This window comes from Aquarana catesbeiana, linkage group LG06 (genome assembly GCF_042186555.1).
Source record: "Aquarana catesbeiana isolate 2022-GZ linkage group LG06, ASM4218655v1, whole genome shotgun sequence".
NCBI classification, from domain to species: domain Eukaryota; kingdom Metazoa; phylum Chordata; class Amphibia; order Anura; family Ranidae; genus Aquarana; species Aquarana catesbeiana.
Window position 1 is genome coordinate 114,102,498 of NC_133329.1, and position 288,358 is coordinate 114,390,855.

A 288,358-nucleotide genomic window follows, 5' to 3' on the forward strand; every position below is an offset into this window, starting at 1 on the left:
GCTCCACTGCTGGTTTCCCTTAGTTAGAATGGAGGCGACTGCACCCGATCCAATGGACGGATCAGCCTCAGGGGGCCGACATCATGGGCTCCCTGGACAGGTAAGTATCCTTATTGACCACTTGCCGACCGGCTCACGCCGATATACATCGGCAGAAGGGCACGTACAGGCAGATTAACATGTCTGTACGTTGCCCTTTAAGAAGCGGTTTGCGGGCACGCGCGTGCCGTGACCTCGGTAAATGTGATCGAGGGTCCCACGGACTCAATGTCCGTGGGGATACCCGCGATCATCTCACGGAGAGGAAGAATGAGGAGATGCTAATGTAAACAAGCATCTCCCCGTTCTGCCTAGTGACAGTGTCACTGACCTCTGCTCCCTGTGATCGGGAGCAGAGATCAGTGACATGCCACACACAGCCCCTCCCCCCACAGTTAGAAACACTCCCTAGGACACACTTAACCCCTTCACTGCCCCCTAGTGGTTAACCCCTTCACTGCCAGTGTCATTTACACAGGAATCAATGCATTTGTATAGCACCAATTGCTAAATGACAATGGTCCCAAAAATGTGTCAAAAATGTCCGATCTGTCCACCATAATGTCTCAGTCCCCATAAAAATTGCAGATAGCTCCCAACTGTCCTTGATTTGGAGGGATAGTCCCTGATTTGGAACAAAGTCCCTCTGTCTCTGTTTCCTCCTCATTTGTCCCTCATTTTGGTCTGATCTATATAGTTGTATATAAAATGCACTTTTTATATTTCAAAAAGTGTTTCTCAATGCTAAACCTTTTATCTAATTTCTAAATTGCTGCATTTGTAAATTTTAAAAGACAATATAAGGCTGGGTTCACACCATTGTGAATTGGATTCACAATAGCAGGAGATTTTGACCGGCTCTCTATGGGGCCGGTTTACATATCTCCTCTGCGGCTCCGGTGCAAATTTGCACAAGAGCCCTGTGCATCTTTTGGTCCATTTCAGGTCCGAATTCAGCCAAAAATTTGGGCTGAAATCAGACCTGAAACAATGAACAGGGGACGCACCAGACCCCTGCTGGGAGCCGCATGGAGTGATGGTGTGAACCAGCCTAAAGGGATAGGAGTGGTAGAAAAAGCACTTGTGGGTTTAACCAATATTTTTTTTGCAGAATTCTCCTTTAAGGGGGTGTGACAGGGGGTGTGTCCTATGCCTGCATACTTTTGCTTATAGGTGTCCCTCGCATTTTAAAAATTTGGAAGATATGGAATAATGCCATTGCTATAGGTAAAGGGCCTTATGTACCTCATGAAGCTTAACTGGAAAACCAAGACATTGCTAGGAAATTGCTAAGAGCAGCCTAGTCCTTACTGCTCAACTCCAGCATCACTGAAGCAAGCTCTCAAATTATGTGCTTAAAGCCACTGCATCAGAGAAGAGAGAGCATGTGAGGGGGGTCTGAATCAGAGAAAGAGCTCGCTCCTGTGATGGTGGGGGTAAGCAATAATAATGACTAGGCCTCTCTTAGCAATGTACTGGAAGAATTCCAGTTAGGCTTCAGGAGATATGGTCAAAGTTGCACAGTGTGTTTTTATCTACATATACCAGGGGCGGCTCCACCCCAAATTTTTTGGGGGTGCTGTGCAGGTACTGGAAGAAAAAATGAGGGAGCTGATGTGGTGCGCAAAGCGCACCACAAAATGTGCACGTATGGGCGTGGCCAAAAGTTGGGTGTGGATGAAATGGGTGGGGCCAAATGTGAGTGATTCTTCCCGATCTATAGCTTGTAGTGTGCCACCTTTCCCTCTTCGTATAGGCTAAAAAGAGCCTGGAGGTACACTGAAGAAATTGTGAAGTAAAATAAGTTCCATTGAGGCCAACAATTATAGCCCTCAGCATATGTCAGGGCCAGCAATAACCTCAAGTCAGTGGGGTAGTTAAGTATAAAAAGTCAACAGCCACAAAGACGCCAGAGAACCATCTAAAAACTCAGTCACACATTGAAAACATTCCATCAGGCTCATTGTCCCATACCCAAAAAAAAACTACAAAATGTGCTAAAGCTAATTATCACCACAATCTAAGCCACAATAATTCAAAGAAAGCAGTAAAAGCATAAAAAATATCAATAAATAATATATAAATGAAATATGTGATAAAAACGATAAAAGTGTAATCTGTGCATACATATAAATTGCAATGTGCAACATAATTGACCCCTATTAGAATTTCACATCAACAAAGTTCATTAGAATTGTCTGCAAGCAAAGTGAATCCTCTGCAAGCTATTAGCAGTTGCTTCTGTGCACCATCAACCACTGGATGAGAGCTCAGCCTGCTTACCAGAGGTTAAAGCCTTAAATAGCAGGCCCAACAATGCATGGTCATGTCCCACGGGCAATCAGCGAGCATACAACCAACTGGAACTCAGATAGTTAATCTTCCTCCAGTATTACCTGCATCAGGGATTGTTCCCACAATAACTCACACCAGCCAGGCCCGCAATTGTACACATAAAAATACAAAGAGCTGCCAAAAATTTCTAATACTATTCAGCCAGCCTTATGATCCAGGCACCCCTGCCAGAGAGCAAAGTCGGGTTGTGACCTCACTGATCTCCACTGCAGTGGAAGAAAAACGACCACCTTCACCTCAAATTGTTGTCGGAAAGTCCGATCGCATGTACACAAGTTCGTGCACAAAAGTTCACGCATGCTCGGAATCAAGTACGAGCCGGAAGCACTCGGTCTTGTAAAACTAGCATTCGTAATGGAGATAGCACATTCGCCATGCAGCAATTTTTGAAATTTCTCAATGTAGCGCATTCTTTTCTTCTTTATAATGCTAGAATAATGAATTTTTGCGTTGCTTCTGATATTCACAGAGTTCTGACAAACGGATTTTTTATTATTTCTCGTGATTTCATGAATAATCTTTGGTTTTTTTTCTCGTGATCTCCAGAATAATATTTTGTATTTTTTATATTGATCTCCATATTTTTTTTTTGTTTGTTTTTTTCTTGTGATCTCCAGAATAATTTTTATTTTTTTCTAGTGATCTCCAGAATATTTTTTGTTGTTTTGTGTGTCAAGTTACTTCAACACCATTATTATCATGTATTTTTTAACCTCAAAGAGATATAACTATGTTGGTGACCCTTGTGAATTTGACATTGTATTTTTGAAATGTACCTGCCTACTCACAAACAAACTGTCCTTTTTGAAGTAAAACACATAGCCAAGTATTTGTCAAAAAAAAATTATACGTTTAATAGGGATCATAACAAAATAAAGAGGAAGGCAATGCTGGAGAAACATTTGGAATGGGTGAAGCCTTCGTACCCCAGGGCAGACATCAATTATTTGACTGTCAAAATTGGTAACCTGAGGAGTCCATTTAATAGGGCGCACAATACGGTCCAGGACTCCGAGAGATCGATCGGGAGCAGCAGCGGATGACATATATGTCCCGAGGCTGTGGTCTTACAACAGCCTGCGTCTTTTGCCAGACCACATCAAACCCAGGCCATCACTCTCAACACTTCCTTCCATGCTTCCTTCCATGCTGCTCTGGTGGGTTGGGTGGCTGTGGTATTGGTGGTGTTGCTGGAAGTGGTGGAGGAGTAGTATGGGCAAGCTCACACAGGTGGCTTTTATTTGTGAGTTGGCCCCTCATCCCCTTGTTTAGGGCCTGAAGAATGATCTCCTCACAAATGAGGCATTGGCCCTCCTCCATGCGTTCCAGTTTACTCGCTGTCAAACAGCCAAACGACTCAGGGCCACCATGGGTCATTGTAAGTACCGCAGTAGCCAGGCGAATTAAAGCAGTCGCTGACTCCTCCAGGTTCCTCGCCTTCCTGGTACTTTTGGTTGGAGGGTGGAGGGGAGGAACCTGGGATTTGGTCAGGCTGCTTGCCACGGCCTCCTCCTGGCTGAGACTTTCCTGTGTATGAAAATGGTACATAGTTTTAGTTTTTTGGTCATCAATCACACACAATTTTGAGCTCATGACTGTTGCAAATTGAATGTTAACAAATAGAAAAGACTATCATTCTGACCCCAGCGATTTTCATTCTTGTCCCAATCATTTTTGGCCACTATTGTCTATTGATATGTAAACCACTTTGTTAAATCAGAAATTAGTGATCAATAACATCTAGTTAACTTCATTCAATTTTTGACAAGAAAAATGTTGAACAATACTATACCTGGCTCAAGATGGGCTCCTCCACATCTTCCTGGGTGAAAGGCCCCGTTTGGACTTCAGGAGCCTCAGCTGATGTTGAAGGAAAGGCGGAAGGAAGTGTTGAAGGAAGTGTGGAAGGAAGTGTAGATAGTGATGGCCTGGGTTCACTCTGGTCTGACAAAAAACGCAGTCTGTCGTAGTACCACAGCCTGGGGACATATACGTCATCGGCTGCTGCTCCTGATCTCATGGAATCCTGGACCTTTTTGCTCTACCTATTATATTTGCTCCTCAGGCTACCAATTTTGGCCTTCAAATAGTTGACGTCTGCCATGGGATACACCGGCTTCACCAATTCCATCAGTTTCTCCAGCGCTGCCTTCCTCTTTAGCTTGTTGGAGTATTCTCTGCATGTCACTTTAAAGAAGAAAGTTCAGTGCGCTACTCAAATAATAATGTGAATATGAAAAAATTATAGTTCATATGGAAAATGATGGTATCATAAACCGGAGGTGTGATTCCTCTTTAAATCTTCAGTAAATCTGAAATTTCAACTACCAGGCGTGGAGGGAAATCTGTCTCTACTCAAAGATCAGCTGTTCCTGACCCCGAGAGGAGTTTGTTCAGGCTCGTATGATCTCTGTGGTGGGGATCCATCAAATCTGGTAAGCAACCCCCTTTTCCTATTTCTGCACTGTCTTAGAAGATCCATAGAAAATTTACTGAAGATTTAAAGAGGAATCACACCTCCAATTTATGATACCATCATTTTCCATATGAACTATAATTTTTTCATATTCACATTATTATTTGAGTAGCGCACTGAACTTTTTTCTTTATACTGTATAAAACCTCATGTTGAAGGTTTTTTAGTTGCAGCACTCAGGATTATTTATGTTTCATATATTTGCGATTTTGTGTGTTTTTTAAGCACTTTTAAAATAGATTTTCACTAATTTAATTTCACATTGGTTTATCACAGTTGGGGGTAGCGCGGAACGTTTACCATATATTGTCTGCATGTCACTTGCCAGAGACATGGCAGCTCCCTGTACATGTCCAGGAATCTGGGCAGGAAGTCCGGGTCAGTGAATGTATCCACCATTTTATCTGCAAGACACAACACAAGACAAACCCTAATGTCAGGCTAAACTCTCCTTAATCTTGTCCAAATATAGGCCTTAATCTCTAAAGCAGACTAGGCCACTAACCACTGATGCTCCAAGTTAAAATTGTACCTTCATTTGCACGATCAGTGCTTACGATCCTCCGTCCTCCACTCACAGATCGTACGTACGACACCCGCGTGTTATGCTTCATATACACTGCACATGCGTGAAACTCTGCCCCTGTCCTTCTTTTTAGTGTATTCCCCGCCTCTTCTCTTTCGGGGAAGTGGGAGAGCACATGGCGGAGACACAGCAGGTGCGTGCAGAGAGCAGTAACGAGGAGGAAAGCCTGGAGCAAGGCAGTTCCAGAACCAGGACGAGATATAAGGCCTCAAATATGTCCTTTGTAGAGATGGTGGATATCTTGAAGAGGGCAGACTTTGATGGGGAGTATGGACCGTACAGCAACCCTAATGTAAGAAAGGCCAAGATCATGACCAAAGTTGTGAGAAGTCTGCACAGGAATTTTGGGGTACGATGATCCAAGGAGCAATGGAGGAAATGCTGGTTAGACCTGAAATTAAGGGAGCACGATCAGTATAGAAAGATCAGGAAAGTGCTTCTAAAAAGTAAGTATTTGTCCTGTGTTCCTATTATTATTATTATTTTAGTGCTGCTCCATGTGCTTTTCTTTACTGTTGTACAGTTTAAAATGGCAAGTTTGAGGTTTGTGGGCACAGTAATAGTTCGTAGTGAACATCGTTCATTCGACCACTAATACAACATTTTTGGCAGATGCAGGTTAACTACATTTGTTCATGCCTATTTGTATTAAAATAAGTTTAGTGCATTGTTGTCTAGATGTGTTTGTAACTATAATGAAATGCAAACTTGATTCAGTGTAAGCAGAGGACACTCAGTAGCTGTTTACACATCTGGACGCAGGAGCACTAGTATGGGACACCAGAACAACCTTTGGAACTCTGCCAAAACAGACAATTTGACGACACTTCCAAGCAATGTTTCATATTACTGTTTCTAGCCTCAAATATCTGTCTGCTAAGTATACCTTTTTTGTATTCACATAGGGGAGAAAAGAATCGGGACATATGAGGACACCAGGAACCCCACACTCCTGAAGAAGGGGAACAACTCAGCACACAACCTGAGGATGTGGATTCCGAGGTTCAGGAAGTGGTGGGTGAAGTGGTCGAAATGGTGACCACAACAGGTCAGTGTCTGAGACCACAGCTTCAGGTAATAGATGTATGCCTGCATATTTATAATACATGGTGTGTTTTTTATTTTTAGATGATGTGGATTGAAGAAACTCACTTCAACAATGCAAGTGCAAAAGTCCTCATCAGCGAAATAATGGTGTGCAATTGGGATTTACAGAAGGTCAAGGAAAACATCAATGATGCTGAAAAAAGACTGACCAACATCATTAACGTTTTAGCCAAAATCTAAAAAAAACAAAACAAAATTATATGTTGTCATTATTGTTTATCTTTTTCTAAAAAATTTAAAGTAATTGGAAAGCCAAATTTTGAAGATGCACACTGTGTCCACATGTGCTATCAGCCATCATGGGATATCAATGTATGCGTTTTGTGGGTGCAACCCCTTCCTCGCACCTAAAGTAGATGAGAAGAAGGGGTTGCACCCCTGAAACACATCCATTGATCCCCTATGATGGGATCTAGCACATGTTGACACACTGTGGCTTATTTCAAAAAGGCAAAACCACTTTGCACTACAAGTGCAATGCAAGTGCAATGCACGTGCACTTGTAGGGCAAAGTGGATTGTCCTTTCTGAAATAAGGCCCAGTGTGTCAACATGTGCTAGCTCACATCATGGGGGATCAATGGACATGTTTCGGGGGTGCAACCCCTTCCTCTCATCTACTTTAGTTACAAGGAAGGGGTTGCACCCCCAAAACGCGTACATTAATATCCCATTAAGGCAAATAGCACATGTTGACACATTGTGTTTTGTGGCTTTATCAAAATAGATGTAGGGAAAAGACACACATTTTAGACATGGGATCATGATGGAAATCCACATTTTGAGTCTCAATTTGTGTGCATCTTCAAAATTTGGCTTTTACAGGGGTGAGATCACTCCATTTAATGAGGGCACAATCAACACAGTTTTGACATACTGATGTCTCATATGGCCTTCACTTTATCAAAGTTGTAATTTGTAAGTTCCTGAGTTGGGGATGTGGATGTTATGTTTTTAAACATGCCTGTTTAGCCACAAAGACTATATCTACTGTCAAACATACATGTTATACACCAAAGATGTTGGTTTGTTTAAAAACCCTTTTATAACGGACATGTGAATGTGCTTGGAGTAAAATGTTTTATACTCAACAATGTGTGGCTTCTTCTTTAAATGCTCAATACCATTTTTTTGAGTAAGTTGTTGTAGTTACAGGGACAATGGGGGGATTTATGTACTTGTAGTGCAAAGTGGATTTCCCTTTAGAAAAATAACCCCCCCACTGTGCCTTAAATTTGCCAAAATAAGGCCATTTTAGGGACTACAAGCAATTAATTCATGGAGTTTAAAAGGATGATTTTTTTTATCATTAATGCATTACATACAAAAAAAAAAAAACAACAACATTGTGTGTGTGTAGCAGACCCATAGCACAACAGAACATAATAGCTGAACTATCATGTATCAAATAAGTTACCTTTGCACTATCAATGAAAATGGCCAAAACTAAAAGGCTATTGGAGAACCTAGGAGACAGATAAGAAACACAAGCAATAAATAAAATGAAATATGAGTTCAGTTTTTCACAAGAAATTTATTTTGAAGAGCTTTTAAACATTATCTGGCTTATCAATTGCCCCCCTACCCACGAAATACTCTAGATATCTTTGCCGTACATCACGGGCACTTTGGGGGGGCAAGCCAGGACGGCCAGCTTCAAGAGCCGTCATGGTCTCTTCCATTGAGCCAGCCTCAGTCGCAACTGAGGCCAGATAGTTGGCTGCATTTTTCTTAAAAAAATATGCAAAATGCAGCAGCACAGAATAATATGTTTAAGTTTGTATTCGGCCATATTTATTGATGTTAGGAATAGCTGGAACTGGCTGGTAATTATGCCAAAGGCATTTTCCACCATTCTTCTGGCTTTGGCCAGCCAATAGTTAAAAACCCTCTGGTCCGGGGTGAGGGTCCTCATTGAGAACGACCGCATCAGATTGTCCCCCAGCGCAAATGCCTCATCTGCCACAAACACAAATGGGAGGCCCACCACGTTATCTTCTGGAGGTGGCAAGCCCAAGCCCAAGCTGCCAGTCTGGAGACACCTGTAGAATACCGTCTTGGCGATGCTCAACTACACTGCAGAGTGCATGAGCATCATGGTAAATGTAGTTCCAAAACATCTGGGGTGCCAAGGTTCGCCATCACTGTCCTAGAGTATACTCTACACTAGTTATATTATTATTATTCACATTGCAATTAATGCTTATATTCACTGTTTATTGCTGACTTGCTGATTTATTAGTTAATTCCAGTCTAGTGTTACAGAACTCTATTCTAAGTTACTTTGGATTAATGATCATACTGTCTAGCAGACTGTGTCTGAACCTACTATTACTATGCTCGTTTATGCTGGAACTACCATTTACTCCAACCCATACTAATACATTCAGTTCATTTACCACTAAACAGTCTTATGTCTATTTCCTGGTGCTAATTCACAGCCAAGTTAAAGGTTTCCATACTTGTGTTCTTATAAGTGCTTGCAGTAACTTTCATTCAACCAGGTATGTCAGAGGGACCAAAGTTGTTATTGAAGTTGAGGCTCAGAACAAGCGGCTCCTTCGGGGTATCGCTACACATACTTCATTAAGTTCAATCAGTTGATTTACTTTTGAAGTTCTTTTCAAGAATTACTTTGGTTTTTTAAATCAGGTCATCCATGGCTATCAAGCTTCTGGACATATATATTTAAGCTATTTTCTGAACCATTTGTTTCAGCTGAGTTTGTATGGAAGTATCCTTTAAATTAGTTAATTATTTCCGTTGATAAAGCCTTCTTAGCCGAAATGTGTCAGCGTAGCCTGTACCCGTGTACCCGTGTACCCATGTAACCCAATAAAGGACTTTTATTCAAGAGCATCCGAGTCGCCAGCCCTTAATATCCTGGAGACTTCTCCCCGTGCCCAAGGCCACTAGGTGGCGACTAGTCTCTGCTCCGGAGTGATGGCTTGCTGCATGCAGGTGTTGTGCTTGGTAATATAAGGGGTAAGCAAAGCCAACAGACGGTGAAAAACGGGGTCCGTCATCCGGAGATAATTCCTGAAATCGTCAGGATTATTCTCCTGAAGCTCCTGCAGCAAAGGCATGTGAAAGAATTGGTCATGATTAAGTAACCAATTCTTGGTCCATGAATTCCGCCTCACCCTGTTCATGAACTGGACTTGGGTCAAAGCAAGAACTCCAACATCAAGCCCAACAACGGCACGAGCTCTCCAACGAAAACGTAACCACAACATGGCTAGAAAACAGTCGGTTGGTCAGAACGAACTGAACATTGAACTAAACTGAACTGAACAGAACACTGAAAATCAGAAAGGACCTGAGAAGAACGAGCTGAAAATCAGAAATGAGCAGACAAGAACGCACTGAAAAACAGAAGCGAACTATAAATAGAATGCACTGAAAGACAGGAATGAACTGACAACACGCACTGAAGAACAGATACGAACCCACAAGCACGAACTGAAAAGCAGAAACAAACTGAAAAGCACAAGGCTGAAAAGCGCAAATCATCTCTCACCAAATTCTACTAACACGAGATAAACACGAGATTAGCAGAAGGAGCCCAAAGGGTGGCGTACTGGCTATTAAACTTCCCTTTTATATGCTGGTCATACGTGTTGTATGTCACCGCGTTCTCACGTTTGTAATTGTTGGCCAACATTTGTGTGACCGTGTGTATGCAAGACAAGTTTGAGCCAACAACCTTCGAACAAAAATCCACGGTTTTGTTGGCGGAAAATCCGATCGTGTGTACGCGGCATTAGAGGTACAGTAAATTGTTCAGTTTAGTAGAATGTTGTGTGTGTTTAGATATATAAATATGTAATACAATCAAATTAATGCAGTAGTAAACTCTGCTTTTGAGCTTGTACCTACAGGTAAGCCCATGGTAAAGCTTACCTGTAGGTACAATGGATATCTCCTAAACATGCGTTGTTTAGGAGATATTCACATGGGATGTAGCCGGTGAGCTCACCGGCGCATGCATTTTGAAAAGACGGCATACTGATGCTGTCCCTTCAGAGGTCCGTGCTGTGACTGTGACATCATCGCTGCTCGGCCATTCAAGTGTCTGCACCCCCAAACCCAGAAGAAAGATGGGGTGAAGATGGAAGCCCTGTCAGCGGTGACAATGCACAGCTGAACGGCTTCATTTGAAGGTAAGTATGCCATAATGTGCTAGTATGCGGTGCAAACTAGCACATTATGGCATAAACCACCTGGGGCCTATGTTTTTTGTTTTAAGAAAGTTTACTACCACTTTAAGGGTAATAATTTTATCAAGGTGTCCTAATCTTTTTACATTACTTATTACAATTGTATTCATTATTACATACATATGTAAATGGTAGCAGTCACATATGCAGTTTACAATTGGATGCCAGCTCTCCTTAGTAATGCAGTATGGCAATGGTACTTTACTGTTTGCTCTACCTCAGTGCCAGTCTGCAGCCAAAGCAGACCTAATAAAACTGATACAACAAACTCATCTAGAATTTCCAGTGTTATGGCTTTTTTTCTAGTAACTGATTATAACATCATACTAAGACCCAATCAAACTAGGAGCGCCGTTTAAAGACCCACTATGTTTAACTCACTGATTCCAATGCTTCCAAGTGCTCACTTCACAAGGGCCCATGTCACCCGAAATCTCAACTGTGAAAAAAAAAATAGAAGAGCACTAGTTTGTAATGAATCCACTCTGGTAAAGCTTTCCATTGCTAGTGTATTTTCCCAGTTAAATAAATTAAACTAACATGAGTTTCAGGAATATTGCTAACCCCTGACACCCAGAACACATATCCTACATCTACTATCAAGTGTCCCAAGTCGGGGACCTCCAGCTTTCATACCTGTATACAAGGACTGACAAAAATGGTAAATAATACATGACTGCAGACTGTTGCTGGGATGATGTTCTGAGTTGGGCCAACCATAGTATCATGACGAATATGCTAGATTTGGATCTACATGAACGTAAATGCAGAATTTTGCTATATTGAACCATTTTAAAACCATAATGCACTGCATGCCCTTTAAACCGCAATCGGCAGACTTAAAAGGACTGATATTGGGTGGAAATTGGATAAGAAGGGGGGCCTCGCAGTAAATTTGTTGTCAGGGTATGTTGGAACTGCAATCTGTATAGGGGCAGCTGAGATCGGTACCTAACTTTGGTGTTCTATGCTGTGGATTGCAGAGGTGGGCTACATTGTCATGTGACCCCTCCCCTACAGATTTACTCACAGATTCTTTGCTAGGACTACTGTTGCTGCTCATTGCTTGATAGCTGTTAGGCTCCCCTTTGTGGTATTTTTATTAAGGTCTTTTTTTGTGCTTTATTTTAAAGTGGAAAAGTCCTTCCTTTTTGATGTCCTGTCAAAGCCTTTTTTTTTATTTTAAAGGAATATACAGTATTTTTTTTTTTTTTTTGCTAGGGCTGTTTTTTTTCTATTATTTATTTATTTTAGAGTGCTAAAAGTGCAGCATTCACTTGTTGCTAAACTGTTCTCTAATCTGCAAAACCAGTGTTGTTCCAGACCAGCTACTGAGCTGAGCTGTCATCTGTAGTTCTGCTTTTTGTTTGTGGCTCTACAAGCTTGTGGAGTGTCCTAGCCTCCTTGCTGCTGTGGTTTTGCTAGTACCTGCACAGGACTGAATGCTATGGGTCTCAGAAGATATCAGACTCTGATTCATTTAATTAGCTACATGGCTAGTGCCTGCCCAGCCTGGCTATCTGTCTCTCGATCATGGCACAGCCAATCAGAGCAGAAACCTTCCCCTCCTGTCAGGCTGCTTCCAATCAGAAATGCTTCCCTCTCGCGCCTTATCCTTTTAAACTCAGTTCAGCTCTCAAACTGCTGATCAAGCAACACTAGCAGCAGGCTACCTGCTGAGCCCTGTACCTGCCTTTTATCCTCCATTGATTTCCTTCTACTGACCTTTGACTTTATTCATATATATCCGAGTATAATACCTGTCCTGAACTTTGGCTATTTTCCTGGCTATTCGAGTATGCTGCTGGAATTGACCTCTGACCTGTACCTTCCATACTGTACCTGCAACTATCTCCATCCTCTGGACCATCACTGTAGTGTATCTTCCTGCACCAGACCTACTTCCTGCTACACTCTTGCCTCCAAGTCTCTGGTTATGAGAAGGGTGAACCTGCGGGTCATGATCTTGGGTCAACATGCAACAAAATCCATCTCAATAGTCAGAAGCTCTGGTGAATCCTAGCTGGTCCTTAGACTCGGCACCCTGGGGTATTCTATGTTGCTGACTCTACCCTCCACCTCTGGCTGTACATGGCAAGTATGTTGGCAGGTGCTAGGGTGGCCCTAATATTTGTCCCTCCTGTAGTGGTGCCATGCCTGGAGCTAGTGCCCATATATATTAGCTGTAGGTGGGGCCCATAAGTATGGAAACAGGACATTCCTGGCCTGTCAAGATATACCCTAAACTGAAGTTGCCTCAAGGGACCCCATGCAGGGCTGAACTCCCAATGAGAGTGAGTCAGAGAACTTGGGGAATAGATGGAGTTACCTTGTCTACCCCAACCTTCTTGTGTGGGTCCGTAGCTTGGTGCATATGACCTCAGGCCTATGTCAAAGTCCTCTAGTGTGTGTGGGAAAAGACACCCTGGTAGCATGTAACAGAGAGTAAAGAGTGTGCTCAGCTGGGCAAGACTGGAAAAATTACATTTCGAGATTAAGCAGTATGCTAACGGAGGGACCTTGTCAGCTCTGACGTTCCGCGTGGGTCTGTGACTCTGTGTAGCAGGGCCTTGGGCTCAGGAACTTAACATACTATTGGGGAGCTGTCTAATTTCTGAGGTGCTTCCGAGAAAATGGAGAAGGTAAGATGGTTGAAAATGTGTAATTGTGCTCTACACTGATATAGATTACTGCAGGATTAATGTTATTACCAATGAGGTTCTGCACTAAAGATTCTGCCAGTATGTTGATGTATTAATTAGAGGAGCAATAATTGCAGTAAAGTGCCGAAAATGTATATGAGAGTAGACATTCCTTTATTTTAATATGGGTCTATGGTCAGGAATTTCGTTAATGGACCTATGGCCGGGAGAAATGTGTTCAAGATGGTGGAGCCAAAGACAGGTATGTGGTGGTTCTATCCAAGAAGAAGCAGGGTGGGACCTGGGACAGCTTGGCGCCAACTGATGTCCAATCCAGGTCCCCCAATCCTCCCAGTCACCTTACCCCCTTTTTGTGAAAGTTAAAAATAAAAAAAAATAGGCATTCACAGGTAGGCCTAAAGTAGAGAGGTGCTTATGGGTGCTTCCTTTTGTATGCAGCATACCACTGCGTTACTGCGTGGTAAATAGTGTGCACCAAAAGCAACACAATTCACCCACATATTTCCATAGTTTAAGTAAACGCTATGCAATAAAAAAAAAAAAAAGCAATAGGCCTAATATAAATAAGGGGGTGCTGCGCATGGAGGTAGTAGGGGCAAGCAAGTTTTGTATGATAACATGGTGAATTTGCGCACAAAGTGACTAACCAATCCAGCCACACTAAGTTCAGGAGTGTTGATGGGAAAAAAATTCCACAGCCAAAACTATTCTACCAAGCATGGTATTGCTGAGTCAGTGAAAATCATGTTCTGTTACACCACGTACAAATTTTAGAGTCCATTAACACATTTACAGTGTGCTGCATTGCAGGAACCCATGTCAATACACATTAAATGTGTTAGCGTCTTTCGGTGCCATTCATTTTGGCAACACAGCTCCAACATACATGCATTACAGCCCACCACAGTGCATAGTAACAGACCACCATTTGTAAGCAGGTGCCTACTGTTGGGGTGTTCACTACCTCTAGTTGTTTATTGCACTGTGCTTCTAATAAAATATATTTTAATGAGATTTGGTGAATCAGGCTGCCCAGGGGGTTAGAAAGGGGTTACCTCCTTGGTGTTCATGGCTCTGCCCCCTTGTGGTGGACTATAAATACAAGGGGCAGCAGCCAATCTGGGCTCTCAGCCTTCCACATGGAAATAGGAAGGAATAGTGCAACATGCAGTGCTGTTTTGAACACGTGGCCTCTCTCTTTGGGTACCCAGTCAGGGTGCTGGAAGTCGGCTATGGATTTTGATGAAAGGTATGAACTGGGCAGCCTAAGCTAGGATGAACTAGAGCTGTGTATGGAGAAATCTGTGAGAGACTATTTGACCTTAAAGGCTAAGCTCACCTTTTTTTTTCTAAATTCCATCTACCCTATGTACCATTATACCATTAATGTACTTCTGTTGCAGAATAAGAGACTTTTACTATGATTTTTAGAAGAAGACTTTTCCTGAGCCCTGGTGTGTTCCATGTTCATGAAAAAGTTCATGATTACCTGGTATGTATTTATGGGACGTGAAAACTGTTAAGACACGGAAGGAGTTCACCAGCTGACCTTATTAGCACACACATCCTGCACATATCAACTATGTTTGCACATCATCCCCGGCATCCATCTAGGTGTGCACTTGCATGGTTTGTCAATGTAGGCTGCATTGGCTGCTGTGTTTGCACTGCATCCCCAGCGTCTCTTCAGATGGGTGTTGGGTGCTGTACCTGCCAGCCAGCGGGAGAATAGTGTGACTTGGCAGGGATGACAGTGAGCTCTGGAAGTGAGGGGTTTTCTTAGCTTAACCCTCCTCCCTTAGCGATTGGTGCCCCATACACGGTACCAATATCACCGCACAGAGCCCCTATGTATCAAGCCTGTATGTCACGTGGAAGTAGAAAGGATCCTCAAAAGCACAGAAGCTTATAGATATGTAGAGAGTTTGTGTTTAATACAGTAAGTTTCGAGTGTGTCACTGAGAGTGAGGTGACATGGAAGCTGGGCTGGAGAAGCAGGATACAGTCTCTGCGGTATGTCTTCAGAAGTGCTGCACCGTGCAGAGGAAGACTATGTATAGTTAAGCAAGTGTGAAGTTGCTGTCAAGTAAATTGTACACAAAGAGTTAATTGTACCAGGAGTGACGCTCACTTCTAAGTTTGAAGTGCCACTCTAATGCAGATTTCTCATGACCGCGGTCTCCGCCTACTCATCCAGGCATCAGCGTGCACTGTTTGCAGTGTGGTACTCTGTGTTACCAAAATGACGCATGTGTTTTTTATAAATAAACCGCGCTAGGTGCCACAAATATTAAATTAAAAAATTCACATTTGAAGCTGATGCGACTTTGAATTGAAAAAAATGCTGAAAAGTCCCATACAAATTAATTGTAGCAAACATCAAAAAACTTTAAGCAATAAAAGTCCCCAATAAAGTTCTCGTGCTCTACAAAGTGGATGCGAATCCGTGCTTGATAAGTGCTCACAAGACGGTGCCCCCACATAGATGTGAACTGACCCCTCCAAATGGACCAACTATTTCTAGTTTGGTCAATTTGAGGATGCCCCGCAGATGCTCAATAGGGTTTAGGTCTGGAGACAGTCCATCACCTTTACCCTCAGCTTCTTTAGCAAGGCAGTGGTCGTCTTGGAGGTGGGTTTGGGGTCTTTATCATGTTGGAATACTGCCCTGCGGCCCAGTCTCTGAAGGGACGGGATCATGCTCTGCTTCAGTATGTCATAGTACATGTTGGCATTCATGGTTCCCTCAATGAACTGTAGCTCCCCAGTGCCGGCAGCACTCATAAAGCCCCAGACCATGACACTCCCACCACCATGCTTGACTGTAGACAAGACACACTTGTCTTTGTACTCCTCACCTGGTTGCCACCACTTGACACCATTTGAACCAAATAAGTTGATCTTGGTCTCATCAGACCACAGGACATGGTTCCAGTAATCCATGTCCTTAGTCTGCTTGTCTTCAGCAAACTGTTTGCGAGCTTTCTTGTGCATCATCTTTAGAAGAGGCTTCCGTCTAAGACGACAGTTATGCAGACCAGTGTGATGTAGTGTGCAGCATATGCAGGCCCGGATTTACTCCCTTTGCCGCCCCAAGGCCGGGTACTTCAATGCCGCATTTTTCGCAGCCAATTTTTTAGGGCAATGGCTGACGTTAGTGCTTCAATCATCCTCGGCACCATGGTTGGTATGGTGTCAGGATGATTGAAACGCTTTATTTCTATCATTACATTGTAATATAAAATGAAATAGTTCAACTCACCATAATGCAGAATCATTGCGAGCCCTGAGCGTGTCACTTGCCACTATGCCTGCCACCAGATGGAGATGTCACTTGCCACGCTGCCTGCCACCAGATGGAGATGTCACTTGCCACGCTGCCTGCCACCAGATGGGGATGTCACTTGCCAAGCTGCCACCAGATAGAGATGTCACTTGCCACGCTGCCTGCCACCAGATGGGGATGTCACTTGCCAAGCTGCCACCAGATAGAGATGTCACTTGCCACCTGCCACCAGATGGAGATGTCACTTGCCAAGCTGCCACCAGATAGAGATGTCACTTGCCACACTGCCACCAGATGGGGATGTCACTTGCCAAGCTGCCTGGCTGCCACCATATGGAGGAGGGCGGAACAGCGGTGCTGGCAATGAGAGATGTCATCTCTCTCTCTCGCCGCCGCCCTGCTGACATTACTTGTCTCCTCCGCGGCCCAGCAGCAGGGGTGCCGCGGCACACAGGTTGGAGACATTTCTTTTCAAAAATGGCGCCGGGCGGCGCAATCACGCTACTGCGCATGCGCCGCCCAGCCGAGCACGTACGAGCTTTCCCAAGCCCGGCCGGCTTCGGAACGGCACATGCGCAGTAGTGGGCGACTCGCGGCCATCTTTTCTACAGGCACCAGTGTCCCTAATGAACATTAACGGGCAGCCTGAAAGGGGGAGGGCGGCCGCGAAATCGCCGCAGGAGCGGCGCCACCCCTGCACCACTGCCGCCCGAAGCCTGGCCTCGGTGGCCTTGTGGCAAATCCGGCTCTGAGCATATGGTCTGAGCACTGACAGACTGACCCCCCCACTCCTTCAACCTCTGCAGCAATGCTGGCAGCACTCATAAATCTATTTCCCAAAGACAATCTCTGGATATGATGCTGAGCACGTGCACTCATCTTCTTTGGTCGACCATGGCGAGGCCTGTTCTGAGTGGAACCTGTCCTGTTAAACCGCTGTATGGTCTTGGCCACTGTGCTGCAGCTCAGTTTCAGGGTCTTGCCAATCTTCTTATGGCCTAGGCCATCTTTATGTAGAGCAACATTTTTTTTTTCAGATCCTCAGAGAGTTCTTTGCCATGAGGTGTCATGTTGAACTTCCAGTGACCAGTATGAGAGAGTGAGAGCAATAACACAAAATTTAACACACCTGCTCCCCATTCACACCTGAGACCTTGTAACACTGACAAGTCACACAACACTGGGAAGGGAAAATGACTAATTCTTCCCAATTTGGACATTTTCACTTAGGGGTGTACTCACTTTTGTTGCCAGCGGTTTAGACATTAATGGCTGTGTGTTGAGTTATTTTGAGGGGACAGCAAATTTACACTGTTATACAAGCTTTACACTCACTACTTTACATTGTAGCAAAGTGTCATTTCTTCAGTGTTGTCACATGAAAAGATATAATAAAATATTTACAAAAATGTGAGAGGTGCACTCACTTTTGTGAGATACTGTATGTATACTGGTTTCTTCTGTAGATGCAGGGATTTTAGTTTTAGCATGGAATTCTACTTTAAGGCATCATCTAAACCTGTCATTTTAAGGATCTATGTGTTTTTCATGCTACCCATTAAGCCACATAAAAAGGCCCCGGCCCACTGTACATTTTTGCATTGGCACAGGTCCCCCATAGCAATGACTCTGACTCCCCTTGCTAATGGTTTGGCAACAGCATGCCCATGAGCCCCACAGGGTAACAATTGTTCATTAAACTTTGCCTTCCTTTCACTTCAGTGGGCTTTGCAGCGGAATTTGCATTTCACAAATTTCCATATAGATTTTGGTGAATTAAGCCCAGAAAATTAAACCTATAACTGGGCCCGCCTATCAAAATTGTGCATTTGAACAAATGCTAGAGATGTATTAGAAGTCTTGCTATGGCTTTTTTGCAGAGAAAGGAGACACAGAGCATAGCGGGTGCAAGGATGAAAGGGAATGCTGGGCAGAAGGTAGAGAGAGAGAGAGGCTGCATCTAATTTGTATGTTATAATAATATATCAATTGTGGAATAAACTATGCAAATTATAATAAAGCTGTTCTCTAGACAGATTTAAAAACAATAAATACAGTTATAATTTTATTAAAAATCAATAAATGTTTATTTATGACTGCAGCTAGTATAAATACCTAAATCTATCTATAAGTTTAGCCTATTGTTAACCCCCAGCAGCACTAATGCAAGAAGAGCGAAGGCCCGGAACACTGAGCCAATCAAGTATGCTGCATTCACATGTGCTGAACATGCTAAAAGGAGGAGAGAGCAGAGAGGCAACCTCATTAGTCTTTTGAAGCTCCTGTCCATTCACAGACTGGGACAGAGAGGTGACTTAACTGCAGTAAAGAAAAGTCAGGGTCACCAGGGTTGTGCATTTCAGGACTAAATGGACAATAATGCAAATTCTTTGATGGGTAAAAACATCCCCCATATATGTATTTCAATTTTGTATATAGTTGCTTGCCTGGAGTTCAGCTTCAGCAGTAATCCACTACTGATCAGCTACTGGACATAACTAAATTCAACTATTTTCATTAGTGTCTACGAATTCCATATGCTTTTTCTTTTACTGTTAGTGATCAGGTTGCTCTGTTTTGAGCAGCTTCTTCTCAGTGTTTGGTCCTATTAATATCATATAAGGTCATAAGTCTCCCATTTAATCTTTTATTGTTCATTTTTATTGATTCTACTCTTTGTGAAGTCACATCAAATAAATTCCTCTTTTCCACAAGCATAATGCTTTCATTACTCATTAATAACGTACAACAGGTAACAACAGTCTTATTATAAAGAGTTTTAATGTTTTATGAAGATGGTATGTATTATTAATTGACCATATTGTTTTGCATTTCATAATACTGGGGTTATAATGGAGGCCAAGGGTTGTTTTAATGCTACAGGTGTTTTTATGCTGCTCTTATAATGCTGAAAGTGTTGGGGGAGGTAATTAGGTCAGTAGGGAATGTTATTCTTCTGCTAGGGGTCATTATATGGCTGCTGCTAAGGGATTTTACACGCTTTCAAACATTATTCATGTTGTAGTCAAGGATACAATATGTACCAATGTGCAAAGCTTTCTGCCCTTGGACCAATGATTAGTGCCATGGGGTTCCCCTAAATATTTAAGGAAGTATTGCCTCTCTGGGCATGTTATATACGTTGTTTAACCCTAACAACACGTTTTCCGTATGTGCTCTCTTTTGGCAAATAAAAGAGTGAAAATTACAGTTGATCTTGACATCTGATAAATAACCATGCTCTCTGCCTATGCTGCCCTCTTATCCCCCCATATTATGGGCAAGAGGGGATCAGCTGACAGTTCGGTCCGGACCTAGGCTCTGACCAAACCTTTGCCTGTTTGGCCTGTGTTTGGCGGGAGTCGAGCAGAAGCTGTATTTCTACCACTTCTATATACTGTATGACAGTTTACAGTAGGCACCCACTGCATCACCAGGAACCATGGCCGTTACTGGCACATTGGCTGCTGCAAAGGCAAAGGAGTGGGATAGCAGTGTACAAGTAAAAATATCTAATTTTATAGGGCTTCCATGGAAATTCTGTTATACAGTATATTTATAGAGAACAAGACTGAAAAAGAAAAATATCTAACTCCTATGCAGCTAATTGTATAACAAATACATGTTATTACATAGAAAGTATAAAGACATACAAGTTACAAGTTAAAAACAAGGGTATACAGTACCTACTAACACCCAAGATATTCCCAAAATGTTCTTCAAAACATATATAATTACATCCTACAGTATAAATCAATGAATTGAAAAAAGTATATCAAATATACAGATAAGGATCTAATAATCATATAACAATAGCGGTGGTACTCTCTCAGAATAGCAGCAGTTCCTTAGTAGGCTCTGTGAGTGAAATAGTTAATCCTACAATCACTAGGAGATATACCACTCTAATTTGTGCATGGAAGAGGTGGATGATTCAGGGTATTGTTGATTTGCCCACATAACCCTACAACCATCAGGTCAGGTGTGGGGAAGAGCACCATCCCCTCTCCTCCATGCCTATTAGCCTAGAAAATGGGCATCTCCTATTAATTTCAGTGGGGTTCAGGTTTGACAACCAAACTTCTGAACCTAGGGCAGTTTGGCTCATCCCTAATCACTAGGTGAAAAAAGCCTGAAAAAAAAAAATAAAAGGAATGCAGCCACCACATCCAAGGACTGGTAAGCCACAATAAATGAAATGCGTGTGTTTGGGTTTAGATAAGCTTAAATAATTTTTTTGTTCTTGGAAATATAAATTGACCAAGGAACCTGCCTTCAACAAGTCACTTGAAAAAATTGCCAACCTCTTCATAAAAGTGATTTCCTTACATATCAGTAAGGTTAGACAGATAGTTTTGATGACTCTTATGGCTAATCTATATCACAGTCAACTGCTGTAGTCATTACAGTATACGTGGAACAATAAAGGGTATGTCTACTCTAAAACCAGTCTGCCAAGTTTGAGCTTGAGAACTGGTAAGGTGATACACTTGATAAAATGCTCAGCTCCATCATCTGCCACAATTATAAATATGTTGGCTCAGCTTTAGCTTATGGAATGGTGTCTTGTTTCCGCTGTTGGATTCTCTATAGGAATACATGTAGAATCCAATTCATCATACAGTATGAAAAGTGTCATCAATGCTTTTCCCAAAGTTCAACTGAAAAAGATGTGGTCACTGCAGGAGGAGGGGAGAAGGTACAGGATATAAAGTAGCACTCTTAAATCAGTGGCTACCCCATGAATTTGACATTTTAAGTTTGAACAAACTCACTATGAAAGAAAATAAAGTGTAACAAAGAAATAGCCTCTAAGAAGGTCATTTTGAAGAGCACAGCATATAGTACTGTCTAAATGATTAATTAACGAGCCAAGTAAAAAAGAAAAATGTTGTGTCATCTTCTAACAAAATAGATATCTTAAAAGGTAAATTATTCTAATATTGATTTCTATAGTCTCTTGGAAATAATTAACTAATTTAAAGGATACTTCCATACAAGCTCAGCTGAAACAAATGGTTCAGAAAATAGCTTAAATATATATGTCCAGAAGCTTGATAGCCACGGATGACCTAATTTAAAAAACCAAAGTAATTCTTGAAAAGAACTTCAAAAGTAAATCAGCTGCCTGAACTTAATGAAGTATGTGTAGCGATACCCCCGAAGGAGCCACTTGTTCTGAGCCTCAACTTCAAGAACAACTTTGGCCCCTCTGACATACCTGGTTGAATGAAAGTTACTGCAAGCACTTATAAGAACACAAGTATAGAAACCTTTAACTTGGCTGTGAATTAGCACCAGGAAATAGGCATAGGACTGTTTAGTGGTAAATGAACTGAATGTATTAGTATGGGTTGGAGTAAATGGTGGTTCCAGCATAAACAAGCATAGAAATAGTAGGTTCAGACACAGTCTGCTAGACAGTATGATCACTAAACCAAAGTAACTTAGAATAGAGTTCTGTAACACTAGTCTGGAATTAACTAATAAATCAGCAAGTCAGCAATAAACAGTGAATATAAGCATTAACTGCAATGTGAATAATAATAATATAACTAGTGTAGAGTATACTCTAGGACAGTGATAGCAAACCTTGGCACCCCAGATGTTTTGGAACTACATTTACCATGATGCTCATGCACTCTGCAGTGTAGGTGAGCATCATGGGAATTGTAGTTCCAAAACATCTGGGGTGCCAAGGTTCGCCATCACTGCTCTAGGAGAATGGCAAGGATATAGTGCAATGTACCCTGAGAGGTACCTCTTAGCATAAACATTCAGGAAAACTCTCTGTGTAGCAGCTGTAAATGGGGCAGTCTTTAGTCCTAACTCTTTAGCCGGCTAGCATTGGGGCCAAGTTGTACTGTTGGTGCACATGGGAGTAGTCTCTGTCAAGCCTGCAAGCAGCAATAAGGCTACTAGATATCTGTATAGTCAGTTCCTAAAGGGCTCATCCTCTCTAGCAGCAAACAGTAAATCCACACAGCAACAGCTCACGATCAGGTAACACACAGCGATCAGTCCACCCTCTGGACCGGTGACTCCCAAACTCAATATGCGGAATCATGCTGAGACCGTCGATATGCAGCAATGGAGGTGTACACTAGACCATGATATCCACTCTCTGGTTCTCCTCATGGCAAGAGGAAGTTATGTCCTATACAGCCCAGGAAAATTGAACCCTTTCTCCTCTCTCACTCTCATTCTTAGCCAAGCACCTGACTATATGTGCAATTTTATACCCAACATAAAATCACTGCATAATACTTGAGGTTGAAAAATGTCTAGCATCTTGTTGATTTTGTCCCTGCTATACCCTTTAAAGAAGGGAACTGGGGAAAAACGGTGTTATTCCTAAAAGGGGAAAATGACTTGCATACTTTAGTTCTTAAAGAAGGTAATGTAGCTAGAGTGGATCAGAAGATGATATGGATCATGCGGAAAAAACTGATGTGGACAGAATGTGGAAAGTGATGTAGATAGAGATGGGCAGAAAGTGATGTGGATAGAATGGGGACATAGGAGTTATGCATAGAGTCGGGCAGAAGGTGATAGTGATAGAGTGGGGAAGAAGATGATGTGGACAAAATGGGAGGGGGATTTGGGCATAAGGAAATGTGGATAGAGTGGGGAAGAAGGTGATCTGGATAAATTGGGGAATAAGGTGATGAGAATAGGCTGGGGCTAAAGTTGATGTGGGTAGAGTGGAACGGATGGTGATGTGGACAGAGTTGTTAACAAGGCGATGCAGATGAGTGGAGCAGAGGGTGATATGCACAGATTGTGCAGAAAGAAATTACAATGGTATAGAGATGGAGTGCATTGGGCAAATGTCATGGCAGAGTGGTGCAAAGCAAGCAGGGGTTATATGGGAAGTTAAATGGTGGGCAGTGGGGTGACAATTATGCACAGATACACAGCAGAGTGGAAGTGGCCACACAGAGAATTCCAGACAGGCTTGTTCAGAAATGTTAGGGATACAGTATCTCTAGTCCATTGTTCCCTAAGTTTAATGAGCCTGGAGTCTTTATCCCATAGGAGAATGCCATATAATCTAGAGATTAACTGGTTGAAGCAATGCACTGCACTCGCCTTTGAGATAGATTAAAAAATCACACTTGTTAGTCCCAAATGGGCCTCAGTGGCATTGCCTAAGCTGGAGGTACTTAAAATGCCTAAGCTGGAGGTACTTAAAATTCATAAGAAAAGATTTAAAGGATCCTTTAGAGTACAGCTGATGCACATAGCAGCTTAGTTAAGGAAAGCCTAGGAAAATTGGCATGCCAAAAAAGAAGGAATGCAACAAATTTCTTGGAACAACATTTTGTTGTTGATATATACTTGGGAACTAAAAAATATATACAAAAATTTTGGGAGAAAGATGTTCCAAAATAGATTGACTCTCCCCGAGGTAAGAGGTAGTCCTATCAAAGTTGAATTTTTATTTTTAAAGATGGCAATAATGGGGAGTAAATTATTTTCAATATAGCTGTTAAGCTGTAGGTTTACTTCTATTCCCAAATAGTTGAACTTACCAGTGAGTGCTAGCAAACAAATTTCAGGATGGCCAAATCTAGAATGGGATCCATCCAAAATTTAACACGTTTTCTCCAAATACAGTGCCTTGCAAAAGTATTCACCCCCTTGGCTTTTTACCTATTTTGTTACATTACAGCCTTTAGTTCAATGTTTTTTTTTTAATCTGAATTATATGCGATGGATCGGAACACAATAGTCTAAGTTGGTGAAGTAAAATTAGAAAAATATATACATAAAACTATTTTTCAGAAATAAAAAACTGATAATTGGCATGTGCATATGTATTCACCCCCTTTGTTATGCAGCCCACTAAAAAGCTCTGGTGCAACCAATTACCTTCAGAAGTCACATAATTAGTGAAATGATGTACACCTGTGTGCAATCTAAGTGTCACATGATCTGTCATTACATATACACACCTTTTTGAAAGGCCCCAGAGGCTGCAACACCTAAGCAAGAAACACCACTAACCAAACACTGCCATGAAGATCAAGTAACTCTCCAAACAAGTAAGGGACAATGTTGTTGAGAAGTACAAGTAAAAGTTAGGTTATAAAAAATATCCAAATCTCTGATGATCCCTAGGAGCACCATCAAATCTATCATTACCAAATGGAAAAAACATGGCACAACAGCAAACCTACCAAGAGACAGCTGCACACCAAAAATCACGGACCGGGCAAGGAGGGCATTAATCAGAGAGGCAGCACAGAGACCTAAGGTAACCCTGGAGGAGCTGCAGAGTTCCACAGCAGAGACTGGAGTATCTGTACATAGGACGACAATAAGCTGTACGCTCCATAGAGTTACGCTTTATGGCAGAGTGGCCAGAAGAAAGCCATTACTTTCAGCAAAAAACAAAATGGCACGTTTTGAGTTTGAAAGGGCATGTGGGAGAATCCCAAAATGTATGGAGGAAGGTGCTCTGGTCTGATGAGACTAAAATTGAACTTTTTGGCCATCACAGAAAACGTTATGTCTGGCGTAAACCCAACACATCACATCACCCAAAGAACACCGTCTGTTGTGGGGATGTTTTTCAGCAGTCAGGACTGGGAAACTGGTCAGGGTTTAGGAAAAGATGGATGGTACTAAATACAGGGATATTCTTGAGGCTAGGACGGAAGTTCACCTTCCAGCAGGGCAATGACCCCAAACACACTGCTAAAGCAACACTTGAGTGGTTTAAGGGGAAACATGCAAATGTGTTGGAATGGCCTAGTCAAAGCCCAGACCTCAATCCAATTGAAAAATCTGTGGTCAGACTTAAAGATTGCTGTTCACAAGCGCAAACCATCCATCTTGAAGGAGCTGGAGCAGTTTTGCAAGGAGGAATGGGCAAAAATCCCAGTGGTAAGATGTAGCAAGCTCATAGAGACTTATCCAAAGTGACTTGGAGCTTTGATAGCAGCAAAAGGTGGCTCTACAAAGTATTGACTTTAGGGGCGTGAATAGTTATGCACATTGACTTTTTCTGTTATTTTGTCCCATTTGTTGTTTGCTTCACAATAAAAAAAAAACATCTTCAAAGTTGTGGACATGTTCTGTAAATTAAATGATGCAAATCCTCAAACAAACCATGTTAATTCCAGGTTGCGAGGCAACAAAACACGAAAAATGCCAAGGGGGGTGAATACTTTTGCAAGACACTGTATCTTTGAAACCAGAATAACCACCATATTGTGGTACGATGGATAATATTTTGCCGCATGTTGCGGATTAACATTCACCAAATATAATAACATATCATATGCGTATAATGAAACCTGCTCTTCCAGTGTACCAACCTACACTACCTGTATCAGTGAGGTATGCCTTATAATTTCTGCCAAAAGTTCACTGAGACGAAAAGAAGTGGAACAGAGGGCATCCCTGCCTAGTTCCTCCCTGAATAGGAAACAGTTTGGGGATTACATCATTGACCCTAAAGATTGCATATAAATTATTTGTATCCAAGTTATAAGGGTATTTCCAAAACCAAATGTTCTGCTAATCATATATTGAATCAAAGGCTTGTATCTAAAGATATCCTGAGGGACATAATAAGAGCATAGAAGTTGAGGATTAGTGAAAAGCCTATTTATTTATGCTTGTGGACCTGCTCGGAATGAACGCAGACTGGAGTTAATGAGAGTAGAAATCACAGAGTTCAGTTTTCCGGAAGGTATTTTGTCAGGATGTTAAGATCTTGTTGATCAATGAGATTGGTCTGTAGGATTCACAATACAATACACCAGGTTCAGTGGTGGCTGGTGGTATACTTTTTTTGAGGGGGGGCAGAAAACAATGCACCCACAGACGCCCCCCCGGTCGGGTTACCAGCCCCGCACTTACCCCATCTAGGTCGCGGGCAGCACTTCCTCCAGGTGCCGTGGAGCGGCTTCCCCTGCATCTCCTCCTCCTCATGATCACGGTGACTTCCACCGTGCGTCTCTTCCCTCCTGCTCCTCCCCCTCCAAGGCAGCCAATAGGATCGCTTCTCTTCTTGGCCAATTGGGTGACGGGTCTCAGGACCCACTTCCTGATTGTCTGGGAGGAGAAACAGGAAGACAATAGCAAATATTCATTTGCTATTGTCGTACAACTGGGTGGGCTCGGGGCGCAGTGCTCTGCACCCGAGCCCACTTTTTTTTAAGCCAATTAGAGTCTCAGCAATTCAGGAACAAAAAAAACCCATTGGAATCCATGCGTCCAGCACCCTGCATGTAGATTAGTGGCCAGGAGCATGAATTAGGGGGAAGGCGCCCCTGCGCCCTGCATGGACGGGCCGCCATTGAACAGGTTCTAGGTGAGCATCAAGATTAAAATTATCAAGAATTCCCTCATAGATGGACTTAAGAGCGCAGTCTCAAAAATTTTTCTGTATAAGGTAAACAGGCGCAAGACTAATCTGTGCTTATACACCAGATATAAAATTTTGTTTGTGGTTCATAAAGTCTGGTACAAACATATACACTGCTCAAAAAAAAAATAAACAAACACTTTTTAATCCGAGTATAGCATCAAGTCAGTTAAACTCCTGAGATATTGATCTGGTCAGGTAAGTAGCAGAGGGGTTTTTAATCAGTTTCAGCTGCTTAGGTGTTAATGAAATTAACAACAGGTGCACTAGATGGGCAACAATGAGACAACCTCCAAAACAGGAAAGTTTTAAAGGTGGAGGCCACTGAAATTTTTTCCCCTATTCATCTCTTCTGGCTGTTTTTTTACTAGTTTTGCATTTGGCTAGGGTCAGTGTCACGATTGGTATCATGAGGCGATACCTGGATGCTACAGAGGTTGCACAGGCAGTCCAACTCCTCCAGGATAGAACATCAATATGTGCCATTGCGAGAAGGTTTGCTGTGTCTCCCAGCACAGTCTCAAGAACATGGAGGAGATTCCAGGAGACAGGCAGTTACTCTAGGTGAGCTGGACAGGGCTGAAGAAGGTCCTTAACCCATCAGCAGGACTGGTATCTGCTCCTTCGTGCAAGGAGGAACAGGGTGAGCACTGCCAGAGCCCTACAAAATGACCTCCAGCAGGCCACTGGTGTGAATGTCTCTGACCAAACAATCAGAAACAGACTTCATGAGGGTGGCCTGAGGGCCCAACGTCCTCTAGTGGGCCCTGTGCCCACTGCCCGGCACCGTGGAGCTCGATTGGCATTTGCCATTGAACACCAGAATCGGCATTTCCGCCACTGGCACCCTGTGCTTTTCACAGATGAGAGCAGGCTCACCCTGAGCACATGTGACAGATGTTAAAGGGTCAGGAAAAGCCATGGAGAATGTTATGCTGTCTGTAACTTTGTTCAGCATGACCAGTTTGGTGGTGGGTCAGTAATGGTCTGGGGAGGCATATCCATGGAGGGACGCACAGACCTCTATAGGCAGGACAATGGCACCTTGTCTGCCATTAGGTATCACGGTTAAATCGTTGGATCTATTGTCAGACCCTACGCTGGTACAGTGGGTCCTGGGTTCCTCCTGGTTCACGACAATGCCCTGCCTCATGTGGCGAGAGTATGCAGTCAGTTCCTGGAGGATGAAGGAATTGATACCATTGAATGGCTCCCACGCTCGCCTGACGTAAATCCAATAGAACACCTCTGGGATATTATGTTTCGGTCCATCTGACGCTGCCAGGTTGCACCTCATCTGTTCAGGAGCTCAGTGATGCCCTGGTCCAGATCTGGGAGGAAATACCCCAATACACCATCCATCATCTCATTAGAAGCATGCCCTGACGTTGTCAGGCATGCATACATGCACGTGGGGGCCATACAAAATACTGAGTTGCATTTTGAGTTGCTGCAATGACATTTCAGCAAAATGGACTAGCCTGCTGCATATTTTTTTCACTTTGATTTCTGAGGTGTCTTTAAATTCAGCCCTCTGTAGGTTGATAATTTTAATTTCCTTCAAACAATGTGGCATCCTTTCATTCTTAACATATTAGCCAGTCCATATCAGTATAAATATCCATGATATTTTCCTCAGTGAGATCTGATGTGTTTTCAAAGCGTTCCTTTAATTTTTTATTTTTTTTCCATAATATGATTGTTAGATCTTTGTATGACATGGTTGCCATCGACCCGAATAACGAACCCCAATAAAGTCAATGGGACCCAAACGTCAAAAATCAAAAATGCCAATTTTGAAGGTTTATATGCAAGTAATTGGGCATACAATGGTTATAGTGGTCCGGGTCCTGCCCTGTATCAATATAAAAAAAGTTTGTGAGAAATGTCATTTTTAAATGAGCAGTGATTTTTTGATTTTTAAAGTGAAAGCATAAAAATGAAAAATTCCTTCCAATATAGTGCCTAGGGGGTCCCCTTAGCCTATCTGTAAAGTGGCAGATCTGTACCATATCTAGAATCTGCTGCAGCAATAATTGCATTTATAAAGCCAAAAAAAATGAAATTTTCCCTGCAAGCTGCGTTTATTTTGTTCAGCAACAGCTGTGGAGCCAGTGTCTATGATGAGGCCACAATGTAGTGCACTGGGAACAAGATTAGAGTTTTTTTATACATTCTGGTGTCACTTTGACTTTGCATAGAAGTAACGGGTGCGTAAAAAATTGGTCTTTGGGAGTCGGTGGCGCCTTCCCACCATAACCCTATAGAGGTAATCTTGGTGAAAGCAAGAATTGGCCTTGCTGTAAAAAATTGCAATGATATGCACCTGTCAAACAGATGCAGAAAAGTTGATCTTTGGGTGTTGGTGGCACCTTCCCACCATAACCCTATAGAGGTGCTCTTGATGAAGGCAAAAAAAAATTGCAATGATATGCACCTCTCAAACAGGTGCAGATAAATTGGTCTTTGGGTGTCAGTGGTGCCTTCCCACCGTAACCCTATAGAGGTGCTCTTGAAGGCAAACAAAAATTGCAATGATATGCACCTGTCAAACAGGTGCTGAAAAATTGGTCTTTGGGTGTTAATTGTGCCCATGAAACCTATACCAAAAACATTCTTCCAGATGAAATTATTGAACACCCTCAAAGCTAGGCAGCCTCGAAGTCCTGCAGAGATTCCACATCCCAAAAAGACTTAATCAGTGACATCGGCATCAGGGGCTTCATAGCTGGTAATCCAGGACTGATTCATTTTTATAAAAGTCAAATGGTCCATGGAGTCTGTGGACAGATGCTTTCTATGATCAGTAACGAAACCTCCTGCAGCACTGAATGCCCATTCTGAAAGCACGCTTGATGCAGGGCAGCCCAACAACTCAATAGCATACTGGGCAAGTTCTGGCCAGTGGACTATTCTCATGACCCAGTAAGTCAGTGGATCGTTAGCTAAAAAGCTCTCCATCTCTGTTTTGGCCCTGAGGTAATCATCCACCATGTGATGCAGACGCTGCCGATGGGATGTGGAAGCTGACAGTCCTGGGCGGGGAGGACTAAAAAAATTCCTAAATGCCTCACTTAGGCAGACGCCTTCTCCAACGCTCCTCTCTTGTCCAACAGAAGACTCAAAACGCCATTTTCCACGACACTATAACCTACTGGAGTCATGAAAAGACATTCAATAAAATCCTCTTTAACGTGTCCTCAAGAGATTTTATCTTCTGCACTCTCTGTGGGGACGAGATGAGTTCTGAGACCTTCCCCTTATAACGGTGGTCAAGGAGGGTTGCCAACCAGTATCCATCCTTCTCTTTTATGCCACTTATTCTTGTGTCCTTTTGCAGGCTTTAAAACATGAGGTTGCCCATGTGTCTCGAATTTGCCGAGGCTTGAGAAGCAGACTCCTCAGGGTCACTCAGGATGGAAGCATCTGGAACTTTCTCCTTCCAGCCACATACTACTCCCAAGGGTCCTGGGTTAGAAAGCCATCGCCTACAGATTGTCTTCCTCTTCTTCAAAGCCTATGAAAGTGCCAGAATCCTCCACCTCATCCTCCTCCCCTCTCTCCTCCTGTGTGTTCTGTGACATAGGAATGATGGTGTCTGGATAAAGTGGGCCTTGAGAGGAAAGGAAGTCGTCCTCTTCCTCCTGCTGTTCTGCCTCCAGTGTCCTGTCCATAATGGCACGCAGAGTCTGCCCTGGCAGGAACACAACAGGGATTGTGTCCCTAATGCACTGTCATGGCTCACCATCCTTGTGGCCACCTCAAATGGTGACAATACAGTGCATGCATCCTTAATGATCAGCCATTGGCGTGGGGAAAGAAAGCAGAGGCAGCTTGAGCCTGTCATTGTGCCGTCTTCGCACAGGTACTCGTTGACGGCTCTCTGCTGCAGGTATAGCCGCTGCAGCATTGACAAAGTCAAGTTCCACCTGGTAGGCATGTCACAAATCAGGCAGTTTACGGGCAAGTGGATTTCCCGCTGAATTTCAGCCAACTGAGCACTGGCTGTGTATGACCGCCTGAAATGGCTACAGACTCTTCTGGCCAGCTTTAGCACATCTTGCAACCCTGAGTACGTATTTAGGTAATTGAGGACATGTGCCAGGCATGGCACATGTGTCAACTTTCCCTGTCTAAGGGCGGAGAGGAGGTTTGAGCCATTATCACACACCAAAATTCCTGGCTCCAGCTGGCATGGTATAAACCACCTCTGGGCCTGTCCCTGCAGAGCTGCAAGAATCTCTGCTCTGGTGTGGTTCCTATCACCTAAACACACCAGCTGAAGCACTGTGTGGCACCTTTTAGCCTGACTCTGGGAATAGCCCTTTGAACGCTTAGGGGGTACCTGATGTTCATAGGACAATTCTGCAGAGGAGGGCATGGAGGTGGCTGAGGAGGAGGGGGTAGAGCTCACAGGTCTGGCATAATCCCCACCAACTGTATGGAGATGTGGTGGCACAACAAGCTGCAGCACTGAGCCCTGTCCTGCATCCTTTCGAGTTGCAAGCAGCATTACCCAGTGTGCTGTGAACTAAATATATTGTCCCTGCCCATGCTTGCTGGACCACGTTTCAGCAGTAATGTGGATTTTACAGCTGACTGCCTTGCCCAACGATGCCAGAACATTCCCTTCCACGTAATGGTAGAGAGATAAAATGGCCTTATGTGAAAAGTAGTAGCTACTAGGAATGCCATTGTGGTACAGCACATTGTGCGAAGTCATGGAAGGGGGCAGAATCCCCCAGGCTGAAAGGCAGAGTTGGAGAGCCAACAGCTTTGACAAGCTTGCATTTAGACGCTGGGCATGAGGGTGTCAGGGACTGTATTTTTTTTTCTGCTGCAGCAGATGGGGCAGAGAAATTTGCCGGTTACAGTCTACAGCTGGTGGTGTGCTGCTGGCAGATGTGCTGCTAGGACCTGAGACACCCTGTGCTATACCATCATCCCTGTCAGTGGAGGCTGCTGAGAGGTAATTACTCGGTATAGCAGGGGCAGACTGAAGTGGGTAAGAAGGAGGAGGAGGGATAGATTTATACCTCTTTTGTGTGGCTTTTAGGTGCTCTTGCCAACGGGCTGAGTGGTTGGACATTAAATGCCTTGTTAAGCATGTGGTACCCAAATGGCTGGTGTTTTTGCAGCGTTTGATGTGCCTGAGACACAGTTTGCAGATAGCAACAGTACGATCTGCTGCAGATGTGCTGAAAAAGGCCCAGACAGCTGAGCTTTGGGGAGTGGGCCAGGAGATAATAGCTGCAGAATGTGAAGGAATAGGGTGGCTGCTCTCTACTCTTTCTTGATGTTAGTCTCCTTGGGGTTGTGTCTCCTCACCTTCAGTTTCCTCCTCTGCTCTGTCTGGCACCCAAGTCGCATCAGTGACCTCATCATCATCATCTCCATGTCCTCCATCATCATCATTACTACTGGAGACAACTTGGCAATATGCTTCGGCTGGGGGAACATGAATGCCAATGTGTCTACCAGTGTTCTCCCCTCTCTCTAGGCTCACGTTCCTGTCATCCTCAACTTCAGAACCAACATCTGAATCCAGTAATGGCTGAGCATCTTCAAGCAGCAAGTGGCTGACGCTGTGGTCAAATAACTCAGCTGACTCCTCCATGGCTGGTGTTGGGGCTATGGCAGGAATAGATATGGACAAGGAGGCAGGTTTATCCACTCTGGCAACTGCAGGGGACTGCAGACTTGTCTCTGATTGCGTGGCAGAGGATGAGGAGGATGAGGAAGGTTTAATAAGCCAGTCCACCACCTCCTCTGCATGCTGTGGCTGGATAGCATGGGCAAACTCACTAAACAGAGAAAATGATGCCCTGCCTGAGGACTGACCACCATGTCCACCTTTGCCTGTGGACCCATTTGTTGCTGGCCCCCTTACAGAGCCAAAGGAACGTCTGCCCCTCCTTGTTGTCCTCCCAGACATTATTGGGAGGGAAGGGGTGGTGCTTATAAGCAAATTTAAAGAAAAAGTGGAAATCTGTACGTAGATGCACTTTAATCAATGTAAAGTGGTGTTTGGTGCACTTTAATTTGAGTACTCACACTACACAGACACACTCCATGGATACACTATAATATACTTCAATATAATGAGCCAAACGTACAGTGTCGCACAGAACTATATGGCGTTAAACTGGCAGTAACGCACAAAAAACTATATGGCGTTAAACTGGTAGTAACACACACAGAACTATATGGTGTTAAACTGGCAGTAACACACACAGAACTACATGGCGTTAAACTGGCAGTAACGCACACAGAACTATATGGCGTTAACCTGGCAGTAACGCACACAGAAGTAAATTGCGTTAAACTGGCAGTAATACACACAGAACTATATGGCGTTAAACTATCAGTAACGCACACAGAAGTTAATTGCGTTAAACTGGCAGTAACGCACACAAAACTATATGACGTTAAACTGGCAGTAACGCACACATAACTATATGGCGTTAAACTGGCAGTAACGCACACAGAAGTAAATGGCGTTAAACTGGCAGTTATACACACAGAAGTAAGTAGCGTTAAACTGGCAGTAACACACACAAAACGATATGGCGTTAAACTGGCAGTAACACACACAGAACTATATGGCTTTAAACTGGCAGTAACGCACACAGAAGTAAATGGCGTTATACTGGCAGTAATGCACAGAAAAGTAAATGGTATTAAACTTGCAGTAACGCACAAGACTATATGGCATTAAACTGGCAGTAACGCACAAAAACCTATATGGCGTTAAACTGGCAGTAACGCACACAGAAGTAAATGGCGTTAAATTCGCAGTAACGCACAAAACTATATGGCGTTAAACTGACAGTAACGCAAAAAAGAACTATATGGAGTTAAACTGACAGTAACGCACACAGAAGTAAATGGCGTTAAACTCACAGTAATGCACAAAACTATATGGCGTTAAACTGGCAGTAATGCAAAAAAGTAAATGGCATTAAACTTGCAGTAACGCACAAAACTATATGGCGCTAAACTGGCAGTAACGCACACAGAACTATATGGCGTTAAACTGGCAGTAATACACACAGAACTATATGGCGTTAAACTAGCAGTAACGTACACAGAAGTAAATTGCGTTAAACTGGCAGTAATGCACACAGAAGTAAATGGCGTTAAACTTGCAGTAACGCAAAAAATATATGGCATTAAACTGGCAGTAACACACAAAAACCTATATGGTGTTAAACTGGCAGTAACGCACACAGAAGTAAATGGTGTTAAACTTGCTGTAACGCACAAAACTATATGGCGTTAAACTGGCAGTAATGCAAAAAAGTAAATGGCATTAAACTTGCAGTAACACACAAAACTATATGGCGCTAAACTGGCAGTAACGCACACAGAACTATATGGCGTTAAACTGACAGTAACGCACACAGAAGTAAATGGCGTTAAACTCGCAGTAACACACAAAACTATATGGTGTTAAACTGGCAGTAACGCAATCAAATAGACGGTGTTCAACCATCACTACACTGACACTATCTGAACTGTCCCTACTCTAGCTATACACTAATGTCACGAATACTGACACGGTCTCACTACACTACACTGAAACTATCTGAGCTGTCCTTACTCTACACTAATGTATGTATGAATGACACGGTCTCACTAAACTACAGTGAAACTATCTGAGCTGTCCTTACTCTAGCTGCATTCTATGCAAAGCTGAATGATGGTCCTCCTCACTACACTCACACTATCCCTAGACTGACACTAAACTAATATTCTACACTGACAATTGAAGCAAAATAGAATAGTATAGCACACTAACTACAGTAACTAATAGCACTGAACAGAGCCCTGTTCTATCTCTCTCCACGCCAAAATCACACTGAAAATGGCTGCCATTGAATACTTTTATACTGTGGGGCGGGAATGAGCCATGATTGGACAAAGTCATGATGACAGTGTCCAATCATTACTCTGACAGTGCTCTGTGCCCTGATTGGCTGAAGATTTAATTGCTTCAGCCAATCAGGGCTTTCAATGCACTGTTCAGTACCACAATGCATTGTGGTCGGTTCGGGGGGCGAACAAATGGTTGAACGACGAAAGTTCAGCCAGAACTTATGCTCGGGCCGAACCGTTCACCCATCCTCAATGGGCATCTTGCTCATGGTGGCTACTGCACAGCTTGCTGCCTATAGGGGGAATATAAGTTTACTTATTGCTCTAGCTTCAAGCTTCACATTTTCACTGGTTATTTTTCGTGTCCACAAAAAAAATAAATAAATTGTCATTCTACAAAGCACTATTTTTGTTCATTTATATTGATGCTTTGCCTAAATTGTAGTCATACTTAACAGTATTTTGGGGGTTTTGAAGTGGCATTGGCAACAAAAACTTATGACAACCAAAGCCTAAATTATCTCTAGACAATGTTTTTTTTCAGATTTGCCTTAAGTGTGGAGGAGTTAGAATCTTTGTCAGGTTTTTTTTTCTGCTTGTGTTTAGGTTGGGAAGAGTCATCCACTTTATTTGCCCTGGTGAACACTGTTACCAGGGGCAAAAAAAGATGGGAAATCCACAATTTTTCACTACTAACAACTAGGATTTTTCCTCACTTTGATGAGATTTCCTAGCACTTATGCCCCGTACACATAGTCGGATTTTCCGCCAACAAGTTCACATCCAACATTTGTTGTTGGAAAATCTGATCGTGTGTACGCGGCATTACTATTATGTCTGCAGGGCAGGAAATAAATGGAAAAATCCCAAACAGGGCAGAGGAAAAAAAAAGAGATGGGGGTATTAACCATTCCTATTCAAAACTAGAGGAAAATAATAGTTATAGACATAATTTAGCATGTAAATCACCAGTTCAAAAATGTAGGTACTCTCTGCTCCACTGGTAGAAATTCCCCCCATCTCGACCACCTGGTCCCTCTCTGTTCCACTCAATGAACCTCCTTTATTCTTTAGATCCCTAAGAAGTAGCAGAAGATGCACAGGCAGTGTGCCTACCACAGCCTAATTTATCTGAAATTCAATGAAGTTAGTTTGCATTTAGCAAACAGAAAAAAAAATCACGTATTCCATTAAAAAAATCATTTTCCAAAAGATACAAAACCTGAGAGCTTTTCATCTATTAACACATTCATGGCCAGAAGGGCAGCATGTCATTGTATGATCAACAACATTGGTGATGTTTTAATAGCCTTCTTCTATCTGTATTAGAAGCAGCTAAGGGTAGTACAACACCGAACAGTACATCACGATAAAACTCATTTGAAGCCTGCTTACCGTTGTATGTTAGTACAGCAGGGAAGCAGACCCTGGAGTCATAAATGAGACACTTGCTGAATAGACAACGGTCGGAACTCTTCAGGGTAGGAAAGGAAACTAGTACATCAGATTGGATCTTCTACCAAGAGGGACTTCCATTGTGCTGTCACTAGAATATAATAAATTGAAGGTAATTTGTGGATGTGAGCTCAGTCATAACGAAATTAATGAAAGCTGTGGGCTATTCAGTTTAAATGTGCCATGGACACATGGGACACTGATAGGAAAAATAAAGTAGATGCATTGTCCCAGTGTGATGACCTATCACTAGAGGACTGCAGTGGCAATAAAAGTAATCTGATAATAAATATAAATGAGCAGTGCTTCATTTTATAATGAATCAACGTGGAGGGGGTCGAAATGTAAAAAAAGAATTAAAGAGAACCAGCCACAGCCTGGCTTATGCAACAATATTTACATTTAACTATAAATTTCACCAGCGCTTAGGATAAGCAAAAAAAATAATAACAGGATATGCAACTGTGCTATACTCCCTAGTTTAGGGGTATTATGATATAACTCTACTTTATGAAAAGCGCTGACCTGTGATAATCAAACTGTGCTTCATTACATATTTTTCCAATTATCCATACAAGTGAAAGAGTGTCAATACAAAAATACTATACAAAAAAGGTGTATAAAACAGTCCACAAGAGGTGCATTCAGCAAACTGCAAAGCCTGTCCTATACAGAAATACATGGTCCTTCGAGCAAGGAGTGGCAACATCCGGTGCAAATAAAGTACTATAAAAGACAATGCAAAAAGTGCTTCAGTGCTCCACCACGTTTTCCACGCTAGAGAACTCACCAAATTGCCATGACCACCCACTACAGGTAAGTCATATAGAGCATGATTATATCAGGGGGTTTCCATTAGCTGTGCTGACTCTCAGCACCCATCAGGGGACTCTGCTCCTTTCCGTACGGTTGATCGGTATCCCTTTTACATGAATTTTTCTGGTGCTACATCGAAAGGCATGGGGGATCGAATAGTGTAAAACCTTTTAAACTTTCATTAAAATAAAAACACTTCTACTCCTCCTACTCACATTGTTTGGTGCTATACCTCGCACTGAGGGATGTCCACCACAAAATACATAAAGCTACTGCAGTATGAAGCAATATCCACAATGTGTCAATCGTGACGAAACATGTTGGATTCGACCAGAAGTGGCCCCTAGTACACCCAGGAGAATTGGAAAATGAGACACCGAGTGTACTGGAAAACACAATATTTCTGTGACTATTATGTTAATGGCCTCTAGATGGCGCATGTGTGCTTACTTGTTCATTTATTTCCCCATCATGCATTATTACATGCTAGCTTTCTGTTTTTTCTTCTTGCTGAACTGAAAGGAGAACAGTGCTTTCTCTCACGGTTTCAAGTGTTTTTTGTGTGTAAAGTAAGCCATCTGACCCAGAATCTTCAAGATACAAACCCCCTCTCTTAGCTCACAAGCAGGCAAAAGTGGTATGCAGATTTATTTCTGTCTAGTTATGAGTTTCAAGTCATGTGTGTTTTTAAATGTAATTCAATGTATGTCTGATGATTTGTCCTGCATATTTGTTCTCTTTATTTAGTTCTACGTTGTTGATGTAAGTGTTGGTATAAGAACTTGATATGTAAATTAAACATCAGTGATACAAGAACCTCAGCCTTCTCATTGTGACTAAGGGCAGCACAGTAGAACATTTTTCTGCGTCTGAAGGCCAAAGTAGAACACTTCACTGCACCTGTGAAGGCCAAATAAGAACACTTCGATGCACCTGTGAAGGCAAAGTAGTACACTTCGCTGCGTTTGAAGGCCATGAAACAGTAAAGCTGCATGCAGAAATCGGCTAGCAAGCAAAGCCAACATTGGAAACGATCGCAATTAATTGATGGAGGCAGCTAGTAGCAAGTGAAGGCTGAACAAGCAAGCACCTTTAACAGTTTAACATGTCAGACACAAGCGAACATACAGTGCTGTCCAATAGAGAAGTCAGTCTTACAGACCATATTGCGCAAGATGTTGTCAATACAGAGCAAGCCAACCCAACACAGCAAGCAGAAATAGCAGCACGAATGCAACAGCCCGAGGTGAGCTCAGATAATGAACAGCTCCCAGACATTAGAAGAAGTCAGTGTACACGCACACTCACTGAAAAAGGTAAAGCACTGCAAGATGTTAAATTAAATTCTCTAATAAAGGATTTCGAACAGAAATATAGAAGATGGAAATATCATATCATGGTTTGAAAAGAGCCCTTAAGAAAAGTGATAATGCAGAATTGTTTATTGAAGTTGTGAGCACAAATAATGCCACTCAGTCAGGGGTTGACCATATTTATGGTGACATAAGAAGCATCAGAAGCCCTGAACTTAAAATTCTGAGAAAAAAATGACACTTGTCTTGCAATTACTAATAGTGCAAATGAAAAGATTCAACACTTTCTCAACAAAGGTCCAGAAGACATAACCTGGCCTGATTCAGAGTCAGTGTTTGAAACTACTATGTCCAGCATCATTTCAACAACCTCCATTAAGTTAAGATCTATTTCCAAAATTCTCACAAATCATTGCAGAAAAAACAAGAAGCAGCAGCTGAAGTAGCAGCTGCACAAGAGGTGATTAAAATAATGAAGACACAACATCAATATGAAAAAGAAATCAGACAACTTGAGGCAAAGAAAGGAAAATAGAAGCAGAGAATGCAAGAAAAAGAGCACAATTTATATCAGAGAGCACCGATAGAAAAATGAAGTTGGAAGAGAAGAAGAAAGAAGTGGAGCAATTGGAGGAACTAAAAAGGCACAATGCAGCACAAGCAAGGCTACAAGTGTATGCTGGAAGCATCAAAAGCGAGGATGAAGAACAACGTTCTACTCCTTTTCCTCAACGAACACAAGAAGGTCATGTTTCTCAACCAAGTACACCTTCTACTCTTTCTCAGCCTGTCCTGCTCACTAAAGTCACAGCTCCTTTAAACCAACCCCTTCTTACCTCTCAAAGGGTTTCATTCACCCAAGGCCCTGTCCCTCACTCACCTATATATACAGGTAAAAGCCAGTAAATTAGAATATTTTGAAAAACTTGATTTATTTCAGTAATTGCATTCAAAAGGTGTAACTTGTACATTATATTTATTCATTGCACACAGACTGATGCATTCAAATGTTTATTTCATTTAATTTTGATGATTTGAAGTGGCAACAAATGAAAATCCAAAATTCCGTGTGTCACAAAATTCGAATATTACTTAAGGCTAATACAAAAAAGGGATTTTTTAGAAATGTTGGCCAACTGAAAAGTATGAAAATGAAAAATATGAGCATGTACAATACTCAATACTTGGTTGGAGCTCCTTTTGCCTCAATTACTGCATTAATGCGGCGTGGCATGGAGTCGATGAGTTTCTGGCACTGCTCAGGTGTTATGAGAGCCCAGGTTGCTCTGATAGTGGCCTTCAACTCTTCTGCGTTGTTGGGTCTGGCATTCTGCATCTTCCTTTTCACAATACCCCACAGATTTTCTATGGGGCTAAGGTCAGGGGAGTTGGCTGGCCAATTTAGAACAGAAATACCATGGTCCGTAAACCAGGCACGGGTAGATTTTGCGCTGTGTGCAGGCGCCAAGTCCTGTTGGAACCTGAAATCTCCATCTCCATAGAGCAGGTCAGCAGCAGGAAGCATGAAGTGCTCTAAAACTTGCTGGTAGACGGCTGCGTTGACCCTGGATCTCAGGAAACAGAGTGGACCGACACCAGCAGATGACATGGCACCCCAAACCATCACTGATGGTGGAAACTTTACACTAGACTTCAGGCAACGTGGATCCTGTGCCTCTCCTGTCTTCCTCCAGACTCTGGGACCTCGATTTCCAAAGGAAATGCAAAATTTGCTTTCGTCAGAAAACATGACTTTGGACCACTCAGCAGCAGTCCAGTTCTTTTTTTCCTTAGCCCAGGTGAGACGGTTTTCGCGCTGTTTCTTGGTCAACAGTGGCTTGACACGAGGTATGCGGCAGTTGAAACCCATGTCTTTCAAGCGTCTCTTGGTGGTGGATCTTGAAGCACTGACTCCAGCAGCTGTCCACTCCTTGTGAATCTCCCCCACATTTTTGAATGGGTTTTTTTTCACAATCTTGACTAGGGCGCGGTGATCCCTATCGCTTGTACACTTTTTCTGACCACAGTTTTTCCTTCCCTTTGCCTCTCTATTAATGTGTTTGGACACAGAGCTCTGAGAACAGCCAGCCTCTTCAGCAATAACCTTTTGTGTCTTTCCCTCCTTGTGCAATGTGTCGATGGTCGCCTTTTGGACAGCTGTCAAATCTGAAGTCTTCCCCATGTTTGTGTAGGCTTCAGAACTGGACTGAGAGACCATTTAAAGCCCTTTGCAGGTGTTTTGAGTTAATCAGCTGATTAGTTTGTGGCACCAGGTGTCTTCAAAATGTAACCCTTACACAATATTCGAATTTTGTGACACACGGAATTTTGGATTTTCATTTGTTGCCACTTCAAATCATCAAAATTAAATGAAATAAACATTTGAATGCATCAGTCTGTGTGCAATGAATAAATATAATGTACAAGTTACACCTTTTGAATGCAATTACTGAAATAAATCAAGTTTTTCAAAATATTCTAATTTACTGGCTTTTACCTGTACTACCTCCCATGAAGCTTCTAATGAGCTTGTAGGTGGGGTGCAGCATGGTGCGGCGGCAATAATACACACAGTCCCAGATAGATGAATGAACTTGTATTGAAATAATGCAAAGACAGTTCACAAATAACCTGATGGGAAGACAGCCCAGCCAGAAACACTCATGGGCCCAACAGCATGTAGCGTGCAGGATTCAGCCAAACTGACAGCACCTGTTGAGAGGGGTAGAATGCAGCCTGGGTGTGTTCTGCTATAGCAGGAAGATGTCCAGAGAAGTTGCGGGTCCTGTGCTTTTCATTCTTGTCAGGAACCATTCTCTACCACTAGTTCTATCCTTACCAGGCGGGGTACTGTACCTGTCTCTACTCTACCAGCCTGCAAACATGTGTACCAAACCTCAGAGCTAGGGCCTTAAAATGGCTCTGCCTGACCCAAGACGGCTTCTACAGTCACAAGGGGTGGCAGCAATAGGATAGCTTCCCCAGTGACCCAGGAAACCATAGAGGAACCATATTCCTTTTGACTTCCTCTCCAACTGCAGTGCCTCTGCGGGAGAGTGCCACCTTCAGTGGAGAAAGTAGACTGCACCTGACTACATGCTAATATACAAGGATGTTGTTGAGAATCCCAAAAATGACACTAATGCCGCGTACACACGAGCGGACTTCTCATCGGACTGAACTCCTAAGGACTTTTCAACGGAGGTCCAACGGGTTTCCGACGAAACAGACTTGCCTACACACGATCCCACCAAAGTCCGATCGTTTCGAACGTGATGACGTACAACCGAACTAGAAAAGGAAGTTCAATAGCTAGTAGCCAATAGCTGCCCTTGCGTCATTTTCGGTCCGTTGGACTAGCATACAAACGAACGTTTTTTTTGATAGGGATCGAATCCGTCGGAAAGATTTGAAACATGTTCTATTTCTAAGGTCCATTAGATTTTTTAACAGAAAAGGTCCAATGAAGCCCAAACACGATCGGAATGTCAGACAGATAACTTCCATCGGACCTTTTCTGCCGGAAAGTCCGCTCGTGTGTACGCGGCATTAGTGATTCTGTAACAGCATGTACCGCATTAGGAACCCCACAAAACTGTAAACTGATGAATCTGGGGCTTCTCTTGCAGTGCGGTTCCCCATGCCATTTTTTGCAATAGGCTGCTTTAGTTGTCCTTTAGAGGCCTGAAAGAATACCCCCTATTGACTACAATGCAGTTCAGATTTTATATCTTCCATATCCCCAACATTTCGACCTGTTCAGCCAAACTGCCCCCCCCCCCCCCCCCCCCCCCCCAAATCGAAAGATATATTCAAGGAACACCAGTTATTGTCAGTATTGAAAAATATATGCACAGTAAGTCAACACTCCTTTTTCAATCTCGGTGTCAGCTGCTGCAGAGTCAAGAAGAATGTACTTGCCGCAGGGATTAAAAAACATGGAACCTTGTCATGAAATGATGACTGGGAGCTGTCTAAAGCCTGAGACACAAAGAGCTTCCCTGCTGTACAAAAAAGGTTTGTGTCTTTTTTTTTTCCTCTTCAATGGAAATTAAAAAGCACAGGGCCAGCGGAGAGCTTAAGTTAGCAAGATGGAAAACTGGGCACATCCTGTCGTTGCATTATGTGTGATGGACTGAACACTCAGTTCTTCTTTTTCTTTATATTGTGAACATTTGTTGCTCCCATTTAAACATAATATCACTTAATTGGGGTTAGGGATTACAAATTCTCATATGACGTACGGAAATCAAGACATATTGAAGGGATGGCCTTTTAGCCAGCACTTTAAAGGGTTGTATTGCTGATAGGTATTCTTCCGTGTTCTTGTAGTAGACAGCCACAAATGGGGTTTTTTGTACTGGTAGTGAGTTTCACAGTGCAGTTCCAGCTTTAAACTTGTTACAACCTGCATTTCCAGCATTAAATAAAAATAAGGAAGCACTTCTAGCCTCAATAAACTTTTGATTTCAACAGAAAAAACAAAAAAAGATTAAAGGGACCCTAAACAATGTTTTAGAAAAAAAAAAATCAATTCAAGTGCAGGGCCTTGAAAAAGTATTCATACCCCTTGAAATGTTTCAGTTTGTCATGTTACAACCAAAAATGTAAATGTATTTTATTAGGCTTTTATGTGATAGGCCAACACAAAGTGGTACATAATTGTGAAGTGGAAGGAAAACGATACATGGTTTTCAAATTTTTTTATAAACAAATCTGTGAAAAGTGTGGCATGCATTTGTATTTAGCCCCCCTGAGTCAATACTTTGCAGAACCAACTTTCACTGCAAGCTTTTCACATCTAGAGAATGAAATGTTTGCCCACTTTTCTTTGCAAAATAGCTCAAGCTCTGTGAGATTGGATGGAGAGGGTCTGCGAACAGCAATTTTCAAGTCCTTGGATATTTTTTTCATAGCCTAACCCTGCTTTAAACTTTTCCACAACTTCATCCCTGACCTGTCTGGTGTGTTCCTTGGCCTTCATGATGCTGTTTGTTCACTAAGGTTCTCTAACAAACCTCTGAGGGCTTCACAAACAGCTGTATTTATACTGAGATTAAATTACATACAGGTGGACTCTATTTACTAATTAGGTCACTTCTGAAGGCAATTGGTTCCACTAAATTTTAGTTAGGGGTATCAGAGTAAAGGGGGCTAAATACAAATGCACGCCACACTTTTCAGATATTTATTTGTAAAAATCTTTGAAAACCATTTATCATTTTCCTTCCACTTCACAGTTATGTGCCACTTTGTGTTGGTCTATCACATAAAATCCCAATAAAATATATTTACGTTTTTGGTTGTAACATGACAAAATGTGGAAAATTTCAAGGGGTATGAATACTTTTTCAAGGCACTGTATGTATTTTTAACTCGGAAAAAGTATTTTCTTTTGTTCTCAGCCACCTCAAAAACTCAAAATTCTTTATTATTTTGCTGCTGTAATATGACTTCCTGTTAGAGAGTGGCTATGTTTGCTCTCTATGGTCCCACTGCATGCAGGAATCTAGCCATCCTTTCTTGCTTGCTCATGAAATGGACTATGGGATGTGTAGTGTGTAGTAACATGACCACAACTAATGTGAACTGCTCATTGAAAAGAATGAGGGAAAAAAAAGGGTTTGGAAGTTTACAGAGGATGACCTCTTTTTTTCGTCCTCGTTTTTTTTTGCAACGAGCAGTGCACATTACAAGATGGCAGAAAAGCACAGTAAGTAAAAAAAATCATGAGAAATAGATGACCATCCAGGAGACCAGGAAGAGAGTAAAGTTTTAAGGCTACGAATGGTCCGGATGTAATTGGCCGAATATAGTTCAGAGTAATGGGGGGGGGGGGGGGGGGGGTTAGTTGAATGCCAAAGTATTCCAGGCTTTAATCAGACCAAGAGAATTTGAATAAGGAGCAGAGAGTTGTGAGGGTAGCTAAGGGTAGGGAGACATTAAGAGCTACTGATTTGTCCTCGTTTAAGTGGAGTAGTGAAAAAAGCCTCATTCAAGATAATATAGGGATAGGGATGGGTACCATTACCCTAATTATGGATGTGGGGAAGTGCCTGGAGCTGCTCCGAACATTCTCTATAGCACTAAAACGTTGAGGACTATCTCGGTACCCAAGGATTGAACCAGGTAAAAAGAAATTTGAACAATTTATTGAAAAATAGACATAGTTAAAAACAGTTGGTACAAAGCTACATACACTGTGCACATGGTACCGTGCACGGTAATGAAAACAAGTAATGGACACATAGGTCCAAATACAGGAAAACTTGGATGTATATCCTGATGGAGTCCTCTACATGTTTCGCGGTATCCACCGCTTCTTCAGGAGGGGTCAGTCAAAAACGTCTACAAGAGTAAATAAAGTTTCATAATTAAATAGTTATACAAATTTCAAAATTTAGTAAGTTTTAGTGTAACAATACATACAGACACTTAGGTAACAATACATAGTAGATTAATCTTGGAGAATTTATGGAATTATAATTAGCTGGCAAAGATGGCCCTGGAGACGCCGCGCAGTACCAAGAGAGGCACTCGGTAAGGGCTAGCCCCCCTGGGGCTTACACGGGAGCAGGGCTGTGTTTTGGCCTAGGCCGACAAGGCCTAGGCCTAGGGCGGCACTTTGCGGGGGGTGGCAAAATAGGCCGCCCCCCGCATGAGAGAAAGCCCCCCCCACCCGTCTGACTGATTCCCGGCTCCCGCTGCCGCCTCCCACACACTTGCAGCCCACGGCGGCCGGCTTTCTGTAGCGGCGCCGCGATGTATGGGCGTGCTTGGCAGAGGGTGGGGGCGTGTATCTCACGCCCCCTACTCTCTGACAAGCACGCCCATACACCGCGGCGCCGCTACAGAAAGCCGGCCGCCGTGGGCTGCAAGTGTGCGGGAGGCGGCAGCGGGAGCCGGGAATCAGTCAGACGGGTGGGGGGGGCTTTCTCTCATGCGGGGGGGGCGGCGTGTGTCACTCGCGCCCCGCATATGCAACAGGTGACAGGTGGAGCCTTAAGCTCCACCTCCCCTCCCCTGCACTGCTTTCCTGCAGTGAATCTTCTCCTCAGCCCTGGGGCTGTGACGTCAGGAGGAGAGAGAGGAGCGAGGGAAACCCCCAGGACAGCAGGTACAGTGATTTAATAAAGTATATCAGTATTATGGGCACTGGCAGAATTTGATGGGCACAGTGGCAGCGTTCGATGGGCACAGTGGCTGCGTTCGATGGGCACAGTGGCTGCGTTTGAGGGCACAGTGGCTGCGTTTGAGGGCACAGTGGCTGCGTTCGATGGGCACAGTGGCTGCGTTCGATGGGCACAGTGGCTGCGTTTGAGGGCACAGTGGCAGCGTTCGATGGGCACAGTGGCTGCGTTTGAGGGCACAGTGGCTGCGTTTGAGGGCACAGTGGCTGCGTTCGATGGGCATAGTGGCTGCGTTTGAGGGCACAGTGGCTGCGTTTGATGGCACAGTGGCTGCGTTTGATGGGCACAGTGGCTGCGTTTGATGGCACAATGGCTGCGTTTGATGGCACAGTGGCTACGTTTGATGGCACAGTGGCTGCGTTTGATGGCACAGTGGCTGCGTTTGATGGCACAGTGGCTACGTTTGATGGCACAGTGGCTGCGTTTGATGGCACAGTGGCTGCGTTTGATGGCACAGTGGCTGCGTTTGATGGGGCACAGTGGCTGCAATTGATGGGCACAGTGGCTGCAATTGATGGGCACAGTAGCTGCAATTGATGGGCACAGTGGCTGCGTTTGAGGGCACAGTGGCTGCGTTTGAGGGCACAATAGCTATGTTTGATGGCACAATGGCTACGTTTGATGGGGCACAGTGGATGCGTTTGATGAGGCACAGTGGCTGCGTTTGATGGGGCACAGTGGCTGCGTTTGATGGGCACAGTGACTGCATTTGATGGGCACAGTGACTGCATTTGATGGGCACAGTGGCTGCATTTGATGGGCACAGTGACTGCATTTGATGGGCACAGTGGCTGCATTTGATGGGCACAGTGGCTGCATTTGATGGGCACAGTGGCTGCATTTGATGGGCACAGTGACTGCATTTGATGGCACAGTGGCTGCATTTGATGGGCACAGTGGCTGCATTTGATGGGGCACAGTGGCTGCGTTTGATGGCACAGTGGCTGCGTTTGAGGGCACAGTGGCTGCATTTGATGGGCACAGTGGCTGCGTTTGAGGGCACAGTGGCTGCATTTGATGGGCACAGTGGCTGCATTTGATGGGCACAGTGACTGCGTTTGATGGGGCACAGTGAGACCCCCCCCCCCCCGTGATAGCATTAAAACTCAGCAGCTAAAAATACTGTAGCTGCTGACTTTTAATATTAGGACACTTACCTGTCCAGGGATCCAGCGATGTCGACACCTCAGCCGATTTTCAGATTGGCTCTCGGGTTTTGCCACTATCATTCATGGTAAGGGAAACCGACCGGTTCCCTACTGCACATGTGCAAAGCGCGTTCCACTTTCTGAATGGCCCAGCGGAGGAAGGAGGAGGGGGGCAAACTTCGGAGGGGACAGCGCAGTCTCCCGGAAGTGGGGAAGGGTACCTGTCAGAAACAGGTACCCGTTCCCCCCTGAAAGGTGCCAAATGAGCCTAAAGAGGAAGGGGTGTTGTTTATAGATGATAGGGTGGATCTTAAACAGGAAGGGGTGTGGCCTCGGCAGGATGGGGTGGGTCGTATTTAAATTAGGGGGGTGCATGCGTTTAGTCAGGCCTAGGGCAGCACAAAACCTAAATACACCACTGCACGGGAGGCACTATGAGCACAAAAAACCATGGTTGAAAAATGGTAAGGTGACAATAGGTCAGTGTTAGAAACTATGGACACAATAACAGGTGGGGAAGTACAGAGGGAGAGGGAGAAAAAAAAAAGGGGGGGGGGAGAGAAAAGGGGGGGGGAATGAAAAAGAAAAAAACACGGAATAAGAAAAGGAGCAAGGAGGAAGAGGGGAAAAGAGACAGGCTTAGGAATGATTGAAAAACACGGAGGGAGAGGGGATAAAGAGGAAAGGAAAGAGGGGAGGGGGAAGAAGAAGGAGAAGGGAAAGAAAACGGGGGGAAAGGGGGAAGGGGTGGGAAAGGGGTGAGGGAGGTTAGCAATTCAGGCAAATGAGCGCAATTTAAACAGCAGGTTTGGCAGAGAAATTGTGGGTTGGGTCAGTGTCAGTAAAAGGTCATCAGCAAAGAGGCTGACCTTGTAGGAATGACATCCCACAAGCACGCCATGGATGTTAAGATTTTTTCTAATGAGGTGAGCTAGAGGTTCAAGGATGAATAAAATCTGGAATTGAAGAGAGTCCTGGCGTGTCCTCTGTCAATGGAGAAAAGGGGAGGAATAGTGGTGCAGGTATTTAACGCAGGCTAAAGGGTCCAATGTAGAGAGATTTTAGTCAATACAGGAAATTACTTTTGAAGACCCAACTGTGTAGGATGTAAGTACTCCCAGAAGATACTGTTAAGCTTTGTGAATTTCCAAGGACAGGAGCATGCCCCGTAGTTTGTTTCGGTGAAGTAAATACATCACATGGATGGCCCTTTGGGTATTATCTGGGGCTTGCCTAAATTAAACAAACTCGACCCGATCCTTATGGATCAAGGTGGTGAGAAAGGAGTTTAGCCTAGAAGCCAGGACTTTGGCTAGCAGCTTGATCGATCGATGTTAAGTAAGGATGTGGGGTGAAAATTGTGGTGGTCCACGTGATCCTTGCCTGGACTGGGCAGCATGGTTATGTGAGCTCTGAGTGAGGTTGGATGCAGATCAGGATGCTACTGCTACTTGGTTGAATAGGTTGATCAAATGGGGGTATGATATCCGCGTTGTGATGCTTTAACCACTTCCCTACCAGGCCAATTCTGACATTTCTCTCCTACATGTAAAAATCATCATTTTTTTGCTAGAAAAATACATAGAACCCCCAAACATTATATATGTTTTTTTAGCAAAGACCCTAGGGAATACAATGCCGGTTGTTGCAACTTTTTATCTCACACGGTATTTGCGCAGGAATTTTTCGAACGCGTTTGTTTTGGGAAAAAAACAGTTTTGTGTTTAAAAAAAAAACAAAACAGTAAAGTTAGCCCAATATTTTTGCATATTGTGAAAGATGAAGTTACCCCGAGTAAATAGATACCTAACATGTCACGCTTCAAAATTGCACACGCTCGTGGAATGGCACCAATGTTTGGTACTTAAAAATCCCCATAGGCAACGCTTGAAATTTTTTTACTGGTTACATTTTTTTTTACTGGTTACATGTTTTGAGTTACAGAGGAGGTCTAGGGACAAAATGATTGCTCTCACTCCAACGTTCGCGGCGATACCTCACATGTATGGTTTGAACACCGTTTTCCTATGTGGGCGGGACTTACGTATGCGTTCGCTTCTGCGTGCGAGCACACGGGGACAGCGGCGCTTTAAAACATTTTTTTTTATTGTTCATTATATTTTCTTTTTTTTATTTTGACACTTTTTTGAAAAAAAAAAACATTTTTGATCACTTTTATTCCTATTACAAGGAATGTAAACATCCCTTGTAATAGGAATATACATGACAGGTCCTCTTAATAGTGAGATATGGGGTCAATAAGGGAAGCCTGAAATTAAAAAAAAATAAAACGATCACCGCTTCCCAGCCAAAGCGGCGCCATTTATGTGAAAGGAGAGGCCGGGCGTGATGTCATAACATCGCGCCCGGCCTCTGATGATCATAGAGACTCCGGCGACCATCTGGTCCGCCGGAAATCTCTATGATCTACATCCAGCGCCGGCGGATCCACTCTCCGCCTCACCGATCATAACGGTGAGTCGGAGCAAGCACCGGAGGGCGGCGGGAGGGGGGGGACGTTCCCTCCCGCCTCCCATAGGAACGATCAAGCGGTGGAACGGCCGCTATGATCGTTCCTATCTTGTAGAGATTCCCTGGCTGAAACTGGCAATATCTGAATGATGTCTGTAACTACAGGCATCATTCAGATATACCCGCCCAAATCCCAGGACGTCATATGACGGTGGGCGGGCGGGAAGTGGTTAATGAAGATTGGCAAATACCCTGTGTGTGTTGGTTTTCTATTTTAAACAATATATAAAATACCAAGCAAAACTCTTTCCGAAGCACTCCTGTACCTCTGCAGGTGCAGTTGCAGAGCACTGTGCTAGACATCTATGGAGGCTTTGGAGGTGCTGTGAAGCACCAAGAAAGCGACATGGTGTATAATTTCTGAACCAAAGCAAAGCAGTGCAAACTCAACAGTGTGTACAGAACTGTAAGGTAACAATTTTACTTAGTGATATCTGTTTTGATTGTCATTCAGTGTGCTTCAAGAACATGGGTCAAATGCCACATTTTGAAGCAAGTGTACACTGGACCAAGTCTGTTGATTTTCAAAAGAGCAAGCTCTCTTGCAGCTGTATCAGTTACAAGGATAAGACAAACCAATCAACACTGGCAGGGGTGATTGCAATGATCAGCTCTTATTTATTTATGTAAAAAAACTTTATCCTAACAGGAAAAAAAAAACTGTTTGCTGTAAATGCTTATAAAGTATTAGCTGGAGTTTGACTTCAATTTGTTAGTGTATCTAAATCTGCTAGTACATCTAACACTCCCCCAGACTAATAATGCTGCTGTCCAAAGGTGCCCCCTGTGCTCCTTCTCCCAGAGTAGGGGCACTGTAATACAGAAGCTGTGGCCACCACATCTAAGGACAGGTAAGTTAGACTAAAACCTTTCTCATTGGAAGAACAAAGTCCACTCAGGGGCGGATCCAGAGCCTAGTCTCGGGAGGGGCACTGCCATAAAATTTTGCGGGCAATTTGTCGGGCAATGGCTGGTGTTGGCGCTTCAATCATAACAGCACCATGGTTGATGTGGTGTCAGGATGATTGAGGCGCATTATTTATATTATTACATTGTAATGTAAAATGAAATCGTTCAACTCACCATAATGCAGAATCATTGGGAACCCTGAGCGTGTCACTTGCTACCGTCGCCTGCCACCAGATGCAGCGTGTCACTTGCCAATGTCGCCTGCCACAACATGCGGATTGTCACTTGCCAATGTCGCCTGCCACAAGATGCGGATTGTCACTTGCCAATGTCGCCTGCCACAAGATGCGGATTGTCACTTGCCAATGTCGCCTGCCACAACATGCGGATTGTCACTTGCCAATGTCGCCTGCCACAAGATGCGGATTGTCACTTGCCAATGTCGCCTGCCACAAGATGCGGATTGTCACTTGCCAATGTCGCCTGCCACAAGATGCGGATTGTCACTTGCCAATGTCGCCTGCCACAAGATGCGGATTGTCACTTGCCAATGTCTCCTGCCACAAGATGTGGATTGTCACTTGCCAATGTCGCCTGCCACAACATGCAGATTGTCACTTGCCAATGTCGCCTGCCACAAGATGCGGATTTTCACTTGCCAATGTCGCCTGCCACAACATGCAGATTGTCACTTGCCAATGTCGCTTGCCACAACATGCGGATTGTCACTTGCCAATGTCGCCTGCCACAACATGCGGATTGTCACTTGCCAAGTTGCCAGTGGATGTGTCCTAGAGTGAGGGCGGGCAGTGAGAGATATTGTAACTCATCAGAACATGCATGCAAAAGCATGTTGCATTGCGGCCATCTTGGTACACCCTCACTTGTCAGCAGTAAGACTAGAGTTAGAAGTCGGTAAGCAGACATCTTTATACACCCACCGGAGTCTTGCTTTTCACAGTTATTTTTAATAGTAAACTCAGCTTATTTAGTGAAATATAAGTTGAGTTTACTGTTAAAAATAACTGTGATAAGCAAGACTCTGGTGGGTGTATAAAGATGTCCGCTTGCCGACTTACAAACACTAGGCTTACTGTGGACGAGTGCGGGAGTACCAAGATGGCCGCGACGCAACGTCCCTTCAGTCACATTATCAGAAGGGGAGCGGCTTCAAATCCTGCCTGCTCGCTGCCTCGCTCAGCCTCAGTCACACAGCAGCCGCCCGCTCCAGGCCCTGTCACACTGTCACGTCGGTCGGCTCTGAGAGACTCGAGTCCGACCTCCGACGTGACGCCGTGACTCACTCACTCACTGCAGTGTGAGTGTGACTGACCGTGACGTCACTCGTTGCTAATGCCAGGGCCGCCTGGCGTCTAGCAACGAGTGCAGAGCAGGGAAGAGGCTCCACCCACCTTCAGTGTCAGTGACCGCCGCCGCCACCCGTACATACCACACGCGAGTCTCTCTCTCGGCGCCGCTGATCGGCACATGTGAGAGAGAGACTCGGGCCGGCAGCAGAGCGCAGGAGACAGTTACATTAAGAGTGTGTGTGCTATTATTTCGGGGGGGGGGCAATTGCCCTGTTGCCCCCCCCCTGGATCCGCCCCTGAGTCCACTTTCCATACCCATTGCCTTGACAGCACATTCTTTATTACTACAGCATTGGTGTGCTTTTAGGGAGAGGGGGATATTAGAACCCATGTAGAAGGTAATCATGTGATTCTTGTTTGAAGGGATAAGAAAAGCGTATTTCAGTAACTAATGTGTTATTACAATTTTTGAGTTTGCTGACACCCAAAATAAAAATCATACGGTTGCTAAGTAAACACACAAAGAAGTTCCTGGGGCGAAAGACCCCTACTGTGCCACTAATTTTTCAGTTTGATGTTCTTTGGTTTAAATCTATTCTCTTCTCAAGGAAGGTATTGTGAAGCTTTTAATAGCCAATAAGTTACTGAGCTAAAAAGAATCTTTAATACTGATAATTTAAATTGCATAGTAACAGTAACATTTAATGCTTTTTATTCTATTTCTTTTAACTTAAATTTTTAATAGACCGTGTTTTTACATATCAATTAATTTGATTAATTTATATAGAAAATCTAGAGTACACCAAGCTGTTCACATCAGTGCCTGCCTGGAAAGTAGTGTATTTTGTACCTTTTATGATTGGTTAGAATTATTTTATTGGTTCTCCTAACTTGCACCCTGCTTGTATTTTACTATTTCTGCTCTTTGACAGTAAGGGACAGAAGGAGAAAAAGTTTTATGATGGAGAAGTTTTCTTGCAATACTGTTTTGTCAGGTGATCACTGACAAATGACAGTGACTAAAAATATGGAATTCATGTGTTTGGCTACCAATAGCTTCATTGTGACCTTAAAGTGGAATTCTAGCTTACCCCTAACTAGCCTTAAAACTGTGCGCTCCCCTCTCCTAACACCTATGCTATTTAACCTGTGTACTGTATATACTTACCTGTTTTCAGGTCACCCTGGTCTGGCTGCCCTGTGTTAGCCAGCAAAGCTTCAGGGGAGAGGAGGAAATGCAGACAACGGATGGTCCTTAGTAAGCCTATGGGCGACATCACTGCTCCAGGGCTCTACTAGCTGTTGTTGAGCACTCTTTCCTCTTCCCTGCAGCTCCCGCTGGCTGACTGAAAATAAGTATATACTTCCTTCTTCTACAGGTTAGTCAGCATAGATGTTAGGAAGGGGGAGGGGACAGTTTTATAGTGTTAAGCCACTATAATCTAATTATCCCATCCCCTCTGTTAAAGCGGGGGTCCACCTATCTATCGTTTTTTTTTTTTGGAGTTCATTCACAAACTTTTCTTCTCATGATTATCTACTCACATGTTCTGTGTAATAAGTCCGCCTGTGTCCGATTTCGTTGTAAAGAATAACTTATAAAATTCACTGAAGGCGGTTTCCATCTTCATTGTGGGCATTTGAAGCCCACAAGCATGTATTTCCTGGATGCGGTGAATGCTGTGCTCCCAGCATTCACTGAGATGTTGTGATGACGCTGTTGCACAATGCATGCTGGGAAGCCTGAGACTAGCTCCCAGGGGACTGTGGGAGGTCTGGGAGAGGCTAGAAACACGCCTACTCCCATGGGAGGAAAACCAGGAAGTGCTAAGAAGATTAGAAAATAAAAGGTAATTACGGCGATTTAAATTTTTTTACACAGCATGTCAGCATCTAGGCAAGGAAGAGAATGCATAGAGATAATGTTCAAAATTTGGGTGGAACCCCGCTTTAAATAACAATATGTGCTCCAGCGTCTGAGCTATATAAAAACAACACTAGAGTGTCTCCTGTCGCCCACGTGACTCCTCGGCTCTCTCCTCTCCCCGGCTGACAGCTATAGCTGGAGGGGCTGAGAACAGCCAGGGAGGAGGGGAGGGGAGAGGAGAGAGAGCCGAGCGGTCACGTGAGCGTCGGGAGACGCTCTGATATAAAGTACGAATTGGCATATTTTATTATTATAGCTCAGACACTGGGACACATATTGTTATTTAACAGAGGGGATGGGCTCAATAGATTATAGTTTTTATAGCAGCAGGAAGGGAGGGGTGGGCAGTGTCTCAAGCTGACAGTTAGGGAAGGAGGGGGGAGAGGAGGACAGAGAAGAGCTGTGGATGACAGAGGCACGTAAACTGACCAGAGTGTCAGGGCTCAGCAGCCATGATAAACCATGGTCAGTTTACAGGGGGGAGGGCATAGCCAGGCAGGAACAGCCAGGTATTTTAGGTTATACAGGGGACCAAATGACACAGCAAAAGCACTGTGCTGTTATGCATTCTTTAAGGGAACAGGATCTATATATTTTTTTTTTTAGAATAATAAACTCTTTAAAGCTACACAGGGGGAAGCTGGATTTCCACGTAAAAGTGGAACTTTACTTTCCCCAATTTTTTTATCTCTATCTGCTGGGTTGTCCTCCAAGAACATACACACCCAGCAAATCCATCATTGCGTAGTGTAAGCTGCCCCTCTGTCACAGCATGTTGGGTCCAGTGCCACCATCTACTGTTCTAACATCATCAGGGAGCCAGATCTCACTTTTGGGTTCTTTGAGCTGTGCGTCGAAGTTTGGCCCAAAGTATCCAGGGATGTGTGACATCAGTATCATGTATATGCATTTTAAACCTCCTAAAATGGGGAAAATACATATCTACTCTAGTGCTCATTAAGAAGTTAAAGTTACATGCTAATCAAACAGGAGCATTCCAGAGACATGGCCTACCTGTTCATTTTTTTTTTTTTTGTTAGTTTCCAGGTCCAATATATTTTCCCATAGTTTGATAGCCCCCCTTATCTTCTGAGCTTGTTAGAAAGCATTTTTGGGTTCCAAGCTCCACCTTCTCTGCCAGCACACTGCAATATCGCCCACACATGCTGAAGCACATGAGGACGGTTCTGCAGTGATGTTCCATCAAGAGCACTGTCAACAACCTGATGATTCTGGTTGCAATGTATTATAGACAATACAGCCTAAAACACACTGGCAAACACTGTTAAAGCCCAATTCCAGCTTCATTATTTTTAATTCATTGTTTGGCTGTAGTTAACATAAAACCAAAACATTTTTCTTTGCTCACTACCCAATACTCACCCTCATCTCCTGCACTGTCCCCCACAGACTGTTACATGGTCCATCTTTCTGTTTGACTGATTGCTGCTCATCATCATTCAGTCACATAGTAGTTACATAGTAGGTGAGGTTGAAAAAAGACACAAGTCCATCAAGTCCAACCTATGTGTGATTATGTGTCAGTATTACATTGTATATCCCTGTATGTTGCAGTCGTTCAGGTACTTATCTAATAGCTTCTTGAAACTATCAATGCCCCCCCCCCCCCCCGCTGAGACCACCGCCTGTGGAAGGGAATTCCACATCCTTGCCGCTCTTACAGTAAAGAACCCTCTACGTAGTTTAAGGTTAAACCTCTTTTCTTCTAATTTTAATGAGTGGCCACGTGTCTTGTTAAACTCTCTTCTGCAAAAAAGTTTTATTTCTATTGTGGGGTCACCAGTATGGTATTTGTATATTGAAATCATATCCCCTCTCAAGCGTCTCTTCTCCAAAGAGAATAAGTTCAGTGCTCGTAACCTTTACTCATATCTAACATCCTCCAGACCCACTATTAGCTTTGTTGCCCTTCTTTGTACTCGCTCCATTTCCAGTACATCTTTCCTGAGGACTGGTGCCCAGAACTGGACAGCATACTCTAGGTGCGGCCGGACCAGAGTCTTGTAGAGTAGTTCACTTCCACAACAGTCCACTTCCCATAAGTCTGTAGGGGTGTCATGGACCCTCTGCTGGGTGTGTCATCATACACATACATCATACACTAATGCTTCATGCTCTCCTAAGTATTTTGTTTGGTATTTTGAAAAGCCAGTATAGAGGTATGTAGCTGCCCTGTCCTAAACAGGGACTACTGGTTAAATTTAGTTTTTGACTGGGTAGTAGTTAGCCCACTGATTGTGTAGTTTTTCACCAAGCTCAGGTGGGTTGTGATTTCTTACTGCTGCCAGTAGGTGTCATTGGTACCATTATGACATTACTGCTGCCAGTAGGTGTCATTGGTTCTCAAACAGACTGAGCTATGAATATTTATATTTCCTTCTGCCAACCCAGAAGGAGGTTCAAGGCCACTGGTGCATGCTAGGGGAGGATGTAAATATTCAGGATGGGCTCATTGTCTTCCCTCACTTGTGCTCACTCCACTACCCCAGACTGAGGCCTGGGGAAGTGCTGCTGAAGCTCTGCTGTTAAGCCTAATAGCCTATGTGGAGCCTAATGTGTGCTGGCAGTGGTCCTAAAGCTGTCCTGCCTGGTGGCTTTGCCAAGAAGAAGACCCAGCGGAGGACCCTTGCTGGAGAGCGCAAGAAAGAAGGCTGATCTCTCAGAATGGCCTGGTGACTCGCATTGAGGAAGCACTGAACCTAGAAAATAGTGGGAAAAGTCTATGAACCAGCTAGGATGCTATTTACAGTGTCCCTGGGTCAGTTTAAAGATTCTGGCACTGTGAAACTGGACATGGATCTTGATGAGGAGTCAGTAAGTGATCTGCCTATGGTATCTGGGACCCCTAACCCTCGCCTCCTGTGACTAGCATCAAATGTCCATTCTCAATCACTCATTTTAGCCATGGAGCCACAGGCCTAGGGTGAAATGCTGGCCTGCCCTCTGCCTCTGCAGATGCCACCATGCCTCTGGGTGTCAGGGGGAAGCTGCAGGTAGTAAACTAATGGTGGAAAAAAAATAATTCTGGGTTTAATCTACATAGCTGGGTGCTTGGCAGGGGTATGTCCATTGCATAAAAACATTGTGCTGGAAGGTGTCCCTCTTTCTCCACTCATAGAGTTGGGAGGTATGGCACCATAAGGTCTTAGATCATGGGTGCTCAACCTGTGGCCCTCCAGCTGTCGTGGAACTACAAGTCCCATCATGCCTCTACCTTTGGGAGTCATGCTTGTAACTGTCAGCCTCATAGTTCTGCAACAGCTGGAGGGAATCAGGTTGAGCACCCATGTCTTAGATGGTACCTTTACTTTCACATGTCTCCTCTTCACAATGCCAACAGAATCTACAAGTTCCTGTGGTTATATGGCACCAAGAACACATCTAGCACTAAAAATAAACGAATAAAACAGCACCCAGTATGATGATTATGGAGATAGTGATCATTTATAATAGCAATGTTTTGAGCAGTTATCCACAAAAAAAATATATATAAAATCTATTTTGACTTCTGTATAGAGGATTTGTGTGCTTGATAGAGCCTATTGAATTTTTCTCCCCATTCATTATTTAGGTGATTTCTTAACCTCTGTAGCTCTGAGTAATTCCGGAGAATCTTCCTGCGGCTCTCCTGTGCTCCCTTAATCTTATAACACAAGTTGTATTGTCATAATACATCAGAGTGATATAAAGCTATGACAAAGCCAAAGAGAAGAAATAGGGAGGTTTTGTATTTGGGTGACAGAGTCACTAAATAATATTTGAACCTGTGATGAATCTAATATTTTAGGGAACACATCTTTCATTAAATATAGGTGGTTTGTTGAAATATTCAACATGATAGGATGGAATATTATCTTTTTTTCTATCTCTTGGCTGCATAAGTGAGGCACGTTATCAGGGAGTAGAGGAAGCTAATGAATAATAGACCAAAATACTACTATATGCCTGAAGCTATGATACATGCCTCTGCCAAACTCACACCATACTACTTATCTGAGACTGTGATCTTCTTGTATAAAGTCTAGAGGAACCAAAGCGGGGGTGTGTAAAGCAGAACTCCAGCCAAAAATAACAAGATAAAAATAAATGCTTCTTTAAAAATTAACCGCTTCAGCGCGGAAGAATTTACCCCCTTCCTGACCAGAGCGCTTTTTGCTATTCGGCACTGCGTCGCTTTAACTGACAATTGCGCGGTCGTGCGACGTTGTACCCAAACAAAATTGACATCCTTTTTTTCCCATAAATAGAGCTTTCTTTTGGTGGTATTTGATCGCCTCTGCGGTTTTTATTTTTTGTGCTATAAACAAAAAAAGAGCGACCATTTTTGAAAAAAACGTATTATTTTTTTACTTTTTGCTATAATAAACATCCCCCAAAAATATATAAAAAACAATTTTTTTTCCTCAGTTTAGGTCGATACGTATACTTCTACATATTTTTGGTAAAAAAAAAAAAATAATCTCAACAAGCATATATTGATTGGTTTGCGCAAAAGTTATAGCGTCTACAAAATGGCATTTTTATTATTTATTTTTATTTTTTTTACTAGTAATGGCGGCAATCTGTGATTTTTATCATGACTGCAACATTATGGCGGACACATCGGACAATTTTGACACATTTTTGGAACCATTGGCATTAATACAGCGATCAGTGCGATTAAAAATGCATTGATTACTGTAAAAATGTCACTGGTGGTGAAGGGGTTAACTGTGTTTCCTGGGAGGTGATTCTAACTGAAGGGGGAGAGACTAACTACAGGAAGTGACAAATCATGGTTCCTAGCTAATAGGAACACACGATCTGTCACTCCTGTCAGAACAGAACAGGGAAGTGTGTGTTTACACACACTCGTCCCTGTTCTGTGTCTCCTGGTCACGATCGCTCGTGGTTGGCGGTCATCGCGACCATCGGCCACGAGCATCGGCACGCCCGCTGTGCAGTGGGCGTGTGCGCACCTGCTATCCGGACCCCGCGAGATCATGTACAGTAACGTGATTTCGCGCAGGGGAGCCAGCCTGCCACAGTAAAACTATGGCGGCTGGTCCAGAAGCATTTAAAATAACAAAACCAGCTTTTGCTGAACTATTCACTTTTAATCTAGAGAATGCCAAACTACTTGTTCTCTGCCATTAGTTGTCCTCAGTCTACTAGCTGTTACTGAACTGTGAAAGGAGAAGCAGCACGGTAAAGAGCTCATCTCCCTGTCACTCTGCTTTCTGCTTCTATCAGCATGCAGCTTGTAGATAGTACAACTCCAGCTCTGCAATACAGGCACTGCAAAAGGTTGATATCAGGTCAAATGCAGGTCCTTACACTGCTTGCAATTAGACAATAAATGTAAAACACTTGCAGAGCTGCATTTGTGCTGTTTATTTGTAGCTGGAATTCAACTGCTATGTTTCCAAAAAGAAACTTACGTGAAATATCAATAATGGGAAATAATTACAGACACTGACACACGTACACCTACACAGGTTGAACTGGATGAACTGTTGTCTTTATTCAACATTACCTACTATGGAACTATGGAACTATGAGCAGTGGAGCCTGTTTTCTCACAGCAAGTTCACCACTGACCAGCAATGTATGGAGGACTACGATGACCACCGACGTCAGAACTTAGCTATTGACCATCAATGAAAAGGGGATTTACAGCAACCACTACTGCGAGGGGGCACTTAACTAATGACCATTGTAGAGAGCAACTTATCCACTGACAACAAATGTAAGGGGGCTCTCTAGGATTGGAGATCACGCTGGACTGACTCAATCAGTGGTAGGTCAATGGGTAAGTGATGGTGGGGCAGGCTGAAAGAGTTCTCTTCCGATGATTTTTGCCCAATTTAACGGGAAGGTGGTGGTGTGCCCTTTATTTGGGGTCTTGGGCTGCTCCCTCTGGGTACAGCCTTGAGGTCGTTTTTGCATGTATTAGTAAAGGTAGGTGGAAAGGAGCACACAATAGCCAATGAAAGGCAAGTAGGAAGGTGAATTTGTAGTCATTTATTGAAAAAAGCAATACGTTAACAAAGACTCCCCCTTCCTCAGGGCTATCAGAGAAAAATAAGGATGTACAAAAACATATATGTAGAACAGTGTTAAAACTGCTGCTGTAAGCTGATGGTGAATGGGAAGAATACCAAACGGTTCTGTCTATACCACCAAGATAGGAATCATATCTGTCCGGTGTGTTGGTAGAGGCAGCAGGCCAACACACCGGACACATATCATACGGATCTTGGTGTTACAGACACACCCGTTTGGGATTATTCACCATCAGCTTACAGCAGCATTTCATACTTTTCTACATATGTGTTTTGTACATCCTTATTTTTTTCTGATAGCCCTGAGGAAGAGGGAGTCTTTGTTTCCCCGAAACAAGATGGCTTGTTAACGTATTGCTTCTTTCAATAATAGACTACAAATTCACCTTCTTACTTGTCTTTCATTGGATATCGGGCACTTCATCCCACCTACCTTCACTAATGCCGCGTACACACAAGCGGATTTTCCGTCGGAAAAAACTTGGATGGTTTTTCCGACGGAATTCCACTCAAGCTTGCCTTGCATACACACGGTCACACAAAAGTTCTCTGAACTTTCGACCATCAAGAACGCTGTGATGTACAACACTACGACGAGCCGAGAAAATGAAGTGCAATGCTTCTGAGCATGCGTTGAATTGTTTCCGAGCATGCGTAGGAATTTTGCGCATCGAAATTTGTACAGACGTTTGCATTTTCGGATAGGAACTTTTTCCGACCGAAAAATTGAGAACCTGCTCTCATTCTTTTGCTGGCGGGAATTCCGCCAGCAAAAGTCTGATGGAGCATACACACTGTCGCTTTTTTTCCGACCAAAAGCTCTCATCTGTCTTTTGCTGGCCAAATTTCCGATTGTGTGTACGCGGCATTACACACAAATGTAAGGCCTTCACTTATTTTCCCCAACATAAAGGAGCATTTTTCTACTAACCATGCATTATACTATGCACTATACTAACCACTGATATAATAGGACATTTCACTTCTGATTATCAATATAAAGAAGCACTTCACTAGTGACTAAGATTGTAAGGGGCCAATACACTGACCAGCAAAGAAAGATACTTTGCCACCAAAGTTAGGATGGCCTTGCATTGACCACCATGAAAGGAAACACCACCACTGACCGCCAGCATAAGGGAGGCACATCGCAGAGCCCTAATATTGGAGTTGGCTTAACCATTGATGAACAGCATAACAAGATGAAAGGCTGGCCGCAGACCAGCCTGCATTTGTGGGGGGAGTCCGGGGCTATCTAGCCCTCCTTCACAGCCGGGTTCAGCGTCGGCTCAACTTCCGGGTTGCCGACGTCATTTCCGGTGGATTCACTTCCTGGTATTTGCTTTCCTAGGCATCTCGTAGAGCCTATCCAGTCTGGTGGGCAGAAGGTAGGTGGGGGGTGCCCCTCTTCGATGGCTCGGGGGGTGTCAGGGCATGTGGCTTGTACGGTTGCCTTAATCAGGCGGCCTAGGAAGGCGAGGGGCGGTCACTCACTTCATGCTCAGTGGGCGATGGATGCATAGCTGGACAGCCGGGGGGCGGGGTTGCGGGCTGGCCAGGTTTCCTCATCAAAGTGCAAGAGCTTAAGCGGGCTGGGTTATGCTGGAGGGCGGCAGTCCTGGGGGGGGGGGGGGGGGCATTTGAGTGGCTCCCAGGTACTCTGGGGGATGGGGCACCCTTCTCCTTGTGGTCTGGTCACCGGAGGTTAGGACGAGGCTTGGTGGAGGGGGAGGGGGTGGCCACAGCAGGAATCGCTCCCTGTATTTGGTCAGCATCCTGTGTGTGTGTCTGCAGGCATGGGCAGGCTCTGTGCCAGCGCCACTCCTTCTGGTGGGCCACGCACTGCGGGGGGGGAGTTTGCCACGGCATGTCTGGGGTATCCTTGCTGACATGGCATTTCTCATCTCATGTTTATTTTTCAGGTTCTGTTCCTGTACAGTGTTTGTTCACAGGGATCATTGTGTTGCCCAGGAAGCATCAGGTATGTTCAGGTTTAAATAAAAAAAAAAAAAAAAGAGAAAGTGCAAGGAGGGTTGGAGCAGTAGGCTTGTCAGGGGTTGTTGTTCGACACATTTCTTTTGCTGGGTAAGTGTTTCAGTTTGGTTTCCCTGTCTGTCATTTTCCGTTCAGGTGCATCACCTCACAGGTGATTCGTTTATGTTGACCCAGCTTTTACGCTAAAAAGCAACAGGTGTGTGTTTGTCATTCTGGGTCACGAAGGGTTGCAGTCAGTTCACAAATCAGGTTCTATCACGACTTTAGATCCTTACGGGCCAGGATTCATTTGTAAATGTCAATACAGGTTCTCGGCCGACATTCATACGTCATACATTGCACTTTCACTTCCTACTCTCATTTCTGTACCCACCACGCACTGTGGGTATTTGTATCCCTGAGTGTTCATTTTTAGTTGCCTGTTTTGGTGCTACAGGTTGCTCGGGCTCACTCAGTACACACACGTAGGGTGGTTGCGCATTAGGTTTCATTCACACGCTGGTTGGAACATTACTGCACCCACGCTTCTTTAAGTTTGATAATTTGGGGGGAGGGGTGGGGGGAGGGTTGGATGGGCGGTACGTGTTTTTTCTCAAATGTTTCTTGTTGTTTTTCATCATAGATTCAACCATGTCACACATGTCAGAAAGCGATGAGTTCACCTTGATTCCTCCATCCCTTACTGAGGGTTTGGAGCACGGCAGCACCCCGTCACTAAGAAGTTGGACTGTGCCCAGGCTCACAGCAAAACTTTGCCGTAGGGGCATTTCTTTTCCAGCTACGGCCAGGAAGGCGGAACTTTTCAGGTTATTGTTCCCCAATCTGGTGCAGCCACTCCCTTCTACCAGTTTGAGTCAGGTGTCGGTGCACAATTCACTCACGCAGATCCATGCATTGCTGAATACACTTTCCACATCCATGTCTCAGATGCAGGACAGAATGGAGGTGGTGGAAGCACATGCGGCTAGAACCCAGGTGTCACCTGCACCCCCAGCTCCAGTTCTTCCCAGTGCTCCTGCAGGTAATGTTGCTGTTTCCTTGCCGGTGGCAGCTCCATCACCTTTAGCAACATTCCCGTCTGTTTTGCTATCTCATTTAATTCCTACCAACCTAAAGAAAGACATTTTGGAAGGGAAGGACATTAATTTGACTTCCCTGCTGATAGCTTCACAAGATATCATGGAAAACAAGTCCTATGCTTGCGGTGATTTGTCGGATGTCTTAAAAACGAAAGATCCCAGGCTCAACCGCAAGCTTAGTGTGGCAGAATTCGTGCTCGCATTCAGCATCTTCTGTGATATTATTTGTGCGGTCAGCCCGGATAGGAGGGTGGAGTTAGATTTGTATCTTCACAAAGTGGTGGATCTGGCACACAAGTACGGAGGGTGTAGTTTTTACGACTATCACCGGTCTTTCTCAGCCAAAGCGGCGGCCACTTGGGCTCAGTTCCAGGTGGTCATGTGTTGGAGCAACATCGATATGGAACTTTTCTGTAGGCACTTTGCCAGCCAGAAGTCTCCGGTATGCAGCAGTTGCCAGTCCTCTGCGCATACTTCCACTTGGTGTCCGGATTTTGAGGCCCCAGATCTGTCAAGGGTTAGCAAGCAGGGGGCCGGTGTGTCCTCCACAGGACCCTCCGGACAGGTAGACAAGTTGGGTAGGACCATTCATTTCTTAGGCAAATCGCAGGTATGCAACAATTTTAATAATTCCGGCTGCAATTACAACCAGTGTAGGCTCCTGTACGAGTGTTCTAATTGCTTTCGGGCACATCCCAAGTCTTCCTGTTTGGTTAAACCCTTCAGATCGGCATGACTAAGCCGAGTGGAGGTTTCCACTTTAGGGGCTTATCTAGAGGGTCACCCATCCTCTGGTGTCAGGCAATTCCTGTTAGATGGGTTCACGTTTGGGTTCCACACAGGGTTAATCACGTTGCCTACTGAGACCTTTGAATGTAGGAATCTTTTGTCTGCAGACCACCATGCTTCGCTAGTAGACGATCTGTTGGCTATAGAGGTGGATAAAGGGTTTGTGATTGGGCCTTTCAAGTCATCACCTTTCGGTATGTGAAGGGTCAGCCCGATTGGGGTTGTGTATGGAAAATTTTCTGATAAACATCGTCTTATTTATGATTTGTCCGCACCTCATTTTTCGCACGTTCCGAGCCTCAATTCACTGATCCCCTCTGAGGAATTTTCGTTGAAATATTCTTCCGTGGATTCAGCCATTCAGCTCATTCTTCAGTTGGGTAAGGGGGCTTGGTTGTCAAAAGCTGACATTACTGATGCCTTCAAGCTTCTGCCTATTAGTCCTGCGTTTTGGCAATGGCATGGCATCATATGGCGGGGCCATTACTACTTTGCTACCAAATTAACTTTTGGGTCAAAGAGTAGTCCCTGTTTGTTCAACATCTTCTCCCAGGCTCTACATTGGATCTTGGATCACTGCAAAGGTTGTCTTGGTGTGGTACACTACCTTGCTGGTTTTTTGCTCGTTGAGGACCCTGGCCAGCCACCCAGGGATTTGCAGTGTCTCACGGATCTGTTTGCCGAATTGAATGTGCTACTGGCAATTCACAAGGTGGAAGGTCCTGCCAAGATCATCAAATTTTTAGGTATCACGTTGGATTCTGATTGCATGATTGCTAGTCTGCCCAAAGAGAAGTTGGACAGAATTCGTCAGACCATACACGCATTCGTCCGTTCTCCAGTCTGCTCAAAGCAGGAGTTGCAGTCGCTCTTGGGCATGCTAAATCATGCAATGAGGATCATTCCGCAAGGTAGGGCTTTTGTCTCTAGGTTTCTGGCCCTTTTGCCCCTTTTTCAGGAGGGTGTTGCAGGTGTCAGCTTGCTAGCGGATGCATGCGCTGATCTGGTCATGTGGGACCAGTTCCTGCGGGATTGGAATGGCATTTCTTTGCTTATTCCCCAGCCTCCCAGCACATCGCCCAGGGTTTTCACTGATGCAGTTGCGTCAGGGGGGCTTGCGGCCATGTGTGGGGTTGAATGGCTGGCTAGCCATTGGCCCCGGGAAGTTTTCCTTTTACCTAAATTTGCACAGACTTCAGCATTATTTGAAATCTACCCGATTGTGGCGGCAGCTGTCACTTGGGGGCCAGGCTGGGCAGGAAGTTCAGTCATTTTCTTCACAGACAATCTGGCTACCGCCAACATTATCAACAAAGGCAGGTCAGGGTCCCTGGTCATCATGTCCTTCTTGCGCAGGTTGACTTGGTTAGGTTTGACCTACAGGTTCCATTTCCAGGGGGAATTCATCAGCGGGGATTTCAATAAGACAGTCGATGCATTGTCTCGTTTTAAATTTGATAAATTTTTCTTGCAGCACCCAGAAGCAGAGAGGGTGGGCAAACTGGTTCCTCCATTTTCCCTGCTCACCATGGACTGAAAAGGTTCTGGACACAGGCGATCGGTTTGGCCAATGCATCTTTATCCAGCAACACGTTCAAATCGTACTCCACGGGTTGGATGAAATTTCAAACATTTTTGGAGCTTTATCCTTCTACCCTGTTTCCCCGAAAATAAGACCTAGTGATTGTCGGTGATGGCTGCAATATAAGCCCTACCCCCCAAATAAGCCCTAGTTAAAGTCTTTGTAGGTCTTATTTTCAGGGTAGGGCTTATTTTTGGGGAAACAGGGTAGGGATTATTTTGGGGGTAGGGCTTATATTGCAGCCATCACTGACAATCATGCTAGGTCTTATTTTTGGGGAAACAGGGTAGCTGTCCGTGGGACATCAAATCTGTAATGGCATTTGCGGCCTATTGCCACAGTGTGTTGACTTTGTCCGCTAGTACCATCAAGTTGTATCTGGCAGGCGTACAGCATTTCAAGACCCTTCAAGACCCTTCTAGTCCGTCTATCTTTGCTGCTCACCCTCTCAAGGCCTTGTTGAAGGGTATTCTGAAATCACAGGCTCAAGCGCAGGTTTCCAGACTGCCTATCACTGGTCAGATGGTACGGGATATTTCAAACTTACTGTCATCATCCCCTTTTGGTATAGGTCCCAGTCTGGTGCTTAAAGCTGCTGTGTACTTAAGTTTCTTCAGGTTCCTCAGACCAGGGGAGGTTTCACGGGTCAATCTTCAGGCAACTTTCCTGTCCAAGGGCAGTCTCAATAGGTACCTGGACCATTTCGCCCTGCAGCTTAACAACAATAAAACTAGACAGGTGGGTCAAGGTCATGTGGTCAAGTTTTACGGCACCAATAGCAGATGGTGTCCGTTCAAGGTTCTGGACTCACTTTCCAGATTTCTGGCTACTTCCTCACTGGACAGCCCATTGTTGCCATTTCCCTTAGATCCTCTAACTTCCAAACAGTTCATGGCACATGTTAGGATCCTGATCTCTAAATTAGGCTTAAATCCAACACTATTTACCGGCCATTCTTTCAAGATCCAAACAGGGGGTACCTCCTTTCATCATTAAGCACATGGGGTGATGGAGATCCTCCTGTTTTAGCAGGTACACTCCTGAACCACATACGGAGGTCATTAGGGCATTTGCCTCTTTGTTGGATTGATCTTTTGCTATCTCATTTCCATTAAACTTTCTGTCCTTCACACCTACTCATGCGTCTTTTGCCCTCTTTTCAGGTATACCGACCAATCAGACCAAGGCACACCGCAGGTCTTGGTAAGTTACTATTGTCGGTATAGGAGGACTCTGACTACAAGTTGAAAGGCTGGCCGCAGGCCAGCCTGCATTTGTGGGAGTTGTCTGGGGCTATATAGCCCTCCTTCACAGCCGGGTTCAGCGTTGGCTCAACTTCCGGGTTCCCACCCTCCCGGTTCCCACACTCTTTTCAGTCATACTTGCTCAGTCATACTCAGTTTCATTCATACAGGGTATGCCCTCTTTTCAGGTATACCGACCAATCAGACCAAGGCACACCGCAGGTCTTGGTAAGTTACTATTGTCGGTATAGGAGGACTCTGACTACAAATGGTTATTAATGTGCTGGCTCTAGCAATATCTGTGCTGGCACTCGAACTATGCCGTTAGGCTGCTTTCACACTGGGGCGGTGGGGGCGTCGGCGGTAAAACAGCGCTATTTTTAGCGCTGCGTTACTGTCGTTTTTGTGGCGGTATTCGGCCACTAGCAGTGAGGTTTTAACCCCCGCTGGCGGCCGAAAAAGGGTTAAAACCGCTCGCATAGCACAGCTATAGCCCCGGTATTGCCGTGGTATAGCCGCGTTACCCCATTGATTTCAATGGGCAGGTGCGGTTTAGGAGCGGTGAATACACAGCTCCTTCACTGCTCCAAAGATGCGGCTTGCAGGAGTTTTTTTCTTCTCCTGCCAGCGCACCACTTCAGTGTGAAAGCCCTCGGGCTTTCACACTGAACAAACAGTAGCGGCTGTTTTGGGTCGGTTTGCAGGCGGTATTTTTAGCGCAATAACGCCTGCAAACCGCCCCAGTGTGAAAGGGCTCTTAGTGTCAACCAAAGCACAAATCTGCAGCCTAGGCAGACAATGGCTGTATTGTCCTGTGTGGACGTGCACAGTTAAAAGTTTTCCAAAAAGAGCAGCCATGTGCTACCATGTTGACGAGGACAATTACCACCAAAAATCCACACGTCCCAAAGCCGTCTGTTGATTATGTCTGGAAATAATTCAGTAAGATTCAAAGTTAAAAATAGCTCCAATTTAGCTAACAAACTAGAAACAAAGTTATACCAAACTTTGTAATTTTTAGGTTTGCTTGTTTATCTTTGTAAACTCATCTCTATTATTACTTTAACTATGAACCATAGTCTGCCAGACAAGAACATACAGCATAATTAGATGTTCTGGTACTCACCAGTCATTTACAACCTCCTTATTCCAGCTACAAGATGAAGATATTCATTCTCAGTAAATTATATGAATTATTTTCAATTATGAAATACAATTAACAAAATCATAGGTGCTGTGAAACAGGTCCAAAGTCTGACACTTGCTATGTTTGCATTCGTTAACACCGACTAAACTTTTCTCTACTGAAACCTGTTCATACTTTGGTCTTCATCAAACCATTAAATGCAGATGTTTAATTACAATGGATTTTTTCCAGGTAGCGATGGGTCAGCTACAAACTGGGCAGCTTCCAACCTGTCGATGAATTAAGTTCTTAAATTCAGCTTCAGTCGATACAGCTTGTGTCTAGGAGATCAGCAGGTGGATTAATTAGATGTAATTAAGATTTCTCTCCGCAAAGATATTTTATAAAGTTGTTTGCTTTCTGTCTCTTTCCCACCCTCTGAGAGTTACTTGCAAATGTTTTATTTCCTGCTCTGCAATTAACAGTTGCTGATTGTGCCTCCAGCGTGGTATTGTAGTACAGATAACAACCGAATCTGCGACAAAAGCAGGAAAAGGACCACTATGGAATCGCTAATGTACTGGCAAGCATCTTCTTGGCTTTGCAATCTGGCTAACCTACCCTCTGCTTTCCTTCTTTGTCTTTGTTAAAAATTTAAGTGCCAGCTTCTAACGGGCAGACATGAGGATGAAAGCTGAAATTTTTACATTACAGACAACCCTCTGTCCATGCAAATGACTTCAGCTCGCTTGTATGCATATTCATAGATGTACAGGTGTGTATAATTACAGTAATCGCATGACCGCCTTCAGAAGAGAGCTCCTTAATCCATAGCTTGAGACAAAGCAGATACAAATGACTGTGTTCTATAAGCATAGCCACTTGAAGCTAATGATTTTAGATGACTTTGAAAATCCAAAAACAAATGCTGCTCTATAGCTGCTGAAGGGAAGCGTAGTTAATGTAATACTACTGGAAAGTGTCACAACACAAAACCATAGACGTTGGTGGCAGGAAGGGGTTTATTTAAAAATGGTTATGTCAGATTGGTGCACCAGAAGCAGTGCCATTTTTTTTTCTTTTTAAAGATATCACTGCAGGTATCTTAACTCCTTGGCGCTGGCCACATGCAAATATGTGGCCTCTTGGCACCTGGTCTTTAGTGCCGAAAGGCCAAATATTTGCATAAATTGCTGTCACTAGAGCTGTGCCGAGAACGCATGCGCTGCACTCTCCTGGCACATTTACCGGTGCCTAATCCAAAGCAGCGGTCGGAAGTTTTCTAATCACGTGACCAGCGTGACAGCCAATCACAGTGGTCACATGCTCTTAAGCCCCACCCCCTGGCATCATAAACCTCTTAAAGGGCCGGGTGGCACTGGCGCGAAGAGGTTAAAGTGGTACTAAACCCACAACAGTAAAATAAGCCTGCATATTCAGTAAAGCATGCTTGTTATACTCACTGTGGGGGTTAATCCTCTGCATTGTGTAAAAAAGCTGTTTGATCCTGCCTTTTCTGATCCTCCCCTTCTTTCACAGTCCCCAATCCGTCTGCTGATAGAACAGAGCCCTTGGGGGCACTCTGAACATGCTCAGTTTTGTGTGTATTGCTAGAGAGTTTTTTCTTTTTCTTGGGAGGGTGCATGTGATCAGCACAGGGCCAATCAGCACTGTCCAGACAGAGGGTCAGGGGTCCTGCAGACTCACAGGACAGTCAGAAAAGAATGAAAACTCCTCCTACAAGCTTTAACAAGACACTGATAGAAGTCATAAGACTGCTACTGTATATACAGCTGATGAGAAAAGGTGTTTAGAATTTTATATATACTAAAACTATTTGCATTTCCAAGCTCTGCGTTCTGTGGGAGACCAGATATAGCGAATGCAGGGTCCTGGGTTTAGCAAGACTTTAAAGTGGTTTTAAAGCCTTAAGGTTTTTCACCTTAAGGCATTCTATGCCTTACGGTTTTTTCACCTTAATGCATTCTGAACTATATAGGCATCTTTGTTATTTTTATTAAAAAAAGCGGTTTACAATCACTTTAAGTGCTTATCCACACAACCTGTGCGGTGGTAACGCATGCTAAACATGTATAATACCACCAAGTGTAGTAGCGTGTAAACTTTAGTGCATTGCCGTGCCATTGATGCTGAAAGACACCCTAATGCAGTGATGGCGAACCTTGGCACCCCAGATGTTTTGTAACTACATTTCCCATGATGATCGATTACACTGCAGAGTGCATGAGCATCATGGGAAATGTAGTTCCAAAACATCTGGGCTGCCAAGGTTCGCCATCACTGCCCTAATGGTTGTCCAGAATGCACCTGTGTTGCAACACATCACAACACATGTTACAGTGTGATACAGCAGGACCTACATGATCAAAACCTTTCATACTTTGAGATACATTACAGCCCATTCAATTTAAATAGGCTGGCTAATAAAAGTAGCTTAATGCATGAAAGTTGCAGCACATTGACGTCAGGTGTGAATGGGCTCTTAATGAAAGTGCGCACCTCTAACTGCCAGCAAGTCAGGTCTCAGCTTCCATCTATCTCTAATGCCCCGTACACACGGTCGGACATTGATCGGACATTCCAACAACAAAATCCATGGATTTTCTCAGACGGATGTTGGCTCAAACTTGTCTTGCATACACGCTGTCACACAAAGTTGACGGAAAATCCGATCATTCTGAACGTGGTGACATAAAACACGTACGTCGGGACTATAAACGGGGCAGTAGCCAATAGCTTTCATCTCTTAATTTATTCTGAGCATGCGTGGCACTTTGTGCGTCGGATTTGTGTACACATGATCGGAATTTCCGACAACGGATTTTGTTGTCGGAAAATTTTATATCCTGCTCTCAAACTTTGTGTGTCAGAAATTCCGATGGAAAATGTGTGATGGAGCCCACACACGGTCGGAATTTCCAACAACAAGGTCCTATCACACATTTTCCGTTGGAAAATCCGACCGTGTGTACGGGGCATAAGGATCCCCAAATAGTGGTATGCTTTTATCATGGAAGCAGCAACCAGCGTCCTTCCCCCTTCCACCTCCAAAAGCACACTGGATAGTAGCAGAAATTATTTAAAGCTGTGTCAGATAAATGTTACATGTTAAGATGTGTGTTATATATTAAATGCATGCTTGTTGAGTAATGTATAAGTGTAACACTTACAGGTATTTATTACTCAAAGAGATCTCAGTATTCTCCTTACAATTCCTGTCGGCTCAGTGAAAGTCATTTGACTGGAGCTCAAGGACTGTGTTTTGTGAATAAAATGTACAGCTTTTTCAAAATATATTTACTTGTATTTATTGTGACATGGGGGTTGATTTACTAAAACTGGAGCATTCAAAATCTGGTGGAGCTGTACATGGTAGCCAATCTTCTAACTTCAGCGTGTTCAGTTAAGCTCTGCCAACAAAACCTGGAAGCTGATTGGTTTCTACGCAGAGCTGCACCAGATTTAGCACTCTCCAATTTTAGTAAATAATCCCCATGGTGTAGCCATGTGCTGGGCTACAGCAATAGGAGGAGACATTGGGGTTGATTTACTAAAGGTAAATAGACTGTGCACTTTGCAAAGTACAGTTGCACTATGCAAGAGCAGTTTCTCCAGAGCTTAAAGTGGTTGTATACCGGCATATCTAAAAAAAAAAAAAAAGAAAAAAAACTCTTCATGGCAAAGGCATAATGAGCTACTACTAGCTCATTATGAAATACTTACCTTAGATTGAAGCCCCCGTATTGCAGCCTGGTCCACTCCGAGGGAGCTGACATCTTGGCCTCTGCATTTGTTCCGGGTTCGCGGCTCTGGCACTGTGAGTGGCCGGAGCCACAATCACGTCAGTCTTCTTCCCGGCAAAGGTCCGGCAGCGTCTGCCGGATCTTCAGCCAGGCATTCAGAGAGCATGCGCCGCTGACGTCAGCAGCTGCATGCAAAGGGAATATCTCCTAAGCCGTACAGGTTTAGGAGATATTAATTTTACCTACAGGTAAGCCTTATTATAGGCTTACCTGTAGGTAAAAATTACAAATGAGGGTATACAACCACTTTAATAAATTGGCAAAAGTTTTTCTGACTTTCATCAGCCAATCACATGCAAGCAAAAGATCTGTTTTTTTTTTTTTTCTTGCACGTGATTGGGTATTCTTTGTAAAGTGAAGCTTTACCTCATTTACTAAGCTCTGAAGCAACTGCTCTTGCAGAAGGCAACTGCACTTTGCACAGTTCACAGTCTATTTGCCTTTAGTAAATGAACCCCATTGACTTTTATTCTTCTCTCCCTCTACTGGGATAGAGTGGGGTTGATTTACTAAAAGCAAATAGACTACGCACTTTGCAAAGTGCAGTTTCACTCGGCGACAGCAATTGCTCCAAAGCTTAGTAAAAGAGGTAAAGCTTCACTTTGCAAAGAATACCCAATCACATGCAAGGAAAATTTAAAAAAAAATGCATTTTGTACATGATTGGCTGATGGAAGTAAGCAGAGCTTCTGCTCATTTACTAAGCTCTGGAGCAACTGCACTTTGCAAAGTTCACAGTCTATTTGCCTTTATTATTATTATTATTATTATTATACAGGATTTATATAAACTGCCCATTGTAAATGTGAAATCATAGGTCTTTTTGACCCCAGATCTCACATTAAAGAGGTCCTGTCATGTTTTTTTTCTATTACAAGGGATGTTTACATTTCTTGTAATAGGAATAAAAGTAATCCAAAAAAAGTTTTTTTAAGGGACAGTGTAAAAAATAAAATATAAAAAGTAAAATAAATCAGAAAAAAAGAAATAAAAATTTAAAGCGCCCTGTCCCTCCGTGCTCGCGCGTAGATGTGTACGCATATGTAAGTCGCGCCCGCATATGTACACGGTGTTCAAATCACACATGTGAGGTATCGCCGTGATCGTTAGAGCAAGAGCAATAATTCTAGCAAAACTCTAGAAACTCAGTAACTCAAAACTGGTAACATGTAGAAATTTTTAAACGTCACCTATGGAGACTTTTAAGTGTTAAAGTTTGTCGCCATTCCACGAGCGGGCGCAGTTATGAAGCATGACATGTTGGGTATCAGTTTACTCAGCGTAACATTATCTTTCACATTATAAAAAAGAATTGGGCTAAGCTTACTGTTATCTTATTTTTTAATTCAATAAAGTGTATTTTTTCCCGAAAAATTGCGTTTGTAAGACCGCTGCGCAAATACGGTGCAACATAAAGTATTGCAATTACCGCCATTTTATTCTCTAGGGTGTCTGAAAAAAATATATAATGTTTGGGGGTTCTAAGTAATTTTCACGCAAAAAAAAAAAAAAAAATGATTTTAACTCGCAAACACCAAGTGTAAAAAATAGTCTTGGTCCTTAAGTGGTTGAAAATTCGTTCTCTTCACTTATGAGAAAATTCTTTGTCCCTTTGGAAATTTTTGTTTGCAAAGTCGGAATCGGATGTCAAAAGTTGTGTACACACTACATGAGAATCGAACGATCGTGCCTCGTTCAGAATTTTTCTTCTGATTTTGTCTTGTGTGTATGAGGCTTTAGAGCACTGGTTCTCAACTCCTGTCCTCAGGACCCACTAACAGGCCAGGTTTGCAAGATAACTGAAATACATCACAGGTGATATCACTTGCTGCTCAGTGATTGCAGTATTCTAGTCTGCAACTCCCCAAAGTAATACTTAAAATCTGGCCTGTTGGTGGGTCCTGAGGACAGGAGTTGAGAACCACTGCTTTAGAGAGAGAGCACCTTTGTTTGAATATTCGCCTGCCAGTGGGAGACCATACCAGCAGAGCTCCAAGCCTGAGACTGGGAGTGAGGACACCCAGGGGCAGTGCAGCACCGCACACATCACAGTACCTGTACCATTGCCACAGGGAGAATGGAGCATCCACTCACCCTCTGCTTTCCACCATTGATCACTGGGGGCCTTCAGGGATAAACCAAGGGGTCTCCCCTTCTACAGTAAGAGGTCACTTCAGCATCCTGGGGACAGGTGAGAGGGCTATTCACCCATTGCTGATACTGCTATCACGGACTGAGCCACTAAGAGCAGGACACCGTGTATACCCAATCTATACTGCACCCATACTGCACTCTATACCGCACTTTTTCCAAACCTAGACTGCACCTACACCAACCATATACAGATATTATACAGTATTATACAGAACCATTACCACATTTGAACCACATCTACTTTTCACATGTGTTGAGACTATACTGTACCTTTACTGCATGCAGGTTAACTGGGACTATCGCTAAGTCCACCACAGCTCTTAAAGGACTCAACAATAACCAGCAGAACATCTCAAAACACTGCCCCTCCTGTAACAATTATTCTGCAAGTCCCCTTTGTCCCCCTGACCCCCTTTTCTCCAGACTATCATTTTCTTTTGGATAGTGCATACCCAGTTGGTTTAGGACCATTATTGCCACCATAAATGCAGTCTAACAGTATAGTTCCAGCATTCAATAGATTCAACTTTTCTGCTGCTCACTTCTGCTCCTGAGGTGGCCTTGCTACTGTTGATCCTGATCTGGACACCAAATGTCATCTTATACCTGGTCCTTACTGTTAATCACTTTGTATACTTGCCTAGTTACCAACCATATTGGGTGAGAATATATTAAGTTTGTCTTACTTGGTTTGGTGCCTGTTTTGTTTGGTATAGCACTAATATTGGATACTAATGCCCCGTACACACGATCGGATTTTCTGACAACAAATGTTGGATGGGAGCTTGTTTGCGGGAAGTCTGACCGTGTGTATGCTCCATCAAACATTTGTTGTCGGATTTTCCGCCAACAAATGTTGGTTAGCAGGTTCTCAAATTTTCCGCCAACAAATTTTACGGACTTTCCGATCGTGTGTACACAAGTCCGTCGCACAAAAGTCCACGCATGCTCGGAATCAAGTACGAGCCGGAAGCGTGTGTATGCTCCATCAGACAATTGTTGGCCAACTTTCCGTGGACAAATGTTGGATGGCTGGTTTATAAATTTTCTGTAGACAAATGTGTGTTGTCAGATTTTCCGAGCGTGTGTACACAAGTCCGTCGGACAAAAGTCCAAAGTACAAACACGCATGCTCGGAAGCAAGGACGAGCCAGAAGCGGTCGGTCTTGTAAACGAGCGTTCATAATGGAGAATTAACATTCATGACGTGGCAAATTATGAAATCTCGAAATGCAGCGCACATTCTCTTCTTCTTTAACCTCTTCAGCCCCGGACCATTTGGCTGGCTAAAGACCAGAGCACTTTTTGCGATTCGGCACTGCGTCACTTTTACTGACAATTGCGCGGTTGTGCGACATGGCTCCCAAACAAAATTGATGTCCTGTTTTCCCCACAAATAGAACTTTCTTTTGGTGGTATTTGATCATCTCTGCGTTTTTTATTTTTTGCGCTATAAACTAAAAAAGAGCAACGATTTTGAAAAAAACACAATATATTGTACTTTTTGCTATAATAAATATCCCCAAAAAATATATAAAAAAAAATTTTTCTTCCTCAGTTTAGGCCAATACGTATTCTTCTACATATTTTTGGTAAAAAAAAAATCGCAATAAGCGTTTATTGATTGGTTTGCACAAAAGTTTACAAAATAGGGGATAGTTTTATGGCATTTTTATTAATTTTTTTTTTTTTTAATAGTAATGGCGGCGATCAGCGATTTTTATCGTGACTGCGACATTATGGCGGACAGATCAGACACTTTTGGCGCTATTTTGGGACCATTCACATTTATACAGCAATCAGTGCGATTAAAAATGCATTGATTACTGTGTAAATGTGACTGGCAGTGAAGGGGTTAACCAGGAGGGGGTGCTGAAGGGGTTAAGTGTGTCCTAGGGATGTGTTCTAACTGAAGGGGGGATGGGCTACGTGTGTCAGGACACTAATCACCGCTCCTGATCACAGGGAGCGGTGATCAGTGTCCTGTGACTAGGAAGAATGGGGAAATGCTTGTTTACATCAGCATTTCCCCGTTCTTCCTCTCCGTGAGACGATTGTGGGTATCCCTGCGGACTTCGAGTCCGCGATCATACTCACGGAGCTTGCGGCGTGCACGCACGCACCCACAATGCTGCGTCTTAAAGGGCAACGTACAGGTACGTTAATATGCCTGTACGTGCCATTCTGCCGACGTATATCGGCGTGAGCTGTTCGGCAAGGGGTCAATGGGATAACAATGAAGCTGCTTTGCTGGTGATACTGATGGAGTTATTGCAAACACATTTTCAAAGGTTTTTTTTTTTTTTAGTGATATCAAGAATAATATTATTATGCTTTTTTTTTTTTAATTATTTGGGCAAGTTACCACAACACCATTATCCCGTAGTTTTTAAGATCAAAGATACAACTATGTTAGTGTCCCTTGTTAATTTTACATTGTATTTTTTAAAATGTAACTGCCTACTTCCTAACTGTCATTTGAAGTAAAACACATAGCCAAGTATTATTCTACACAATTTTTTTATTGTGCATTAAAAAAAGAAAACAAATAAAATTAGACATGCTATCTGTCAATAGAACCTAACCAAAAAGTGCATTCTATGCATCCAAAAATATAGAAAATATACCAAATCAAATCATTATTCAACCAAAAAAATAATGTTAAAGCAATAACTCCAAGGCCAATAATAAATAACACGTTATCTCCTCCGATTCCGCAACATGGCTGGTTGACGAACAGCTGTTCAGAAACAAACTGAAAAGCACGAAATGAAAAGCGCTAAATGAAAAGCGCGAAAAGAAAAGCCCAAATTAACACTCACCAAACTGCTACTAACACGAAATTAGCAGAAGGAGCCCAAAGGGTGGCACTAAAGAGCTGAAAAACCACGTAGTACGTCAGTACGTTCGTAATTGTTGGCCAACAATTGTGTGGCTGTGTTTATGCAAGACAAGTTTGGGCCAAAAGTCCACGGTTTTGTTGGCCAACAATCCGATCGTGTGTGTGAAGCATAGCCTCCCTGACGTTATTCCCGAGTGTGGCTCGGGGTTAATTTCAGTCCCATTAGCGGTAACCCCGAGCCACACTCGGGATTACATTGCAGGATCCTGGTGCGGCGTTACTTACCTTGTCCCCAGGATCCTGCGATGTCCCCCGCTGTGCCTGCGGGCTCTGTCTCTTCCGAAGCCTCTCCGTGCTAGGCTCCTGTTTCCTGCGAGCGGCGCGACGCATGGGGGCGGAGCCTGGTGGCAAATTCAAAAAAATGTACAAACCATAACACATACAGTACTGTAATCTTACAGATTACAGTACTGTATGAACATAGGTGTGCGTAGCCTATTGCAATAGGGTGTGCACCCCAAAGCTCAAAACACACATGCGTGTGTGTAAATATATATAGGGCAGTAGTTTATTTTTATTATTTTTTACAATTTTTTTAACAATAATTTTAATTTTTTTTTTTTTGTTACAATTTTCTCGAAGGCCCGTTGATGAAATATTAGGGGCCTAAAGAGACCCCTGATGTCTCATTTTAGAGACAGAGAAAGGGACCGAGGACAGAGATTTCCCAGTCTCTTTCTCTTTTCTCTGCAGCCAAGCAGCAGGTGGAATCTGTGCAGCACAGGGTGATTAGGGGGTGCCCAGGCACACCTGGCACACCCTGTGCGCACGCCTATGTGTATGAAATCATTTCACATCCCTTTTGTCCCCAGTGCTTTGGCCCATGCCCTGCACGCAGTTTTATATGATATATACTGTTATTTCTGCCTGGAAACTGCAGATTGTCCATAGCAACCAAAAAGTGTCCCTTTATGTCAAAAGTGGCTTTAGACCAGCTAGAAAACAGCGATAATAAATTAGAACACTTGCAGAATTGAGCGATAGTGAATCGTGGGGAAATGTAATTTATTATTATTATATTATTATTTTTTTTAATTATTTATATTTATTTATTATATTATAATTTATGTTTGCGTGTTTCAAACTTCATCATACCCGGGATATCTACTAGACTCTTGTTTGGACAGATTTAAGTGTGTTATTGTTAAGAATTACAGGCCTACAATATAAAACGCCAAATTTCCATGCAAAATAATTGTACCGCTTTCAGCACCTAAAATCCGAAATAATCATACCGCCAGGGAGGCTAAGGGTAGGTTTGCCTGGAGGGAGCCCACCCCTCCTTAAAGGCACAGGGATGCACGGGACACCCAGCAAAAGAATAATGGCAGCTGAAGGCATCCAGTGCACCCTCTGATCCAATTCCAGTTCCAGAGTGCAAGCAGCAAGGACTAGTGCCAACAGATATCTGTGCTATATGACAGGGATGATCAATTATGATGAAGGTGACAAGTTCATTTTAACTACGTACAGTCAGGTCCATAAGTATTGGGACATCAACACAATTCTAATCTTGAAAAGGGGTCCCTGTGCTATTTCTTTAACATATGCAAAGAAGCCAAGCAGGAGCTACCCAACTTTCGGGATGTTTTGTGATTTGCGACCTTTCAAGTATGCACCACTGCAAGTTTCACTCAGTATGAGAATCCGTATTTGCACATCACTTGACATTGTTTTAGTTTACTGGTGTTTATTCTGACTGTAGTATTTCTTTATTGCTACACCTGGGCATTAAACTCTAGCTTTTCCAATACCAACAAGAGATACAGCCACAATGAATGTCTATCTGGCTCTGCCATCATACATCTGCTCCCTCCATGATGCTATCAGCAGCTTTGTTGAATCTGAATTACTTTAATTCAGGGAATATTCATTTATCACTGTCCTGTTGGCGATGTGTAATTTTCAACTCTTCCAAGCCGGAAGCGAGATAAATGGAGAGCTATTTATGTAAATATTTCACAAGGTCTCAGCTAAAGGAGGACAATAGAGAAATATTTCTTTAGCACCTGGATCACACACATGAAGCTCTGATTATTCCTCTATTTGTCTAAAATCAGCTGGAGTTTAGCAGTGAAAGAGGGGAACATAGAGAGAGCAATAATAAATTGTTTGAATCAGAAAGGGGACACACAGATTTCCCATCTCTTTAGGGCTGAACACACAGCTGCTGATGTGCACCGGGAGGACATGGTGCTGAAGCGCCTATTCCGGCACATTGCACTTTCTTTTTTTTTTTGTGTCAGAACTTTATTGCAATGTCACAAGTTCTATTGACACAGCGATGTTGGGATGCGGTGGTTTCTGCCGCAGCGTGCTGCACCGAGGAAAACAACTGCATGCAGTACTTCTTTTTTTTCAGCACACCACAACACAGTGGTGTGAACTGACTCCATAGGAAACAAGGCACATTGCCTTGGACTGTACTGGGCAACACTGACCAGCACACCCAACATGAATAATGTGAATGAGCCCAAATGAAAAAAAGCATATTCAGAATATACAGTATATATTCAGGCAATATATATAAAATTTCACATGTTTTGTCTCTTTAAAAATTCTACAAGTACACAAAAGTACCCATTGATCCTTCCAGAAATCCAATTAGCACGTTACATCCTGTTTGTGCTGGGAACACAGTGTCTTTGCTGCCTCAACCAGCGTCACCAGCACCGCTGGCTGTCCTATTCCTCATCCCTCTTTATCTCTCTTCACATGCAAATATTGATTTTTTTTCCCCCACAAAACAATCCTGCTGTCTTGATTCTCAAGAACTTACTCACGTGCCGCAGGTGGGAAAAGGGCTCCTGGCAGATTTAGTTCTGCGGTTGTGCCTTCATCAATAGGAACTGAGCCATTATATGAAGTATATACAGTATGTGAAATATTTGGAATGCATGATATGTATGAAATATATGATATATTATTACACAAGAATTATACAAGAAGTACATTAAGTATATATGTGCAATATATGGAATATGTGAAATATGAATTATACAATAACTATATGAAGTATATAGGTAAATTATTTGGAATATATGATATATATAAAATATATTATACTACACTAAAATTATATAACAACAAATATATATTATACAAGAATTATACGAAGTATATTTGTGAAATACTGTATATGGAATGCATGATATATATTAAATATATTATATATATTATATTATACAAGAATTATGCTGCAAGAATTATACAAGCATGATGATTAAGTTACAGAGAGTAATAAAAGCTGTTTCTCACTCGAAGAACAAGGTGAGAAAAAAAAATGTTGGGGCATAATCTAGAGCAGGAGGGAAAGGTTTGTGGATACCTTTAGGTAATTTCTGGTTTTACACTTTAAAGCAAGGCATGGAACCTGAGTCAATCTATTACGTAGCCCACTACACGACTGTCAGGAGAGGAGAAGATGCAGTCTCACTCTGTGTGCTGCTGCTTCACTGCGTGTTCCGACAATGGATATCTACACAGACACAATGGGGTAGATTTACTAAAACTTGTGCACACAGAATCTGGTGCAGTTGTGCATAGTAACCAATTAGCTTCTAACTTGTTCAATTAAGGTTTGACAATACAACCTACAAGCTGATTGGTTACTATGCACAGCTGCACCAGATTCTGTGTGCGCCAGTTTTAGTAAATCTGCCCCAATGACTCTAAGGAACCTTTCACATGGGAAATCTGATCAGGTCTGCCTGTCAGTTTTTCAGACAGATCTGATTGGATGGTCAATGCATTTCTATGGCCCAGCGGGTGTAAAAGGACACAAGTCAGTTTAAACCCACCTATCTCTGAGTCCGATCAAACCCACTAAAAAAATTGGAGGAGAACTGCATCCTCTTCCCTTTGGGCCGACCAGATCGGAGGCACCCGGTATAAATGGACAGTGGAGTCTGTTTATTCCGGGCCACCCATGGAGCAAAGCGGGGTTTGTCCATGGCCGCTGTGCATAAACAGAGCAGATACAGACCTGTCATCCATCCCCCATTCTGCTCCGATCAGCAGAGAATCAGCAGACAGATCCCCTGCTGAACGGAATAGAAGGCGCCCATGTGAAAGGGCCCTTAGACCTTATGCAATCTAGGCCACTTTTAAGGGCATTTGACGTTTTTATGGCTCTAAACACCCTTCTATGTAAGCCTATGTGTCCTTGCACACATAGAAGTTTAGAGGCAGGAGTGTTTAGAGGCAGAAAGAAAACCCCCAGTGCCAGCGCTTTCAGGGGAGGAGCATTTTGCTGCAAAATGCCCAATGCACCTAAACACGTAACACTAGAGCATTCATTCATTCCAGTACCCAGAATAAATTAATATTCTGGCCAATGGAATGAATGAACAACTAAATGCTTGACATGCCTAAACATATCTAAACATGCCTAAAAGCATTTGAGAAACAAGGTTTTAGGTGCTTTTTTAACACTGATTTTTCCTCCCCTGGAGCAAAGGTGTCCAGGGGAGGAAAAAAGATGGAGATGAAGATGGAGATGGAGTGCTGAGGGGGCTGTCAGTGGCCCTTAAGGGTGCCCCCTAGTCTAGGGAGGAGGGTGACCTGGGGCTCGGTGCTGGAAGGATCCTACCAAAACACACAAGCAAGTCCTTCTTGAAGGCATGGGAACAAGGAAAGAGGACAGCAGGAGCAGGTCAGAATGTCTGGGAGATCTCCTGAGAGTCAGCCGGGTGGGCTGGTGAGTGTCAGTCTGGAGGACTGTGGGGAGAAGTTAGCCTGGAGGGCTGGTGAAAGGGGCAGCCAGGTGGGTTGGCAGAGCCTGAAGAGGTGGTGCTGGGATCAGTAGCCACAGGAGTGATGCAAGTAGCCTCTGACTACTTTGCTTTGCATTGACTGACTGACCTATGACTGTGCGGGTGTCTTATGGGTTTAGTAGGTTGCATGGTGCATGTGGGCTATTGTACCCTTGTTCCATTATGGGGCAGTGCATCATACGCCCATTGTGGCTTTAAGGTGGAGCACTGCACCCATTAGGAGCGGGTCCTATTCGGTCCCTGGCTGGTTGGCTTAGGTATTTGGGTGAGTCTAGGTGGGGGTCTGTATGGGAGGGTGCTGCTTTTTGCTAGCATATTTTGTATAGTGTAATGTAATACATTTGTAGTTTACTCAGTTGGGAGTGTAGAGTCTTTTTGTTTTTAGTTTTGTTTTTGATCTATAGTATATATTGATTACACCCCCTGCATATATAGGGTGGGTACTATACTTTTTTACTAGGTGGGATTTCCCATTTTTCTTCTCTTTTTGGTACCAGCTGTATATAGGAACTGTATATAGGAAGAGTTGTCCCTGAAGTTGTTGAAGTCAAAAGGGCAACCCATAACCTCCCATCCCTATCCAAGTTATTACACTCAATAAATAACAAAAAAAGTCACGAATTGTTCTTTGTCTTATGAGTGCCTGTGAAAATTCGGTGTGCCTGGCTGTGCAGAGTGGGGGATCCCAGTTTACTTGCGGCTCCTTAACCACTTCAGCCCCGGAAGGATTTACCTCCTTCCTGACCAGAGCACTTTTTACAATTTGGCACTGTGTCACTTTAACTGCTAATTGCGCGGTCATGCAATGCTGTACACAAACGAAATTTGCGTCCTTTTCTTCCCACAAATAGAGCTTTCTTTTGATGGTATTTGATCACCTCTGCAGTTTTTGTTTTTTGCGCTATAAACGGAAAAAGACCGAAAATTTTGAAAAAAAATGATATTTTATAATTTTTGTTATAAAAAAAATCCAATAAACTCAATTTTAGTCATACATTTAGGCCAAAATGTATTCGGCCACATGTCTTTGGTAAAAAAAAATGTCAATAAGCGTATATTTATTGGTTTGCCCAAAAGTTATAGCATCTACAAACTAGGGTACATTTTCTGGAATTTACACAGCTTTTAGTTTATGACTGCCTATGTCATTTCTTGAGGTACTAAAATGGCAGGGCAGTACAAAACCCCCCAAATGACCCCATTTTGAAAAGTAGACACCCCAAGGAAATTGCTGAGAGGCATGTTGAGCCCATTGAATATTCATTTTTTCTGTCCCAAGTGATTGAATAATGACCAAAAAAAAAAAAAAATTTCAAAAAGTTGTCTAAATGATATATTGCTCACACAGGCCATGGGCATATGTGGAATTGCACCCCAAAATACATTCAGCTGCTTCTCCTGAGTACGGGGATACCACATGTGTGGAACTTTTTGGGAGCCTAGCCGCGTACGGGGCCCCGAAAACCAATCACCGCCTTCGGGATTTCTAAGGACGTAAATTTTTGATTTCACTCCTCACTACCTAGCACAGTTTTGAAGGCCATAAAATGCCCAGATGGCACAAAACCCCACCAAATGACCCCATTTTGGAAAGTAGAGCCCCCTAAGATAGTTGCTGAGAGGCATGTTGAGTCCATGGAATATTTTATATTTTGACACAAGTTGCGAGAAAGTGACAATTTTTTTTTTTTTTTTACAAAGTTGTCACTAAATGATATATTGCTCACACAGGCCATGGGCATATGTGGAATTGCACCCCAAAATACATTTAGCTAATTCTCCTGAGTATGGGGATACCACATGTGTGGGACTTTTTGGGAGTCTAGCCGCATACGGGGCCCCGAAAACCAATCACCGCCTTCAGGATTTAAGGGCGTACATTTTTGATTTCACTCTTCACTGCATATCACAGTTTCGGAGGCCATGGAATGCCCAGGTGGCACAACCCCCCGCCCCAAAAGGACCCCATTTTGGAAAGTAGACACCCCAAGCTATTTGCTGAGAGGCATGGTGAGTATTTTGCAGCTCTCATTTGTTTTTGAAAATGAAGAAAGACAAGAAAAAAATTTTTTTTTTTTTTTTCAAATTTCAAAACTTTGTGACAAAAAGTGAGGTCTGCAAAATACTCACTATACCTCTCAGCAAATAGCTTGGGGTGTCTACTTTCCAAAATGGGGTCATTTGGGGGGGGGGTTGTGCCACCTGGGCATTCCATGGCCTCCGAAACTGTGATAGGCAGAGAAGAGTGAAATCAAAAATTTACGCCCTTAGAAAGCCTGAAGGCGGTGATTGGTTTTCGGGGTCCCGTACGCGGCTAGGCTCCCAAAAAGTCTCACACATGTGGTATCCCCATACTCAGGAGAAGCAACAGAATGTATTTTGGGGTGTAATTTCACATATGCCCATGGCATGTTTGAGCAATATATCATTTAGTGACAACTTTGTGCAAAAAAAAAAAAAAAAGTGTCTTTTTCCCGCAACTTGTGTCTTTCCAAAATGGGGTCATTTGGGGGGTTTTGAACTGTCCTGGCATTTTATGCACAACATTTAGAAGCTTACAGTATGTCACACATCACCCACTCTTCTAACCACTTGAAGACAAAGCCCTTTCTGACACTTTTTGTTTACATGAAAAAATTATTTTTTTTTTCAAGAAAATTACTTTGAACCCCCAAACATTATATATTTTATATTTAAATGCCCTACAGATTAAAATGGTGGGTGTTTAATTTTTTTTTTTTCACACAGTATTTGCGCAGCGATTTTTCAAACGCATTTTTTGGGGAAAAAACACACTTTTTTAAATTTTAATGCACTAAAACACACTATATTGCCCAAATGTTTGATGAAATAAAAAAGATGATCTTAGGCCGAGTACATGGATGCCAAACATGACATGCTTTAAAATTGCGCACAAACGTGCAGTGGCGACAAACTAAATACATTTTTAAAAGCCTTTAAAAGCCTTTACAAGTTACCACTTTAGATTTACAGAGGAGGTCTACTGCTAAAATTACTGCCCTCAATCTGACCTTCGCGGTTATACCTCATATGCATGGTGCAATTGCTGTTTACATTTGAAGCCAGAACGACCCTTGCGTTCGCCTTTGCACGAGAGCAGCAGGGGGGGTGCTTTTTTTTTTTTTTTTTTTTTTTTTTTCTTTATTTTTTTTTCCTTTTTTATCTTATTTTTAAACTGTTCCTTTCATTTATATTTTTTTAATCATTTTTATTGTTATCTCAGGGCATGTAAATATCCCCTATGACAGCAATAGGTAGTGACAGCTACTCTTTTTTGAAAAAATTGGGGTCTATTAGACCCTAGATCTCTCCTCTGCCCTCAAAGCATCTGACCACACCAAGATCGGTGTGATAAAATGCCTTCCCAATTTCCCAATGGCGCTGTTTACATCCGGCGAAATCTAAGTCATGAACTGCTCGTAGCTTCCGGTTTCTTAGGCCATAGAGATGTTTGGAGCCACTCTGGTCTCTAAACAGCTCTATGGTCAGCTGGCTGAATCACCGGCTGCATTCTCAGGTTCCCTGTTGGGACAGGAGAGCCAGAGAAAAACATGGAAGATGGTGGGGGGGGGCATTCCCTCCCACTGCTTGTAAAAGCAGTCTAGAGGCTAATTAGCCGCTAGCATTGCTTTTACATGAAAGCCGACCGCTGGCTGAAAAGAATGATACCAAGATGATACCTAAACCTGTAGGCATTATTCTGGTATAACCACTCAAAGTCCAGCAACATACCAGTACGTTGCTGGTCCTTGTTGGGCATATATTGTAATCTTTTTTTTTCATGCAGCCTGTGGGCTGAACGAAAAAAAGAGATTGATCGGTGGGTATGCCCACCATTAGAATACCTCCCTTCATCCACCTACTTCTAATGATGGGCAAACATGCACCATTTATATATGCCGAAGCAGGGGGGCATCCTCCCGCAAAAGGTAGGAGCAAATCGCTCCTCTGCCCCTGCTGCCCCTGCTGCCCCCATGCTTCGGCATATATCACCTCCGCTGGAGTCACGGCTTTATATATCGTGGGAGCAAACACTGTTGCTGTCAAGATAAATAAATCCGCGCTGTAGCTGAATGGAGTACCTGAAGACAAAAAAATGGTTAACAATAAAACACCGTAAACAGTAAAGTATAAAAAATTGTATACCTGAAAAGCAAACATGATAAAACATAATAACAATAAAACATTGCAGATTAGAATACAGTAAAAAAGAGCAGAACAATAGAGAGAGAATAGAGAGAGAGAGAACAATAAAACAACAACTATTTATTTTTTTTTAATTTTATATATTTTTTTGTGTTTTTTTTTTATACACTTTTTTTGTAACTGTAACTTTTGTAACTGTAACCGGTTCCAGGTTCGGGTCTCTCAAAATGCGATGGCATCTTGGGAGACCCTGTGAAAGTGTGTCCTAGTCTGTGCAATGCTGTACCCTACACTAATACTCAACTAGTGTATGGTAGCGTTCAAAACATTCACCAATGCAAAGACCAGGATTGTCAGGACAGGAGGGACAATAATAGCGGGTGTCACGCCTATATCCGCGCTTGCTGCAGACACGACATCTTTTTTGGGGGGGTTCGTTGGGTAGGGGTACTCGGGAGGACATAAAGAAAATGCCTCTCATGCAGCCGACTGCATTTGGTTGGGGATGTGAACGGGGGAAGTACGGGCGCTGCAGAAGTGGTGGGTTCCCAATTAGGATTGGCGATTGCTGCAGGAAGGGCACTATGGGCACGACAGGCCTGTGTTTGTCTTCTTCTTGGTGGCAGCGGGACACTACTTGTGCTTGCCACCTCACCAGCTTGAACTGCACTTATGGGACTCGTCACGTCTCCAAGTGTTACTGCAGTGCTGGTTTGACTATGACTGGGGTGTACTATGCCGCTGGTGCTTGCCAGTTCACCAAAACGCTACCAAGAAAAACTGTTAGCGATCAGGGATCAGGCCTGACTCTGCGAACGCTGCAGTTATGTGTTTAGTGTTTTGTAAGTGACAGTGATTGATCGATGCTGCACTTGGGTGGGCTGGGCGGAGGGGCAAAACGCAGGTGCTAGCAGGTATCTGGGCTGATCCTGCTAACACTGCGTTTTTGGGAACCTTAAACTGCTGGGAACGCTAATATAGACCTGATCGGATCAGATATTGATCCGTTCAGATACTATACCACTAAGGGAGGTGTACGATGCATATGTGGGTATTAGCGCTACTGGCACTAACCTGACGCTGCCTGGGGCGACGCAGACCCTATCTGACCCTAAAACCTAGCTTATATCACCGTCGGGCGATCAGGGGGCTAAACCTTTATTAGGTAATAAACGGTGGGTGCCCTAACACTATAAAAAATAAACTAACTAACCAGCGTCACCCGTAACAGTTATACGGTGATCAGTGGTGAAAGGGTTAACTAGGGGGCAATCAAGGGGTTAAAACCTTTATTAGGTAGTATATAGGGGTCCCTGACACTATAAAACACTGACGGCGAACCTATATATTTACCTCCTTAACTAGTGTCACCAGTGACACTAATACATCGATCAGAAAAATGATCGCTTAGTGACACTGGCGACGGGGGGTGATCATGGGGTTAAAACTTTATTAGGGGGGGGGTTAAGGGGGTACCCTAGACCTAAAGATTAAAAAAAAAATCAATTTTAGTCTCATCTGATCATAACATGTTTCCATGTGGCCTTAGAATCTTCAAGGTGCATTTTGGCAAAGCTCAGTAGTGACTGCATGTGACCTTTCCTGAGGAGTGGCTTTTTTCTTGCAACCCTCCAATACAAGCCACATTTGTGCAGTATTTGGGATATTGTTGTCACATGCACCCAATGACCACTCTGTCATACATTTCTGCAACTGCTTTAGAGTTGCTGTAAGCCTCTTGGTAACTTCTCTGACCAGTTTCCTCCTGGCTCCCTCATCCAGTTTGGAGCGACATTCTGATCCAGGGAGGGTCTGTGCTGTACCAAATATCTTCCACTTCTAAATAATAGACTTCACTGTGCTTCTAGGTATTGATGAAGCCTTTGAATTTTTTTTGTATCTATCTCCTGACTTGTGCCTTTCACAACTTTATCCCGGAGATCTTTTGACAGTGCCTTGCCACCCATTGTTGATTGTTTGCTTCAGTTGTACTATCAGGGACCGATGGAGGGTGGGAGGAAACCGGAGTACCCAGAGGAAACCCACACAGGCACAGGGAGAACATGAAAACTCCAGGCAGGTAGTGCAATGGTTGGGATTTGAACCGACGACCTTCACTTTAAATCACCATTTAACCTTCCATACTACACATTTCAAGAAGAAGCAGATTTACAAAGTGAATTCATGGTGCAGAAATCACTTGCAGTATCAGTTCTGAAGCTCAATACTCCAGTTTGTATGATAATCTTAGATAGCCAATAACTTTGCCAACATGATTGATGCCCCAAAAATGCCCCCTGACAATATTTAATGTATATTAGAACCTTATTATATTTTGTAGCCAGTCAGGCAGGCAGAGGCTATACACAATGTGGCACAAAAATAGATCAGAAATATTATTTACGACAAAATCCATTATTCTTTTCAACATACTGTACATGGTGGGAGTATGAGTCAAGACTGCAGGCAGTTGTTTCATTTACAATTTTCTGTGTGCCCCATAATTCTCTGCAGAGGTCAAGGAGAAAGAGACAATGGAATGAAAGGCTCAGAGTCAGCAGATGAAATGCATTTTCTAAACTGTAATGCTAGGGCGAGAGACAAAACAAAATAACAGACACATTATGACAGCCTTACAGGGGAAGCAAACTTTCATGATTGCAGAGTCCATATTGCGATAGAGATTTCTGATATTAAACCTAATGAAATAGCCAGTGATTAATGTGCAAAGTTTAAGGCCATCTATAAATGGCATATCTCAAATGCTTCATCTACTTTATTGAACTGCTTCCAGCTTGCAATTTGTTCTTCAGTCATTGTCAGTTGACAAAAAATAATAACAGAAGATGCGTTATGGCACACTGCAGTTCTGTGATAGTGAATGTGTGATAGCGCATTTAGTCTGATCTGCATTTGAGATGTGCCAAAACAATAATAACCTGTGGAATTTGTTCATGTGTATTTCCAATAATTTGAATGATAATAACCACATCATAAAATTACTAAATAATGGTTGTTATCTGTTCTTTTCCATTTCTGAATTGTGTTCACTGCTAGGGTTGAACAAAATTGAGAGATATCACTTTGTGAAATTTCTGTGATAGTTTTGACCTTTTTTCAAAATTCGTGATTTGGGCTTAATGTATTGGAAGGAATGGGGAAGGTGACATTTTTTTTAACCCCTTTTTATTTATTTCTATTTATTTATTGCAGGCACTTATATGGCGCAGTCAATTTACACAGCGCTTTATATATATATGCAATACATTCACATCAGTCCCTGCCCTCAGGGAGCTTACAATCTAAGGTCCCTAACTCACATTCAAACTAGGGCCAAATTAGAAAGGAGTTAATTAACCTAACAGCATGTTTTTGGAGTGTGAAACTGTATCTGGAGGAAACCCATGCAGGCACAGGGAGTATATGCAAATGCCAAGCAGGCAGTGCTGACTAGACTTCCAGTGGTCTTGTTAGAGCTAAGAGTTAAGCCTCGTGCACACAGGACGTTTTGCAAACTCTCCTAGCAGCCTTTCCTCCTGGCAGCAGTGTTTTGGCAAAAAAAAAGCCTTATGCTTGTAAAAGTGTCTAAAGCTTTCACAAGCTTTTAGGCATGTTTACAGGCATCAAGAGCTTGGGCGTTAATTAATTTAATTGGCCAGAATAATAATTTATTCTGACCACTAAAATGAATATTGCCCAAGCGCTAAACGTGCTTAGCATTTAGGCGTGTTTAGCAGCGTCTAGCATTTTTTTTTGCCAAAACTCTGTTGCTCCTGGATGCATTGGCAGTGTTTTTTTTCCTGCCTCTAAAAGCCCCTTCAACTAAATGCTGCTAAAAGCCTATGTGTGCATGAATGCATAGGCTAACATGCAGGGGAGTTTAGAGGCAGGAAAAAAAGACAGTCCTAGAAGCAGCTGCAAAATCATCCAGTGCGCATGAGCCATTATAGTTGGATGTGGGTTTGTGTTAAAGTTAGATTTAGGATTAGGGTTAGCAATAGGGATGGCCTTAAAGGGACACAATCATGTAGCTTATTCAGGGCAAAGTTACAGTGTCCTCATAAAGGGCTCCCTCCCCCTTTCCCTAGAGCCATAATTGTCACTATGCCCTCTCTTCCTTGCCTCTTCTTTCTCCATTGCAGCTTCAACTAAAATTCCCAGTGGTATCAGTCATCCAGGCTTGTGTCTCCCAATCTTTTAACATTGCTTGGGCCTACTGATTAGCTGCTAATATCACATGGGAGGTAGGTCACCTGCTCTCTGACACCTGGAAGCATCTTGTTTTGTCAACAGTAACAACAGAGAAATGAGCAGTGTGTAAGGGGGTGCTGGCTTAATACCCAGTTACCCTCTGGTAGTTTATAAATTTGTGTGTAGAGGTAAATAGAGACAGTTTGGGCAGATGTAGAGCCTAAAGCAAGAAGCTGCTGGAGTTGTTCTCCATAGAACTGGTTGGGGCCTTATTCACAGCCAGGTAGCCTTTGAAGTGTGTGGTATTCCCGGAAGGGGAATACCTAAAGAGGTCCTGGGTTTCTGACTGGAAGCAGCTGTAGAGACAGGACAAAGTATGTCCACACAGGGGTAGGTACTGCCAACCAGCACCGGACACTTGAGATTTTGTCTGCCATAATGTTTCTTAAGTAAAGCATTACAACTTTCCTGGACTTGTCTCCTTCTTAATCCTGGCCTGTTCTGAACTGAAACCTGGCACAGCTAGGCAAGTGCTGGGAAAAGAGTCGTGGCATGGTAATGTACATGTATTGGTTACAAGAGGTCTGTTAGTGGTACCTGGGAAGGTAAGGTTATGCCAATGTTCCTTTTGGCCCTTCCTACATTTTAGTGTAGTTGGTAGGATAGGCCACAAGGAGGAGCCATGGAATCCTGAAACCTTTGAGAACTTTCTAGCAAATTCTTGAAGGTAGGTGGACAATGGGTGGAGCAGTGGTTGGAGAAGTATTTTTTATGGAAGAACGTTGGGCACAATTCAATGCCACGCAGAAGAGGTGATCACTACTGATCACGAAGATGTCATCAATGGCAACTTATACTGGGGTGAGTGGGAGGCTGCTGGTGGATACCCGAGGGGCACTTGCATTCTGCAAAGTGGGGAGCCCGAAGATGTTACTACTAATTTTAGCTGAATGTTGGGAGGCAGCTCAATTTGCTAAGACATGGGTGCGGTGTCACCTCTGCCAATGCTTCTTATATCAGATGCTGGAGCAGGTTGAGGACCTCCCTGGCTTACCAGCCACCTGTGAAATGCAGCTGCTTGTATCCCCAGAGGGTCTGGATTCTCTAGGCTGGTCTGGACATTTAACCACTTCCCATCCGGGCCAATTCTGGCACTTCACTCCTACATGTAAAAATCATCCTTTTTTTTCTAGAAAATTACTCAGAACTCCAAAAAATGTATATATTTTTTTAGCAGAGACCCTAGGGAAAAAATTGGTGGTCATGGCAACTTTTTATGTCACACGGTATTTGCGCAGCAATTTTTCAAACACTTTTTTTTGGAAAAAAAAAAATGGTTTCACGAATTAACAAAAACAAGACTGTAAAGTTAGCCCAATTTGTTTGTATAATGTTAAAGATGATGTTACACTGAGTAAATTGATACCTAACATGTCATGCTTTAAAATTGCGCACACTTGTGGAATGGTGGCAAACTTTGGTACTTAAAAATCTCCATAGGCGATGCTTTACATTTTTTTTACAGGTTACCTGTTTAGAGTTACAGAGAAGGTCTTGGGCTAGAATTGTTGCTTTTGCTGTAACACACACAGCGATACTTCACATGTGTGATTTGAGCGCCGTTTACATATGTGAGTGCGACTTAAATATGCTTTCGTTTCTGTGTGTGAGCATGCTGGGACCGAGGCACTTTACATTTTTTATTTTTGTTTTTATTCTTTATTTTACTTATTTTTTATTTTTTACACTTTCTCTTAAAAAAAAATGTTTTGATCACTTTTATTCCTATTGTAAAAATCCCTTGTAATAGAAATAGTGCATGACAGGTCCTCTTTATGGAGAGATGTGGGATCTATGAAGACCTCACATCTCTCCTTCAGGCTGGAAAGGCTGAGATAAAAAAAAAACTCTCTGAGGCCTTTCCAGCCACGTCCCCAGCATTGTTTACTTCCCCTGGCTGGGACATAATATCATAACATCACCCCTGGTCCTCCGAGGGTCATAGAGATGACTGGGGAACATCTAGTCATTGGAAATCTCTATGCTCAACTTCCAGCAGCAACCAATTTGTTCTCCGGCTTGCCGATCGCAGGGGCGAGCCGGAAGAAGCACTGGAGGCCGGCTGGAGGAGGGACATCCCCTTCCGCTGCCTGTAAGAATGTTCAAGGGGCTGAACGCAGGTATGGCTGCATGTACTGCTGAGCCCATGGACATTGTATAGTTATCCAGGACAAAGTGGATTACCATAAGGAGGCCTACCATCTCCTCACGGACAAAAACCCCTATATTAAACTGACAAAATAGCCTTTGCCTGAATTCCAAATGGTTCTTAACAGCTTGGTTGAAGATGCTTTCAGGGATAAGGTGCTGGATAAAAAGGAAAAACTATTTTACAACCTAAAATTAGCAGCACCCCTTACTTTTATCATCTTTCAAAGGTTCACAAATCCCTAGAACACCCACCTGACAGACCAATAGTGGCCAGCACAAATAGTTTTATCAGTCGTTTATCACACTACATTGACTTCTTCCTCCAACCTATTGTTTCAAATCTCCCAGCCCTCATTAGGGACTCTAATTATGTTTTGAAATCCCTACAACACTACCAATGGGTGGGAGGGTATTTTTGAGCATCACTAGACATTTGCTCACTCTATACCTCAAGTCTCCACACAGTAAGCTTACAGGTGTTCCAATATTTTTTATATAAAGATCTCACGATGAATTCTCGCCAAGCACAATTTTTGGTCGAGGGTACTGTTTACAGCATAACTATTTCACCGATCTTGACCAATTTTATCTTCAATTTCAAGGCATGGCCATGGGGGCAAATTTCGCTCCATGCTATGCAAATATTACAATGGGATATTGAGAGGAGCTAAAAATTTGGAACCATAACTCGTTTGCGAAACACATCATATACTATGGCAGGTACATTGATGTTGTCTTGCTCATCTGGAAGGGGGATGTGGAACAGTTCTCTTTGCATTTGTATCCTATTGTAATATTAATCAGCTAGGCCTTCAATTTATGCATGTCAGACTATGAGAAACTGTTCTTTCTGGATTTGGAGCTTGCCCATGAGGGAGATGTGATTATATCCCGCAACCATTGTAAGCCAACAAATGGCAACTCCTACCTGCATTTTTTCAGTTGCCACCATCCCTCATGGTTGAACAACATTCCAACATTTCTCCCCAGCTGTCTCCTTCCCTCTGTTTTTTTCCGGATGGGCGGAGCCACCAGTGCATCGGCGTCATGCTCCACGCCCATTTGGGGATGTCCGTACTTCTGCGGTATCCCCACTTCATTGGGCACGGTGTGTCATCCAGGCGGGGGTCGGGGATCGCGAGTGCATGCCGCTGTGCGGCGAGCGTGTTGCGGTTCCCCTCCCACTCCGCCTGACGCATGGCGTTAGGGGTGGGGAAGTCGGCGGATGTCCGAGTATTTAGGCTGGGGGTGCTGGCGTGGCATATTCTCTCCCTTTCATGCTCCTTCAACACATAGGCGGGACGCTCAAGCACACTGGTAGGCACTTTGATATATCCACTACTTTACACTTTGTGTCCCACTGTGTATTGATACTCATTTTCTTATGCACATCTTGCAATTTTGATTTATACTCCAACCCACATAATAACTCCCTTTCACTATTCACTCGTTGTTACACCTTTCATTCATTTGTCCTCATACACTCTTTTTCACTCTGTCTCATCTCCTCACTCCCCTTTCCCCCCCCTCTTTTCTTTCCTTTTTCCCCTTTTTCTTTCTTTCTTCTTTGTTCTTTTTCTTTTCTTTCCTCTTTTCATCATTTTCTTCATTTGCCCCTTTTTTCTTTATTCTATACCCTCCCTTCATACCCTCTGTCTCTCCCATACTCTGCAGGGTACTTTTGCATATTTTGCATTTAATACATACCCTATACCCCCATGATAGTGTTTATGCAACCATTTCAGACCTTTTTTGTAGGACACCCTTGTACCTTGTGCAATGATGCATATCACTTTATACTTTTTAGACATTAATCTTATACATACCTCATATTTGTATATTCCATACAGTGAGTATGCCCTGCAAGATACATGGGAGTATTTTGGGTTCATGCCTTCTTTTCCTTCCGACATTGCCATGCTGACCTCCATATTTTTTTTTTTTTTTTTTTTTAGCTCTTTTCACTTTTAGCTTTTTCATATCATTAGGGCATTAGGAGTACTAAGGGTTAATAAAATGGATGGAGATGTTAGAAGCAATCCTGAGGCGTTATATTGCTTAACATGCCCCCCGCCCTCCTCCTCCCCTTTGGGCTTTCTCTACTTTTAAAACCTGTTGGTCTGTTCTTGGTCACGTGACTTGACAAGGCTCCATTGAGCGAAACACATCGTCATGGTGACCACCTAAAAGGCCTATGTGAAGAATCTCCCTCCTACAATCCCCATAGCCGTCGGCTTTGGTTCAGCCCATTATCTCATCCCCAGGCACCTGGTTGAGACGCTGCTTTCTTTCTGGACCCCTCTGCACCTAAACGCTTTGGCCGGAGGTTGTGCTGCCATCCCGCTGGGCTCCCAGAGCAGCCGCAGTTTTTTGTCATACACAGGCAACCACCCGGAATCTGGTTACATCCAGCGCCAAAGCAGTCATAACGGCTGCCACCATCGGCATCCTTTTTGACTGGCCACATGATTGCAGATTCCATCCCCTTCATCCCCTTCCAGAGGCAAGTAGACTCTTCAGCCAGAGGCTTTGTTTTGGAAGCAAAGATAACTGTCACTCACATATCTATTTATACAGCTCCTAAGGAATGGTTTGGCGTTATTTCAACTGCAATGTCGTTTCTGTAACTTTTAAGTTTAATCAATGTTTTACCTTTTCATCAATGCTTTTTTTATAATGCCTTCCTCAATAAGAGCCACTTGTCAGGAACCATGAATCACTGAGACAGAAGTGCAGTAAAAATGGTAAAATGCTAAAAACAGACCAAAAATGGTAAAATGCTAAACAGACAGAAAATGGTAAAATGCTATAAAACAAGCCAGAGTTCAGTAACCAGGACATGTAGTCAGAACAAGCCAGAGAAACAGAAGTCCTGAGATCATTGAACTTGGGTGCAACAAACAGGATCAGGAACCAGAAGGGAAGTCAGCCAAGCAAAAGTCTTTTACAGGAAAACACAGCAGAGAGAGAGTCCGGATATGTTGACCAAGGCGAAGGCACAGAAGATCTGATCCATGCAGTTTAAATAGCTAGCAGAGCTAGCTGACGAGCAGGAAATGAAGACCAGGTGAGTCAAGGAAGCATCTTTGGCAATTAACCGACAGCTGAGCACAGAGCTCTGAGAAGGAAGGGCTGAGCCCAGCCCTGACACCACTATGGCCAGACCTACATCCTAAGTGCTTTACAGAGAACTAATAGTGCTGTTCTTTTGTTTTCTCCTCCCAAGGACATTCTCTAGCAGCTATGGACAGTGAGTGTCAATAATCCTCACATGTGATACACACATATCTATTGGTGCCTGATCTCTTTTGTGTTGTTTCCTGGACTTTTTTTGCCTTTGGACCAGATGTCACCCACAGATCAAGCTGTGCCAGCTTCTGTGGAGTGCATACCTGTTAGGGTGAAAGAAGAGGGCTTCCTTTACTTCTTCTAAAGAGGTTTCTTTAACAAGTGAGAGAGAAGAAGCAACAAAGAGATCAGCAGTTTTACAGCCAGAATCTCTACCTGCGGCCACATAATTAATTGGGGAGCTGGGAACCGCATGTGCCCCAGACAGGTTGTCTCATGGTTCCACAACCCCTATACCGGAAGCTTCTACAGGGCATCTAGTACGAGGTTTCCAGGGCTTCTCCTGACATTTTCCTACCATCTTCAGTGGACAAGTTGGGGCTGGTCTGGTGGGTGTGTGCCATACCCCAAACTCATACCTCCTGGCAGGAGAAAGTTATAATCCTCAACTGACTTGTCTATTCCACTTACAGTGGTACTTGGCACAGCAGGTATAGTTACACTTTGGGTGCGAGTTTGCTTATGTCCCTGAGAAAATATTTGACCTGACCAAGGAACAGCATCAGTGGTTGTATGGGGACACTGTGTGAGACCATCTGTGGATCTCTTGGGTGCTAAGAGATGTTACTAAGAACTGTGTCAACACCCAGATGTTCAAGCCTTCAGGAATACAATTATGGATAGTACATTTATAAGGAAAAGGTGTTGTGGTGTCCCAAGGATGTGGTGCTGTCAGTTCTTCTGCACCATCCGAAGATAGCAAAAATTGATCCAAATGCTGGACCCATGGTTCTATATTTCATTGTTTGGTGATACATGTGTTCTTGAACTGATTTGATTACAATTGTTGTATTGTGTTGCATTGCTTCTGCAATTACATTTTAGTATTTATATTCTATGTTTGGTAACCTGATTTGTTCAAGTGTACTTGCCATGGTGATTGCCATTGATAGAGTTATGTTCTGTACTTGTATTTTGCAGTGTATGAAGTGGGTTATCAGTATTGTGCCAGGTTACTGGCATAGGGATGTGGCAGGTTTTAGAGGGAAGAATTTAAGAGGGTGTTAGCTCAAGGTAGAGTCAGTTGAGACAGTGACATAGAGCAGAAAGGAAGTAGTTACTGGAGTTGTCCCAAATCTGACTAGTTAGAGCCCTATTTGCAGCTATGTAGCCTTGGAAGTGTGAATTATTCCCCCGCTGGTGAAAACCTAAAGAGATTCTGAGACCCTAGCTGGGAGCAGTTGTAAGAACAGGACAAAGTATGACACCTCTGGAAAAGGTACTGTCAACTGGACATGTGAAATCTTGTTTGCCAGACCATTTCTCAAGTAAAGCATTGAAAATCTACTGGACTTGTCTCCTTCCTAATGCTGGCATATCCTGATCCAGAACCTGGCTTAGCTGGGAAAGGGCAGGGTAAAGAGTCATGGCATGGTAACGTACATGCGGTGTTGAACTGTCCAATGTAATAGCTGTTTCTTGTAGTGGGGACACTAACCTAGCAGTAAAGGCAAGAGGCCTGTTAGTGGTACCTGGGAATGAAATTTTATGCATGCGTTGGGAGGAGAGCTGGTAAGGTGAGTTTTAAAAATTTGGGATGTGGGAAGGAGACTTCACAAAGACATTGTCACTTTGTCCTGAATTGGTAATGTGTAATTATCAGCACTGAGCCTTTATCATCTTCTGATTGTAACTCAGGTCTCTGCAGTGCACATCTGTCTCAATTAGATGTGCCTTAAAGTGTATGTAACCCCTAAATTTATAATTGAAGCTATTTGTCTTTCATACTATACGGAATGTGAAACTGTCACCTTTTATATATTGTTTTCTTCTTTAGCAAAGTAGTACCTGTTGATGCTGGCAGTCAATCTTCCTTGCTTTACAAATCTGACCTCAGGAAGAAGATAACAAATGGAAATAAATCTATGCTGGTGTGGTCAGTTTGCATATCAGTGTTTCTATGTTAGAATTAGAGTATTCAGTGCTCATGCATGGCGTGCGTCTACCTCTGTAGTCTTTTTTTCCCACACACTCTCCACTGATCAACCTGTCTTTTCCAATAAGATTCCCGCATTTCACAACCTGTCTTTCCTGACACATACCCGCACCGCCAAACACAGCCTGCCTTTTCCGATATGTCCCCTCACCAATCATAAAATGCCTTTCTGATACACTCCCTTCTAATCAAAGCCTACCCAACACACCCCCTTCAATAGCAGCGAGTATAAACATGGATACAGAGTGGGCACACTAGTGTGCAGAGTACACAGACATGAAAACTAGTTCCTGCCTGTGTGTGAGGTCACAAAGAGTCCAACCCTGACTAAAAAGACGCATTCCATCCCCTGCTATGTAAAAAGGACCCTTTGGAGACTGTATGGTCACACTAATGTTAAATAAAACAGCCAGAAACAGTTATTTATTATTTTTAATTACTGGGGTATTAAAGATGATTTGTCTCTAATTTGCTTGGCCACCACTCCACAATTACCTGTACCTAAGTAACTACCCAACTTGGAGTTTAAAGGTCATAGCAGCTCTTTATTAACAAAGTATATAAATAACATATTAACATTAATACAGTATAAATGGAGCCCCAAGGTCCTTGTAGGCATCTCCATAACAGAGTACCTGCATCCAACCAAAAGGTAGGCCTCCAGCTGCAGAAACACTGACAACAACAATTATCACAGATACAACCATACAAAATAATGGCAGCCATACCTCAGATGTGTCCCTACCAATGTACATTTGTGCCCATAAAAACCTTAAAGGACCTTGTACTAACAAGAAAATTATCCCAAAATAAAGAAAGGAAGGGTGGGAAGTTTTCCCAATGCCAGCTCCTTTTCAACTAAATACCTCCTGAGACTCTCCTGCTAACCATTCCCTGAAGCCCTACCTGCTCATGCTTGACCCACCAATCCAGTAAGTTTCCATAATTGCTATTTACTTTTAAAACATAAAAAAAACTCCTATACAGAACCCCATTTAAAGTCACGCCAACCCTATATCTAGTTTTCCCTTTTCCTACTCCAGGCCTAACTTGATAAGTTATATAAAGATGATTTGTCTGCACTCCACCATTAGCTGTACCCAAGCAACCACACATGACACCAACTTGGAGTTAAAATTATTAACAAATTGTATAAGTACCATATTAAATAATATTAATAAGGTCCTTGTAGGCACCTACATAACACAGTACCTGAGCCCAACCAAAAGGTAGGCCTCTAGCAGCAAAAGCTACAGACTCAGAGACAACAAAAATAATCACAGATACAATTATACAAAACAATGGGAGCCTACCTCAGACAGGACCCTACTATTGTACATTTGTGCCCATGAGAACCTTCAAGGACTTTGTACCCCACCACCACAGTACAAACATGACTCCTTATGATTGTATACTCGACATTGCATCCTATATAAAAACATACCAGAATATTTTCTTCCTCTTCTGAGACAACTTTGCCCACCCCACTTACCAAACTGAGCTATTCCTCCCACACACGAGAATATACCAACCACATGGCCTTGTTTACCAAACAACAAATAATATCCACTGTCAGTCTAAGGCAACCTGCTACAGCCATTCTGGACAAGGAACTCCAAATCATGCCATTTCCAGTGCTAACATGCTGAACGTGTCCCACTGAAACCGAGAGAGCATTGGCCAAAGAGTTAGTGCAAACAAGAACATGAACAGCATAAATAAAAACATTCAGATGCAAACAGGATAAGACCAGCTGACGAAGCAAGCATATCACCTGTGGTGACGGTGCCAAAACACTGTTATTGGTGACTACGACGTCTAACTTGTCACAAACCATTTTGTTACATAAATGACTCACTACAGTTCCATTGTAAGCACCATGGGGAATCAAATTATTAGAAGAACCCACCTCCAACCATTTCGTAGGTCAGTGGCCGGTTTTCCAACAGCTCTGGAAATATGGACCATAACCTGCTGAACCCACAGTAGCTGTGAACAGTTCCAAATCAAAACTAGTTGCCTCCTCCATCCACACCAACCTGTTGTCGTAAGTGTCCAAAGATTTTTCCACACCAACAGATTTGCTTTGTGTTTCCGAGTCAACCGTATGTGTTGACAAGGAGTCAGTACCCCCATTGTGGCTGCCCCCAGCTGGTGGTTAAAAACCCTGCCCATGGGCATTCCCCGGACACCCAGAAATCTGAAAACCCTACAGGGACCCTCAGGTACAAAGCTACTGCATGGCAAACTGTGGCTGCCCATTCAAGAACAAAACTAATGTTTTAAAACAATGAAAAGGAACACTCCATAGGTAAACATCGATCAACAAAATAGAAACCTTGCCAGTGGCACTCTAACTAATAAAAACTTTGAGGATGCAGAGGCAACAAACAAAAAAAGAATTCGCTAAAGGGGCCCCCATCTGTAATGCCAAATCCAATGCACTGCCGCATCAAAAGAAGTGTACAAAACTGAACATAGCTCAAGGTCAATGGCTTCAATAACCAACCTGCCTTTGGGGTATGACAGATAATGAATCAGTTGTAAATTTGTTATATTCTTTGTTAGGTACAGCCCCCAAAGGTAAACCTACCAAACCGTCCAACAGGGGGGTCTGGAATGTGCCATGTGCCCCAACTCAGTTTTCCTAAACAGCTTAGCCGTAAACCACCTCCGGATATATGACTGCTGGCCACAAATTGTATGACAGGGGAATAGAATGAAAGTGACAAGAGATTAAAAATCCTGTTACTCTGTCTGCTTTCTCTCCCCAACAACACCTTAAAGTTCCGCTGCACCTACCCTGCTATCCTTCCATCCACAGCAACCTCCCTCTTGGCTACTCTGCTTCCACAGTCCTACTCCCTCCCCTCTGGTACCCACACACTGCACATCTCTCCATTATATGATTATCATTATTTATTTATTTTTCTTTCAGTAATTTTTATTGATTGTATTAAAAAGAAAATACACACGAACAAAATATTGGCCAACAAGGCCTAGAGAAAATCAGCAAAAGAGCTTATTAGTATGCAGGAATACGGAAACTTGTGCTTCATGAAGCTTAGAGAAAAACCTCATCAAAAGAAATGGTGAAAAAAAAAAAAAAAATTCATCAATAGAAATGGTGAAAAAAAAAAAAAAAACCTCATCAACAGAAACATTTCTATCCTAGGTGACTATACGGTCAGGTAAGGCAATAATGACAAAATTCCCTGTTGAAATACAAAGATATATTAGAAATATCAGAGTGTCGGCTGAGTAGCCAAAACCATACCAAATAAGAAACAGGAGGCGATGATGTTGGGCATTCCTCCCACCACCCCAAAGAGATCACGCTGTGGACAGGAGGCCTCCAACAACATGAAACCGCCATCAATTATAAACAGGGCTACCCAAGCCGAGACACGAAAAGCATAAATGTAAATGAGTTCCCTAGAGGGTATTGGAACAACACACTATTTGAAAGGCTTTTGTCAGGGACTTGTGACAATCAGAGAAAATTCACTAACGGGGCATGCTAATAACATAGCTCTCTATAGATAATAGGAATGGAAATGTTCCTAGAAAACCTAAAACCTAATAACAAAGTTTACGACTAGAGTAAACACAGTTGGTTAACTGAGAATTTGCCCAAAAGACAAACAAAGTAGGATTTTAGTATCAATGTAGAAAGGCGTTCTGGATATAATGGGCAATGAGTGCGGAAATGTATCCACTTACTGATTTCCGTGGTTTAGACTTTTGCTTGTTATGTCTTGCAAAGCACACAAAGAAGAGAGAGATGAAGGGATAGGGAGAAGTGGGAAAGAAAGAAAGTAATGACAGGGCAATAGTAGAAGGAGGGTACAGTGTGGAGGTAGAGAGTTGGAGGGTCACCTAGATTTGGTCCGATTGAGTAGAGATGGCACCAGGATACAAGGAAATGTGGGAGTAATTGGCCCAGGGCTCCCAAATTAATTCAAAGATGTGAACTTTGTCTTGGAAAGTGCTCACCATTTTCTCCTGGGCCATAATCTAGGAGATCGTGCATTTAACGGCAGAGAGCGGGACTGTTGCCTTTTTCTATTTATTTATTTTTATTTTTATGTGACTAAATACAATCTAAATACAATATCACACCATTTTACTACTATACTGTATTTCTGTGGCCCTAAGGCCAAGACCTTCTATACAGCAGTGTCAATATCATGGAATTAGACTTATATACATTTTTAGATTTTTTTTATTTTTTCTATAATTTTTGTACAGAAATGTGTACCCACTAATATTTATAGACATTTACATTTGCATATAGTCTAAAAGGGTCTACTCCACATCTCTACACCTCAGAATGTTTTTTTCTTAATTATTTATTTTGATCATTTACTTTATATGTATTTTTGCTGATATTCACATGTCTACCTTAGATCAGTGCTCAAATATTGTTCTTTACACTTTAACTATACAATATTTATCAGTCATCTTTGGTATTTTTTGTACACTAGCACAAATGAAGGGAAAGGCGATTCCCTCAAAACGCATTCACTTTTTACTTGTGAACTAAGTCTTTCAATAAACTTCAAAAAAATCCAACTTCAGCTGTGACGCTTTTCTATGCCTGGCACACCCCTATACCTGTTCTAAGTTAAGCCCCCGAAGCACATTACAGTCACTTTCAAAAAGGCAACAGCCAGAGACCTAAACCAGTCTCACTGGCACCTTATCTCTCTCTAAGTTACATGTTACTATGTAGGAAGGAAGGAAGGAAGAAAGGATCACTATGTTATATGAAAGGAAGGATCACTATTTTATACGGAAGAAAGGATCAGATTGTTATTTGAAAGGAAGGATCACTATGTTATATGGAAGGAAAGAAGGATCACTATTATATACCAAAGGAAGGAAGGATCAGTTTGTAGGAAGGAAGGAAGGAAGGAAGGAAGGAAGGAAGGAAGGAAGGAAGAAAGGAAGGAAGGAAGGAAGGAAGGAAGGAAGGAAGGAAGGAAGGAAGGAAGGAAGGAAGGAAGGAAGGAAGGAAGGAAGGAAGGAAGGAAGGAAGGAAGGAAGGAAGGAAGGAAGGATCACTATGTTATATGGAAGTAAGGAAGGATCACTATGTTATATGAAAGGAATGATCACTAGGTTATTTGTAAGGAAGGATCACTATGTTATATGGAAGGAAGGAAGGATTACTTTGTTATATGGAAGGAAGGAAGGATTACTTTGTTATATGGAAGGAAGGAAGGATCACTTTGTTATACGAAAGGAAAGAGTAATGAAAACAATTTTCAGATTGATTATTATGTACCACAGGCATAAGTAAATGTTCATTCTCATGAATGTGTAACTAATGGGATGACCCCCATGTCTTTATGATACACTTATGACCATTGTATTTATATTTAGACTTGGACAGTATACCCCCATTTCAATTTTGGGTGAATTGAAATGTGTTGGGGTTCAAATATTTGTCCTTTCGGTCCGTTGCGATGATATATCATGATCCCAATATGACTATGTATTTTTAATGTTGCTACACTTGTGGGTGTGGTTTTTAATGTATGTACAATTAAATTGTTATGTTTTAAACTTTTTTGTTGTGTGCCATCAAAGTCCCAAAAAGTCCCAACCAGTTGGCAAAAAGTTTTTCTAATATGCATTAGGGATTGGGGCACTTTGCAATAGCATCAGACCTATTTGATTTATCACATCAAATTTCACCGGCTTTTTAAAAGGTTTCTGATGACAGGAAGTGAGGCAGGATTTCTGATCATGTGACCACCATGATTGGTTGTCACAGCAGTCACATGACCGGAAAGCTCCCAATTGCAAGAGATCGGGAGCTTTCTGTTAGCCACCGGTAACTGTGCCGGGATAGCGCAGGGTGCGCATTCTCGGCACAGCTCTGTTTACATTCTGGTACGCATATACTGTATGGGGCCTCTCAGCATTAAGGCCCCACCCACCGAGAGGCCACATATAAGAGTACCGTCGGTGCGAAGAGGTTAAGGTAAAATTGGTAATTATTAAATATCTTGACCATATGTTATTATTGATATATACCACTAAAATAGAAAAAAAATTATAGTTAAAAAAATAATAATAAATATGATATCATAATAAGCCTAGAAGTTTTTTGCTTTTTACATTTAAAATAAGGGAAAAGCCATGGGAGCCAGGTTATCACAACCTGTTCATGTGTTATTGGAAGTAATATCACATCAGGGCCATTAACTTTTGGGTCAAACCTGGTTCTACAGTATATGTAATACTAACAATTGTGTATCAGATATTTGCTTTGGTAAACTAAGGAAAGCCAGTTGATTGGCTAATGGTTAGTAATGGCTGATTGAAGACAAGTGAGAGTGTATGATAATCAGTAATAGCTCTGAGGAAGAGAGTATGTCCCTGGAAACATGTCTACACTAGATGCACACTGTGGCTCAAACAGGTATAGCATGCAAGAAGAGTGTCTAAACGTGCTGGAGTTCATGTTTAAGCAGCAGGAGCACATTTGTTTAGGAGAATTGGGATTTAACTGATGACTATTGATACTTGTGAGTATTCTTTTATTTTTGTGAATTGTAAGTATGATGTTCAACATGCCAGTGTGCTCTGGATTTTGTTTTAGTGTCTTATACTGACTGGCCCAATCAAGGGGAAGAAAGGCACGGCAAATGTATAAGGAGGACCTTTGGACATTAATTAGCAGGACTGGATGACAGACTTAACCATTGGAAGGATTTGCCCCCTTCCTGACCAGAGCACTGTGTCGCTTTAACTGAAAATTGCGCGGTCGTGTGATGCTGTACCCAAACAAAATTGACATCCTTTTTTCCCACAAATAGAGCTTTTTTTTGGTGGTATCTGATCGCCTCTGTGGTTTTTATTTTTTTGCGCTTTAAACAAAAAAAAGCAACAATTTTGAAAAAAAGCTATATTTTTTACTTTGTACTATAATAAATATCCCCCAAAAATAGATACAAATTTTTTTTTTCCTCAGTTTAGGCCAATATGTATTCTTCTACATATTTTTGGTAAAAAAAAAATTGCAATAAGCATATATTGATTGGTTTGCACAAAATTTATAGTTTCTACAAAATAGGGGATAGTTTATGGTATTTGTATAATTAATAATTGTTTTATTAGTAATGGCAGCGATCTATGATTTTTATCGTGACTGCGACATTATGGCGGACACTTTTGACACTATTTTGGGACCATTGTCATTTATACAGCGATCAGTGCTATAAAATTGCACTGATTACTGTGTAAATGACACTGGCAGTGAAGGGGTTAACCACTAGGGGGCGATGAAGGGGTTAAGTGTGTAATACGGAGTGATTCTAACTGTGGGGGGATGGGCTTCAACCCGATGACAGGGAGCCGTGATCTCTGTCATATCACTAGGCAGAATGGGGAAATGCTTTCTTTACAAAGACATCTCGCCGTTCTACCTCTCCATGACATGATTGCGGGCAACCGGCGAACATTGAGTCCGCGGTACCCGCGGTCACGGAGAACGCGGCGCACGCCCGCAGTGCCACTTTCTAAAGGGGACGTACATGTACGCCCTTTTGCCCAGCCATGCCATTCTGCCAACATATATCGTCGTGCATCGGTCGGGAAGCGGTTAAAGTGTTACTAAACCCAGTAATATGAAAATAGTTAATCCGCCCTCCCACAGTGCCCACAGCTTATAAATCTTCCTTTTACATTAAAATACTGCCACTATATACCTTTTTGGATGATCTGTATACCACGGTTACATGATAAACTGCAGTTTCTCCAGTGCTGAGAGTTCAGGTGAGAGGAGATTTCCACTACAGCCTGTATATACACCCACATGTGTGATGTCAATATCATGTGACCTGGCTAGCTCTGATCAACAAGTAAATGTTCTCTCCAGCATAAAACACACAACTGAGCATGTGCAGGTTGTTTACCCTGCCTGTGTTAGCTGGCCTTCCCCAGATAAACAGTGCAGGAGGGGAAGGATCTGTGCATAGAGGATAAAACAGCCTTTTTACACAATGCAGAGGTTTACCGCTTAAGTTCCACAGTAAGTATAACAAGCATGCTATGCTGCATATACAGACTGATTTTACTGTTGTTGGTTTAGTAACGTATTAAGGTATATAAGTAGTATTCTATTGTATTGAAGTGCTGCTGTGAGTTGTGTATTATTGAAGCACAATTAACATTTCTAGATTTTCCAAATATATGAAGCTAACACTAAAAGGAATTTCAAGGTGTCACTAGATGATCCCCAACACAAAACTTTACTTTTTGAGTTCAGGTCTAATATGAGTTCAGGTCAACTTAACATGTAAAAGAAAGCCTGGAGCTATATAAAATATTAATATGAAATCTTTTAGATTTACCAGAAAAGCAGTAAAAAATATATTTTACGTGTTATTAGTTCTGAACATAATAAAGTACACAGCAGTAAAGCTAAACTCCAGGAACATATAAAAAAACTAATAAATGCAGGTATGTAATTATTTAAAAAAAACAATAAATGTATAATAAAAGCAACTAGTATGAATATTAGAATTATCTGTAAAGCAGACTGGAAGAGGGAGAAGCAGCACTAGTAAATCTGGTGTGCTGATTACATATATGTATTTCAAATATATATTTAGCTGCTTGCCTGGAGCAGTAGAGTTGAGCCTCGGACCCACATCGACTATGGGTTTGATCCAAATGCAGGTTGTACGTAGTTCAAGAAAATAGAGAACTTTGCTGTTAACTGCCAAGGTAACCAATTTTCAATAATGCACTGCCTGGCCTCTGAACTGTGGGCAAGCAGCTTAGAAGAGCCAATCCTGGGGTTTTTCCTATCCTCTTAGGGGAGTTCCAGCCCCCTGTTTATCAAATTCAGGGTGCCCAGCAGCCTTTTTTCAGCATGTGTTGGAGCAGACATGGAGTGTGTGTTGAAGGAGACAAGGAGTAGATGGGGAGAGATCACAAAGTTTTTTGCAGGGAGAGATACTTGTTGTACTGCCATAGAGGGCTGCAGAATAGCGCTGTTTACAATCAGTTATTTACAATGTCATAGTGTAGGAGGAGACATTGAATGTGTGTTGGAGAGACCTGGAATAGATAGGGAAAGATCACAGAGTGTTTGCAGGAGAGATAGTTGCTGCAATACAGTGCTGCAGAAAAGTGCTTAAATACTGTGCATGGAGTCAGTACAATATGTCTGGCTTTTTTTTTCTGTGAAATAGTGTACTCTAATTTTTATTTCTTGATTAAAACCTGCCTGGTCTCTCAATTTTAAACTGTGGCCTATTAACCCCACCTACATAATTAGCATTGAGTTAGTTCAACTATTCTTGCTTTTTTTGCATGAAAGAATACACTGTAATTTCAATTTCCTAATTAAAATCTGCGTGGTCTCTCCGCGCTTAAAGGATTCGTCCATTCTAACACTAAAAACTCTATATCTATAGATATCCACAATCTAACACTAAGCTATCTAACCCTGTAAGGAAGAAATTGCTATAACCTTTTTTTAAGACGATCCGTTCCGGTCTCCAGCAACTGGGACTCTGCAGAGGAGACAGCCGTCAATGGCTGTGAAATGAATGAGAAGTGATACCCATAGACTTGGGGCTTTTGTTGTTGGCTGTGTTCTCTGCATCCACCTCCACAGCGAAGCTGCACATGACAGCTCAGTGTGGGATCAGGTTGTATCGGCTTCAAAAAAGGTATGTATACTGATTTCTTTTTTACAGGGTTAGATCGTGGATGTCTGTAGAGATTTTTGTGTTAATGTGGACTTCCCCTTTAAGAGGGGGAGACCACACAGATTTCAATTATGTAATTGAAATTAGAGTGTATTATTTCATGCAAAAAAAACAAGAATAGTTGCACTGACTCAATGCTAACTCTGTAGGTGGCTTTAATAGACCACAGTTTAAAATTGAGAGACCAGGCAGGTTTTAATCAAGAAATAAAAATTAGAGTACACTTTTTCACAGAAACTTTAAACTAAGGTCTACTAAAGTTGCTTATATTAAATAAAGAAGGAAATTGGGACTTTAAATGAGGCTCTTGACATTGTGGGGGTACATTAGTAGAAAAACATGTTTAACCACCTCAATACAGGGCACTTTCACCCCCTTCCTGCCCAAGCCATTTTTCAGCTTTCAGCACTGTCGCATTTTGAATGACAATTGCACGGTCATGCTACACTGCACCCTAATGAAATTTTTATTATTTTTTTCCCCACAAATAGAGCTTTCTTTTGGTGATATTTGATCACCTCTGTGGTTTTTATTTATTGCGCTATAAACAAAAGAAGAGGGACAATTTTGAAAAAACACAATATTTTTTACTTTTTGCTATATTAAATATCCATTTTAAAAAAAAAAAAAACAAATTTTATCCTCAGTTTAGGCCGATATGTATTCTTCTACATATTTTTGTAAAAAAAAATCGCAATAAGCGTATACTGATTGGTTTGCGCAAAAGTTATAGCGTCTACAAATAGGGGATAGATTTATAGCATTTTTATTATTATTTTTTTTTTTTTTACTAGTCATGACGGCGATCTGCGATTTTTATTGTGACTGCGATATTGAGGCGGACATTTCGGACACTTTTGACATATTTTTGGGACCATTCACATTTATACAGCAATCCGTGCTATAAAAAATGCATTGATTACTGTGTAAATGTGACTGGCAGGGAAGGGGTTAACACTAGGGGGTGATCGAGCGGTTAATGTGTGTCCTAGGGAGGTGATTCTAACTGTGGGGGGAGGGGACTGACTGGGGGAGGTGACCGATCGGTGTCACTATGTACAAGGGACACACCATCGGTCTCCTCTCCTCTGACAGGATGTGGATCTGTGTGTTTACATTCACAGATCCACGGTCCTGCTCGGTTACTGGGCAATCGCGGGTGCCCGGCAGACATCGTGGCCGCTGGGCACGTGCATCGGGTCCCCAGTGAAGCGGGGGGCACGCGCCCCCTAGTGGCTTGGGAAGGCGATCACTTCATATGACGTCCGCCCAGAACGAGAGCTGCCTCGTCCGACCGTCATATGACAGTGGGCGGGCGGCTAGTGGTTAATAACATGGAAGATGTATAAAATACATATCAATGGCACAGAACATGTAAAAAATATTTTGATCATAAAAATACACATACATATACACATATAACATGGACATCAAGGATACATGATATATATCAACTTGGCAACACATATGTAGTGTGCCTCCATCCCTGGTTCACATAAATAAAGAAGGAAATTGAGACTTTAAATGAGGCGCTTGACATTGTGGGGGTACATTAGTAGAAAACATGTTTAATCACATGGAAGATGTATAAAATCCATATCAATAGTACAGAAGTAAAAAATATTTTGATCATAAAAATACACATACACATATAACATGGACATCAAGGATATGTGATATATATCAACTTGGCAAAACATGATAATGTAGAAAAAACTGATGAGTATTTCCTATGAATTCATATATATGCACATGTCATTGAGGCGGCACATTGCAATATAAGTAACATGATATAAAGTAATATAAACATGATTGCTTAGTAGACAATAGACTGAATTGATTGCTCATACAAGCATGTATCTGCATCCTATATGGTTGACGCGTTTCGTGTGTGAACACTCATCAGGGGCGGATGCTCAAGGATATCTCCATCACAGCTGACATAGCTGGGGAAGGCTGGGTTTCTGTTGTGGGCAGTGTTTACCGCCTGGGACGTAGCCATTCCCTACACATGCCGAGCCAGCATGACGTTGGTAGGAGTTGGCCTGTGCGTGTGGAGCATATTTATGATGCTTCCCCGGACACAGCTGCCTTTGCCACACTTTGGAAGACACCATATCCTACAGAAGCACTTTGCTCTTTTTGTACACATTTAAGTTAATCATTACATCATCCTTTACACTATCTTCACAGTATTTCTTTATCAACACTATGCAACTCATTGTATACCATATTTATTCATTATAGACTTTTTGGTAGTCATCACTCATTCATCACTCTGATTCACTATGAAGATTGGCAACCTGTGTTCTGGGGGGCTCTGTGTGTGCGCCCCATTGGCACGTGGCTCCATATTACCTCAGCTCCCTGGACAGACAACCCTCCTGGCCCTGGCCCCACATTCACCATATCCCATCGCTAACTCATTCAGGACTGGCAAATTCGCCTTCTCCTGCTATGTTCAGTGCTATACTAGATTAATTATATTTCATTCTTTATAGATATCCTTGAGCATCGCCCCCTGATGAATGTTCACACACGAAACGCGTCAACCATATAGGATGCAGATACATGCTTGTATGAGCAATCAATTCAGTCTATTGTCTACTAAGCAATCATGTTTATATTACTTTATATCATGTTACTTATATTGCAATGTGCCGCCTCAATGACATGTATATATATGAATTCATAGGAATTACGCATTAATTTTTTCTACATTATCATGTGTTGCCAAGTTGATATATATCACATATCCTTGATGGCCATGTTATATGTGTTTGTGTATTTTTACGATCAAAATATTTTTTACTTCTGTACCATTGATATGGATTTTTTACATCTTCCATGTTTTTAAACATGTTTTCTACTAATGTACCCCCACAATGTCAAGTGCCTCATTTAAAGTCTCAATTTCCTTCTTTATTTATGTGAACCATAGATGGAGGCACACTAAATATGTGCTTCATTTAAAGTCCCAAATTCACCCCTTCTTTTCAAGCTGCTTACATTGTATACATGGAGTCTTTACAATATTTCTGGCTATTGGCATTGAAAGAATACACTAAACTGTTTATTTTACGTTAGAACATGCATTTTCTCTCCCTGCAAACTGTGGCTGAATAAATCTGCTTACATACTGTGCATTGACTGCACAATATTTCTGGCCATTGTTTGTGAAATAACAAACTCAAATGAGTTACTTATAAAACCTGCTTTTTCTTTCAATCTTAAATTGTAGCCTAATCAAGCTGCTTACAGCCTAAATTGTAGCCTAATCAAGCTGCTGCACCACCTTTCCTTTTCTATTTTGCTATCAGCAGCCTTTCTCCACAATGTCAGAAGGGATTGCAGTTAAGGCCAAATCGAAATGTTGTTTTACATCAGAGAACCATGTACAGATAATGCTAAGAGAATTCCTCATCGCCATCATCACCTCTGCGAGGTCAGTTTCTGTGCTGGCAGCCTTATCATGCAAGGAACCCATTGTTTAAATATTTGCTAGGGACAAGGTGGTTTTGAGACCAAATAACTTGCTTTTTTTAAAAGGTAAAAAAAAAAAAATGAAAATGATTTAATAACCTGAATAAAATACTGTTTAAAAAATAAAAACACAATAAATAACCTACTACCTCTGCTGCAAAACCTCTGACTTTCATTTTTGGATTGGCAGAACTCGTTTTTTTAATAAAGCAAATTTACTAAGTGTTATGTCTACTATGGGAAAGAGTGGAGCAGGGGAAAAAATAGGGGGGCTTTGGTGCACAGCACTGTTGCGCAGAAGTAGTGACGTACTGCTCCAAAAAGGACAGCTTTGCCTGTTTTAGCAACAATTGTCAAACCAAAGCCATTTGTGGGAGGACAGCCAACCTTTTCCCATTAAGATTTCTTGACCCTTGGGATACCAGCTGCAATAATTTCCATCAAATACTCACAGCAAGTTGGATGAAGTATGGTGAGATTAGCAGAGGAGGAGGAACAAAGGGGTGCATTAGTAGGATCAAAATAAATGGCTGCTATGCACACTTCAGGAGGAAGAAGGGAGAAAAGGACACATTAGTAGGCCCAAAAAACTGCTATGCACCCTTGAGGAGGATGAGGATAATGAAAATAGCAAAATATCAAGCCCAAAATAAATGCCTGCTATGCACGTTGGAGGAGGAGGAGAAAAGGGGACCAGAACTTTCCATTAGATTATGTTTAATCCCTTTTTATTAAAGTTTTGTTAATAACTAATTCACAAAAAAAACATAAATCCAATAGATTATATGGGAGGGGTTGCAGCTCAGAGAACTTGGTCAAATGAATTTTGTAAACATGTATAAAATAAGTTTATATGACAGTGACAAATACAGCATCCAATCTTTGGTAGCCAAAAGTACAATCCTGAATCCCTCTGTCTGTTTTGCTATTGAAGAAAGATTGGAGGAAAGGCCTGAGGTCATAGGAATATACGTTTACTTTTTGCTGCTGCCTGCCCTTACCCCTGGTTGTAGAGCTTCACAACTCTTTTTCATACTGCCTTCCCTTTCCCCTGCACTGTGGAAGTGGAGGCAACCTTTATTTTTCCTACAATCCTCCTTCTTGATACCACATACCTCCTCCTCACCACAAGCACCCAAAACCACCTCCTCCTATGGCATAAATAGGAGAAGAGGAAGAAGAGAAAAAAAAGGGAACACATTAACAATCCCCCTTAAAATGACTGCAATGTACACTTGAGAAAGAGGAGGAAAAGGGCATCCTTAAAATCCTTAAAATATAATGTCTGCTATCTATCCTTGAGGTGGAGGGGGACATTAACAGCACTCGAAGATACAGTGGTTGTTATGGGCGCTATTTGAAGAGGAGGAAAATGGTGCATTAGCAACAATCTAGAAGAAAGAGGTTGCTATTCGCTCTTCAGCAGGAGGAAATAGTGCATTTGCAGAACTCTACAAGAATATAGCTGCTAAGCATCCTTTAGGAGGAGGAGGAAAATGGTGCATTAGAAAGAAGTGGCAAAAAAGTGGCTTCTATGCACCCTTGAGGAACAAGAAGGACAATGCTTGTCTCATTGAGGTGATGCTCCCACCAAGCTCTGTGTCTCATTCTGCATTTGTTATACCAAATGGCTGTTACTTTACCACAGCCTTTACACTACAGGCAAAGGCTGCAGATCACAACTGTGCCGTAGGCATGAGATACGTTTAAAAAGACCCAAGCTACAGGACTGTAAGCTTTTTCTATTTGCTGCTTACATACTGTCCTGCCGCTGACTAATTCATCCTAAACACATAATATAACAACGTTTTTGAATATTTTGGGGGGAATAATTGATGATAGGGAGATGAGAGGGGTTTCGAGAACGTGGGGTTGTCAATTTTTTAAGTGTTTTTGCATACTCTATTTTCACATTTTATTAAAGTTTTAAGACAGAATACAGTGTTTTACTGGGAAAAAAAGAAGCTCACAAGCTATACTATGAACCTGTTTTGTCACTGGTGAATTTGTATAAAGAGCTTTAAATATACAGCCATGGCCAAAAGTTTTGAGAATGACACAAATATTAATTTTCACAAAGTCTGCTGCTTCAGTATTTTTAGATATTTTTTTGAGAGTTTTGAGTATGTTATGCTGAAGTATAATTACAAGCATTTCATAAGTGTCAAAGGCTTTTATTGACAATTACATTACATTTATGCAAAGAGTCAATATTTTTAGTGTTGACCCTTCTTTCTCAAGACCTCTGCAATTCGCCCTGGCATGCTGTCAATCAACTTCTAGGCCACATCCTGTCTGATGGCAGCCCATTCTTGCATAATGAATGCTTGGAGTTTGTAAGAATTTGTGGGGGGCTTTTTGTTCACTCGCCTCTTGAGGATTGACCACAAGTTCTCAATGGGATTTAGATCTGGGGAGTTTCCTGGCCATGGACCCAAAATTTTGATGTTTTGTTCCCCAAGATACTTAGTTATTACTTTTGCCTTATGTCAAAGTGCTCCATCATGCTGGAAAGGGCTGATCAAGAGAGACTCACCTCTCCAGGTGAGATGAAGAAGCCTACTGGATCCGGTGGGTGCCCCGGCTCGCCTGCGCAGACAATGAAGAAATGGAATTGGCTGCACCCCACAGTAATGATCCAATGTTCTTTATTGGACATCCCAAATAACACCACAGGACCAGAATGCCTGGTAGATGCATTTCACACAGTTCAGGTGTGCTTATTCGTTACGTTAAATGTGTTATATTTCTGCAATTTTAGGTCCATGTAAAATTGCAAGGTGGTGTAAATTGTAACAAATTCATTTGAACTGTTTCAAAAATGTTTATGAAAAAAAAGTATAATTGTATGATTTTAATATTTAGTGTCAGATCCACATTCAGCACCAATCCCTGTCTGAGGGATTTTTGAACATGACTATTTAGGGATGTGGTGCCTTGATCACCTCTCACACCACAACACCAGTGTTCTGGCTGTACATAATGTTCAGCACATGTAATGCCAGGAAGGACTGTCAACGACCGCAGGAGATGAGGACTAGGGAAATATGGTTAGAAACTTGAGACGTGTTGCAGAAGATAGTGAAGAACTTGATAAATGCTACTCTAGGCTAGTAGAGATCACTGCTATAATCAATGCTGTAATCAATGCTCACTTTAATGTTGATCTTAGACACTTTATACTAACTATGGACTGCCAAGGTCCAAGTTCTTTACAACAAGTTCCAAAAGGCTGCATGCAGCCCTTGGACCTCAGGTTGGATACCAGGTTTATACTGTTCTTTCCAAACAGCCCCGGGGTTCAATCCAGGGCTTATCACCAGGGCCCATAGGGCCACATTTTGGTATTTTAGGGTACACGCAGTATAGAAAATATTCTATGTCTCCCTTTTGAGTTGATTTAAAGCAGTTGTATACCGCTATTGCAGCGCTGAGATGTCAGCGCTGCAGGGGCTCCCATCTTCACCCGTCTTGCATCTGGGTTTTCGGGCTCCGGCTCTGTGACTGGCCGGAGCCATGATGATGTCACTCCTGCATATGCGCCACCTTTTACGGCACAGGGTTCTGAAGGAACTGCACGGGTGGTCGTTCTTTCAGAACGCATGCGCCAGTGATTTCACGTTTAGGAGATATTTACACTACCTATAAGTAAGCCTTATTAGAGGCTTACCTATAGGTAAAAGTCAGTAATGGATGTTTACTTCCTCTTTAAGACATTTTGTAGATTTGGGAATTTCAGAGTCCCAGCTGCCAAGGGACTAGAAATTTCAGCATACCCTACCTGGCCCTCTCCGGTATGGTCTGACTTGTAGTTCCTTGACAACTGTTGGCATTGGTTTGGTCATGATTGCTGTATAAAATTAGAACAAGAAGGCAGGCACCATGCTACATTGTACTGTGTCCCACTTGCCAACTAGACAGATGTCTGGGCAACTTGGCAATAAAACTAATCTTCAACCTTACCCACGTAACAATTTACAGTCTAGAGCATTACATTTGCATTGTTTAGGAAACTAGGAAGCAATCTAGCTAATTAGCTCCTGAAACAAGAAAACAGTCAACGTTTTTCTTCCCCTTATCAAAATAACATATTGCAATTTAAACTTCTTCAGAGGAGCCGAGCTATAAATAAAAGTAGAAGGCACTAAAACAATATCACAAAGAGCTGCGCAGCTCAAAGGTTTTTAATGTGACTAATTAGACGGAGCTTTATTTGTGAACAAACCTGCTGAACAAAATGACGTTGTGGTATCATCGTCGAAAATGATAAAAGGCTTTCTGCAACTGGCAACACTACAGATCCGTTTAGGTGTGTTTGAAGATATCACAAGCTATTCAGTATGTAAATAGCTTTGTTTTTTCCTCTTAGCAAAACACATTAGGTAACTTGTATCAATTGCATTGAAATATTTTTAACTGTGCTCAATATTTAAAAAAAAATGTGGTAGTATGAACTGTTGATAATATATAAATATATTTTAGTCCATACCTTTTTTTCATTCACTTGACTTCTAAATTTATCTAAATTATTTTGCCCTATGTTAACTCACAAATTCCATTTGAATCCTTTTCATTTTCATTTTGCAAATTCAAATTAAGCTTCTTTATTCAATATTTATTTCATGAAATATGAAATTCGCAGACATCTGACAATATAAGCCTTTGATCCAAAACAGTATACTTTTACAAACATCACGCGTTCATTATCCGATGAAACTTCCAACTATTCATTTCTGTACACAAGTTGGCATCTGGCTTACTTTTTAGAAGGTTTTTTACTATAGAAATGATATGTATGATTTTTTAATTTGGTGTAAAGGAAGTGACACTTTTATAAATTGGCATACTAGTGTTTAAGGTGCACCCTTTCTGTCAAATAAGCTTATTGGTCATTAATTTAATGCACACCATTTCATTCTTCCCTGTTTCCCCGAAAATAAGACCTAGCGTGATTGTCAGTGATGGCTGCAATATAAGCCCTACCCCCCAAATAAGCCCTACCCTGTTTCCCCCAAAATAAGCCCTACCCTGAAAATAAGACCTACAAGGACTTTAACTAGGGCTAATTTGGGAAGAAGGGCTTATATTGCAGCCATCACTGATAATCACGCTAGGTCTTATTTTCGGGGAAACAGGGTTGTTTCTGCGCATACATTCTGGTGCAAGTGGGGGGGAGTGCAGCGTTGTGCAGCAGCATAAAAATACTCAGAGTCCAGTTACAAAAAACGGAACTGTATTGAAATTGAAGTTCGATAATACATAACAAGCCCCGAAGGAAGGTACCCGAAAAGGAACAGCAATGAGTAGTAGCAGAAGGTCCCAGGTGTGCCGACAACCTCTGTCTCAAGGGGCAAACAGCGGCCTGGATTGGTCTGTACCAAAATGGGGAGACTTCCAGGAAGGATGGCGTGTCCCTGCAGTTTCCCTACTAATCTGGAACCTCTCCCTGACATTAAGCACTTTCCCTGACAGATGGGTGACCTGTCCCTGCTCTAGTCACACATGAAATGTGTGCCAAACCCGGAAGCCAGGGTCTTAAATAGACTCTGCCTGACTCAAGATGGTCACCAAAGTCACATGGGATGCCAGCATTCAATCAGATGCTGCCTCTCTGTGACTGAGAAAACCATAGAGAAACCAGGTTCCTCTCCACCTCCTTCTCCATCAGCATTGCCACTGCAGATGAGCGCCACCTGCAGTAGAGAAAACAGACAGCACCTGGCTACACATACACCAATGTTAATTTCCTCATTGTGTCTGCAAAGGTATTCCACTTTCTCCATTACAATCATTTTTACTGCGATCTCTCACTATTCCTTTCTCTTTTTCAGCCAGTGACAGCATAGGCACTTCTGGGTGTGGGGGAGCATATGACCTGTTCTCCATGACACTGCTTGGGCCTGTTAACCATTACCTAGATCCAAACACTGTCCCATGGAATGATGTCCCCACTCTCCATTGGGAAAGGGTGGCAAGGAAGTGGAGGAAAAGTAAGTATAATGCCGTGTACACACGAGCGGACTTTACGGCAGACTTTGCTTGGCGGACTTTACGCCGGACTTTATGAAGGACTTTCCGAATGAATGGACTTGCCTACACACAATCCACCAAAGTCCGTCGAATTCGTACGTGATGAAGTACGACCGGACTAAAACAGGGAAGTTCATAGCCAGTAGCCAATAGCTGCCCTAGCGTGGCTTTTTGTCCGTCGAACTAGCATACAGACGAGCGGACTTTTCAACCGGACTCGAGTTCGACGGATAGATTTAAAACATGTTTCAAATCTAAGACCGTCCAACTTTTGAGCAAACAAAGTTCGCTGGAGCCCACACACGATCGAATTGTCCGACGAAATCCCGTCCGCCGGGCAAAGTCTGCCATAAAGTCCGCTCGTGTGTATGCGGCATAAGAGGTCAGTGGCCCCAAAGTGGAGACACTGTTGCATCGCCCTGCATGGGCAAGATAACAGTGTCTTTTTAAAACCCAACTTCAGCTGAAAATGCTATTTTACACTAAAGTTAGCCTGATTTTTTTGTATCATTTTTAGTAAATAACCCTGGACCCTTTATTGTTTACTTGTTTATCACTGAATATTACTGTTATATTTCTGGCTTCCGAAAACAAAGAGACATGTTTTATTTTTTTCTACAATCTTTATTGTCATCTTTCCTAGTAATATTGTTTCCAGCATCAACAAAAAGGGGGACTGAAAAACATCTTAAAGGGACAGCGTTTGTAAATATTTTTGTTAAATGAGTATAACTAGTAGAACTAGTAGAACTGCAATTGCCTACATAATGAGAATCAAATACATAACTTGTGAATACATAACCTGTGTGTATCTGGTTGTGATACTAGCCAGTGCCTCACCAGCCACTGACCTCACCGCATGTCCCTGTCTACCCCCTAATAGCAAGATGGACAAAACCAAAAAAAGGTCACTGCAAGCACAATTTGTTAAGGGCAAACATTTCCAAAGAGGAGCATCCAGTGGATTCCTGAAAACATGGTGCTAAACTTAATAAATAATCCCGCTTGTCACTCATGTCCCTAAATAAAGCCCACACACAGCAAGTACACACCTGATATAAAGAAAGGGATTGTGCGGCTGTCCAGGCCTGTGCAATATGCAGTGTGCAAACAAAATCAAAACTAACATTTAAATATGGCATCCAACCATCTCCCTCTCCTTCACTGCAGATCACATCCAACCAGAGGGCTGGAAAAAAGCAGTTGGGCGGTGACAACCATCCTGGTCTACTATTCAGCATGCTTTGCCGCCACCCAGAGGCGGCATCGCATGCCTGAGATGGCTTTGACTGCCAAACTCAAGATGACACTAGGCAGCTATTGTCTGTTTACATTTTTCTGGGATGAGATGCTGGTTGGGCCTTTGTGGAACCCTTGGCTAAATATCGATTCTTCTTCTCCAGTAGGGGAGTGATGTGAAGGTGAGTATGTGCTGCTGGTGGGGCTGCATGCTTTGCCCTGCATGTGCATCACCATGAGTTTGTTTTAAAGCTATCTTCTACACTTCTGACAGCATGAGATGTTATATAGTTATAAAAGTCATGCACAATCTGCATAATTAATTACTATTATGTGATGGAAAACCTCATGGTGAATGTCATGCTTCTGCTGCTGAACTAACATGAACTCATAGAAGACACTTCTGTCCCAGCACTGCCTGCCTACCTCTATCCTCCAGGACAGGGGTGTCACACTCAATTTCATCGTGGGCCACAACAGCAGTATGATTGCCTCAAAGGGCCGGTTGTATCTGGGGTGCGCTAGAAAGTACAGGGTTCAGAGGAGCGCTATGTAGAGAGTGCAGGTCTAGGGGTACCCCATGCACAGAATGCAGGGTTCAGGGGTGTGCTATGTACAGAGTGCAGAGTTTAGAAATGTGGTACATACATAATTCAGAGTTTAGGGGTGCTCTACATACAGAGTGCAGAGTTTAGGGGTACGCTACATACAGAGTTCAGAGTTTAGGGGTGCACTATATACAGAGTGCAGAGTTTAGGGGTGCACTATGTACAGAGTGCAGAGTTTAGGGGTGCACTACGTACAGAAGGCAGAGTTTAGGGGTGTAAAGAAAAGTGCAGCGCTAAGAAATGAGTGGTAAATAACATTGATTCATATCATACAATGTAAGTACATATATCCAAAAAGTGTGCTTTAGCATGATTGATAATTATAAGTGAACTCTGCAATCTGTAAATAGTGCACTCCTGAACCCTGCACTCTGTACCTAGTGCACCCCTAAACTCTGCACTCTGTACGTAGTGCACCCCTAAAGTCTGTAAAAAGTGAATGTGAATATCGCGCTGTCAAAGGAACGTGAGCAGCTAGCACAAACAAGTGATCTAAACCTGTAAATAATATAGTGTAAAGAAAAGTGTAACACTAAGAAATGAGTGGTAAATAACATTGATTCATATCATACAATGTAAGTACATATATATAGCATGATTGATAAGTATACGTTGTGATCATAGTTCTCAAATATTCCTAAGTGACACACTGTTGAAAAATGAGTCCATGAAAAAATCCTCTGAGGTGTATATATATCTGGCACCAAAAAGTGTGGAAAGGCAATGTAGTGTTTATAGAAGATCCACCACCGTTTTTAAAAAAGGGGGGGGGCTTACCGGAATGATTAGACACAGATGGGTGTACATCAACTGTGTCAATCAGGCTTGTAAAGGTGAAGATCTCTGAAGATGTTACAAAGGTGACCAGGATACTTGTAAATAATGTATATGACAAGGAAGGGCAAATCCAATCAGATAGCCAAAGAATATGTGGAAAAAATATGAGATCACATAGCGTGATACTGCATAAAAGGCTTTAAAGCATGTTTATTAAAGGTAAAAAACTCACATTTATGAAGATTAAAAACAGCGCTGAGTATTTGTAAAATATGGCAGTGTCAGTGGTGTCAGCAATCTGTCCCGATGCGTTTCTTCCTACCGGACATCATATGGGGTGCCTCACCACTCTGTACACTGCCCCTTATATATGGTAAGTGACCCCCTTGTTAAAATGTGGCTCCAATCGGTAGCGCCGTTAATGGGAGGCTACTTCCGGGTGTGTGGAAGATGGTGCCGACCGCGTGCGTTGCACGTCTCTCTTGGGTGAATGTGTTGGAACGCACACGTGCATGTCGCCATAGCAACATCCCACGCTCACTTCAAGAGCATACGTCCGAAGCCGTCAACACAGAACGATAGCGCGGCGCCCGACAAAAAACGTAATGACGTCACGGTGCTGTGTGTCAAGCCTCGCTTTGGGTAGATGATGGAACGCACCAAAGGAGGAAGTGGGAGTATACCACGTTAGTTATATGTATAATTGCGGAGTCTAGCCTAGGTGCATAACAAAAAACACCATAAAAAACGGAAAATGATCATCTATTAAAAATGAACTATATACAATCAAATAAAATTTCACCCGTGCATACAGATACATGACGGAAATCTGTGCATAAGCTTAACCATTTGTAGCCAGACCGCGAGATATATAAATTTGATGTACAAAAAGCAGTACCCAAAAAAAAGGGTTAAATCAACCAATATGGTTCATAAAAAAGGAAAAAATAAATCAGAAAAAATAAATCGGTAAGGAGCCACAGTCCCACATGGGAGTCTAAAGCCACAAAAATCAATTAAGTAGATGACTAATACATATCTCAATCTAACAGAAATTGAATGGCTTGTATAAATGGCTAATACATATCTCAATCTAATAGATATCATATCTCAACAAAACAATTCTTTTGTAATAGAAAAATAGAGAAAGGAGGGACAGACAAGAGAAGGCATAGCAATTTAGGATTGATTATTAAAGTCATTAATGTCCCACTCGACATTGAGCTCCAATGGCGTGTGGGACTGGATTTCGTATATCCAATACGTCTCTAGTTGGGATACACCACGGGTTAAAGCCCCTCCACGCCAAGGAGGGACATATCGGTCGATAATAAGAAATTGTGATCCAGAAGGATCTCGGTTGTGGTACTGTCTGTAGTGTCTAGGGACAGTATGTTTGGTGTCTCCCCCTATGCTTTTTGCTACATGTTTACCGACCCGGGTTGAAAACGCCCTAGTGGTACGGCCCACATAGTGTTTCCCGGACGGGCAGGTGATAAGGTAGACCACTTTTTTGTTGCGCATGTGCAAAACATTTTAATCGGATAGGTTTTATTGGTTACATTAGACCGAAATTCTAAAGTTTTGTGTCTACCACTGATGTTGTAATGACACACTGTACATTTTTTGCATGGAAAGTATCCCACTAGTTCATGAAAAAAAGTGTGGCGTTTAGGGGGGTCAATTATATTTGGAGCAACCTTACTCTGTATTGAAGGGGCCCCTCTATAGATGACCTTAGGTCTTTCAGGTAAGATATCGCACAATACACGGTCATTTCTCAATACCCCCCAATGACGTTCCATGATGGTTTTGATATCTTTATGTTGGGTCGAGAAAGAGGTCAACATGGAATATTTGTAAGTATCATTGCGGGAATGGGAAATTTTAGGGGTCAATAATGATCTCCTATCTATTTGTGTGATGTATTGTATTTCTGATTCCAGAGTAGCTACATCATACCCTTTATCCGTGAACTTTTGTTTCAAAGATAATGCCTGTACTCGGAATGCATCAATGGTAGTGCAATTCCTCCTCAGCCTTAGGAACTGGCTGCGGGGGACTGATTTAAGCCAGGACCTATGATGGCAACTATCGATAGGTATAAAACTATTGCGATCGGTTGGCTTGAAATGGGTTTTGAAACTGAACTGTCGAGAACTAACAAGGGGGTCACTTACCATATATAAGGGGCAGTGTACAGAGTGGTGAGGCACCCCAGATGATGTCCGTTAGGACGAAACGCGTTGGGATGGATTGCTGACACCACTGACACTGCCATATTTTACAAATACTCAGCGCTGTTTTTAATCTTCATAAATGTGAGTTTTTTACCTTTAATAAACATGCTTTAAAGCCTTTTATGCAGTATCATGCTATGTGCTCTCACATTTTTTCCACATATTCTTTGGATATCTGATTGGATTTGCCCTTCCTTGTCATATACAATATCTACAAGCATCCTGGTCACTTTTGTAACATCTTCAGGGATCTTCACCTTTACAAGCCTGATTGACACAGTGGGTGTACACCCATCTGTGTCTAATCGTTCCGGTAAGCCCCCCCCCTTTTTAAAAACGGTGGTGGATCTTCTATCAACACTACATTGCCTTTCCACACTTTTTGGTGTCAGATATATATACACCTCAGAGGATTTTTTCACGGACTCATTTTTCAACAGTGTGTCACTTAGGAATATTTGAGAACTATGATCACAATGTATACTTATCAATCATGCTAAAGCACACTTTTTGGATATATGTACTTACATTGTATGATATGAATCAATGTTATTTACCACTCATTTCTTAGCGCTACACTTTTCTTTACATTATATTATTTACAGGTTTAGATCACTTGTTTGTGCTAGCTGCTCATGTTCCTTTGACAGCGCGATATTCACATTCACTTTTTACAGAGTTTAGGGGTGCACTATGTACAGAGTGCAGAGTTTAGGCGTGCACTGCGTACAGAGTGCAGAGTTTAGGGGTGCACTACGTACAGAGTGCAGGGTTCAGGAGTGCACTATTTACAGATTGCAGAGTTCAGGAGTGGGCTATGCACAGTATGCAACCTGGAGATTGCAAACCTGAATGCGAGAACCACATGAAAAGGCCTGGAGGGCCTAGTTTGGCCCGTGGGCCTTGTGTTTGACATATGTGTTCCAGGACATGGCAGTTTCATCTTCAATTATCAAAGGGTCGGGGTCCAAAGACTGTATAAATCTACAGAAAAAATAGGAAATTTATTTATTAACTAATAATGGAGAACATAACGTGAGCATTTAATCTAAACTATCAGCAGCCAGCCTACTTATGAGGAGGACATATCTCTAAATACTGACTGGATACCAGATAAGAACAATAGAAAAAGCATTAATTCTCTATGCCATGAAATCACCTCACTTCTTCTTTTGAGTGCTCAGCTGGAAGACTATGGGCTGGTTTAGCTGTCATTCCTGTGCTCCCTGGCAGTGCCCCAACCATGCTTTTTTTCAGACTCTCCTGTCCCTCAAGAAAGGTCCAGTTCATCTGCAGTTTAAAGTACATTTTCATGGATGAGAACAGCTGGAGGCATAACTAGAACTTTCAGGGCCCTGGTGCAAGAATCCATGAAGGGCCCCCCTGACCCCTCTCTTCCCTCCGAGCTTGGGGCTCTTCCTATCGATCCTGGGGCCCTTTACTCCCATCCCATATCCCTTTATTTTTTTTTTATTTTTTTTTTTTCCACAAAAAAGAGTTTATTAAGAAGTTATCACAATTACATATATAGACAGTTGAACAGATTTTGACAGGTGCTCCATGACATTTTATACAATAATGATACAAAAAGTATAACTGTCACTGATGTCATGGGGAGTACAAACATATGGTAGGAAAATAAGAATGCATGAAAGGAGAACCCGCTAGGTACATTGCTACGAGACATTATTTGCATACAAGTCTTATAGAGATCATGAGTACTTTGCGTGGTTTAAGTACAACAGAGTCCGGAACATAGTGGGTGGGGGTATGAGACTTGTGTGAAACTAAAGCAAGAGGGTTTGTCTCTATTAGGTCTTGGACTGTGTCGTATTGTCACAGTCTGATATTGCGAGAGGGTTACGTAAGGGTTCGGGTAAAAAGGGAATATACTTTAGGTAATATGGGAGTGGTATAAAGGTTTAGAAGGGGAAGTGAGTATAGGGAAAAGCAGAGGGAGGAAGGGGGAAAAGAGGGAGACGATAGGGGAAGGATATAGATACAGTGTTAGGGTAAGAAAGGGGGGATAGGATAGGGGGTAGGAGGGCCGCCCCCCCCCTCCCGGCCAGCCTGTCTCGTATTTAGGGGTTCCTGAGGATCCTCTTGCCTCCTAAGGGAGGGAAGATGTCAGATTGGGAAGTACGACTTGTAGCAATTAGTGGTTTTAAAATGTAACCAGCAGGCCCATATGTTGGTGAATTTTTGTATGCGATCTTGTGAGGTATAGATCAATTCTTCCATCTCCTCAATTTTAGCAATCTTTGTCAACCATTCTCTGATTGTCGGGGGGCTGGTTGAGCGCCATTTGACAGGAATGCATAATCTGGCTGCGTTTACCATATGCATGGCCAGTGATTTATGGTAAGATCTTTTAGGTAGGGTTGTATGATGGAGGAGATATTGTGCTGGAGCGAAGTCCAGGGTGTAAGTAGTGACTCTTTGTATTATGTCGTGAACCTCCCTCCAAAAAACCTGAAGGGTCGGACATTCCCACCATATGTGGATCATAGAGCCTACGTCACCATTACACCTCCAGCATGTATTTGGGATCGAGGGCGCGAATTTATGTATGCGAGATGGTGTTCTGTACCATTTCGTAAGTATTTTGTACCCATTCTCTTGGATGGCAACATTTAGTGAGCCTTTGTGGGTATAAATATATATGGTCTCCCAGTCTTCCTCAGTGAGGTCTAAGTGTAGGTCTTTGTGCCAGGATAAGTGAAGGGATTCAGTTTGAGAGTGGTGTGGTGTTTCTTGGAGGAGAGAATAGATGGTGGATATTAGGTGTCTTTGAGACGTGTTCTGGGTGCATAATGTTTCAAGTGGGGTTAGTTTTCTCGTCCATGTGTTATTGGAGGTAGTAGAAGAGAGAAAGTGTGTCAGCTGTCTATATGTCCAAAAAGGAAAATTTCTTGTGAGGGATAAGGATTTGAGGTTTTCATATGTTCGTAGCCGGTCTGCGTGGAAGAAATGGTGAGCTTGGACTTCTTCATGTGGCCATTCTTGTTTTAAGAATGTGTTTGACAGCCCCGGGGGGAAATCTGGATTTCCCCTCAGGGAGGTCAAAGGCCCTGGTCGTGAAGATAATTGAGAGGTTGTCATGGCAGAGTTGAGGGCGAGCAGTGATGGGTAAATGAGAGGGTGTTTCTTGATTGGTTGTGTCCAGTGTTTGGATGAAATCCAGGGGAGGTAGTGTAAATGGCCAGGTACAAAGGAATTTTCCAGAGTCACCCAGGGTTTCCCTGATCTGGTAGTACACCAGTCCACTACTCTGGTTAAATGGCAGGCTAAGTAATATTTGTAGAGATCTGGAAGTGCAATCCCACCTTTGGTCTTGCTAGAGGTCAGACGAGAGTATTTGATTCTTGGGGGGCTGCTCCTCCAGATAAAGGTCGTACATGCCTTTTTGTATGAATGAAAAAATGCAGGGGGTAAATGTATTGGGATGGTCTGCATTAAATATAGGAGGCGAGGGAGGACAATCATTTTAATCAAGGCCGAGCGTCCGAACCACGAAACGTTGAGCGTGGCCCACTCTTTTAGATCCGTCTGAATTTTCGAGAGAGCAGGGAGGAAATTCTGGTCATATAGGTCTGTAAGTTGTTTGGTGATTTGGATGCCTAGGTAAGTAATGGCGGTGTTTTTCCACTGAAAGGGAAATGAGTCTTGGCAGTGAGTGACCACCTGTGGGGGAAGGGATATGTTCAAAGCGTGTGATTTAGGGTAGTTTATCTTAAGATTCGATAAGGCCCCAAAGTGGTTGATGTCTTTCAATAAGTTGGGTAGGGTGATGTGAGGTGATTGGAGTGTTAGCAGGATATCGTCTGCGAAAGCTGCTACCTTAAATTCCCTCCGATTTATAGTTATTCCCTGGATGTCCGTGTTCGCACGTAGTCTATTTAGGAGGGGCTCTAAAGACAATACAAAAATAAGAGGGGACAAAGGACACCCCTGACGGGTACCATTGGTTATTGGGAAGGCGTTTGACAGGAGGCCGTTTGCTTTTACTTTTGCCGAGGGATTGTCGTATAAAGCGGTGATGTAGTTATATATGTGGGGTGGTAGACCAATGCCCTTCAGCACTGCGCGGATATAATACCAAGCCACCCTGTCAAACGCCTTCTCGGCATCGAGAGATAGTAGGAATCCCTCCGTTCCCGAGGAGGTAAGCCAGTGGTGTATGTTTAAGGTGCGGATGGTGTTCTCTCTGGCCTCCCGTCCCGGGACAAAACCCACCTGGTCTGCTGAGATCAGGCCAGGAATCAGGGGTAATAGTCTATTTGCTAGAATTTTTGCATACAGTTTGATATCCACATTGAGTAATGAGATGGGTCTGTAATTGGCCGCCAGGGATGGATCCTTATCTGCTTTTGGTATAACTGCTATATGGGCTTCAAGCATATTGCCTGGTGAGGTGGAAGGGGCCGCTAGGGAATTGAAGGCCTTGAGCATTTGCGGTGAGAGTGTTTCTAGGAAGCTTTTGTAGTAAATTAGTGGTAGACCGTCTGGGCCTGGGCTCTTGCCTACTTTCATTTGTTTTATTGCCAAGCCCAATTCCTCTATGGTCATGTGTCCTTCTAAATTAGCGGCTTGTTGTGGGGTTATCGGTTTAGGGCAGTATTGGGTTAGAAAGTCATGTATTTGAGATTGGCGAGGAGAGGTGTTGGGTGAGTCTGTATTATGGGATGGCAGATTATATAGTTTAGAGTAAAAGCTTTCGAAATGGGCCGCAATGTCCTCATTTTTAGAAATCACCGCACCCCCGTCGGTGCGAAGGTGGTGAATTATGGAAGAAGTCTTGGCCGCGGGCAAGCAATCTTCCGCTTTTGTTACCGTGTTCGTAAAAAACTTTTTGTCTGAGTACATATTGACGCCTCGTGCGTTTTCCTAGTTCTTCCATTAGATTGGTCCTAGCATAAAGGAGGTCCTGTAATGTGGATTGAGATGTGGATTGTTTGTGTGTTTTTTCGAGTTTATTAATAGTTTCGATGAGGGATGCAATATGGGCTTGTCTGATTTTCTTCTCTTTTGTTGCCAGGGCTATGAGTTTCCCCCTTATGACACATTTATGGGCTTCCCAGATCGTGACCGGGGTTATCTCTGGGGAGGAATTTTCTTGAAAGTACTGTTGAAGTCGGGTGTTTATTTGTCTTATTACGTCAGGGTCTTTAAGGAGGGATGGATTAAGTCTCCATGTTTTGGTTCTAGTGTTGTAGTCCGGGAATGTTAGAGTGATCGTGATGGGGTGATGGTCTGATAGGAACATAGGTTCTATTGTGGCGTGGGAGAGGTGAGTTAAGTCTGTTTGGGATAGAAATATATAGTCAATTCTCGAGTATTTTTGGTGTGGGGAGGAGAAGAATGTATAATCTTTGTCCGTCGGGTGTATGGTACGCCAGGAATCATGGAGTGTCAAGTTCTGTAATTGGAGTTTAATTTGTCGCAATGCCCGATAGGGGAGCACAGAGGTTCCCGTGGAGGAATCTAGGTTTGGATTTAGTGGGACATTGAAATCGCCACCAAGAAGTAATATACCCTCTTGAAATGTGGATAGGAGGTCACAGATTTGTCTGAAGAAAGTTACTTGGTGCTCATTTGGGCAGTACACATTAGCAATTGTGATTGGTTTTAATGCGTAAGTGCCTTTGATAAAAATGTATCTACCCTCTTGGTCAATCAGGGAGTCTTTCAATTGAAAGTCAGCGTGTTTGGAAATAAGGATAGAAACTCCTTTTGTTTTTGAGGTTGGGTTCGTGGAGTGGAGTGCATGTTTATATACATGGTTCGACAGTTTGGGGATATATTTTGCGCAGAAATGTGTTTCCTGTAGTAGGAGGAAGTGGGCTTTGTGTTTTGTCAGTTCTGATAATACTTGCGTCCTTTTTTCCGGGATATTTAAACCTTTTACATTTAGTGATAGGCATTTGAGAGAGAGTTGTTGTGTAGAGATTGCAGCTTTCTTCGACATTGTGGGTGTTTATATAATCAGAGGGTACTAAGTTGAGCTAGCTAGTGTCGTGTCTTGCGCACGTGTTGTAAGGTGGAACAATGAGTAAATGAGGGCTGGAGGGGGGGAAGGAGGGGCGGCCCCCGTCCCGTAGAGAGGATGGAAGGTAGAGAAAGTGCAGAATGGACAGGGGGGGATAGACCCAATAGAGATAATGGGGCAAAAAGGAAGTGGGAGGGTAGGAGGTAGAAGGAGCGGGGGGGGGAGGGGGAAGGGGGTAGGAGAAGAGGCAAAGGAGAGTCAAATTAGGTAAACTTAAAGTCTGGGGGGTGAGGGGACGTACCTCAAAATTAGAATGGGTACGCGAATAGGGTGTACCGGAGGTGGACGTAGGTTTACCTATCCACCTATGGGGTAGATGGCCGGGTTAGTAGCTCTAGTCCGTACGGACAGCTGTGTGGGGTAAGCGAACTGTGGTAGGAAAGAGTGCTGCAGCACTATGGAGGACGAAACCTGCTGAATGATAGTGGTTGGGGGCTTGTGGACTTATGCGTTAGACTACAGTAAAGGAGTCTATGTATGGGTGATCCGGGACCATAAGACTGTTGGTTCAGTCCTGTGGTTAGTATAAGTTGTGATACTTTATGTACTGCTTCTGGTAATAATAATAGTATCCCAGGATTCCTAAGATTAACAACAAAGAAAGAAAAAAGAAAAAAAAAAAAAAAAAAAAAAAAAATTTTTTCCCCCTCTCAAAGCATAGTAAACATGTAGGAAATAAACAAGAATAACCGCCTATGATAGCCTGACCTCTTGGGGGGCTCAATCATTAGGAAAGGGAGAGTAAACTGCTACTCATAAACTTCTGTGTCGTATTGTAGTTAGGTTTGTTCAGTGTTCCTTTACATTACGAATTTCCTGCTCCCCTTATCAAGGGGGCAAACCTGTTAGTGTGGGAGCCTGGATCTCCACGCCAAGTGTATTTAAAAACTTAGGTGGTGCAGACCTTAACTCAAAGGGGTGTTTGTATTGATAAGGGTTTGTTGTCAATGGGATGGATTGGCATCATTTCCTTCTGATTAATGGTTCCGTAGGATTTCAGAGTGCTTAATCTAGGTTCATAGGGCTTGGAAGAGGTAGGATTAATATCATTGGAAGGGAGAATTAACTGCATGTTCTGGCGAAAATAGGTCTCCCCTACCCCATGTTTAGGCAAGAGTAGAGGGTTTAAGGATCCAGGCTCCCACTGTTTGTCTTACACGCATAGTCTTAACCATTTAAAACAAACAAAATGTAGACCTGGCATTAGTGTTAGTGCTGCGACTGAAGAAGATAACTGATCGGTCACCTCTGACTGAGGCGTTACTCACAAGTCCAGATGAGGTGGTGAAGTGATTGCCAGGATTATGTATATGCGTCTCTTATCTGAGCGAAGGGTTGACAGTGTTAGTCTTTGAGGAGGCTGGTGTTGCTTCTTCAACTACACGGAGAGGAGGATAAGAAAAAAAAAAAAAAAAAAAAAAAAAAAGAGGGGGGAAGGGGGGTGGAAGTATGTTAGAAGGGAGGAAGAGTTAGAGTTACTGTGTAGTAACAATATGGTTAGTACAAATGAGGGTGATGTCTTCTAGTGGTTCAGACGAGGAGTGCCTGCCAGGCCTGGGCTGCGTGCTGAGAGGTCACGGCGGGACTGACGATCTCCAGGTGAGGTAGGGTCCAGTCTGCGTCGTCTGGATCATTGTCTTTGGGCTTTGGGAGATGACTCGCATGAGACTGGCTTCCATGGATCCACAGGGAAGTAGAAAGCATGCCACTCCGGTATGTCCATCTGAGGAATGTCCATTTGTTCGCAGAAGGCGGGTAGATCTTCCGGGGTTCTAAGAAAGGCAGTGCGACCCCTAGTGGATGCTGACAGGCAGAACGGGAATTTCCATCTATACTGGATGTTATGCGAGCGAAGTACTTCCAGCAGGGGGCGCAGGGTACGTCTGTTTTGTAGAGTGATTTGAGATAGGTCCTGAAACAATTTTACTTCAGTACCATTGAGTAATATGCGGCCTCTATCTCTTGCTTTTTTAAGAATCTCCTCTTTCAAGGGGAAGTTGACAATACAGCAGATGATGTCCCTGGGTGGTTCATTGTCGCGGGGAGGGGGTCTTAATGCGCGGTGTATGCGTTCCATCTCTACGGGGGAGTCTGCTGGTCGGCCCAATAAGTCATTAAAGATGGAACATACTGTGTGTTGTAGTGCGGCCTGGTCAATTCCCTCCGGGACCCCCCTCACTCTCACGTTGTGCCTGCGTCCCCTATTGTCCAGGTCTTCCACTTGTCTGTGGAGCTCAAACAAGTGTGGCAGCTGTGCATCATACGTTTTCTGTACTTGCCTGATAGCGGTCGCCTGTGTACGCGTATTCTCCTCCACTGTTGCGATTCGATCGTTCATTGCGTGAATGTCCGCCTTGAGATCTGAAATCGCCGACATCATGGTATGTTTGATGTCTAGGGCCACCCTCTGGAGGTCTCTTTGTAGGTCTAGTAGGCTTGGCAGCGGAGCTCCAGGGTCGTCTTTGTCCATAGTCGGGTCCGTGCTGCTTCTAATTGAGTCCGGGGATGAGGCCTGTATAGCGTGTGAGGCCCGTGCGGCCTGTGATGCCTCGAGGTGCGCCGTTTGTCTGGTCCGGAAAATCTCTGGGATGTTTCCGCTGATCTGCGTGCCTGGCTCTTTTTGTGCACGGGGTGTTGAGGTACTTCTGTTGGGCTTTCCCATCATGGGTGAGCGAATTTAGAGCCCCAAATAAGGCGTTTATCGTCCTCCAAGTGCGGGAGCTTCTTGTTCAAGCAGCCATCTCGTTTCCCGTCCAGGCCACCCCATATCCCTTTATTATGCTCCCATAGCAAGCCTCTTTCCTGCTGTCTTGGGTAGGGTTGCCACCTTTTCTTCAAGACAAACTCGAACACTATAGCAGCACACGGCAATTTTTTTTTGCAATATAAACTATACTAATATTTTGTGATTAAATAGCATTTTTAACCATATGGATTTAATCACAAGAGTCCCACCTTACATCAGAGTCCACAGAGTTCCTCCTTTACATCTGAATCCACATCAGGGTCTGCAGAGTCCCCCTTACATCAGAGTCCATGGAGCCCCCCATACTTCAGAGTCCGCGGAGTGCCCCTTATATTAGAGTTCGCGGAGAACTGTCAGCATTGGCTCTGTGGGCTGTGAGAGAGACACTTGCAGCTCAGGTGAGGAGCTACAGTCTGGGCTCTGCCCCCCTCCCCCCCCACAGTGGCAGAACTTCAGGGCCCGATTACAAGTGTGACCTTTGTGATAGTTCCGCCACTCAATAGGTTTTTTTCTTTCTGTGGCACCCATGTGTGCTTTACCCTCTCTTTTTTTTCCTGTTTTTCTGGTAACCACTCCAGCCCATTCCTTCTCAATAGTTTTTTATTTCTTTCTGTATCATCCTTAGTGTGATTTACCCTCTCTTTTTGTCCCTGTAGCCACTGGTAAATGTGTCAATTGAGATACCTGCCCCAGTAATACATCACTTTGGAGAGAATTTTTCTCACTTCATGTTGAAGCTTCAGAAAACAAGTAAAATCTTCCCACTTGCACATAAAGTAAAAAAAAACTGACAGGGCTTCTGTATACTATTTCACACTAGACAAATTGAAAATATTTTTGGCTTTAGGTATACTTTAGTTATTAATTAACTAAAGAATGCCACCCTTTTCTATATTCATAATACACATTCAAAATAGGTTCCAAATTCCTTGGTCACCACTGGTTTAGACAGATAATTAGGGTCATGTGACTCAGTTAGTCGGGCTATACCAGAAAATACAGTGTCAGCTTTTCTAAGTAAGTCTGCTGCATTTTGATACAAGAAACCTTTTTGTAAGAGAGCTTGTGACAGACTCAATTGAGTATTTAACTTCTACCAATCAATTTTTTTTTTTCTTTTCTGCGAAATACACTTCATTGTCGTTCCCTAATACTGAAAGCGAGATAAACTTAGAATTATCTCTCTGCCAGTAATCTGATACTAGAGCTGGTCACTGATGATCTCCAGGGGACTTAGGCAAGCCATAGACGATGCAAATTTCTTTCCTGCAAACACAGGTTGCAGGAAAGAAATTTGCACGATTCACCCATCAACACAGACACTGCTGACAGGGGAATCCCTCCTGCCAAGCAATTGTCTGATCCTGGTGGGGGGGAGGGAAGGCTGTCCCCGCTGGTAGAAAACAGTGATTATTGCTAGTGGCTATAGCAGCCTCTAACAATATTTGGAAGTTAACCTGGCAGGCTGGTTCTACCCAAGTTGATTGATCAACTTGGTATATTCAGCCTACCCACATGCAGTTCAAATTTCAGTCAGTTCCTTCTGGACCGGCTGAGATTTGAACCATCTATGGCTGACCTTACTTTTTATAGAACTTTGTATGTTCCCCATTCCTATTCTCGTGCTCATGTCTGGTAGAAAAATATGGACCCAGCAGTTAAAAATAGTGGAAAGCTGTGTAAACAATAAAAACAAGGTATTAATGCGTTAAAGACACATAAGTGTCAATGCATAGCACTATGCATAGCACGCCAAATTATTATCTTCCATAATCCATGATCAGCTAAAATGGCCCTCAGAACCTAGCTGGTGCTCTTGCTCAGAAAATAGCATGCGTCAATAATCAGTTCTTGCACAAAGTGGAATAAACGCGCCTACATGTGCCTCCAGGTTCTGCATAGGGAGAAAAAATGCTAAATGTTACCCCAAAGTGGGAAAGAAAACCAAACTGTGGACAACTGATTTAGGCCCTGTTTACATGTTTTATGTATGTTGCACATAGGGTGCATAGGGTGGGCTGAAAAAATTCCCCCTTTAGTTTTTAGCAAAATGTGCACTACATAGTGAACAATAGTAACACATGTAAAATGTATGCAAAGTGTGCCTACATTTTCTAAAATGCACTACACCCTCAACACACAATAATGCATATTTGTGACTAGAGCCTTACATATTTTGCACAAACAGCTAAAAGCCTATTCAATGTGCATTTTTTTGGCAGCAGCATGCAAATAATGCAATAGGGCTGCCTCTTTGGATCAGCTGGGAGTTTTGGTTGAAGGCACAAGATCCAAAATTAGCTTAGTTCCTCATTGTGGACGTGGAGATAAGTCTATAGCGTGGAGCACAATGACTATGGCTAAGCTATTCTCCAACATGAAGACCAAAAGAACACCACACAATAGAAACTGTAGTGGGAGTTTATTGTTCTTCAATGTGGATTTCATGCCTATTAACCTATAAGATTCCAACAAAAACCACTGTGACGAAAAAGGAACCCTATAGCCCCCAAAATGTTTTGCCTGTCACCTTTGTATATATATATATATATATATATATATATATATATATATGTGTGTATATATATATATATATATATATATATATATATATATATATATATATATTTGGCCTTTTGTGCTATATTCTGGTTTTACCTACACCTTGGTGGTATCCAAAGACATGAAGGGAGATGGAATAGAACTTTATATACAAAACTTTTCCTTAAGGAGAATATTTTGTCCCAACATTTCATCTGGAAATCTTGATAATTTATTTAACAATGTACTTTCTTCATAAAATACAATTAATGAAAACCGTGACCTGTGCTGCACTGCAGAGTCGTTAGTGAGAAGCCTTAAATTGTTAAATTTCCCTGCAGTCAGTTGGAAAGTCCCCTCTGACACTACTGGGGATTTGTTGTTCCCTGACATGTGAATATGTTCCTGAGAGCTGAGTAGCTCGGCTGTGTCATGTATCTGCTTCCCCTGGAGTTTACTTTTCTTAATGAGGTTCTTTCTGTTCTTTTAAATTCTGCTCAGCCTTGTAATGAGTCCATAATGTTATCTTTAGACTTACAAACAAACCCAATTACAACAGCACAAATTAAACCGAATCTATAAAAATGTAATTTATGTTTGTGTGTGGGAGGACATGCAGTTCTGCTTTTTCCCGTTTTCAGTAGGGTTGCAATTGTTTTTGTGCAGTTTTTGCATATTATTTTTTAGGTTTGGGACAAGTGAGGTCATTATTCTGTTAATGGTAGCAGACCTCCGTGACATATCAACTATGACTTGTCACTCTGAAATCGAACTTATAGAAGGACAACTATAAGTAAAGTACAATGTGCAATATGGTAGGGACCCTTTTTTCATGTACTGCTTGGAAGATTAAATGCTGTTTTGGAATTTTAGCAGGAAATAAAGGCTGTTCATGATACATACCATTTCATACAATGCAGCTGAGTCAACTTCCTTGAAATTGAAAGAGGAACTGCAGTCTGCTCACATAATTAGTAAAAAAAAAAAAACATCTTTGCCATTCTGCAGCTTCCCTCCAACCACTTTGTATATTATTTTATATATACTGTGATTCTGTACTTGCCAAATATGCTACAGAAATCTCCTTCCACTGAGTCTGGCTGCATCCATTTTAACTGTGGGCAGCTGAAGCTGCTACCTGTTCACTTCCTGGATTTACACAGACACACAGAGGCACACCTCCAGCTCTGCAGTCCTCATTGGCCCTCTTATGACTCATCGCCCCTCCCTTCCTGGCAAACTCTCATGAGAGTGAGAGAGGGAGCCGTGCCTGATGTCATAAGCCTAGGCTAATGACCAGACAAGAAAGAGGAAGTGGGCTGTATAAGGTATTTACTAGCAGAAAAATAATGTTTTACTATCCAAAGTTAAAACAACAATTGCAGAAGATTTAATAGACGGAAATATGAAAAAATTACTGAAGGTCCGCTTTTACCTTTACCTTATGCTGAAAGTACATTGTACAGTACAGGCACATTGTTTTGCATAGAAATTTGGCGTTTTATATAGTAGGCCTGTAATTCTTAGGAATAACTCACTTAAATCTGTCCAAACAAGAATATAATAGATATCTCGGGTATGATAAAGTTTGAAACACAAAATCATAAATTATAATAAAATAAATAACTATAAAAAATTATAACAAATAATAATATAATAATAAAATGTATTCAATAATGTAATCAAATCAAAAACACTGAAATTTACTCAGTTGCAGAATTGTCGCTGTTGTTACTTTCAGTGTTTGATGACGAATTTTCCCACAAATTACTATCGCTCAATTCGGCAAGTGATTCTAATTTACTATCACTGTTTTCTAGCTGGTCTAAAACTGCTTTTGACGGAAAGGGAAACTTTTTGGTTGCTATCAACATTCTCAAGTTTCCAGGTAGAAAGAACAGTATATATAATATAAAAGTGCATGCAGGGCACTGGACAAACCAGTAGGGACAAAAGGGATGTGAAATAATTTGATACAGTAATGTAATCTGTAAGGTTACAGTGTACTGTATGTATTATGTGTTTTTCACTATTTGGATTTGGCGCCGAAGCTCGCAGGAAACAAAGCCTGGCACTGTGATAGATCAAGCGGAGGACACAGCTCACATACACAACGGGGAGACATCGCAGGATCCTGGGGACAAGGTAAGTAACTTTGCCTGGATACTGCAATGCGATCCCGAGTGTGGCTCGGGGGTTACCACTTTTGATAATGAAAATTCACCCCGAGCCACACTTGGGAATAGCACCAGGGAGGTTACGTTACTCTGTTACTAAAACCAAAAGTTCTCTATAACTAAGTACTAGCTGTTCTGATGGAACAAAGTTCCAGCAATTTCTGGTATTGCCGAAGCTCGTCCACTCCCTTCCTCCTCCCACACTTTCCTGGCTATTGAGGTAGCTCAACATAGTGATGGGCCAGTAGGAATATGAGAGTGTTTGGGGAGGTGGGGGAAGTGGGGAAGTTTGGACAACCCATGACTCGGCATGGACTCAGATCCATTATAAATAAAGTTGCACTAAATTAAAAAATCTCTTTAAAGAGACCAAGTGGAGGTGAAATAAACAAAATAAATCAATCGAATAATACAAACATATGCAATAAATAAATTGGATATTGAAAATAAGTGTCCATATGCATCAATAGTGCATTGTGAAATATAAAAATAAAAATAAAAACATGAAAATAAAATGAATGTCCATATACACCAATAATGCAAGAAATAGTGTCCTTTGAAATTGTGTACACAATTGATAAGTGTGTGGAGGAATGGGTAAATTTGGGCAATGAGGACCACAACAGGTAGGGATTCCGGGTGACCACCTTCGCCCTTTAATGCCACAACTGACAAAAAGGAGTCTCAACCTGGAAGTGAAGCTCTATATATGAGAACCCTTACCAGAGCTGGTGGACCCCCTAAAGAGCAGGGTCATAAAATCAGACAGATTAAGCCCTCTGCAGGGACACGTGGATCCTCCAATGTCTCCGATCCTTAAAATGCCTCAGATGGTTGGTAGCGATGATACACTCATCAGATGGATGTTCACAATCTAGAAAAAACACACTCAGGCTTATAGCCACGAGTGAGTAAACAGAGAGGGACTCCGATCGTGTAGTAGATTAAAAAAATAAAGCTTTAATGCTAAATAAAACGAGCAAGAGCTCCTAAGAGGACATATACAAATGGGTTACATAAAAAGCCGGCTAGCTAAAAAAAAACAAACAAACAGAACACCCGTGTTCCGAGGTCACATGTGGCCTGATTGCGTCAGCACAACGCACCGCCCTGGCCGGTCAGGAAGGGGGGTGAGCGAGCGCCCCCCCTCCTGAACCGTACCAGGCCGCATGCCCTCAACATGGGGGGGTGAGTGCTTTGGGGGAGAGGGCCCACCCCAAAGCACCTTGTCCCCATGTTGATGAGGACAAGGGCCTCTTCCTGACAACCCTGGCTATTGGTTGTCGGGGTGCGGGTGGAGGGCTTATCGGATTCCGGGAGCCCCCTTTAATAAGGGGGCCCTCAGACCCCGGCCCCCCACCCTATGTGAATGAGTATGGGGTACATGGTACCCCTACCCATTCCCCTAGGGAAAAAAGTGTCAATAAAAAAACACACTACACAGGTTTTAAAAGTAATTTATTAGGCAGCTCCGGGGGTCTTCTTCCGACTCCTGGGGTCTTCTTCCGACTTCGGGGTCTTCTTCCGACTTCGGGGGTCTTCTTCCGACTTCTCCGCTTTCTCCGTCCTCTTCTTCCGGTGTCCACTTCTTCTCCCGGTGTCCGGTTCTTCTCTGGCCTCTTCTCCCGGTGTCCGGTTCTTCTGCCGGGCTCCTCCACTCTTCTGCTCTTTTGCCGCTCTTTTTTTTTTTTTTTTTTTTTTTTTTTTTTTTCAAAGATATTTTATTGAATTTTGACAGGAATACAGCAGTTAATGCAGCAAAACATTTATCAAATACAAATAGACCATTTATATGTAAACTGTTGCCATGACGTAAGAGGCAAAAACAGGTGTAAAGTAATAATAACAATGATAATAACAATACCCTTCTTGTCCAAAGATGTTTTCTGAAGAGGGCTACATAGGGTACAAATGGTATGCGTAAAGCTTGATGATACAGTAGGGCAAGAGTGTTTGGACAGAATGTTGTCTCCAGAATGTTGACAGGCAGTCCTTCTGGGCTAGGTTTCTAGTGGTATATGATATAAAAACGTGAGATTATCGCAATCAACGGCTATTGAGTTAAACTCTGTAGTTCCTTATCTCCGGACACCCCAGAGGGGATCTTTCTGTGTCCGGGGGAGGGATACTCTTGTGTTCAATTTGCGGGAAAGGTGAAATTTGAGATAGCAGTGTAGAAAGGGAAGGGAATGAAATGAAATGAAATGAAATGAGGTCCCATGTAGTTTCTAAGAGAGAGATGCTGAGGAGAGAGAGAGCCCCTACTAAAGGGTATCATTACGCAGTGCAATTCTTACTTAGTGTGGCACTATTTGTGCGTCGAGTGCTCGGATCGACAAGCAATATAAGTGTTATAATTTGCTTTTAGGGACCAAAGGTGTGATACGTGAGGTGTAGTTGTCGGGGAGGAGATTAGAGGGGAGACGGGAGGGAAAGTGGGTGGGGGATAGAGGTGTTATGCGAGATGTTGTTGTGTGGAGGGTTAGGTCACTGTGAGCAAGGCGGAGGGGGAATTGAGCATAGCTTGCGAATTAGCATAATGTAACCAACAGGACCAAATTTTGTTGTAACTCGCTGTATTGTCGTGGGCTTGGTGTATGAGTTGTTCCATTTCGGCCATTTTGTTAAATCTTTGTGTCCATTCTGTGATCGAAGGGGTAGAACTTTGTCTCCAATGTACTGGGATACATTGGTTCGCCGCATTAATAAGATGGAGCACAAGAGATTTTTTATAGTGTGATTGAGGGATGGAGGTATGGTGTAAAAGGAATTGAGCTGGTGTGAAATCAGGTGTATAAGTCGTGATCTTGGAAATTAGGCTGTGGATTGCAGTCCAATAGGGTTGGATGAGTGGGCATGACCACCAGATGTGGAGAAAAGTGCCGTTGGCTTCATTACATCTCCAACATGTTGGGGGAATGGTATGGTAAAATTTGTGGATCTTATCAGGGGTTCTGTACCATTTTGTGTAAATTTTGTATTTGTTTTCTTGCGTGGAAACGTTAATCGAGCCCTTGTGCATGTGTTGGAATATGTGTTCCCATTCTTCAGAGGATAGGTCCAACTGCAGTTCAGTTTCCCAATCACGAATCAGCTTGTCTTCCTTAATATGGTGTGTTGAAAAGAGCATATTATACATACTGGAGATCAAGTGTCGCTGAGGCCCCTCACTATTGCATAAGTGTTCAAGTTGAGATGGGTCCCCGAGTATGTTTGCCATGGGGGTGCAGCTTTGAATGAAGTGTCTAATTTGTAAGAATTTGTAAAAAGGGATGTGGTGGTCTGGGAATTTGGAGGACATGGCCTGATGTGTCATAAGTTGTTCGTCAAGGAAGAATTGCCGAATTAAGGGTCGGGGTCTTAGCGGATCTGCCGATTGTGTGTGGAGAGTGAGACCAGGTTCAAAGTCCGGGTTGTCTTCTAGAGGTGTCATGGGGCCAGGTGAGGGGTGTAGTTGCATGTGTTTGCACGCCGCCTTAAAGTTCAATAGAGTCGCTCCGATGAGAGGGTGTGATTGGACCCCTTTCGGTATTTTCTGAGGGTTAATCCAAGGTAGGTGATGGATTGGGATTTTTACGAATACCTGTTCCAAGTGTATCCAGCTTTTGTTTTGTTGATGGAGATGCCAGTCGGCAATTCTAGTCAGGTGGCATGCCCAATGATACTTTTGAATGTCTGGTACACCCAAACCACCTCTGGATTTGGGCAAAGTAAGCCTAGTCCAACCGAGCCTGGGTGGTTTAGAAGACCATATAAGTGTTCTACACATCCTTTTATATGAAGAGAAAAAAGAAAGTGGTATAGTTATAGGGATAGCCTGGAACAGGTAGAGTATTCTAGGAAGAATGTTCATCTTCAGAATCGCAGTTCTCCCGAACCAAGAAAATGGGCCCGCGTGCCATTTTTGTAGGTCGCTCTGTAAGGTCTGTAATATTGGTTGAAAGTTCGTTGTGTAAAGGTCAGTTAATTTCTTAGGAATTTTAATTCCTAAGTAGGTGATATTGTGTGTTTCCCAGCTAAAGGGGAAATTGAGCTTGCATTGTGCCACTAAGGTGTCGGGTAGGGAGATGTTCAGGGCTTTGGATTTAGCGAAGTTAATTTTTAAGTTGGATAGTGATTGAAAGAGAGCAAAGTCTTTAAGTAGATTAGGGATAGTATTAATGGGATCTGAGAGGAAGAGCAGAATGTCATCTGCATAAGCAGCTAACTTGTACTGTTTGTGGTGTATGTTTAGGCCTTTGATATCCGGGTTTTCTCTGAGTTTACGTAATAGGGGTTCCATGGTGAGGACGAAGATTAAAGGGGATAATGGGCAACCCTGTCTGGTACCGTTGGATATCGAGAAGGCGTCCGACAGGAGGCCATTTACCCTGACTTTAGCCGTGGGACTAGAATATAGCGCCAAAATCATTTGGAGAAAGTGTGGAGGTATACCTACAGCGTGAAGGGCAGCGGCCATAAAATCCCAGGCTATCCTGTCGAACGCCTTCTCAGCATCCAACGATAGAAAGAAACCACGGGTCGAGGAACTAGAGAGCCAATGATGAATATTTAAAGCTTTAATTGTATTATCCCTGGCTTCCCGTCCAGGGACAAAACCTACTTGGTCTAAGGATATCAACCCGGGAAGTAAGGGCAAGATTCTATTGGACAGGGCTTTGGCGTACAGTTTGATGTCTACGTTTAGTAGGGAAATGGGGCGATAGTTGGAAACTGAGGTCACGTCTTTACCTGGTTTGGGGATAAGGGTGACGTGTGCTTCAAGGATGTCTTTGTTTGCTATACTGGCTGGCGTGAGGTTGTTAAAGGCATTTACTAGATGGGGAATAAGGATGTCAGGGAAGGATTTGTAGTAGTTGACCGTTAGACCGTCCGGGCCTGGGCTTTTACCCGTTTTTAATTGTTTCAGTGCAGTTAAAGTTTCTGTTAGTGATATTGGTAAGTCAAGAGTGGCGGCATCCTCTGCTGTGATGAGCGTAGGGGAGTATTGCCGAAGGAAGTCTTGTATAGCTGTCATGCGATTTTCCATGTTGGTAGATAGGTGAGATGTGGGCAAGTTATAAAGTTTAGAAAAATATTGGACAAATTGGTTGGATATTTCTTCTGATTTTACGAATGCCTTTCCTGATGTGTCTTTGATCCTGTGGATAGTATGTGCAGCCTTTTTTGCTTGTAGGGCTCTAGCTAATAGCTTACCAGATTTGTTTCCAAATTCGTAGAAGCACTTTTGGGATAGTGCGTATTTTCGTTTTAAATTTTTGTGTAATTCTGCTAAAAGTTCTTCTCTTGTCTCAGTTAGTTCTATTAACACCCCTGCAGCTAGAGAGGCTTTATGTTTTTGTTCTAAAGAATAAATACGTTTAGTTAACTGCGCTATTTTTTCTTTTTTTAGTTTGTTTCTTTTTGCCGCTAAGGAGATGAGGGTGCCCCTTATTACACATTTATGTGCAGCCCAAATTACTTCGGGTGAGGAGTCAGCTTGCGTGTTTTCCGCAAAGTATTGGGTTAGGTTTTGTGATATGGACCTCGTTATTTCCGTGTCTGTGAGTAAAGAACTGTCAAGACGCCAAATGCGGGGTACTGTCTGTGTGGAGGGAAGCTGTATGGTAATCGTGATGGGGTTGTGATCTGACAAGATCATTGGTTCAATGGTCGCTTTGGATAGAAGAGATAAATCATTTTGTGAGAGGAAGAAGTAGTCTAGTCTGGAGTATTTGGAGTGAGGCGTGGAGAAAAATGTAAAGTCCTTCTCCGTTGGATGTAGAGTCCGCCATGTGTCATGGAGTAACAATCCCTGAAATTGAAGCTTTATCGCACGAAGGACTTTGTATGTCAGAGCAGACCTACCGTTAGACGTGTCTAATGAAGGGTTTAGGGCTATATTAAAGTCTCCCCCAACTATTAGAGTGCCTGAATGGAAAGTTAATAATTGTTGGAGTGTTTGACGAAAAAATGTAACTTGTGCAGTATTTGGTGCGTAAAGGTTTGCGACGGTGATGGGTCTATTGTGCAGGGTGCCCTTCAGAAAGATGTACCTCCCATGAGGGTCTCTTTGTACGTCTGCGACATTGAGTGGACAATTTTTTGAAATAAGAATGGACACTCCTTTCGACTTAGCCTCGTTATTAGACGCATGATAAACCGTCGGGAAGTTTTTATCTAGAAGTTTAGGTATTGCGTCCGTGCGAAAGTGTGTTTCCTGAATCAGTGCGATATGAGTTTTTGATTTTTGCAAGGAAGAGAGTAGTTGAGACCTTTTTTCAGGAGTATTGAGTCCACGTATGTTGACGGAACATAAGTTAATTGGCGTGTTAGAGTCTGCCATGTCAGCAGTTTAGTGGAATTCGCTGCTTCTGTTAGAAACAGACACGGAGGGAGGGGTTAGGGGTAAGAGGGGGCGAAGGTAAGAGGGGGAAAGGGGTTTCGCTGTCAATGTATTGAGCTGTGGTTTGGGTATTAAAACCCTAATAAATAACCGATGAGGCAAGGAGGATAGTTATCTCCTGCTTCAATGATCTTCGAGAATCGGTAAGGTACAGAGTAGAGATACTGAACACCCCGCAAATGTGCGGAACTGTTCAGAAATCCACCACTGTTGGGGGGGTGAAAGTGATCTGTCACTTGAGACTGTTGAGAGGATTGAAAGTACTGTGTATCATGAGACACCTGCCACTCTCTGATCTTTTAAGAAAATGTATTATGGAGGGTGTAAGAGATACTCATGGGAGTTCTATGAGATGCTGTGCGAATGTGATAGGAAATGTAAAAGCATGTATTAGTAGTAGTAAGCCGTGTTGTTTCGTAGCCATATACAGTGATCCTGGCATATGGGAAGCATAGCACAACGGAAAGGAGTATAATGACATTACTTCAAATAAAGCATAACGGCACAGAACGGTGCTTCAAACTCTTATAAACAATAAATCCTAAACAGTTATGAGTCAAAACATTCGTTAGAGAAACTTCCCTTATACAAGTTACTAAGGGCACTAATGGGTGTGGCGGAGGCCAATAGTCAGGTGGATTAAGATCTTGGAAGTGTGAAAGAGCGATTATAAGGTAAAGTCATATGCTTGTATATGAAATGGTCAGGTTAGGGTGCAGGGAAGATTGGATAGAGTAGTGTAAGTGTTGTTAGATGTGGAGAGCTATATATTAATATGAGTATGTTAACTGGGTGTTGGGTCATTATCATACCTAATATAAGAGTCTGATCTTCCATGCATACTTAAATGTAGCATTGCTCGCTGAGTAGAAGACTGTACGAGCATTTGGAGCAGTTCCTGTTGTGGAGGATGCACTTCAGTACGGAATACAGCTCACTGGTGGCAGCATGGGTTGAACGGGGATTATCCAGGGCGCAGTTCTTGATAGATCTGTTCCGGGTGGGGAGGGTGTAGTTATCCTTTCTGCGTTCCTCGTTGATCTCAAAAGATGGAGAGAGTAAGCAAGTGTTGTCCGATGCAGCTCCAGCCATCTCCCACACACACACAGATACCGTGATCAACAGGCAGGAAAGGGAAATCCGGGACTCGTGAGCATTGGGCAGTTCGTTCATCCGGAAGTCACTCGGGATGCATTCTGGGGAGTGTAGTTTCAGTGAAGCGTAAGTCCGCTGTTGTAGAGCCGGGGGGAGGAGATGCTTCCCTGCAGTGTGAGCTTTTGAAAAGAAACCTGACCCCTAGATTTGTCAGATTGACCAGGATGAGAAAACAAATGAAAGTATATCAAACATTCCAACTGGGGAACAGGGGTTGAGTAAAAGAAAGAAAAACATAAAAATAAATGTTGCGTCTTGAGCATAACTGAGAGCGATAAGACCGCAATCTTCTACAACCGATGTGGCGAGAGGAGATTCATCGGTCCCTCCGGGCTCTTCTCGCGTTTGGGGAGTCCGAGGCGTTGTAATCGCGGTGGGGGTTTCGGTGTGTAGAGGGAGAGCGTCTCCTTCGGTATCTTGGGCCTTGCGTCTCCATAGGCTCCTCTGGTGGGTGATCTCTCCTCATGGCCGATCGGCGAAAATCAGCGTACCAATTCGGCACTTCAACCAGCGGGATGTTGAGGGCTTCGCAGAAGTGATGCAGATCTTCCGGCACCTTCAGTAGCGCTGTGCGTCCCTGTGTGGAGGCAGAGAGACAGAAGGGGAACTTCCACTTGTAAGGTATGTTTCTAGAGCGGAGGACGTCCAACAGGGGTCTAAGGTCTCTGCGGTGTTGGAGCGTTATACCGGAGAGATCTTGGTATATCTGAATAGCTTTCCCTTCATGGATGATTTGTGATTTGCCTCTGGCTTGCCTGAGAATCTCTTCCTTTAATTGGAAATTGACAAGACAGCAGATCACGTCTCATGGGGGATCAGTGTCCCTTCCCTTGGGTCTCAGGGCTCGATGGATCCGTTCCAATTCAATAGGAGATTGCGGGGGCTTATTTAACAGGCCATTGAAGAGAGCAGTTATCGATGGTTGCAATTGGTTGCCGTCGATCGCTTCAGGTAGTCCTCTTATTCTTAAATTATGGCGTCTGCCTCGGTTATCGAGGTCTTCGAGATGCCTCTGCATGTCCCGCATTTGTAGGGTATGAGTATCAACCTGGTGTGTGGTTTTACGAATCTGTGTCTCTTGACGGTCCGCCATGTTTTCCGCGGCCAGCACTCTGTCGTTGAGAGAGTGGATTTCAAGGCGTAGCTCTGAAATTGCCGCTGAGAGCGTATCTTTAATGTCCGCTGCTATCGCTCTCAGGTCATGGATGTTCAACTGAGGTGGAGAATGCGTTTCTGGGTCATTCCCTGTCGAAGGGATAGTAGGGGGGATGACAGGCTGAGGTGAGTTCCTCTGTGAGAGAGATGCTGTATGCGAGTTCCCTGAGCGGGAAGACGCCATATTTCCCCTGCCGGAGCGGAACATTTCTGGTATGTTTTGTCCCGTGGTGTCAGATTGCTCCCTGGGTGAACGGGATCGGGAAGCCGATGTGTTCCTCGAGGCAGTTCCCATGAGTTCAGGCAGATTTGGTTCGCTATGGCCTCCTACAAATAGGGTTTAGATCGTGAGGTGGCAGGAGCTTCCAAGCTAAGCAGCCATCTTCGTTCCAGGTCAGGCCACGCCCCTTTTGCCGCTCTTTTGCTAGTGGTGGCCCGGTCTTCGCCGTCTTGTTCTCTTGTTCTCTTCTTCTCTTCTTCCGATGTTGACACGAAGCTGTCTCCCGCTGTTATGCTGTGTGAGTGGTGCTTGATCACTTATATAGGCATGGGGCGTGTTTACCGGGTGCTGTCACCCGGTGACCCCGCCCCTTATGATGTCACAGTCCTGTGGAATGATAGGTTAGGGGAATGGGGAATGACTAAGGTTAGGAAGACAACTTTTCTCATTAAATCCTTTATAACCTGCTATACTCCCTGTGTTGTCTATCTCCTGACCTGCCCGTGCGGGCTTCAATATGTGGGCCGCACTGTACGCCCACTACAGGTCAGGTTGAATGAACACATAGGAAACATTAGGAGAGGGTTTAAAGGTCATCCATTTTCCAGACACTATCTAGAGGTTCACCAACAAAACCCTAAGGGTACCTCTATGATAGGGATAGATAGGCTTAGATTACCTTGGAGGGGTGGACCAAAGAGGCGGGTTATCTCAAAGCTTGAAATGAGCTGGATATACAAGATTAGATGCCTCAAACCCTCCGGTTTGAATACAGATATAGAAATTAATGCTTTTATTGACAATTCCTAAAACTTTTTGAGTATTTCCAAGCTGAATAGCTTGTCAGTATTTTTGTTATTCAGTGATTTTACATAAGCTTTTTTGATGTGAAGTTAATTTGGAGAGAATTTTCCCTTTCGTCTTTTTTTCCCCTTCCTTATTCTACATTTGGAGTAATTACCAAGTTTGTACTAGATTGATGGTATTGCTGTATAAGTTTATAATGCTTTATATGTTCATCCATATTATGTATGTATTAACATAAAATAAAAGCGCTATCATGTGACCTGTATGAACTTCAGATTGAGGTCTGGTTCCCACTTGCGTTCCATATGAGCTCCACATTGAGGTCTGGTTCCTGCCTGCGTTCCATGTGTTCTCTGAGCTCTAATATGGTGCCCAAGTGAAAACGAGGCTTGGTTTCCGCTGTATGTGTTTGAGCTCCAATATGGCGCCTGAGTGAAAACAAGGCTTGGTCTCGGCTGTATGTTATTTAAATGATGTGTCAGCACGTCGCCCGTGCCCCAGGAAGACACAAGGTATTGCAAAACATGTAGGGCGGTGCGTTGTGCTGATGCAATCACGCCACATGTGACCCCGGCACACGGGTCTTCTGTTTGTTTGTTTTTAGCTAGCCGGATTTTTATGTAACCCATTTGTATATGCCCTCTTAGGAGCTCTTGGTCGTTTTATTTAGCATTAATGCTTTATTTGTTTAATCTACTACACAATCGGAGTCCTGCTCTGTTTACTCACTCGTGGCTTTAAGCCCGGTGTTTTTTCTAGATTGTGAACATCCATCTGATGATTGTATCATCGCATTGTGGCGAATTCTCTACCAACCATCTGAGGCATTCGAAGGATCGGAGACATTGGAGGATCCACGTGTCCCTGCAGAGGGCTTAATCTGTCTGATTTTATGACCCTGCTCTTTAGGGGGTCCACCAGCTCTGGTAAGGGTTCTCATATATAGAGCTTCACTTCCAGGTTGAGACCCCTTTTTGTCAGTTGTGGCATTAAAGGGTGAAGGTGGTCACCCGGAATCCCTACCTGTTGTGGTCCTCATTTCCCAAATTTACCAATTCCTCCACACACTTATCAATTGTGTACACAATTTTAAAGGACACTATTTCTTGCATTATTGGTGTATATGGACATTCATTTTATTTTCATATTTTTATTTTTATTTTTATATTTCACAATGCACTATTGATGCATATGGACACTTATTTTCAGTATTCAATTTATTTATTGCATATGTTTGTATTATTCGATTGATTTATTTTGTTTGTTTCACCTCCACTTGGTCTCTTTATAGAGATTTTTTAATTTAGCGCAACTTTATTTTATTTTATTTTTATTTTATATGGACTCAGATCCAGCAGTTGATAGCATTTGTTTTTGAAGTATCAGCAATGAATATATTGTCACCTAAAAGTTTACATGAGTGTAATTTGGTAATTCATGCATATTTAGCACATGTATTTATACTGAATATTATACTTCAATGCACATATTTCACCTGAAAAAATGAATTTATCACACCTGTTCTGTCCCACCTAGATGTATTTTAAGCAATAACACCTAAATAACTAAGTCATTTACACCTAAAAAAAATAGAAAAAATATTAGTAAGTAAATGACTTACGTCAACCTAACCCCAAAACTTAACTTTAACCTACGTTCAACCCAAAACCTACCCCCTATATTTAACCTTTAAACCTGGCCCAATAGAGTAATCTCAGCCTAAACCCGACCCTAAAACTAAATATTAGGAAAAGCCATATATGTATCACTGTTAACAGCTACAATAAAAACGTCACTAATTATTGTGCCCATACCATTCATAAAATGTCACCTCCCAACAAATCTGTTCTCTAATATTTAAATAAATTAAGTGATACTAAACATACACAGTAAAATGTATAATGTGATCTCGCGCAGACTTGCAAATATTCCTAAAACACATAAAGTGCAATGTGCAACCAACAGGAGTCTCTAAAGGAAAATCTCAAATAAAGGGTTGAAAAAACTCTGATTAGGATTAAATAGGTTCCAACAAGGGACCTTTAAAAATAATAATAATAGGCTCCAACCGGGGACATTGGTGCCTCTCTCCCTGCGCCCTGACCTTGCTGCCTGTTATCCTGACCTTGAGCCTGCATCTGACCTGTCCTGACCTGATCCAATCCCGAGCCCATCCTGGACCTGTCCCTCCTGTTCCTGATTACCTTGTATCCCTGCCCTGTAGCCTATCCATCCATCCTCTCCCTGTCCTGTTGGTTTCCCGTCCTTACCCATCTGCTGATTCCCCTGTGTATGATCTCGGCCTGGCTTTTGTTACGATTACGTCCACACAGTCTGGTCTACTAAATTCCCTGACAGAGTGGCTGGAGTCAGACGCGCACCGGAAATGATGTAAGGAGGCGCTGAAAACGCAGGTTTTAAACTGTTGTTGCCTGTTTTTTACGTTTTACATGTAAGAGTCCACCTAATTGTTTTCAATAAAACGCACCCTAGTCTTTTAAACCCCACTACACTATTGGAGGCACTTTTGTTTTTTTTCTTCCCCATCATTGCTGCATTATTACACCGGAGTGCACTGGGACGGCTGAGTGGAGGCACTTAGAGCTGGAGAAGGTACTTCTACCCTCTTTTGAAGTGTATGTGAGCTGGAAAAAGAACCAAAAGGAAGCGGTGGAGAGTTATATCCATTCAACCATGCGATTTAATACAGTATACGAGGTGAGAGTTCTGTGAGAACGACTGTTCGAGAATTAATTTATGAAGTTATATATGGACACTGATGAGCACTGATTCGGTTTTCCATTACCACACCATCTTTGTTCACCACTTCATGAACATTTATTATATTCACCATTCTCTGTGGAAGACGAGAAAACATTAACTATCTGTTCCTTTTAATGAACTATTTTTAACGTGCTCATTTATGTATTTTTCTTGCATCTTTTGCACATGCGATTTTTTTTCACATCCATTGATTCTTCCTACTTTTTTGCACATGTATTGGACATTTGTTTTCACCTATCAATATTATTACTGTTAATGTCCCCGTTTGGAGCCTATTCTTATTATTTTTAAAGGTCCCTTGTTGGAACCTATTTAATCCTAATCACAGTTTTTTCAACCCTTTATTTGAGATTTTCACTACTCCTATTGGTTGCACATTTCACTTTATGTGTTTTAATAATATTTGTCTGCGTGAGATCACATTATACATTTTACCCATTGTTATGTCACTTGATTTATTTATTTTTTGTACTTTCACACATTCACCTATTACTCTGAGTAGCACGAGGGACATTTATACACTTTACTAAACACACACTGTCTAATTTATATTGTCCTTTCTCTTTCTGTATATGGATGATGACCCTGTAATTATTTTAATTAAAAAAAGTACCCTTTTCCTAATCAATTTATCTATCTATCTATCTATCTATCTATCTATCTATCTATCTATCTATCTATCTATCTATCTATCTATCTATCTATCTATCTATCTATCTATCTATCTATCTATCTATCTATCTATCTATCCATCTATCTATCTATCTATAGATATATATATATATCTATAGATATATAGATATATATATATATATATCTATCTATCTATAGATATATGTATATCTCTATAGATATACATATATCTATAGATAGATATATATATATATCTATATATATATATAGATATATATATATATCTATCTATAGATATATGTATATATCTATATATATATGTATATATCTATAGATATCTGTCACATGACCCAGGGAAACATAAGCAGGAGGAGTGTCTAGTCCAGTTTTAGTCCCAGTTCTAAACTAGTCACATACTAGTACATTATGAGAGACTTACCTCAAAAGGAAGCCCTCCATTGGTGCACTGTCACCACCGACAGGCCTTCCATCTTCACCCAGTCTTCCTTCCAGGCTCATGAACTCTTTGAGTTATTTGGCTATTTGAATGCCTGAGCTGCAATGACGTGAGTATGATGTCATGTGTATGCCGTCTCTTATGAGCATATGCACCAGTGACATCACCGACTGCACAAATAGAGAATATCTCCTAAATGGTGGACGTTTAGGAGATATTCCTTGTACCAACAGGTAAGCTTTATTATAGGTTTACCTGTAGGTACAAGTGACCATGTGGTGTTTACTACAACAAAGATCTTCCCATCAAGATATACAGTATGTGCATTTAACCTATTTTAACCCAATTATTTTCCTGTAAAAGCCTCCCTTATGTAGACATCTAAAAACTGCTGGACACCACCATCCTGTGTGTAATGTCAACAGCTCCAATCAATTTACATTTGTGACTCAAGTGACACTCTATAGTATTCCTCATCCTTCCTCGCCCAGTTACTACATAAAGGGTAAAGATAGGAGATTTGGGAAGGGGCAGAAGAGCTGGGCCATCACAGAGAATAATCTGACACTTCCTAGAAGAGAATACAGCTATGACATGAAAAGAGGGACAGGGCTGTTCTACAGAATTGACTTCCCTAAAGTAATCAAATTTGCTAGCATTGCACATGATAAAAAGAATAAAGGAAAAACACTACAAGTAATTATTTAAAATGCCTGGTTTGTGTGTGCTTTTACCTGTAGTTTCTAAGTAGGTGACAGGGTCTCTTTCAGATGTAGATAGACTGCTGACCTTAGCATAGATCATCGTCTTATGCTGGGCCAGTTGTTTAATGGTTTGTCTTCCCAATGCACAGGTCTTAGCACTCCTCGATTTACTACACTCTATGTACCAAGTCATGTCGCTTGTGTGTAGTTGCCAAGGGCAGCCCTATTTTTTCTTTACACCAATTTTTATCAGTCAGCCCCGCCATATTTACTCCTGCACAATTACCGACAAATGCACTTCTAGCTGAATTCCACAGTGTCAAACTGATAAAGAAAAAAATAACATCTCACTACTTGCTTTACTTTCTCTCTTGTAGCTATTGATTTTTCCTGTTTTGTTTGTATATTCAATCAGAAGGTCACGTTTATGTTGGGATTTGATCAAAGCAAACCTCCAGAGCTGGACCGTTTTTTTCTCTCCCTTTCAATGTAAAAAAAAAAAGCCACAAAATCGTGAAATATTTCTTAGCAATATTTATTGTAGAAACTTCTTCTCTGTTATTCCTACTCTAAATCAATACAGACTCCGGGTCAGCTTTGAACTGAAAAGTCAAAAGTGCGTAGAAAACAATGAAACGGTTACTCTTTTGTTCCAGTACTACTAACAGGCTGTATGTTTTAGTTTCAGGTTTGTAACAATGATTAGTCGTGATACAGCCAAGAAGCAGCCTTAAAACTCACCCAGGGCCAAAACTTTTTTTTTTTTTTTTCATTTAGTTTTGGATAGACTTAGGAAGAGTAAATACTGCTTCACAATTAACTTATTTCTATTCATGACCCCTTTAGGTGATTTTACCCCACTTCCTGTCTTGGTGACAGCCTATAAAAACAAGACAAAAAATGAGGTACTGGGCTCAGTTCACAGAGTTATTTCCCTCCTAAAATCGCAGATAAAATAACTTTTTCTTAACCTCTCTCTATTAACTTAAGTTTTTCCAAACTATTTATGCAATTCACAAAAAAAAACGCTACTTTGCTATTTCATCAAACTGTGAGATATTTTACTCATGAAATCATTGCTAATAAAGAGGTAAAATGGTTTAAATCATAAAAATCTGCCAACTCACTTACACTCACACACAAGTCAGTGCGGTCCCTGCAGCATACGGATTAATACAAAAGAAAAAAAGCTGACTAGAATACCAATGAAAGGGAAGCTGATTTCACAAGACACACATGGTGTATCAAAAACAATTAAGTTCAATTAATAAATACAAAATTCTTAATGTCAAATATTGAATTAAAATAGTATAAAAAAAATCACACACATATATAAATACCCTTCTTCTACCAATAAAAAAGACAACGTTGTCATTGACGAGAACTCCCTTCATTTCTGTCCCATAGCCAACACAGAAAGTGAAAGGGAATCCCTGCAAATTAACCACTAAGCCACTGCCCACCGTCATATGAAAGCGGGACGGGGCTTCTCTTGTTCTGGGCGGACGTCATATGATGTGATCGCCCTCCCGAGCCACTAGGGGGCGCGCGCGCGTGCCCGCTGCGTCGCTCGGGACCCGGTGCGCGTGCCCGGCGGCCGCGATGTCCGCCGGGCACCCGCGATTGCCGGGTAACAGAGCAGGACCGTGGATCTGTGCATGTAAACACAGATCCACGTCCTGTCAGAGAGGAGAGGAGACCGATGATGTGTCCCTTGTACATGGGAACACCGATCGGTCATCTCCCCCAGTCAGTCCCCTCCCCCCACAGTTAGAATCACCTCCCTAGGTCATACATTAACCCCTCGATCGCCCCCTAGTGTTAACCCCTTCCCTGCCAGTCACATTTACACAGTAATCAATGCATTTTTATAGCCCGGATCACTGTATAAATGTGAATGGTCCCAAAAAATGTGTCAAAAGTGTCCGATATGTCCGCGGCAATATCGCAGTCACAATAAAAATCGCAGATCGCCGCCATTACTAGTAAAAAATAAATAAATAAATAAAAATGCTAGAAATCTATCACCTATTTTGTAGACGCTATAACTTTTGCGCAAACCAATCAAGATACGCTTATCGTGATTTTTTTTTTACCAAAAATATGTAGAAGAATACGTATCGGCCTAAACTGAGGAAAAAATTTGTTAAAAAAAAAAAAAAATTGGATATTTATTATAGCAAAAAGTAAAAAATATTGTGTTTTTTCAAAATTGTCCCTCTTCTTTTGTTTATAGCGCAATAAATAAAAACCACAGAGGCGATCAAATACCACCAAAAGAAAGCTCTATTTGTGGGGAAAAAAAATGATAAAAATTTCATTAGGGTGCAGTGTAACATGACCGCGCAATTGTCATTCAAAGTGCGACAGCGCTGAAAACTGAAAAATGGCTTGGGCAGGAAGGGGGTGAAAGTGCCCTGTATTGAGGTGATTAAAAGATCCCATTGGGGACCCCCCAAGGTCACCAGAACCAGTGTCCCCATTGGAGGATTTCCCCTCTATTTCTTTTCTGGGGACAACCCAAAATTTGGGATTTTCTTTCACTTTAAATAATGGTAAACAGGACAAATAGAGGGGGTGAAACGGGGACACAGACAGCAATAAAAACCTGAAAAAGGTTCTAATCCATCTCCAAAAAAAGTTTTGTCTTTAGTTATACTTTAAGTATAATCACCTGATGAATCTGTTTTTTTTTTTCTATATTTAGGTTTCTATGCATTACTGTTGAGAAACTGATCCAAAAAGGTAGAGACTACGCGAAATTGGTGATTATATTATTACATTCCTTAAATACCTCATGCCTGGACCATTACCTATTTAACCAGTTTAGGACTGCCCTATAGCAGATTTACTGCTACAAGGCGGCCTTCCTGTGCAGGATCACGTGTATATATGTGATTCTGTACTTCTTCCTAGGGGGCGTACACGTACCACCAGCAGGCTGCTTCTGCTGTGATTAATCACAGCACAAGCCGATCTGCGTGTCCGCTGGCACCTGACGATTTTCAGGCAGAGACACAGAACACAGCGCACATAGTGCAGTAAAACACTGGCTAGGCACATAGTTAACCCTTTGATCACCCTACATGTTTAACCCCTTCCCAGCCAGTGTCATTACAGTGATAGTGCATTGTTTTAGAACTGATCACTGTATTAGTGTCACTGGTTCCCACAAAGTGTCAAAAGTGTCAGTGTGGGGTTGATTTACTAAAACGTGAAAGTGCAAAATCTGGTGCAGTTGTGCACGGTAGCCAAACAGCTTCTAACTTCAGCTTGTTCAATTAACCTTTGACAAAAAAAGCTGGAAGCTGATTGGTTTCTATGCAGAGCTGCACTAGATTTTGCACTCTCCAGTTTTAGACCCCTTTCGCACTGAAGGCTGTTTTCTGGAGTTTTAGCACTAAAAATAGCCTGCAAAGCGCCCTCAAAAACACCCCCCATGCCCCCCATGTGGTGCGCTTGCGGGACATTCTGAAAAGTCCTTCAAGCAGCATCTTTGGGGCATTTGGGAGCGGCGTAAAATGAATGAAATGAATAGACAGCGTTGCCAAAGCACCTGCAAAGCAACTCAGCAGCGCCGCAACACGGGCACTTTTAACCCTTTATTCGGCCGCTAGTGGGGGGGGTTAAACGCCTGCCGCTAGTGGACGAAAACCACCGCTAAAACGACGGTAATGCGCCACTAAAACTAGTGCTGCTTTACTGATAACGTCGGGTGCCTTCAGTGTGAAAGTAGCCTTAGTAAACAAACCCCTTAGTGTCCACCGCAATATCACAGTCCATATATAAGTCTATTTGCTGTACATACCGTATATAAGTCGCTGATCGCCGCGATTACTAGTATAAAAAAAAACTTTTGCACAAAGCAATTAATATATGCTTACTTGGATTTTTTTTACCAAAAACATGTAGCAGAATACAAATTGGCCTAAATTTATGAGGAAATTAATTTTTTAAAAATTTTTTTATTGGGTATGTTTTATAGTAGAAAGTAAAAAAATATTGTTTTTTTTTTTTTTTCAAAATTGTCAGTCTTTTTTTGTTTATAGCGCAAAACACAGTGGTGATTAAATACCACCAAAAGAAAGCTCTATTTGTGGGAAAAAAAAATATACATTTTATTTGGGTACAGCGTTGCATGACCGCGCAATTGTCAGTTAAGGTAACGCAGTGCCGTATCACAAAAAATGGCCTGGTCATGAAAGGGGGTGAATCTTACGAATTTTGTTTTGTGAATTGACTTTAACGCTGTTATATGAGTCACAGTATTTACCTCATGTTTTTGCTTTCTGAGGTAAATAACTCATAAGATGATAGTGAATTGACATTTTCAGCATCACATGAGATACCTGTAATTGGAAAAAATGTGTCACATGATTCAATTATCTCATGAGATATTCTTTAGTGAATTGAGTCCACAGTGAGTAATAAACAGGTTTTCTATTGCTTTCCCATTGTATCAAAAAAAGTGTTTTCTTGCAGTCAGTGTCCCCACAGGAGAAATGTCTTATTACTTTTTTTCTGACAACCTTGCAGACTATACCAGGGGTGTCAAAGTCAACTTCAACATGGGCTACATTAGCATTATGGTTGCCCTCAAAGCGCCAGTTGTATCTGTAAGACTAGATGTCCAGTATTCAAGAATCTTTCACCCTCTGTTACATCACAGTGCTGGGAAGAAGCTGGGGTGGAGCTGGGAAGCAGAAAGTGCAGGTTCTAGAGAATGACCGGAGGAGGTCTGGAGTCAGCTACTGGAGTCTGTTGTATGCTGAGACCAGGAAAGAGAGGGATGAGGGGTGCTGTGACCGCAGGATCTGTAGGAGCAGTTTGATCCTCCTCTCTGCAGCTGATTACTGAGACGGGGGGTGGGGGGCAGAGACTGGCTTCTTTGTGGCTGCACAGTGCAATGCAGGGTCTGGTGGAGAAGTTCTGGCCTCCTCTTTGCTGCTGACTGCTGAGACAAGGTGAGGGCAGATATGAAGGGGGTTCCCGCAGCTGCAGGAGAGGTGTGAGGCCACATGAATTGGACTGGTGGGCCAGATTCAGCCCACGGGCCTTGTATTCAACACATGTGGTCTATAGGCTCAATTCACAAAGCTTTCCACAAGGTTAAGGATCTTTATTTTTTTAGCAATGTGACTGTTATTTTCAAAACTCATTGGGCATGAATAACTGTTACATTGATGGAAAATAAAGAGTCTTATCCTGCTTTAGCTTTGTGAATTGAGCCTTGTGTCTCCCAGGATATCCCTCCTTGGGGAACAGTCTTTACCTGGTAGCTAGAGCGTTTCTTCTGGTCTACTACTTCTGATATTCATCCCATACCTCCCATTGAAGTATAATTGTGCACAATGCATCAAAGGGCTGCTCTTTTTCCCACTGTATAATATGGGTAATGAATATTATAATATATTTACTAGACATGTGCACACTGAAATATTCTGTTTCGGAATTTCGGTTTAGTTTGAAAAGTACATTTTTTCAGTTACTCCCGAAATTCATTTTTATTTTGTTTCGTTAAAAAATTAATTCGTACGAAAATCCGAATTAATTAAGGTTTATGGTGTCTGTCGGATATTCTAAGAAGATTCAATGAAGCAGCTAAACTGTACGACGCCGCGATCGTACATTTCCGGTCGAATGCTCAGCCTACAAGCTATAGTAGAATTCTAATGTTGTTTGACTAGTAATAATTATAATTATTAATTACTATTACTAGTCAAACAACATTAGAATTCTTCTATAGCCTATGGACGGAGCATTTGACCGTAAATGTCCGCTCGCGGCGATCATATGTTTTTAGCTGCTTCGTCGAATCTTCACTTCAAGCTATTTTACTGCTCCTTCTCTTACAATCAGCCAATAAATTCATCATCATCATCATTTCACTTATCCCGCCTTTTCCAGCAGCAACCACTAACAGCTCTTTTACTATTGTCTCTATAATGTCCAATCTTATCTCTCTATGTCAAATAATCTTGGACTAATAGAGTTAGGTTAGGCACATTCGACCACAGGTTCAATAGACACAGACCGCTATTGTCACCGTCATGTCGAATCTTCCATCTATCTATATCGAACTGTTGTTCGATGGCTACGAAAATAAAGCATGTTTTTTTTTGGATCTTTCGGATTTAGGATTCTGCGTGTTCGTTATCATTTTGTTAAAACAAACACGAAAATCCCCAAAATTCAGAAAATGCATTCAGACAATAACAAATGCACATGTCTAATATTTACATATTTTTACAGAGTGCAAGATTTGACAGTAGCAGCCATGTGCTTGGTTACATCTCCAACACAGAATATTGAAGTCTCTTTTTAACCGCATGCCGACCAGCCACCGCAGTTATACTGCAGCAACATGGCTGCGCGAATCACCGTCATGGTACGTCGGTACCATAGATGGCCACTAGGGGGTGCGTGCGTGGCCACTAGGGGGGTGCGTGTGCGCCCCCTGCTCACCCATGGAGCCGATGCGAGTGCCCGGCGGTCGCGATCACTGCTGGGCTCCCGCGATCACTCAGGGCACACGGAGAACTGGGATCTGTGTGTGTAAACACACAGTTTCCGGTTCTCTGAGGGGAGAACAGACAGATCGCCTGTTCATACAGAGTATGAATAGCGATCTGTCATGTCCCCTGCACAGTCCCATCCCCACTTCAGTTAGAACACACAATAGGACACACTTAACCCCTTCATTGCCCCCTAGTGGTTAACCCCTTCACTGCCAGTGACATTTTTAAAGTAATCAATGCAATTTTATAGCACTGATCGCTGTAAAAATGACAATGGTCCCAAAAATGTGTTAAAATTGTCAAACGTGTCCGCCATATTATCGCAGTCCCGATAAAAATCGCAGATCGCTGCCATTACTAGTAAAAAAAAAATGAATAATAAAAAAGACATACAACTATCCCCTATTTTGTAGATGTTATTACTTTTGCGCAAACCAATCAATATACGCTTATTGCGATTTTTTTTCCAAAAAATATGTAGAAGAATACATATTGGTCTAAACTGAGGAAAAAAATAGTTTTTTTAATATATTTTTGGGGGATATTTATTATAGCAAAAAGTAAAAAATATTGCTTTTTTTTCAAAATTGTCACTCTTTTTTTGTTTATAGTGCAAAAAATAAAAAACGCAGAGGTGATCAAATACCACCAAAAGAAAGCTCTATTTGTGGGGAAAAAAAAGACATCATTTTTGTTTGGGAGCCACGTCGCACGACCGCGCAATTGTCAGTTAAAGCGACTCAGTGCCGAATCGCAAAAAGTGCTCTGGTCTTTGAGCAGCCAAATGGTCTGGGGCTGAAGTGGTTAATTTCTGTTGGAACAAGTTACCATCTTTGCAATAATTTTATCTGCAGCAGAGATTGCAACTTGTCTCAAAACTGTATGGAGCCCAACATTGGACTACAATAAAAATGTACAATTTTGAAATGGTCTATACAAAAGTATAGTTAAAATAGCTTAAAAAAAATGGGAAGTTTTTTTTTATGCTTATCCATATAACTATCAGCACTGTTTCTGGAAGTGACGACCGGTGATCCTGTGCCCATGCTGACCTCTTTGCATTGGGGTTGGTTTACTAAAACGGGAAAGTGCAAAATCTGGTGTAGCTGTACATGATAGCCAATCAGCTTCTAATTTCAGCTTGTTCAATTAAAGTGGATGTAAACCTGATTCATGACATTTGACCTAGGCACAAACATCTGTAGTGTTTACTTATCTCTCTCCAAAGACCTGGGTCTTGTGTTTTTCTGCTGCTCCATTCCTCTGTTATCAGCAGGATAACTTCTGAAAGCTCTCTGACACCGGAGAGATAAAAGAAGCTGAAAATGTTGGGGTGGGTGCTATAAATATATAAGCAGAGAGCTTGTCTATTCGCAGTACAGCTCTGCAAGTATCTTTCTATCTGCCTATGTGGAGGGGGGGTGTGCCTTTCCTCCAATCAGCTGTCACACAGTGTATGCCAAGACTCCACTCCCACTGCTGGAACAGGAAGAAAAAATTCTAACACAATGTGCACTTTTTAAAGAATATAGAAAGTCGAAGGCAGCAGATATACATGTAAAACTTATGTAGGGAGATTTGTTTCATCGCTGTGTATTATCTGAGGCTGTTCATTTCACTGAGTATAGGATATGGGTTACAACCACCCTAACATAGAAGTCATGGGACCCAGTTTATCACACAACCATGGCGTTAGGTATGTAAAAGTGTTTTTTAGTTTAAGATTTTTTAAGTAACACATTAGAGATTAGTTGATGGTGAAGGGGTGAAGGGGTGAATGCTCAGAGTTTAGCTTTAATTTTAGCCTTGTATGTAAATACTTTCGTATAAAATAATTCCTCAATCTATAAGTCATACCCACATTATGGTGTATGACATTTTCTACATTGATATTTACTTTTGGTGATCCCAATTACTGTGGCGCCTCTCAGATAGATGAATGTCTACGGGTTAGGTTATGTTGTCCTGGTATGCACCTTGATAGCAGCTACTACCTCTTCAGTGCACACCTTATTTTCGCTAATGCTTTTCATGGAAAGTATATGAGGAAGTGTCTATCTTTGATGAGATTTGTGGTGACCCCTTAACTCCTTGGCACCGATCGCACGCACATATGCAGCCAATACTTGGTGCAGAGCGGCCGCATATTTGCGTGCAATAGCGCCAATAGTGATGTGCCGAGAGCATGCATCCTGCACACTTAACAGTAGCTAACTGAAAGCTCATGTTTGCATCTTGTGATCAGGAGCTTTCCGATCATGTGACTGTCGTGACAGCCAATGATGGCGGTCACATGACGATACGCCCAGCTCCACCTCCTGCCATTCTAAACCCCTTAAAAGACCAGAATGAGACAGCTCTAAGTGGTTAATTTACCAACAAGGACACATCCTCTTTACCTCACTTCTACTCATAGGTGTGCGCAGCCTATTGCATTAGGGTGTGCACCCCAAAGCTCCAACACATACTACCGATCACACACAATGAAAGGGAAGGGGCTGGTAAGTTACATATTTACCGGCCCCTTCCCCTACTCATCCTAAAACATCCCCACAGCAACAGCCGGAGGGAGAGGAGAGTTGGGAAGCCAGAAGCACTGCAAGGGGAAGGATGGGGGGGGGCAGGGCAGTAGGGGGGATCTGTGATGCACAATGTGATTAGGGTGTGCCTGGGCACACCTGGCACACCCTGTGTGCACGCCTATGCTTCTACTACTGTGGGTCTGAGCTTTTCTTCACCCTTGGTTCAGAATGTGAAACAGCATATATAAAGATTCCACCTGCCTATTCTTTGCTGTGTATATCGAATGGACTGCTTTGTACTCTGAGTGGGTAGTCATCCATCTTCACATATGATCCTCATGACTATCAGGGATATTCAATAAATCTATGTATACCCTTTGCAGATTAGCTGGTCATCATCAAGTGTGAACCCTGAAGAAGCAATCTTTTGCGAAACTCATTGGTTTGATACGATTATGTGCACAGTACTGTTATATGATGTTATTTGATCAATCTAGCCAGTATGACCTGCTGATATGGTTTTAAGAGATGATGATACATTTTACAGGAATACAATAAATATGTTTTTTTTTATTGAGTACATTTTTTTTGTTAACTTTCCCATTGTTTTGATAAAGTTAAAGTCCCCCCCAACACCCATTTTGGGAGGAGAAGGGGTGTGGCCGCTCCTCTATATTTGAGTTGCAGCTCTCTTCCTTCTTTCTTCCATTCTTTTTTTATATATATACATTGATATTTTTTTTTTTTAAATCTCCATGAATTAAAATTAAAGTGACACTAAAGGTTTGGTTTTTCTAAAAAAAAAATAACAAACATATCATACTTACCTCCACTGTGCAGCTCGTTTTGCACAGAATGGCCCCGAACCTGCTCTTCTGGGGTTCCTTAGTAGCTTTCAAGGCTCCTTCCCACATCAGTTAATCCCCTGGGAAAAGCTCTCTCCCGGGGGGGTTACCTTGCGGGCGCGCTCCCGAGTCCAGCATTTGGCGTCCATAGAGGCCGAATGCAGGACTCGGCCCCACCCCCCGGCGCCCGCGTCATTGGATTTTATTGACAGCAGCGGGAGCCAATGGCTGCGCCACTATCAATCTATCCAATCAAGAGCGGAGAACCCCCTGCAGAGAGAGAGAGCGTGTCCCTGTGGGACAAGTTCGAGGGGTCAGGTAAGTAAAATGGGGGGGCTGGGGGGCCGGTCACGGACAGGGGTTTTTTCACCTTAATGCATAGAATGCATTAAGATGAAAAAACATGAACCTTTACAACCCCTTTAAGTTGCCAATAATAATATACACAGACATTAAAAGATGTCACTTGTCTTTATATTTTTCTTCTTCAGATTTTGACTGGTGGTGCCACTCTGCAGATGCTTATTGAAATATTATGCAGTTGCCTTATTGTGCCTATAAATAAATTATACAGTATACAGTATAAATATACTTTTTTTTAGGTTGGAAATTTGGCTTCTCTAGCGCTGAAAATTTGCCTCCCACTATGATTTCAATTTCCTGTTATACCCTGGATCCGGCCTTTCATTTTATCTGCAGCCTCTCACTCTTGGATTAGGACCTTGTGCCTTAATATATTTCAGGAGTCCCCCCGCTGTCTCTAGGCTGATATCTTGTATCTTCTTTAGCATTTATTGTATGGTCTCTGAGGGGGATTTATCAAACAAATTGCTGACAGAATAGGGCAGCTGTCTAGAGAAATCCTAGCTGCCTCTCATTTAAAGATTCTACAGCCATTCTGTGTTTATTGAAGACCCAGAGACTGCATTCCTGGATAGCTGACTAATATTTTTTACAAACATCTGCAACAGATTTTGGACACATATAGATGGCTGTTCAAGAGGCCACCTGAGCCTCACCTAAATCATAATGCAATCAAAGCCCATGTCCACCACTTCTAGGATACATTAAACCTTATGTATACTAAACCACTGTGTGCATATGCACTTTGGTGTTTGGCATTTCAGAGAGACCATGGAAAACCAGTATTAAAACCCAAAAAGCCCATTTTAGCTTTGTCAAGAGCAGAGAAGGCCTGGAAGCTTTGTCTGGGTTCTGTTGCTTGTGTCCTCAGTGGTAAAAGTCACCCTCTCTACATGTACTTTTGATATCTGTCAATGAAGGGAAAGTCCAACATTTTGAATTGTCCATGTAATAGGAATACAGGCAGTCCTCGGGTTACAAACACATTAAGGACTGTAGGTTTGTTCATAAGTGGAATTTGTTTGTAAGTCGGAACACTGCTTGTAAGTGTAGCTTCCGTCTGTGCAGGGATGTGGGATGTTCTGGCGTCCGCCTGTGCAGGGATGTGGGATGTTCTGGCGTCCGCCTGTGCAGGGATGTGGGATGTTCTGGCGTCCGCCTGTGCAGGGATGTGGGATGTTCTGGCGTCCGTCTGTGCAGGGATGTGGGATGTCCCAGGTGCTTCTGGGGCTCTTCTGGCCATGCAGTACATGAAGTACTGCAGTGTGGAATGTGGAAAGATAGCTGCTCGGAGGTATCCAGGACCAGCATGGAGCACAAGCAGCCGGCATTGAGGCCGTTCGTAAGTAGGAGTCGTTCATAAGTCGGTGTTTGTAAAAAGGCAGTCCTCTAATGGAGTTACTTGTTCTTTTGAAAACTGGAATGATTTCTTTATACGTATTTCCCTTTTTTTTTGAGAAATTTCCAATTACTTTTTTCTAATATTTTTGAGAGATTTCTTCCTGGGCCTAAGGGACAGAAAATGACATTTATTCTCTCCAGATGGACACATATTGCAAAAACAACACAGAGAGGGGTTTTAACCATTACCTAAACTATCCAAATGAATTTAATAAATGTAATTCAGCCCTGCCACAAAAAGTGAATGTTGCCTGTGTAGCCTGTGAAGAAAGCCAGTAAATACTCACCATTTCTGGTTTCCATGCTGCTAAGTGCTGCTCTGTTTATAACATTGTATCCCCTGCCACATTCGCTGGTTCCTCCCTCTGACCTTATGTCACCACTTTTTTCTGTAGTGACCTGAAGTCATCAGGAGGAACCAGCAGAAGTTACAGAGGAACCAGAGGAATGACATTCCCAGAAGTGTCAGTATCCCAGGTGATTTGCGTGGTTGAGAACTCATGAACGGAGCTGTGTTCTGCGGCACAGGCAGTAGAAAAGGTGGGTATTGACTGCATTCTTTACAGGTAACCATAGGCATGCACACAGTGTGTACCAGAGCACAACCTAATCACCCTGTGCGGTGCTAATTCCCATGCCTTCCTGGGGCCTCCTGTCTCCCCCCCTGCAGTGCTGTCGGCTTCCCCACTCTCCTCTCCCAATGACTGCTGCATAGTTGCCAACATTATAAAAAAAAAATGTGGGACACTTTTGTGGCTGTAGGCGGAGCTGTCCAATAATTAGGGGGCGGGGCATTCGTCAGCAGGCGTGGTCTAGCAAAAATAGACAAGTGCAGCGAAAAATGGGCGTGGTTTACGCACAATTGGGGGCGTGGCTTAAATGGGCGTGGCTCTAGAGGGTGTGGTTAGAGTCTGAAATGAATGAGGGATGGAGAGGGGGAGAGAGGGGGAGAGAGGGGGAGAGAGAGGGAAATGACGGGACAGCAGCCCTAGATCCTACACAATAGAAATATGTGTATTCTAGAAAGTTTAACAATCAGCAGATAAAGATACTCCAAACACCTGGTGTTAGCACTTCAATCATCCCGGCACCATGGTTGTTATGGTGTCAGGATGATTGAAGCGCATTATTTCTATTATTATATTGTAATATAAAATTAAATCATCCAACTCACCATAATGCAGAATCAGTGGGATCCCTGAGCGTGTCACCAGCCACGTCGCCTGCCACCAGCCGTCCGTCCTTGCTTCAGATGTCCGAGCAGAGTCCGTCCTTGCATCAGATGTCCCCAGCGGAGCCCCCCCTCACACCAGGAGTCCCCGGCGGAGCCCCCCCTCACACCAGGAGTCCCCGGCGGAGCTCCCCCTCATACCAGGAGTCCCCGGCGGAGCCCCCCCTCACATCAGGAGTCCCCGGCGGAGCCCCCCTCACATCAGGAGTCCCCGGCGGAGCCCCCCCTCACATCAGGAGTCCCCGGCGGAGCTCCCCCTCACATCAGGAGTCCCCGACGGAGCCCCCCCTCACATCAGGAGTCCCCGGCGGAGCCCCCCCTCACATCAGGAGTCCCCGGCGGAGCCCCCCTCACATTAGGAGTCCCCGGCGGAGCCCCCCCTCACATCAGGAGTCCCCGGCGGAGCTCCTCCTCACATCAGGTGTCCCCGGCGGAGCCCCCCCTCACATCAGGAGTCCCCGGCGGAGCCCCTCCTCACATCAGGAGTCCCCGGCGGAGCCCCCCTCACATCAGGAGTCCCCGGCGGAGCCCCCCCTCACATCAGGAGTCCCCGGCGGAGCCCCCCCCTCACATCAGGAGTCCCCGGCGGAGCCCCCCCTCACATCAGGAGTCCCCGGCGGAGCTCCCCCTCACATCAGGTGTCCCCGGCGGAGCCCCCCCCTCACATATCAGACTGGCAGCGGGGCGGGGGGTAGGCGGGCCGAGGCAGAGCGGGGCGAGGCGGAGCGGGGCGGGCCGAGGCGGAGCGGGGCGAGGCGGAGCGGGGCGGGCCGAGGCGGAGCGGGGCAGGGGGTGGGCGGCGACGCAGAAGCTTCGTCTAGCCCCCCCCAGCCGTCTTCCTGAACTTCCACAAAATGGCGGCCGACCTCTAGCGGCGGCGGCGGCGGATTAAAAAACGGGAACCGGATTTTTCGGGACATTTCCCGGGACACCACAAATCCGGGAATGAAGTCCAAGTCCCGGGAATGTCCTGGGTAATCCGGGACAGTTGGCAGCTATGCTGCTGCAGTGGATGTTTCAGTATGGATGAATAAATGAACACAGTGAGTGACCTGTACCGATCGCTAATGTGCTTATTCTTAACTGAAGCATAGTAAACCATGTTTTCTATGCTTCAGTTTGTGAATGAACAGGAAGCCGTTCAGGACAGAGCACTTCTCATTTGTTCACTGTTCAGTGCAGCTGAGGCTGCAGGGAAAGGGACTAGGGGATCTCTGTCCTCAGTCCCTTTCTCTTTATTTAGACCCTTGATATTTCACCAAAGCCCCCCAATGGGCTCCTAAAAAGAATAATAAAAAATATTGTAAAAAATAATTTTAAAAATAATAAAAATAAAAACTACAGACACCATCCATTGCCCTGCTGACACCAATCTCTGCTCTACTGACACTGTCCACTGCTCTGCTGATATACACACATGTATGTTTGTGCTCTGGGGTGCACACCTTAATGCAATAGGCTGAGCACACCAATGCAGGTAACAGTAGTTTAACAATAATTGTTCATGACAGTATCGTTTTAAATAAGCCGCAATGTTATTAGGGCAACCTACTTAAAACGAATACATAAAAACCAATAAAGCCTGATTTAATCACTTGCCGACCAGCAATGTACCGGTACTTCACTGGATTTCAAGGGTGACATCTCGGTCATATCTCGGAGATATAATTTTTTTAGAGCTGACGATGCAAAGTAAAAGTAGAAGAAGATCAAAAAATAAAAATGAAAACCAGAATGAGCTTGAGCTCAATATGCAAAAGTATAATGTATGCCTAAATTGATGTTTATATATAAGAGACCCAGCAAAGTTGGCTGACACATGTAATAATTAAGAAAAATTATTAAACACTTGTAGCGCTGGTAGATTTACTATCTACCGCAGATTAGGTAAATTTAGTAAATTGTGTGTTAGGAAGGTTAAAAGTTTGCCTCTGTTCCAGCTTTGCTGATGTTGTGTGTGCTTCTGTGCTGACCAGTGGGTGTCGCTGTTACCATTAGTCAGTGTTGGAAAGGCAACGTGTCGAAGTGTATAGATGCTCCTCTGTCTCTGAGGCAAGCTCGGTGGAGGTGGTCCTCCGAGTTGCATTCTGGGCAAGGGTATTTATGGGACAGACGCCATGTTCTAAGGTCGTTTTGCAGCCACCTGCTGGCCCTCCTGGCCGACAGGTATGCGTTAAGGAGCTACCTCGTGGTCCTCCAATCAGAAGGCCCACGATGCTACGGCGCAGGGGTGGATTCAGAGGCTTGTCTGGGGCTTACCACCGTGGCCGAGGAATGGTCCTGAGCTGTCGGTCCTGTGTGACGAAGCTGGACAGCCGAGGAGATCCCAGGGGAGGACCCGTCTTGGAGAGATCATGCAGCGTGCTGGTCTATAGAGGGTGACTCGGCTGGAGGACGTATCCAAAAGAAGTAACCATACAGCATAGTGTCGCCGGTTCGGCTTAAAGGTTCAGGCACTGTGACTGACTGTTCACTGCAGAAGATCTGATACATCCTGTGGCAGAGGATCGTGCAGATTTACCCCCCAAATAAGTCTGTGGCAGAGACTTTCGATTCGTGCTGCGTACTGGCTGCTAGACCGGTGAGAGAGGCCTATCCAAACGAGCAAAGAGTGTGTCCCATGAGGGGAACACATTCCACATAATTATCTGAATTCTACCAGGACGTTTGTCGCTAAGATTTTGCAAGAAGATATTTTGAGTTTCTCCTGAAAGTTTCCTTTTCCGCCTCTTTCCTGCTACTTCCTAAAGTTTGTTTGTTCAATAAAGCATTGAAAACGTACTCCAGTGTTGGTGCGTGTGTCGTCCAGCAGTAAACTCAATGGAACCCCTAGACCCGGTGTCGGTGAAACAGAGGGAAGCAAAGTGAAGGTAACAGACCCGCTTAAACCAGCAGCTCCACCATGAGTTAGTGCTACACACTTATAACCTAAAACGTACAAAAAATCTAACTAATAAAATAAAACCAAAATTGGCCAATTATTTAAAACCCAACCATGGCAGCTGCAGGAAAATTGTGTAAACACCCCCCCTAAAAAAAATGGGGGGGGGGGGATAAAAAATAATTGTGCGATTCCAAGTGTTCATAGGTATGTATACCCCAGTAGGGGGCACAGTCTACATGAACTAGATCACAATGTTAAAGCTTCTCCTCCATATTGCATGTAAGTGGATTTTCTTCAGAATTCCTGATAGGATTTGTTACTGGACTGACATATGGCTGAACGTCATTCAAAGTTTATTAAGGGATTCCCACATAGATGGGTGACAATTGCCTCTGAAGCAGCTGGCTTGACCGGCAAAACCGTTCAGGCTTCCTTACTCCAATGATACCTTATCCACTATCTCCCCTGGGGGGTGGGGTGGGGGGGGGTTGGGGTTTACACAATTTTCCTGCAGCTGCCATGGTTGTTGTTTTAATAATTGGGCCATTATGATTTGATTTTATTAGTCAGTTTTTGTACATTTTGGGTTATAAGTGTTTAATAAAGTTATTTTTCTAAATTATTACGTGTCAGGCAACTTTGCTGGGTCTCCTTGTACACATCCATTTAGGGATACATTACACTTTTGCATATTGAGGTTGAGCTCAGTCTGTTTTTTATTTTTTATTTTTTCATGTATGCATGCACAAACAGTTCCCTCATAATACAATCCAACTTACCATACATACTCGAGTATAAGCCTACCATTGTTTTGTGCTGAAAATCCCCCCTCGGCTTATACTCGAGTCAGGGTGGCACTTACTGGTCTTCGGTGGTGTGTGCGGGTGTTCAGTCACTCTGGGTCCTTTGTGTAGAGTAGGGGGTCTCCATATCATGGCCCGTGGGTCACATCTGGCCCGCTCGTGTCTTTTGCCAGTGTTGAGAAATATCCCCCATCGGATAGTGTCCGCCCTGTACTGCGCAGGCGCAGCGCAGTATGGAGGACAAAGGAGAAGCCAAAAGTCTCCGAACATGATCAGCTGTTCATGTTCGAAGACTTTCGGCTTCTCCTTTGTCCTCTGTACTGCGCCTGCGCAGTACAGGGCGGACACTATGGGATGGGGGGACCTTTCTCGTTATAACACCAGGGCGCCCGCTCGTGTCACTCCCGCCCATGCTGTGACTTTGTCTGTTAGGATTGGTTGCTGGGACTGCCGATGTCCTAGCAGCCAGTGACATCATTGGCGCGGCACCTCCACGGCTACCCTTGTGTTAAAGATCCTTCTGGAGCCGGCAGGAGTCGAGAGATGAAGGAGAGCTGAAGTCACAGTACCGGTACATAGTTAATGTGGAAACACATATGGAGACACTCTGATATGGGGACACTCTGAGATGGGGACACTCTGAGATGGGGACACACTGAATTAATGTAATTTTATTGGTTTATTTTTTTATTTTTGAAATTTACCGTACCAGTAGCTGCTGCATTTCCCACCCTAGGCTTGTACTCGAGTCAATAAGTTTTCCCAGTTTTTTGGGGTAAAAGTAGGTGCCTCGGCTTATATTTGGATCGACTTATACTCGAGTATATATATGGTAAGTCAATTTGTTTTTCCTCTGTCTTTAGAACACATTTTATCTGTTTTCGATAAAGATTACTTTACCAAGCTCTCTCAAGCGATCAGGGAGCCCAATAGGGATGCGACTGGCAGTATCTGGTTCCTAGGACACAGTGAGATGAACTGAAGTTGTTCCTCCCACTGTGTGACATCAGAAACCGGAAGGATTTTGTCACGTCCTGTTTTGGTTTGTAATTACAGTTACTGGCTTGTACAAGCATCTGATCAAACCAATCTCAGTTTGATCAGATGCTATGAAGGGCAAAGGAGACTAAAAGACCCCAGACCTTTCCATAAAGAGTACCTGTCACAGCCCATGTTATCACAAGGGATGTTGTTCATCCCTTGTAATAGCAATAAAAGCGATGACAAAAAAATAAAAATGTGATTAAAACTAAAAATGACAGTGTATTTACAATTACAAAAAAGTGTAAAAAACAAAATAATACATTGTATAAATAATAATAATTTTTTTTTTAAGTGCCTCCATTCCCCCATACTTGTGCGCAAATGGGGATGCGTGTATCAGTTTCGCACACAATGTAAATGGCGATTGCACAACACATATGAGGTATCACCACAAACATCAGAGCAAGAGCAATAATTCTAGCTCCATACTTCTTATGTAACAATAAACTAGTAACCTGTAAATTCTTTTAAAGACCCCCGTAGGTACCGTAGTATGGTGCTGTTCCACTGGCGTACACAGTTTTAAAGGTTGAAATGTTTGGTATCAGGCTAACTGGGCGCGAGGGACTCCAAGATGGCCGCGTAAGCTGGAAGCTCCTCACTACCTCAGCCAGTCAGCCGCCCTAGCGCCAGTTCAGAGCCAGCCGCGACCCCGTACATAGCGGGATCTGATCGGGGAACTCGGCAGCATCTCCCCTATGCCAGGTAGCGCAGTAAAAAGGGATCTGGGACCCCGATTCGACGCCGGAGGAGAGCAGGCCGAATCCAAGATGGGGGTCGTGCCTCAGCCACGAGACACAGTCTCAGGGGGAATGACGGATAACAGGCAAGTGATCGCCCCTGCTACACTAGCATTCCCTCCTCCAGCGATCTCCACAGCCCCCCTCAACGCATCCCCCTCAATTCATAGTGCGGACACACTGGATGATCACTCCCTGGCTACCCTCATGTTATCTCCTATGTGACATATCTCAATCCTCCAGCACACTAGCAACAATATGGGAGGCCCAGACCCTGACATGCCCCAGAATGCAGGTGATCTCTTGATCAAACTATCTGAGCTTTTGGAGCGGGGATTAGCTAACACGGCCCACAAAATTACTAATGACATTCGCTCTGATTTCCAGAACCTGGGCACCAGAATAGAAGCGATTGAACAGAAACTCGATTTCACAGTCGCAAGGGCCAATCAAAACACTGATTATATTCAGGTCATACAGGAGCAGTTGGATGTGGCCTTAAATAGGATCGATGATCTGGAAAACCGATCGAGAAGGGAGAATTTTAGAGTCAGAGGCATCCCAGAATCTTGCATGGATGTCCCCACAGCGGTCCAAGATCTGATCAAAACCCTCATTCCTGCTATTCCTACACACAAGCTGGAGTTAGACAGAGCCCACAGATCACTGGGACCCCCCAGGAAGGACGGGTCCCCCAGGGATGTGGTGGTAAAGCCGCACTACTATGGAGTTAAAGAGGACATTATGAAGCTTTCTCGTCAGCAACCGCACAACTCATTCCAAGGACACGATGTTCAAATATTTGCGGACATTTCTCCTATGACGATACAAAAGCGCAGAGCCCTCAAACCTCTTTTACTAATCCTGGCGCAGAAGGAAATTAGATACTGGTGGGCTTTTCCCTTTGCTTTAAAATTTACCTACAAAGGTAAAACCCACTCATTCACCAATCTACATGAAGGAGAACGGGTCCTCCTTTGCCTGAAGCTCATATCTCAGGACTCAGAGATGGACACGTCAAATATACAAACAGGATCCTTCAAGAGACCCACACCTACCAGTCCAGTTTCCCCATTATGGAAAACTACCAAAAGCAGACGCTTGAGGGAACCTCTGCCCACCTGATTCTGAAAGTAACTCTACATTATCATACATCAAACTCCTCAGGGACAGGTCCAGGGTGCTATCCTCCTTAATAACTCTACTCTCTGATTTGGGGGCCCCCCAGACTCCCCCCCATGTTTTGTGTGACCATTCTACGGTTCCCTAAGGGATAACGGAGTCCCCCCAAATCCAGTTCACCTAACGACTCTGAGACTCAGGCCTGAAAGGCTCCACCTACCCACAAGACTGGCACTCCACGCAAAGCTAATATTTCTGCTTGATCTTTGGGCCCTACACAAGTGGAACGGACTACCATTGGCCCTCCCCCATCTTCAAGAGGACTACCCTGTTCTCTATCTCTCAACATTACAACATGCCCCAGAGAACTAGTACTTCGACCCCCCTCCCCTCTTAGATTTTTTTCAACGCCAGCTATTGGAATTGAAGATCGGGAGACGGACATGAAAGAACCCCGCGAAGGTTTTTCCAAAGACTCTAGGGGGACATACTGAGGGCATACCAGAGGAACACTAATTCATACCCCTAACAACCCAGGACTAGGAATACTTATCCCTTAGTAGCTTTGGATGCATTCCTTCCCACAATCCTCCCCCTCATTCCTCCCGCTCATCCCCCAATCCCCTCCTTTTACCTCCCCACCTTTACCCATCACCCCTTTTTCCCCCATACCTCTCCATGGCTTCTTAGGCCTATCGTTGGAATAATTCAGCCAGCTGGCTTTGACTCATGCATTTTATAATGTTATAGTTCTTAATTGGTTTTCACCATAAGGTTATAGAAAGTATTTTATCCAGTTTGACCAATTCGGTTGGCGCTGACTGGGGTAGCAGTCATGCACCTCCATCCATCCCACGATAATGGGTACCCCATTTTCGGGAGATGGACAGTTAGCCAATCTGGAGGGCTACTATTGTTTATGGTTTGGCATCATTGGGAGGCACCCTTTGCCCTCCCGACGCCGCAGGTCCTTTTTGGGCCACTATGCACTACATCATCCGCTCTCTCTTTCTTTTTATTTTTCTTTTTTTCTGTTCTTTTCTTCTAACCTTGTCTTCTCTTGTGCCAGTCCACAGATGATGCTGTTTCGCTCCTCTCCTTCAGGTTCCAGGTTCTGCTCCATTCCTCGAGAAACAACACTCCACAACAACCCAGAGGAGGTAAGAAATATTGTTCTTCACACGCTTCCCATTCTAAGCCACTATGTAAAGTAATACCGTGCCCCTAACATCCATTAGGTTAGCATCACACAATGCCCAAGGTCTGAATTCAGCGGTAAAGAGACGTAAATTATTCCAGTCTTATCATGCCCAAAAAATGGCAGTAGTTATGATTCAAGAAACCCATTTTCCCTCATGATATAACCCGTCTTTTCTGCATGCTCAATACCCCCTATTCTTCCTAGCTAACGCAGAAGATAAAACCAAAGGTGTAGCAATACTGTTTGCAAAAACTTGTAAATTTAAGCCAAGTCTGGTGCACAGGGACCCAGAGGGTAGGTTTATTTTAGTCAAGGGCATGATAGATGAGTGCTTGTACTCGTTCATATCATATTACTCTCCCAACAAGGGCCAGACGAAATTTTTTCAAGCTATGTTTCAAACCCTAAGCCCTCAGTTGGAAGGAACAGTAATATTCGGAGGTGACTCTAATGTCGCTTTCAACCCAGGACTAGATAAGTCTAAAGCTCTTGCCGCACAACCAGTCTGTCCCACGAAAACAAGTTCCAAGATAGCGAAACTTATTTATCAACAAGGCTTAGCCGACATTTGGAGAGAACATAACCCAACAAAGAGGGATTTTACCTATTACTCAAACCCACATAGAACATATTCCAGGATTGACCACATCCTCATTTCAGCCATCCCTATCCCTGGCCATCCCCAGCCCTATCAGACCATTCCATGGTGGTCATCTCTTTACAAGGCAGATTCCACAGACCACCCACTACCCATTGGAGACTCAGTGAAATTCTCCTTAATGATCCTATTTCGGTGACAGAGATTGAGAGGGAGTTGCAAGAATATTTTTTGCGGAATAATGTGGAGGGAATCTCGGCGGAGACTCTCTGGGCAGCGGAAGAAAGAAAAAATAGCGGAGATAAAGAAACTTGAGAGGGACTTCTCAGCCCTATGTAAACAACACAAAAGGGACCCTTCTAAGGTCCAAATAGCACAATTAGACGCAGCTAGAATAGCTTTAAACTTAGCTCACACAGTAGGGGCCGAGAGATCTCTAAACTGGAATAATGCGAAATTCTACTTTCAGAGAGACAAGATGAGTACGCTATTAGCAAGAAAGCTCTCCCCCACATTTCGTAACTCTATACTTCCAAAAATCAGAATGCAGGATGGCTCCACAACACTTTATCCTCAAAAAACCCTACAAGCATTTCAGTCTTTCTATTCTACACTATATCAGAAAAATGACACTATGGAAGAATCTTCCATAAAATCCTTCCTAGATGATCTTAATATACCCTTTCTAAGTAAAGACCATGTAGAATTTATGGAAACACCCTTCTCCACAGAAGGAACATTAGATGTGATTAAAAAATTAAAAGGGGTTCAGCTCCCGGCCCCGATGGATTCTCCAATCAATATTACAAAACCTTCGCAGACACCTTAGCACCCCATATTACTAAATTTTTCAACTCCAAAAGGGAAGGGATACCAGTGGAATCCCAACTTAATATGGCTTTCATCTCAGTCATTCCCAAACCCGACAAGGATCCAACTCTAGTAGAAAACTACAGACCGATATCCCTTATTAACAACGACCTGAAAATACTTACTAAAATCCTAGCTAACAGATTAAATTCATTCATCAACCAATATATACACAAAGACCAAGTGGGTTTTACCCCAGGAAGACAAGGCCTAGATCAAGTTAAACGGGCAGTCGACATTGTCTCATTACTACAATCGGGTTGGGATGGAGGCTGACGACAGGAAGGCTTATTATTGTCGTTGGACCTTCAAAAGGCCTTCGACTCCCTTTCATGGTCTTACCTATTTATAGTCCTGAGACGCTGGGGATTCGGGGAAAAGTTCATAGGAACTTTGAAAGCTCTATATTCCGCTCCTATTGCCAAGGTCAAACTACAGGGATACTATTCGGACCCCATTCAAATAGCCAGGGGTTCTAGACAGGGGTGCCCCCTTTCCCCTCTGATTTTTGCGTTGGCTATAGAAGTTCTTGCCATTGCAATCAGGTCTAACCAAAACATCAAAGGTGTACAATGTGGTCCGCACACCCACAAGTGCGCTCTTTTTGCTGATGACATCCTTTTATTTGTCACAACCCCAACTACCTCCATCCCTAATTTATGCAAACTCTTAGAAACTCTTAGAAACCTTTGGATCCTTGTCGGGTCTTCGGGTCAACATGGACAAATCCCATGGACAAATCCCAAGCTCTAAACATCTCACTTCAACCGGCAGAAGTAGACAAGCTCAAACTTTCATTCAAATTTAAATGGAGCAACTCATCGATCCGGTATCTTGGGATAAACCTTACCCCCAAGTTTGAGCAGCTTTATCAGGCTAATTTCCCTCCCATGTTCCGCAAATTAGAATCTGATCTCCTATCATGGTCCCGTTACAATATATCATGGCTAGGTAGAGTACATTCTACTAAAATGACCCTGCTGCCCAGGCTCTTCTATTTATTTAGGTCACTCCCCATAGAAATTAGAAAATATCATCTCAAGGCTTTCCAAGGGAAGATTATCAAATTCATATGGGGAAAAAAAGGTTACAGGCTAGCCCGCAATATTTTTTATAGTCCCAAAACAAGGGGGGGACTAGGTCTGCCATACCTATATAGCTATTACCAAGCAGCCAGACTGGCCCAACTCTCAACTGTATATTTCAGAGTTGAGAAACCCGATTGGATAAATATTGAGAGACAAGCTGTCCCGACACACACCATAGACTACCTCCTCTGGTGCTCCATGAAATCAAGGCCCTCTATATTGTCACCGGCACTATTCCAATCCTTTAAATTATGGGACACCATGAAACATTTACCAGCACTGACCTCAATCATCCACCCTCTAGACCACATTTTCAATAATCCCCGATTTGGACTGGGCATGGACATCAAGTCCTTCCATTGGTGGCTGGACAAGGGGTTGTACCGTATTGGCCATTTTTTTACTCCCTCTGGTCCGATTTCGTTGAAACATTGTATTGATAAACTTGAACTCCCAGGCTCAGAGAGATTCAGATTCATCCAGATCTCTCACTTCCTCTCCTCACTAATGAAGGGGCAGGCGCACCCTTTGGAATTTACAGCGCTGGTGCGGCCAAGCCTTAGACATAAAGGGGGGCATATCTCTCATATACGCATCTCTTTTGGAACCCACCACCAAATTTTCTTACATGGAGGCATGGGAGAGGGACCTGCAGGAGACCTGGAACCTGGAGGAGTGGAACCGGAGGGGAACTAGAGCCTTTCAAGGTATTATAAATTATAAATATTTCTTTGATAGAAGCTAATTTAAAAGTGTTAATGAAATGGTATCTTGTACCCTCCAGACTGGCAACTGTGTTTTCTTCCGCCTCCCCATTGTGCTTCAGAGATTGTCAAGCCCAGGGCTCTATGCTCCATATATATAGAGAGGATTCTGGAACAAAGTGTTCGCCATGATTCGAAAAGTCTCAAGCCTTCCTGTTACGAAATCTCCCCAGGTAGCATTACTTAATGCCCCAATCTCTAGGATAGCAAAACATACACAAAAGTTGATAACCTTTATGCTGCTAGGAGCTAAAACTACCATGGCTAAGGCTTGGAAGCAACCCACGGTATCTTTTCAGGCAGCCAAGAGAAAGATTTTGTGGATCATGTCTCAAGAAAAACTGGTCAGTACTATGACGGACACCACTAAATCCTTCGAGGCAACATGGGAGCCCTGGGCTAGACATATAGGCATATCCTTTATTCCTGGAATACAAACGACACAGACGAGTTAGTGAAAGACCGGACCTGGCACAATTCTACTCAACCCTTCCCTCTCTCTCTTCTTTCCTTCTTCTCTATCCTTTATTTTTCCTACTACTATGATTCAGTATCACAACCGCAGTGTATCAGTACTATTTCTCTTACTATTCCTCAATGGAGTAGAATAACTAAAGTTAACATAAGCTTTTGAGTCCTGCGTAGGAGTCATGGACTCAAAGCGGATCATCTCCAGTTAGAGAGGAGCTGTTGGAGAGGATCGTATGCCTATCTAGCAGCCCCTACAATCTCCTCAGGGACTATTGTGGGTCATTGGACACGGGGCCAGCAGGGGTCCCTGGGGAGCCAGAACTCTTTCCCTGGAGATGGGGGGGCACCTGGCACAGTGTGAGCCCATAAGGGGTGTTGGGAATTCCTACCCACTCAGGGGTCATGAGATACCGCTTTTCCTACATCTCCAGTTGCATTTATCAGTCGTTGTGATTAACATTACTGTACATTTCGAATGCTATTCTCTTACTGGTACGGGATATGTCAGTATGTATATGGTTTTATTTACACTGTACTGCACTGCTCTTTAATAAAGCTTTTTTGGGAAAAAAAAAAAAAAAAGAAATGTTTGGTATCTATTTATTCAGCATAACATCAAATAAAATTAATTATTAATTATTAAATTAATAAAAATTGAGTGTTATTTAGTGTTTATGTGCACTAAAATCTATCAAAGTATATTTAAAACATTGCACTTGAAAAATTGCTGCAAAAATACTGTGTATCATAAAAATATACAACACCCACCATTTTATTCTCTAGGACATCTGCTAAAAAAAAAAAAAAAAAAAAAAAAATGTGTATATATATATATATATATATATATATATATATATATATATATATATATATGTACAGTAGTACCTTGGATTACAAGCATAATTCATTCTAGAAGCATGCTTGTAATCCACTCGTATATCAAAGCGAGTTTCCCCATAGAAATCAATGGAAACTCAGATAATTTGTTCCAGTGTCACTGCTAGTGTATGCAGTACCGCATGTGGCCAGAGGTGGGGGGCGCTGGAGACACTCGGAAACACTCGGAGATGCTCGGACACCACTCGCAGACACTCCGAGATGCTCGGAGACACTTGGGAACAGCGTCTCCAAGTGTCTCCGAGCATCACCGGCACCCCGCACCTCTGGCCAAATGCGGTACTGCACACCCCAGAGGCTTGAATCCGGCTCGCCTTGCAAGACAATGCTCGCAAATCGAGTCAGAATTAAAAAAAAAAAAACAGCTCGTACTGCGGAACGCTCGTAAACCGTGTTACTCGCAATCTCCAGGTTTTAGTGTATATATTAATATATCCAGGGCCCTGAAGGGCCTGGTAAGGATTTTGGGGGGACCCCCACTCAATCTTTTATAAAGAATTTGGCTCGGGGTTCCCCTTAATATTCATACCAGACCCAAAGGGCCTGGTAATGGACTGGGGGGGACCCCATGCTTTTTTTCCTTTATAAATTTCATTTTGCTGTGGTACTGTTCTAAACACGGAAAACACGCGCCACTTTACAGGCATACTATAGACACCCCCCAGGTATGAAATTTAAAGGAATATTACACTTTTATTGTTTCACTGTAAGCATTATTAAAATCACTGCTCCCGAAAAAACAGCCTTTTTTAAAACTTTTTTTTGCATTGATACATGTCCCCTGGGGCAGGACCCAGGTCCCCAAACACTTTTTATGACAATAACTTGCATATAAGCCTTTAAAATTAGCACTTTTGATTTTTCTTGTTCGTGTCCCATAGACTTTAACAGTGTTCGTCCAAATTTTTTGCCTTTTCGCATGTTCTGGTGCGAACCAAACCTGGGGTGTTCGGCTCATCCTTATCGAGCACTGCTCTTCTCTTAGCACGGCAGCTGGCATATTAGTTCCAGGTCAGTGACACAGAGTATGGAAGCAAGAAGGTTAGTGGGAAACAACATTTTCCAAAGTTATAATAGCAATGGCAGCTTTCATGTATTCCTTATGAGTCCTGTAAAGGCAAAAAAAAAAAAAACACGTTTAGTACATCTTTGGAATACATGGATATTTGCCTATGTTTTATCAATTTAACTATGCTGCACGTACAAAAAAATGACTTTTGATGTGCCTGAATTTCTAAGCAAGTGGTGTCAGACCTATCTACTTAATTTTTGATGGATTACAAAGAACACAACCCTCTTCTTATCTCCCCCCCACACATACACACAGACTTTGTTGCATAACCCCTTCTTGTGCACAGGTAGAGAGCACAAAAAGTTATCAACTTAAGATTTCTGGCAAAGTTTATTTTTTGGACCTATCCAAACACAAAACACATCCAATGGTCTGTGGGTGGATTGTGATGTACAGTATGTGTTGGAGCCTGCCCTGTCAAAATGCCATTGAAAATATTATAAATTGTTTATGGTAAATACATTAATTTTCTCAATAAAATAATGTTAATGTTTTTACCATGGTGAATCTCAGAAGAAGACTATTGGGTCTGTTTAGTGATTATAAATTACAAGCTTGAAGTAAAATGCCAACTAATACATCAGTCCAGTGTAAACATGACTGTGATTAATAGTTGGCCTGCATAGCATTGTGAAGTTTCAAGAGGGAAGATGCACACATTAGTAGGTTGGTATAAATTAGGGGGAATGCTCTGCTGAACTCATAAGGTAATGGAAAGTCCCCTTGAGCCAGATCCACCATAAAAGAAATTAATCTTTTCAACAGGTGCAATCAGTGCCAATATATTTGATTACAAATGTTGTGTTCTATAAAAAAAATGCTTTTTGCTAGTTTGAATAGAGTTTGAAAGAGGTAGATCGATTCTTCTGTGACAGGGGAGAATTTCTGGTGACATCCAGTATATTGCTCCAAGCTAAACTTACTGTTTTTCCCTCTCATGCCACCTACACACGGTCGGAATTTCCGACAACAAATGTTCGATTTGAGCTTGTTGTCGGAAATTCCGACCGTGTGTATGCTCCATCGGACATTTGCTGTCAGAATTTCCGACATCAGAAGTTTGAGAGCTGGATCCCAAATTTTCCGACAACAAAATCCGTTGTCGGAAATTTCGATCATGTGTACACAATTCCGAAGCACACAAGTCCCCGCATGCTCGGAATCAAGCAAAAGAGCCGCACTGGCTATTGAACTTCCTTTTTCTCGGCTCGTTGTACGTGTTGTATGTCATCGCGTTCTTGGCGATCAGAATTTCCGACAACATTTGTGCGACCGTGTGTATGCAAGACAAGTTTGAGTCAACATCCGTCGAAAATAAATCCACGGTTTAGTTGTCGGAAATTCCAATCGTGTGTACGCGGCATCAGAGTTGCATCCTCTATGCAATTATGGAGACTCTGTTAGTATACCACTGACATTATCATTAGCCTCTAGAAATTTCTCTTAAAAATAATATACGAGGAATTCAAATTAGAGGATGGAAACAGGAAGTGCATACTTTCTATACTCATACAGCAGCACTCGGGCTAGGAGAGGGTGGGACCGGACTGTGAGCCAATCAGACATACTTCATAAAAATCTGTTGACAAGAAACATAATGAGAAGTAGGGATGAGCCCGATGTTCGCCTGTTAGCCGAATTGCGAACAATTTGGGGTGTTCGCGGCAAATTCAAAAGCCACGAAACACCCTTCAAAAATCTATGAGAGAAATCAAAAGTGCTCATTTTAAAGGCTTATATGCATGGTATTGTCATAAAAAGTGTTTGGGGACCTGGGTCGGGAGCAGTGATTTTAAGAATGCTTAAAGTGAAATAATAAAAGTGAAATATTCCTTTAAATTTCGTACCTGGGGGGTGTCTATAGTATGCCTGTAAAGTGGCGCATGTTTTCCGTGTTTAGAACAGTCCGAGAGCAAAATTACATTTCTAAAGGAAAAAAAGTCATTTAAAAGTACTCGCGGCTATAATGAATTTTCGGTCCCCGGCAATACACATAAAAGTCATTGAAAAAAACGGCATGGGATTCCCCCACAGTCCATTGCAGTCCCTTCGGGTCTGGTATGAATATTAAAGGGAACCTGGAACCAAAATTAAAAAAATGCGTGGGGGTCCCCCCAAACTCCATACCAGGCCCTTCAGGTCTGGTATGGATAATAAGGGGAACCCCGCACCAAAATTAAAAAAAAAGGCATGGGGTCCCCCTCAAAATCCATACCAGACCCTTCAGGTCTGGTATGGATTTAAAGGGGAACCCCGCGCCAAAAATAAAAAAAAAATGGAGTGGGGTCCCCCCAAATATCCATACCAGACCCTTATCCGAGCATGCAACCTGGCAGGCCGCAGGAAAAGAGGGGGATGAGAGAGCGCCCCCCCTCCTGAACCGTACCAGGCCACATGCCCTCAACATGAGAAGGGTACTTTGGGGTAGCGGCCCCCCACAAAGCACCTTGTCCCCATGTTGATGGGGACAAGGGCCCCATCCCTACAACCCTTGCCCGGTGGTTGTGGGGGTCTGCGGGCGGGGGGGCTTATCGGAATCTGGAAGCACCCTTTAACAAGGGGATCCCCAGATCCTGGCCCCCCCTGTGTGAAATGGTAACGGGGTACAAATGTACCCCTACCATTTCACAAAAAATGTGTGAAAATGGTAAAAAAACACAGACATGGCTTGGGACAAGTCCTTTATTAAAAAAAAAAAGTGTCCCACGAAGTCCATTCATCTTCTTCTTCTCTCACTCCAATGGACCGAAAAAAAAATAAAAATCAGCATGCCGCCAATGATCTGCCTCTATGGGAGGCACCCGCCGTAATGACCGGCCTCTCAGGTGACAGTTCTTTTATAACTGAGGGCGGGGCCACACGGTGACATCGCGGGGTTACCCCACCCCCCTCTGACGCACAGGGTCATCCCTATGGCTTTCCCGTAGCATCAGAGGGGGTTGGGTCACTCGCTTACGTTCGATAACCCTCTTCAAAGTTTTGACGTATATAGGATTGCGGCGGTCTGTAAGTGGTTAATGCAAAGAATATTTTCTATCAGCACTTCTATAGTATCTAAATCTATCAAATAGTTTGGTGCTAAATTAATACATGATAATATCCAATAAGATCCAAGAAATCCAAGAAATACATAGTTGTTACATCCAATGCTGATCACCACAATGATATCACCCATGATAAAAGATAAGGTTTGCTCCTTACCAGATAGTGTGGATCATATCAAATGATCAACAGCGCTTTTAAAATAACCAGGATGTCTTCCTGTCACTCTTCATCCCCTTGCTGTGAACTCTTCCAGCAATGTAATGCAAAGCATGAAAACAACATCTCATAGCGCATCATGTTTCAAAAATCTGTGTCTTTAATTATAGAAGTGCACTTACATATTTTGCACAGTAAAATCACATTAAAAGATGCACAGAGTGGGCAAAACTCCAAACACAGGTGTCCCCGCAGTCAGATAGAGTAAAAGCATCATGTGTAGGTCCTGCCCGATGCACGTTTCGTCAAAGAATGACATCTCCAGATGAATTGGCTAAAAAACCTATATTAAATCTTATATGCAGCACTTGGGATGAACAGAATGATTTCAGGTAAATTCATTGTTTAATACAGAAAAAGATTTAACTGATGGCAAAACTCTTAGTTTTGTACACTGAGTGGCTAAATATGCTTAAAATATAAAAAATATATATATATATATATATATAATTCTAAAAAAAGAAACAATATCATATATATATATATATATATATATATATATATATATATATATATATTTATTTATTTATATTTATATGTAGAGGATGTTGTGTTTCTATATTTTATTGTTATTTGTGTGCTGTTCTTTTACATTTTTTTTTATTTTTTTTATTTATTCTATTTTGCGGTCTGTTGTTTTTTCTTTCTGCAAACAAAAAAAGAGAAGATGTAAAACAGGTCTTGAATAGTTGATGGAACATTCATTAACCTTTGGAGCCATTTATTGCCAATTTTACCCTTAAAAAAAAAAACACACACTATAAATAATTTTTCCTTCCCTATTGACTAAGCATTTCAATAAAATGTTAAAATATTGCTATAATCTCTCAATCTGGCAAAAAATTGAAATTTTGGAAAGAAAAGTCAATTTTGTTTAACCCTTTACAGCACCACGTATATTTAGGGTAGTCATATATGGCCCAGTTCATTTCAAAGCAAAAGATTGTCAGTAACAACTGGGTGAGAATGGGTCCATGTAGGGAGTAATAACAATCTGCCTGAATTTTAATGCATGGTGAGTCAGGCTAGTTCACCTGGATTGCAGTTATGACAATCACATTTTTCCCCACATATACCTCTCCTTAGATGCAATCCATTGCCATTTTTTTTAAATCACAGTTTTAGGGCATTAGAGACACCAAAGAGAGTGTTCCAACATCAGCCAGAATGTGTGTTTCCGGATCAGCAGAACACAGACTAAAGGGAATATAAATTACCCAACTTGGTTCCAGCCTTTGTGCAACGGGTGCCAGTCTTTCTCTGTTTTATAGATGGGGAAAGGTTTAGTGATATGCACTACTACACAACATCACCAAATCCATAGATGGTCATAGCAGGCCCAAAGGTGTTCAAGGATAGTCACAAGTCCCACTTCCTATTGTCGGTGATGTATCTGCCTATATACAGTATATTGGTTTAATGTCCGCTCATGAGTCTATCAGGTAAACCGAGCTGTAGTGAGCACTTGTCTTTAAAACTGTCTAATTATGATAATCTATTATTCTTGAAGTTGTTCAACTTTCAAGATTAATGCCACGTACACACGGTCGGATTTTCTGACAGGAAAGGTTGGATGTGAGCTTGTTGGCTGAAAGTCCGACCGTGTGTATGCTCCATCAAACATTTGTTGTCGGACTTTCTGCCAACAAATGTTGGCTAGCAGGTTCTCAAATTTTCCACCAACAAAACTTTGTTGTCGGAATTTCCGATCGTGTGTACACAAGACCGTCGCACAAAAGTTCACGCTTGCTCGGAATCAAGTACGAGCCGGAAGCACTCGGTCTTGTAAAACTCGCGTTCGGAATGGAGATGTCACATGACTATTGAACTTCCTTTTTGTTGGCTCTTTGTACATCTTGTACGTCACCACATTCGTAATTGTTGGCCAACATTTGTGTGACCGTGTGTATGCAAGACAAGTTGGAGCCAACAACCTTCGAATAAAAATCCACGATTTTGTTTTCGGAATTGATGGTACTGTACATTTTTTTTTTGCCATGTGATATTAGTGCAATGGTTTATCAAGTGCAAATTTTCAGTAAAAAATATAATAAAGTTAATTTTAATGCACATTAATGCATGATATCTCCCATTTTTTGGTAACATATAAAAGATGAGGTTGTGCTGAGTAAATAGATACCCAACATATTAAGCCTTAAAATTACATGTGCCTGTGAAATGGCTACAATATTTTCAAAAGGTAATGCTATAAAAACTCTTATGCCTCGTACACATGATCGGACTTTCTGCCAACAAAACCGTGGATTTTTATTCAAAGGTTGTCGGCTCAAACTTGTCTTGCATACACATGTTCACACAAATGTTGGCCAACCATTCCGAACGTGAGATTGCTGTGACGTACAAGACGTACAAGGAGCCTAGAAAAAGGAAGTTCAATAGCCAGTGTGTCTCCTTCTGCTTGATTCAGAGCATGCATGAACTTTTGTGCGACGGACTTGTGTACACACGATCGGACTTTCCGACAACAAAGTTTTGTTGGCGGAAAATTTGAGAACCTGCTAAGAAACATTTGTTGGCGGAAAGTCCGATAGCAAATGTTCGATGGAGCATACACATGGTCGGACTTTCCGACAACAAGCTCACATCCAGCATTACCTGTTGGAAAATCTGACCGTGTGTATGCGGCATTAGAGGTCATCAGTTTAGAGTTAACTAAGAAAAATGGCGCTAGAACTATTTCTCTCACTCCAGCATGTGTGGTTATACAGTATATAACAAATGTATCGATCAACATTTTCATAAATAGGTGCCCCCAATGTGTGGGTTTATGTACAATATATGTGTGCTTGTGTGGGTGAGGGGGGGCTCAAAATGTTTCAGGAGGTTTTTTGTGCTTGGATGTACCTTTCATTTTTTACACTTGTTTTCACTTATGTTTATTCATATCACACAGGGGACCAATACCCTTCTATGTCTTAGCTTTTTACTATCAGACCCCTGATGTTTCCCCTGCACGCCCATAATGGAGAAAAGATCATGATTGGGAACACATAATATACATATAGTGGGAATTTCTCAAATTTGAAAGCAATGGTGGAAATATGGTAAAGCAATAGCACAGCTCTCTAGTGCTCAAATAACACATGAAATTTAACTTGAGTAATCCATAAAGTAAAAAAAGTGAAAAAGTGAAATATTAAAAGTGATCAAGCAAAGTCCATAAAAAAATAGAAAACATCAATTTCAGTGATCCCTCAGCCGTGATGGAAACAAGAGACTCCAAGAAAGCCAGGTTACACCCTTCACTCCCATACTCTGCTTACCAGACTTAGTGTGACCCCCTAATAAGAGTGGTCAACATGCGCTCTTATTACAAAGCCAATCCAGCATCTGTGGCAGGCAAAGAGGTCCCTCTCAGAATGGTGACCAAAACAGCTCCAGCAACCAGGCAGCAGCATTGAAGGCTTACACACCCATTCCAGAATGGCACCTTCACTGGTTAGTGTGTCCCCTTTGACCAGTATTAACTGAAATTAAATGTTCTGGTAACTGTTGATTAGTCCTGCTTGGAGGAATTGCAGGTAAAAGTAGCTCTGCATAGTATTGACTTAAAACATCTTTGTAGGATTTTCATGGATGGCCTGAGGCCCAGAGGGAGCTGCCACTTGAGTTTAATCACCCCAATCTTACATATGTTGGAGGATAGCCATGGGCACAGATGGCAGAGTTCCAGATCCTCGAAGACCAGAAACAGTGAGTTGTGAAAATGGTGGAAATACACTTTAAGGGTACAATGGGCTTTGATGACTTATGAGGGGTTTAGCAATTCTGCTATTTAACCATCTCTGGACCTATTTTAATGCCAAAATCCAGCGCTTCATTATCCTTATTATTTTTATTTATTTTTTACAGAAAGAAAAAACAGAGAATGGGAAAAAAGGAAAGTATTGAAAGTGACAGCACACAAATAATGATCAGCTACACACAAACAAAGGAAAAAACACAAATACAAATAACTAAACAAAATAGTCTGAAGTGCCCTAAATATACCCAAATCACAGAAACCCTCTTTAAAAAATTCTCAGTGGGCAAGGTTGAGAGTACACCCTAACAAATAACTTCTATTATTGGGTCCCATTTTGTCTGTTAAAAACAGGGCTTTTACCACGCCCCCACAGCAAGTCCCCTTTCCTCAGGGGAAAACTGCACCGCTTCAAAAGTTGGTTGTGGTCAAATTGCACTAACAATGGGAGAGCCTTACAAAGGCATTGTTAAACACCATGAGTGCTTTACACACAGGGTTCAGGCATACACTACATGCAAATTGCAGGGTTCAGGAGTGTGCTACATACAGAGTGCAGGGTTCAGGAGTGTGCTACATACAGAGTGCAGGGTTCAGGAGTGTGCTATGTACAGAGCTCAGGCTAAAGAGTGCACTATGTACAGAGTACCAGAGAGAGGAGAAAGGGCTTCTGCTAAAGAGCAGCTACAACTTACAGTAGGAGTGTGCAGGCTGCGGGCACTTGCTTCAGCAGGAGCTGTTGCCAGGACACTACATCGGCTGTTTACACCCCCGCCCCTCCCTCCACTGCTTTCATAGCTGTGTACACACCACTGGGAGAGGAGTGCTGTCACTTGTAATCTGAAGAAGAAGCCCATCTTCTGTGTGTGCAAGTGACAGTAGTAAATGGTGGCCAAAGAGATAAAGCTGGAGGATGAAGGAACTCTGTTCCTTCATGTTCCCTGCTGATAAAAAGCCCTGGTTAACAATATCATTGAAAGTTTTTTGTTATATATATGGGGTGTTGTTCCTCAAAGATGTATAAAGAGGAATCCAAGCTACAAACAGTCCACCAGAAAAATAAGCGGAGAAGCAGGAAACTTCTTATAATATAGTATGTGGATAGTATTAGTAGAAAATGTATAAAGATGAAAGTAGGCAAAAAAGGAAACAACTCACATTTGATGAGGTTGTGAAAGACCATGCGATATGGTAGACGCAACCTTCTGAGAATGTGTGTGGAGAATACCTCTGTCTCCACGCAGGACAAGGTGTAGGTTGCTGTTGGTACCTTGAGGAAACCTGGTCCTAGGTCCTCATGGGGGACATCAGGAGGGTGGTTGGCTGGTCTATGAAGTAGACAAAGTCTGGTCGACTGTTCGAACAGCAAAGGTTTATGTTTTAGGAATGGGTTGAAGTCATGTTTTTAATTTGGACATAAAATGTATTAGTTTTTATTCATTTTTTTATTTAATCTATTTTTGGGTGTCGGGGGGGGGGAGGAACGGGGGGAGGGGGAGAGTCTCAGAATCATATGTTCCTTGGGGGGTGTCTGTAATGTTATATGGTGTAAAATGTCTAGGAGTAACATATATTTATATGGTATATTTATATGATGAAGATGTTGGCATGTCCCGATGTGTTGTTTTTAAAGTATGTAATGTATGTTTTTTCTTTGGTAAAAATAATAAAAAGAATTTGAAAACTAAAAAGATAGCACACACAAAAAAAAAAAAAGATTACTAAACAACAAAGATGCATTTGTAGCTACAATATGCAGTGTTCTCCGTTTAGCTGTGTTCACACATTTCCCACTCGCTTTCATTGGTTTGGAACGAGCAGTGCATGTTAGTTGTGGTCATGTACACTGCTCTATGCACACTACATATCCCATATTACACAGTACATGGTTCATCTCAGGGAAGAGCAAGAAATGGTAGCTATGTTGCTAGACACAGTGGAACCATGGAGAATGAACGTAGCCACCCTCTAACAGAAAGTCAAATCAAAGCAGCAAAAAAACGGAATTTGGAGATTTGGAAGAGACTGAAAATAATTAAAGGTACTTTTGTTTCATTTAGGAATACATACTTGAATGGAATTTTAATCACTTTAACTCAAAATCACATTAACTAAAAAAAATTCCTTCTTTTATTCTCAGTTTCAAATCTCCAAATTCTTTTTTTTTCTGTTGTGATCTGACTTCCTGTTAGAGGGTGGCTACATACAGTGGGACCAAGGAGAATGAACGTAGCCACCCTCCAACAGGAAGTCAGACCACAGCAGCAAAATAATAAAATAAAATTTGGAGATTTGGAGGAGGCAGAGATAAGAGTTAAAGTGGTTGTAAACCCATTAAAAAAATTAAAAAAAACTAACACCTGTAAGACAAAGGCATAATGAGCTAGCTCATTATATAATACTCACCTGAGTGCAAAACCCTCGCTGCGGTGCCCATACACAGCACCATCCGGCGACATCACTCCCGGGGGTTACTTACGGGTATCGTGGCTCCGGCGCTGTGATTGGCCAGAGCCGTGATGACATCACTTCCGTGCATGCGCGTGGTAACAGCACACTCACTGAAGCATGGGCACATACGTGCCTTTGCTTCAGTTTGTATCAGTGCGCATGTGCCGATGACATTGGCACATGCAAATACAGGGATATCTCCTAAACCATGCAGGTTTAGGAGATATCCTGGGTAGCTACAGGTAAGGACAGGTAGGTACAGGTACAGGTAAGGTATAGGCTTACCTGTAGCGAAAAGTGGTCTGTATGGGTTTACAACCACTTTAAGAACACATACTTATACATATATATATTTTTAGCGTTTAGTGTCACTTTGACTCCTTTGGGTTCCCGATTCCATTAAATGTACCTGTAATCAACCACATATGTTTATATATAATGTGTATTTTCCTTCAATGAGTTACTGGCATTGCATGGGTCATTCTTCCTGCCAGCCACTCATTACTAAGCCGGATCCTCCAATGCCCTTTTTTCATTTTAATGCCTCTGTCACCTCAGCCTTCTGTATTCTGTTCATCTGTCCTACTTCTTGTGTAGAGAGTGTTCCTTGTGCCCTTTCTCTCCTGTTGTCCATCTATTTATCACAGCGCCTCTCAGACATGTCCAGCACTCTGCTAGGATGGCATGCATTGTTAGTGCTATAACCCTGGTGATGTATAACAGCGATGCCATTACTCGGGTGATGTACGACAGAGGAGAACCAGATAAAATACATTATAATGAGTGATGGGGCTTAATCTAGCCCAGCATGTCATTAGTGCTCAGGATACCTAATGATATATTCCACTTACACCTCCAGACCCTTCTAGCTGAGAGTGCATCTGTAGGACAGAATGACATTTTTTACAGGAGCTTACATGGCTGGAATGGCTTAGAATTGCATACAATTGTTGATAAAATTGATTAAAAACGATCATTATATTGAAATGCTGTTTTGTTAAGGTTTGATATAAGGCCTATAATTGCCATAAAAGCCATTCTGCAGTTTAATGTCAATGAAAATGATACTTCCTTCTCAATCTGCTGCAGTCCACGATTTTCTATAATTGCCAAAGTAAAATTCTAATTTCTCTTTGTTGCGCCATGGCAACAGACTACAGCTTATAGTCCTCGTACCCTTGCTTCTGTAATTGGCTCAATTTCTCTATTACAACACAGTGTGCAAAGCCTGTGGTTGAATTAAATGCAGCCTGTGTTATGATTTATGTAATCCCTGGCTTTTACTTAAATGTGAATGAGGTTGCAGGGCCAGGCGTAATCAAACAGTTTTTTGTTTTTTAAATCAGGACTCCTAAAATTAAACCCTGCTGCAATGGATGTTACAGAAATCATTTATTATAAATATTTAGTGCATAGGCAGCTTAAAGTGACACTAAATTCAATTTAAAAAAAATTCCAATATGTGTTTAGGCAGGTGCAGTCTATTTTCTCAAATGTAGGTGGCGCTTACCTGCAAGAACATTGCAGTTGCAGGGGAAGTCAAGAGGAACATGGTTCCTCTATGGTTTCCTGGGTCACTGGGGAAGCTATCCGATTGGATGCTGCCACTCCTGCCATCTTGGGTCAGGCAGAGCCTATTTAAGGCCCTGGGTCCCATGCTTGCTGCGAATGCCATGTGTGGGTAGTGTAGGGATAAGTGACCTGTCTGACAGGGACAGTGGTTAAAGGCAGGGAGAGGTTCCAGACAAGTAGGGAAAGGATAGGCACATGCCATCCTTCCTGGACACCCACCCATTTGGGGAGGTGCCAGGCCTATATTTCGCCCTTCAAGACAGACGCTGTCCGCACACCTGAGACCTGCTCTGCTACACACCGCTGTTGGATTCTGTGGTTGTTCCTGGTCAGGCCCCTTCCCGCTAGGCTTTTTGTGTATTGCTGAACTCTAACATTAATACAAGTTCTATTCTCTACAACTGGACTTTGAGTGTTTACTGCCACTGCACAATGCTGCACTTTCCCACACTTAGCAGCAGTTGGCAGGATATGTTCATTCTTGCAGCAGGTGCGGAAGGAGGAGCAGGAACTATTATGGCATCGCTAGGATCGGCTCTAGTGCCATAGTTCAACCACCTCAATACTGGGCACTTTCACCCCCTTCCTACCCAGACCAATTTTCAGCTTTCAGTGCTCTCACACTTTGAATGACAATTACTCAGTCATGCAACACTGCACCCAATGACATTTTTATCATTTTTTTCACACAAATAGAGATTTATTTTGGTGGTGTTTAATCACCAATGGGCTTTTATTTTTTGCGCTACAAATGAAAAAAAAGATTTGTTTTTTTTTTAGTTTCTGTTATAAAATTTTGCAAATATGTAATTTTTCTTCATAAATGTTGACCAAAATATATACTGCTACATTTCTTTGGTAAAAATAACACAAATCAGTGTATATTATTTGGTCTGTGTGAAAGTTATAGAGTCTACAAGCTATGGTGCCAATCATTGAAAAAAACAAAAACAAACAAATGACCCATTTTTGGAAAGTAGATAGTCCAAGGTATTTAGTAAGTTTTTTGAAGTTGTAATTTTTTCCAGCAATTCTTTAGAAAATGAAGAAATGTAATTTATGTAGTTATTTTTCACAAAAATGTCATATTAAGTTATTTCTCACACGCGGCATAGGCATAATTGCAACTACATGTCAAAACACATTCCGCTACTCATCCACATGTGTGAGATTTTTTTTACAACCTGGCCACATAGAGAAGGAGCACCTTCAAGCATTATCCACTTTAAGACCAGACCTTATTCCAACACTTTTTGTTTACAAGTAAAAATCTGCATTTTTGCTAGAAAATGACCCCCAAACATTATATATTTTTGCAAAAGAAAAAGGATACCATCAACTCACCAAAGAGTATATGCTGCATCGCTCATTAGAGATACTGTTAGGGGCGATGCAGTATTGTTGACTCGCCAATATAGGTGCAGTCTCCGTAACTCAAAAAGACTATATCAAAAAAACATACAGGGGGTGTAGAGCCCCCTGTGAAGAAGTTACAGGCAGACCAAGCAGCTCGATTAGGGAATTTATTGCACAATTATTTATTACAAAAACTGAGTACCCCACCACCAACACTTGAACTGTAATAAAAAAAGGCAACGTTGTTTACATTAAGAGCAGCTGCATCACATTATGCAGCAAGCACACACCATTTACACATAGTTGATACACATCATCATATAGGGCTAAAGGGGAAATGAAATAGCACATAAATCCTGGTGACACACACCATCAGGACATGTACTGTGCATAGAGTATAGCACTTAGGCCACCATGGCTCCCCACCAGGGGATTTATGTGTAAACAGTTGAGGACCTGAGCGCTATGTAAAGTATACACCCTGAATCCTAGGATATTGAAAATTAACAATCATAGAAAAAATGGTAAACAGTCACTAGGTTTTGTATCTTGTAAAATATACACAGGATGTAAGTTCATCAAGGCCGTTTACTCAGACCGGCCATGTAAACAGGGGTTAGCTCAGTAACACAGCCTGTGTGGGTAGGCCATATAATGGAAGTAGCTAAAGAACCTGAAGAACCTTTGTGCGCTGGTCCCCCTCTATTGATTAAGTGTATTTGCCTGGCTCGATAGGGTGTGCTCTCTATATATGAGCCCTCTTGACCAGCAGCGGAATGTATGTGTGGTGCCTGATGGGAAGGATGGCATCTAGTGGTCGATTGAGAAACTGCAGTGTTTCATTAAGTTATCTCTGTAAATAAATCATATAAATAGACGACTAGTATTGACCCCTCCCATCCTTGATAAAGCCCATGTGAATAGGCAAAACATGTCGGCTACCACAGCAGTGACGCGTTTGACATCATGGATGATGGATGACCTCATCACGCCTGCACAAGCGCTATGCACTCTTTGAGGACAGCAGGAGCCATCTTTGTGAAGGTAGCATGGACAACATGCTAAGCCAGCGATACAGCGCTACAGTGCAACAGCGAGTGGATCTACGAGGTTTACACTCCACGATCCTGGGCACGTGATCTGAGCCCAACAGATCACCAGGTCCCTGTGACACTTCCATCATCAGGCAGGTTTCAATCGGGACACCTTCCGGCTATGGGTCATTCCTGCCCTCTGGTCTGGTGAGCAGACCTATATGGTCTTTGATTGTCTATTAGCTAATCAGTGTCATCATCAGGTTCATTACCCACTTCCATTATTTGGCCTACCTGCACAGACTGTGTTACTGAGCTAACCCCTGTTTACATGGCTCGGTCTGAGTAAACGGCCCTGATCAACTAACATCCTGTGGTTATTTTACACGATATAAAACCTAGTGACTGTTTACTAGCAGGCCATTTTTCTATGATTGTTCAATTTCAACATCCTAGCATTCAAGGAGTATACTTTATATAGCACTCAGGTCCTCAACTTTTTACACATATATCCCCCGGTTCGGGGCCATGGTGGCCTAAGTGGTACACTCTATGTACAGTATAGAGAAGCATGCCACAACAATAATAAATGTTTACTTATGGTACCTTCGTCCCTAAAATATGAAAGAGAAAGTGAAAAAGGGAGGCTATGGTGGACTTCAACGGTACTGTACAACAACTGAAATAGACAGTCGTAAATAAAATTTTTGATGAATTTTATTACAAAAATATTTGTATACATTTAACAATAGAGTATTAAAACCGGCAATGATAATCAAACAGGCTTTAGTTGTGTGGTCACACCAAAGTGTGGTGACTAAAACATTAACACCATCTTTGTATTTGTTACTCTACATGTTTCGCAGATCACATTTACCGCTTCTTCAGGAGCTTTATTGTACATATACACGAGGGTTATAAGGCGATTATTATTTATGTATGAGATAAAAAGAGCATACATTAGTCAAGCCAAGCATATAACAGTATTGATATAACATAATATAATGTAAAATGAGCATCTGCTGTGGGTACCGCTCGAAACAATCATCTTACCAAAAACGTCGAACTGCCAGAGGCCCAAGGGAGGATGCCCCTCCGGAGGGCATGGGAGCCCCTGCCAAGCACAGGACACTAGGTAAAGGTCTATTAAAAGACATTCACAACGCCGCATAGGGTCTGACGTCACTGAACCCAGACCTGGAGTGCACATGCGCAGGATCAGCGCATGCGCAGTGTCAAAAAAAAGCAGAGCTCTCACTGTGAAGAAACCTTTTCGTATTTGGAGATTAAATCTCCCTTTAAAAAAATATTCTGAACCAAATGGTGTACTGAAATATTTACCAGTGCCCATGAAATGCAGCCTGACCAGTGCCAATTAAATGCAGCCTTACCAGTCCCATGAAATGCAGCCTGACCTGTGCCCATTAGAAATGCAGCCTGACCTGTGCCCGGTGACTGGCGAGGACGTCATCATATCCGCCTGTCACTCAGATAGAAGACAGAGCAACAGGAGTGGCCCTACTCCATTCTGCCGCTGGGGCTGCTCTGTCTTCTGTGAGTGACAGGCTTAGCCAGGAGATTGCCAGGCTCATGGGAGACGGCCGCCCGCTATTGTGACATGGTGGCAGCGACGGGGGGGGGGGCCTTGTCAGTATTTGCTCCATAAGACGCAGGGACATTTTCCCCCATTTTGGGGGGGGGGGGGAGTGCGTCTTATGGAGAGAAAAATATGGTATGTATGTGTACATGTTGATTATAGCCCCCTTAATCTCCTCTTCTCAAGAGAGAATACATTCAGTTCCTATAATCTTTCCTCATAACTGAGCTCCTCCATGCCTCTTATCAGTTTGGTTGCTCTTCTCTGCACTTTCTCCAGTCCCCCGATATCCTTTTTGTGAACTGGTGCCCAAAACTGAACTGCATATTCCAGATAAGGTCTTACTAATGATTTATTCAGGGGCAAAATGGCCTCTCTCTCTCTCTGGAGTCCATAGCTCTTTTAATACAAGAAAGGATTTGGCTCGCTTTGGAAACCGCAGCTTGACATTGTACGCCATTATTAAGCTTATGATCTACCAAAACACCCAGATCCTACTCCATCATTGATTACCCCAGTTTAACCAGTCCTAGTATGTATGATGCATGGATATTCTCAGCCCCCAAACTTTACATTTATCAACATTAAACCTCATCATTTGCCACATAGTTGCCCAATTAAACAGTGCATTGAGGTTGGCTTGTAAATTGGAGACATCCTGTAAGGACGTTATTCCACTGCATATACTTTTAATCCCAGACCCTATATATCATTTATAAACATGTTAAAAAGTAAGGGTCCCAACACTGAACCTTGGGGTACACCACTGATAACTTTAGACCATTCAGAGTATAAATTATTAACCACTACTCTCCGAATTCAGCCTTTTAGCCAGTTTTCTATCCATTTACAAACTGATTTATTTAAGCCTGTAGCCTTTACCTGACACTTTGTGTGGGAAACTGTCAAACACTTTTGCAAAATCCAGGTATACCTTGTCCACAGCCACCCCTCTGTTCAAGGTTTTACTTACCTCTTCATAAAAAGAAATATGATTTGTCTGACAACTTCTGTCTTTCATGAATCCATGCTGATTAAATGTTTTTATTCTAGCAAAAACTCATCTATGTGGTCTTTTATTAAACTCTCCAGTATCTTCCCAATGATAGACGTTAAACTAACAGGTCTGTAGTTACTTGGTAAAGACTTTGATCCCTTTTAAATATGGGCACCACATTGGCCTTAACCTCCCTGGCGGTATTCCCGAGTCTGGCTCGGGGTGGATTTTTCATACCAAAAGCGGTATCCCCGAGCCAGACTCGGGCTTGCATCGCAGGATCCAGGAAGAGTTTACTTACCTTGTCCCCTGGATCCTGCGATGTCTCTCCGCTGTGATCGGCGAGCCGCTGTGTCTCGCTCGATTCACAGTGCCGAGCTCCGTTCCCTGCGAGCGTTGCAACGCACGGGGACGGAGTTCGGCGGTAAATTCAAAAGTGAAACACACAGTACAGATACAGCATACTGTAGTCTTACAGATTACAGTACTGTATCAAATAACTACACATCCCCTTTGTCCCTAGTGGTCTGTCCAGTGTCCTGCATGCAGTTTTATATATATAAAACTGTTCTTTCTGCCAGGAAACTGGAGATTGTCCATAGCAACCAAAACTGTCTCTTTACATCAAAAGTGGCTTTAGACCAGCTAGAAAAAAGCGATAATAAATTATAATCACTTACAGAATTGAGCGATAGTGATTTGTGAGGAGATCCGTCATCAAACACTAAAAGTAACAAAAGCTACAATTCTGCAACTGAGCAAATTTCAGTGTTTTTGATTTGATTACATTATTATATAATTTTTATTATTATTATATTATTATTTGTTATAATTATTTATAGTTATTTATTATATTATAATTTTTTATTTTGTTTTTCAAACTTTATCATACCCGGGATGTCTACTAGACTCTTGTTTGGACAGATTTAAGTGAGTTATTCCTAAGAATTACAGGCCCACAATATAAAACGCCAAATTTCTGTGCAAAATAATGGTACCGCTTTCAGCACCTAAAATCTGAAATAATCATACCGCCAGGGAGGTTAAAAAAAGGGGTGAGACTTTAAGGACACTACCAAAAAGGCAAAATGTATATAAAAAAATTAATTTATTGAAAGATATTTCAAGCATAAATATTGAACAAGGTCATGAATACTGAAAGATCAAGGTATACAACAGGTGTAGATACAATATCCTATACCCGATGCGTTTCAGAGCTGATTGTCGTCTCTTTCATCAGGGGTTAGCAGGATGTATGTAGTCTATAAAATCCAAATATAGGTAGTCAAACAATAAATCAATACATCTACCTAATCATATGCTGATATAAGAAGAATGTGTATGTTTTGCAACTCACATCGATTTCAGTTGTATATGCATGAAAATTCCATGTTCATATTAAAAACACTGTCACATGAGGTCTCTGGCAATTCAGCCCGCATTGTAGTTGCTTTCAGATTTTTGTAATGAGAGTACCCCAATATATGGGGGAAAAAAAGAAACAAAACAATAAAGGGACAGAACCCCGCCCCAAAAGGAAGTGAGGGAGGGATAGTAGGAAGTCCCTCGAGGAAAAGACCATGGACACTGATGCCTGAGAAGGGAGTTCTAGGGAAAGAACAGATGCACATAAGAGTGTAAAAATGTATTTTAAGAGTACATAACAGCCATGCAAACATCTGACTGTGTGCTGACAAAAACATACCTATGTACACCACATTGGCCTAATGCCAATCCAATGATACTATTCCAGTCAATAAAGAGTAGGGATGAGCTGAACAACCCCCTGTTCGGTTTGCACCAGAACTTGCGAACAGGCAAAAAATTTGTTCGAACACGTGAACACCGTTAAAGTCTATGGGAACCGAACATGAATAATCAAAAGTGCTAATTTTAAAGGCTTATATGCAAGTTATTGTCATAAAAAGTGTTTGGGGACCTGGGTCCTGCCCCAGGGGACATGAATCAATGCAAAAAAAAGTTTTAAAAACGGCCGTTTTTTCGGGAGCAGTGAATTTAATAATGCTTAAAGTGAAACAATAAAAGTGTAATATGCCTTTAAATTTCGTACCTGGGGGGTGTCTATAGTATGCCTGTAAAGGGGTGCATGTTTCCCATGTTTAGAACAGTCTGACAGCAAAATAACATTTCAAAGGAAAAAAAGTCATTTAAAACTACTCGCGGCTATTAATGAATTGCCGGTCCGACAATACACATAAAAGTTCATTGATAAAAACGGCATGGGAATTCCCCACAGGGGAACCCCGAACCAAATTTTAAAAAAAAAATGACGTGGGGGTCCCCCTAAATTCCATACCAGGCCCTTCAGGTCTGGTATGGATATTAAGGGGAACCCCGGCCAAAATAAAAAAAAATGGCGTGGGGTCCCCCTCAAAATCTATACCAGACCCTTCAGGTCTGGTATGGATTTTAAGGGGAACCCCGCGCCAAAATAAAAAAAAATGCCGTGGGGTCCCCCGAAAAATCCATACCAGACCCTTATCCGAGCATGCAACCTGGCAGGCCGCAGGAAAAAAGGGGGGGGACGAGAGAGCGCCCCCCCTCCTGAACCGTACCAGGCCACATGCCCTCAACATTGGGAGGGTGCTTTGGGGTAGCTCCCAAAACACCTTGTCCCCATGTTGATGGGGACAAGGGCCTCATCCCCACAACCCTTGCCCGGTGGTTGTGGGGGTCTGCGGGCGGGGAGCTTATCGGAATCTGAAAGCCCTCTTTAACAAGGAGACCCCCAGATCCCGGCCCTACCCCCTGTGTGAAATGCAAAAACTGTCAAAAATGTTAAAAATGACAGACAGTTTTTGACAATTCCTTTATTTAAATGCTTCTTCTTTCTTCTAGCTTCTATCTTCTTTATTCTATCTTCTATCTTCCTTCGGTTTCTTCCTCCATCTTCTTCTTCTTCTGGTTCTTCTGGTTCTTCCTCCGGTGTTCTCGTCCGGCATCTTCCTCCATGGCGTCTTCTTCCCTTCTTCTCCTCGGGCCGCTCCGCATACATGATGGCATGATAGGAAGCTCCCGCTGTGTGACGCTTCTCCTCTTCTGACGGTTCTTAAATAACGGGGGCGGGGCCACCCATTGACCCCGCCCCCTCTGACGCACGGGGACTTGACGGGGACTCCTCTGTGGCATTCCCTGTGATGTCAGAGGGGAGCGGGGTCACCCATTACGTAACCCCGCCCCTTCTGATGTCACGGGGAATGCCACAGGGAAGTCCCCATCAAGTTTCCGTGCATCAGAGGGTCACTGGGTGGCCCCACCCCCGTTATTAAGAACCGTCAGAAGAGGAGAAGCGTCACACAGTGGGAGCCTCCCATCATGCCATCATGTATGCGGAGCGGGCCGAGGAGAAGAAGGGAGGAAGATGCCGGACGAGAACACCAGAGGAAGAACCAGAAGAACCAGAAGAAGAAGAAGATGGAGGAAGAAACCGAAGGAAGATAGAAGATGGAAGAAAGAAGATAGAAGAAAGAAGAAGCATTTGAATAAAGGAATTGTCAAAAACTGTCTCTTGTCATTTTTAACATTTTTGACAGTTTTTTGTGAAATGTTAGGCCCTTACCATTTCACAGAGGGGGGAGGGCCGGGATCTGGGGGTCCCCTTGTTAAAGGGGGTTTGCCGATTCCGATAAGCCCCCCGCCCGCAGACCCCCACAACCACTGGGCAAGGGTTGTGGGGATGAGGCTGTTTTTGGAAGCTACCCCAAAGCACCCTCCCAATGTTGAGGGCATGTAGCCTGGTACGGTTCAGGAGGGGGGGGCGCTCTCTCTTCCCCCCCTCTTTTCTTGTGGCCTGCCAGGTTGCGTGCTCGGATAAGGGTCTGGTATGGATTTTTGGGGGGACCCTACGCCATTTTTTTTAAAAAATTTTGGCGCGGGGTTTCTCTTAAAATCCATACCAGACCTGAAGGGCCTGGTATGGAATTTTGGGGGACTCCCCACGTCATTTTTTTTAAATTTTGGTTTGGGGTTTCCCTGTGGGGAATTCCCATGCCGTTTTTATCAATGAACTTTTATGTGTATTGTCGGACCGGCAATTCATTAATAGCCGGTCCGACAATACAACAATTAATAGAGTAGTTTTAAATGACTTTTTTTCCTTTGAAATGTCATTTTGCTGTCAGACTGTTCTAAACACGGGAAACATGCGCCCCTTTACAGGCATACTATAGACACCCCCCAGGTACGAAATTTAAAGGAATATTACACTTTTATTGTTTCACTTATTATTAAAAGCATTATTAAAATCACTGCTCCCGAAAAAACGGCCGTTTTTAAAACTTTTTTTTGCATTGATCCATGTCCCCTGGGGCAGGACCCAGGTCCCCAAACACTTTTTATGACAATACCATGCATATAAGCCTTTAAAATGGGCACTTTTGATTTCTCCCATAGACTTTTAAAGGGTGTTGCGCGACTTTTGAATTTGCCGCGAACACCCCAATTGTTCGCTGTTCGGCGAACTGGCGAACAGCCGATGTTCGAGTCGAACATGAGTTCGAATCGAACTCGAAGCTTATCCCTAATTAAGAGTCCCTAAAAATTTGAAACAATGGCTTTGAAATGACAAAGCTCTATTCTTTTAGGATCGGTGGGTGGATGCCATCTGGTACTTTATTCACGTTTATGCTGTCTAAATATTTCTGGACCATATCCATTTTGAGCCATAGTGTCTCATTTGGGGCTGTGTCAATACCATCTATTTCCCATTGGAGAGATTTTTCTTCACTTCCTGTCCCATAGCTACAATAGAAGTGACAGCAAATCCCTGCATATTGGGGAAATCCCTTGTTGTCACCAGGGTCACCAGAACTAGTGTTCACATTGAAAGATTTCCCATGTTCCTGTTCTGGTGACAACCCAAAATCTGTGATTTTCTTTTACTTTCACTTTTGATTAAACCGGTAAACAGGACAAATTGAGAGGGTGAATCTCCCCAACAGGGGCAAAAAGAGCAATAAACACATACAGGTGTTTTAATCACTCTCCACTCTATCCAAAATGAAACAAAGTTTTGCCTTTAGCTATAATGTAAAGAGGAACTACACTTTTTTTTTTCTTTTAAATTAAAAGCCAGTAGCTACAAATACTGTAGCTGCTGACTTGTAAAGAAATAGACACTCACCAGTCCAGGAGACCAGCGCTGTCTTCACCCAGGCTGGTTCTTCCCCAGTCCTTGGATTCCCTGCACTGCTATCTTGGCTGTGGAAGCAGGTGGGACTTCCAGTCTGTTCCCCACTGTGCATGTATGAGATCACGCTGTGCTTTCAGACTGATCCTGCAGCCTCCTGGGACATATGACATAGGTAGGCAGGAGGGTGGGCCAGACTTCTGTGATTCCTGCCTAAACGAGAATTGCAAAAGTGGGAGCAGGTATCTGTCAGAAAAAGGTACCCACTCTCAGAAGGAAAGCACCAATGATGTCACAGTAGGGGGGAGAAGTATGATAAGCGAAACTTTCACTTTTAAGTTCTGTGTGTAGTACAAATCACAGCAGCTATGCCATGATGACAGATTATAATGGAAATGAACTGAGAATTAGTCCATAGCAACCCTTTACCAGTTTAAACACAGAATTTGTTGGCTGAATTGAATTCAATCAATCGGATTGGTTCACCTGCAGAGAAGTTGCAGAGCTACGGTGTACATCCAGCTGGATAGTCACCATGTTTTGGACTGATCTGGGTTGAATTCAAGTTCACTACTTATTGTTTGTTATGTATTCCATTTATTTCTGTATTATTGTTTCTGTTGGCTCTGCCTTATTAAATAAGCCTGTTTGTGTATCCACAGACATTGAATGTGAAGAGCTATGTGCTTCCACTCCCTACCAATTCCAGTTTGTTTTGGCATAAAACACTTCTTTTGTACTCTTATTCAATTCAAATCTATAAAACAAAAAAATCCTCCCACAGTAGACGATAAAACTTGCTGTTCCTTCCTAAGACCTAAGCTAAACAAAAGAAGCAAGATGAAGAAATACTCCTTTATCTCAGATAATACCATTAACATTTCAAGAATCTTCTCTTCCTTTTAAATACTGAAAAATATGCACAGGGCAGTGGGGCAACACATTAAGAATAAATGAAAAATAATTTCAGAAAGCAAAATGAAGAATAATCCTACCAGTGAAAAAAAAACAGAGGTATAAGGCTACTTTTTTGGGCAGAACTACTTAGAATAATATTTGGAAATATACACTAGCCACTTTATTAGGTAAACCAATTGCTTGGTGACACAAATTGCTAATCAGCCAATCACATGGCAGCAACTCAATGCATTTAAGTATCTAGATGTGGTGAAGATGAATGGACTGCATAATACACAGAGCGCTGGGTACAGGACTGCATAATACACAGAGCGCTGGGCACAGGACTGCATAATACACAGAGCGCTGGGCACAGGACTGCATAATACACAGAGCGCTGGGCACAGGACTGCATAATACACAGAGCGCTGGGCACAGGACTGCATAATACACAGAGTGCTGGGCACAGGACTAGATAATACACAGAGCGCTGGGTACAGGACTCCATAATACACAGAGTGCTGGGTACAGGACTACATAATACACAGAGTCCTGGGCACAGGACTAGATAATACACAGAGTCCTGGGTACAGGACTACATAATACACAGAGTCCTGGGCACAGGACTACATAATACACAGAGTGCTGGGTACAGGACTCCATAATACACAGAGTGCTGGGTACAGGACTCCATAATACACAGAGTGCTGGGTACAGGACTACATAATACACAGAGCGCTGGGCACAGGACTGCATAAAACACAGAGCGCTGGGCACAGGACTGCATAATACACAGAGCGCTGGGCACAGGACTGCATAATACACAGAGCGCTGGGCACAGGACTGCATAATACACAGAGCGCTGGGCACAGGACTGCATAATACACAGAGCGCTGGGCACAGGACTGCATAATACACAGAGTGCTGGGCACAGGACTAGATAATACACAGAGCGCTGGGTACAGGACTCCATAATACACAGAGTGCTGGGTACAGGACTACATAATACACAGAGTCCTGGGCACAGGACTAGATAATACACAGAGTCCTGGGTACAGGACTACATAATACACAGAGTCCTGGGCACAGGACTACATAATACACAGAGTCCTGGGTACAGGACTACATAATACACAGAGTCCTGGGCACAGGACTGCATAATACACAGAGCGTTGGGCACAGGACTGCATAATACACAGAGCGCTGGGTACAGGTCTGCATAATACACAGAGCGCTGGGTACAGGACTACATAATACACAGAGCGCTGGGCACAGGATTACATAATACACAGAGGACTGGGCACAGGACTACATAATACACAGAGCTCTGGGTACAGGACTGCATAATACACAGAGTGCTGGGCACAGGACTGTATAATACACAGGGCGCTGGGCACAGGACTGCATAATACACAGAGCAATGAGCACAGGACTAGATAATACACAGAGGGCTGGGTACAGGACTCCATAATACACAGAGTGCTGGATACAGGACTACATAATACACAGAGCTCTGAGTACAGGACTGCATAACACACAGAGTGCTGGGCACAGGACTACAAATTACACAGAGTGCTGGGTACAGGACTACATAATACACAGAGCGCCGGACAAAGGACTAAATAATACACAGAGCTCCGGACAAAGGACTACATAATACACAGAGCACTGGGCATAGGACTACATAATACACAGAGTGCTGGGTACAGGACTACATAATACAGAGCGCTGGGCACAGGACTACATAATACACAGATCGCTGGGCACAGGACTACATAATACACAGAGCGCTGGGCACAGGACTACATAATACACAGAGCGCTGGGCACAGGACTACATAATACACAGAGCGCTGGGCACAGGACTGTATAATACACGCTCTGACCCCTGCTACCCCACTTCCCTCACCTGTGTACAAACAGACCCTCCCCTCCCATCTTCTCCCCTCCTGGTCTCAGCCCTCCAAATAGTCAATTTTTGGCTCTGCCTCTCGCCCACTAAACAGTAGCAGGAGCGGAAGTGAGATCGTCCAGCAGGGGGACGTTCAGCATCAAAGCAACCAGGCATTTTCTCAGCCAGCATGGGATGCCCTGTCTACGTTAATCTGGCCCTGAATCCGGGGACAAAACCAGGGAGAGACTTGGTTTCCTCAGTCTGGGGACTGTCAACCGAAACCGGGGACATCTGGTCACCTTACCTTTTGGTTCCTCTTTCCCTCCCATCTTCAACAGCCCAAAGAAAAATGTGTATTGTCTGAGGAACAGAAGCAGGTAGGATACTGTAATATATATTCTGAAATTGTGCTACAATTTTAAAATTTACTTCAAGGCTGAACTCCTGGCAGATATAAAATAAATAACTTAATTAAGCTCAGTATTAATTTATACATCTGGAAATGTATTTTTTAAACCTCATGCACACACACTGCGCAAAAACACTGCTTTTATATGCATTTCAGACTTTTCTTTTTCTCTGCCTCCATACTGTTAACCTACTTGTATGTGTCCATGCACACTATAGACATTTACAGGAATTTACAGGCAGAAAAAAAAATATCACTTGTGCATTTAAGAGGAGCATTTTGGCAGAAAAAAACACCTGACATGACTGAACACGGGTAAACACATGTAAACACATCTAAACGCGTGTTAACACTAGGCGCTCTTAGCACTTGAGTGTTTTTTTATTTTTTTTTTATTTCGATGGCCAGAATAGATGAGTCGCTGACAGAAATCTCAACTGACACAACAGCCTCCTGGGAGACAGGCCGCCCCCCTCCATCACAAAGTACGTGACTCATAGAGGTTGATTTACTAAAGTCAAATAGACTGTGAACTTCGCCAAATGCAGTTGCACTTTGCAAGTGCAGTTGCTCCAGAGCTTAATAAATTAGGTTCCTGCAAAGAATACCCAATCATGTGCAAGGAAAATTTGAAAAAAAACAACATTTATGCTTGCACTTTTGCTAATTTACTAAGCTCTGAAGCAACTGCACTTGCAGAGGGTAACTTCACTTTGCAAAGTGCACAGTCTATTTGCTTTTAGTAAATCCACCCCTTAGCCTCAGTTTTGTATATTTTCCTTTGAGCCTGTGTATAGGAGGTGTGTCCCTTCACTCCACTCAGCTATCAGATTACAGGTAGCTCTGCACTCCGGTGTCTTGCCGAGAAATTTCCCCCAGGTGGATAAGGACCCCCCCTGTACTGCGCAGGTGCAGCGCCTGCGCGGTACGAACTACTGAGCCGCCAAACATAGCCGAAGCTGAAAATCTTTAATCAACTGTACACGGCGCCTGCGCCCTAGGTCCAAGTTCCAGCCCCACCATCCAAGTGGACCTAGAGGGGGAATAAAAAAGAGGCGAGCGAAGCAAGGCCGTGTTCGAAGCATGGTGAGCGAAGCGAGCCCGCGAGGGGCCCTCTTACAGGTGCCGTGTACAGCTGATTTCCAACTATTCCGCTTTGCTATTTCCGCCGGCTCCTACTGCGCAGGCACAGCGCCTGCGCAGTAGTGGGGGGTCCTTATCCGCCGAGCGGAACTTTCTCGGCAGAACACCGGCTCTGCAGTGTGTGTGATGTCAGATCCCTGCCCCCTGCTTTCTACTGTTGAGAAAAATCCTTTGATTTGTGTGTTTTAGAAGGCGCTACAAGAGAAATAGGTGTAGAAAACAGGTACAACTAATGTGGGGAGGATTTGTTTCATCTCCGTGTATCACCTGAGGCTAATAGCTTCACTCAGAGAAAAGTCCGTAAATTTTTTTCTTGTTGTTTTATTGAGGGTAATAACTTGGATAGGGATGAGAGATTATGGGAGATGCCCACTTGACTTCAACAATAACTTCAGGGACAACTCTTCCTATACAACGTCTCTATATACCGCTCCTCTTCTTCACTCCAGCACACACTTGCTTGCAGAACCTAGCTGGAACACTGTGAGTACCTGACAGTCACTTAGTCAGGTGAAGCAATGGCCCTTTACAGGCAGAAACCTGAGGCCCCTTAGTTGTGTAGCAGAATTTCAGTGTCCAGCTTGCATCACTCCTGTGGCTTCTGATCCCAGCATCCACCTCTTCAGGCACTGCCAGCCCACCTGGCTGAAGCTGCCCCTCCAGGCTAACTTCTCCCCACAGTCCTGTAGACTGACACTCACCAGCCCACCGGGCTGACTCTCAGTAGATCTCCCAGATGTGCTAACCTGCTCCTGCTGTCCTCTCTCCTTGCTCCTGGGCCTCCAGGATGGGGTTCCTCTGTGTGTTTTTTAGTAGGAATCTTCCAGCACCCGAGCCCCAGGCCTGAGGTCACCCCCTACCCCCAGACTAGTGGGTACCCTCAAAGGCCACTGACAGCCTCCTCAGCACTCCATCTCTCTCTTCCACCCGACTGCCCCTCCCTGGCATGACTTATGCCTATTTATGAGGTGGCCTGCCCCTGTCAGCCCTTCACTGGGGATCGGCTGAGGCAGTCATAAATATTTCAAGCAACTTCTAACTTCCACCCACTATGTCTGGAACATTCTCCAATGTCCCTGAGAACAGGGGGAGGCACCAGAGAAGCTACTAGAATGGGTCGTCCAGCCCTAAGTCACTAAACCCTGACCCAGATTAATAGCTCAGGCTTAGCCCTGAGCTAAAACTAATTTTTACCTACACTAACACAAACCTATCTTCATCTAGCACACTAGAGGGTGCTACATACCGATGCTAGTCTTCAATAAAATCTTGAATGCATGTTTCTAGCAGATCTTTCCCTGTAACCTCTGTGTGCCTCTTCCCTGTGCCAATTTGGCCAATGTCTGTGTACACCCTGCTAGCGTATATCTGTTTATTAGTAAGGGTAAATATGAGCCACTAAATTCTAATCAACCACCAATCAGATTTTATTTTAGTGTAGTCAGGTATTCAAGGAAAGATTAATTTGGATTGGTCCATATTGGTTACTGCATCCTCAACACTCTTGAGATGTGGGCAAGTCTTTGCTGTCCCCATGTACATTATAGGACAGCTGGTCCTGCGTTGTACTTAATTACAGTGGAAAGCCTGTGACCAACGGAGAGGTGAACTAAAAGGAAGTCAGTGAGACTAATGCCGTGTACACACGATCGGACTTTACGGCATACTTGGTCCGTTGTACCGGATTTCGCCGGACAATTCGATCGTGTGTGGGCTCCAGCGGACTTTGTTTTCTCAAAAGTTTGACGGACTTAGATTTGAAACATGTTTCAAATCTATCCGACGGACTCGAGTCTGGTCGAACAGTCCGCTCGTCTGTATGCTAGTCCGACGGACAAAAACTGACGCTAGGGCAGCTATTGGCTACTGGCTATGAACTTCCTTGTTTTAGTCCGGTTGTTCGTCATCACGTACAAATCCGTCGGACTTTGGTTGATTGTGTGTAGGCAAGTCCGTTCATTCGGAAAGTCCGTTGTAAAGTCCGTCGAAAAGTCCGCCGGGCAAAGTATGCCATAAAGTCTGGTCGTGTGTACGCAGCATAAGACATAAGGTAAGTATCTCTGCTAATTCCTCTAAAGTAAAGAAGCATTTCATTTCTACTCAAGGTGAGACTTTATTGCACCTACATTAAAGCAATTTATTATCCTATGGTAAGGTACACTGCATTGAGAAACCCCATGGGCAAGCAGCACACTTTAACATATAGAAGATTTAAAAAAAGAAAGAAAACAAGCCCCCTTTTTTCTGCATGTGCATTGTGGCATACCAGTGTGGGTGTGTTGCCTACTTCTGTAACAATATGAAGCACCCTAAATATCATGTTGTGCTACTACCCTTACTCCTACCCGCTTCCTCCCTCTCTTACAAGTGGACTTTTTTTTTTTGTTTTGTTTTAGAGAAATTTCTGTTATTTGTACTGAAAAGCAGCACTTCCACGTTTCTTGTGTTCCTCGCATAGGGAAGAATTTCTCCCCACTCCTACACATGTACAGATGTGCCAGAGGGCTCGGGTAACAAGAGAGCCCTGTGACACATCTGCTCATGCGCTGGTTTCCCCAGGCATCTGCACACGTGTGGGATCCTGCACACGTGCAAAGACCAGGGAAGTCTGAAATCTTCAATGTCTGTGCACATACAGAAAATCGCTTGCGCATGCGAAGATGTGCTGATGGACTCTGCCAGGACTCAATGGTTAGTGGGAGCCCATGGGTACATCTGTGCATACATCATGATGGTGGCACCTGAGAGACAGATTCTGCTTCTGGCAATGTTCTGCTTTAATGCAAAGCGACAAACAAACAACAACAAAATACTATCAGATTTTTCAGCATCTGGTACTTTTAAGCCTGCTGTGAATTGTAGCTACAGAGATTCCAGATGACGATTACTTAACCACTTAAGGACCGAGCCTCTTTCTGAGATTTGTTGTTTACAAGTTAAAAACTGTTTTTCTTGCTAGAAAATTGCTTAGAACCCCCAAACAATATACTTTTATTTTTGTCTAATACCCTAGAGAATAAAATGGCGGTCGTTGCAATATTTTCTGTCACACCGTATTTGCGCAGCGATCTTACAAGCGCACTTTTTTTGGAAAAAATACATTTTTGGATCAAAAAATAAGACAACAGTAAAGTTAGCTATTTTTTTTATATTGTGAAAGATAATGTTATGCCGAGTAAATTGATACCAAACATGACAATCTTCAAAATTGCGCCCACTCGTGGAATGGCGAAAAACTATTACCCTTAAAAGTCTCCATAGGTGACGTTTAAAAAATTCTACAGGTTGCATGTTTTGAGTTACAGAGGAGGTCTAGGGCTAGAATTATTGCTCTCGCTCTACTGATCGCGGTGATACCTCACGTGTGTGGTTTGAACACCATTTTCATATGCGGGCGCTACTGACGTATGCGTTTACTTATGCATGCAAGCTCAGCGGGACGGAGCATGTTAACATTTTTTTTTCTTATTTATTTTACCTTTTATTTTTTATTTTTACACTGTTCTTTTAAAAAATAATTGTGTCACTTTTTTCCTGTAAACATCCCTTGTAATAGAAAAAAAGCATGACAGGACCTCTTAAATACGAGATCTGGGGTCAAAAAGACCTCAGATCTCATATTTACACTAAAATGCAATAAAAAAAAAAAAAACATTTTGCCATTTGAAAAAAAAAAAAAACCCTTTAAGAGCTATGGGCAGAAGTGAAGTTTTGGCACTGCAATGATATGGAGACGTCTCCATAACCAGGAAAGAGAAGCATTCAATCGTCTCCGCTCCGACGGCTCCGGTAAGCGGAGGGCACTGGAGAGCGGCGGGAGGGGGGCCCTCTCCCTCCGCCGATAAAAGTGATCTTGCGGTGAATCCACCACAGAGACGACGATTATCGGAAACCGGACCGTCCGCTGAAGAAGAAAATACCAGGGTTATGGCAGCTAGCTGCTGCCATAACAATGATATTCCTCTTCAAAGACAGGACATATATTGGCGTGCGGCGGTCCAGAAGTGGTTAAGACTTGCTGCCACATAACGGGGCTATGGGCAATTTCCCAGTTTGCCCTCCCAAAATGCAGGAGCTGACTGTCCCAAGTAAGGCCATATGGTATAATATTAATTATGAGAAAGAGGAAATCATGTCAGTGGACTCCAATAAACAAGTTTCCTGTGGTCCGTAGTGATATTATTTAGGGCACTTTCACATGATGCCCTTTTGATGCATTCCCATCAACTTACAATGGAAGGTACCTTTTTGGTACGCTTTTGAAAAACTGCACCAAAGATGCAGCATGCGGGACTTTTCAAAGTGCATCAATCCAGCAATGTGAACAGTTACAAAGAATTTAACGGGGAAGAGTTTTCACAGTATGAAAGGGTCCTCAGAGAATTGGAATGAGTGGAGTGATTTCAGTAAGCCCTGGTTCACACTGGAGCATTTTGACATGCGATTTGACATGTCAAATCGGCGGCAATTGCCATCAATGGCACCATCCTAATCTGCAGCGCTGCAACGATTTCAAAATGTAGTTTCTGCGTTTTTTGCGATTTCAGGCTGCAATTTCCATTGACATCTGTGCAGAAACCTAACTAAGGAAAAACACAACACTAACTTGCAAAAACTGCTTTATTACCCTGATCATAGAGACTGAATGCTATTTTTATATCATTTATACCTTGTTCTGCACAACCAAAAATTGATCCTGTATTTTCATTTTGTGAACTGTAAAAAGTAACCTAAACCACAGATGTGAAGCTGTGGTCAAAAAAAAAGGGGGGCAGAGAACTGGTCACCAGTATTTTCTAAAATACTGTTCTGCCCCATGTCTCTGTGTGGCCATCTTGGGTGACGCAGGGCTTCCTCATGTCAAAGCTTCTCCCTGATGACTGGTGATCTGATGGCTGGTGGGCAAACATTTGAGCGCTAACAGGAACACACAAATTAACAAAATGGATATAGCAGAGACAGGAAGTTATTTACACTACGGGTCCTCAGTTACAGCTTTCCCTCCAGCAAGAAGAACAGTGAGCAGCACAGTAGTGACATCACCAAATCTTTGAGTGTACTGTTTCAGTACAATTAATACCTGTAGGTCTTGTCTATAAGATAATAAATCTTTACTTTTTGAGTTCAGTCCTACTTTACATGGGTCCATATTATATTATCGTTATGATGAAAAAAAGAATGTGTTTTACAATGGTAGTAAACCTCAGTCATGGAATCTGAGCAAAACACATATATCTGTAGTGTTTACTTATCTCTATCCAAAGCTCTAGGTGTCGTTTCTTTTTGACTGCAGAAAAACAAGTAAAACCTATGTAGGGAAATTTGTTTAATCTCTGTTTATCATCACCTGAGGCTGTTCACTTAACTGGGCATATGAGAGGGTTTACAACTACTTTAATCACGCTTACATAAAAAGCTAGTAAACATTCAAAAAAGATATATAACTGTTATGAGTGCAAAAAGTTGTCAAAAAAAAAAAAAAAAACTACGTCTTGAAGAATAAATACTAAGCAAACAGTATGTCCCAGTTTTCCTTTTTTTTATATAAAATAATGTCACTTTAAAAACTGCTTTGGTGCTTTTACCATCTCACTCCAGTGTACTTGAGCAACGTCCCTGTCTTATGCTGCCTGTCACACATGATTTTCATTTCCAATGTCTGTCTGGTACTCTTGAACTGGAAGTACGTGTAAAACCCAGTGGAACTTGCTGGCACAAGTATGAAAAAGTGGACTCTGTTACCAAGGAAACGATATGCCTGCTACTCTCATGTGGAACGCAACCATCTTAGACATGGTGGATCGTATTACCCAGGGGATCAAGGCATCAAAAGTTACAACAGCAGCCAAAAAAGATGCAGAAAAAATATCTTGGCAGTTAAGGAGTGGGATCCTTAACTCATTTAACCAAAATAAATTAAAAAAAAACATTTTTTATATATATATTAAAAACAATTAGGCATAATTAAAAAAGATATATGTTTTTAGATTGTATTATGCATATTGCAGATACTTTTATACTATATAGTCATAAAAAATAATCAAATAATTGTTTTCCGATCTCTACAGTATGGCAAAATGTTTGGGACATGCTGATTGACTTCTCTGGGTAACAAAAAGTAGCTCTTTGGGAGCCCATAGACTTGCATTATTTGGAACCATCTCAAGCAATAATAAGTTATGTGTGCAGAAAATGATCATTATTCTGTTAGCTAAATGTACTATTGACAATTCCTATGTTAAAGTGTTCTTCCTATTGTTTTTGATTACACTGCAGATTTATATATGGTACAAAACTATTTTCTTACTGCTGCCTGAATCATACTGCATACCTCAAAAATCCTTTGAATAAAGAGATATTTGACTGAAAGTGTTCATTAGTGCATGTATGTTGGAAAGCCCCTGACAAAATGTCATAGCGGTTCCCTTTTCTTCAAACATTATAGAAAGTAGCCTTTTGTGGTACTTGGTTTGCAATAGAATATCTGCATGGTAATGCCCTGTACACACGACCGTTCTTGCCGTCGGAATAAACTCTGAAGGTTTTTCCGACGGAATTCCGCTCAAGCTGACTTGCATACACACGGTCACACTAAATTCCGACCGTCAAGAACGCGGCGACGTACAACACATACGACGGGACAGCGCGTAGTTGCTTCAGAGCATGCGTCATTTTTGGTACGTCGGAACAGCATACAGACGAGCGGCTTTCCCGATAGGAATTTGTTCCATCGGAAAAATATAGAACATGTTCTCTATCTAAGTCCGTCTGAATTTTCGACGTAAAAAGTCTGATGGGGCATACACATGCTCGGAATATACGATGAAAAGCCCCCATCTGACTTTTTCTGTCGGAAATTCCGACCGTGTGTACGGGGCATAAGAGTTTAAAATCTGATGGTTGACAGGAATGCAAGCTGAGAGTCTGTTACACTTTTTAGTGCCTTGCACCTCCAATATACACCTCTTTTGCTAGTTCTAATTTGATGAGCTGCTTGCAAGTTCTTTTGTTTGCAGTGTTTGTAACACACTCACGCATGGCAAGTCCTTAATTGCCTTGGGCAAGTCTCAACATTTTATGTATTACTGTACCTTTAACCACCAGCTCTCACACCATCAATCAGCAAATCCATATATCATTTCTTATGGAAATACTGTTTTGCAAACATTTCTATAGAATCTACAGCCAAAAAAACTAACAAAAAAAAAAAAGCTTGATTGATAGCATTGATAGTTTTAAAACAACTAGTGTTACCATACATAAAAAATGAAAAATAATAGGCAAGATAAGAATGCGGGAACTGAAGGCTAATAAGGAGTTAAAGCGTTACTAAACCCCAAGCAGTAAAGCCTGCTTGTTAGACTCACTTTGGAATCTAAGGGGTTAATCCTCAGCATTGTGTAAAAAAGGCTGTTTCATCCTGTCTTCTTTTTCACTTCTCTTTTTCCAAAGTCCCCAAACCATCTCCTGCTAGAAAAGAGGCTAGGAGACAGGCTACACATGCTCAGTTCGGTGTGTATTGCTAGAGATTTTTATTTATATTTGGGGGAGGGAGCATGTGATCAACACAGGGCCAATCAGCACTGTCCAGACAGAGGGTCAGCGGTCCTGCAGCCTTATAGGACAGTCAGAGCACAATGAAAACTCCTCCTATAAGCTTTAACCAGACACTGACAGAAGTCACAAGACTGCTCCTACTGCTAATAAAAAAGGTATTTAACAGTTTATACTTACTAAAACCATTGCATGTCCATGTTCTGTGTACTGTGGAAGACCAGATATAGTGAATGCAGGGTCCTGGGTCTAGTAACACTTTATTTGTTAATTCTTGTAAGGATCCTTTAAGGGCTCATGCATACAGGTTTATATGGATCAGAACACAGCAGTACTGTAGGCTATAGGGCCCATCAGTGTTGTCAACCGCCCGTAGATTTACGGTCAGCCCGTAAAAACAGGGCACTTTTCTCCTGCCCGTAAATGTTCGTAGCAGGAGAAAAGTGCCAGTAAAAAATGGAGATGACCGGCGGGTCAGAACTGCACATGCACAGTTTGCGGAAATCGCAGAGAAGATCTGATCCTCCATGAGTGCTGCCTCTGCCTGCTGGCGCTGCACAATGTTGATGTCAGCCACACTGCTGGTGCCGCCCGCCAGATTATAAAAAAGCAGGAGCTGGGAGCGGATGGACAGAGCAGAGTGACTTGTGGTGGACTGTGGTGACTTGAGTCTGACCCCTGCCGGCTGCCGTGAGCCTGTAACCTGCCCAGTCACCAGCCAGTACAGACACAGAGTGCCCTGGTCGGTGTCGGATGGTGAGTGGCTGTGCAGATTGCACAAAGAGGTCGGGAGACTCAGAAGGATTCAGACAGTGGTTCTCTGCTGCTCAGTGTGCTGTGCTCACTCAAGTCGGGGGGGAATAGACAGTGACTCAGTCAGTCTCAGAGAGAGCGACCAGGGCCTGGCCCGGGGGAGTATATGAGACTGAGAGTGAGCGATTCAGTGTCAAAGACAGTGAGGCAGGCCACAGCCAACAATCTCCTCCCAGGGCAGGCTGACGGTGGAGGTGGACTGGATGGATGGTGCACTGCAGCAGCACAATAAAAGGGGCGCAGTTGGAAGGACAATGTAGAGAAGTATGGTAATGTGAAGGGGACAGAGGAGGAAACTACCATGTCCGCAGCCCCTGGCCACCTCTTGTATCCTGTTCGCAGCCTCTGACCATCTCCTGTATCATGTCCACAGCCTCTGACCATCTCTTGTATTATGTCCGCAGCCTCTGACCATCTCTTGCATCATGTCCACAGCCTCTGACCATGTCCTGTATCATGTCCGCAGCCTCTGACCATCTCATGTATCATGTCCACAGTCTCTGACCATCTCCTGTATCATGTCCGCAGCCTCTGATCATTTCCTGTATCATGTCCGCAGTCTCTGACCATCTCCTGTATCATGTCTGCAGCCTCTAACCATCTCCTGTATCATGTCTACAGTCTCTGAGGGGGAGTCTGGAGAGGAGTCAAGAGTGGGAGTGCCGCCAGGATGGAGGCCACAGGAGAAGTCAGACATGTGTGGGCTATAGAGAGGAGACTATAGGATAAAACCAGAGCCGCTGGAGCCATCTGACTTAGCCCTGCATGGTGCACCTGAGAGGAGGTCAGTGACAGTGCCGCCAGGCCAGTCTTGGGGGGGGTTGCTGATGTAAGGGGGGAGTAAATACAATAATGTAAGAGGGCACTGATATAAAGGTTCCCCCCTATATTAGCAACCCCCCCTTTACCTTAGTGTATTTACTCTGGTCACCAGAGTGCCCCCCACATCAGACTTCCTGGCGTTCCCCTTTACATCAGAGTCTGCAAGATTCCCCCTTACAATGCAAGGGGGAACTCAGTCTGCGGACCCTGATGTAAGTGGGAACTCTGATGTAAAGAAAAAGCAGTGGACTCTGATATAAGGTGATCTCTGGTCACCAGAGCCTCCCTCTACATTAGAGTTCCCCCTTAGATCATGATCTGCAGCATTCCCCTTTACATAAGAGTTCCCTTTCACTGTAATGCCGCATACACACGGTCTGAATTTCCGACAACAAATGTTCGATGTGAGCTTGTTGTTGGAAATTCTGACCGTGTGTAGGCTCCATCGGACATTTGTTGTCGGAATTTCCGACAACAAAAATTTTAGAGCTGGTTCTCAATTTTGTTTTTTTTTCTGGTTTTAGAGCTGGTTCTCAATTTTTCCAATCGTGTGTACACAATTCTGATGCACAAAATTCCACGCATGCTCAGAATCAAGCCAAAGAGCAGCACTGGCTATTGAACTTAATTTTTCTCGGCTCGTCATATGTGTTGTACATCACCGCGTTCTTGACATTCGGAATTTCCGACAACATTTGTGCGACCGTGTGTATGCAAGACAAGTTTGAGCCAACATCCATCGGAAATAAATCCAGAATTTTGTTGTTGGAATGTCTGATGGTGTGTATGCAGCATGAAGGAGAATTCTGCAGACTCTGATGTAAGGGGGAACTTTGTGCTGGCTGCGTTATAGTAACCTGACCTTCATGTCAATGGAGAAATATGTTTTTTTTTTTTACTTTTGTTTAACTTAAACACATTGCTAATAGCACTAGCTATATGTTTATAGTTTAAATATTGATATTTGCACTGTTTGACACTAAATACGGTCATTTTAGCAGTGTTGGTAAAAAATATGGTTCTGTCAGTAAATGTCATATATTTTGCCAAAATTGGGGCGTTTGTAAATTTTGGCATCCTGCCAGTAAATTTCACTTGGGGGGGGGGGGGGTTGGCAACACTGAGGCCCATCCGCACAAATGCTTTATCGTCACTTTCCCCCCTAGAGCTGAGCTGGGTAAATCAAAATATAAAAAACAAAAACCTGTGTTCATGGTTTCATTTTGTAATTATATTACGTAGTAAGCAAGCAAAAGTTGGGGGGGACATTTACATGCACACATAAATAAAGTCATTCATTCTGAATGATTGAGGGCCAACATTATTCCACACCAGCCACTGCCTACACCTTACACTGACATCATCCTCAAGGCCCTAAATGAGTCATCATTAGGCAGTTGCAAAGGCACAGAATGACCTTGGCCCTCAGCCATTCAGAATGATTGAAAGCCTAGGTCATTCTCCACCTGCACTTCAACTGCTGCTTAATGGTTGGCTCGTTCAGGGCTGGGGGGTGTAAACATAAACAAAGGCAGTGGCAACACAAGCACAGAATGAGCTTGGCCTTCAGTCATTCTGAACGTATGCATCACAAATCTATATGGGCAAACACCTGTATGTCAGCATGAGTTAGGATGTACTGTGCAAGATCTTGCTGCCAGCTTTCTGCCACCAAAATCCTGAGTAAATTTCTACACCTGTGCATAACCCCTAACTTACATAGAAGCAGACAGCCTTTCATAAGAACAGGAAAGAACAAGTGTAAAGAATCTGGAACAATGTTATTGTTGCAATGGGGTTGATTTACTAAAACCGCAGAGTACAAAAACTGGTGCAGCTGTGCATGATAGCCAATCAGCTTCTAACTTCAGCTTATTCAATTAGGCTTTGCCAATAAAACCTGGAAGCTTACTGTTTTTTATGCACAGCTGCACAAGGTATGGCACTCTCCAGTTTTAGTAAATCAACCTCAGTATATTTACTGATGATGCCTGCAAACATTGTTTGCAGGCATCATTTTACAAAAGTGGTGCTGTGGCCTCTCCCCAGATAAAGAGTGAGGTGACAGCCAGGTGTTGCCTGTTATAGCAGCAGAATGCCAGCGATGGTAATAGATTAGGGTGTATGGTGTATGGTCCATTAAAGGTACAAGCCTTCTATTGAAAAGAAATATATATATAGTAATCACATCAAAAGTCAATTTAAAATCATATAATATACATACACTTATTTATTCACTCCTTTTTTTAGAGGTTATTTTTCAATACAAAATGATTTTTACATACATGTGCACATTTGGTAAGACAGCATCATTGCTTACCCAAGTCTCTTGAAATATTGTATACTATGATCAAACCACTATATGGGTCAAGGCGTCTGCCAGTGTCAAGGAAACCAAGAGCTATAGGTGACCATAGGGGGCATTCAAGGAACAGCTACAATAACAGAAGAAAATTTAATCAATTCCAATGTCACAAGAATGGGAATGAAGCTCCAAAAAAAGAAAAAATGTATAAAAAAAAGAGGTCAACTTACAAAACTAAGTTTTGCAGTGAACTCGATACCCAGGGACATAAACTATGAGCGTTAGACAAAGTAGAAAAAAGGGGGAAAGAAGGGGAAGAGAGGCACACAGATGGCACGGTGAACCGGGAACTTGGATCAAATTCCCTGGGCGTCCATATGTTCACGCCTAGTGCTCAATGGCAAACCAAGCAGTAGGCATATTTTCCCATCAATATACAAATAATGTTATAAAGAAAGAAAGAAAGAAAGAAAAAGGAAAAGAAAAAGAAAATATGTTGATTTTAAAGGGGCAGAATAATTGTGTCAAAGGGAAAGAGCACATATATTTACAATAATCTTCAAAAAATCTTCAAAAAATTCATAACAAAATAAATCAATTAGAACACAAGAAGAGTAACAATTCATGAATAAATTGTATAACCACATTATTTTCACAGTATAGCAGCAACATAGATATAAAAAGAATATATTAATAAAAAAATGTAATATTGTAAGTATATTGCGCATTGCCAATCAGATTTTGTGGCCAGAATCCAGGGGAGATAAAGGGAGGGGGGTGATGATAAGACCCTAGATAGAATAAGAAATTACCAAATATCGGGTCAAGATGAAAAGGAAATAAGGGGACCAGGCAAGGAAAAAAGGAGAGGAGGGGGGAGGAAAAAGGAAGGGAGGGAGGGGGAAAAAAAGGAGAGGGAGGAAAAGAAAGGGGAGGAGAGGGGAAGGAGGATAGAGGGGAGAGAAAGAAAAGGGAAAAAATGGGTAGTAAAGGCATTTTTTTTGAGTAGAGGAGGAAAAAAGATCCTTCAAACAATAATGTAATAGTTTCTACAGAAAAGGTTTATAGCTTAGCATTTCATTTAGTCCAGGATAACCTGTGGCTTTTAAGGAATGAATCCAAGGGGATTCTAACTGTAGAAGTTTTTGATCATTACTTCCTCCTCTAACATCAATGGGGATGTGCTCCAAAGCCATGAATTTTATAGTATGCAAACTAAAGCCATGAAATAAACCGACATGACGGCTTATTGGAGTTTCCATTCTATGTTTTAATGAGGGATACATGGTCATTCTCTTAAAGAAGGGATGTTTAGTCTTCCCAACATAGAAACAATTACAGGTACATTTCATCAGGTACACAATTCCAGGTGTTTGACATGTTACTCTATGTTTAATTCTATGAATTTGACCATTAGGTAATACTACCTCATTACTGTTCAGCATAAATTGACAGTGGTCACACTTTCTACATGAAAATGAGCCAAAGTTTAAAGTAGATGGTACCAAGATCTTATAATGACTTTGGACCAAACGGTCTTTTAAAGATTTTGCTCGTCTATAGGTGATTTGTGGTTGCTTTTCCACATATTTGCTTGCTATAGGATCGGCCAATAGCAATGCCCAATACTTTTTTATGATCTGTCTTGCCTGTCTATGTTGTTTTGTATACGAGGTAATTATTCTCACTGGCCTCGATGTTGGTTTAATTTGTTTCTAATAAATCAAGGTATCACAAACATAAGCCTTAGCACTGTTAAAGGGTTTTTTAAGAATACTATGAGTATAGCCTCTCTCACATAAACGTGAATATAGAGAGTTGGCTCAATTTGAAAATCCTCATCTCTACTACAGTTCCGCCTCAACCTGAGGTACTGGCTGTAGGGAATGCTGTTAACCAAAGACTGAGGATGGGAGCTGGAGACATGCAAGATAGCATTGCCAGCTGATGGCTTCCTAAACAGGGAAGTGCCTAGAGAGCCGTCAGATTCTACAAAAATCTTGATATCTAAAAAACTGATGGATTTCTGATCACATAACATTGTAAATTTAAGGTTATAATCATTAGTGCCTACAATATTCATAAACTCAGTTAGTTCTTGATGGGTACATGACCATGTCATTAATATGTCATCGATATATCGGTGAAAAGTAACTACATGTTCTAGATATTTACTGATATCATCTCTTGCAAAGAGGTTCCTATCCCATCCCCAGGTACAGGTTGGCATAGGATGGGGCACAACGTGTCCCCATCGCAACCCCCTGCACCTGGAGGTAGTGGGAAAGGCCAAACATAAAAATATTTCTCGTGAGGATAAACTTCAAAAGATCCAATATAAATTCATTGTATTTATTGGCAGTCTGGCCCTGTTCTTGCAGATGGTCGGCCACAACACATACTAACAACTCATGAGGGATCGCGTTGTAGAGGCTCTCAACATCAGTAGTGACAAGCCAAGCATGCTCAGGGACAGAGATACCTGTCAATGACTTTAATAAGATCAATAGTATCTTGTACATAGGAAAACAGGAATCTCACATGAGGGTTCAGGTATGTATTAATTAAACTACTTGCGTTTTCAGTTAGACACCCACATCTGGAGATAATGGGGTGGCCAGGGGGATGAGTTAAAGACTTATGAACTTTGAGTAGAGCATAGAAAGTTGGGACTTTAGGTTCCTGGACATTGAGAAAGGTCCAGGCTTGCTTATCCTTCAGATTCTTTGAGTAAGCTTTGGCAATAATGTTTCTATATTCGTTGCAATAGGATTCAAAAACGGTTCAAGAGATTGGTCTATACCAATCTCGATTTTGGAGAATGTGTAGACACATTTGTTCATAAGTGATATGATCCATTACCGCAAGGTTTCCACCCTTATCAGCTGGTTTGATTATAAGTTCAACATTCTTTTGTAATGCTAGTAACGCCTTTCTAAGGAGTGGAGAGAGGTTGTCAGGACAAGACCTTGACCAAGTCATCTCTTCCACCTCTTTTGTAATTTGTTGCACAAAAGCCCAGATGTTAGGATTATTACACAGTGTGGGAAAGTTCTTTGATTTTGGTTTGAATAGTTGTGGAGGGGGAGAACATGTTTTCGCTGTGTTTGGATCCCGTGATAATGGGGGGGGGTCGAGTGGCGAGTCAATAGACTTGCCGCTCTCCTCCCATAGCTCCATGAGTTCCTGAACAGCCTGAATCTCTCTAATTGTGAGATTACTTTCACCAGTAGAGGAAGCAAGATGACCAATACCTGGTGACTTATGATACAAGGTTTAAAACATTAAATGTCAAGCAAACAAGTGGATGTCTTTGATAATATCAAATCTATCCACATTTGCATCCGGACATAAGGTTAAGCCTAACTGTAAAACCTAAATTTCCTCAGTAGTAATTGCATAAGATCAAAGATTAAGAATTTGAATTTGTGTTTCTCCATCAGGAGTTACATAGTGGGAGTTTCCAGAGTCACCAAATTTCAGGACTCCGGAGTTCCTGGTGGTAAAAAATAGAAGCCAACTTAGGGTCAGTTTTAATGGGTATTGACATAGTAGAGTCACTTACCTTAGTGGACATTATTGTCGGTGCTAGTGTTGAAGAAAAAGAGAAAGGAGCAGATAGAGAACCCGCTATACCATTGGTTTTACAACCTTGAGCACCACGTGCAGTTTTATAAGATGGATGAGAAGTGTTTAGTTGTTGCTGTGGGATTTTAGGGCGGACCACTGATGATTTGCGTTGTTTAGGGCGGACCACCGCTGATCCGCGTTCATGCATAGGTGCAGATGTCACTAGAAAATAAAGTTAGAATTTCCTGGCATAAGAGATATTTTGAAAAATACATTGAAAACAAAATCATCCCTTGGGTATTAAGAATTCAAATTTTCCCAAATTTGAAGAAAGTAGATGAAACTTTAAAAAATAGATGGGAATTAAATTTACAATCGTGTTCCTTAGAGATGCTGTCTCTATTGTGTTATCAATATGAGACTGAACTCAATGAGGTGGACAATCAAATTGGTAAATGGTATGCTGAACATATTTCCCTTGCAAGTCCACCTTCCTTCATTGATAAGGAACATGAGCTAAGGGAACATATTGAACAATATACCATTGAGATCATTAATAATAAAGAAAGTAAATTTGTACGCAACCAATCAGCATACAATATGGGTTTTGCTTATAAATGGAATCAACAAACTCAGGTTTTACATTTAGGCTTAACCTTCTGTCCTGATGCAAATGTGGATAGATTTGATATTATCAAAGACATCCACTTATTTGCTCGATGTTTAATGTTTAAAACCTTGTATCATAAGTCACCAAGTATTGATCATCTTGCTTCCTCTACTGGTGAGAGAAATCTCACAATTAGAGAGATTCAGGCTGTTCGGGAACATATGGAGCTATGGGAGGAGAGCGGCGAGTCTATTGACTCGCCACTCGACCCCCCATTATTACGGGGTCCAAACACAGAGAATACATGTTTTCCCCCTCCACAACTATTCAAACCAAAATCAAAGACCCACACTGTGTAATAATCCTAAGATCTGGGCTTTTGTGCAACAAATTACAAAAGAGGTGGAAGAGATCACTTCTTGTCCTGACAACCTCTCTCCACCCCTTAGAAGGGCGTTACTATTGTTACAAAAGAATGTTGAACTTATAATCAAACCAGCCGATAAGGTTGGAAACCTTGTGGTAATGGATCGTATCAATTATGAACAAATGTGTCTACACATTCAACAAAATCGAGAATGATATAGACCAATCTCTCGAACGGTTATCGAATCCTATTGTAACGAATATATCTGACTGATAAGCAAACCTGGACCTTTCTCAATGTCCAGGAACCTAAAGTCCCAACTTTCTATGCTCTACCCAAAGTTCATAAGTCTTTAACTCATCCCCCTGGCCGCCCCATTATCTTCAGATGTGGGTGTCTAACTGAAAACGCAAGTAGTTTAATTGATACATACCTGAACCCACATGTGAGAGCCCTGTTTTCCTATGTACAAGATACTATTGATCTTATTAAAGTCAATGAGGGTCTCTGTCCCTGAGCATGCTTGGCTTGTCACTATTGACATTGAGAGCCTCTACAACGCAATCCCTCATGAGTTGTTAGTACGTGTTGTGGCCGACCATCAATTAATTTATATTGGATCTTTTGAAGTTTATCCTCACGAGAAATGTTTTTATGTTTGGCCTTTCCCACTACCTCCAGGCGCAGGGGGTTGCGATTGGGACATGTTGTGCCCCATCGTATGCCAACCTGTACCTGGCGGGATGGGAGAGGAACCTCTTTGCAAGAGACGATATTAGTAAATATGTAGAACATGTAGTTACTTTCCACCGATATATCGATGCCATATTAATGATATGGTCAGGTACCCATCAAGAACTAACTGAGTTTATGAATAATATAGGCACTAATGATTATAACCTTAAATGTACAATGTTATGCGATCAGAGATCCATCAGTTTTTTAGATATCAAGATTTTTGTAGAATCTGGCGGCTCTCTAGGCACTTCCCTGTTTAGGAAGCCATCAGCTGGCAATGCTATCTTGCATGCCTCCAGCTCCCATCCTCAGTCTTTGGTTAACAGCTTTCTCTACAGCCAGTACCTCAGCTGAACAGTAATGAGGTAGTATTACCTAATGGTCAAATTCATAGAATTAAACATAGAATAACATGTCAAATAGACATGTGCATTCATTTTCGTCCGAATGCATTTTCGTCCGAATTTCAGGTATTTTCGTTATCGCTTTAACTAACGATAACGAAAGTGCAGAATCCGAAAAACGAAAGATCCGACATAAACAAATGCTTTATTTTCATTTTCGTTGCTACAACAGTTCAATATAGATAGGAGATTCGACATGATGCTGACAATAACAATCTGTGTCCACCAAACCTGTGGTCGAATGTGCCTAACCTTAACTCTATTAGTCCAAGATTATTCTACATAGAGAGAAAAGATTCGACACAGAGAGAAAAGATTCGACGTAGGGGAGAAAAGATTCAACGTAGGGGAGAAAAGATAGATAAAAATAATGATGATGATGAATGTTATTGGCTGATTGTAACCAAAGAGGAGGAGCAGTAAAATAGCTAGAACTAAGTACACACGTACTTTGGCTTATGGTGACTGTTGAAAGTTCTAAGAAGATTCGACGGAGCAGGTAAACTATAAGGTGTCGTACAGTTTAGCTGCTCCGTCGAATCTTCTTTGAACATTCGACAGACACTATAAGCCTTCAATGACAGATTCGACCTTAATTTGGATTTCCGGACGAATGCAATTTTTAACAAAAAACAAAATAAATAAAAACAAATTTCGGGACTAACTAAATAAATGTATTTTTCGGACGAAAACGAAATTCCGAAACGAAATATTTCACTGTGCACATGTCTAATGTCAAACACCTGGAATTATGTACCTGATGAAATGTACCTGTAATTGTTTCTATGTTGGGAAGACTAAACGTCCCTTCTTTAAGAGAATTAATGACCATGTATCCCTCATTAAAAAACGTAGAATGAAAACTCCAATAAGCCGTCATGTCGGTTTATTTCATGGCTTTAGTTTTCATACTATAAAACTTATGGCATTGGAGCACAACCCCACTGATGTTAGAGGCGTAAGTAATGATCAAAAACTTCTACAGTTAGAATCCCGTTGGATTCATTCCTTAAAAGCCATAGGTTATCCTAGACTAAATGAAATGCTAAGCTATAAATCTTTTCTGTAGAAACTATTACATTATTGTTTGAAGGATCTATTTTCCTCCTTTACTCCAAAAAATTTCCTTTACTACCCATTTTTTCACTTTTCTTCCTCTCCCCCTCTTTCCTCCTTCCCCCCTCCTCCCCCCCTTTTCCTCCCTCTTCTTTTTTTTCCCCCATTCCTCCCTCCCTTCCTTTTCCCTCCCCCCCCCTCTTTTTTTCCTCGCCTTGTCCCCTTATTTCCTTTTCTTCTTGACCCAATTTTTGGTCATTTCATTTTCTATCTAGGGTCTTATAATCACCCCCCACCTTTTATCTCCCCCCGCATTCTGGCCACAAAATCTGATTGGCAATGTAGTTACAATATACATTTTTTTTATTAATATATTATTTTTATAACTATGTTGCTGCTATATAGTGAAAATAATGTGGTTATACAATTTATTCACGAATTGTTACTCTTCTTGTTTTCTAATTGATTTATTTTGTTACAATTTTTTTAAAGATTTTTTTGAAGATTATTATAAATATATGTGCTCTTTCCCTTTGATGAAATTATTCTGCCCCTTTAAAATCAACATATTCTCTTTTTCTTTTCCTTTTTCTTTCTTTATTTATAACATTATTTGTATATTGATGGGAAAATCTACCTACTGCTTGGTTTGCCACTGAGCACTTGGGGTGTCCATATGGACGCCCAGGGCGTTTGATCCAGGTTCCTGGACAACTTCCAGTTCACCATGCCGTCTGTGTGCCTCTCGTTGTCTTCCCCTTCTTTCCCCCTTTTTTCCGCTTGGTCTAACGCTCATTTTTGCCCTGAAAGGGAGTATCTCCCTCCGACCACCAGAGGGAGCTTTCTTGTCCTTTCTCGGGTTGAGCGTTGGGACCAAATGGTGACGGGTTGAGAGGCGGATGTGACGTAGTTCACGTATGCGCGGCGCGGTCTTTTCGTCCACATCTGGCCTAAAAGGGGGGTATTTAAGGCCGCTTGTTTCAGCCATTACATGCTGCTGGAACCACATTGACACATATGCTACTGCAGGACGCCAGGTACTTGTCTATATGAATGTTTATATGAACTCTTTACTGCACATTTAATCTAATGCCTCGATGCCGGTGTTTGCCGGTTTGAAGCGCACATTTGAGTGCTTTATGTTAATGATTTAACCTCGCTATATTTTGTGCATTTAAAGCCTTTTTGTTTTCGTTTGTTTTTGGCTTTTTAAGCCTTAGATACAAGTATCCTGCTGCGCAGATAGTCTATGTTCCTGGATATCGAGTTCACTGCAAAACTTAGTTTTTTATACATTTTTTCCTTTTTTTGGAGATTCGTTCCCATTCTTGTGACATTGGAATTGATTAAATTAATTAAATTTTCTACTGTTATTGTAGCTGGTCCTTCAATTCCCCCTATGATCACCTATAGCTCTTGGTTTCCTTGACGCTCGCAGACACCTTGACCCATATAGTGGTTTGATCATAGTATACAATATTTCAAGAGACTTGGGTTACCAATGATGTCGTCGAACTGAATGTGCATATGTATGTAAAAATCATTTTGTATTGAAAAATAACCTCTAAAAAGGAGTGAATAAATAAGTGTATGTATATTATATGATTTTAAATGGACTTTTGATGTGATTACTATATATATATTTATTTTCAATAGAAGGCTTGTACCTCTGATGGACAGCATCCCCTGAAGAAGCCCGAAATATGGGCGAAATATGTTCGGAATTCCATTTCAAAGTGCTGTATCCATAGAATTGTGTTGAAACGTACTTGCCATAATTGTTTTTTAACAGTTTTTTATTCTGTTTTTAAATAAAACATTTTATACTACTCCTTGAGATCTTATTTTGCATCTTAAAAACCCCATAAAATTCTCCTATACCTAGGATAAAGCCTAGTACACAAGGACAGAATGTCGGGTGGTCTCGACCAGTTCAATAGAAATCGGTCAGCATTCAGCCGTGTGTACTGGAGTCGGTCCGACAGAAACTGGCCGAATGTCAAATGGGCATGACCGAAAAGGGTCTGCCCGTTTGGCTCAGAATCAGCTCTCTCAGCCAGTTGCTGAGAACGCTGACCAGAGTGCTCTGGTGTGGGGGGCGTCCCCCTTTCAGAACACAATAGAACAGCAGGGGAGATCGCTGTACTAACGTTGCATAGTTAGCGCAGTGTCTCCTCCTGAGCTGTCAGTTTTTTTTTCTTTCAGCTCTGCTGGGTTGAACGAAAAAAACTACTAGTGTGTATGTAGCATGGCCCTCTTGAGGACTGCTTGGATCTACCTGTTCATCTGCATCGCCATGACCCTGTGAACATTCCAACCCACCTGACACTCTGGGTTCAGACATCTTTTACAGCACCTTCAAATGACACGTCACACAAGTCAAATATGTTTATATTATCTCAGCTTTTATTGGAGTAAGCAACATGGTATTTATATACAAAGGAGGGTAATTGGTCCACCGCGTTCTGGATAACAGCCCAGACTCAGGAGAATAATTTCCTGACAAGACAGCTTAGGAACAGTTCAACAGCACAAGAGCATAATATACATGTATGTACAATGAAGTACCACCTGGAGCATAACCTGTAAGTACAGTAAAGGTTTAGCTATCTAAGGCAGATAGTCCCACGCTAAAGGGAAACCCCAGGCTGGTCTACTCAACCTTTATATCATAATAAGAGATCAGACAGAATAGGGATCAAATAGGGCCCTTTAAATGGTAACAACAGCAATGTCCAAGATGCAGGCCTGATAGACTTCACCAGCAGCTGGAGCTCATTCGATTATATCCAATAAGGCACAGTGATGTATTAGCAAGCCGAATGGCTTAAACAGGCTAGTGGTACTCCTTGAAGTAGTTTTAGGTAAAGGTGTCTATGTACGGTGTTCAAACAGAAGCATAGTAAAGTGTTCCCAAGATAAAGGTGTCTGTACACAGTGTTCAAATAAAGTAACCAGGGAAGGATTGCAAAAGATGGACAATTGCCATCTCATCAACGTCTGGACCGGCTAAACGCCTTGCAGACAGCGACCTGGGAAGAGACGTCCTTCAGTGAAGCAACCAGCTATGACCCACAGTTGCTGAGTGTGGATGATCGTAGTGTCGATCTTCTGAGTTGGTGCCGCGTAGATGTCTGATGAATCACTCAATCACTGCGTGATGGGCCGCAACCTCTCTCCCCGCCACAGAGAGATGTGCACTTGGCAAGGCCCAGGAAGAAGAGAGCATGGGACGGATCTCCTGACTCTTTTATAGGTCCTCCGAGGAGTCTCCTCGGGTTGTAGCAAGGATCCCTGGTATCTATAGTCCAGATGTAAAGTCACGCAATGGAATCGCCAGTCTGAAAGACTACTGGTCTCATAATCCTTTTGGTTGGGCTCACAGATATGATGACAGTCACTGGCGCCCAGCACTAGAGGGATATACAGTGGGGCAAAAAAGTATTAAGTCAGCCACCAATTGTGCAAGTTCTCCCACTTAAAAAGATGAGAGAGGCCTGTAATTGTCATCATAGGTATACCTCAACTATGAGAGACAAAATACTTTTTTGCCCCACTGTAACTATAGGTGAAGAATGACGAGGAAATTGCACAATATTATAACTGTAGTCCACATTGCTACATGTACAAGGCTTAACACTAGTGTTTCCCTTATTTGCTAACAGTGTGCTAACCTGTTCTTAAGAATAATAGAACATATTGCCCCTCCACCCCCACAGACAGGAAATGTTGGACAATGTGATTTGTCCATGTATGTTTAGCCTTTAATTCAGACACAGAGTTCTATTTATCCCTTTCAGATCAGCATCTCGAGCTGAGCAACACAGGATGTAAGATGAGTCATATATTATAAAATAATACGACTTTACTCATCAAACCAGGCTCACAGTGATTTGCGTATTTCAATCTTCGTCCATGCTGAGTTTTTTTACTCTCCAATAATCTCAATAAACACAATAAAAAAAAAAGACAAAAACAGCAGCCAGTGAGGCATGGATGGATAAATGTGCAACATTAAAAGAAATAAGTTGCATCAGTTCAGCTCCAAATAACAGATTACAAACAGATGACACTCTCAGCAGGAAGGCGGTTTAGATAGCAGGTACGGCTGCCTTGCCAACTAATGGCTTCTCTTCTGTAAAATTAGGCCTTGTTATCTCGTTGTCAATTTTATTTTAATATACATTTGAAACCCTTGGAATACAAATCTTGCTTGTCTGCCAGTCAGTCCCAGTGTGACAAGGCTAGCCAGGGATCAGTTTCTTGGGCATGGCTCTGCATATAGAGACTTTTACTAAACTGGAAAGTCTCTGTGTTAGCAATGTAATTATAGATCCTGATATAAAAATAATGAGCACAGAAGAAATGGAAGAGAGCCATTTGGGTTATAAGATGATGCTTCAAACCAAGGAGCAGGATTGATTTGGAAAACTACTGTATCTGAGTCACCTAATGTTGAAATTGCTCTTATGCTGTCCAAGATTAAAGCTGGGTGTTACAGTATTTGGAATTGTTCCTGTTGGAGCTCCTTTTTTGTAAGAAAGAAATGTAGGTCATTTTAGATGTGGAGATGCTGCCAGTATCTGACGTGCTGCTGTTCAGGGGCCCAAACAGACAAAGGAGCCCATCAGAGCTGTAGAGTGGGTCAGAGACTAGGGGAGAAGAGGGCCATGCCTTCTTCTGGGATTACTGGATAATCTGAACACTTGTGTACTGCAGGGGCGGATCCAGAGTCTAGTCTCGGGAGGGGCACTGCCAGAAAATACGTTTTTTTGGGGACATTTTATGGGGGAAATGGCTGGTGTTGGCGCTTCAATCATCACGGCACCATGGTTGTTATGGTGTCAGGATGATTGAAGCACATTCATTACATTCATTCATTACATTGTTATATAAAATGAAATAGTTCAACTCACCATAATGCTGAATAAGTGGGAGCCCTGAGTGTGTCACTTGCCACGTTGCCTGCCACCAAATGCGGATTGTCACTTGTCTGCCACCAGATATGGATTGTCACTTGCCGTCGCCTGCCACACGTTGTGGATTGTCACTTGCCACGTCCCCTGTCACCAGATGCAGATTGTCACTTGCCGCATCACCTGCCACACGTTGTGGATTGTCACTTGCCACGTCCCCTGTCACCAGATGCAGATTGTCACTTGCCGCATCACCTGTCACACGTTGCGGATTGTCACTTGCCACATCGCCTGCCCCCAGATGCGGATTGTCACTTGCCACGTCACCTGCCACACACTGCGGATTGTCACTTGCCATGTCACCTGCCGCACGTTGCAGATTGTCACTTGCAACGTCACCTGCCACATGTTGCGAATTGTCACTTGCCATGTCGCCTGTCACCAGATGCGGATTGTCATTTGCCACGTCACCTGCCACGCATAGCGGCTTGTCACCTGCCACACGTTGCGTATTGTCACCTGATGCAAGTTGCAGAGTGTCACTTGCCTGCTAAAATTGTCACTTGCTGTGTCACTTTCCTGCTAAGGTGGTCTCTTGCTGTGTCCCAGAGCCAGGGAGCAGATTACCAGTCAGGCAGCAGAGAGATGATGTAATCTCTCGGTTGTCCGCGGCTGCCTGCACAGTGAGGGCGGAACTGCAGGGATGCAGGGTGGGCGGTGAGACATGATGTCATCTCTCTGCTCCCCGCCTGCCGGCTCCCTGATTGGCCAGCAGCACGCTCACACACCGAGCCGCCCAGCTGCTCGCCCGCTTTCTCACGCGCCCACTCACCGACCGAGCCACCCGCCCGCTCTCTCACCCGCGGAGCCGCCCACCCACAGAGTATTTTATGTGTATGCCCCCCCTGGATCCGCCCCTGGTGTACCAGAGGTCCTTATAAGGATAGTTGCTGTTCCTTATTTGCATGATAGTATTTTATGTGTATGCATAAATTTACTCTAGACCCTTTCCGAACAAGTGGTGAGAATAAAGTGGTTCTAAACTAATTTTTTTGTTTGTTTAAAGTGGATTTCCGGGCTAAACCTATCTAATCTTAAATCTACTCTCACCCCCATTCTAGGTCTTATACTAACTAGCCTGTAAAGGAAAGATGTCTATACTTACCTATTCTATTATCAGGGCACTCCAGATCATCTCCAAGTGCTAGCTCCAGGGTAGAAGAGAGAGCAGCAACAATGGCTGCAATGCTTGTGTGTTGACATCACCCATAGGCTTAAGCTGGCCATACACCTATAGATTATCTGCAGATTTTCTATGGCTAGATAGAAAATGTGCAACAGATCTCTCCATGTTCGCTAAACTGTGTGGATGGAGGAATCTCCCACTTTTTCCATCTAACCATAGAAAATCTGCAGATAATCTATAGGTGTATGGCCAGCCTTACTATGGGGCATCAGTTGTTTGCTGTCCAACAACGGACATCCCTCTGCTCCCCTGGAGCCAGCACTAGGAATGGAAAGGCTCATGTAACCAGACTGAGGCACCCTGAGAATAGGTAAGTATAGACATATTTCCTCTACAGCAGTGGTTCTCAACTCCTGTCCTCAGGACCCACTAACAGGCTAGATTAAAATTATTACCTTGAGGAGATGCAGACTAGAATACTGCAATCACTGAGCAGCAAACTATATCACCTGTGATGTATTTCAGTTATCTTGCAAACCTGGCCTGTTAGTGGGTCCTGAGGACAGGAGTTGAGAAGCACTGCTCTACAGGCTAGTTAGTATGGGATTAAGAATGGGGTTGGAAGCAGGTTTAGCCCAGACTTCCACTTTAATGCATTCCCCACTACCTGTTCTACCCCTCCATTCCTAGACACTTACCTGACTCCTCTTACTGCTCCAGTGCTGCCCCCCTCAATTCCTAGGCTCACATGATGCACTGAGAGCAGTGAAAGCCATAGGCTTTGTGTACATAGAAAAAGTCGTAGATGTCTGAGTTCGGCTCATGATAAATAGGGGCAAAATAGGGACAAAATAGGGGCAAACACGAAAGTGCTGCATTTATCATTTTATTTTATGTATATATAATTTTTTTTTTATTTGCTATTTTTTCCTACCAAGGTGGAGTTACCCTTTAAGTCATATGGTGTTTTTGATCAGCCTAAGGACTCATGAACGCAGGCTGAAAAAAATGCCTCTAAAACCGGAGCACTCAGAATCTAGTGCAACTGTGAATGGTAACCAATCGGCTTCTAACTTTAGCTTCTAACTTCAGCGGTTCACACCAGATGCAGTCCAGTGCATTTCTTTTCTGCTTCAAAAATGCATGCACAATAGATTATATGGGTTCCAATGGACTAGTTAACACAGAGGGGTTAATTCATACTGGAGGATGCAAAACCAATCGCCAAAACCGGCTTCCGTTTTTTTCTTTTTTTTTTTGGCAAAGTTTAATTAAACAAGCTTAAGTTAGAAGCTGATTGGCTACCATGCACAGCTGCACCAGATTTTGCACTCTCCAGTTTTAGTAAATCAACCTGAAAGTGTGGTCAGTTCCAGTGCGTTCCAGTGCAGAAAAAAAGTGGAACATGCTGCAATTTTTTCTGCACAGAACTGCAGGGGAATCTTCCTGGTGCATGCATTGAATGTTTGATGACTGTCACATTTACTGCTTTATAAATATGTCATTTTATATCCATAAGCTAATGTGCAGGCAATCCACTTTAAAGCTGAAATCTTGGCATTTTTTTTCTGGAAAGGATAGGTCAAATATGAAATGTGTTTACCATCTGCATCACTCCTGTTTAGTAGGGTCTAGCCTGTACTTTTATAGCAGGCAATGAGTTTTACGCTTGCAAACCTACTGACAGTTCAATAGTGCATCCCTGTTATGTACATCGATGCTAGTCACTCGTTCCCAGTCTAGCAGCGCATGCATTATAGGATGGCTGTGCTACATCTTTGAAGTGCAAAGGAGGGATCGGGGGGGTCTCTCCATAAAGAGGACCTGTCACCACCTATTACTGTGACAAGGGATGTTTACATTCCTTGTGACAGCAATAAAAGTCATCAAAAAAATTTTTTAACACAATTTATAAATATATAATAAAATAAAATAAATAAGGAAAACATTTTTTTTTTTTTTAAAGTGCCGAGCTCGCTCAGCAAAGAAAACGCATACGGAAGTTGCGCCCGCATATGTAAACGGTGTTCAAATCACACATGTGAGGTATCACCGCAATCGTCAGAGCGAGAGCAATAATTTTAGCACTAGACCCCCTCTGTAACTCTAACCTGGTAACCGTAAAAAAAATTTAAAGCGTTGCCTATGGAAATTCTTAGGTACCGTAGTTTGTCGCCATTCCACGAGTGCGTGCAATTATAAAGCGTGACATGTTTGGTATCTATTTACTCGGTGTAACATCATCTTTCACAATATACAAAAAAATTGGGGTAACTTTACTGTTTGGATTTTTTAAAATTCATGAACGTGTCCCTTTCCCCAAAAATTCCTGTTGAAAACACCGCTGCACAAATACCGTGTGATATAAAATATTGCAACAATCTCCATTTTATTCTCTAGATTCTCTGCTAAAAAAATATATATAATGTTTTGGGGTTCTAAGTAATTTTCTAGCAAAAAATACGGATTTTAACTTGTAAACACCAAATTTCAAAAATAGGCTTAGTCATGAAAGGGTTAAACCTGCATATTGGGGGGAGTTAACATTACTGAAATTGCTTTTATTTCAGGTTTAGTCTCAGTTTTATGCTGGAAAAGCAAAAGTCTGTTTGTTACATTGGGTCGAATTTGGAGGTTCCATTAGTATGAATAACTTCTGCCTGTTACTTTAACAACACTGCGATGATTAGCAGCATGGATTATTTAACACAGAACCCATTATTCAGAGTGGAGCAGTATGGAGTATGTAATGTTCTGCACAGTTTATAGAATAGAGCAGTCTGAAGTTTGTAATATACAGCATTGTGTGCAGAGAGAAGACCCCTCCATTGACTCCTATACACTCAGCATCGTGATGCATCCCAATAGCTTCAAACCCCAAAATAACCACCCCCCCCATATACATTGATCATTCATAACATTAGGATGACCCACCTAACATTGATTAGGCCCACCAAAACGGTTCTGACTCATCGAGGCATGGATGCCACTAGACCACTGAAGGCATTTTGTGGTGTCTGGCAATAAGCCATCAGTAGCAGATATTTTTAAGTAGATAAGATGACTTAAAGGGTAACTCCACTTTTGTCCTGTAAGTTGCGAGGGGGGCCCAATGGACCTGACTTGTTTTCCCAGCACATTCCACAGATGCTCAATTGGATTGAGATCTGGAGACTGTGGAGGCTAAATCAACACCTGAAACTCGTTGTTGTGTTACTCAAACCATTCTTGAACAATTATTGCAGTGTGGCAGGGGGCATTATCCAGGTGAAAGATGCCACTATTATCAGGGAATGCTACAGCATTTGCATGAAGGGGTGTACTTGGTCAGCAACAATGTTTAGATAGGTGGTACATGTCAAGTAACATCCACATGAATGGCAGGATCCAAGGTTTTTCAGCAGAACATTGCCCAAAGCATAACACTGCCTCCCCCGGCTTGCCTTCCTCCCATACTGGATCTTGGTGCCATCTCTTCCCCAGGTAAGGGATGCTCACACACCCGGCCATCCACATGGTGTAAAAGAAAACGTAATTTATCAGACCAGGCTACCTTCTTTCATTGCTCCGTGGTTCAGTAGGTAGGCACTTTTATATGTTGACACGGGTCAGCATGGGTCTAGCCATTACAATATGGCCCTTGTTAAAGTTGCTCAAATACTTACCATTTTTTCTGCTTTCAACACATCAAAGTCAGGGACAACATGTTCACTGACTGCTTAATATTTTCCACCCACTTTCAGATGCCATTGTAGCAAGATAATCAATTTTATTCACTTTACTTGTCAATAATCTTTAAGTGGTTGTAAAGGCACAAGGTTTTTTACCTTCATGCATTGTATGCATGAAGGTAAAAAACCTTCTGTGTGCAGCAGCCCCCCTAATACTTATCTGAGCCCCCTCTCGATCCAGCGATGTCCACAAGAGTCTTGCCTCTCCAGGGACACTCACTCCTGATTGGCTTTTGGCAGCAGTCAATCACAGCCAAGGAGCCAATCAGGAGACAGAGGGGCGGGGCCAGGCCGAGCTGTGACTCCGTGTGTGAATGGACACACAGAGCCGCGGCTCGGGAGCACACCTGCTTGGGTGCCCCCACAGCAAGCTGCTTGCTGTGGGGGCACCCAGCAGGAGGAAGGACTCAGGAGCGCCAGTGTGGGACCTGAGAAAAGGAGGATCCGGGCTGCTCTGTGCAAAACCACTGCATAGAGCAGGTAAGTATAACATATTTGTTATTTTTTTATAAGAAAAGCCAAGACTTTATTATTGCTTTAAACGCTTGCCAACCAGCCGCCACAGTTTTACTGCGGCAGAATGGCACGGCTGGGCGAAACAACGTTACCTTACGTTGTTTCGCCTTTTGGCCACTTGGGACGCGTGCCCACGCGATGATCGCCGGGCTCCCGCGATCGCTCGTTTACACAGACAGATCCCGGTTCTCTCAGGGGAGTAGAGACAGATTGTGTGTTCACACTATGTATGAACACGGATCTCTCTCTCCTCCTAGACAGTCCCATCCCCCCTACAGTTAGAACACACCTAGGGACACAGTTAACCCCTTGATCGCCCCCTAGTGTTAACCCCTTCCCTGCCAGTGACATTTATACAGTAATCAGTGAATTTTTATAGCACTGATCGCTGTATAATTGTCCATGGTCCCAAACATGTGTCAGAAGTGTCCAATTTGTCCGCTGCAATATCGCAGTTCTGATAAAAATCGCAGATCACCGCCATTACTAGTAAAAAAAAAAAATAATAATAGAAATGCCATAAATCTATCCCCTACTTTGTAGATGCTATAACTTTTGCGCAAACCAATCAATATACGCTCATTGCAATTTTTTTTACCAAAAATATGTAGAAGAATATATATCGGCCTAAACTGAGAAAAATGTGTTTTTTTGATAAAAAATGTGGGATATTTATTATAGCAAAAAGTAAAAGTTATTGTGTTTTTTTCAAAATTGTCGATCTTCTTTTGTTTATAGCGCAAAAAATAAAAACCACAGAGGCAACCAAATACCACCAAAAGAAATATCTATTTGTGGGGAAAAAAGGACGTCAATTTTGTTTGGGTACAGTTTCGCACGACCGCACAATTATCAGTTAAAGCGACACAGTGCCGTATCGTAAAAAATGGCCTGGTCATTGAGCAGCCAAATCTTCCGGGGCTGAAGTGGTTAATGTTATGGCTGATCAGTGTATTCAGAACATACACCAAACACATGTAATACCAATCTAAGAGCTCCTATTAGTGGATCAGCAAGCTTAGCTTAGCTTAGCAAGCTTACACTTGTCAGGCTTCAGATACATCTGCACATGGTGGCCAGCAGTGTCAGGTTTAGTGAGCCATTGTAGAAGGCCAACTCGGGGTTCACTGAGTATTAGTCCCAGCCTGCTTCTTCACCAGGGCCCCTGATGGTGGGAATAGACTTGCAGCAAACTGGAACTAGGTCGCCTCCCCTAGGTACGCCCGGATGAAAATGCAGAGACCACTCGCGTGTGCAGAGTAAAGGAGACAGAAGAGAATGTGGAAAAAAGAGCTGAAGTCAGGGCAGGTGGCAGGTAAGCCATACCTCCCAACTTTTTTGAGATGGGAATGAGGGACACCTATCAGCAAAAGTATGCAGGCATAGGACACACCCCTTGCCACACCCCTTTAAAGGAGAATTGTACAAAAAAAAACAAGATTGGTTGAACCCACAAGTGCTTTTTTTACCACTACTATTCCTATATTGGCCTTTGGAATTTACAAATACAGCAATTTAGAACTCAGATAAAAGGTTTAGCGCTGGAAAACACTTTTTGATAGATAAAAAGTACATTTTATATACAACTATATAGATCAGGCCAAAATGAGGGACAAATGAGGAGGAATGAGGGACAGAGGGACATTGCTCCAAATCAGGGACAGTCCCTCGAAATCAGGGACAGTTGGGAGCTATGGGTAAGCATCAATGGTAGATGGAGCAGGGGCAGTCAGGCACAAATACAAGTAATACAAGGCAACCAGGAGCACAGAGGAACTAAACTAGGAAGTTGCTCAGGCCGCCCGGGCTGCACTGAGCATGTCTATATAAAGGGAAGTGGACTGGCAGGCCGGCCAGGAAGTGATAGAAAGGGAAAGGGATATAAATCTACAGTAGAGCAAGCAACGCCCATAGGTGAACACAGAAGCCAGCAGCACATGTGAGTTGAATTGAAGATCTAGCAGAACTACTGCAGCAAAGAGTTAAGAATTTCACAAACAGAAAACTGCAGGCTAGACGTGACTAGCAGCCTTCTTTTGTCTTGGCTCTATGCACACTCATTGTATGCTCCACTACAGCCCCTGTCTTGCAAGAGGATGTGGGTTAGCTCTTGCTCCCACTTACCAGACTTTGTTTTTTGCTGTTTTTTATTTTTTATTTTTTTATTTCTATCAGATATATCATGGCTTTTAGAAGATAAAGGTCTTATCGAGACATTAAAACAATTACATCCTGTTTATCTACTGAAAAGTTAAAACCACCACCCTGTGTTACCAATGACTGTCTGAGATGTGCATATCAGTTCATATTAATTGATGCACATCTTGTACTAGTTTTAATTGTGCATGAGGACATTTTGTTGATTTTTGTACATTTCTCAGTCTAAGATCTCATGTCAGACGACCTCTAGTTCTTTACTGACTTTTCTTCATTAGTCGACTAGAAAAAAAAATCACTCATTATTTTGTAGCTTTCTTGCACTATCTACAAATGCCATAACAACATCCTTGAGGGAATCTCCAAATCGTGTCCAGCAGCCTCAGCATTTTTGTCAGCGTATTCCATTTATCAAAGTGCTCATGAACTGTAAGTTGAGTTGACCTATTAACAATGCATGCCATCTTGTTATGTAATATACATTTTTTTTATCTGATCTGATGTAGATTTGTGTGGACTGTGTTACTGGGTTATTTGGTAAAATTACCAGGTATCCTTTACATTTTTAGTATCTTTCTTAGAAGTTGCTCATGCCTGGCATAAGAAGCCCATATACATGAAATGCCCCTACAGCAGGGGGCACGGGGGAAAGGCTCCCTCTACAGAATTCAGTCTCAAGATTACATTGTAACACTTCCTATCTTAATCGGTAATGTAACAAAGCGCCCGTAAAAAATACAAGCTGGACTGATCAGAACATATGATGCTGACTGCTAAGGTATTGGCACATTTGATCACGTTCCTCCGAGGAAAGAAGTGCCTAAGGCAGAATGCTGCTGCATGTGCCTGGACACAGGAAGAGAGCTTGAAGAACAATAGTGGAACCAGAGATATAAGCATAGCTGACAAGAAGGAGAAATCAAAGAGAGCGGCAGGATGCACAACAGAAAAAGCAGAGGAGAAGCTGCTTGAAGTATGCACCAGTATGCATGTAAGGGCCCCTTCACACGGCGGACTGATCGGGTCTGATCTGCCTGTTTTCAGGCAGACCCTATTGGATCCTCCAGTCTCCTCTATGGAGAGGCGCTTGTCAACGGACTTGTGTCTATTGACACCTGCCAACATCCGATCTGATCCTGTCCACTAAAAGTAGACAGATGAGGATCCGTTCTCCATCCGTCTGGTGGATCGGATGGCAGCCCATAGAGGTGAGCTGACTGTGTCTGTGTCTGCTCTGCATAAGTGGAGTGGACACAGACCAGCCATCTTCCTGCTCAGCAGGGATCAGTGAACAGATTCCCTGCTGAGCAGGCGGACTCTAAGAGAGCCTGCCTCATGTGTAAAACCGTGTACACACGTTCGGACTTGTCGACTGGACTGGTCCGACGGAACGAATCCATCGGACAATCCAACCGTGTGTGGGCTTCATCGGACCTTCAGCAGACTTTTTCTGTTAGATTTGGAACATGTTTCAAATCTTTCTGACGGACTCAAGTCCGGTCAAAAAATCAGTTTGTCTGTATCTAGTCTGAAGGACAAAAAAGGACGCAAGGGCAGCTATTGGCTACTGGCTATGAACTTCTTTATTCTAGTCCCTTCGTACATCATCACGTTCAAACCAACTGACTTTTGAATGGACTTTAGTTTATTAACATAAATAGCACCCTTTAACCACTTAAGCCCCAGACCATTTGGCTGCCCAAAGACCAGAGTACTTTTTGCGATTTGGCACTGCGTCACTTTAACTGACAATTGCATGGTCGTGCGATGTGGCTCCCACACAAAATTGCCGTACTTTTTTCCCCACAAATAGAGCTTTCTTTTGGTGGTATTTGATCACTTCTGTGTTTTTTATTTTTTGTGCTATAAACAAAAAAATAGCAACAATTTAAAAAAAACGCATTTTTTTTAACTTTTTGCTATAATAAATATCCCCAAAAAATATATAAATTTTTTTTCCTCAGTTTAGGCCGATACGTATTCTTCTACATATTTTTGATATAAAAAAATCACAATAAGCGTTTATTGATTGGTTTGTGCAAAAGTTACAAAATAGGGGATAGTTTTATGGCATTTTTATTAATAATTTTTTTTTTTTTACTAGTAATGGCAATGATCAGCGATTTTTATCCTGATTGCGACATAATGGCGGACACATCGGACACTTTGGTCCCAAAAACGCGCCAATTCACATTTATACAGTGTTAAGTGCAGTTAAAAATCCATTGATTACAGGTACGATAATCTGCCTGTACATGCCCTTCTGCCGACATATATCGGCGTGAGCCAGTCGGCAAACACCAACAAATCATAAGTAATGTAAAAATGAAAATAAACATGATGGTGGGGCGGAGCTAGCACGCGGCATGTGAGGAGTGGGGGACCGGAGCTCCGTCTGCAGACTGACAATCCTGCAGTGATCCTGGGACAGCGGCACCCGAATTTCATGGTCAACTGCTGGGGGTGTGTGCTGGGACCCCTCGGGCACCTCCGGGGATGGTTAAATACGGCCCCCCCTGGCCAAAAACGACCAGAGAACAGCTGGCACAATTCGCCTGGGGCTCTCAAAATGACGCCGGAACACAGGAGGTGGAAGAATGGCCACCGTTTCAGAGATCTGCTGCAGGCGTCTCCCCCACAGGACAGGGTGAGTCCTAAGCCCCAGAGGGCGGCAGTGATAAGAAGGGGGAAATCGCTGGACAGACTAAGGGATCGCTGGGCCAGAGCTGACAGGGGGGTAGAGGGGGAGGATGAGCCATCCCTGACCCAGATCATGCGGCTATACACGGGTGCCAGAACAAACTAATTGACCACTTTGAGGAGCTCAGAATGGAGTTCTCCTTCATGAAACATGACATACAGAAGTTAAGGGAGAAGGCACAGACCACTGATCGCCGTGTTTCCTCCCTAGAAGATACTGTCAGGCCCTTAGATACTGCTGCACAGGTGACCAAAAAGACTTTGTCTGAACACACTTTAAAGATGGCCGACATGGAAGACCGCATGAGAAGGAACAATATAAGGCTGGTGGGGTTCCCGGAGGCAGTGGAGGGAAAGCACTCAGAAGAATTTCTAGAGAAATGGCTGATTGATAACATGGCGCCTGATACCTTCACCAAAATGTTTGCCATTGAAAGGGCACACCGTATCCCAGGCCGGGCCCCCCCGAAGGGAGCCCCCCCCAGATCTATGATAGCGAAAGTGTTCCACTTCAGGGACCAGGAGAATATCCTGCGGTGAGCCAGTACGGGCCCTGAGATGACATCTGATGGCAATCGAATATTGATATACCCTGATTTTTCTGCAGCCACCCAGAAACAGAGGGCTTCCTTTCAGCCCATAAAGAAAAGATTGCGGGACCTCAACCTGATCTACAGTATGCTGTATCCAGCCACGCTGCGTATAGTGGAAAATGGGAAAACTTATTTTTTCACTAATCCTTCTGAGGCTTCAGAGTGGCTGGACACTTGTGGTCGCCAGAGAGATAGGGCCTCTTCTCCTCTGCCCTGATAAAAATGTGTGGAGCAAGTTATGGGTGAGAGCATAATAGTAGGAATGACAGAAACTGCCTATCTGAATGTCTCCCATGGTTTTTTTTTTTTTCTCTTTTTCCCCCTTTTTTCAACTCTAATGCCCATTTGAAATTAGTTCTGCACCTGACAGTGCAATTTTTTTCTCTCATTTTCATTTTTGTGAGGGGAAGAGAAGGGAAATTGAGACTGTTATTATTCCACCTTTGTTCCTGGAACGCAAGTTTTACTGGAGGACAATTTTTTTTTTTTTAAGGCACTGACATGGGAGGTCCTTGGTCCTATAGACACTGCCGCTGACCTGTGCCAGTAAGATGTGCAGAGTCTACAGACTGCTCTTGATGCTGCAATTCTAACCAAAGGGTTTTTCACATTTCTATTTTTTATATTTTTTAAATTTTTTTATTTTTGATACAGTGAGGCACGGTTGCTCTAGGGTAGCCTGCCCTATGTGACTGGTTAAGTCGCATCTCTGCTGCCTATTTGAAACAAGGTTATGGGAAAAAAGTACCTGGCATGTTGGGGCTGGGTGTGGGGAGGGGGGTGGGGGAAGGTTGGGGGTTTCCTTATGTTGGGGATTTCATGTCTGTTCTCGGTAGGGATTATCCACATTTAGTATGCTTGCAAAGGGTCAATTCTACTGTCATGGTCACTATGCTCTGTGCAGATGCTGGGGGAAAACTAGAGCCCTTCTATTTGGCTTGCTAAGCCACGAGGGGTGGAGGGATCCCCCTATCTAACAATTCTTAGTCATGGAGGTTTATCTTAAAATTTTGGCCTGGAATGTAAGGGGGCTCAGCTCTAAATTCAAGCGCTCATTGATATTCGATTATATTAAAAAACATAAACCACATATATTACTTCAGGAGACACATCTCCAGGGCTCCAGAGTTCTCTCATTAAAGCGGGCACATATTGCCGGGGCCTACCATGCCACCTACTCATCGTACGCAAGGGGGGTCTCCGCCCTGGTCACTAAGGCTATGCCCATATCGATACATGCAGTTCGGACTGACACTAAAGGGAGGTTTGTGGTATTGGTGGTGCAGGTGATGAAAAGATTTCTAACAATTGTAAATCTGTATGTACCTCCTCCCTTTTCGCTAGCTCATTTGGATGATATGTTACAGGCTAGCTATGAGGTGGCGGAAGGGAGGATTTTCATATTAGGTGATTTTAACTCTGTGTCTGATCCGGCTATGGATAGAATGGGAGCGGCGTCTGGAACAATAGCCCCCCTTGCGAGATGGTTGTCTGCTCATGGTTTCAGAGATGTCTGGCGTTTTCATCATCCTGATATAAGGGAATACTCCTGTTATTCAGAAACGCATAAGACGCTCTCCAGAATTGACACTATCCTGAGTGAAGGGGACGGTATGGAATTGGTCCAGGAAGTTTCTTATTTGCCCAGAGCCCTATCTGATCATTCCCCTATGCTACTGGAACTTAATTTGGGACCGAAGCCAGGTTTACGAATATGGCGAATGGAGGCTAGTTGGCTAGAGGAGGAATATATTAAAATTAAATGTACAGAGGCTATCAAACATTTCTGGGCTGACAATACTAGTTCTGTATCCACACTTCTCCAATGGGAGGCCTTTAAGGCCACGCTGCGAGGGGTGTTTATAGCAGAAGTGCAGGGGTTCAAGAAACAGTTAGCTTCAGCAGTCCAACTTAAAGAGACCGAGGTGATACTGGCGGAGGCAGAATATGTTAGAGACCCCACTAGGGAGAGATTACTGACTCTATGGACCAGAACCAGGGAGTACAAGACAGTTCTCACTGTTCGTACCACAAAATTTAACCTTGCACAACGTAGACGGATATTTGAATTTAGAGACAAGAATGGCAGGCTCCTGGCATACTTGGCGTGGCCAGAATATGTTCGGTTTATATTAAGTCAGTGTATGACAATTCCAAAATTGAAATTTGTGACTCAAATGATATCCTTAAAAGCTTTGCTCAATTTTATGAAAAATTATATAGCTCTTGTGCTCCTCTGGGGATGGAGAAATTGGTGACTTACATGGCAGACATTGATTTACCTAGGTTGACGGAGGAGGACAGTAATGCTCTAGAAAAAGGCATTACGGTGGAGGGGGTGGAGGAGGCGATTGCCTCCTTTCCACCTAGGAAGTCTCCTGGACTAGACGGCCTCCCTTGGGAATGGTATAATACTTTTCGGTATGGTATGGCCCCACGCCTACTTAAAGTATTTAATGCAGCTAGATCGGATGGTAGCCTACCTCCCTCGATGAGGGAAGCCTTGGTTGTTCTGATCCCTAAGGGGGGGAAGGACCCTCGAGAATGTGACTCCTATCGTCCGATCTCGCTGATGAATGTTGACACAAAAATCCTCGCAAAAATACTGACGGGTAGATTACAACCAGTTATCCCAAAATTGGTAGATGCGGATCAAACAGTTTTTATTCAGGGTTGTTGCGCACAGATGAACATCAGGAGACTTTTCGTAAATCTCCAGACTGCTCATGACAACTCCGGGTCTAGAATAGCCTCCCTAGATACAAAAAAGGCCTGTGACTCCATGGATTGGACATATTTGTTTCACCTCCTGGAGTCTTATGGTTTTGGCCCTGTCTTCATCTCCTGGGTACGGCTCCTGTATACAGATCCGCTGGTGAGACTGAGGATTAATGGCATCATTTCAGACTCCTTTCCTATTTTTAGGGGCACCAGGCAGGGGTGCCCACTTTCACCCCTCCTGTTTGCCTTGGCTATAGAGCCACTAGCGGTCAAACTGAGAGCTACTCCACACTTGGCGGGACTGCAACTGGGGGAGTTTGAGGAGTGAGTCTCGCTTTATGCGGACGAAATGTTTCCATATCTACAGGATCCCGGACCTTCGCTTTCAGAAGCCTTCTGATTGGTTCAGGAGTTCGGGGACTACTCTGGATTCTGGATCAATTGGAAAAAGTCCTCCCTCTTCCCTATTGATGAGGATGTGGTAGTCCCTTTGGACTGCCCCATCCCATTGTCCACCTCTTTTAGGTATTTGGGGATTGAGGTACAGCTTCCCATCTCTAAGTTTCTGGAGACAAACTTGATGCCGGTTGTACTAAATTTTCGGGAGAGGGTACGGAAATGGCAGAATTTACCGATCACCTTGATGGGATGGATAAATCTATTTAAAATTATTTTTCTTCCTAAGTTTCTGTACATTCTCTTGAATTCCCCATTTTTTGTGACATTACGTGTCTTTAAAAACATAGACTCCATTATTGTGGGTTTTCTGTGGGGTTCCAAGGCACCCAGGGTTTCTTTGATGGTTTTAAAGTTACCAATTACAATGGGAGGGATCGCCCTTCCTGACCTGCGATCTTACTTTATGGCTTTACAGCTATCCTTTCTGCACTGGCGACTCTTTCCGCTAACACCTAATGCTACTACCCTGCTGGAGGCTGCAGTTGCCACCTCACAGGAAACGCTTCAAAATATGTTGTACAGGAAGGGGATCCTGAGGAAAGGTGGGATTCATTATGACACTCCCAGAGAAAGTGTTTTACTTATGCTTTAAGCAGAGGAAAAGTGATCCCTTGTGGTTATCTCCAAATAGTCCCCTGTGGTGTAATAGGACTCTTGAAGAGTTTCTAAAATAACCGGCTGGGCATAGCACTTGGGCTAGACATGGCATAAAATACTTACATCACATTTATCAGGATAACCATGTCTGTACATTTGCACAACTAAGAGAAAAATTTGGAGTGCCGACCTGGTTCTTTCGAAATGCGCAGTTGCGCCATGCAGCGATCGCTCAGTTTGGGGAGGGTGAAACTATGGTGCAGAATACGGATTTGGAGAAGGTTCTGATTGATCCGGATCCAGCTAAGCGAATCTCTAGATACTATGGGGCAGTGGGTCCGGGGGTAATGACTACAACTTCTAGGCCCATGGCGCGATGGGTTGCGATCGTCCCGGAGTTGTCGGAAGAACTGTGGCAGGAGGTACTGGACACATACTTGGTGTCTGTTGTCTCCTCTACGGATAAAATGATCCAGTTCGGTTACCTTCACCAACAGTATTATACACCAACCAGACTTTACCGAATGCAGAGGCGGGAATCAGCTGTCTGCCTCAAATGCAAAGGGGCAGAGGGTACTTTCCTACATATGGTCTGGGAATGCGAAAAAGTGAGACCACTATGGTCACAGGTGACTAAATTTATTTCAGAACAGTTTGACCTACCTAACATTTGATCCCCCCTACGATGTCTCCTTGGGGTATTTGATCAAGAGGAGATGAATGCATACACAAAACTATTCCTTAGGATACTATTTTTTGGTGTGAGGAAACTTATTGCCAGACAATGGATACATGACGAACTGTTGACGCTGGGGATGTGGATGAAAATAATAAATGCTGTTGTATTGATGTATAAAATGACCTATGAAGCTAGAGAGGCCCCTAAGAAGTTTAGGAAGGTATGATTTAGGTGGGTAGACTCTGGTAATACCCTGGAGGATGAGGGGTGATAGACCATTTGACTGCTTGAGGCCATTTTCTTCCTATATATTTTTTTGAAAGCTGACAGAGGGCAGATAGTGAGTTCTTTTTCTTGATGTGGACAAAAGTTTATTTATTTTGGTATCCTACCGAATGTAATACCAAAAACAGACATTACCTGGGGAGGGAGGGAAAGGAGGTATTATTAGCTGGGTTATCCGGCTGTTTTTTTGTTCTGGTTAATGTGTTTAGAAGGAAAAGAAGAAAAAGCACATATACCTCAATTTATGATAGGGATGGAGACCTGATTGGCTCAGATGAGAGAGCATTGATATCTACAATGTTATTGTTAATATTGGATGTTGGTCTCTTCATTGATTTGGATGTAATTCTTATTTGATGTATTGTATGAATAATACTTATGTGCGCAATAAAATAAAAAAAAAAAAAAAAACATGATAGTGCAGGAAACCTTGAACAACATTTCAACTAATAAACGCTATGTACAAAATGGAGGAAGCTCATATGAACAGGGCAGGATCAGAACTGGGACTGGGAACGAGTGGGACAAAGCAGGATACAGGGTACTGGATGTGGGGAACAGGATACTGGATACTAGATGCAGGGTACAGGGTAGTGGAAACGGGTCACAGGAAACAAGGTGGGTAGAACAGGTAGAACACTGAAGCACCAGTGTTCATTAAGGGAGGGATACAATAACTTCCCAGCAGCCAGTATCAGATGGGCCCTAATTACTAGGATAAGCTGGGAGACACCTGCTGATGGCCACCAGAACTGTGCCCTTTGGCTCCGGGAACAACAGTGCCACCAGCAGGTAGACCAGGACCTGACACGAGTCTTGAGAATGCAGCCTATTATTTGATCAGGCACCCCAAATGACTGTGCAGCAGATGATTCCTTTATGTTTGGGTGGATAACCAGGATGGCCCTGAATTTACGCCCACAAGGATACAAGCTACTGAGTTATTTTTAATTCTATTCTTGTCTCCAAGCCTGCAATGGCTACACATACTGAACCAAGAGAATCAGATTGCATGTGACAATGAAACATGTGACAATCGGTCCAAAGAGAGGCTGACTGAATTTGGTTGCAAGGAACTAATATAGTTAGTAGACTTACTGACTTACTGACGTAAAGCCCTTCTATAGACAAATATGCCAATTGACAATGATTTTTTTTTTTTTTTATATAAAACATTTCCAACAAGGTTTTTTTTAGTCTGCAGTCATATGACCCTCCAGTGGTGCCCCTTCCAGGAGCGGAGACCACTAATCCACCACTTCCAAATGGTCTTGTCGTTGTCTCTCATTTTGATGTCATCACACCAAATCTTCAGGACCTGTGAAGACCCCACTGATGGACAGCCAATGGAAATATAGATGTCCTCTATCTTGCCTTTTGCAAACTATTTGTCAGCAATATCCAAAATGTGTACCCATATGGATATAAATATTAGAGTATGTTTGTGACACTCATTAGAACTGCAGACACCACTGAGTGTGGGGCAGCAGAGCGTGTTCAATATTACCAAACATGTCCATTTGACTTATTTACGACTAGCTATGCCTTAACCTGGATAAATCGGAACTTTCAGAGTCATAACATTGATTGTGTTAAAGGACTAGGAATGCGAAGACCAGCCTATCTTTTATCTCTACTAATTTGGCATCTAGATCCTCTTTATCACATCAACCTCCACCCCAAAAAAAAAAAAAAAAAAAAAAAGTTTAATGAACAACTATGTTATTTCGTTGTGTTAACAGTAAGACATGTTTAGTGCAGACAAGCATCTCCATGTCTTTGGTCGTGACAAAAAATATAGATTTCTGATCACACTTCTGCCTAAATTGGGAGTCTCCAGGGATGTGAAAAGTAAGACTAAACCTACGCATTTCAACTTCTTTGATATTTTGTCATACCAGGAAGCCCATTATCCGCAAGCCCTTTCTTCAGCATGCTGATGAGATGCCTTTAAGCTTTTTTAATTGTCCTGTCAAAGTGACAATTATAAAACTAATCATTACGAAGACAATACAGCATACAATGAATGGCACAGCAACTGCGCTTTTTATATAATTAAGGACTTTAATGAGCTGGAGGCTACAGAAATGGACTCGATCTAGTTAATTAAGGAACAGCCATATACAGCGTGAAGAAATTTAACTTGCAACAAAGCATTTTTTTTGAACCACAGATAAATGTTGTGGCATATTTATAAAGCAGTGAGAATTTTATTTAACATTCGTATGCCACTTATTCACCACTGAACGACTGTCAGACTACTACAGGTAGTAATAAAGTGCATATGCCATCCATGTGTTTGCTAAATGAAATGCCATTCACTGTATCATTTTTAAATGGGAATGATGAATATCAGTAACATTTATTGTATTGATACAACAAAAGTTAGAGTTCCCAGTTTCAATATGGTATTGAACATATTCTATTGGTGAAGATGAATCTAATTTTCATTAGTGATTCACTATTGATTCCTATGTAGGACTTGCGGCACCCCATTGTTGCATACTAGGGATAAGGTTCCGGGTTCGCTGCCACCATGGGTTCGTGGCAAATCCTGTGGGTCTGAAATCGCCTTGGCAATTTTTTTTTTTTTCAAAATGTAATGGTTTTTTTTGGATCGGCCAGCCCCCTAACCACAGAGCACAGAGAAGCCATAGTAACAAATGTATTGAAGCTAAAGTAGGAAAAGATAGAGAATACTGGAAAACTGTATAGGAAGGGAGTATGGTCAGCTGGGAAACTGTATTTTATTTCTGATTGTTCGATCTTTTGGCATTCAACCTCTTTGCTAATTTTTTAACCTACCTGCATCTCCCCTGCCTGTACCCATCCAGTGCTTTTAATATTTATACTTCAATAAAGACTTTATACTTGATCTTCTGTGTGGGTGTGCTACTGTTCTGAAGATTCTGTGTTCCATGTTTTCTGCTGCAGTGGCAGGGCATGCACCCCACCTCACAGAAGCAACATTGCAGTGTTACCGATTGCATCACCTGTGAGCAGCGATCCCTTTTTCTGCTAATTTTTTGTGTTCTTAGTATTCCTGTCTTTATTTTATTATTTCTGTCTTTATTTTATTTTGTGATTGGTTTGAGATCAGTGGTCAGTTTTTTGTGAGCTGAGGGATACAGAGATAGATTTGGGTGTCGTCAGCCTAAAAATTATATTGAAGGCCATGGGAGGCTATCAACTGACCCAGGGTGGAGGTGTAGATTGAAAGGAGACGTTCAAGAATGGAACCTTGGGTTACCTCAATGAAGAAAGGAAGAGGAGAAGAGGAAGTATAATTGTAAGTGACACTGAAGGGGGGGAGGGCAAAGAGCTGGTGACTGACAGCCACCAGCTCGCTGCTCAAGAAGCTCTGAGAACCGAGCAATCAGCTTTGTTTTATCGATCGGTTCTCAGTGTTAGAGCAGGCGGGGGACAGATGCAGCATAAAAAAATGCTGCATCCACCTAGGTAAGTATGATTCTTACGTTAACACAAATCCCACACTTCTCTTTAAATTCTACATGCTCATATGGGTGAGAAGGAGTCTAAGAGGAAGCAAGCCTTGCATTTTAAAACAAGGTCCACTTTAAGATTTACATCATAAATAACTGGAATCTGCAGGGCCAGCAAAGGCAAGTCTAGAGCCTGCAAATGTGCCAAGACTTTTCTGCTTTTATGGATATGCTCCGCAATGTTTTTCTATTATTTTCCAGCATGCTTTGCATTGACCCAGCGGTAAGCAAATAATTTTCTTCCCAAAGGTCACCTAAAGGATATATTAATAAATTCAGTACTGTGTCCATAAAAGTCATTTTACTATTGCAGAAGCTCTATGCGAAGTGCGGATTACGGTATATTATGATACTTTGTTCTCTGTTTGCATTTTTGTGGCATCAGTAAGTGGCTGTGGGAGTTCTATTGGGAAGACACAAGGAGCTTTAGCACGATTGATATGAGCAATATTAACATTGGGAAGCAGTTATATGGAGCAATAGGAGATGTTATGAAGCAATTTAATGTTGCAGAAATTATCAAGCCAATTTTTTTGCCCTTTTTCTGTCATTCCCTACCCAGTTCTTTTTACACAGAATGTATTGTTTTTTGAAGTTTATGTTTTCTTTTTTCTTGTTCTATGTTCATGAGTGCAAGCTTAATCTAAATAGGCATAGCAATAAAAAAAATAACATTTTAAACTTTGTTTTTTGTCTAGTTTTCTTCATGTACGTGAGGGCAGCCATATATATTTTACCTTTACTGTTGGAGGACAAAATGTTTGTAAGTGTTAAAAAATATAATAAAGACTTAACAAATCTTGTCCTTCCCTGATAACTACATAAATCCTGGTTATAAAGCAGCTTGTACATCTTTTTCCATTATAAAGCTGAGGCTGCCAAGAGTATAACTATAGACATGGCTGACCACGTACTGCTATGGGGCCTGGAGCTACGGGTATCTGGCTATACAGTGATTTATGCAAAGAGCAATTTGTAAAATGCATTCAGAAAAAATATGTATAAGGTTCTGGGAACCTCTATATGATTGCCACAAAAACACCAGATAATTTCTCCCAAATATTCTTTTTAGCCTGCTATGTAATAGCAAAGACTGATTGCATTTAAACAGGTTTTGAAATTCAAAGACATTATTTGGCTTTTACTGTACTGCAAGAAGAGTGCTGCCATGTACTGCCAGCTAACAGTTTTGGCAACGTTCATCCTCTGGAAACTGTCAGCAAAGGCCTCTTAAGAATCAATTGCAGAACCGCTGTCACATATACCTGGATTGCTGCCACGTCCACAAAACATGCGCCTTTCATGACGTTTTTCAGGTGGGGAATTTTTGAGTCACAGGGAAGGCGGTGAACGATTTCCATCGATTGCCGTTTGGATTCCAGATCGAACTGGTAGCACCAGGTCTCATCCCCTGTGATGATGGTTCGCAGAAAGGATGGATCCTGGTCACACATGGTAATGACATCTCCAGAGGTTTCCATATGTTTTGCTTTCTGTTCATCTGTCAGCTTTTGCAGCACAAACCGGAAACAGATCTTTCGCTTACCCAAATCCTCGTGGACGATGTTGTACACCCTGTTCTTGCTAATGCCGAATTCCTCCGCCATTAATCATAGAGTCAGATACCGATCTTATGCCAGCATTTGTTGCACTTGCTCGATCATGTCTGGGGTTCTGCCCGGTCGATGGCTGATCCAAACATAGCTAATCCTCAGTTGCTTTCTACCCGTTGTGAAAACGTTTGAACCAGTTGTAAACATATTTTCTGCTCATAGCTTCTGCCTCGTACACTTGCACCAACATTTCATGTGTCTCCATCAATTTGTAGCAGAACTAGATGTTCACATGCTGCTCCATTGCCCTGTGACCCTACCTCTTACACTGACTACATTCGACTATCCACAGCTGGTTTTACTCTGACAGTCACATGTACTCCACGGTAGGTGGCGCTTCTCAATGTGTCTCTGGATAGCCATGTGCATGCGCGCGCACCTGGCCCATGGCCCCTTCCATTGAGATATCGGGCCATTCACCAAACTTTTTAGACTTTTAGGTTTTGGGAGAAATCCATAGATTCCCTCATCCACGCTAAGCAGCATGATGGACAAATTTCCCACTGCTGGCTATTTAATTCTGACAGCTGCCACCTATAGCTTTCAGACTACCTGAACAATGACTGCATCTGATTGGTTGTTGATGCTTTTGGCCTAGCACCTTCATATGCTCATTTATCAAGCCAGGTGGTGTTGGCAGGGCCACAGGAATCAGACAGATTTGGGCCGTGTATGGCTATCTTAGGTCTCTTGCTAGGTGACCCAATTAAATTACTCTGTTGTTCTAAAAAAACATTTTGAATCACTAGAGCAATTGCCTTTGGAATGGAGATTAGAGAGACTGAGATGGGTGCCTTATAGTTACTTTGTCATAGATATAAGTATGCACATACCTGTAAAGAAAAGAAGAAAAATACTTACCTTTCCTGCTGCCTACACTGTTGAACTTTGTTCTGCTCATAAGGAATAATTCCTTCAAGGCCACAAGAAACAACGCTTCCAGAAGTGTTAAACGCCTGGGTCCCTTTCAGCTCTCAAATCATTACTATCTCCTGCAGTGACATGGAGGTCAGCATGAAGAACCAGTGAAAGCTGTAGGGACTAGGAGTGTCACTCTCCTAAGTGGACTTCAGGGGGGCCATTTCTTATGAATAGCATGCAGTGATGATTTCTTGATACTATTTACTTATGTAACGTGGGTCGTTCTGGTGGTTTTGATTTGGGGCTCCGTCACACGTAGTTATGGCTCTAAAAGTGCATAGCAACAAAATAACTGAAACCATGTCCTGCTCACAAGGATGAAATGTGGGCTAGAATTCAACATAACCAATGTGGTCCACTCATCTTTAAAATATTAATGAATGTATTAATCGCGTGCCTACCTGGGCAATTTTTTTACTTGTTCACATGTTCAAATTTTTCACATTTTTTTCATGGTCAAATTTTTTTGCAAAAATATTATTTAGAACCCCCAAATATTTTTTTTTTCTGAAAGCAGAGGCCCTGGAGAATAAAATGGTAGCTGTTGCAATTTTTTATGTCACACGATTTTTGCGTAGTCATTTATCAAACTCAAATTTTCAGGAAGAGTACACTTTTGTGATGAATAATACCCAAAATTTTGGTAAAAAAGAAAAAGATGATGTTGCGTCGAGTAAATAGATTTCAAACATAGCAAGATTTGAAATGACGCACAGGGGTAGGGGAGGGTTCTACTGTTGAGGGAGTGGTCTATTGTTGTTGGCTGCTGGAGGGTCTATTGATGCTGGCTGCTGGAGGATCTATTGTTGCTGGGGTAGGGGGATTCAATTGCTGCTGGGAGAAATCTACTGTTAAGGGGAAGGTCTATTGTTTTTGGTTGCTGGAGGGTCTGTTGATGCTGGCTGCTAGTAGATTTATTGTTGCGGATGGGGTACTTTGTTGTAGGGGTCTATTGTTGCTGGGGGGAAACTATTGTTGAAAGGGGGGTGGATGGTTGCTGGCTGCAAGAGGATATATTTTACAGCTTATCATTAACAAATTCCGTGCAAATAACGTTGCACCGTAAAATGATACTTGGTTCTGTATTCTCTAAAATGGGTGGTACTGGCCTGGGAGGTGGATAGGAGATTGGAATCAAGGGACGATGTTCGGAGGTGGGTAGGGGTGGAGACAAGGGAGGACTTGAAAGGGGGAGTTCCTGCACCTATTTTCTGAGGAAAAAAGCCCTGGGGACCATGTTTCATGTTTACTCATACCCGTATCACATTCCCCAACCCTCAATATATCTGAACTGCCAGGATTTTCTCAAAGGAGCATCCCATCCTGGTCTTTTTTTAAATTTAGAGCTACCCTCACAGCCACATCATCCATTCACAAATTCATTCTCATGAAAAGAAATATTACAAGTTCTATCTTCCACTGCGGTGATGTCATCACACTTATAAGTTTATTGTTTCTTTCCTCCAGCCCCATAAACAAAGATCCATATCCCCATTAACAATGTTAGAGCCTGTGCATTGCACCTATAACACATACAGACTTCAATGCAAAAATATACATTTTTATTCTTTTATTAATGCTGGATGCATTATTTATTTTTTGAAAAGGGTAGACTATGCCTTTAATAGCCTTTTTTTGCAAAGTAAATGTATTTTCATATTTTTTTTTACAGTATTAAAGTGTTACTTTTTCATTCAATGATTTTTTACATTTTATATAACCTGGCAGTAAAAAAATGCATTTAAAGTGGAATTTTATTACACCTGTATAACCTTTTAAAACATGTATCACATCCATTTCTAAATGGTTATGTAGTGCGTGTTGTCATTAGGGTAGGTTGTGGTTTTGTTTGATCATCTGCCATCAATGAACTAGAAAATACTATATACTACGGCTTTTAGGTTTTCATTGTCAGATGGCAGTTCTGCTTTAAATAAGGAGGGTGATAGGAACCCATGACTGTGTTCAACAAGCTGCCATTAGCAGCCAGTAAACACGTACAGTATGTGGTAATAAATCTAGGCTTCACATCTTACTCTATAAATAAAACTATGAGACGGAGTGTACATTAGTGGTTTCTTTGTTAGGCATGGCATTGGACGACCACAAAACACTTCAGGTTGGGGTCAGGGCTATGGAACTTTCAACAAATTCTCCTGCTGTTAGGCCCTGTTGGTTGCTGTGGTAACAATGGTCTATGGGCAGCCGCACTTGATGCTTGTTCATTATTTACCTGTTACTCAGGGAGCTCTTCTCTTGTACAACTGTGTCAGGGAAGTTTCTCAGAGGGGGAATGTATGGAGGGAGAGAAGTATTGGGAAAGAAACAGGCTATGGCAATGCAACAAACAGAACAGTTTTATGCATACAGACCAGCATTTCGACATCAGTCCAGAGATGCCTCAGTGATGAAGCTCTGTAGATAAGACTAAACTAGTTATCCATGAAGGGTGTTACATATGGGATCATAGGTTCCTTGCAGTTAGCAGAGATGGGCAGAACACCCCCCTGTTCGGTTTGCACCAGAACTCCCGAACAGGGGAAATATTCTAACCCGAACAGCGAACCCCATTGAAGTCTATGGGAGCCGATCAGGAAAACATGTTGAGGGCATGTGGCTTGGTATGGTTCAGGAGGGGCTCGCTCGTCCCCTCCCCTTTCCTGTCCTGCGAGGCTGGGTGGGGGGACTCTATGCCATTTAAACAAAAAATTGGTGTGGGAGGGGACTCCATGCCATTTTTTTCTTTACTGCCACTTTTTTTTTTAATTTAGCTGTCAGCGGGGAAACCTATTGACAGCTGATGACTCATCGGTTGTTAAGGAAATCATAGCCGGCTTCCTGACCCCATTACTTAACAACCAGCTTACACTGTGCCCTGATTGGGAAAAGCTTTGCCCAGTCAGGGCGCAGAATGCGCTGTGCAGCACTCGGTGCATTTCAGGGTGTTCATCGGGCCAACCACCCTGCAAATTTGGGTGTTCGGCGAATGGTCGAACAAGCAAATGTTCGGCCAGAACTCATGCTCTGCCGAACCGTTCACCCATCCCTAGCAGTTAGAAGATGGATGCTGCAAGCAAAGTGGATCTAAAACTAGCCATATACCAGTAGAATGAGTTCAACATTTTTGTTTTTTGCAACACTTGTTTGATTTTATAATGGTTAGTGGGGTCAAATCAAAATGTGTACCAAACTATAAAGACAAGAACATTTGAAGGAGCAGGATGGAAAATTTTGCTCAAATTTTTCTTGAAAGGAAATGGGATAGAAGGCAGCAGTCATATATTTTTATTTATTTTTTTATATAATAAATTCAATCCAGACAAGCAATTTAATTTGAAATAACATTTTTATTGGATAAATATATAGGCCATGGCTGTTTTATTGGTATAATAATAATTTCAAATGTTACATTTATAAATATTTACTAAATCTATATTAAAAACACCTTATATAACATCAATTACAAATACAACCCAGCCACTATGGCTCAGGCTAAATGATACTTCATTTTTCTAATAAGCAAAAAACAATTTACCCCAACCTACAGGGAGTATGGTAAGCATACTGACTGTAACCTAACCCAAGCCCGCGACTTTTTCAATGCAAGTCTGGAAGTCACTGTATAAAATATCAAGCCCAATATCTAATAAATAAATACTGTCTTCGCTGTAGAGCCCCTGCAAACCACCTTCCAATTCTAAGTGCCGAAAAGAAAACCCAAATGGCTGTACTAAAAATTTCCTAATATTTCTATTTTTACACTTTCAAATTTTTTTCAAAAGGACGCAAAAAGAAAGATTCAAGCCAGCGAAGTCGAGGTATGATTTAAAATTTAAAATGTAAAATACAATTATTAAATCTTGAAAAGATAATCTAATAAGCCTAAGAGTTTGCTGAATGCTAAAAATGTAATCCAAAGTCCTCACTTGACCAATGTCGTTGCCACCCAAATGAATAATGAGAACATCAGGTTGTGGCCAACAATCAAACAATCTAGAAAACTCAAACATTAAGTCATCCCATCTCATTCCTCTCCAGCCACTCCAATAAATTTTAAAAGAAGAACCAAGATTCAAATTAGAAGTATAAGTCCGTGCGGATGCTCTCTTCTGAGCCCAATACACAAAGGAGTGGCTGAGAATCCCTACAATAGATTGTCGATCTGTAATAAAGTCTAACAAAAGAGTTAGGACGTATATACAGTTTGTAAGAATCAGATCACCATCTTCCCAACTTTTTTTTAAATTCTGCATAAAACCAATTTTAGCAGCTTCAGTGGCTGCACTGATTCTAAAAGAATGAGATGTTAATGGCATGTGACACAAATGTAGAGATTCCAAACATTTTCGAAAAACACAGTTAAATTGGTATTTAGTCAGTGGGGAACCATTGCTATGAATAAAGAAATTATCATTAAAATTTGGTCGAACCATCAAATACTGGCACATAAGCCATATTGTACAAATATTAAGCAAAGGACACTGATTCAAATAAACCCAGTGACCCTTGCCATACTGTCTGTTTTACTGCTAGGAAGAAAAATCCGCAAACGTCCACCCTGAACAATGACATTCTGAACTTTCATCATCGGGAGCTTAGGCTTTGCAGTAGAGACAATCTCCAATATACGAAAAGCTCCAAAGAAAAGTAAGGAAAAAACTGATTTAAAAAGGATATCTTCCTGTCCCTTCTGTATTATACCCTCCTTCTGTATAATACCCTCCTATCCCTTCTGTATTGAATTGTACTGTAATTGAGCTGTCTCCCCTCTACATTGTAAAGCACTGCATAAACTGTTGGCGCTATATAAATCGTGTATAATAATCATAATATAATAATAATAATAAGCAGAAATACAAACCTTCGCAGAAACAGAACACAAACTGCTCAATAATTCTATAGTGAAAGGAGAGCGCTTGTCCCTGCAAAGTGAAGACTTCTTATATCCTTTCAAGGCTTGTTTCACTGAAAAGAAACTTGAACAATGTGGTGAAGAATTTAGCTTTAGAAAAAATGAAACTCTAGACAACGTTTTATTGACATGTGACCAAGAATACTTTTGGTCCATCAAATAACTAAGAAACAATAGTATAACCTCCTCAAAAGAAAAATGATCTAAATTATTATTATGCAAAAACGAAATCCATACTTTCCATGACGAAACATAACTTATGTAGAAGTAGCTAGCAAATGTTGGATATAGTCAAACAGATCCCATAAATGAAGGGGGCATGGAACTCCAGTTAGATCTGCTTCCGGCATCAGATGAAAAATAACGATCCATCTGGAATCGAGAAAGTGAATCTGCCAAACTATTCTCTGTACCTGGGATAAATTTTGCTTCAATCCATATATTCAATGAAAGACATTTAAAAACCAAATACCGTAAAATTGTATTCACCTGTTGCAACTTGGAGGAAAGGCAATTTATGGCATAAACCACTCCATTTTTGTCAGTACTGACAAGTAAGCGTCAATTTAGAAAAGAATGACCCCATAATTCAACAGCCATAATGATTGGGAATAATTCTAATAACACAATATTTTTGCAAAAACCTTGAACAATCCATTTGGAAGGCCATCGGGAAACACACCAGTGTGTCCTCCAAATGGAAGAAAACCTTATCGAACCCGCTGGATCAGTAAAAAGGGCAAAAGAATCACTGGAAACAAAATCAAATTGCCAAACGGACTTATCATTAATATTTTCTAGAAAGTGTAGCCAGATTAACATATCACCTTTTAATATCGCTTGTTAATCAAACATGAGAGGAAGGATTCTTCAGCCCAGAAATAACAGAATAAAAATGTCTAGAAAATATTCTACCAATCGGAAGGATTCTGGTCGCAAAAGCTAACATCCCAAGCAAAGATTGCATTTCTTTTAAAGTACGTCTAATAAATTTAAGTAATAACCCAGAATTTTTTTCTATTTTATCTAAAGGAAGTCTAAATTCCATATTCAATGAATCAATAGTCACGCCCAAAAATTCTAAACAAGAAACTAGACCAACCATTTTTTCTTCCGCTAAAAATATATTAAAATATTTACAAATAGCAAAAAATTAATTCAATAAAAACTTGCACTCGTCAGAATCCTTACCACCCATAATCAGAAAGTCATCTAAATAATGTATTATTAAATCCGAATTAGTCACAGTTTTAACCACCCATTCTAAAAACGTTGAAAACACCTCAAAATATAAACAAGCTAAAGAGCACCCCATGGGCAGACATTTATCAATATAATACTTTCCCTGAAAACAAATACCCAATGAGCAAAAACAATCAGGGTGAATGGGAAAAGCAGATTTAATGTCTTCTTTAGCTAATAATGCTCCTTCGCCTAAAGATCAAATTCGTCCAACTGGAGATTCAAAAGACACATAAGAAACAGAAGACAATGTTGGGTCAATTTGATCATTCCATGAAGCACCGTAAGGATATGACAAATGATGGATCAGTCTATATGCCTGTGGCTCTTTTTTGGGAACAATCCCAGAGAAATCCTCAAATTAGCAAAAGGAGGATGATCAAAAGGGCCTGCCATTCTACCTTCATTAATTTCCTTAAGCAATTTACTTGGAACAACAGGAGAAAAGTTTGCCACTGAAGGTAAATTACTCACTATCTTACAACCAAATCTAGTGAACTTGGGAAGCTGAAAACCTTGCGAAAAACCATCAGTTAAAAGCATTGCTTTCTGGGTAAATTGTTAGCCAAGGTAACATGTTTTCCATGTTCACTCCCTATTTTACCACCGGATGTGTTCCAGAGTGCATTTGTGTTTGTACCGACATAAATGTAGCTATTTACACTGGCTATCATTATATGCAATACAGATCCCTTTTTTTATAAGGCAGGTTAGAGTAAGCATTTGAAGAACTAGGGGACAGATGAGGAGGAAAAGTTCTAGGCGTGAGGAATAAATTCAACCATATTCCTACATCCTTTACACCCCATTGTAAAGTGTATTCGGGTGAACACTCATTTTATGTCTAAATGCCTCATCATAAGTAAACCATGAATAACCCCCTAAACTACAAGAAGCTTCCAGAAAAATGTCCATATGTTGGAAAAGTCCAGGACTTTTATCCAGAAATTTTTCACAAAGAACCTTAGAAAATATAGAGAAAGCTTGAAGCCAATTAAAAATAGATTCAGAAATAGGCTTTCTTCTTTCATCGTCAATCTTATCATCTCTTTTATCCATTCTATAAAGAAATTCTTTAGAAGACGGTAATAACAACAGCAAATCTATGTATTCACCATTCCAGATCTTTTCGTTTACACCCATAGGTAAATGAAAACCTAATGGTGATAAAATACAAGGCATTACTTCTTTACCATACAAATCGGACCTGCTGGAAGAGGTAGTTTTACTCAAGACAAAAGAACTTGCAGAGATATTCAAACTGTGATCCCCATCATTGTCAGGAAAATTATCAGTATTACCATGCATAGGCAAAGTTGTTTGTTGATCATCCATAGCAGACCATACAGCAGCTGCTGGATCAGAACTACCAACACCAGTCAAAGCATGGAAAATTCCAGGAACCGCAATACCTGTAATAATGCTACGTAATGATGAAGGAAGTTCAGTTAACAATTGCACAGTATGAGACTCACCTTGCAAAGCAAGTATTATTAGCTGAAACAGTCTACTGTTGTGTTAATACCATAGGTATATGTGGAAAAGACGTAGAAGGTGTTTCAGGAACATTCACATTGGCTTCTGTGAATGAGCTGGTTGAAGATAGATGTGAAGAGCCAATTCCAATATCTATTTTAGCAATCCTGTTAGAGGCACCACTAAGTGCATCACCACTCGATGGTTGACTGCGATCACCAAGGCTCCTTGACATTACAGCAGAGCCAGCCTGCACTCACTTACCTTTTCGAGGAGGCCAGCTCACTGATCGTCGTGACGTAGCTCTATTCAGAAGCAGACTGTAGCTCCGTTGTTGCACTCACCTCCTATTTCCAAGACCACCGCAGCTAGTCCCACCCACAGAGTCATTCGGCTCCCTTGACACTGATACCCGGTCAGCTGACACAAGTGCTTCGGCTATCTCCGGCCTCCATCCATTTCTGGGATGACACAGCTCAGAACCCTGAACAGGAGGGGCGGCATCTTTGGAGCTGACACCAGCGATCTCCTGAGCAGCTGTACTGGTAGGTAAGGAAAGGCAAGATTTTAACCAAGCCATATCCTCGGTACAGGCTCTTTCAAGCAGTTGCTGCATAAGAGACCTGACAGTGCCAGAAGAGCAGTCGGAAGCCATCGGTACTGTGGTCGCAGAAAGGGGTGGGAGCTGTCCTCTTCAGTTTCTTTCTGGCAACTGTCAACTGTCCGTTATTAGTAGCCCTTATTTATAGGGGTACCCTGTTGTTCTAGCGTGTTTATTGGCGGGGAATACTTGGCCTAACCTAACTGACCTATCCTACCCTAATCTTAATATTATTTATTATAATTGACTAACTTTTTTGACAAATGAAATTAACCCAAAACTTTTTTGGTAGATTTAAACAATTGCCAATACATCAGATCCCATGAGGAAACGTGGGGGGGCTATAATAGGCTCCCCCCCCCTTTTTTCCCTACATTCTAAGGGCTTTTTCACACAGGTATTAAAATAGGCGGTTGGGTCGCTTTTCGAACGCCTATCAATGCCACTTAAAATTGTTACAGTGGGGAGCGGATGGAGTAGTTAGCATTGCTTCGCATTGTGCCGAGGCAAAAAAAAAACAAAAAACACTGCCTCTATTCACTTCTAATGACATGCACCACAACCACGCCTTAAATGTACTGTGAACGTGTCTATGGCGTTTGCAGTGCATTTATGGTGTGTTTGCAAAGCGTCAAAAGTGATAATTTCCCATTTTAGCCTTGTAAAAAAAAAACACACACAAGGTGTTTGAGAAGTATTGCCTGACACAACATGAACACATCCTAAATGCTCATTAGCGCTATAGGTGTGTTAATGCGTTTTTAGGCTGCTTTAAAATTGAACGCAAGTGTGAAAGAGCCGTAACAATGAATGTGGTTTTTGCTCAGGAAAAAACATACATATTGTAATGAAACCTTTTTAATACGTCTGGGATTCAATTCAAATAGCAGGTCTGGATAAAATTTTAGGGGTTTTCAAAAAAAAATAAAAATAATTAACTCGGTGATGACATGAAGGAATGTTTTATACTTTTAAACAAAAATCTTAGCAATAGTCTCTTTAGTTTAGCATTCATCTCTGGCCAGTAGAATCTCTCACCTGACTGCTTTTATAATCTCTCCTCTAGCATGGCTCCATCCCAGCTCCTAACAGAGAACTCTATATTAACCTCTGCACTGCAGGCCAGCCTTGCTAATCAACCTTTGTGTGTTTGGCTTCCTGTTTGCCGTGTGTTCTATGTTTGTTTCTGTTACCGACCTTGGCGTGTTCTCAACTATTTCTGTCTGCTCGTGACCCTGACCTTTGGCATGACCCCGACTATCCCTGTTTGCCTGTGACCCTGAACCTTTGGCGTGAACTCTGTTGTCCTTGTCTGCTTGTGGCCTCGACCTTGGCTGGTCCCTTACTATCCCTATCTGTTGCCCACTGTGGGCGCATCCTCACCACTAGAGGCTCCGGTGAACACCTGCTGGTTTTTAGACTCCGCACCCTAGGGAATCTTACGCTATAACCCCGGTGGGATCCTTGTTGGTGTTCCAGCGGCCCTGCCTTCCTTACCACCCTGAATCCCATCCGCAGCAGTCAGCCATAGGGTCCACTATCTTGCGGTGCACTCCTGATTCCAACGGTGTGCATCTGTCACCTAGCCTAAAGGAGACCTGACAGTTTGATCAGCCATGGACCCGGCTGATATGCCGCTTCCTGCAGCGGATCCATTGCAGGGCATAGTTTGCAGACTCGAGACCCAGGAATCTAATCAGACTCAGGTGATGCGATTCCTTCAAGATCTGGCTTCCCGCTTTGAGCAGCTCCAGGCCTCCTTGGGAACCCCGAACCTACAGCCTCAAGTACAATCAGCAGCTGCACCTATCACACCAGTCGCAGCCACGCATTCGTTATTACTGCCAGCTCCGTCCCGTTTCTCTGGGGACTCCAAGGCCTGCAGGGGCTTCCTCAGCCAATGCACCATTCATTTTGACCTCCAGCCTCAAAACTTTCTGTCTGATCGGGCTAAGGTAGCCTATATAATTTCCCTCCTCTCCGGTGAAGCTTTAGCCTGGGCTGCCCCCCTGTGGGAGAAGAATGACCCAGTGGTTTCTAGCCTGGCTGACTTCTTGAAGCTTTCGTAATATCTTCGAGGAGCCAGCTCTGGTTTCTTCAGCGGCTAGTGCCCTTTTACGCCTTCGCCAAGAATCTTGTTCAGTGGGACAATATAATAATTCAGTTCCGTATCCTCTCTGACCGAGTGAAGGATGAATTAGCTATCCCCTCCGGTCTGGACTATGTAATTTCCTTGTGCAATCAGATTGACATTTGTTTCCAGGAGAGGTCCCTAGAAAAAAGATGCCAGCACTCCCTAGGTCCTAGTCAGCCTGAACTCTTCCCCCGTCACCCAGTGGAGCATCCTCTGCCTGCTGAGGAACCTATGCAGCTGGGCCGGACCAGACTAACCCCCAAAGAACGTGCTAGACGCAGAACTCTGGGCTTGTGTCTTTAATGTGGGGGCAAGGGTCATTTTTGTGACTCATGCTCGCTTCATCCGGGAAACGCTCGGGTCTAATACATTTAGTAGGTGGAGTATTGGACCCAGAAACATCACCTTCTCGTCTTCGTCTTCCGGTGTTCTCCATGTAGGCACTTCTCCCCAATCGGTCTTAGCATATCTGGACTTCCTTCTATGAAGCTTACCCTTTCTCCCCTCGCTACACCACTGGTAGTCTCGGCAATTGATGGCACTGTGCTCCCAGGGGGCCCTATCCATTTCCAGGCGCTACCTATTAGGATGTCGGTAGGGATACTCCACCAGGAGTGGATTTCCTTCCTCATTCTACCCAAGGCCTCTACCCCCATTGTATTGGGCCTTCCTTGGCTACAGCTCCACTCTCCACATGTGGACTGAGTCTCTGGGCAGATCCTGGCTTGGGGTCCTTCGTGTTTCTCATCCTGTCTTCTCAAGGTGGCCCTCAAGGAGAGACTTCCCATTGCTACCACATCTGTATCTTCTGATCTTCCCGTGGCATACATCGATTACCGGGATGTGTTCTGTAAGAAGTCTGCTGAGGTGCTTCCTCCCCACAGATCTTTTGACTGTGCCATTGACTTTGTCCCTGGAGCAACTCTGCCCAGGGGTCGTACTTACCCTCTCTCCATTCTAGAGACTCAGGCCATGTCGGAGTATGTCGCAGAGAATCTGGAGAGAGGTTTCATCCGGAAATCCTCGCCACCTGCAGGAGCAGGGTTCTTTTTCGTTTCTTTTCGCCAAAAGGATGGTACCCTCAGACCCTGCATCGACTATCGAGGTTTAAATGCAGTGACTATCAAAAACCGATACCCCTTACCTCTAATATCTGAGCTATTCAACAGGTTGAAGGGGGCTTCCATTTTCACCAAGTTGGATCTCAGAGGTGCATACAATCTCATTTGAATACGGGAAGGTGACGAATGGAAGACTGCTTTTAACACTAGGGACGGGTATTATGAATACCTGGTTATGCCTTTTGGTTTGTGTAATGCTCCAGCTGTGTTCCAGAACTTTGTCAATGAAATCTTCAGGGATCTACTGTACCAGTTTGTTGTCATCTATCTGAATGACATTATCATCTTTTCCGAAAATCTGCTTGCTCACAGAAACCATGTCTGCACCGTACTTCAGCACCTTAGAGAGAATAATCTCTATGCCAAGCTGGAGAAATTTTCCTTTGAATGTTCTGAGGTCCTGTTTCTGGGATGTTTTGTTTCTAGTTTGGGTCTTCGCATGGATCCCAGAAAGGTCTTGGCCATTACCAACTGGCCCCTTCCTGCTAGCCTCAAGGCCACACAGCGCTTTCTTGGCTTCACAAATTATTATAGGCAGTTCATAAGGAATTACTCTTCCATTGCCGCGCTTATTATCGATTTGACCAAGAAGGGTGCAAATGCCAAAGACTGGCCTCCCAGGGCTGACTCTGCATTTCACAATCTGAAACAGGCCTTTGTTTCTGGACCTCTCTTGAGGAGGTCATTTGACACTTTGGACGAGGAGTCAACCCCTGATCCTGAGCTGATCATTCCAACCTCATGCATTGTTGCCCATTTTACCACCCTGGAATCATAAATTCTTCCTGGCAAGACCTTTGTTCCCACGGAGCTAAGAGCTAAGATCCTTAATTGGGGACATGATTCCAAGGTGGCAGGTCATGCTGGGTTCCTCCGATCCTTCCTGCTCATCAGTCGTCACTACTGGTGGCCTAATCTCCGCTCGGATATTAAAGAGTACGTTAAGGCTTGTCATGTCTGTGCTCGGTCTAAATCTTCCACACAAGCCCCTGCTGGTCTTCTCATGCCCTTGCCCATTCCTAAGGATCCCTGGTCTCACATCGCCATGGATTTTATCACCGATCTTCCACTGTCGGAGAATATAATGGCTATTTGGGTGGTAATAGATCGGTTCTCCAAGATGGCTCATTTTGTTCCTCTTCCTGGTCTCCCTTCTGCCCCTGCCTTGGTTCCCATTTTTGTACGAGAGATCTTCCTCCATCATGGTGTTCCTTCCCATGTCGTTTCGGACAGGGGTGTTCAGTTTACTTCTCGTTTTTGGAGAGCCTTTTGCAAATCCCTCAACATTACCTTGGATTATACCTCTTCTTACCATCCCCAATCCAATGGCCAGACTGAGAGGGTTAATCAGGAGTTGGAGGGCTTTCCCTGTACCTTGGTCTCGGCTCATCACGATGATTGGGCATCACTACTCCCGTGGGCAGAGTTCTCCCACAATAATCATGTCAACGTCAGTTCTCAGAAAACACCCTTTGTCACTGATTATGGAAGACATCCCCAACTCCCTCTTCCTATGACCTGTTCTTCCAACATTCCAGCTTTGGCTACTGTTCAGGAATCATTCAATTCCATGTGGGCTGATGTTCATGATTCCCTCCAGAAAGCTGCCAACAAATTCAAGAGTTTTGCTGATCGTTGCAGGCGTAAGCCGCCTTCTCTTCAGCCAGGAGACAAAGTCTGGCTCTCCACCAGGAACATCAGACTCCGGGTTCCTTCTCTCAAATTTGCCCCAAGATTCATTGGTCCGTACACCATAACTTCTAAACTGAATCCGGTTTGTTTCAAGCTCCAGATTCCCAAAAGCCTCAAAATCTCTAACTCCTTCCATGTTGCCCTTCTGAAGCCTTTAGTCCTCAATAAGTTCTCTCGTCCTCTCTCTACCACAGCGCCGGTCTCTGAGGATAATCAGGAGTACGAGGTTAGCCAAATTTTGCATTCCCGACTCAGTAGAGGTATTCTCCAGTACCTAGTGCATTGGAAAGGGTTTGGTCCTGAGGAGAGGTCGTGGATCAGTTTCTGAGGTCTTTGCACCTCGTCTGTTGAGGAAGTTTCATTTGAAGTTCTCCTCTAAACCTGGTCCCAGGTGGGGAAGGGGGAGGCCTCGCAAGAGGGGGGTACTGTCATGGTTATGCAATAGAGTTTGTCTGTCAGCTTACCTGTCTCCATGTGTTCATCTCTAAAGACCAGCTGACTCTCACCTGACTGCTTTTATAATCTCTCCTCTAGCATGGCTCCACCCCAGCTCCTATCAGAGAACTCTATATTAACCTCTGCACTGCAGGCCAGCTCTGATCAACCTTTGTGTGTTTGGCTTTCTGTTTGCCGTGTGTTCTACGTTTGTTTCTGTTACCGACCTTGGTGTGTTCTCAACTATTCCTATCTGATCTTGGCGTGTCCCCGACTATCCCTGTTTGCCTGTGACCCTGAACCTTTGGTGTGAACACTGTTGTCCTTGTCTACTTGTGGCCCTGACCTAGGCTTGCCCCTTACTATCCCTATCTGTTGCCCACTGTGGGCGTGAGCTGGGGGACCTGAAGCCAGTTGCAGCCCAGTCCATCCTCACCAACAGAGGCTCTGGTAAACACCTGCTGGCTCTTAGACTCCGCACCCTAGGGAATCTTACGCTCTAACCCCGGTGGGATCCGTGTTGGTGTTCCAGTGGCCCTGCCTTTCTTACCAACCTGACTCCCATCCGCAGCAGTCAGCCGTAGGGTCCACTATCTTGCAGTGCACTCCTGATTCCAACAGTGCCTCAAGGTGACCTGACAGCGTACTTGCTGTTATCGGGTGAGGCTCATTTGAATCAAGGTCATACAGTGTGGTATAAAAGGATTGCAACTGGCAGGCAATGTCCTCATTTTTAGAGTGGGTCACCCCATACCTGTCTACGACATGATGGACCGTAGAAGCAAGGGAACCTAGCTAAGAGTCTCCCTGGTTTGTTGCCTTGTGCCTTTTGAACAGTTCTTCCAGTAAGAGTGTTCTTGTGTCAGCTAGCTTGTTTGCTATCTTAAGAGCTACTGAGCATTTATGTTGCGCTACTAAAGTGGAGATTTTATCAGAGAGAGTTTGGATCAGGGTTTGGTGCTTCCTCTTTTTCCTGGCTGCGATGGTCAACAAGTGGCCATGTACAACACACCTGTGTGCCTCCCACTGAGTCATGGGAGATGCATCCGGTGTGTCATTTTGGCGGAAATACTCGCCAATGGTTTGTGTGATGTTGGCCAGATCACCAGGATCGGTGAAAAGCGAGGCATCTATTCTCCAGATCTTAGTAGACGTTACCCTCTGAGGGAATTGTAAGGTCAGGGTTATCGGGTGATGGTCGGAGAGCACCATGGCCTCTATTGTCGCGTCATGGAGGTAGGATAGGTCTGTCTGGGATATAAAGAGATAGTCTTGAATAACGATTATGCGGGGTTGAGAAAAATGTATAGTCTTTCCCACGTGGGTTTAGAGTGCGCCAGGTATCATGAAGTGTGAGAGAAGCCAATAAGCCAATGGAGTTGCACATGTCGTAAAGCAGAAATGGGAAGGAAGAGGAGCCCGTGGATGTGTCAAGATGCGGGTCTAAGGCCATGTTGAAGTCTCCCCCCCCTAGAATTAGAAGGCCTGTCTGAAATGTTGTAAGTTTCAGGATAATATCTTTCAGGAAGGTCACCTGCTTGGAATTGGGATAGTATATGTTTGCCAGAGTCATGGGCCTGCCCTTCCAGGTCCCCTTCAGAAAAATGAACCTACCCTCTGGATCAGCCATACGGTCCTCAATGCAAAACGCGAGCGACTTTGTGCACAGTATCGATACTCCTTTCATTTTGGAGGTTGCACAGGTCGCATTATAGACCTCCGGGAAGCGACTGTTGGACAAGTGGGGAATGAAGCTTGATTTAAAGTGGGTTTCTTGCAAGAATATGACTTGGGCTCTATGTAGGTGGGCTTCAGCTAGAAGACTGCTACGCTTTTCAGGGATATTAAGGCCTTAAGCATTAAGGGAGTAAACCTTGAGGGATAGAGGAGCTGAGGAGTGCACTGTAGACGGCATTATATTAGGTATGACTACGTGTCAGTATCGCCCCTACGAAGCAGATGAGAAGGCCCGTGAGGGGTGGGAGAGGGAGAGTGGGGAGGGGGGGTTAGATAGGGAAGGAGGAAAGAGTGCGAAGAATAAGGAGCGTAGAACCTACACTTAGCTTGTAGTTGCACTCAAAGTGCTCAGATATCTAAATGGTACCTGGTACCCATAGTCCATAAACTTTTGCCACTGTTGGAGGACATTTATGATTTGTCTTTGGACTACCATTTTTTATGACATTTGTGCTAAGAGTTGAAGGTAAATAGCCAAATTCAGCTGTCCCTCTTCCTTTTTAAAATGGGAAAGCTGGACATATTTAAAGCACACCAGTAATGAAACCCACACTGTTGTATAAAAGGCACCTTTTAATGTCTTAACTCGCTATTACTATTCCTGCCCACTGCCCCTATTCCTTTTGCCACCACCCCCACATTGATTCCATGCAAAAGTTGACCTTTCCAGATTGGACACTCCTACACTTTGTACTCTGTTAGGCACGGGGACCAAGCACACACCCTTGTGTCATATTGGGACAAAGTGGATTTGTCCATGTAGCCCTATGTCTCAGTAGACATCAATGGGTAGCTGGCACAGAGATGCATGCAACACCTGTGAATCACCATGCTGGGAAAAGACAGCCCTGCATGTGCCACATCATGGCCCCATGTGAACAGGACATTACAGAATTTGTACTGTAAACAAACTGGATTTGACTTTTGAGGTCTTGCAATGTGTTCAAAGTTCCATGTGCACAGGGATCTCCATCCTCTTACATTTTGTAACGTTTCTATGCTTGGCATCTGGAGACAGTCAAGACACAATAGAGAAAATTGATTCATAAATTGTATATCCTGAATAACAAGAACTACCTTTTGTCTCTCCAGTTCTGAAATTTACACAGCTCTGCCACACAGCATAGAAATAATATTTTCTCATGTCAGGTGCTCCCCACCCCCCCTTCTTCTTGTCTTTTGTTAATTGTGCTAATTTTAATCTAGGTCTTCTCCCTCTCCATATAAATCTTAAAAAAACAATGCGTAGCTTATTAAAATAAACCTGAGGGATTGGGATTGGTAACATTTGCATTTTGTAGATGATTTTTGGCATAATTGACATCTTGAATAGGTTGATTCTCCCTCCCCATGATAGTTGGGTATGTGAAATTCTATTGAGATCAGTTTTAATTTCATTAAGGAGTGGTATGAAGTTTACCTGGAATAGAGACTCCTTGGTGGTAGTTATTTTATTCCTAGGTATTTGAGCTCTTTTGCCCCCCATTTAAATGGAAATGACGATTGATAAGCCGTATCACTCGTGCTGCCCTTTATTATCTCCAACGTTTCTGATTTGGCCTGGTTTACTCGGAAATTGGACAATCTACCGTACTCTTTAAGAATCGCTACCAAGTTCGGGAGGGAGATCATCGGGTGGGTGATATAGAACAGTACATCGTCCGCAAAGGCGGCTAATTTGTACTCCTCTTCACCCAACTTTACCCCCCTAATATCGGGGTTGATTCTTATCTTTGCCAGGAGGGGTTCTAAAGCAATCACAAACAACAATGGGGAAAGGGGGCACCCCTGTCTAGTGCCATTGTACATTCTGAATGGTTTAGATAGGGTTCCGTTAATCTTCACTCGTGCTGAAGGGTATGAATATAAAGCTTTTATCCAACTCCGTAATCTATCCCCCAGGCCAATCTCCTCCAGCGTATCCCATATGAAGCCCCAGTCAACCCTGTCAAAGGCTTTCTCAGCGTCGATTGACAGGAGAAGACCTGGGACTCCACTATCTTGGACTCCTTGGACTACCAGTAGTGTCTTGATGGCATTATCCCTCCCCTCTCTGCCTGGTATAAAGCCCACCTGGTCTGGGTGAATGACCCCGTTGATTATCCTTTTCAACCTATCAGCTAGGATTTTAGCGAATAGCTTCGTATCGACGTTCAAGAGTGAAATGGGCCTATAGCTCGAGCAGAGCGTATTACCTTTTCCTTCTTTCCAAATTACAGTAATGCTGGCCTCTAATGCTTCTTTCCTCATCTCCCATTTCTCCCCTATTCCGTTCATATACGTACACATCCTGGGAGTCAAAAGGTCCTGAAATTTTTTGTAGTAAAGAGCGGTCAGGCCATCAGGCCCGGGGCTTTCACCATTTGGGATTTCCTGGATAGCTTTCTTGATCTCTAGTTCTGAGATGGGGGCCTCTAGTAGGCTTTTGTCGCTTTCTGTTATCCTGGGTAGTCTTGCTTCCTTTAAAAACTTTTTAGTTCTTGCGCTTTTGCTACTTTTCTTCTCTTGTGTGATTTTTGTATCAATAGCATATAGCCCTCCATAGAATTCTTGAAAGGTATCTGCTATATCCCCTGTTCTATGTCTGATTTCCCAAGACTTTGTCTTTATTTTCTCGACATAATTGTTATTTTTCTTTTTTTTTAGGGCCCTTGCTAGTAACTTCCCCGGTTTGTTCCCATTGATATATCTGTCTTTTTTCACTAGATTGAACGCCTTACGTGTTTCCTGCTCCATTAAATCCCTCAGTTCTTCCCTTCTCCTGTATAATCTGGCCAGTATCTCCCCATCCCCCGATGTCTTGTGCTGTTGCTCTAACTCGTGGATATTTTTTAATAAGGTATTCTTCTCCTTGGCCCTGCTCCTTTTTTTTTCTGATCCCACCATCATAAATATGCCCCTGATGTAGGCTTTATGCGCCTCCCAAATTGTGGCTTCAGATGTCTCCCCTGGTACATTGATTTTAAAATACAGGTCTAATTCTTCTATGATTCTTTTTTCTACGTCTTTGTCTTGAAGGAGCTCCTCATTTAACCTCCAGCCAATGCTCTGTGCTTGGGGTGTCCCTGTTTTCCATTGGAGACTCACCGGGGCATGGTCTGAGAATGTAATGCTGCCTATGCTCGAGTCAGATACCACCTCTAGTAGTCTATGTTCCACTAGGAAAAAGTCTATTCTTGAGTACGTCCCGTGCACGTGGGAGCGGAAAGTGTAGTCCCTGAGATCAAAATGCTGTGTCCTCCACACATCCACCAGCTGGAGTTGGTGCAGCTTCCTTTTTAACTTATTCCCCCACACTCCGCTCGTCTCATGTACACGGGACGTACTGTCCTTCCCTGGGTCCAGGCACAGATTGAAATCACCTGCTATTATGGCTCCCTCTCTCCTGAACTCCTCAAACTTGGTCAAAACTCCCATTACATATTTGATAGTGTTCTTGTTTGGGCTATATATGTTTGCCAGGGAGCAGGCTGATCCGTTAATTTTGCCTCTCAGGAATATATATCTTCCTTCCGGATCAGTCCTTCTCTCCTCCAGTTCAAACCTTACCCCTCTGGCAAACCCTATGGCGACTCCTTTTGCTCCCCTGACAGGGGAGTCTCCATAAAACCATACCGGAAAGTCCCTGGAGTATATTTTTTGATGATTATTTATACATAAATGTGTCTCTTGGAGCATAGCAACATCAATTTTTAAGAATTTTAGCTCACTTAATATATTAGCTCGTTTTATAGGGGAATTCATGCCTCTTACATTATAAGATATAAAATTTACCCTTGACATCCTTTCCTTTTTTCTATTTTCTCCTTTTTTTCCTTTCTTTTTTTTAACTCTGGGGTATCTACCCTTAGTAAAGAGCAGGAGTCGCCCCTCTCGTTATTCTTTGAGATCCCATCACCCCTCCACTCTAACATCCCCCCCCTCCTTCTTCTCCCCCACCCCCCGTGATCCTCCCAATCCCCCCCTCTCCCCCCTCCCCCCCACCACTCCTCCTCCTAATCCCCTCCCACCCCTCCCCCCCACCTTCCCCGCCCTCCCCCTCAATCCCATTCGCTCAGGGTGGGCTATCCTTCCTCGGTCTCCTATTTGGAGAGGAGGAAAAAAAAAAAAAAAAAAAACAGAAACCGGCGCCCCCTCCTGCCTCCTGGCTATCCGGTTAACCCCTTAGAGGTTGAGCTCCGATGCTGACACTCGGCAGAGCTCATTTTTCCCCCCCAGGTGTATTATTTGGGGGGGAGAGTGTCCTACCGCAGCCCAAGTCCCCCCCTCCCCCACCCGTCTCCCCTCAGCCCAACCGCCCATTGCTCCTATCTACTGATCAGTTTTTAATGTTCTAATCTCTTTCAGATTTATTCATTTTACTATGACTTAGTATTTAAGTTTATCGTCGTCTGGATTGGTTAACAGGTTGCCATGTCTGTGGTTCTTCTACGTTTCCTCCGGTTGCCCGATTTTCCCACCAACCAGGTATTTCTATTATTGGCAAATTGAAATGTTTACAAAATTTAGGCGTATCTTCTGGGAAATCTCAAGATTGCCGTTCTTCCCTCTTTACGTCCCGTTAAACATGCCGGGAACCCCCATTGGTATTGAATCTCGTGCGTCTTCATCTGCTCTAGTAGAGGTTTTAGCGTTCTTCTCCTTGCTAGGGTCTCTACTGCTAGATCAGGGAAGATTTGAAGGGTGGACTCCCCATACTTTATAGGTTGACTTGTTTTCATGAAAATCCTGATCTTTTCTTTGTCCTGGAAGTTGTGGAATCTAGCTATGAAGTCTCTTGGCACTTCTCCCGAGATTTCTGCGGGTTTCCTCACCCTGTGAATTCTTTCAAACTTGATTTTTTTATCTGTTCCTGCTTTGTTCACCATATGACCAAAAATGCTATTCATTTTTTCTTGTAAATCGTCATTTTCTCCTCTTGTCTCGGGTAGACCTCTAATCCTCAGGTTTTTCCTTCGACTACGGTTTTCTTGGTCCTCGATTTTATACAATAGGTTTCTTTGGTCTCTTTGCATCTCGGCCATCTGTGTTTTAAGCCTTTTGATCTCCTCTCCCTGCGTATTCAAATCAAAGGAAACCCTTTGCAGTAGATGATTCATACCTTCTTGTATTGTTGCGATTTCGCCTTTTATTGACATTTCTAATTTTGCGAACATTTCCGCCATTTCATCCTTGGTTGGTAGCTGTTTTTTTTGTCGAGTCTCCATTGTTGGTTCGTCAAGCGGCGTCGAACTTCCTCCTGCTGAGTTGCTCGTCGCTGCCAATTGTTTCTTTGTTCCGTTCTTCTGCGGGCTCTCAGTTGCTTTGTTTTTTGTCCCTAATGAAGTCTCCGGGCTTTCTTTTGTTCCTTCTTGGGTCATATATTTTCTTATAGTCCCTGGACTGGCACTCACTCTAGGTGGAATCCCTGGTGTCCCTTTCCCGGCCTTACCCCTCATCTCCTCCTATTTCCTGACTGAGGGGTTTTCTAGAGTCCAGTTTGCTGATTAGTCGTTGCCACCTATACCTCCAATAATTGTCTGGTGGTTATTGCGAAGAGGAGAGGGGGTATGGGGGTGTGGGGGTGAGGATCTGCTCAAATCTATTATCAGGCCTTAAATCTTATCTACTACACTCCTCTTCATTGCCACTGAGACAGGAGCGGTCATTTGTCTAAGCAGTTCAGTCCCCCTCGTCGAACCAGTCAGGATTCTCTACAACGGTTAACACAGCTTGGTAACGGCACAAGGGGATAACACAGCATAATGTACAGTTCTCCCCCTAAGGGCTTTCTAATCCCTGCTCCTTATTACGTATGCTTCTGTTCATCACATTCCCAAAACACCTGTTGCCGCCACGTTTTTCTCAGAGCTGGCTGTCAGACTCACCCTGTGTGCAACCGCTACTTCCTCCTCTTGGCATAGGCAAACCTCTATTTAATTAATCAGATGTTTTTTACCTCATCCTCCGATCTCCAGCGGCTTTCTAAGGTCCGAGATTAGTGCTCACCGCGATCCTCCCTCTCAGCTGTTATCTTCCTGCTTACTGCCTCGCTGCCGCTCAGCTGTCCTTCAAGCCGCTCCGCTTCTCTCCTCTGCTCCGGTTCACAGTGTCGTCGGCCGGGGGGTTCGGCGGGAGTCCTGTCGCTTGCTGTGGGCTTTAGGGAGACGGGTGGGGGGACTACGCAGCCTTATCCCCGGTCAGCTGCATATCAGGAGAGCCCGCGCCGCGAGTACACAGGACGAGCTCGGCGTCCGCTCTAACCCAGCATCAACATCCGGCCCCTCCCTCCCACTCTCTCTCCGATAATATTCCCATCCTAACCACAATATAGGATGTGACTATTATCGCTAATCATAAATTATCTGCTGGAGGCATTATGATGACACATCTTTTTGGATATGGTATAGGTTATGTGGGACAAAATCTGTACCTTGCAGGGTGCACAACAGCGTGGTTACACTGAAAGTTTGCCATTAAAGTGGTTGTTAAGCCAATGTATTCTTTTCATATAGTCTTCTGTGTTTCCTAATGATAGGTGCCCCTGTGTGTGTGTTTTATAAAAAAAATGCCATATATACCTTCTTTTAGAGCGCCGCTCTTTCCTCACGTGACCAGCCACCTCTACCCTCTCTCGATTTGACAGCTACAGAGGAAGGGGCAGAGAATCCCTGGCTGATGTCAGCCGGGAGGAGAGGAGGAGAGAAGCATCCGGTCGAATGAGTGCTAAGCTGCGTTCTATATTAAGGTATAGATGGCATTTTTTTAAATAAAACACACACACAGGGGCACATAGCATTAGGAGACACAGAGGATTGTATGGAAATAACAATAATAAGTATGGGGGAGAGGCAGACAAAGGAGAGCTGCAGATAAAGGAGGCACGTATACTGACCACGGTGTCAGGGCTCAGCAGCCATGATCCGGTATTTCAGGTGATAGAAAGGGCCAAATTACACAGCACAAGCACTGTGCTGTATAACATGCTTTGTCAGAACAGGAGCTATTTCTTTTTTTAGAGTAACAAATGCTTTAAGTAACTGGAATTGCATTCTAGAAGTTGCATAAAACATAGGCATACAATACTAAAAGACGTGTATGCTGTATGTTGCTTGATCTATATATTGTGGCATTATGCCCTGTCACACTGTACAGAGTTTTTTTTTTTTTTCATTACCCGGGGTTCTCAACCAGGCAGGTTAAGGGGCTCCAGGGTGCATGTGTCATTCAGAGGAAACTAGTTTTTCAGTTTCTAAACAGTTGAGACTTAGTAGAGATTTTGGAGGCATCAAATCTCCAATCCTGGGTCATGGTTTTGGGAACAACTGGCACACAAATCGGGCAGTTCTTTCATAAGAGACCTGGCTATGGTTTAGTCTCTGTACAGGAGTCAGGAGAGCTCTACCTAGGAGACAGGGAACTGTCAGATACTGTTAGATACATACTTTAATTTGTGAGAAGCCTGTCTGGAGGAGACAGACAAGGACCTGAGGTTGAAAGCCTGAGGTTTAAAGCCCAACTCCAGGCAAAAAAAAGTTTTCCCATGCAGTGGGGCTGTGCCCACTTTTCACGGGTTAACTGTTTGTTTTTGTCTAGGGGAGAGGAGAAAGGAGATATACTTACCAAGTCCTCTGATCCTCCCAGTACAAGACCAGTCTGGCACCTTGTACCCCAGTAGTCTTGAACTGTGGACTGTTCTTGATGACGTTAGACCCAGAGCAGGCTCCATAAATCAGGTACAGTCCACTGCTGGGCCGTGGGGGAGTGCCATTTTCTGGTTGAATAAAGGATTGGGTGAGTAAAGGCTTTCTCCTCACAGCTAGTCAAAATGATCAAGTGAACCATGCAGTGTGGGCACATCTCCACTACAAGGGAAAACTTATTTTTTTTGCCTGGAATCAGGCTCTAAAGCCACAGCAGAATTGCTGCAAGTAAGTCAGGAGGCTGATGTACGTAATACAACCAGCCTGTCAGGTTTTTTTCCAAACAATCTGTGCCACCGGCAACACTGATCATTTTGTCCTGACAGTGGGGAAGTCTTTCCGGTGTCAGAATACAATATCACTGCGGGAAGGATTCCTCCATCCACCTCGAGTGTGTGGATGAATGAATCAGATCATTTTTTTTTATTCAACCTGCTGGTTAAACAAAAAAAAAATGTATGAACTGCCTAATTTTATGCCAGAGAAATGCTGGAATACCCCTACCATTGAAACTGGTGTGAGTCTCATTCAACTTTGTTTTTAATAAAAGCAGGCAATAAAACCCCTAAAAAGAGTGAGTGGCTATGTACTACCATTTAAAGCTGGTTCTCACACTATCTATATGTAGTCTATCTATCTATCTATCTATCTATCTATCTATCTATCTATCTATCTATCTATCTATCTATCTATCTATCTATCTATCTATCTATCTATCGGTGTTATAGGGACCTGCACTAATAATTGTCCCGCTGTGATATAAAAAAAAAAAAGCAACCAATGAGTGTACCATAGAGAGCTCATTGCACAACCAAATAGAAGTACTTCAGTATTTGAAAAATACACTGGGGCTGATTTACTAAGAAGAATGCGTTGCGCCAGTACATACCTTAATTGGTGTGCTGGAAAAGTCATTAACCGAACGTGAGAACCGGCGCACTTTGAAGAGCAAAACAATAATAAATATGTAAACGCCAACTGGCGCTAGGGTAACTGCTCTTTTCTCATTGAAAATAGCGCACGCCCAATCCAACTGGTTAATTTCATCTCATTGGATGTGTCTTGTTAGGCAATTAGTAGGTGTTCTCAGTGAATTAACCCTTTTGATCCTAATCTCATTCCTATTACTTTTAATATATCTTCGAAATTTGTTTTTTTTTCCGTCTTTACCCAAATCTTTCAATACATTACAAATAACAGAGAAGTGTTTCTAAACCCAATAAATTCATATTTTCAGATCTTGATCTTTAAAGGTGACCATACACTGCAATCAGTTAGATCTTAAAAAAATTAGATTTAGTGCAAGAGCCTGTTTGATTTCCTATAATTTGAATTAATTGTTCAAGTGCGTCTTCCTGTTACCTATTTTGCCGAAATATTGTGTTGGACAGAGACTGGCCAATCAGATTGCATAGTGCATGATCATCTTAGTTGCCAAATTTGGAATGTAGATGTTCCATGACCCACTTGTATTTTCCTAACGATATTTCTTGGGCATTATACAAGGCACATGAAAAACCACCTTTTTTCAAGACATGCTAGAGTGATAAGGAATCTTCAAACTACAGCTCTCCAGCTGTTGCGGAACTACACATCCCATGAGGCATTGTAAAAAACTCTGACATTCACAGACATGACTAGGCATGATAGGAATTGTAGTTCCTAAACACCTGGAGGGTCATAGTTTGAAGACTCCTGTGCTAGGCAATTATTATGCCTCCAGAATTGGGAGTGTGGCATCTACCCAACTTCTCTCTGCTGGTGGACACAAGAACCTACATCTATAGATATATATTTGGGCAACACAGTGGTGTAGTGGTTAGTACTTTCACCTAGCAGCAAAAAGGGTCGCTGGTTGGAATCCCGCCCGCAACACCATCTGCCTAGAGTTTGCATGTTCTACCTGTGCCTGCGTAGGTGTCCTCCAGGTACTCCGGTTTCCTCTCACACTCTAAAAACATGCTGGTAGGTAAATCGGATCCTGTCTAAATTGGCCCTAATATGTATGAATGTGTGTTAGGGACCCACACAAACACCACCCCATGTTAAAAAAAAAAAAAAATTTAATTTGCAAATAAGGGTCATCACTTCCTCAGAGAACAGTGAGCAGGGCATGGTGGTGGGAAGAAATTAGCAGCAGTACAAGCAACTTCCTGGAGTGGCGTGATGTAATTCCTGTGTGCTGGCCACCGCTTCCAGGAACCAGATATGCGCCATGGGTACATACCTCCACACACACAGCAGTTGCGCATCTCACATACACAGCGGTCGCGCATCTAGTACATTTAGTTCATCTAGCTGCAGGAATCCAATTTTTTGGGAAATTAATAGTAAAGCAGATGCAGATTTCCAGCACTGGACTAACAAATGTTTCTAGTGAAAGGCAACTGGTGGTTTCTATTAAACAAGGTCTAAATCAGCCATTGACATGTATCACAGTTGACCTTAGGAATGTGTCTTTGCAAAGTTAAAACAGGATTCCGGCCAGGAAATTTTTTTTTAAAAGTGAGCAGCTACAAACACTGTAGCTGCTGACTTTAAATAAGTACACTTACCTGTCCTGGGTGCCCGCGATGAAGGCCGCCCTGTCCCTCGGCCCTCGGGTCCCAGCACCGGCATCCTAACTAAGGGAAACAGGCAGCGGCGCTCTGTGAATGGCCCCATGGTTTTCTGGGAACACACACAGTTCCCAGAAGGCAACGGGGCCACACACTAAGGAGCAGGACAGGCCGCGGAATAGAAAGAGGCAGATTAGGAAGACTGCCTAGCACAAGGGTTCAGGTAAGTTTAAATTTTTTTTTTTTTTTCAAATGTTTTTTTTTTATTTTTTTTAGGATTTTTCATGTTATTTTTTATTTTAGGGTGGCCCTCCACTTTAAACTAAATGAAATCCTTTCTTATTTTTGCTTAGGCATAGAGTGCAGAAGGATTAGAAGTCTTGTCAGTTTTTGGGGATGTCTGCACCCCTGATAGAGTGAAGACACCTCCCAAGTTTTGCCGCTTTCTCCTTCAAATGTATTCACTTCCTGTCACATAGCCAAACAGGAAGTGAGGGTAAAACCCTACCAATGTCTTTCCTTGGGGACACACAGGTCAATCTAAATAGCTTCCCCATTAGGTAAATTTTACTCTAGCATTTTGCTGTGTACACCCCAAATTATTAGGTATCTTGGACTTTGGGATTTATTTACTAAAGGCAAATCCACTTTGCATTATAAGTGCACTTAGAAGTGCAGTTGCTGGTGATCCAAGGGGGACATGCAAGGAAAATAAAAAAAAACAGCATCTTTGCTTCTACATGATTGGATGATAAAATCACCAGTGCTTTCCCTCAGATTTACAGCTATTACACTTGTATTGCAGAGTGGATTTGCCTTTAATAAACCCCAAAATACCAATAATTTGGGGTGTACACAACAAAATGCTAGAGTGCAATTTGCCTAATGGGGACACTAGTCAGATTGACCTGTGTGTCCCCAAGGAAAGACATTAGTAGGGTTTTACCCTCACTTCCTGTTTGGATGTAACAGGAAGTGAAGCCAATTTTCAGAAAAGGGACACAAAGCCCAACCTAAAAAAGACAAGCATGGGTTCTAACACTCACTTGGTTTCCCTCAAATAGCCACAATTAGAATAGGATTGTCTTGAGCTTGATTTTAGCTCAGTGCTCTAAAGCAGTGGTTCTCAACCCTGTCCTCAAGTACCCCCAACAGGCCATGTTTGCAGGTTTTCCTTCATCTTACACAGGTGCTTTAAATCACAGTCAAGGGCTTGGTATTTTGGACAGCTATTGTAGCTAAGAAAAATTCCCAAAACATGTCCTGTCGGGGGTACTTGAGAACTCAGGCTGAGAACCACTGCGCTAAAATAGAAAATTTAATACTTACCGCTCTGTAATTTTCCTCTTCTGGTGCCTATCCATAGCAGCATACGCACAATACATACATATGCTACCATGAAGGCACCAGAAAAGTAACTTTTAGACAAATCACACCTTTTTTTGCCATTCCAATCAGCCTAGTTAAGCTGCAGCTGCTGGGAAATCTGTTGCATGAAAATTAGCAAAACACATAAAACAACACACACACACATACACACTCTGAGCATGCCCAGAAACATCCAAGTGCTGTTCATACACAAAAAGAATTTAAAAAAAAGTCCCTGAGCATGCCCAGACCAACCCAAATGCAGCTAGCACAAAATAAGCAATCCCCCTGTCCAAAATTAAGCACATCATCCAGCATGCTACAAAATTAGAGATGGGACAAACACCCCCCGGTCCAGGGGGGCAAACAAAGAGCCTAACATGGGAAAAAGTTATTCAACAAATACCATTGCAGTTGACTCGGTTAAATTGATGATAGGCATCTCCTATCCTCATATTGATTAGTGGTTCCAAATTAATAATAACTACTGCAGTAGGGAACAGACACAAAAGATACGCTCAGCATCTTTCCAAATTACTGTTCTGCTTTATTATGACGCAATTGAAGGTTTTTATGCACATGATTATGTAGGTATCACATTAACATTACAATTGTAGGTTTATCGTAACAAGGGGCGTTACATAGGCAGGCTTATTCTAATCAGGACTCGAAAGAATGTAAACATTTACTGAAAACATTATTAGTGCTGTTGCACAGTGAGGGCAATGTGCAATACATACAAAATACAATACAATTATATACAGAACTTACACATTTCCATTACAGTCTCCCCTCTTTTGGTCAATATTTTGATCACTAACCATACCTGCTATCACCTTTAACCTGGAACCTTCACACGTTTAGGTGGAGGTAGTCCTGGCCAAAGAGGCAAAAAACTCCATTGTGGAGAAAATAATAGCTGAGCAACTTTTTCATTACAAAATGACTTTTCATTGTGAAAAACAAATGATTGATAAGACATAAATGATCACCTTTTCCAAAGTCCTGTTTCATAAGAAGTTGCCCCCTGTGGACCACTTGTTCTTCTCGTTCTGGGGTCCTTAAAGTTTAATTATTAATCCCAGCTATACTGGGACAGAACTAGGGTGGAATCTGTGAGTTGCACAGACCCATCAAGTGTCCGGGGCTGTTATGCAGCATCCTTAGTCACCTGGTCTGCTTCCATGTGTGAAAGTTAATATGGCTACCTCAGCAAGAAGCTGGAAGGCTGAAAACAGCCAATCAAATTAACTTGGCCTGCTTTATTGGTTTACCCGCCGAAGTAAAAACAAACTTCTGGCCCTTCAAATGGAACCAAAAGCTCTCTATATCTCGACTATCTATATAAATATACATTCTTTTTATAGCTCACAGGCTTTGCTAAAACATGGAGCTCTGCTTCTTGAGCTGGGGAAAAAAGATCCAATGACTTTGAATACAGAGTATCCTTCTGGGTGATAAACTGCATACTCAAATCTACAAAAAATTAAATATCTGGGTCTTCAGGGAGTGTGTCCTGCACTGGGCTCACAGCAGCTGATTCCTACGTCATCAATTTAACACACGTGTCTTCCTTTGTCTCCAGCCTCCTCTAATAGAGGCAATAAGGTGGCTGGATTCAAATGTACACATTTTTCATTGTTAGATTTGTACATAAACAAACTCATATTTTAAACCTTTCATTAGACAAACATTTAGTTAGCTGTATATTTGCTGCACAGAATGTCGGACCATTGACCAAAACAATATCTAACTTTGTCTAATACCGGTAGCACCTTTGCATAAAAGCTACAGCTCTGATATATCGGGGTGAACCATTTATTACTGGGTCCAGCTTGCATAAATATATTACAATGGCTTGTTTTCTATCATGCTGTTTGTGTAAGAACTCCAGTTTCATGTTTCAAAAGACAACTTTTTCCTGGCAATATTATAATAAATGATAACAATGCCCTGCGGTCATGGAGAGATGTCCATAAATCCAAAATATTCTTCTGCTTATACCACTGCACTTACAAGGAAAAGGGGCACATCATTTCACAATCCACATATTCTGCTTTGGATTTCAAAAATAAAAATAAATAAAACAAAAGGATCAACAATCTGTATGATGGACCAGAAAGCATCAAAAACTATAAAACAACTGGCTGCAGGTGGCATCTATCCTAACAGGGTGTGTGGACTTGATGTGATGGGTCTGTTATATTTAAATTTTATTTATTATTACTCTTACATCTTGGACCGCACATCAAGTTATTATGAAAAACCTTAAAATTTCATTTTTGTAGAAGAACTTCTTATGTATCCCATCCATCTTGGCTTTGTTAAATATTATGGCAGCTTTATTCAAAATAACAACCTCATCTTAATCTTTTTTTTCTCTCAGGGCTTATTCTATAAATGTAAAATTACAAAATTGTTATCTTAATCTAAACTAATCTCATTCATTACAAATTTCCCCATTAACCTGAATTTCATTTCCAACCAAAGGTTGCCTAAACCAGTTTCAATATATCTATATTATTAATAAAATTGTTAAACTCATATTAGAAATGAATACTCATTATTACTTAATTTTACTTAATTTCCCTTTTTTAAATGCACTGTTTCCACTATCAAAGGATATTCAATTTGTGTAATACACGGTTAAATGTAACCTTCATTTTACCATGTTTGGAAAACAGATTCAAAATAATTGTGATCACATTGTTTATCATTAGATTCGTTAACCCGGCACATGTTTTGTCTAAAAAACTGGAATTGGCATGGTGTCCTTCCACCTTATCACTGACCTCTCAGGGACATTCTTTCAGGAGAGCACAAAGGAGGGGGTCACATCTGCGTACATGACACACACAAGCAATAGAACTAAAGGTCCCAGCATTCGCACACACATACACCAATATCTCTCTCTCACTTTCTTTTAACTCTTTAATATTTTCCTGCCTAAATTCTGCTTTCCTTATTTTGTTCAGATATCCTTTATATCTAGCTTCTATGATCAGATGGGCAGCCAGAGTGCTCATCCCATCTTCCCTCTCTGACAACATATAAAGTATTCTGTTTTAACTCTCATTTCTCTGTTTCTGACTTTTACTAGTTGTAGTGCCTGACCCCAAATTCATCCCACAACTTAACATGAAAATTTCCCTTTCTGTCTAGTGTTAATGTCACCCTTGAGCCATCCTGCTCACATAGATAGCTGTTTCTCTAGCTGTTTACTCTGCATGATTCTAAGTCCCTGTGGACTTTGGTAACCCAGTTACCCAATGTGGATCACTGTCCACTTTAACCATTAATCTAGGGGCTCAGTATAGGCAGAACCACACCTTCGGTTCATATATAGCGCTCCTCTTGCGCTGGGCATTTTTGAGGGTCTCTTACCCTTCATTCCCTTACTTAATTCAATGCCCATAATGACTGGCCAGTCTTCTCTCTTCTCTACGTGTGCCTATACCCCCTTACCTCTAAACTACTTTATCTAGCAGATGTACTACATATACCTGTGAACAGCACTATTCTTCCCTCTCTTATCTATAACACTCCGATGGACAATAGACAGGGACAACATAACATATAACCACCAATCAATACATTTCGATTAAGGGGAGTAAAATAGGTACCCTTTGTCCCGAAAATGCCTTACCGATCAAGGAAGTCTGATAACTCAAATGTAAGCAAAAGGCTTACCTCAGCCGGCTGATTATCAGAAATTCCCGGATCGTCTCAAGCTCCTCGTTTCGGATACTCAGGGTCACCTGGAATCCCCTCCTAAGGCAAAGCTCGCCATGCTGACTCGGTTAAATTGATGATAGGCATCTCCTATCCTCATATTGATTAGTGGTTCCAAATTAATAATAACTACTGCAGTAGGGAACAGACACAAAAGATACGCTCAGAATCTTTCCAAATTACTGTTCTGCTTTATTATGACGCAATTGAAGGTTTTTATGCACATGATTATGTAGGTATCACATTAATATTACAATTGTAGGTTTATCGTAACAAGGGGCGTTACATAGGCAGGCTTATTCTAATCAGGACTCGAAAGAATGTAAACATTTACTGAAAACATTATTAGTGCTGTTGCACAGTGAGGGCAATGTGCAATACATACAAAATACAATACAATTATATACAGAACTTACAAATTTCCATTACACAGTCTATGGGAACTGATTTGTGAATTTTACTAGTCCCCACTTGGCTGGCTTATCTTCTAGTTATTGGCCTTAAAATGGGTATGGGGGCCCAGGTCCCACCCTGAGGGATATATATCAATGTCACCAATTTGAACAACCCCAAAAATGAAACAAGGAGAAGTGCCTTTAAAAATGCAAAATTGCTTAAAAGCTAGTAACTTGGGGGGGGGGGCTTACTCTGCCTGGAAAAGTGGAGCATCTGTAGCATGTATCCAAAATGCTGTTTCAAAGATGTACGGTCATTTGGGTCTGTTAGGGCTTAAGATGAGAACCCCCACGTGAAAAATCCCACCCCAAACAAAAAAAATATTTTGCCCCTCCCAAACACTAACAAACCCCTAGCCAAACACACAGCAAGCCAGCCCATGAAAGGGGGGTGGATGCTTGGGGGCGGCAGGGGCTTGGGCACCCCAAAAGTCAACCACGTTGTTCCCATATTCAGGGGGACAAGGGCCTCTTCCACACAACCCTAAGCTGGGGTTGTGAGGGGCTGCAGACAGGGGGCTTTGTGGAAAGTCCCTTTAAACTAGTGGGTACAAGGTGCTTTGTGGTTGATATTGGGCTGAGCCCAACATGCCCCAAACACAGCCAACTATATTGAGTGCATGTGGCCTTGTATGGTTCTGGAGGGGGTTGGGCGATCGCTCTTCCCCCCCCTTATCTAGCTGGCCCTGTTGTATGTAAGGCAGTTCACAGCCTTTTGAGAATGGAGTGGAGTGTGGAGTTCCCCTTTAAAAGCAAAAGCTAGCCCATGGAAATCCAAGGGGTTAGAGGGGGAGACAAGAGCATTGTAGAGTGGAGTGTGGAGTTCCCCTTAAAAGCAAAAGCTAGCCCATGGGAATCCAAGGGGTTAGAGGGGGGAGACAAGAGCATTGGAGAATGGAGTGTGGAGTTCCCCTTTAAAAGCAAAAGTTAGCCCAAAGAAATCATATGCATTAGAGGGGGAAGGTTAAATGCCCTTTTAGGAGGAGCTAGATGAGAGAGAGTCTTTTTTACATAATTTTAACAACGTGCATGTCACATGTTGGCAACGTAACATGCTAACATGACTTGTGTGCAAATCTCCTTAAAAAAATACATAAAGGTGAACCAGCGTAAGAAAAAAAAAATGTCAAATTTAGAGGTGCGCCCGTTCAACCCACGCAATTGCATGTATGTTGCTTGACATTTAATAAGATTTTGGCCGCGCAGTGAACAAACGCATTTGAACGAGCTGCTTGTGCATGCGCAGTGCTTACATTGATCTCACGCAGTACTAAACGTACTTGCAGGCACAGCAGGCTTTCTCTGAAAAAGTTACTTTCTCATTCTATTGCGGGCATATTTGTTACTTGGGCAGTTGTTACTAAACTCCCTCACATCACCCCATAATATTGGCACCTCCATCTTCTGTTAATATTGAATTGAAGATGGCGTGTGCCATGTCCATAGTGGCGCACAGATTGCATTCTCCCGTGTGCCGGGATCTCTATAGTAAATGGGGGAATTGCGCTCTGTTCTCGGCGCACCGTTTCGTAAATATGAAAACGTGCGTTGCTCCTCGCCGTGCGCCTCTACTGATGGTGCATGACTTTCATAAATCTCCCCCACTATTCCTTAATAGTCTAAGGGTGCTGAATGTTTGTGTTCATTATACCAAACTTGGCAGAATCACAGATCTTTACTTTTGCAGTGCACAGAAAGGGTTAAATAATAAGGTGCCGTGAGCCAAGTGAAAAGAAATAGATATTACATGGCCATTTGGCTTACATGGCTGCTTAGTCTGCAGTCTGTTTTACCTGCCAATACTACATCCATGGAGACAGTGCCTGGACACTTCTCCTCGGAAGATGGATGCCTTCCTATTTAATCAATCCCAAATAGCTGCCTAGGACACAAGACAGTAATTAATATATGCAAGCAGCACTAATTCAAACAAACTGCTGTAAAAAGTGACAGAAAAAGAAACAAAATTTCAACTTAAAGACACATTCCAATTAAACATGGCAATTTTATACTTAAATTATTCTCAGTTGAGTGGTTCAAGTTTTCAGCTTGGTATGCATCTACTGCCTCTTAACTTAAAGTGGAGTTCCACCCACTTTTACAACTCTTCAGCATCCTTCACTAAACTGTGCACTGTAAATGAATCGGATATTTTTACATTTTTTTTCTCAGCACCTACTGTATATCTGCTGTATTCATTTTTCACTTCCTCCTCCCTGGCCGCGGCCCATCGCATCATTTCCTGTTTGCAATGCCTTCCTCTGACACTGCCGTTGCTATGGAAACCTGACCTGAAACCTATTACACTGCTTGTGCTGCACTGAGCATGTGCGAGATCTGCAAGGATGAGATCCAGGAAGAAATACAGTCTGGCTTCAGATGCCCACACTTAAGATGGCCACGGCCTGCTGTAAGTTTATAAAAGAACAAACTGCTGCCATAAACTAACAAAACAGACCTACAAACGAACTTTACTAGAATACATTAAACTTGTGTATTATAGGGGTATTTTTATTTAAAAAGTATAATTTCGTCCGGAACACCACTTTAAAGAAAACCTGGAGCTTGCTTCAATAAATCTGAAAGTGCACTGCAAAAAAAAAAGGGGGATACTCACCTTTCTGGTGGGGAAGGCGGTGTAGACAATTTGTTCTCTTCCGGTGCTCTTGATGTGACTGATATCTAACACTTCTGGGATGTCAGGTAGCATGTGGTTCCTTCTGGTGACACCTATACCACTACAAAACACAGTAGTGATATAGGGGTTAAAGGGAGTAACCACAGTGGACAACGGATTACATGCTATCTGACACTCCGGAGGTGTCAAATATTAGTGGTGCCTGGAGCTCTGGCACAGAACAAAGTTTTTACACACCACCCGTCAGAAAAGTGAGTATTCCTCTTCTTCTATTTGTGGGGTACTTATCTGCTTGAGCAAGCACCAGAGTGACTTTAAGGTGCATGCATGCTTTGCTCATGTAAAGCAAAGTAACAGGTTGACTTGAATCCACCCCCAAGCAGCACATATTCATCTTATCTTTGTCCCCCACATCTCATCCTCCTGTTCAATTGGCAGGAGAACACAAACCCTCTATAAGTTATGAGTTGTTCAGATCTAAGTAGCCTACACAAGGTATAGATGTTCCACATGTATCAATGCTAGCTGGTAAGTTTTTTTTTCTTTTTCTTTTTTTTTTTTTTAATGCAAACCTCATGTAATTACCATGACTGGCTTTCATGATGATCACATGATCAAGGATTGACCTGATTACCAGCACTGCAGTGAAAATATTGATCTACAGATGGGAACAGGTTGAAGCGGAACTTAAAGTGTTACTAAACCCAGGACTCTGCATTCACTATATCTGGTCTCCCACAGTACACAGAAAATGGAAATGCAATTATTTTAGTAAATGTAAACTGCTAAATATCTTTTCTTATTAGCAGTTAGAGCAGTCTTGTGACTTCTATCAGTGTCCAGCCAAACACTGGTTAAAACTTGTAGTATGAGTTTTCTGACTGTCTTATGAGACTGCAAGACCCCCGACCCTCTGTCTGGACAGTGCTGATCACATACATCCTCCAAGAAAAAAAGAAAAACCCCTCTAGCAATACACACCAAACTGAGCATGTGTCGCCTGACTCAATAGACTCTTTATTATCAGGAAATCATAATGGGACAGTGGAAGGATGAGAGCATCAGAGAAGACAGGATCAAACACAATGTGGAGGATTAACCCCTGAGGTTCCACAGTGAGTATAACAAGCATGCTTCCCTGCATTATACAGACTGATTTTACTGTTGTGGGTTTAGTAACACTTTAAAGAGGAGTTCCACCCAGAGGGTCGGGTAAAAAAAAAAAAATAAATGAAAGTCAGCAGCTACAAATACTGCAGCTGCTGACTTTTAATTGGACACTTACCTGTCCCTGGGTCCAGCGATGCGGGGGATCGAAGCCCCGCTCGTCTCCCCCTCCGTTCAGCGGTGCCGGCATTGCAACTGTGGGCGCCGGGCTGTGGCTTCACAGCCTGGCACCCACTGCGCATGCGTGAGCGGCGCCGCGCGCCGTGATTGGCCGCTCAGTCACCTGGGACCTGTAATGGGTCCCAGATGATTGACAGCGGCGAGGGAGCAGAGCGGAGCCCTTCCTGTGCCGAGGGGGAAGTGATGTCACCAGCCCAGGCACTGGAAGGGGCAGACTATGAGGGACCCCCTAGCAACAGGCATTTAGAGGTAAGTTAAAAAAAAAAAATCCAAATTTTTTTTGTTTTTTTTTTTAGGATTTTTAATGTATTTTTGTTTTTTTGGGTGGGACCCCACTTTAACTATATCTGAGCACCACCGACTGAGAATGCTATTTAATTAATTTTTAATATTCAAAGCAAACTCACCCATCTGTCTATGTCTCCATGCTTTATTTTGTTGAGAAATCACTTTGAAAAACACCCACCTAGCATTTCTAGCCACGGCCATCTTGAGTAAGGGCAAAATATTTATGTCGCATTCACTTCTGGAATCGATCTGCCGTTAGCTCAGGCATGTAGGCAGGAAGGTGTGCATAGCTGAGAAAGCCCCTCATTCCCTCCTCCAGATGAAAGAAAAAAAAATGTCATGAAGACTTCTGGGATGTATGACATAATTTGGCATAAGTCAGAAACCAGAAGGCAACTAAGAAATTTAAAAAGAAGTTTACAAGTGAATATATTATACCTTCCAATCTATTTACTAATACTAGCAGCATAAGGGTTAAAAATAGTTAATGTTGCTTTAGAGAGATTAGTTTCTCTTTACAAGGAAACTTGTACTGAGGAAGCCTTGTACATAGGAAGCCAATGGTAACCTCTTCTTCTACAAATACCAGTTTACTGGCTGTAATGAAAATCTAATGTCCTCAATATTTTCTAAATCACTGACCTTAGAACAAACATGCAAATTAGGATTTGTGATATCACTCGGACTTTCCAGACCTGCATACTTGCAACAGTTGATGGAAATGATTGATGTAACCAAATTAAATCAATGTTCCACAGCAACCATCCCCTCATTGCAGATATGCCCAATTTACTGTAAGTCCCAGTTCAGACGCACTGCTCTGCTTATCACTAATCGATTCCACTGCCCCCAAAGCAATATGGGCTGCCCTAATTCAGTCCTTGTCACCATGGACATAGCGATTGGAAATAGCCAAATTTTATGCATTGGATATGAAACACACAAGGACGCACAACACAAAATTTCCCTCTCCAATGGACTATAAATCTGGTTGTGTTAATACTTTTTATTGAGTGTCTTCTAGAAGTATTTAAATGTGATTTATGGAAGCCAATTATCCAAAGGGAATGATGCTGTGACGGTTCAATAGACTCCCGCACCGGTTCATAAAAAAACATTTGGATCAGGCTCAGCTGCTCGAGAACCGATAGCAGAACTTGTGGTATCAAAGAAATCAATCAGGACAAAAAAAATTACCTGCCACACTTACGAGGTGACATTTCACTAGGTATAATTTATATTGTTTAACATTGGACTGCAATGCTACCCTGAGTGTCAAAATGAAGACACTGCCGAGGAATACAAATCATTGAACATCCGTATATCTCTTCTTTTCTTCTGTTGCTTCTTTTTTTTTTTATCATAGTATCGCTCAGTGGCCAGCCTGAGCCAAACTCCCAGACTGCTTTGGGGTGCATGTATGGCTCCTCCAATTGCTATCATTTAAAAAAGAGCTTTGGCCTGTCAACATGGACGAAGCTCTGCATCTCATGATATATTACAACCTTGCCAGGGGTCTTGCATCTTTGTAGAAGAAACCAAGAGTGTAATTTTGTCTCTTTGCTTATTGAGTCTCCGGGCTAATAACAAAAAAAAAAGAAAAACGAATGCCGGTGCGGTCTGCTCAGTGGGAAAAAAGTGAAACATTCCTAATGATATTTTTATATGAGCATAGTCTATGGTCTTCTCTCTAAACAATCACTTTGTGTTCTGCTAAAAGTTAGCTTTGCATATGAAAGTGTCTAAAAGAAGAACTGTCTGCGTTGCCCACAGCACCTGTTGAGAGTCTCCATTTTAAAAATCTTGAGCAATCAAAGTGAAAAGGGCAGGGATGGTTTCAGAAGGTGCTAAAGGGGTTGATTATTTTAAAAGGCTTGATTACAAGCTCAGTTAGCCCAAACTTCATGCAATGGGGGGGCCCAATCAAACAAAAAACTACTATATCACTAAGTGGTAGGAATAAGCCGAACACCCCCCTGATTCAGTTCGCACCAGAACTTGCAAACAGAAAAAAAATTTGTATGAACATGGGAGCACTGTTAAAGTCTATGGGACACGAATGTAGAAAATCAAAAGTGCTAATTTTAAAGGCTTATATACAAGTTATTGCCATAAAAAGTGTTTGGGGACCCAGGTACTGCCCCAGGGGACATGTATCAATGCAAAAAAAAAGTTTTAGAATGGACGTTTTTTCAGGAGCAGTGATTTTAAGAATGCTTAAAGTGAAACAATAAAAAAGAAATATTGTGCCTGGGGGGGTCCCCTTAGTCTTCCTGTAAAGTAGCACATTTTTCCCATGTTTAGAAAAGTACTGCAGCAAAATGACATTTCTAAAGGAAAAAATGTCATTTAAAATTGTTCACGGCTGTAATGTATTGCCAGATCCTGGCAATATACATAAAAAAATCATTTTTTGGGTCCCCCCCAGTCCATTCCAGGCCCTTCGGGTCTAGTATGGATATTAAGGTGAACTCCACAACATTTTTTTTTTAAATGGCGTGGGCGTCCCCCCCCAGAATTCATACCAGACCCAAAGGGCCTGGTATGGACATGGGGACCCCATGCAGTTTTTTTCTTAATTCTGTCATAGGGCTCCCCTTAACCACTTCAATACACTATGTTATATATTGTACACTGCTCTATATACCCTGCACTGTATTATATATACTACACTGAGGGCACTATATACTCTGAACTGAAGTATGTATACTATACGGACTGCACTATATACTCTGCTGAAAAATTAGGCCTTAGGTGTTGGTGGTGGCAGAACACTGTAACCCCTCACAGTTACTCTTGTTGGGTGCAGGAACGGTCCCTGCTGTTAAATATTATTTCAGAGGCTGCTTGCCCTCTTTTAGTGGCCTGTAAGCGTCTGCCTCTCCTTGGAGATATATATATAGATATATATATCTATATATATATCTATATATATATATAAAATCAAATATACTGCCTGTACTGACTCGATATATCAAAATCACTGCCTGTACTGACTGAATATAGAGTTTACACTGTATATATAGGCTACACTGAATGCAAAGTATATATATATATATATATATATATATATATATATATATATATATATATATATATAATAATCTAGCTCAATCTCTCTATCTCCGTCCACTATAACACACTATACGGGCGCAAAGTAAGCAGCCTTATATAGTGTGGGGCGTGGAATTAGTCCCCCTGAGCCATGGCTCTTGCAGGAGCATGCTGTGATTGGCCAAAGTATGCAGGTCAGGTGTATGCTTTGGCCAATCATCATGCAGCAATGCACTGCAGTCCTGCAGTGCATTATGGGGCACTCAAATTTGCCACAAACGCCCCTAACTGCCCTCCTCCCTCCCTATTTTCCTTGTCCAGCTGTCTTCTCCTTTCCCATTGGTTGCCTGTCCTTAGTATCAGACACACTAGCCACACATAGTACACCAGGGCTAAGGACGGAGAGAGAGACAAAATAAAACAATTGGCCTATTTTGCACCAGCACAGCTAGAAGTGATAATTTCAAGGGAAGCATAAACTATCATCCTATTCTGCTAATTGTTGGTTTCCAGGTGCATTGCCCAGAATGGGTAATCTATACACAGTACAATATTCCACTAACAAAAAGGATTACAAATCAGCAACAACGTGAACTCAGTTAGATTGCCCTGGCAGGAAAAGTGTCAATTTGAAACCTCTTATACAGAAAATGTGTTACTGACATTCAGCAACATTTTGTGTAGGTGGCTGTGCACGGCTACTGGCAGACCTGCTACCCTCAGCCATGGACTATGTGACAGACTCACCCGGGACAGAGGCTTTTGGAGGGGGCTGAATGCTAGCCTCTTGCCTACCGACTATAGGCCCTGGCACTTGAGGGAGCTACAAGCATTTAGGAAGATATTATCTTATGTAATGCAAATGGACATTATTAAGGTGGTCTCTGTCAGCTTGGGATGGTTTGTATATTGTCTCATTTTGTTGTGTACTCTTTGCTGGGTCATTTGGGGTGTGGCTGTATTCCAATGTTCTATTGTGTCTGTGTGCCTTGGATATTATGGGATGTGTATGTAGATTAGCTGTGAGATTGGTGGGGGCGAATTCCTCCAACAGCTCTCACTGCTGATTGGACAGTCTACCCTGCCTGGAATGCAAAGGTGGGGGGATTTTCCAGAGTATTACCTGTGTAACCGTGCTTTCAATAAACAGTCCATGTTAAGCAACCAAACGAGTATTGTCTTGTTTTCTGGTTGTTAGCGGTTGGAATATCTGATATCTATAGTCAGACTGGGAGGAAGCGGTATATGACGAAAGCACTCAAGCGAAGTGTGGCACTTTCTGTTACATTGGTGGCAAGCAGTGGGATTCTTCCTGTAGTCTGGGACATCCAAACCCCCACCTGGAGAGGAGAGGTACAGATACCAGCCGCCATGGAAGAGGAATTCGGAAGGAGGTTGTGAGAGATGCAGATACAGCACAGAGGACGAGTATCGAAGCAGGTCCTGCTGGGATGGTATGATTCTATCTGCTGGGAACTCTGGAAGGAAGCACTAGCCCATGAGCAGCGACACAAGGGAAAATTTCTCTCCTCCTTCCAGGAAAGTTACTGGTCACAGTACGAAGTGCGAATGGTGTTTTTGGGGGAACAACCGCATAAGGAATGGAAAGCTGAGTTAACCAGGCTGTTCCAGGTGGAGATGTGGTTGGACAAGAGCTACAGAGCCCTCCGCTGGTATGTAACCCAAGTGTGCCTGTGGACAGCGGACGACACCCCAACAAAAGGCTTTGGCTGCGGCAGCCTGGGGCTGCTATTAGAAAGGCTGTCAAAGGACCCTGACTTTGGGAGCGATTTGGAGTGTCGTTTGGAAGAGATCTCAGAATACAGAGCACGGATGCTGAATGTTTCAAAAGTTCCCTGGGCACTGGAAGATTTGGAGTTTCTAGCCAATCAGGAATGGGAGCTGGAGATTGCCTACAAACAGCTGCTAAATTCTGCTCAGCAGCAGGTCCGGGCTCCCTTTGCCTGGGACTATCGGGAAATACCAGCTGACAACTCTGAAATCCTGGCTGAAGAGTCGGCAATGTGGCAGAGTAACAGTGTGCTTTGCCAACCTGCCCCCACAGTTATGGACGTGGAGGACTTATGGCAGATGCAGCAAGTGCTGACTGACCTTGATGATCCTGTTTCTGCATAGGATGATCTTGGATGGAGGAATGCGTCTGTTCAGCAGCTAGATGAGGGTACGGGAGATGGAGCAGTCTGCTCATCTCTCCAGCCACTGACCACAGAATGTATGGATTTATTTGACCATTCATCAGAGGATGTTATAGATTATGAGTCACCTGCCAAAGTGTTGGCACTGGGCCCAAGTGCAGCCAAACCATGCCCTGGTTTTTCTGCAATTCCAGAGACTTGTGATTTAATTGACTTTTCTGCTGAGGGAGAACAACCAAGTGAGCCTCCAACAAAAGAGCTAGCATCAGGGCAGAACATCACGGAGCTCTGCCTAGCATCAACAGCAGAATCTGTGGAGTTACAAGGAACTTCCCCAGCTGAAGCACTGGCCACCGGACAGAGGGTCCAAGACCTCTGCCCAACATCTGTGGCAGTTCCAGAGGCTCAGGGTGAGAAGGTGGCGGTCACTTCCCAGCAGGATACAGGGGGAGAAGGTAGAGGAGGTGTTCGTCGTCCCTCCCCAACAGTCGGCCAGGGTGGAGGAAGTAGTCTTTACTCCCCAGCAAATATCCGTGCACCTGGGAGACAGTACCAGAGACATGTCGTCCCAGCAGCCAGATGAGGGAATGGAAGAGGAAGCAGCCGGCTCACCTCCCCAATGACAGCTACACAGTTTAGCAGTGGAGGAATCCAGCCTTCTGCCCCAACGGTTAGCCGAAGTGGATGATGTGGAGTCCCCAGCAGAAGTGCTGGCAACAGGACAGAGCGCTGCTGGCCTCTGCCTAGCACCTACAGTCTCTCTAAAGCTTCAGGAAGCTGGGGCGATCGGCACCTCTGCCAAGCAGCAGACCGAGCCCCAGAATGTTTAAAACCGACCAGCTGAGGTGTTGGCAGCCGGACAGAGAGTCAATGACCTCTGCCCCATACCTACTGAGGTCAACTATTCCTTACAGCCAAGAATGGAGATCATGCAGACATACTATGTGAGTTTACTCTGCCTGACTAACGCATGTCCAGACCAAGTGGAGGTCTGGGACCTTGTTAGTCAACTTTTGATGGGGGAGAAATGTGAGAGACTTACCCAGGACAGAGGCTTTTGGAGGGGACTGAATGCAAGCCTCTTGCCTACCGACTATGGGCCCTGGCACTTAAGGGAGCTACAAGCATTTAGGAAGATATTTTGTTATGTAATGCAAAAGGACATTATTAAGGAGGTCATGATGGTCTCTGCCAGCTTGGGGTGGTTGGTATATTATCTCATTGTGTTTTGTACTCTTTTCTGGGTCGTTTGGGGTGTGGCTGTATTCCAGTGTTCTATTGTGTCTGTCTGCCTTGGATATTATGGGATGTGTATGTAGATTAGCTGTGAGATTGGTGGGGGCAAATTCTTCCAACAGCTCTCACTGCTGATTGGACAGTCTACCCCGCCTGGAATGCAAAGGTGGGAGGATTGTCCAGAGTATTACCTGTGTACCCATGTTTTCAATAAACAGTCCATATTTAGCAACCAAACGAGTATTGTCTTGTTTTCTGGTTGTTAGCGGTTGGAATATCCGATATATACAGACTGGGAGGAAGCGGTATATGATGAAAGCACTCAAGCGGAGTGTGGGACATTTCGTTACAGACTATATACTAGCACGTATATGGTACACATGTAGCGTCTAGATAGTAGCATTTGTTGTAAGTTATTTATTTTTTTTTTTAATTGCTAATTTGAGAAAATAAAAGAGAACATGAAGGAATACTATACAGAAATGTAAAAATATCTAGGTAGTCAGAAACTGTGCAAAAAAAGGTCACTGCCCCTACCTATAACTGGTCTTCACAGCAAGAACCACTGGAAGGGCAAACGCATGTAAAATAAAACCAAAGAATTTCCAAGCTCAACTTACCAACCAGCCTGCGACCAACCAAATTAACCTGCCTAACAGTATGCATTAAAAACAGGGGTTTAGTTGCACACATTTGCTAATACATGCATAAGCTGCATTGCCTGCTAACCATGGGCCAGCCGCTGTTGACAACGCAATTCACCACGGATTCCGAGTCAGCATCTAAGCCACTTTCATGGGCTTAGATGCTGACTCATGAT

General features: G+C 42.7%; 1 long non-coding RNA gene across 1 annotated transcript; it reads left to right on the top strand.

The window, feature by feature from the left end:
• Positions 1-60,961: 60,961 nt before the first annotated feature.
• Positions 60,962-183,691, top strand: LOC141147668 (uncharacterized). Its single transcript, XR_012245094.1, has 5 exons — positions 60,962-61,043; positions 61,578-61,636; positions 169,445-169,535; positions 182,184-182,311; positions 182,471-183,691. It is a non-coding gene; the product is annotated as an uncharacterized lncRNA (long non-coding RNA).
• The last annotated feature ends 104,667 nt before the right edge of the window (positions 183,692-288,358 follow it).